Source organism: Chionomys nivalis, chromosome 8 (genome assembly GCF_950005125.1).
Source record: "Chionomys nivalis chromosome 8, mChiNiv1.1, whole genome shotgun sequence".
Lineage (NCBI taxonomy): Eukaryota > Metazoa > Chordata > Mammalia > Rodentia > Cricetidae > Chionomys > Chionomys nivalis.
This window is the reverse complement of record NC_080093.1, coordinates 33256057-33544414: the sequence shown is the minus strand read 5'-3', so window position 1 is coordinate 33544414 and position 288358 is coordinate 33256057. Positions and strand designations below refer to the sequence as shown.

The 288358-nt window shown below is 42.4% G+C and overlaps 3 protein-coding genes and 1 non-coding gene across 7 annotated transcripts; 1 reads left to right on the top strand and 3 right to left on the bottom strand.

Annotated features, from left to right (window-relative positions):
* Positions 1 to 4002: 4002 nt before the first annotated feature.
* On the bottom strand, positions 4003 to 5331 carry LOC130880724 (forkhead box protein D4-like). Its single transcript, XM_057779902.1, has one exon. It carries the CDS (start codon positions 5329 to 5331, stop codon positions 4003 to 4005), a length of 1329 nt encoding a protein of 442 aa, XP_057635885.1.
* A 7414-nt stretch (positions 5332 to 12745) lies between these two features.
* On the bottom strand, positions 12746 to 55599 carry LOC130879814 (zinc-regulated GTPase metalloprotein activator 1). Of its 2 annotated transcripts, none has more exons than XM_057778650.1 (15): positions 55388 to 55599; positions 52006 to 52092; positions 48040 to 48136; positions 45962 to 46053; positions 41141 to 41200; positions 40014 to 40051; positions 34618 to 34664; positions 32823 to 32909; positions 30030 to 30074; positions 26889 to 26945; positions 23282 to 23330; positions 15378 to 15446; positions 15211 to 15276; positions 13586 to 13715; positions 12746 to 13268 (listed from the first exon to the last, which is right to left on the bottom strand). In XM_057778650.1, the coding sequence occupies exons 1-15, from the start codon at positions 55521 to 55523 to the stop codon at positions 13159 to 13161; spliced, it is 1170 nt and encodes a 389-aa protein (XP_057634633.1). In that variant the 5' UTR covers positions 55524 to 55599; the 3' UTR covers positions 12746 to 13158. The 2 variants fall into 2 exon arrangements, with proteins under 2 accessions (XP_057634633.1, XP_057634634.1); XM_057778651.1 differs by lacking the exon at positions 55388 to 55599 and adding an exon at positions 55281 to 55315.
* A 31598-nt stretch (positions 55600 to 87197) lies between these two features.
* Positions 87198 to 283881, top strand: Dock8 (dedicator of cytokinesis 8). Of its 3 annotated transcripts, XM_057777797.1 has the most exons (48): positions 87198 to 87478; positions 134490 to 134592; positions 142241 to 142416; positions 146969 to 147040; positions 160619 to 160742; positions 162358 to 162567; positions 174555 to 174640; positions 180956 to 181022; positions 182568 to 182717; positions 186783 to 186863; positions 187910 to 188069; positions 190065 to 190201; positions 190653 to 190746; positions 192750 to 192912; positions 200733 to 200850; positions 202914 to 202984; positions 203780 to 203918; positions 204572 to 204673; positions 205950 to 206045; positions 206455 to 206689; positions 208979 to 209143; positions 210138 to 210307; positions 218807 to 218902; positions 222730 to 222825; positions 228999 to 229148; positions 231266 to 231379; positions 235065 to 235220; positions 237052 to 237191; positions 241838 to 242007; positions 244397 to 244542; positions 245986 to 246168; positions 246542 to 246671; positions 247355 to 247442; positions 253219 to 253315; positions 254990 to 255124; positions 255938 to 256090; positions 257096 to 257254; positions 258241 to 258341; positions 259464 to 259656; positions 263975 to 264118; positions 265370 to 265501; positions 265902 to 266036; positions 267284 to 267373; positions 271007 to 271243; positions 274866 to 275009; positions 276364 to 276470; positions 283040 to 283210; positions 283615 to 283881. In XM_057777797.1, the coding sequence occupies exons 1-48, from the start codon at positions 87426 to 87428 to the stop codon at positions 283673 to 283675; spliced, it is 6300 nt and encodes a 2099-aa protein (XP_057633780.1). In that variant the 5' UTR covers positions 87198 to 87425; the 3' UTR covers positions 283676 to 283881. The 3 variants fall into 3 exon arrangements, with proteins under 3 accessions (XP_057633780.1, XP_057633781.1, XP_057633782.1); XM_057777798.1 differs by lacking the exons at positions 87198 to 87478; positions 134490 to 134592 and adding an exon at positions 136647 to 136659; XM_057777799.1 differs by lacking the exons at positions 87198 to 87478; positions 134490 to 134592; positions 142241 to 142416; ... (2 more) ...; positions 162358 to 162567; positions 174555 to 174640 and adding an exon at positions 180557 to 180613.
* LOC130880833 (small nucleolar RNA SNORA24) lies at positions 249387 to 249516 on the bottom strand. The gene has a single exon (XR_009057638.1). It is a non-coding gene; the product is annotated as a small nucleolar RNA SNORA24 (small nucleolar RNA).
* Positions 283882 to 288358: the final 4477 nt, after the last annotated feature.

Below are 288358 nucleotides of genomic sequence, written 5' to 3'. Positions count from 1 at the left end.
GAAAAATATTTATGGATGAAAGGATAGGCTCTAAGAGGGGCAAGAACAATAAGATGGTAAAGATGAAATGAGTTAGTTATGACAGAGTTACTACAAACAATCACAGTGTTCTCTCTATGAAATGGAATAAATTAGCATTTGAAAAATGGCTCACTACTCGGAGTGGTGGCACACACCTTTAATCCCAACACTCAGGAGTTAGAGGCAGGAGGATTTCTGTGAGTTCCAGGCTGGCCTATTCTATACATCAAGTTCCTGGACAGTCTGAACTGCATAGTGAGAACCTGTCTAAAAAAGAGAGAGAGAGAGAGAAAAGGAAGGAAGGGGGAAAGGAAGACAGTAGAAAAGAAAGCAAAAAGGACAATGGCACAGATAGCAATAACAGTCACCATAATTCATACCCCGTGGGAAACAAGTACCGCCTTAAATAGACTCACAGCTAGACACAGAAAGTGCATAGCTTTAGGCTTCTTTTAATCTTGTTTTCTTTACCTGACTCGGGAAGAGAAACTGAGTCACTGTAAGGAAATCAACAACTGTCCTAAAACGTTCTTAGTTACTGACTGCAGTAGACACATGCCTGGACCCTGTGGGAAAGGAGCTGGGGTTTACATCCCTTGTCCTGTCCCGATACCCTCAGTTTGTTAAGGGAGTTTAGCAGAGGAAAATAAGGTGACCGTGAATTTCACACTGTGGTCTCAAATGCTTGCTCTTTTCCTACCTGGAAGTTTTTCTTTCCTGGGAAGTCAGATTTGGTAGGATTAGCTCTCAACTGCAGGGATTCGTTTCAGTTAGTGCCTGGACTAACTGAAGTCAACCAAGCTTAACATTAGCAACTCAAACATTTCCGTGTAGATTGTAGTCATATGTTGATGTCAGAAAATTTTCCTGAATATTCTCTGTAAATGCTGAACAGTCTCCCCCAGGTCCCATTTTAGAAGACGCCATTCCTTTCACCTCACAGCCAGCCATAACACTGTTGAGGCCAGTGTTTGTCCCTCGTTTTTGGTGTGGCTGTAGACTGTCTATCATCTGTCACAGACTCTAACCCAAAGGAGTATTGGTGTCTGAGTTCTGTGTCTAGAAACGAAAGCGGTTTCAGGATCCTAAGCTCTCGGTTCAGTAGATATGCAGGTAGTTGGGCCCGCTGATCCCCAGTTTCAAACTTTCTTCCTGGCACTTTTCAAAGCACCTGGATGCCCTGTCCTGAGCAGCAAGAAGCAGGTGGGAGAGCAAATGACTTTGGGGAGGAGATGACTCTGGGCATGCGGGTTGGGTATGGGGAAAATCCTCTCCTACTCTAGGGCGCCAGGTTCTTAGGAGGAACAAGAACAAAAATCTTTCAGGAGACACGAACTCCTTGACTTCTTTCCTGGTTCCTTACTAGCTATTTTGGTTCTAGTGACCTGGTGGGCTCCTGGTCTTGACCTTGAGCTCCCCCCAACCCCCCCCCACACACACCCACACCCACACACACACGGGAGTCCTGGGGCCTGACGCTGCCTGTCTCTTTAAGAGACAATTTCTCCTAGTTGAAAAAGTTCTCCCGTGAGTGTTCCTCTGTGAATGTTAGAGGCACCACCGTGAGTTCAGTGCCTGGTACACTATGTGTAGGGGGCCAATTTCAACCAGTGGTATATATCATTCATTCCTAGAAAACAGAGACTGTGACAGTCCCCTCCAGCTCCCTGTGGCTGGTGGGAATGGTCCACACTTGTCTCTGGGCACATCCAGTCAGTCTGTCCCCAGGAGACCCTCCAACTTTCGAGGTCTCAGAAGCCACATGGTTTTTAAAGCCCAGCCCAAGACGCCCACCGGCGCCAAGTGTTAACCCAGAACCGCCGGCTGGGGCTCCGCGTGGGCCTGGAGGAGGTGGTGCGGTGCTGGTGACAAGACTGGGCACGCTGCGTCCCAGCCACGCGCCCCCAAGTGTTCCAAGGATTTGGCGCGGTGGGGACGCCCCATCTTCAGGAGTCGGCTGCTGGCGCGCTGGGCTTCTCGCGTATTCGTGGGGTTCCTGTGGGTTCTCAGGAGCGGCCACCGCGGCAACACGGTCCCCTCTGCCAACTGGCCGAGCGCGGTGCAAGTCGCATCCAGAGGAAGTCCAAGCTGTCTCAGTCCTCAGAGCGCTCTGGCCTAGTGGACTCCACCTTCATCAAAGTACCTGCAACCCCAGCATTGGTCTCAATGCTACGATTTCAATAGAGAAGCATCACAATTTAGGGACCGCCCTGGGCCAGGCTCTGGCGGATCGTCCTCGTGTCGGGCCGGATTCGGGCGCTGAAGCAATGGGAATTTGGCGCGCTGGAGCCCAGCCAGGAATCATTCCTGTCCAGGAGTCGCACGAGCGTGTGTGTGTGGGGGGGGGGGGGGGGGGGGCGTGTTAACTGAATACCTGAAGGTGACCAGACTGGAGACATCTTTCCAAAAAAGAGCAAAGCAGGACATCGGAGAAGTGGAAAGAAGGACCCTTATCTTTTTGATCTGCTTCTAAACTCTGAGACTGTTGCTGGCCACCGAAGGTGTGGTATTATGAGGAGGGGCCCGGGGCCAGAGGCCAAGTGGAGAAGAGCTGCCTGCTTGAATGCTCAAAACTACCAAGGTCTGAGTTTAGCAAGGTTCCCACAAATCACTCAAGTCGGAAAGGGTGGATGAACTGTGGGAGTTCTGGGCTATGGAGTGTAAGCAATGAGATGTGGCCTTCGTTCCAAAGAGTGGGGAGTACAGATGTTTCCTCTACTCAGAGTCGCTTTCCCCCAAAGCCTCTAATTACAGAACCCACTTACCATTGACTCAACCTCTAAAATCCCGCCTTTTCTGGCAGTCGTAGGCCATGAGCATCCTCTTGTTTTCTTTGCACCCTGAAGCTGAATCACTGTTGCAAAGTCCTCTCAGAAATGGTTTTTCAAGGAAAGACCATGAAATCACTAGTATTTTAAATATACCTGATGGCCGTTTATTTTCCAAGAGTAGACTCTCTTTGTTTCAAATTGCTCTCCACTCGCCCTCCTGGTTACCTCAGAAAAACTAATCAACTTTAGAAAAATAGCGAATAAACTAGGCATAATGTGGCACGCTAGGAATTCTGGAGACGGAAATAGGAAGATCGCTGGTTCCAGGCAACGAAGAGCTACCCCACAGAAATTACGAGAGAGAGAGAGAGAGAGAGAGAGAGAGAGAGAGAGAGAGAGAGAGAGAGAGAGAGAGAGAGAGAAATGGATGGGTGGGTGGGGGTGAGAAAATGGAGGTTGGATTAATCCCTCTAATTATTTTCCTTCTAGAAGTTTCGTATCTATTAAAGTATTTTATAAGATAAACTTTTCAACCACAAATATTTGGAATTTTTAAAACCCATACTTAAAATGTCATTCGTGGAATCTATAATGAATATAAAGCATAAAAACGAATTGTGAGATAAAAATGTAAATTTTAAAAGACATTCCATTTATGAAAAGGAATAATGAGACATAAGAGGAAACAAGCGATGTAGCATCCTGATTTAGTATTTTATTCAATCTACATGACTAGGCTTAATTGTTCCGGAATTATTCTATTTATATTACATACGGATTTGGGGGATCAGAACGTGTATGCATTCTGCATTTGACTGGGGATCAATTGCAGTCCCTAGGGAATGGAGATGGGGGTGTTTTGTGTTGCCAGCTGTTCTGTTTTTTATTAACAACAAAACATCGCACTCACGTTCATAGTCCATAGGTCCCCTGGAAGTATGCAAATCGGAAACGCCGTGGAAGCCACAATTGAAGAGGACAAGACAAGGCGAGACCTGAAGCTCCCAGATTGCCCTGAGTTCGGGTCATCAAGAGAGCAGAACACAGTAGTAAAAGTTTGGCGGGACTTACTGCATGCTCCGCTGCTGGTTTTCCACGCACAAGTCTAGCAGGCAAGTGATGCAAACCTAGACAGCGAGTGGTTCCGCCCTACCTCTTGACTCCAGGTGTGCCAGGGTGAATCAGCCTGGAGACTGGGCTTGGACATTGTTTAAAATGCTGGCAAGGTCCCCTCTCTACCCGAAAAAGCGGCCAGAGTTGTCAGTCTGCAGTCCTCGGCGGCAGGTTGATGCTTCAGCAGCGCAGCAACAGCCGACAGGTGCCTGCCCAGCCTCGCGCCTTTACCTGGAGCGCAGGTCCTGGAACAGTGCTGCTGCTCCTGCTGAGGCTGCGGCTGCGGCTGCAACACTGTCCGGGCGGCGGCGGCGGACACTTGCAGCAAAGGAGAAACGGCTTGGGGGTGCAGCAGGCACGCTGGGTGCTGCAGCAGGTGGCAGTAGCTCCACGGAACCGAGGGCGGACTCTGCACAGTCCCAGTTCCTCCTCCTCTGACCCCCTGCATGATGCTCTCGATGGTGAACGAGGTACACCCACGTCCGGGCTGAGATCTCGCGTCTTCGTCCCCGCTCCAAGGCTGGGAACCCAGTGCAGGTGACAGGGCGGGGATGGCACAGGGTGCGGCCAGGTCCGCATCTTCCGCTTTTCTAGGCGCTTCGGCGTAGGCGGGGGTGGAGAGTAGCAGGTAGCGGAGAGGATGCGGGTGCAGCGGCAAGCCGGGGCGACTCCCGGGCTGGGCGGTGGGACGGGTTCCGAAGCCGGGCTGCGGCGAGGCAGAGTAGCGGAGCAGGAGGCTTGGGTGGGAGACGTGCAGGGTTGCGGGCAAAGCGGGTGGAGGCAAGGGACAGTGAGGGTGGCCTCCCGGGGGCGAGTGGTGGCGCTTGAAGCGCTTCCTGCGCCGGAGGAAGCTACCATTGTCGAACATGTCCTGGGAGGCGGGGTCCAGGCTCCAGTAGTTGCCCTTGCCCGGGTGGCCCGGTTCGCGGGGGATCTTGACGAAGCAGTCGTTGAGCGACAGGTTGTGGCGGATGCTATTCTGCCAGGCTGGGAACTTGCGGCGGTAATAGGGAAAGCGACCGCTGATGAAGGCGCAGATGCCACTGAGTGTCAGGCGCTTGTGCGGGCTCTGCAGGATGGCCATGGTGATGAGCGCGATGTAGGAGTACGGGGGCTTGGCGGGCTGCGGACCGTCCGTGGCGGCGGTTGCGGCTGTCCGCGGCGCTCGGAACTTGCGGACGAGCCCGGAGGAGTTGCTCAGGTCGCCGCGGTCCCCCGTGCTCCTCCGGGGAAGCGAGCGGGCCCCGGATCCCGGCAACTGTGGCTCCAGGCACATCTGGCTTATCGCCGCCTTTTCTTCCTCGTCCCCCGTCTGGTCTCCATCTTCCTCCTCTGCCAGCACGTCGATCTCGACCTCATCCCGGTCGGAGCTTAGGGGACTGGGCTGCGGAGTGGAGCAAAGGCGCCCAGCTCTTGCCAAGTTCATGGAGGATGAGAGGGAGAGGAGGGATGGACTTGGTGGCAGCTCACCTGGTTTGGGGTGGGTGGGTTAACTGGGATGCGTCTGCCAAGAAGCTGGAGTCCTCGTGGGTTAGACTTTTGTGTTCCTTTCTTCTTTCCAACACCGCGTGGCAAGGTGCACTTAGTGTTCTAAGTTTCTCTGAGACGTGTGCGGTGGACTCCTGGCTATATATCCCTCTTCCCGTTCCTCAGAGGGGGGCTGCTTCCTCCTGACGCGGTCCAATGATGAGGGTCCTCGGTTCACCCCTCATACCCACCCACTACCAAGGAAAGATGCTCTGGTCTTGGGTTTAACCAGCCAGAGTGCTCTGGCATTGTCTGGGCTCGGTCAATTTTGCTCTAAAACTGCACAAGTAAGCTTCAGGGAGGAAAACATGAAACCCAAAGACCTGTCACCACAACGACATTCAGACCTACTGGCTTTGGCGCGGGAGAGGGTAAAGGAATGTATTTCAAACAGAATGGCTCACTGATTTAATGCTATATGCCCTGTTCAAGAGAAATGGCCCCTGACCTCCACGCAAATGTCTCCAAATGTTCTCCCTAACTCGATTTCCCTAAAGATGAAAACACCCTAGTATTAAGCTGTGTAAGTTCAGTGTCAAAAACAAACAAAAAAAGATATTTCCTTAGTTTCTTTACAGTCCCAATTCTCCAAGTTCTTTTAATATTTACCCAGAGAAACAAAGGTGCATACAAACAGACCAGCCTAGAAAAGACTTCAGAAAGCAACATACTTGCACCCCAGTGACGGCGGATAATTTTCTTTTTCCTGATAGTCTTGACCATCTACACTGATTTCACCGTTTAAATACTGTTTTACCAAAGTAGTCCTATAAATAAAGGAATGCCCTCAGTGTATGGGTGTGTTTGCCTGCCTGCTGGTCCTTACCCCTACCTACAACCCCCAACATCCATCCAGAAACAGGACGGGCTTTTATTGTAGTAATAGTGCTTGAAACTAAACTGGGGAAGGGCTGGACTTCAGCATCCCTGCTACTAGACACACCTGAGACCATGGACAAGCATCTACACTGCAGGGCAGGACAGCAGCCCTAGGCTTTTGGACTAAACTTTTAGATTGGTTTCATGTAAATTAACCTAGCAACTAAAGTAGCAATGTGGTAGAATGTTTTGTTAAGTAAATAGAGATTGAGGGCAAAACACACCACCATGGGGAATTCTTGAGGTGGAACCTAACAAAACACAGTATGAAAGATGTTTCTCTTTTTGAAGAACAGCCCCCTTTCAAGCCTTTGAGTTAAGCTTTATGCTCTGTGGAGGCTTTTACCCTCAGAGCTCTCTATTTTGTGCTAGAACAAACAGATTTGAGCTTGATAGATTTGCATTTGAATTCAAAACTGACCAACGACTATTTGTGTGATTCTAAACTGCAGGAGGGCAGGGCAGGTGTCTCATCCAATCTGACTCCCCCAGAAGCTGCCCTCACCCCTGCTGGAGGAATGCAGTGCCCTCTCCCTGATTACCTGAGAGAAAGAGTATTGTTGGTTTTCCTCAAGTCAGCTTCTGGGGGGAATTGGGTGATTTACAAATGAAAGGGTGTAAACGGGAAAACAAAACAAGACCCCCACAATATGGGTGGATCTCAAAGGTGACCCAAGAGCCAGGGGGGGGGGCAATCTGTGCAACCAAACACAGCAGCTGGGTTATAACTCAATGTCTAAAATATGTTTGTGCATCCACATTGCTAAAATAAATGATCAAATCAATAAAAGAAATCTCTCTTGCAGAATTTCTAATGACTTGCGTAGCTTTTCAAGATGGAGCCTAATCCCCAACTACTTTTATGTGTGGACTGCCCATGTGATTCCCCCCCCCCCAAAAAAAAGTACAATAGAAAGAGGGAAGGGGTAGCCTTTCTTGTGGGGAAATCTAATCATCCCTCAGTCAGGGGATGTCCAGTGGTCACGTCTGTGAGAGATTGTCTCGACTGGTCACTCACTGTGGCAGGTAGGTGGGTCTGGACTTCGCAAAAAGGCAAACGTAAGCATAAGCTAGCAAGCATTGCTCCACTGTGGTTTCTGCTCCAAGCTCCTGTATGGACTTCCTGCCCTGACTTCACTCACTGATAGATTATTACATGGAAGATAAATTGAAATAAATCGCTTCCTCCTCTAAGTCACTTCTGGTCAATGATTTAACACAGCAAACTAGAACATCATGCAAGAGACTTATAAACAGAAGAACCTAAAGACCCAAGTATCTGTCAGCTGATCATACAGAGTATGATGTAACCATACAATGGAATATTGTTCAGCAATACAGAATGAAGCACTCCTACCTATTCACCCAAGTGGGTCTCAAAGAAACATGATTAGTTAAAGGAGTTTGAATACACAACTCTTCAGAGATTAGTGTAACGGATATGGGAAATACTTGCTAAGGGACATGGGCTTCTTTGGTTGTTAATTATAATGTTCTGCAATTAGATATCAGTAATAGCTAACTGTGGACTGTTTACTTTAGTAAGGTGTCAATTGTGTGGGACTCTGAATTGAGTAAAACAAAGAGCTATAGCAATGAAAACTAAGATGAATATCCTGGGGAAAGTCCACTGTGGTTCCTCATTCTGAAGAACAAAACTAAAGACTCTCACTGTTCCACCTCATTGATGTTGCTTAAGCTTAGAGTCTTCCTTTCTTTTCCCTTTTCTTAGCTCCTGGACATCTGAAATGATCCCAGAACAGTGGGCATCCAACGGCGCTTGGGGATCAACTCTCCTGGACATTTGAAGCCACCCCAGGACAGTTGGAATTCAACAGTGATCAACTCTTGGTGATCAACTCTTCAAAGATTAAACAGTTTTGCTGTCATTGTTTTTGCCAGAACAAATACCAATTTAAAAAAGTCTCATTCAGAGAAAACAACAGCATTTTAAGGCAGACTTCACTGTTTTCAACACCATGCTCACAGGTATCAGGCATTTCTAAATATGGAAAAGTCCTTTCAAAGCAGTCTAAATATCCAACTCTTCCACCTAGACTGGCAAGCTAGTAATAATTACCCAGTTCACAGATAGCCCCCAGGCCCTACTATCATTGAGTATTGGTCATCATTGCTTTAGAAACCTTTAGTTTGTTAATTACCTTCAATTCAGTCTAGGGATTAAAGACATAAAATTTCTTATTTTTTGTTTAAATAAGTTTTGGTACTGGAGATTGAACTGCATATACTCTACTATGGAGCTATATCCTCAAACCCAAAAAGATTTTTAAAACTTTTTATATTTCATATATATTCTATATTATAAATATATACTTATGTTATAAATAGACAGTAATATATTATATGCCATCATATAATATAAATATATTAATGTGTTATTGATTTATTTATAGATTATATATTTAATCTATATTGATCTATTACATACTATTATATAACATTAAATATATAAATATGCAATAAGTATTATATTTGTTTAATGTATAAATATACATTAAATATCTAATAAAAATATTTATAAGTCTTTCATAAATAATAATTTATTTTATGTCTTAGTTAAACCATATCTAAACCTTGACCACCATTATCAGAATACCCTGCAAGACTCCCATAGCTAAGAGTGGCCCACATTATTTTTATATGTAGACATTTCTTAGGTTATTAATAACGAATAAACACTACCGAAGGAGTTCCAGGACAGGCTCCACAGTTACAGAGAAACCCTGTTTCAACCCTCCCCCAAAGAATAAACAGTTTATTAAGAATAAAGCCCTCTTCTGCATAGACCCCGGAGCCTTGAGGGGAGGGGTGTGACAGACATCCCATTTATGGCTGAGCCGCCAAAGTCTCTTACCCTCTACGTGCTGTTCATCTAATTGTCTGTGTCAATTATCATCTACTGCGAGAAACTTCTCTGGGGAGGGTCGAGGGATATACTGTCTGTGCACACAGCAGGTGACACCAGGAGTGACTGTTGTCTCTTTAGAACAGTAGTAGTGGCATGATTTCCCCTAGGGCACAGGACCTCTCTAGTCTCGGGTTCTTGGTCTCATTAACAGTGTCAGGTATGGGTTCCAACTCATGAAATGAATGGGCCTTGAATAAAAAAAAAATGGTCCTCCAATAAAGTTTGTGCCACTATTGCACCAGTCTTTCCTATAGGCAGGTCATTATAGCAATCAGGGTTCATAGTCGGGTAAGACTGACAACTCCCCTTCTTCGCTGGAAGCATGCACAGAACCTTCCAGCACTGTAAGTGCTGGACAGTAGGGAAGGAAGCACCAGCTTGGTTTTTCTATGTTCTGTGTCCTCAGCAGTAGGGCCTTACCATCAGGTTGTGCAGAGTAACCAAAAGCATTTCCAATAGTCTGTGATGTTTGGGGATCTATAGGACCACTTTGGTGGACCACATTATTGCTGCATCACAAAAAACAAACAAAAGCCCAACTCCTTAGAGCATTCATTCTTCAGTGTTCAACTAATAGTTTGGGGAAGCTCTTCATTATATTCCACCTGTACAACCTGAGCAGTTAATGCTGGCTTGGATTTTAGTCAGAATAGGAGAAAACTGAGCTATTGTGCTTGCACACACACACACACACAAATCATCAACTATCAAAAGTTATCTGAGAGGTTGGAGAGCTGGCTAGGCAATTAAGAACTCTTATTGGTAGGCTAGGACCACAGTACTGACCCTGCCACCACTGACATGGAGACTCTACCAATTCCAGTTCTTAGTGCTCAAATGCCCCCCACCTGAAGCTACAGAAGCCATCTGGGGTGGACATGCCACTGGCCATGATGGTGAATGCCCTGGTGGGGTCTTTATTGCAAGTCACAGGAAGAATAATCTATGATCTTTTTACTGAGTCTCCAAGGGCTGACTCAGTGTCTGATAAACACAGGCCCCAGAGGCCATCAAGCAAACAGACATTACGAAAGGACATCGATGGCTTAGGTTTCCTCATCCTGGACCTGGATCTCAATGCACCAAATATTCCAAAACTCAATAGGTTTTTTCTTCTCTTATTTGGCTATGTCTGTGTCGTGTTACATCTTTTCATGACTACTGTACTCATGAGAACGAAATTGCCAGATTATCTGGTGGGCAAATGCTTTTAAGGAATCAGTGGATTCTGGATTTATTCCTATTAACGAGGTTTTAAAGACTGAACCATCCCCCTGTGCAATGTGGGAAAGAATGAACAGCAGAGTAAAAGCAGCACTGAATGACAACCTAGCAGGCTCATTAAAGTTCGGACTGGAACCCCTTGGTATCTGAGCTCCTTGTAGCACTTTTCCTGATGATCTGTTTTGTACCAGCTACCATGGCATCAACTACACTAACAGCATTTTCTTCTTAGCTTTTTTATTTTTAAAGGAACTATACTCCACTTCTAAAACTATAATATTGAATAAAGTGATTTTTTTTTGCAACCCCTTTGTGATGGTTAATTTTGTTTATCAACATGACTACATCTGAGTCAACTAAAACCCAAGCTGTTGGGTATACCTGTGAAGGATTTTTCTTGATTGGATCCTTTGAGATTAGAAGATTCATCCTAAATCTGGGCCACCTCCTTCTCTTGGCAGTCCAAATAAAGGACATGGAAGAAGCTTTTGTTGCTTGCCTGCTCAGCCTCATTCTCTCTGGCAAGCTCATCTATCCGGCTGCTGAGGCATTCCTTTGCTGGTATTAGAACCGACTTCTTTGGGATCCCCAAAATATATTAAAGACCAACTGAGAATCCAGCAGTGTGGACTGAACGATTGCAGGAGTCCTCCTATCAGGAGATAACCATTGCTGGATTCTATCAGTTCTGTGCCTCTAGGGCAGTGGTTCTCAACCTGTGCATTGCAACCAAATGGAGAAGTAAAATGATTCTTGTACAGAGGTGGCTTATCAGATATCCTGTACATCAGATATTTACGTTATGATTCATAACAGTAACAAAATTACAGTTACGAAGTAGCAATGAAAATAATTTTATGGTTGGGGTCACCACAGCATGAGGAACTGTATTAAAGAATGGCACCGTTAGGAAGGTTGAAAACCACTGCTCTAGAGAACCTTAACTAACATACCCCTAACCATTTTTTGGACAAGGTATTTCATATTTTCAGAACTAATGTAAATTGAGAAGATTCTGAGGTCTGAGAAGTTTGGGCAGCTGGTCAGTTCCTCCAGTGGTCCTTCACCTTTAAACAATCTGTGTGGTATTAAGCAATTCAGAAACATGCAAGAATGTTTCCTGGACAATAAGATGCATAAAAAGAGCATAAATAATTTTTTTTTCTAATTAGAAAAAAATTCTCTTACCATTCATGTACAGAAGACCTGAATTCAGTTGCCAGCGTGCACGGCAACCCACAACTGTATGTTACTCCAGTTTAAGGGGGTCTTGATGCTTTTTTCAGGTCTCCACAGACCAATACACATGTTCACATATGTGAACATACATATATATATAAATTTTAGAAATCGTTTTTTAAAGTTATCTGTGAGGCCAGCAAGATGGCTAAGCTACAGGTAAAAGTGCATGCCATAAACCTTTGGTAACTAGAATTCAGACTTCTTTTGAGTTTATAATCCCAGCTCTGGCAATTCCACAGTGAGAGGGGAGACAGAGACAGGGAGTTGGCTACAAGTTCCAAAGGCCAGTGTGCACAACAAAGTAGCAGAATCAAAACAAGGTGGAGGGAGAGAACTGACTCAAAAGTTGTTCTCTGATCCACACGTGTTTATTCACGCGTGAGCACACACACACAGTTATCTGCAGTTATGGTAAGTAAAGGGATTGCACCTCACTACTTCTCAGATTATACAGAAAACTAACACAATTCAAAATAGGCAAGATGAATTTAATGCCAGCAATAAAACTACAGTTTAACATTTCACAATTATAATCTTCTAAGCATAACACAGAGAACAAAGAGCCAAAGTATCATTACACTATCAGTACAGTTTGGCACTGATTCTAAGAGACAGTTTAATCTCTTTGACTCAGATTTCCTCCTCCTTAAGTCTTTAGGAACACTAGAGACTCAGTCCATTAAAAACATAGGAACAGGGCTGAAGAGATGGCTCAGTAGTTAATGCTGGCTGCTCTTCCAAAGGACCTTCCAGTCCCAGAGGATCCAGTGCCCTCTTCCAGACTCCTCAGGCAATAGATGCACATGGTGCACAGATACACATGCAGGCAAAACACCCATACACATAACATAAAAATAAAGGGTAAGCCGGGTCGTGGTGGCACACGCCTTTTATCTCAGCACTCAGGAGGAAGAGACAGGCAGATCTTTGAGTTCAAGGCTAACTTGGTCTACAGAGCAAGTTCCAGGACAGGGTCCAAAGCTACAGAGAAACCCTGTCTCAAAAAACAAACAAAACAAAACAAACAAAAACGATTAAATATTTTTAAAAATAAAATGACAGCATTTGTTTTAATATTTTTGTTACTATCAATACAATCATTGTATCTCTGTAATTATCTGAAGTTTAAAAAGAAAAGGAAAATGTTAAAGTTTGCCACATTTTTGCAAATATAATGAAGCATAAGTTGTCAGTATTCATGCTTAAACTTGAAAGAAAATTCTGGAATTGTTGTGAAATATTGTCTCAAAATAACCCTTCAGAAGATATATTTTATTATATGAATATCAAATGTTTTATAATGATTTACTAAAACCTCATGTATTTTATAAAATAAATACTATCATAAAGTTCACTCCTAACAGAGGTAATGAAAGAATTCAGGATTGAAATACATCCAGTAGGAAACTGATCCTTGTTTTTCTTATCAGTTCTTTTGGTAAGAAATGGCTTCTAGTGTGATGGACAAACTTGATCTTTGCCAGGTGCTGTCCTCTGCTCTTCTGTTTCTGCCACAGCAGTGAGGAAGAGTTCTTTAAGAACTTCCTTATCTAAATTCTTGCCTGAGAATAAAACAAAATAATGATTATATGAAGCTTACGAAAACAACATCTTGATTTCCAGTGTTTAAATACACAGTGCTCTCTAGTGATCTACCAAGTCCACAGTAACTGCATGATTCCTTCTACAGCTTTCTAGTTATGCCTCAAATCCAAGTTAGCACTTGAAGTAACCACTTTTCTAAGTCATCTGAAAAACAAAGTTCTAACAAAATCTTACATTATCTGTGATTCAGACAAATATAAAGCTTATTGAGTTAATACTGGTTCAATAGCACATTATGTCTCCTACAAACCTAGTTGTGTGTTTTGTTACTTACCAATAAAGACCAGCTGACTTCTTCTCTCAGCATCATCCTTCCAGCCTACGAGGCTCTCTTCCAGGTCGTACAGCTCATGGATGCCTTGCACAATCACTTGCTGTGGTTTGTCTTTGATGGATACCAGCCCCTGCTCAAAGAAAAATGATCACTCAGTTCCATCTCAAATTTACAAGCAGAAATAATATATCAAATTTGAAAATATTGCTTTTCAAAAGACAATCTCATAATAAAGGTAGAAAAAAAACCTGATTCAATTATTTGCTTATTTTAAGTTTTTAAAACTTCTAATAAATTTGAGTATACTGACCTCCCCTCCCCAAGACAGGATTTTTCTGTGTCGTTGTGGCTCTCCTGCAACTCCCTCTGTAGACCAAGCTGGCTTCAAACACAGAAATCTGCTGGCCTTTACCTCTTGAGTGCTGGGATTAAAGGTGTGCATCACCACACCTGGCTACTTCTTGAAAATAATGAATTACTTTCTCTTTTTTGTTTTGTTGTCTTGTTTTATTGAGATAGGGAATTGCTCTGAAGCCCTAGGTGGCCTGAAACTTGCTATGCAGGCCAGGTTGGCCTCGAACTCGCAGAAATTCACTTGCCTGACTGTACATCATGCCTAACAATGATTCCTTTTTATAATGTTAAAATTAATATATTAGGATTTTTTCAATGTTATTTATCACAACAAAAAACTGAAAGTAACCATATCTGTTATTGCATCATATCACACTAACTTCTCTGCCTTAAAGGTCTCGTACTTCTTTCACAAATTAACAAAAAAAATTGAGAAATTAAGGTATTCTGTCGGTGAATCTGTTTTGGAAATGTATTACAATAAATTTAGGTAATGATCAAATTGAAAGCTATTATATTCAACTGTAGTTCAATGTGGGGGTGGCAAGGTAGCTGACTCAGAGGGTAAACACACTTACCTCTAAAACATGACAAACTGAGTCTGATTCCCAGAACCCACAGAAGGAGAGAACTGACTCCCACAAAGTTATCCACTGATCTCCACTATGTTCATCCACATTCAGACAAAGAAACACACACACACACACCCAAATGTCAAGTAATATGAATGGCTTTCCAAAATGAACAAGAATTCCAGTGTTTTGTACCTCTGTATAAAATATGACAAGTGTTTATAGTGTCTGCTAAATGCATCAAGTAACATAAGACTTGGCAGTGGCAGAATTTTCAGCATTACTTCTCTGTTAAATGAAGCTCTCTTGTAAAAATAAAGCATTTCTCTAAGTGATCAATCTGTGCAAAGAAGAACAGGTTTGACAGTGTCAAGTTTATAAGCCAGATAACTGCTGGGAACACCTGGCAGAGGAGATCTGGGCTAATGAGCCAAGGCACACAGGTTGTTTGAGGTGCAGCACTAAATGAAGCTGTGCAAATAAACCATGATTTTGTTGTTGTTGTTCTGTTTTGTTATTGTTGTTTTAACAGTGATTTCTAAAGCTCCTTTTAGCAATGAAAATTATTAGAATGAAGGCACACAAAGGTTATTCGTACTAAAAATAGTGTTTCTGTTTAAAACCAAGTATGGTTTTTACATAACAGCCAAGAAAAGGATTCTCTCTGCCAAGCCTGCGAGGGAAAACTGCATGCTATACCTTCAGTCGTATGACCTCCATGCAGTGGCCGTCCTTGTTTTGTACGTTCTTTTCCCACAGGAGATTCTGTATTGGACGACACAATTTCATAAGACCAACCACTGCAAATGCAACAACTATGCAACAAAACAGCTCATGAATCATTAATCAGTTAAAATTGCATTCACCTGGATAAATACATTTAGACACTCTTCCTTTGCACTTCCTGGTACTTCAAATGTGACTGTAACAATACTCTGCAAATCAAGAGAATAATCCGTAAGTTTTATTGAATTATCCACCTATTTTTAAAACTATAACCAGTTTGAAGATGAAAAGAGAAAAGAGCTATACTCATGGAGCTTTAGCTGATTAATAATATTATTAATCATTATTTTCCTCTTTGGGAATTATCAATTCTACAAAGTAGATCAACAGTATTTAAAAACAGAAACAAACAAACAAAAACTCTTCATGTAAGTGTCCTGAGCAAAAAAGGAGGGTAGCATTCATTGTGTGCATCCTGCCAGGGTCATCACATCTTTTCCTCTGCTCATCACAGCAATCCTGGGAAGTGGGGACTGTTTCCCTTTATAAGTTGGGCAAATGAAGCTCAGAAGAATAAACCACCCTGATGCAGAAGCACTGCTCAAAACAATGGTGTGATTCTGCTCTCTTAGAAAGAAAGGCATGGTCTCTAAATGACCCAGCACTGTGATGAGTGAAAGGAAGGAGTTATCAGCGAGGCTGGCAGCAGTGGCGTTTCTGGCTTAGGTCCTTGGAGCATCGCTTACAGAATTCAGATTTATGCTTCCTCCTGATCTCAAAAGATCTGTCTTCTCTAAAGAAGCTTAAAGTTTCCTCTAACTGGTTACTTAATTAAAATTCAGACCTCCCTTTGACAACAACATAACCCCAAACCTCCATCTCAGCAATGGAAATACACAAGGCTAAGCACGTTGTTAAAGCAACACCCTCACCCTGAACAGTAAGATCCCAAGTCAAAGCTCAGAAGTTTGTAACAAGAAGACAGAGGACGTGAGTCTGTGTAACATCTTAGAAATGCTCATCTCCCCAAGCATTTTAGAAGACCACTTAAGACTGCAGAAGAAAACATAAAAATGCTGAGTTGTTTAATTTTTGCTTCATTGGTTTTGAAACAGGGTCTTGCTATGTATTCCAAGTTTGCTTTGAACTCATAATCCCTGTTTCAAGCTTAGCATGCTGGGGCTTCAGGTGTGCATCATTGTGCCCACCAGCTTCAGAATTGTTTTTTATGCAAACTTAGAGACTAGCTAAAAGCATTAAAGATCAGTGCAGGAAAATCAATATGCTAACACTTAATCCTCTGATATTGTCAATATGCAAAACAGAATGCTTTCTTACTCAAATATCAGAAGTAAAATCAATTTAAAAAAGCATGTTGGACTTTAAAATGTACGGCATTTAAAGCACTTCCCTTTATCTGTGGGACATGCAATAGAGTATTTGTATGAAACTACAGGTAATACTGAGACACAGCTAATGCCTCTTCAGTTTAACTAAGTGCTTACATGCTGTGGTTATAACTTCCAGGCTTAAATCCAACTGTAAAATTAGCACAAGTTTCTTTTTCTTCCTCCACAATGTCACATATAGTAAATTCATTCTGAGCAGATATCTTACCAATCTCAATATATGATTTCCCTCCTTTCTTATTAAATCACCTTTTCACATAAAGGAAGCACTCTACAGCTTCTCTTTGACACACTGTATTGTCAACATTATTAGTCTTGGCTTTGGGATGTGATTCCGTAACACAAGGGTCACATGAACATAATATTGCCTCAGTCGATCCGGCAACAGAGGTGCCAACTCAGTGAGTGATGGGCAGGTACTGAATTCAGCGTGGATCCAGCAGACAATGGGATGATTCACACAACAATCAGGACACAGCAGAATGGTGAGATGATTCATAATGCTACTCAGAATAGTATGCAGTTTTACACTGTTGAGTTATTTGGACTGCAGTTGGCTACACAGAATGGAAACCATAGATTGTGAGGGCTCTACCTGTATTTTGTTACAATAATTAAACCAAAAGCTAGAAATTATTTCAGTGTTCATCAACAAGTAAGTTTTTTTTAAAGTGATATGTATAAACAATGGATTATTATTTGGTCTCAGGAAGGAAGGAAATCCTGCCATATAGTAAAATGCGAATAACCTTGGAGGCTGCTATGCTAGACGAAATGAGCCAGTAACAGAACAAATATTGTACACTTGCATTAAGTGCTTAAAATAGTTAAACTTACAGAAATCAGAAAATGGCAGCTACTTGGGGCTGTGAGGGCAGCACTGAGAAGCAGCTGTCCAGTGAGTCCATTTGAGTTCCACAAGACACAAAGCTCTGTGCACAACACACACACCACAAACACTGCACACCTAGAATTTCCTTACAAGACAGAGATCAACTTAAGGAGTTTTTGTTGTTGTTTTTTTCTACAATACAAAGGACTTATTTTAAGATCTTAGTAAACATATCTTACTTTAAAACTATTTGGGTTTTTTGTTCAAAGTAATATTATGAATTTAAATTAAATGGTGATTTTTTTCTTCATTAAATAGATCACTCACTTTAAATGTCTAAAGTCTTATATCTAGCTAAATTGTAAAAGATCCCCAAATGAAACACATGTCAGATTCAAAAGAAAATAATTTGTCTTCAAAAACGTATATAAGTGTATTTCATTCAAGTTGAATAACAGCTTTTATTACTGAGAATGTCTCAACACAGAACTCAGTACACTTTCTGCTTTATTGTCAGCTCAAAGTCTTGTATAATAAGCATTTTTTTCCTTTTGCAAGTTAGTTAGTGATAAGACTTTGTTCAGTTATTTGTTGTTTTCTGAGACAGTCTCAAGTAAGCCAGGCTGGTTTTGAACTGTTGATACTCCTGCATCTACCTCCTCAGAACTGGGAATACGGGTAACACAACACCTTGCTATTACCTACTGATTTTAAAAGGGTATAATTTACTCCAGCAATAGGCACAAATGAGTCTTGAAATTAAGACAATACCTAATAGGGTTCAAGGTGGATGCCTCTACTTTGGAACTGTGGCTTTTCATACTAGTTAAAGTCTTTTCATATAAGGAAAACTCAAAAATGACGAAAGCTATAAATTGTGGTAAAAACTCAGAATTCAAAATTGCCTCTATAAATAAAACTCGCCATAGGCTGTCACTTGGGCATTCTCATTTATAGTCCCATACCAGCTCACCTTTTTAGGACTAAACAAGGAATAATGCAAAATAAAAAAAGGTGAATTACAGTAAATACTTCTCAGGAATAAAACTTCAATAACTCATAGCATATCCTAGATATTACCACCCTCAGACTAGATTTTTTTAAAATATTTATTTATTATGTATACAATGTTTTGTCTGTGTATATGCCTGAAGGCCAGAGAGGGCACCAGACCTCACTACAGATGGTTGTGAGCCACCATGTGGTTGCTGGGAATTGAACTCAGGACCTTCGGAAGAGCAGGCAATGCTCTTAACCACTGAGCCATCTCTCCAGCCCCCCAGACTAGATTTTGAAATTTATTTCTGCTTTGAATCTAAAATTGTCTCTTCTCATGACTAGTAACACAAAAGCAGAAAAATGAGGCAATAATTCAGGACAACTAAAGCCTAATAAAGAAATCCTCTAAAATAAAATTAACAGTAACTCTGGTTTGTTGACTTGGCTTATTTTCCCAGTTAACTCACTATATTTTCAGTTTTATAGCCTATGTAAATAACTTTTACATGATTTCTTTATCTGGAAAACCAAGCTCAGCAATGCAGTCAAATACCTCTGTCTCCAACGCTCCAGCCCTTTACTGTTCTTTGCCTCTGTGGTATCTTCTACCTCCAAATGCCCAGCAGAGCACGTGGCATTCTCAAATCTCTGTCCTCCAGATTCTCCTAGAGCTGTCTAGGCTCCTTTAGTTAGTCTACATTTCCCATCACTCCTCCTCTTCTTACCAATCCAAACACAGAGAGATCACTGTTTGCCCTGTTTCTACTGCAGGTATTTGTTCCATAGTACAGCATCTTCATGCTTGGTCTCCAGATCCCAAAGGCAAGTCCTGCTTCTCTAGCACATCAGTGCTAGCCTTCTTTGCCTTACACGTTATACCTCAATGCCTTAGAACAAATTTCTAGTTCCAGTCATCTAAAAAGACTTCTGCACTAAAAGCCTGCTTCTCTGGGACTATGTTCTCACTTTTCAACAGTGAAATTGTTGGCTTTCCCCTTCCACTGTATCTACTAAAGCAAAAAATCAGTCAACAGAACCCTAACTAGTTCAAAATTCTCTTTAGTATTCAAGTCAAAATGGCAACTGTCTATTCTCTGACCAAAAGGTGCATACAGAACTTCTATACATTTTTAGATACACTTATTATATTGACCTGAGTAGATTTGTACACATGGATGAATGTGTATGTGTACACAAATAATGCTGAATTACACACTAAAACCTGAATTGTTTACTTTATATGAAAAAACTATCTTTCCTAAAGCTTTTGATAAGGTTAAGGTTAGATGTAACAGTTAACCTTCATTGTCACTTGACTAGATTTAGAAACACTATGGAGGGGCTGGAGAGTTGGCTCCGTGCTTAAGAACACTGGTTGTTGTTCCAAAAGACCTGGGTTCAATTCCTAGCACTGATGTGGCAGCTCAATACTTTCTGTGGCTCTAGTACCAGGGATCTGACACCCTCACACAGATAAACATACAGACAAAACACCAATGCACATAAAATAAAATTAAATTTTAAAAAATTATGTAAATAATTAGGCGTGTTTCCAGAAAGGTTTAAATGGTGAAAGATCCACCCTGAATATGCCAGTACTTCTCCACAGGATAGGGTCTTAAATGGAAGGAAAAGGATAGAACAAACTGAGCACCAGCATCCATCTCTCTGTGTTTCCTGACTGCAGATGCAATGTGACCAGTTAGTGCAGGTTCCTGCTGCCAAGACTTCCACACCTCAAACTGTAAGCCAAACCAATCCTTCCTTCTTTAAGTTGCTCAGGTCAGGTGTTTTGTTAAAGCAACAAGAAAAGTAACCAGTAAGATATTCTAGATCAAAATGTAGCACTTTGGCATTTGAAAAACAAAAGCAGAAAAACCAGCTCACCCACTCTACGCACCCCACCTTTTCCCCTTTTCTCTGAAACAGGCCATAAACATAGGACTGCTTTTCTGTGCTTTCCCTGTAACAGATCTTAAGATACTCATGTGAGAAGCACCAAAAAAAGAGCAACCTTATTTGTAGGGAAAGGAGGAAGTCTTGAGTGAATATGTGTTGTTGACATATACACAGCCATGTCAAGGTATAGCCTCAGGTTCAGATGAATGGCAAAGCCTTCTTTGGGGGACCAAGTGTAAGTGTTGACAGTATATGCAGAGAATATATACCACTAACCAGATATTTATGGTCTCAAGTCTGCTTCCCTACAGAGATCATGCCTACCAAAATTAGCTAAACATGTCTCCTTGGTCATGCTATATACCATAAATTTTGTTCAACTCTATAAAATAAACCCCGTGCTTCTCACCTGTTGAAGTTTTTTCAGTCAAGAGCCCAGACCACCCAATCTCAGCTTTTCTGTGTTTTTTTTTTTTTTTTTTTCTGACTGTGTCTGTCTTTTCTTCATTCCCTCATACCCCAGTAAAGTCCAAATCCCTGGAGCAAAGAATGGGCACTACACTTACGTCTGAAGATAAAGTCACAAAGAAGATTCTAAACAAATAAACTTTTGCTAAATCTTCCAATTTAGTATTGTTAGGCCATATTCTTTCCCTATCTTAGTTCTCTACAACTCTTTGTTTTTAATCAAACCTAACACAGAAACATTCAGGTTTAACCAATTCTTAATGACTTCATTATGAAGGCTTCCATATCATAAAAACTAACAAGTTAAAAACTGTATGCTTCTTGCTAATCTGTCTTGTGATGAAGTCTTCAGCCCTGAACTTGCCAGTGAGTGAAGAAGAAATGCAGTTCCTTCTCTGATCCATTAAACTAACAAAAAGGTTCATGCTTGAATCCTAGTTTACTTTCTCTGGAATATTCCTTTGCCCTATGTTTATGCATTTAAAGCAGGGCAGTATATAAGAAACTCACGTTGAGTTTTAACAAAAACAGACATGCCCTATTTACTGGAGAAATGACGTAACGTCTGGGATTTAACATGCTGTAGCAGAAGTCGTAAGTCTGTACAGGTTCTTTATGCCATTCTACTTTTATATATGTTTGAAATTTACTATTTAAAAATATACATTTTGAACTTCAGCAAAGGAATATTGGGAAGATGGATGAATTAAAATTGGCAAAACTTGATAACTTTTTTTTTTTTTTTTTTTTTTGGTTTTTTGAGACAGGGTTTCTCTGTGGTTTTGGAGCCTGTCCTGGAACTAGTTCTTGTAGACCAGGCTGGTCTCGAACTCAGAGATCCGCCTGCCTCTGCCTCCCGAGTGCTGGGATTAAAGGCGTGCGCCACCACCACCCGGCAATCTTGATAACTTTTAAACTGATGTATAAAGAGACCCATTTTAGTCTCTTTCCCTTTGCATAGCACTAAAAAATATTCATAATAAAAAGTTAAGCTATGATTAACATTCATGTTTCTAAGCCTCACTTCTGGAGGAACTATGGAGTATCTCAATTCAGACAGCAAGAAGGGCAGAAAGGTAGGAAAGCAGGATGCTCCGTAAGTGACTCTAAGTCACACCACTGTTGGAGCATTTCAGCTTTTTATTCCTTTGGCAAATATTCACTGAGATGCTATTACATATCAAATCCTATGCTGTGCGATGTACAATTATTTTCAATGGGGAAGCGTTTCAAATCATATTGCATGATGTTACAAATACCTTCATGGGGTGCATTCAGGGCACCATGACTATAGATACTGGCCACCATGAAGGTTCTTGTGAGGACTCCATTTTCTTCATCCTTAATTCCCAGATCCCTATGTAGTATCTTGAACCCAGAAGTTCAGTAAGAGGTGCTTAAACGTTATCCTAGGACTGCTACTAAATGCCATCTACACTGAATTTCCCCTAAAATTCCACTGCCAAGGACTTACTATTTCTCTCACTTACTCATTTTAGAGGTAATGAGCCATATTCTCTGAGAAATATGCCATGCACATGGTGGTACAGTCCCCTAGGAACATGAGCCAAAATGAAGGCAAACGTACAAGTGACTGTTGCTATCCTGGCCCCATTACAAGTGATAAAGACCTGAGAAGTCAGTCACAGGTTCCAGACAGAGGAGCCCAGCACACTGTTCAGCATAAGTCCTTTTACTGCTTTAAATGAAATCACGAAGTTACTCTAAAGTTCCGCTCTCCAGGACTTGCTTAGGAGAAACATGGTTTAAAGAAAACATACTTACTTTGTCCCTAGCATCTTAAATATCACCCTCAGGAATCACACACACAAAAAAAAAAAAAAAAAAAAAAAAAAAACCTAGGGCTGGAAAGATGGCTCAGAGGTTAAGAGCATTGCCTGCTCTTCCAAAGGTCCTGAGTTCAATTCCCAGCAACCACATGGTGGCTCACAACCATCTGTAACGAGTCTGGTGCCCTCTTCTGGCCTGCAGGCATATACACAGAATATTGTATACATAATAAATAAATATAAAAAAAAATAAAAAACCTAGAGTTCAAATTTATAGTGCTACTGGAAGTAAAATTCAAGGTGAGTTTTTAATTAAATAGGCCATCCTTTACTGTCCCCTAATCAATTAGTTAAATACAGTTTAAGCAGAAAGCAGAAAGAATCTCCAGGTTTCATTTAGGTAGAATAAGTTTGAATACAGAATTTTATAAAATATCAGGAAACATAAGGATTAGAATGTTTCTTAACACAGAACAAATTCTCATGCTAAACTAGATTACATACCCCCAAAGACGTGTAAAACTATCAACACTGCCAACCTAAGCTATAAATAGTATTTTAGAAAGAGATCTAACAAGAAGTATCCTAAGTAGAACTGACTTTAAATCGAAAGAAACACTTTAAATTTTATAAAATTTTAATTTTACCTGATCAAGGTGGGGTGCTGTTGGCACATGCTGAAGTTTTTTCTGTAAACTAAGAACAACAAATTACAGATTCAAAGATCAGTATATTTCTGATTTAATATTAGTCATTACTCAGAGACACAAGGCCAATTAAGGAAAAAACATTTCATAATCGAATCTATCACAAAGTTCCAATTTACCCACTCTTCATAGTCTAAATTTATACATATATACAATATTTGTATAGAACAACTGAGATCTAAGATGTGGAGAAAAGCTGACAGATCTAAGATATAATGCATACCCAATTACATCATAAGTATGATTCAATGAAGGGAAAAACTAATATTTTAGCAATATTCTGTTGCTAAATATGTCAGTAGATTTCTTTATAATTCTAGTAGGTTAATACAATAATTTCAACAGGCTTGGGAACACAGGCATGGCCATTCTGTAGTGCTCCAAGTTTCCTTGATATGAAAACATGTTGGTAACTTTAAAAAGTTAGAAATGTAGCCGGGCGGTGGTGGCGCACGCCTTTAATCCCAGCACTTGGGAGGCAGAGGCAGGCGGATCTCTGGGTGTTCGAGGCCAGCCTGGTCTACAAGAGCTAGTTCCAGGACAGGTACCAAAGAAACCCTGTCTCGAAAAACCAAAAAAAAAAAAAAAAAGTTAGAAATGTAAACTTTCCTTTGTTAAGGGTTTCCATTTGATATACATATATATTATTAAAAGGCAAAAAGAATCCAAGTACAAATTTCCTATATAATTAGTTACCAGTTAAGAAAAAAATGAAGTCAGGCATAGCGATGTACCCCATTAATCTAGCACTCAGGAGCCAGAGTTGGAAGTGAGCCTGAACTACATAGTGAGTTTCAGGACAGTCAGAGTTACATAGTGAGACCCTGACTTTAAAAAAAAAGCCAGTCAGAATCTTAAGAATGTACTGTTCTGTTATGAGAAGACCCGTAAGATTGCAGAACAAATTACCACCATAACAACTGGAGCACACATTTAGATGGTGATGGTGACAGGGCAGAGGGAGGGGAGGGACTTAAAGTCTTGCAGATGTTCTGTCTTGAAGCACAGTGAGGGGTGAATTAGTAACAGCAAGTCTAGGCTGTAGGAACCACTGTGGAAGAAATGACTCACACTGGGGGAGTAGGGAAAGTGTCAAATTAAATCCTTCCCAGCTGGTTGCTTAGGGCTGAAACAGCTAAGCAAAAAGGAGCCAGGCAAAGGTCTCATCTACAATTGGAGGACATCACATACATATTCCTTTTGGTATTGCTAAAATATTATAACTGCTCTTATATCAAAAGTCGAACAAGATTAGAAAATTGTAGGAAAATCATGTTTCAGTGTTGCCAGACAGTGAGTACATACAACTTCACATCCAAGTAAAAGTCGAAAAGATTAACAAGGAACCTTTAGGGTTAGTTCCTAGTAAGTTCCAGAATTGTCTGTCTTAATAAAAAGAAAAGAAACTGTACTCTAGTATAGCAGACAAGCATATTCTACTAAAATCTGAAATTCATTATCAGAATCTTTTGTGTGAAAAATAATCAATGCAATTCCTAATGATTTTCATATTCCATATGCACTCATCATTAAGTATAAAAACTCTTGAGTACTCAAAATGTACAGCAGGCAAATGGGCCAGGAAAACTTCACCCTGTGGAAAGCAGCAATCTGATCAAACCACCTACGTAGGAATGTATTTAAATGAACACATACTCATAAGTGATTCACATGCACCAGACATTCCTACCTTCCTACGGACTAGACCAAGAAAAGCGAACACAGATTTATTCACAGCAGCAGTATTTTCATTTGTCATTGAGTTACTCTAAAAGTCCAACACAGAGGCAGTGAGTGAAAGCAGCTCTTTACTAAAGACTTAACTTCTAGAATGGCTAGTTCTAGCCCTCGACTTAGGAGATGAAATATCCACCTCTCTGGATTTTAATTTAAAACATGAGGAAACAGTTGTCTTGCATATTCCACACTTCTAGGCACTAAAGCAGTTCCACTTTTAAAAATCACAGTAAATGGGAATTAAAATTCTCTATAAGATAAAGAGGTCCATTAAAACACCATGTCATATCCTCATGGGTTACTTCAGAAGCTGTTTCAAAGAGTGCACAATACTAAAGATATGGGGGACCGGATGCCTACTTGAAGCTCACAAGTACCAAGCCACTCATTATGCCTACTCATAAAAATAACAGCCTTACTAATTAAAAATACTCAGAGAAGAATCTATTTTCATGATATTGAGTAGACAAAAAAGATACTATAAGCGTTGTTTACAAGAGCTAAAATGTGGAAACAACTTAAATGTTTATTTTTAGATGAACAAAGAAATGTGTGCTCTTTGTGTATATGCATGTCTGTGTACATGTAAGTGCACTTTAAAAAGAGTCCATGCAGGCCTCTGCCTTTGGGTCTCTCTAATGAACTCTGACTTCATTTTTTGTCCTGAATCATCAAGGGGAATTTTATACTTTTGTTTTAACCTTCCAATGGTGAAAATGAACCCACACAAAAGGAGGGGGGTCCTGTCCTGTCACTGAAGGACAAACTAGCATAGCCCACAGAAGCAGGCACTTGAATAGATTGGTTTCCAGGAAGGAAAGATAAGGACATGTCATTCAACAAGTTTTACAAGTCTGTGTTATATATCATCATGCCTAAAATTAATAATACTGTATTATAATTTTAAAAATCTGTTATGAAAGATCTTATGTTATATATTCTTAGTACAATTAGAAAAGTAAATAAAGTACTGAGTTGAATGCATTGGCACATGCCTCCAATTCCAGTACACCAGAGGCAGAGGCAGGCAGATCTACGCAAGTTCAGGCCTGTTGGTCTGGTCTACACAGCAAGTTCCAAGCCAGCCAAAGCTATATGTAGCAAAATCCTGTCTCAAAACAAAGCAAAATAAAATAAGAATAACAAAACACTGATGTCTAAGAATAAACTTTTTCCATCTCTTATCATAAAGATCTCCTCAAAAGGAGACAGAAAATTGATCTATTACCAAAGGGAAAGAAGTTAGATTTTTCTCTGTATTTTACAAATTTTTTTAAAGTATTATAATGGCCAGCACAGAAATACTGGTGATTTCCAGGCTACATTACCATTTACATTATAATTATGTAGACCCAGCTTCCATGATCATAATTAGAAATGGTCTTTTGAGCCAAGAGTGTTGGTGCATGCCTGTATCTTAGAAGTTGGGAGGCTGAGGCAGAGGATCACAAGGTTAAAGACCAGCTTAAGCTACAAAGTAAGACTTCCTTTTTATTCAGAAAGTAAAGAGCAAACTTGTATATCTAAGAAATGGCATCTAAATAATGGGAAACAATAAAAAAGTTTACATAAAAATAACCAAAATAGGGGCTGGAGAGATGGCTCAGAGGTTAAGAGTATTGCCTGCTCTTCCAAAGGTCCTGAGTTCAATTCCCAGCAACCACATAGTGGTTCACAACCATCTGTAATGGGGTCTGCTGCCCTCTTCTGGCCTTCAGGCATACACACAGACAGAATATTATATACATAATAAATAAATAAATAAATAAATAAATATTTTAAAAAAATAACCAAAATATTGAAAACATACCTTATTCCAGAGAGACTATCATAGGCATGTAGATCTAATATATTTGAGAGATGAACTCTAAAAGGAAGAAAATGCATTTAAATAGTTGAAAATTTTATAAAATACATGCAATTCATCAAGAATAAAATTTCAAATTGGGCAACAGTATTTAGGAGTTAGATAAAGGGATTAGAAGCTCAAGGACATCCTTGGCTACCATAGTGAGTTCAAGGCCTGGGCTATATGAGTCCCTGTCTCAAAAAGAAAAATCTCTAAGGACTTTTAATCAAAATATGTAAGCATAGAAACTAATCAGCCTTGGGGGTTGGAGAGAGCTAAATGTTTAAAAGCATCTGCTGCTCTTACAGAGGGCCTAGGTTTGCATCTCAGCACCTTCTTGGTGGCTCAGAAATGCCTGGAACTCCAGTTTCAGGAGTTCTAATGCCCTCTTCAGACCTCCATGGATATTAGGCACGAACATGGTATACATATATACATGCAGGCAAAACGATCAAACACACAAAATAAAAATAAACAAATCTTTTTAAAAACTACATATTATACTTAGGGAGAAACATTAAATGACAGGAAAGAAAAAAAGAGAGATGGTAAAAGAAGTCTACCTAAAATTTCTAAAAGTAGCTGAATGGTAAAGATCAGGCAAAAAACAAAACAAAAAACAAAAAAAAACAACCAAAACAAATAAACAAACAAAAACTTGTTACTGCTCAAAAAAAAGTTTCCTTTCCACTTCTGATTGTCCTTCAGTTATAACTCCATATGCTTTAAAATACTTTCAGAGTTAAAAATTATCTAAATAACCTTTTCTAAGCAGCTATTACCCCAAATGTGAAATAAAAGAAATAACAGAGGGATAATAGTTTGCACACATTCCAAAAGCCTTTGGGATTTTCCTAATTCTTTTACAACTTCTCTATGTTAAATATATAATAGAAAAATACTAGGGCTGGTTAGTTAATATAAAAATATGAGGCTCAGCAGTTAAAGGCACTGGCTGCGCTTCTAGAGGACATAGGTTCAATTCCTAGTACCCACATGGCAGCTCACAATATCCGTACCTCCTGTTCTAGAGCATCCAATACCCTTACACAAATACACATGCAGACGAAACATCAATGTACATAAAATACAAAGCAAAGAAAACCAACCTACAGTCTACAACCCCAGAGAACCTAGACAACAAAGAAGACCTAAGAGAGACATACATGGATCTTCAAAGGAAGGTGAAAAAGACAGGATCTCCTGAGTAAGTTAGGAGTGTGGGGGTAACAGGAGAGGTTAGAAGAGGAAAGGAGTGGAGAAAAAGGTATAGTTCCATAAAAATAATTTAAAAAAGAAACACCAATGTATATAAAATAAAAAATAAATTATAAAAAAATACTAGAACTCTAAAGCTGAGCATGGTGGTACACACCTTTAATCCCAGCATTTGGGAGGCAAAAGCAGGTGTCTTTGAGACCAGCCTGGTCTACATAATGAGTTTCAGGACAGCTACATTGTGAGACTGTCTGGTGGGGGTTGGGGATGTTAGAACTCTGCGGCTGGAAGAACAGCACTTTGACAATGCATGTGTAAGGCTCTGGAATCAATCTTAAGTATCAACAAAATAAAAATATATAAATAAAACCAAAAGGAGTCAAACCACCAGAGTGTGAATTAATATCAGCTCCCTCTGGAACCATATGTTTGATTTTACTTGTTCAGAATGAGGGCTCAAGGAGAGTGAAGCTTTCCAGTTCACAATGCTGTCCGAACAAACACTTTCTCTGAAAATTATTGATGACTGAACCTTATTATAAATGCAGTGATTCAAATCACTAAGAATCAACCACAACCAGCACTTGGTTTGGTTTAAATACATAGAAGTAAATTTACAAAAATGGATGACTGATTTTTCTGTTTTAACATAAGTACACGGAAGAGCAGAGAACAGTGACTTTATAATTAAACTAAAATGAAGGGAATATTTAAAAGAACACAAAACTACAATCAAAAGTACAATTACATTTCAACACTAGACCCAAGCAGCCTGTCAGACATTTCTACATGGAAAACAAAGTTCATTTGTCACATTCCAGATGTTTGATTAAGCATACAAATGTAAGATATAACACTTCCTTTAGCTCAGAACTGGCCAGCTGTGCCTGGCTTTGTTCACTAGCAGCAAACAGCCGCACACTCAGGACAGTGCACGGCAAGGTTATAAAAGCTTATCTTGGCATAGACAAACAAAATCCCATCTTATTAAACTACTCTATGTTAATATACTATATCAATACTTCAAATATGGGACATGCTGGATGTTCTGAGCCAGAAAAATGATCAGGCAAGGAAGCAAATATTCTGAGAATGAAGAAATTTTTGAGTATCAATTTACACCATGGGATCAAAATCCTAGCATTAAACATACTTCCTTTTCCATTAACAGTTAAACAAATATTTATTTATTTATTCTTTTTTTTGGTTTTTCGAGACAGGGTTTCTCTGTGGTTTTGGAGCCTGAACTGGAACTAGCTCTTGTAGACCAGGCTGGTCTCGAACTCACAGAGATCCGCCTGTGAATTCGAGACCAGCCTGGTCTACAAGAGCTAGTTCCAGGACAGGCTCCAAAACCAGAGAAACCCTGTCTCGAAAAAGCAAAAAAAAAAAAAAAGAAAAGAAAAGAACCTATTTAAAGGCCTTAAGTTAAAATTCCTGAATATGCTTTTCCAGATTTAGCAGAGATCTGTAGTTCTTAGCTAAAGTACTAACTAAATATGGCAAACTAATTTATAAAGAGCATCCAGACAACTTTTAGGTCTTACTTTAATGCATCTATGTCTTTATTATACTATAATCAAGTTACTTATCAATTTTTAACAACCAAAGGCTGTTACTTGTTGTTGATATTAGTAATAGATCTTTTTCCTTTTCTTCTTCCCTCCTCATGTAGCCCAGCCTATCCTTGAACTTCCTACATGGCCAAGGATGACCTTGAACTTCTAGTCTCCTGCCTATACATCCAAAGTACTGAGTGTATAGGCATGTGCACTATGCATGGTTAATGCAGTGATACAGTCAACTCCAGGGTCTTATGCATGTTAGGTAACAACCTTACAACTGATATATACCTCCAGTCCTAGTAATAACTTTAAAAAGTACCTTGATCTTTGAGTTTCTAAAACTTTTCCCAGTCCATTTATTGATCTGAAATAAAAAGCAAAAGGAAAGGGTTTAAAAAGTAAATGGTAACTTTTAAAAAAAAAAAAAAAAAAAGCATACAAAATCAATTATTCCTAAAACAAAAAAGAAAACAGATACAAGTGTAACCAGAATTAGTAAAACTGAAAATAGAAAACAAATTTGTACTTTTTTAATGGCTTAGATTCTTTCTCTTCTAACTACAAATCTAACACAATCTAGTTGTGCACTTAAGAAAACTTGTTATAAAAAGCCTACCACGCAACTGGAAGGCTAGTTATGTCCGCGAGTTACAGAAGGTCCTTCACTTTAGGAAAAGGGTAAGTCCTGTACAGTCCTTGCATAGCATGTAACTTGGCACAGTGCTTGCCTACATGCACAACTCCTGGGTGTGACCCCAGCACTGCCAAAATGAAAAGGAAGAAAGAAGATGATTCATAAGTAGCAGGGATTCCTAATGTTCTTGTACACTCAAAACTTTTGCATGACAGCCAATTTTGACACATACACACTGGAGAAACAGTAAACACAAAACACCAAAATAAAGGAAAATGGTTTCCTTTGTCTATCACAAGATACTTTAACTCCCTTAAACACTGTGAACACCTATGCATTTTTATTGCATTAATTCTCTTTTCTGTACAGACACATATCCAAAATATGCGCTGCTTGTTCAGTATGTTCTCATGGGTAAGCCTTCTGTGTACAGTGATTCTGACCTAAGTTTCACTTCTGGACTAAATGAGAGTCTCAATCTCCTCTTCAAAGAATAGCAGCTCAGGAAGCACTCACTAAGTGTCAGGGATGGTTCATCTGCAATTTCACAGATCTCAGGTACTACTTAAAGCAAACTTGTAAGATAGGTTTTATTCAAGTTTTGAAGACAATGTTTAAGAAGCTTAAATAATCCCCATAAGAACAGTGATGGCAACCAAGGCAGACTTCAACTCCATATTCCTAAACACTATGCAATATTATATCTGCTTTCTACAGAAAACATTACTTCTTATAGTAAAACCTAAGAATATTATTATGAAAATAAGAGAAAAATAGAGGAAAAAAGTATAAATTTCTTTCTCTTATAATCATAATCATTACAAATGACCTCTTATGAGTTATATATTTTTAATTCAGTTTTATAGCATATATTATATAAACCAGTGGTACTACAGTCAACATGTAAGGTCAACAGAGATTTTAAATATGGTAGTGCTAATTTATTATTAAAAAAAAAACTCCACAGTCACTAAAAGTGAACATAAGGAAAGTTATTGAAATATATGACCGTATCTAATTTAGGTCTTACAAAATAATTCAAGATACAGTCCCTGGATTTTACTTCATTTGAAAAGTCCATCGTTGGTTTAAAAAAGAATGGGACTCTCCAAGATAGCCAGCAAAATGACTGTTAGATTATTTACTAATAACAGTATCATTCATAATATTCTATTTTGATTATCCATACACATAGGCAATGTACACATAAAACAATCTGGAAGACAAAGCACAGTTGACAAATAAGGAAACCATTAAAATCAAGAAGGGTTCAAGCGGAAGTGAAAAATATGACCAAGGAAGACTTTGTTAAGGAATGGGAGGAAAAGAGAAAATAGGCTCCACAGATGAAAATATATAGTATTATATACTATAAAGGAGGGGATGAACTCACAAACTGGCAAGTGAGAAAACATTATGAGTAGGTGATACCTGGCAAGACATATACATGAAAAAGTAAATTAACTGTCTTAGGAAGTTAAGGATGCTTGTCCTTAGGAAAGAGTCAAAGAACAGACAGGAAATGAAAACTTATAAAGGGAGTTGGTAGACCTAGAATATCAGCCTAAAAATTCCAAATTTTGCTTTGCAAGTACTGGTGCATTATTTCTTATATTCCTACTTATTTTTCTCACTCAAGTAGTCAAGAACAATATATGTGATTCCTAATGATCCTTGAATCTTATCTTATGCTCCTATAGAGCAATAATCAAGGTGAAAATACTTTACATATTAAAATTTAGATCTGAAGGAATTTAACATACTTATAATTTTCACTGTTCTTTAAAAATGAATTTAGGGGGGCTGGAGAGATGGCTCAGTGGTTAAGAGCATTGCCTGCTCTTCCAAAGGTCCTGAGTTCAATTCCCAGCAACCACATGGTGGCTCATAACCATCTGTAATGATGTCTGGTGCCCTCTTCTGGCCTGCAGACATACACACAGACAGAATATTGTATACATAATAAACAAATAAAAAAAAAAGAATTTAGGTCTTTTTTAAATTTTATTTTATTGAGCTATACATTTTTCTCTGCTCTCCTCCCTGCCTCTCCTCTCCCCTTCAACCCTCTCCCATGATCCCCATGTTCCCAATTTACTCAGGAAAGCTTGTCTTTTTCTACTCCCCATGTAGATTAGATCCATGTATGTCTCTCTTAGGGTTCTCATTGTTGTCTAGGTTCTTGAGATTATGATTTGTAGGCTGGTTTTCTTTGCTTTATGTTTAAAAACCACTTATGAGTGAGTATATATGATAATGTACTTTCTGAGTCTAGGTTTCCTCACTCAATATGATGTTTTCTAGTTCCCTTATTTAGGCCTATTTTTAATTGACACATAAAAACTGTCCATAAAGATGGGGTGCCATGTGACATCTCAATACATGCACAGATTGTCACACTTAGGTAAACAAATCTATCTCCTCCATCATTCTTTCTTTGGCTTTTACAATACAATAGTCAAGTGCTGTCTACTGTACCTGATAGTTGTTCTTAATTTGTTTAGCTCCTCTTTTGAAACCAAGTCTGTTTTATTGATAAGAATCATGTCTGCCAAAGCAACTTGCCTAAAACAGCAAAGAACAATTGTCAGAAGAAAAATGTTAAGAAATCACAAAAACGTTTAGAAACAACATTTCAATTAAGAACTAGCTTGGCCTCAGTTTATTTCCAATCTACTCATTCTACAGAAGAATTTCATACATTACTATGTAAGCTCATCCAAAAATTATTTGTTACTGATTCTATAAAGATAAGCCTCCAGAGTTTTTAATAAAGAATAATTTTCAGTTTGTGGTGTGTGTATTAAAGAAAAGCAAAAAAATTCATATCTATCTATCTATCTATTATGATGGGAATAAGGATAGCCTATTTGATAAAAATTGTAAAATTTACCATAATTTTCAAAGAAAGAGAAAAAGTTTACTTAACATTAAAAAGTTTGCTAATACTATATGACAAAAATATATCAAGATCTTGTGTAAATATCTTCTTCATCCCATGAATATTATTGTTGTAAAATAGACAGACAGAAAAAAATCCCAGTTAAAGACTCCAACTGATAAAGTGCTACATAACAGATTATTTTCCTCAATTCTTCTAGAAATTCTAATCACTGAATTACTAGTTTCTAAGTCTGTTATTAAGATACTAATCAAAGAACACAAGAAAAATTGAAAAAAAAAACTATAGACTGTATATCATAATCCTACTTCTATTTAAAGTAATCTGATGTGACTAAAGACAGAATGTCCACATTTTCAAATACTAACATCACAGTCTTTAAATTGGGGACCTTCTATTTAATCTCTAATAAACTTCACAACTTTCTGATATTTTCTATTTGGCTTATGTATATTTTCTACAATAACCATTTTGTGAGGAAAAAGTTAATCATATTAAAATTCATTTTAATTTAAATCACAATTACACAAAAACACAATATTTAGGAAGGGTTACCAAAGAATTAAATTATCAAATTCCAAGATAACAAGGAATCATTTGTTTAGTCTTTATTTCCTGTGCTGGGATCCCAGAAGGCCTCGCTCTTAAGCCCAGCAGCATATTTGGTTTCAAAACCTTCATCTCATTAGTGAAAATATGCTTGGGGTAGGAAAACTAATTTAAATACTTGTAAGTCTACAGACAAAACAATTAAGGACATAGAAATACTTAAAAATTGTTTTAATGGCCAAGTCAAAAGTATTTCAGTATTTGTTCCTCTGTATTAAGTACAGTGAGGAAGTAGGGAGTTTCTAAGGAAGCAACTTACTATCTTCAATTTCAAAGAATTGGCATGAGACTAAAATGCTTATAATAAGTGTTAAAAATCTTCTCAATTCAAGCTGGGCAGTGGTGGCACATGCCTTTAATCCCAGCACTTGGGAGGCAGAGGCAGGCGGATCTCTGGGAGTTCAAGGCCAGCCTGGTCTACAAGAGCTAGTTCCAGGACAGGCTCCAAAGCTACAGAGAAACCCTGTCTTGAAAAACCAAAAAATAAGAAAATAAAAAAATCTTCTAAGTTCATCAAAATCAACTAAGTCCTGTGCCCACCATTCACTTTATCCCACAATATAAACGGCTTAAATAAAATGCTGGTTGTGAGTCCATGACTGGTAGACAGCAATGATGTGTGAGAGGAAGAGAAAATGTTTGCCTTAATTATCTTCATATTTTTAAGTTCTTTTTTGTCTGTTGTTTTGGTTTTGTTTTTATGTTACTGATCGTCTTCCTTCTAGCTGGTTAGTAATCAATATAAGCTTTAAATATGAATACCTAGTAGCTTCATTGACAAGGCCATCAGGTTTTTCTTCAGCTAAATGCTGAACAAAACAAACAAAATTTTAAAACAATTACTATAATGCAATGCAGAAATCTAATGTCAACTCAAAAAAAAAGGATTTTACTTTAAAGCTATCTTTTTTGTCTTAATGAGACTTTAAGTTCCACTACTAAACATAAATGGAGAAAGACTTTTCTAGTTAGTTACTGTAACGACTTAGAAGGCCAACGTTCTTTTCACCTCCAGAAAGCAGCCCCTCTCTCAACACTATTTATATCCTGAAGTCATCTCTGCCATAAGGGTTCCCAAGGGTTGTCTTCTGAAAATTCATGTTTTCAACCTCATCACCTTACCTCTCAACAGAGACTCCCTATCATAACAAAAAGTTGGCTACTGTGGACTACAGACAACTAGGTATTAACATTTTACATTCTAATCAAATTGTATAAAGTATTTAACTTTGGGCTGGAGAGATTGTTTAGCTATTAAAGGCTAGGCTCACCACCAAAACCAAATTATTTCATTTTAAAAACATTTTAACTCATCTAAGTATCATGACATGAGAAGTAAATATTTTCATTTTACATATATAAGAACTTAAATCTAATGTCCTCATCATCACAGAATGCTGTTTTTACATACCACCACCAGACTATTTTTTAATTAAAAGCATACTTGATAGAAGTAAACACAATTTAAAATCTTTTTTTAAAAGCTTTTATGCCATGTACAACCAGTCTCACGTAGAATGCTATTTAATAATTACATAATAGTATATATAGAATTATGTACAAATTATATCACATTTTGCCAGGCTAGTTTCACAATTCATGGGGAAGTCACTATTATAGCTTAGAACTTAAGACACACTGGTGATTATTTAATAGACTTTGTTAAGAGGCAATCTTTTTCTTCTAAAGATCATAACCAAAGTCATGACAGTGACATAGTCATTTTATTTTTAATAACTTTTATAAGTTCAATCACATATTCATTTCCCAGTTACAGAGTTTACAAAACCGAGTTTACTGTATCAATAATTACTCAATGCCAAAAGACCAATATTCATGTTTTCATAATTACCCATGGCTTTTTACTGTCAACAAACCTACTTAGCATTATATACTCTGCATCTAGAGAATAAAGCTATCATCAGGTTCTGAAACAGTCTACAAATTCATAGTTAACACTCCCATTTGTTGACATAGACACATAAATTCTGCTATTTGAAAAATGTTCCACAACATATAGCAACATATCTCTTTTCACTAAGCAGTCAAAAATCATACATTTGCATCTAGATGATCCTTTCCAATAAAAAGTTTTATAAAAGTAAGAAATAAATGCACCTATCTCCAAAGGATTCCTCATCTCTGCTAGGGACTGCAGCTTTTGTTTATATTTCAACGTTCTTTAAAACTGAAATACTTTTCAAGATGCTCTACTGAAAGCTTCATTTACATGATGCCAATAGATGTATCTGATTGTGACTTTGTAACATGTAAAAAAGATATTAAAATTAATAACTTTAAATTTTTCTTAAATGCAATAATAAAAAAAAACCTTGGCAGTTTCACAAAGCAACTTACAATGTTTTGAGTCATTTATCCAAGATAAAGTTTCACTCAGAGCTAAATGGGACAGATTAACACTTGCTTACCTCTAGACACATAAAGAGATTAAAAACAAAGTAACTTAAAACTTCCCAAAATAAAAGCCTGCCAATATGTACAATTTGATTACAAGCATATGTAATAATAGAAAAGGGGATAAATGCCCTGTCTATGCACCTATGAAAGCTTTCTAAGTATAAAAAGGAGCAAATGTATACTGGCACTTTTTTCTGGGTATCAGCCTGATATTTCCCTTATGAAAGTCCTACTTCCCCAAGTTAAGCCTAGAAAAATACCAAAACCTTGTGTGTTATTCAAAAGATACTTGGTCATAAGTCAGACTTCCATTTATAAAATAACAAAAACATAAATTTTGATGTTCTATTCTACCTATATAGGCATACAATGCAAAGTTTTATAAAAGTAAAAAATAAATGCACCTATCTCCAAAGGATTCCTCATCTCTGCTAGAGACTGCAGCTTTTGTTTATATTTCAAAAAAGGCAATAATAATTTTAGTACTAATGAACCCAACAAACCAAAATATTCAAAGAATAATCATTCAAACTCCCAACGTGGCCTACCACAACAAACAAAATAAGGAGGTGAGATGGTGGCCAATGTACACAAGTTCTAGTTTCTCAGAAGTAAGTTCTGGAAATTCATTCTGGAAAGCTAATTACAGCATGGCAACTAAAATTTGGACTATAGGATGGAACAACAGAAATTTCCCAATTGATCTAACCCTATATGCTAGCAAAAACTGGTAACTATGTAAGCTGATGTATAAGATTAGTATCTGACTGTTTCACAATGTTCTTAGAACATATAAACAGACAGATTAGGGTAGCAAATTGCATACCTTAAATCTATACAATGTTTATTTGTTGATTATGGCTCAATAAAGTTGGGGAACATAAAAAAAAATCATTCAAATAAATTACTACCATAGTCACAACTTGAGCTACAAAAGTTCTTTCCCGCAGAAATAAAAAAGCAGGAGCAAACAAAGAAAATAAATCAAAATGGTCTAAAAATTCATTAACTAAGAAAGAACTGAGCTGACCACAGCGGAAACAAATACAATGTCAAAGATGTCAGACATCAGACAAAGAAAAGGGTCAGAAATAACAGCACTTTTTTTCTTTTCTTTTCTTCTTTTTAACGAGGACTGGTTAGCGATCTAATGTGGTCTCAGCTTTGAAAAAATTATCACATAATGTCAGTCTATTTATTTTTCTGGACTTTTCCAAGCCAAACTGATTTCTGACTGGATAGTTTCAATAGCCTGTGCAATACAACAGAAGACTCAGAAAGAAATCTCTTAGTTGACCTTTTCTATGTAAACTTCATTCATTGATTCTATTGCATTAAATGCTGTCACATCTGTAGACCTGAAAAGAACAATGTCAGTGCCTAAATGTCAAGCCTTGAAAACAGAGAGCTGTCATTTTAAGTTGTCCAATTCTTTGCCCATGATTAAAAAATGAATATTTCAGATCAATGGGTGACAATCCCATTAGAGTGATAGCCTATGATATCAATTACCACTTCAGTTTCAATTTGGCTGGCTGGCCACAGGGTACCATTTCTCAGCTGTACTTGTGATGGGCTGGCTCTGTGAAGCATGACACCCTTAAATTGCTGCCCATTATCCAACTGTCATTACTTGTACTGCCTCAGAATTCTCTGAATCACAAGCAGCTACTGAGGTCAAGCTTTGCAACCAGAAGAATTGGACAAGTTAGCAAATTCTTTATATAAAGGCAAAGTTATTTATCTGACATCTGACTTGGAAAATCTAAAGTTTCCATTATCTTGACAGTATGTCAGTTTTGTGTAGGTATATTGATTTAATAATTTAAGAGGTTTTATCAAGGTGGCAAGGGGTTAAACATATACTGTGTTTGCATTATTCAGAACATTGCTTTGTTTAGGGGTCTTTTTCATGCCAGTAAAGACTTTATTTAATTCCTCTCTGTATACAACTAGATATAAAATTATTTCTATAAACATAAAACACTAGAGTTTGACTTTGGGTAAAGCATGTTAAATCTATACAAAAAAAGCAAATAAAATGTCCTAGCTGCTATCTTATGTATTCCAAATTTGTGAATCAACTTAAAGAGGAAATTAATTCAAACATACCTATAAAAAATGTTCAAAATGAGGACTTTAAATTTTCTAGTGAGTTTTTTATTTTTACTATCTCCATTCACATTTTCTTGAAATATAATTTAAAAATAGCCATTACATAATTTTTTTCTATTGAAAAGCCCATACCCACACAAGGGTACATACTGTCCTTTTCCTAAGTCAGTCTGCTTCTCTCTCTTTTCCTCCCTCCCTCTAATTCTATATCTGAATGCCTCTAGTTAAATCTATGCTTCTTTTTTTTTTTTTTTAACAAATTACAACTTTTCTTTAAGAAACCCACTGAGGTTAGTGACCCACAACTATAAGCATTCAGGAGATGTAGAAGAAAGATTATGAGTTTGATGGCAGCCTGGGTTATATACCAAGTTCAAGACTGCCTAGGCTAAACAGTAGGGCCTACACACACACACACACACACACACACACACACTAGAATTTTTCTGAATAAAACTAATATTTCTCAATATTAACTCAATTTTTCTTTGAGTCCTATTCTATTCATAAGTTTAAATTGTAAACTCTAGAACAGGATTCAAATGTCTCAAATTAGGGTACTGAGAGTTGGGGGTATGATGGGCCAGTAAAGTAGACTTTTGGACAAACCTGATCAATTTTCCCACAACATCATTTTGTTGAGGAATTCGAAGAAAGAACATAAAAATTAAGTTTAGATACATCAACGGGTAAAATACTCAACTAATGTTTAAATGAACTTTAACTCCCAAGAAACTGTGTGCTTTCTAAAACAGGTTCTCACTAGGTAGCACTGGATGCCTGGAACTCACTATGTGGATCACTCTGTCCTCAGCTCACTGACATCAACTTGTCTCTACCTCCCAAGTTCTGAGACAAATGGTGGGCGCCACCATACCCAACCTCCATGAAATTACTACTTTGTTCCCAATCCATATGCTCAGATAGGTGTGGTGAGGGGGTTGGTGCTAGGACAGAGATAAGCTTATTCTCCAATGCCTTTCGCAACATTTCTATTTCTTTAAAATTTTCCTCAGTTCACTTGAAAATTGGTCGTGCTATTTCATCTTATGCAGCAATAATCTTTTAAGCATTTGAGTGTGTTTATATATATAAATTTATATATAAAAATTATACTTAAAGACCTCAGCAGCTAACAAAAGCATTCAGAGCAGAGTATCATTTAATGAAGAATCTCTTCTTATTATGTACTAATTTTTATTTCTTCAAAATTAAATAAATCAGTAGTTTGTTTAGGAAACTAATTATAGTTTGTGTTTGCAAATAGTTAACAAAAACTAAGAACTCATATATTTTATTAAGCTGATTTTTTTCTACAAAAAAGAAAAGCCAATAGCAGGAATGGATTCTAGTGAGAAGTAACACATATCCAAAGTTTATCCTGACTCTATAACCTTATTATAAAATATTATAGTAACTATAATTTTTATCACAACATGAAACAAGACTAAAATAAATACTAAGCTTAAAACCACATAATATAAACACACACAAAGTGTATATGTTACTTGAATTATTATTTTGAAAAAGGTTTTTCTTAAGATAAGTTTAACAGAAACAGAAAATAAAACTAATCCCTCCATTCCTACATTAGACAATTAGCAAGTTATATTTGCTCAACTTACTTTCAATCCATATTTTGAATCTACAACAGTTATGATACCTACAAAGAAATAACATGGTAGTCACTCTTTAAAGTTATCAGTTTTATGCAACTATACTTGAGAAGGAAAATTAAAACACCTTCAGTTCACAAATACAATTCAATAAAGTATTATTTCTCTTACCAATATGGCAAATTAACTCAATCTCAGGAATGTGCAAATACGTTTCAAATATATATTGAGTGACTAGCTCTGTTTCTAAGAAACTAGAAAATAAAAATTTAAAAATTAAGTCAACAATAAAATAAAACTTCTTTGGTATTTAAAAGTTTAAAGTCCAAACTAAGGCACATTCCATAATCATAGAGAAATAAGACAAATTATACGAGATAGGTTATTTTTATTTTCACAGTCAAAAAGAGGCTTTTCTAAATATTTAAATTATTATTTAAAGAATCTGAGACATCTTAAGACACTTTATTCCTAAACTCTGCTAGTACCTAAATTCTCAAAAGATCAATTAGTTCAGCAATTTTTAAACATATGTCAAATCGTTTTTAAAAATATAACAGGAAAATGTGATAATGTCTATGAAATTCAACAAGTTACATTCCTAATAAAACCCATCTTCAATGATTCTTACCTGATAGTCTACATGGCTGGTTTAAAGAAATATAAAGGAGAAACGACTGGGGAAAGTGACCAGAGTTGCTACAATAAGAAAGTGGTACCAAGCTTACAAGACTTTATATAGACTGACAAGAGCTCAGTAGTGTATGTATTGTACAGCATTCTGAATTCTTCAAGTAAAAATGAAAGCAGGAATATAACCTTTCCATTGTCTTCCTGACTACCTACAAAGCTCTAGCACTGTACTAAGTGTGTCATGGCAACAGAGGACACGGCAGTCTACAGAGCATTCTGAAAGGAAAGTTTTAGTAGAGGTCCTGGCAGAGTTGAGAGCAACCCCTAACAATCCAGCTTTATCACTGTCTAGAACTTTGGAATCCCTATGATCAAAAATTTGATTCATCAAAAATTAAACAAGTTTAAAAAGAACAATGATGTAAGAATTAAAACTGCAATATAAACAAAATGAGCTCAACCATAAAATAAATCTTTCTTTAAAATAAATTATTTTAACTTACCATCAAGATAAATATCACTCCCTAACTCCGCATCAACCCAAAACATAGAAGCCACTGCACCTGAAAGTACATAATATGATAATATTCATCAAATAAAGTATTTCTGCAAAACACAATTTTATCAGTGTTTTTTTTTTCACCAGTGGGATTAGCTGCTAAACACACACACACACACACACACACACACTAAACCTACACTTCAATGTTTTTATAAGAATTACAGTGACAGGGCTTTTCAAGACCTGCAGTCATCCCATTCCTCTCCCTTTCCCTACAAACAATAAATCTGGGCCCTCATCACACATGCTTCTATTGATGCCAAAATAATTTATCAATAAATACAACACAATAGCTGAGTATACACTGGACATTTTTCTTATTTCCTGAATGTAATTATCCTACAGTCCACAAATAATAAACTCCTCCCAAGGAAAAACAAATAAAACACATTAACTCCAAAAATCACTTGCCCAAAATAAATTCACTTGTAATCTTTACAGAAGAAAAAGAACAAGAAAAGTTACAAGTTCTTTGGTGGTACTCACTGCCATATATTTACTTAGTACTGGGCATAAAATTTGCATCTGAAGAAAAATTATTTCTAAGAAACAAATTAAAATTTGTATTTGACAGGAACTGGTTTAACACAAAACCACATATTCTGATTGGTGTGCCACAAAACAAGAAAAGGAGACTGACAGCAAGGGAAAGCATGGCTGTCCCAGTTAGTGATGGTGCTGTCTAAAAGAATGAGCACAGGGGCAAACAAGGACAACTGAACTCATCCCACTGTCCAAAGCTGTCTGCCTACTCTGACAAGATGTGGTCCCGCTAAGCATCACTCTGTGTCAACAGTGAAACACCTGTCAGCTGTTTACAGTGATTACTCATGCAAGACATAGCAAGGGCCACAAGATCTAATGGTTTCCTGATACCTATTGATTTTTCCCCAAAAACTTAACAGTTTTCCAATTTGACTGAAATAGGATTTGTGAGTAACAGGAGCAGAATCAATGTCTGTCCTCTTCAAGAAAATTACTTTACAATGACAATTATTTAGCTAAGAACTGGAGAGTGTCAGTCTCCTAAGCGAGAAACAACTGAATTGCCAATAAGAATTATTTCCACTTTCTTGGCTAAAAACATGGTTTTAATTAATAAAGGTGAAAAAGTAAATTTATAGCTTCCTGATACCAAACAATAAGATACAAAAAGTATTAATTTCTTTACTTAGCCAAATATGTTAGCATCACAATTTTATAACTTTAAAACCTCACTGCTTTTTATTCAAATAAATGGCTTTATTTTATTCAAATAAATGGCTTTATGTCTTACTTCTAATGAGGATGAATTGTAAATGTGTATTACAGATTTTATTCTTTTTTTTTTTTCCCCGAGACAGGGTTTCTCTGTAGCTTTGAAGCCTGTCCTGGAACTAGCCCTTGTAGACCAGGCTGGACTTGAACTCACAAAGATCCAAAGATCCACCTGCCTCTGACTCCCAAGTGCTGGGATCAAAGGCATGTGCCACCACCGCCCGGTCTACTGCTTTTATTTTAAACATCATTTGCATTTGATTCAATTCTTACAGGATGCTCAAAAAAGAATGATCTGAACTATAGATATAGGTGCTTAGGAATAGCAAAGATGAGAGAATGGAGTAGGAGATTCTTCTCCCCAAAGAATATTAGGCAATGTCTGGAGATAATTTTACTTGCTTCTAGGAATATGCTACAGGTAAGCAGAACTAGGGATGCTGTTAAACATTCTACAATGCTCAGGATAGTATTCCTCACAGAAGATAACTGGCCATCCAAAACATCATTTGTGTAAAGGCTGAGAAATTCTGAACTATATTACAGAATCTTTCTTTAAAACCTGATAAAACAAGAAATTTTGATGCAAGTATCAAAATTATATCAGAACAACCAAAAAAACAAGATCAGGTCCCTAACCAAAGATTTAGAAGTGTAATAGTCAAAGTTAGAAACAAAGTTCTATGTGAATGTAATGATTTGAATAGGAATGGACCCCTATGGGCTTACATATTTGAATGCTTTTTCATTAGGGAGTGGTGCTACTTGGCAACAATTAGGAGGTGTGGCCTTGTTGGAGGAAGTTATGTCATTAGGGATGGGCTTCGGGGTTTCAAATGCTCAAGTCAGGCCCAGAACTCTCAGTTACCAAGTCTGCCTATGTGCCTGCCATGCTCCTTGTAATGAGGATAATGGAATAAACCTGTGAGGCTGTGAGCAAGCCCTAGCTAAATGTTTTCCTTTATGAGTTGCTATGATCATGGTGCCTCTTCACAGCACTTGAACACTGTAGACAGAGCTACTGTGGCCTTTCCTAACTCAACTCCCACCCCCAAAAGAGGTTGCAGAAGAATAGTTTACAAAATCCTAATACTAATCAGAAACATCTTCCCAAAAGACAAGATGTAGGACTAACTGGAAAGCAGTAAGGGAGGGAATGTCAATGATAATAACAAATATTTCAAGACTAAAAAGTGTTAGTCACTTCTACGTCAGGAGAAGTTGTTTTGTAGGACTAAGAGCAAAAGGAAGAAGAGCTATGAGGTCTAATGATGCCCCACAGCAGCAAGGATTGACTATGTACTATTAGGTGAGTGGAACAAACCCAAGACAGCCATACTGGATATTTGAGGCCAGAAGCTAATGGCCACTTTATCTCATCAGTCTGTCTGGTCACCCATTTCCACAGCTTCCCTCTTCATGTGTCCCAGTAATACTCAGCTTTCAAACTGGGGCTCAAAAATTGGGGGGGGAGGGTAATATAGTTAAGATATTAAAAGGAATTCCTCATCAATGTACACAAGATAGTCCTCTGACCTTTCCACACCAGACACAAAAGTACACATGTGATTTCAGCAGAGAAAAAGAAACACAGGTAAATGTCAGGAAGGGGAAAAAAGGAGTAACTTACTAGCATGACAAATTGCAAAGAATTCATTCTGCAAGGAAACAATTCAATAAAACAAATAAAATTTGAAGTAGCTCTTTATAGCAAAAAAATCTGAAAGCAAAACAATACAAAGACAAGCTTGAAGACAAAAAAAGAGCAGAATAATAATCTGAGGCCTTGTATCACTATATTTAGAATCAATTTAATAGCACCATTGTTTGGCCAATAAATTAATTTACAATAGTTAGGAACAGATAAGAAACAAGTATGAGGAGGATTATTGACATAAAGAAAGCATAAGATTATCAGAGTAAACACAGCTGCAAAAGATACATCAGAACAATTAAAATAGGGCTAAGGGTATAGTTTAGTGGTAGAGCACCTACCTAACATGTGCAAGATACTCAAAAACAGAAAACTAGAAGCCAGAGAGATGACTCAGCAGGCAAGGGTGCACCCTACTGCACACGGCCAAACCTAATACTTGCGTTCCAGTCCCAGGACCCACATGGTGAAGAGAACTGACCAACATGGTGGAGAGGAGAGCTGACTCCTGCAGACTGTCCTCTGAACTCCATACATGTATCACAGCATACACCTTCATATTCATTCTCATTTATTCATTTGCTCTCCCTCTCTCACCCCCTCAAGCCCCTTTCCTTGCAATCAAAAATATATAAACGAATCAATATACTTTAAAAAAGAAAATTAGACTAGTTAAAAGAACAAAATAAAACTCATTATGAAGAAAATTGGTCTCATTAGTATAGAACCAAATATGACAGAAAAAATATTCACAATAAAAAGTGAAAATGTCCTTAAATAAAGTGTAGGAAAAAATAACTGAAAATAAAAAACAAATTCCCACATTTTTTATCAGATCACATCTGTTTGGGGCCTGACATCAGTGACTTTTGATGTTTGTATTATACAAACATTAGGGGTCTAATTATTTTTAAAACTTTTTATGTGTATGAGTGCTTTACATGCATATATATCTGCACCACATACATGCTTTGGAGGGCAAGTTGGCTAGAAGAGGACACTGAATCCTCTAAAACTGGAGTTACAGATGGTTATGAGCTGTCCGGTGAGCTCGGGGACTGAACCTGGGTCCTCTGGAAGAACAGCTAGTGCTCTTAATTGCCAAGCCATCTTTCCAACCCCTGGAGACTAATCTTAATGACCAATGATGTCCTACCCAATCTCAAGAGCACCCACGTCAGGTAGTTCACAGTCACCTGTAAATCCAGTTCCAGGGGATCCAATACCCACCCACTTCTGGCTTCTCTGGGTACCTATACACATATGGCACATACTCATATAAACACATACACATAGATACACATAAAATAAATCTTTATAAAAAAATAACTTATTCCTACCAATAACTCTAAGTCAATTAATACAATTTTAAATTCTATTAACAGCTTAACCATCTCAAGAAGTACACTAACAACTCTCATGTGACACAAGCTAGAATTTCTCTTCCTTTAAACAACGGCAAAAATTAAATGCAGAGTAAAGCGCTAGCGCTGATGAAATGACTCAACAGGTAAAGCACTTGCTAGTCAAGTGCTAGACCCAAAACATCCACACAGAAGCTGGGTGGGCATGGCCACCTACCTGCAACTCCATCATAGGAAAGTAAATAAAGAGACTGGAGATAGGGAATTTCTGAAGCAAGTTGGATAGCCAAAACAGCAAAAGTGACAAGCTCAGCTCTTTGCTCACTGAGAGACCCTGCATCATCAATACCTAAGATAAAACGCCCATTCACATTAGAATATGCATACATACATGGATATGCACCACATAAACATTGAATCTCATTTTAACTATTTCTCTAAGGTATCGAAGAACTATATGCTGGTTACTAATAATATTATTTCTTACCAGGATCTGCTAGTCCGGTGGTCTCTAAGAGTATGTAATCAAATTTCCCCTTCTTCTGCATCAGATTCTCTATAGCTCTAAGGCCATTGTCCCTGAGAATACAAAAAATATAGTAATAACTGACTACCTGAACATTTTAAAATAGTCACAACACAAAAATATTTTCAGGTACACACAAATTTAACTCCTTCTTAAGCTTCTAATAAAATGTCCAATATTTAACAACGACAAGAAAACAAGTGCAAATACAGCAGATATGATGTGTTAATTTTTTATTAAAATTAAAAGCAAAGAGAATGTTATCTAACAAAAGTCAATATTTATTTTACAGATTTATAAAAGGAAACCAGTATAAATATGATGAAATTTATCATCTAGAGTAGTTCAATATGAAATTAAAGGAACACTGTTGCTGCAAACGTTTTAACTCTAGTCTGAATCAGGGTATAGTGTAATTTCCTTAAAAAACAAAACAAAACAAAAAAACCTCTCATTATGCAGTTCAACCTGACCTGGAACTGTCAATCTTCCTCTTCCACCTCCCAAATGCTGGGATTACAGGCTTTTATTACCTGTTTTTTTATCCTTAATTCCAAAAGCTAGGGTAAATATTGAACGTGGTGCCTTTGGTTAAGAAAATATTTATAACTACTTCCTCTTTCCAGAAAATTGTGACTTGGTGTCAAACATCTAAAATTGTAAATAACTCAGGAGAAACTCAATTAGAATATAGAAATAATTGTGAGCTCACAATTAGAAATAATATAGAAAAATCAGAAGCACAGTAGTAACTATGATGATTTATCCAAGAGCTTATTTTATTAGATAATTTATCCAAGTTGCTGTTTTATGTCAGGTACTCTTCTAGGATCAATGGTAGCTTATGAAACTAAAAAGACACTGCCCATGGAAGCTTAAGTAATAACCTAACCACTTAACATATTTAACATAAGGTTCTTTCCCTGTTTCTGTGTGTTTATGTGTTAATTCTCAGATCTGAACACAGAGCCACATATATGCTAAGCAAGCATGCTACTAATGAGTTACATTCCCAATCCTCTTTTTACTTTTTATTTTGACATAGGATGTCATTAATTGCCCAGGCTAGTTTTGACTCACTTGGTAGCCCAGGTAGGCCTTGAATTTGGGATCCTCTTGCATCAGCCTCTCATGTAGCTAGTATTACAAATCTGTATCATCAGACTTGGCTGATTCTTCCCTCTTTCTTATGTGTTTGTATGTGTAGGCATGTATGATGTGTATATGCACATGTGTACATATAGAGGACACGTTGGTGTCTTTCTCAATGGCTTCCCATCTTACTTTTTCTGACAGGGTCTCTCACCTAGACTGCCCGGCCAGGGAGCTCCAAGAATCTACCAGTCTCCCTGCCTACCCAGCATTGGGATTACAAGCTCATACTGCCCTGCCTGGCTTTCCATGTCAGTACTTGGGTCCTCAAGCTTGTGAAGGAAGCACTTTATCCACAGACATTTCCCAGCCCATGGTTATTCTCTTTTATGACAGTCATTTATTTTTTAGTTTAAAGAGACTGAATAATTAGGGGTTGGAGAGATGGCTCAGTGGGAAAGAACAACTGTTGATCTTCCAGAAGAACAGAGTTCAATTCACAGCGCCCATAGAGTGGCTCACAACCGTCTGTCACTCTAGTTTCCGGCAGTCAGTGCCTCACTGGACTCTGTGGGCACCATGCATGAATATGGTACACCAGCATACATAAAATAAATTTTTTTAAAGAAAAAAAGAGATTGAATACTTGGAAATAAGACTAATGGCATATTAAATTCAGAATAATCTTTTTCTACATGTGAAATAAGACACTGAAAATAATTTTTAAAAATTCAATGAAAGAATAAGAACAACGAAACAAATAGAAAATAATAGCAAGAAATACTTAAAGAAAGCACAACCTAAAAAATATATATCCTACCCAAAAATACAATGGTACAAGCTATGTAAGTAAATTCAGTTAAATTACACAGGAAAATCAAAACTGGAAATATAATCAACAGACATCTTAAACCAGCCAACAAGCACACAGTAAACCCACTCCTTACTTCACTGAACAGCAGAGACAGCCGTTTCTAAGTTCCAGCCACTCCTCATAGAGTTCTCCACCTTGACTGATGGATAAGGATTTCTCTACTGCACTCCCTAGAAACAGGAACAGGCAAAAACAGAAGGATGTTAAGAAATAGGAGTACATTCCAATGAAGAAACTAAAGCTTAGAACATGCATTCTTTTATAACTCTAAATCAATCAATAAAACTTCAAATTCTATTAACAGATTAAGTTTCAAGAAGTAGTATATTGATGATTCTTCTGTGATGTAAACCAGAATCTCTCTTCTTTTGAACAATAAAAAGTAAACCTAAAGTCAATGTTTAATTCAGTAAATTAAATTATGGTTCTCTAGATGATTTTAACTTTTTTTCTGTAAGCCTTAAATAGAGCCAAGCATGGTATACACTTATAATAATCCCAACACTTGGGAGCCTGAGGCTGAAGGATCTGGATTTTAAGACACATTTGGGCTCCAAAGGAATTTACAGATCAGCCTGGGCTACACAATGAGACTTTATCTCAAAAATGTAAATAAACAATGGCTGAACAGATTGGCTAGTGATTAAAAGCACTTGCAGAGCACTGCAGCTCGGATCTAGCACCAACAAGGCACATCGGACAGCTGACAACTACCTCTAACTCCATGTCTAGCCTCCAAAGGGCCTGCATACAATGCATACACACACACAAATAAAATAATTTTTGAAAATGTAATGAACAGGGGCTGAAGAGATGGCTCAAAGCTTAAGAACACTTGCTGCTCTTGCAGAGGACCTAGATAGAGTTGATTCTCTGCATCCACATGGCAGCTCACAACTGGCTATAATTCCAGTTCCAAGGTATCCAACACCCTCTTCTCCAGTCACAAGGCATTTATGTGGCATATAAACATACATGCAGGCAAAACACTTATACACGTAAAATATTTATAAATTCTTAAATAATTTAAGTTTCTAAGAAGACAAATTCAAAATTAATAAACACATCTCCTTCCTCCTTCAGACTCTTACTTGTCTGATTCCATTTAATAGAGGAGCTACTCTGAAGACATTTTTCTTCTCATCCATTGTAAACTTTCTAAATATACTGATTGGCTTTTTTAAATACTGGGTTTTGTAAATTCTTCAACCTCTTATGAGATTGTTTTCCTTTTAATTCCTCACTAAATTGGTGGTTTCTGTTATAAGGTTTTTTCTAAATATACTTAAAAATGCTATTTCATTCTAACAAAGGTTTTTAAGCCATTTAAAAAGTCATCTAAAAATTAACTTTTATTCAAATAAAAAGTCTCTTAGTAAGGTTTACCTGGGAAATAAGTACACATGAGATGTTTCCCAAAAGAATAGGTTTAATGTTTTACAATGTACCTATAGTGATATTTTATGTATGTTTTAATAAATAAAGCTTGCCTGAAGATCAGAGGGTAAAACCAAGCCACTAGAGGATAGGCAGTAGTGTCATTCACCTTTAATACCATGATTTGGGAGACAGAGGCAGATGGATCTCTGTGAGTTCAAGGCCACCCTGGGCTACACAAGATCACTGCAGAAATGGATCCAGGTGGTGGAGGCTCACACCTTTAATCTCAGTACTAGGGAATCACGCGACTTTAATCCCAGCACTAGAAGGGAATATAAGATGGAAGGAAACAGAGGCTCAGGGCTCCGTCTGCAGTCACCCAGCCTTGGGAGAGGTAAGACTTCTCTAGTGCTTGGCTGTTTGCTCTTCTTATCTTCCACTTGAACCCCAATATCTGTCTCTGGGTTTTTATTATTTGTGTTGCCAATGCCACAGAAAAGTTTTAAATAGAAAAAAAAAGATTTTCCTTTTACATTTATGTATTTTCTGTTCATATTTTAGTTGGGTGATGATAGAGTTTCACATAATCCATCATCATCATCACTCATTAAGCCCCAACAATGATTAAGCATGCATGGGCCGCCTGTTTATGGCGGTTCTCCAGTTGTTCCTATCCTGGGCAGTCCTAGATGCTTGTGTTACTGTCATACCCAAGGGTCCACAGTCTTCCTTTATGCTGTCTGTCCAGAGTTTTGGGGCCTTCCTCTTTGCCTTATCCCGTGCACTCCTCCAAGCAGTGCTGTCTTCGGGTATCTGCTGTCACTCATTCTCATAACATGGCCAAAGTATCTCAAGTGCCACTGTCGTATCCTGTAGTTTACTTCCTTCTGTAGATGAAGATGTTTCTTAATGTCCTCACTGGACAGCCTGCCTCTTCATATGACGCCTGGAATCCTCCTGAGACATGCCATCTCAAACACATTCAGCTGCTGTTCTGAGAAGCGTTTTATTGTCCAGATTTCAGAGATGTAAAGAAGGCAGCTCAAGACAAGTGTCTCATATACTTGCAATTTTGTTGTTGTCGTTATGTCTCTTGCTGACCAAACCTTTCCTGGTGCCTGGAATGCAGCCCTCACTATCGTTATTCACCTCTTGACGTCTGAAATAGTTCCCTCCTCTGAGCTGAGGTTTCCTCCCAGAAGACAAAGTTGACTGCTTAAGGTTCTGATTCTTTATTACAGTGTTAAAATCCTCTGCGCCCTTCCCATGTGTTGTATCTCAGTCTTCTCGATGTTTACTTTCATACCAAGGTTTTCACTTGCTTCCACCACTCTATTTACCAGGGCCTGCAGCTCATTTGGACTTTTAGCAAATAGTGCTGTATCATTGGTGAAATGCAACACGCGGATTCAGAGCTAACAGAAACACAAGTGATCAGATCTTCACTTTAAGGCAGTTGGCAGAAAAATACAAAGAATTCAGAAAAGACTTATATGTCTGTTATATCGATTTCAGAAAGGCATTCGATAGCATTTGGCAGAAAGGACTTTGGGAAACAATGAGGTTCTACAGGTACCCAGAGAAATCATAAGAATACTAGAAAATGCTTATAAAGATATCTTTGCATTAGTCAAAGTCTATGGAGAACTAAGTGATCAGTTTAAGACAATCATAGGAATATTCCAGGGATGCGTCCTCTCGCCACTACTCTTTAATATATTCTTGGAATTAATAATAGCCACAGCCCTGGAGGATGAGGAGATAAGTGTGCAGATCAACAACTGACAGGTGTGTGAATCAATAACTTGCATTTTACCAATCATATAATACTAGGCTATATAAAACATTAAAAAGGACTGAGGATGTTGTAAAAGGCAAAACTATAAAAACTGTACAAAATGAAGAAAAACAATAAGAAATAATAAATAAAACCAGTGTACAATGAACTATCTACTAATAAAAAGCTGGAAAAGGACTATTAGAATTGTCCAATTATTAATGGCTAAAAGCTTAGTTCAGAAAGAGAAAGAAAGATAAAAAAAGCAGAAAACCTTGCACCACAATCAGTCAGTCTCTTTAGATGTATTTTACTTACTATGTATGGTAGAAGGGCTTGTTTTTGATGTGGGCAGATTGTATGTGGAGGTCAAACTTTTGGGAGTTGATTCTCGCCTGGCTGAGCCACAGTCTCTCTTGTTGCCTTTGCCACTACACTGCACACTCCAGGCTAGCTCCCACTACACTGTATACTCCAGGCTAGCTCCCACTACACTGTATACTCCAGGCTAGCTCCCACTACACTGCATACTCCAGGCTAGCTCCCACTACACTGTATACTCCAGGCTAGCTCCTACTACACTGCATACTCCAGGCTAGCTCCCACTACACTGTATACTCCAGGCTAGCTCCCACTACATTGCATACACCAGGCTAGCTCCCACTACATTGCATACACCAGGCTAGCTCCCACTACATTGCATACACCAGGCTAGCTCCCACTACACTGCATACACCAGGCTAGCTTAATAAAAAGTAATCCTAATTTTCTGAAATTATTCATAGTGGCCTCATATTATAATACCATCCAATCTAATTTTCACCAGTAGAATAAAGGATCCCAAGTATTACTGCAATATTACAGTTACTGAACTTTACTTACCCTCTCCAAATTCATTTAAAATAACTGCTATTTTTCTATTATGTTGTTCTGTCAAAATGTAGTTCAGAAGTGTTGTCTTTCCAGCACCTATAAAATATATTAAAGCAACAAAACTCAAAAACTAATTTTTAAGACATATCTAACAACAGTACAGAGAACTTTACAAGAGAGATTAGAACAACCTTTAAAAACTATCATAATATTCCTTCTGCATATTTTGTAAATAATTACAAATAATCTTACAAGTTGAGTTAGTTATCTAACTTAATATGACTAAAATATACCTTCACCATAACTTATAATACAGCAATAAAGGGCATCTAAAATTTATACTTAATAGAAACAATGAATTATGGTTTCTAAGAAATGTAACTTCTAAAATAAAAAACTATGTAGATTTCTTACATCATACTTCCTTTCTCAAGTAAGAATACTTAGTTACTTCCCTAATCTTACTCAACTTATTTCAACATCCATGAACTAGCTATAAATTCAGGTTGATTGTAAAGCTACTTTTAGTAGGCATAAGCAGTCTATTACCATAAAACTGATTTTATAAAATGGGGTGCAGAGATAACAAGCAACAGACTATTCAGTCAAGAAATTCATAAACTACACTCACTTTATCCAGCAGGTGGCACAATAAACCTAGTTTGTTTAATTCAAGCAGAAGGAAAACATTAATCTTGTGAACCAAAGATTCCAAATTTCATAATGGAATATTGTTTTCAAAAATCAGCAACACTTTAACCGCACAGCAGTGTAGTTCAATTATTGGACTGTATCATTCATTTTTCTGTAGGTGGACATTCTGACAGTCTCCAACGTTTGACTGTCACAAGCAGCCATGCTAAAAAGTTTGCACAAACCTACTAAAACACATTTGCCCGTTTCCTAGGGTCTAACTAGGAGAAAGTTAGGGAGTACCAGGGTACTAATAGCTTCAACATTTTAGGTTATTTTCCTTTGAAGAGTTTTTGAAAAGTTGACATGAGAAGCTCAACATAAATGGGTGACATGTAAGGAGAGCCAGGTTTAAGAACACAGAACAATGAGGAAATTCTTTTTTTTTTTTTTTTTTTTTTTTTGGTTTTTCGAGACAGGGTTTCTCTGTAGTTTTGGAGCCTGTCCTGGAACTAGCTCTTGTAGACCAGGCTGGTCTCGAACTCACAGAGATCCGCCTGCCTCTGCCTCCTGAGTGCTGGGATTAAAGGCGTGCGCCACCACCGCCCGGCACAATGAGGAAATTCTTAAAACAAGAGGCCCTGGACATAATTATGTACAGGCCAATGACAAAATAGAAACCTATGAATGTAAGATATTTCCTCCAAAGAATTATTAGAGCTTAATAATTAACCATGCTATGAAGAAAAAAAAATCAAGATATAATTGACATTCATTCAAAGTATCCACTGTGCACCAAATTTAAGGCACTGCCTCCATGGATCTTAAAAATGTTAAGTGGGGCAGGGTGGAGAACTTAGATATGAATTAGGAAGCTATTTTGCTGCAAGTTGATCATTCAACAGGAGACATACGAAATACTCCAGAGGACCTAAGAGGGCTATTTAGCCAGAGCAGTTACAGGAAGAAATATTCCAAGGAGAACCTTTAACACAGCAGTTCTCAGCCTTCTCAGGGGTTGCCTAAAACCATTCTGCATTTCACAGACACTTACAATATGATTCATAACATTACCAAAATTACAGCTGTGAAACAGCAATGAAGATAATTTTATTTGGGGGTCACCACAACACGATGAACTGTAGCAAAAGGATGCAGCATTAGGAAGGTTGAGAACCACTGCTTTAAAAAGATGAGTTCAGTATGTTGGGCCATCTGACAGACGAGGGAGGTAGGCAAGAAGCAGATCAGAGGTTCTTGACCTCCTCCTTAGGAACCTGAACTTTCATCCAAGCGGAGCCACTAAAGGGTGTGACACAATCAAGCCAACACTTTGTAGAGATCAGTATGGCTAGTATCAGCACATGGCTATCCTAAGGAGCAGGGAGACTCGGGACTACTGTAGTTAGGAGATAATGTCAGTGCGACAGGTGGCTGGGAATCTCAGGAGCAGGGTTTGAGGAGATACTTGCATATGGAGTGTTGGACATGTGAAGTCTGGAGCTGTCTGTAGGACACCAAAACAAACTATACAGAAATGAAACGAAAGGGTGGAAGCTGGAGCAATCGGTGGGAAACTAAGAAGGAAATGTAGGAGGACAATAGTGTTCCCAAGTTTTCAAAAAGAAGAAAACAATGGCAAAGGAGGCACAAGGAGCCAGCACCAAGGAGGTTGCTGGGGTTAGTCCTGACCCCAGAGCTTCAGACCTTTGTCTGCATTGCTCCTTTCACCTAGCAGTAAATAAAGTGCAGAAGGGCCAAGGGGCATGTCTGAAGTATGCTCTTTGCACGAGGAATTCGCTCGACTTCGATGAAGCAGCCTCGGAATCCAAAACATTATTCCCTTATAAAAATTAGGCCCAAGTAAAATCTTGGACATACTTGGCCTTACTGAATAAGGGGAAAAGCAACTGGTGGCGGGCGGCACCAGTGATTTCTTAGTCATCTGTAAGGTGTGCCAAGTCCCCGCTTGTGACCTGCAGCACACAGGGCTGAGAGCACTTGATTCGCATTTTTGATCACTTACTTATTGTGGCCCTGTCACCTGCACTATTTTAAAAGGCTATTTGTAAACGTTTTCAACAAAAAATAGGCAAAGGAACTGTCTTTCAGAAATCTGCACCATGTTAACAAATCTGTGTTTTCGGGGAACCCCTGTGTACCCCCAATACCCCAGCTTAAGAAAGACTTCAAGGCAAAGATCTTATTCTAACGCGATGTCCTACAAGGCTTTGAAGCAACCCTCGAAAGGAGGGTAGGCGGCAGTTTACGACAGTAAAAACTTCCCACTAATGGCTGGAAGAGTTTGGGTCCTGTGAAGTGCAAATCGCCTGAGCTAAGCAAGGCGTGTGGCATTTTACATACAGGGCATCTTATTTTTTTTCTTCCATTTTTTTTTTCTTGATCGGGGCATCTTTTAATAACAATACACGGTTGGGTTTTGTTGTTGTTTTTCTCAGATGAGAAAACAAACTCAGGCGACTTTAGTTATTTTATTATTTTTATTCTAAATAGATTATTTTCATTCTAAATTGAAGTGAAGGAGCTTCACAAGGAGAAGACAGAGAAGAAGACGCCACAAGGACAATAAGGTGAGTCTGGGTTTAAAAACCACCTTTGAAAAACGCGAGGAGAAAGAGACCCAGCCCTACCTCGAAGACATTCGTCCCCGGACAGGAGGTCCGGGTGCCTGAGGAGACATGGCAGACCCCCCTCCGAGAGCACAGTTCATGGCCTTTTCGGAGCGACCGTTAATTACCTAAATACCCGGTGATAATTGTGACTGGAATCTTAATGATGAAGTCAAGATTTTCCGCTTCTTGGTTGTTGGTCTCAATGGGGACCAATTCAGGACAATCCTCCGCGTACTCCTCTTCCGCCTCCACAGTTTCCATAGCCGGTAACGTGCCACCGGCGGCACACCACCCCTCAGCGAAAAATCTGCCACAGTCGCCCTACTGCGACTGGATCCCGTCGGCGCGGAGCTGATCACGTCACCGCAACGCGACGCGTAGCCTGACTCTCAGTAACCAGCCCGCCCTCTAGCCACGCCCCTACGAGAACTAGACCCGCCTTCCCAGGAAGGCACGCCCCTAAGCAGAGATGGACACGCCCACACACGCAGTGGACACGCCCACAAAGGGCGGGACACACCCCCGGATGTGAGGCAGGCTTTAGGGGCGTGTCTTCTGAGGGTGAGCCAAGCTGCAATGTGTTGTTAGGACGCTAGGAGCTCTCTTTCCGAGCTGTGGAGGGATCCCGCAGCTAGCTACGGTCTGTTGTTGCTAGAGCTGAGGCTAGACAGGTTAGGACTTGGAGCGGCTTCACCAAAGCAGTTCCCGCAGGACAGACTTTCTCAAGTTGACATCTTTTTACTCTCAATAAGTCTATTTTTTTTATTCGCAAGCAAATGATTATGTATGTAATTATAAAATTACATACATATGAATTGTAACTTTTCTATCGGAAGGATAACTAGCGAAACTTTTTACAATTGTAATTACATATTATCGCTATCTGATCTTTTACAATGTAATAACATTTGTTTGCTTTTTGTTCTTGTTATTTACTTAGACATCAGTTAAAGTAAGTTCATTATTTTATTTTTGGCTCATAATATTTTTATTAATCCATGGAGAACAGTCCTTTGTATTTGTTTATTATGGACTCCTTGACAGCATCCCTAACCCAAAAACATTAAATTGCACCTCTTCTATTCCAACCTAGAATCATGAATTTGATAACTAAATCATGATAACTAAAATCATAAATTTGCTTGCAATTGCTGAACATTCCTTTTCATATTTGTTTTGTCCTTATACACATGTACATAAATAACATTGTTCAATTTTGCTTGTTTTTCAACTTTATAAAAAGTACCATACAATGTATGCAGTCTCTTGGGGGTTGCTGTATTTCCAGCTTCACTACTGAATTTCCTGTCAATTGTTTTCAGGTGTTGCTGTTTGGTTTTATATTGAGACATTCATACATTTTCCCAACAATGTAAGAGATTGTATTGATCTAGTGCCAGTATTAGCAGACATTAATCCTTTACCAATTAAATACAAAATAATAGCCCGACGTGATCACAGTGGCATTTTGTTGGTTTATGAACAATATTGAGGATATGTTTTGGCCATATTTAATACTTGGCCTTAGGAGGACACTTCAGGCCAGAAGCAATGCTGTGCCAAAATGAGGCTTTACTCAGAGTAAAAAGAGTTTGTTACAGAATCTTATTTTAACTAGGTAAAGATGTGTTACATTTGTTTATGCTGCTGAGTAGAGTATTACTTTAACTGTGTGAAGGGTGTTACTTTTGTTTATGCTGTATTTGTTTAATTATGAAAAGGCATGTTACACTTGTTTTACCTTGTCTGCCTGAGGTACCTGATTGGTCTAATAAAAAGCGCAACAGCCAATAGCTAGGCAGGAGAAAGGATAGGCAAGGCTGGCAGGCAGACAGAATAAATAGGAGGAGGAATCTAGGTTCAAGAGAGGAGACAGAAGAAAGAGAGGGAGCCGTGTAGTGATATTTTGTTTGTGCTCTGACAAATAAAGTTTGCCTGAAGATCAGAGGGTGAAGCTAGCCACTAGTTAACCATAGAGGCCAGACAGTTTATCATTAAGACCAATTAGATTCGCTCTACAGAGATGCCTGGGGCCAGAAGGCAGCCAACCAGCCAGCCACCAGCAAGCCAGACATAGAGACAGTGAGAAAGTAAGAAAAGGTTTTAAAAAAGCCCCAAGGCAAAAGGTAGATAAAGAGAAACAGGTTAAGTTAAAAGAACTAGACAAAAAGCATGTCTAAGGTAGGCCAAGCATCCAAAACTAATAATAAGTCTCAGTGTCATGATCTGGGAGCTGGTTGGTGGTCCAAAAGAAAAGGCTGGGTCAAGAGTTATATACCTTGGGTGTTCAACGTACCTCAAACATCCACCAACTGATAGACAAACAAAGTGGTATAGCCACACAGGGAAAATTAATTGGCAACAACCAGGCACAAAGTACTGGTGGTCTGCTACCAGGTGAACAAATCTCAAAACATGCTAAAAATAAAGCCATCCACAGAGACCACACATTGTGTAAGTCCATTTATATAGTACGTCCACAATAGGCAAATCGAGAGAGACAGAAAACAGGCTAGTGGTTGCAAAGGGCTGGGGGTTTTTCATTTCTGATGGGTTTTTATAGTAATAAAACTGTTCTGAACTTGATCATCATTATGGTAGAACAACTCTGGATTCACTAAAAACCATTGCATTGCACACATTAATTAATCAATTTTATCTCTTAACTATATATATATTTTTTTAGTTAAGCACCATTATGTGCTCAAATTTTGGGAAGTTGTTTTGTTTGTGTTTCACAGAGAATTGGTGACTTTACCAGTTTAAAGTTCCGACCTCAGGTACAAACAGAAAGCTTACAACTTGGTAAAATTGTTCCTTTAGTCTTTGGCATATTCCCCTTTAATAAAATAATTATCCATTTAATCTATGAATCTATTTTCTTCTCTCACTCTAGTAACTGAGCAGAATTCAGCAAGCAAATTTCTGAAAAGCGAAGTTTTAATCTATTAAATCTTAAGACTCAGAGTCTTGGTTCTAGGTAGCTAGATTTGACTTTATCACTTCAATTACAACAGAAGATTTACCATTTTTCAATGAATCTTTATTGTCATTGTTTAATTTACAATGTCCTTTAAAGTAAGTAAAAGCAATTCCTGCAAATAATATGGTAGAATGTATCACAGTTTTTTATTTATCTTAAAATTCTATCAACACTTAGCTTTGTTATTTTTATTTCATCTCAATAAATTTATGATAAAACAACAATAACAACAATAATTACGATGTGTAGTGTCCTTACTGTCTAATGAATATTTTATTAAGCATATTAAATACATTTAACTCTATGGTAAATACTATTTGTATGCCCACTTCATAGATGGGAAATTCAACTTAGGAAATGAATATTATGCTCAAGGTCAAACAAACAGTAAGTGACAGTTCTATGGCTCACTGTCTGGCCAGAAATTCCATGCTCAGTCAACCCAGGGATCTGCAAGCTTTAAAAACAACAAAATAAAACAAACAGGTAATAAACACTTTAGACTTAACAGACCCAAAAGCAAACACAGGGGGAATGTGTAAGTATAATAAATGAGAAGACAGATTTCTACAATCTTTAAAGTTTAAATTTCAGTTTATTGAAAATGTGTAAGACATCACTTTTAGTCTACACAAAAACAAGGGAGGCTATGGTTTATCAATTCCTGATCTAATATGATGTAATATTTTCTTGCACTGTGCTAAATAAAGTTTAGTGACAAGAGCTCACTGTCTTAAATTTGAGTTATAAATCTCTCAGCATTTCAACAAACTCTTGCTCGGCAGTCTGTACAGTTACCATTAGCCTAGCAACATCCAGAAGAGGGACGGGAGCTCAGAAGTAATGTAAATTACTACATTATTCCTGCCTGGCTGATGAGAGATCTAAGTTGGATAGTATGTGATCTTGTCACAATAGGATCCCTACTAGTGAGGAGCAAAGCAGAGAAGCTCCCAGGGAGCCTAGATTCTAGCAGCTCAGCTCTGTGACAGTCACCCTGCTGTACCAAAGTCCTAGGGCATATTTCCTGTCAATTCCATTGCCTCATTTTCCTCTCTTGAATAGTTACATCTGTCGCCAGGAGCAAAGGTAAGCGTTGGGGGCAATGTCTAAACCAGAGGAAAAATAGTGCCATCTCGCCTTTCTTTTTTCTCTCTGTTTTGCAACTTCCTGCAAGGGCACACTCATGGCCAGCAATAGCTACTGGCTTAGAGAAAAGGAAACTGAGAGTTTCACAATCAGCCCACTTCTTCTTATTTAGCAAATAAATAGACAAAGTATTTTTATAGATATTTAATGTTTACCAGTTTGTTTAATACATTTTTGAGTGCACATGAACATGTTAGGAACATATCTGAAAGACCTCAGAATAATGGCAGCTATTCTTGTGACTGCTTTAGTTAAGGTTGACTATTGACATTCTGTACTTGATAATCTTGTGTTAAAATATGCAACCACTCTAAAGAAAAAGTATCTCCTCACTAGAATATTGCAATTGGCTGGCAGATAAAATATGTATATTTCCATATTTTAGAAGGTACGACTTTCAAAGGCTAAGCATCACCTTTCATGATAGCCACAAATAGCATAAAATATCTTGGGGTAACTCTGACCAAGGAAGTGAAAGATCTATTTGACAAGAACTTTAAGTCTTTGAAGAAAAAAATTGAAGAGGATACCAGAAAATGGAAGGATCTCCCTTGCTCTTGGATTGGGAGGATCAACATAGTAAAAATGGCAATTCTCCCAAAAGCAATCTATAGATTCAATGCAATTCCCATCAAAATTCTTCACAGACCTTGAGAGGACAATAATCAACTTTATATGGAAAAACAAAAAACCCAGGATAGCCAAAACAATCTTATACAATGGATGGAAATAGGACACTAACTCTTAAATTTACTAAATCATGTTGTAATCTTTTAGCTCAACCAAATAAAATAATCAATAGCAAAGGCAAAATAAATAAATAAATAAATAAATAAATCTTGCAGCGATTGAATAACGCTTATCTTACATGCCAGCCACTTAAAAAGGCAGCTTCCAACTGGGTGTGATGATGCATGCCTTTAATCTCAGCACTAGCAAGGGAGGCGAAGGCAGGTAAATTTCTGTGAGTTCAAGGCCAGCGCGATTTACAAAGTGAGTTCCAAGACAGGCTCCAAAACTACATAGAGAAACCCTGTCTCGAAAAACCAACCAACAAACAAACAAAACAACAACAACAACAAAAATCCAGCTCCCTACAAATTCAAAGGCAAAACAAAACATTAATGAAAGCCTGCAGATAGACTAAATGGAGTGGTGTTGCACTATTGTCTCTAAGATAGAGCACCAAGCAAGGAGCTACCTTGAGCAACACAACAAAAAGAAAGTGAAATCGTTTATGTTGTAATAGCTTAGGGAGCTAGGTTAAGCAATAGTTTAGCAATAGAAATTTGAAGCTATCATTTGTGGCTTCAAATCTTACTTTCTAATATTTACATCTTTAAGGAAGTTTACTTCAAACACGCAGGTGCTTGCTCACTACTTCTGCCATGTAAAATTTAAAAACATAGAAATGAATGAAGCCTCTCCTCCTTTCTTCCTCACGCTCCTGACCCTGATCCTCACTTAACAAATACTGTGTGTGCTACCTGACTTGGAGACCCCAGTCTTCAGATTCCTCCAACTCCCTCTGTGTAAGTTCCCCATTGTCTTAGTTCCTTCAGGATGTTAGAACAGAACACAGATCAGGAGAACTTGTAGGAGAAATTTATATCACACAGTTATAGAGAACATTAAGTCCAAGAACACGGCATGAACAGGTTTGTTGTCTGCTGAAGGCCTAGTTTTCTGTGCCCTCCAGAGGAGATATGCACTGTGTCCTCAACTGGCAAACAATCAAAAGCTCCCTTCCATATTTTGTTTTATGAGATCATTAATTCCCTCCTTGAGGACAAACCTTGCACTTACCCCTAAAGCCTTCACCTTTTTAGTTTTTTGTTTGTTTGTTTTTGTTTTTTGAGATAGTGTTTCTCTGTAGCTTTGGAGCATGTCCTGGAACTAGCTCCTGTAGAGATCTGCCTGCCTCTGCCTCTGGAGTGCTGGGTTTGAAGGCATGCACCATCACTGCCCAGTCAGCCTTCACCTCTTAATTCTATCACCTTGGTGATTAGACGTCAACAAACAAATTGACGGGATGTATTCAGAACACAGCAGTCGCCAAAATATTACTGGAGAGATGAATGAATTTTTCCTTAAATCAGTTTACTTCCTTTTAATTTAACATTTCCTTCCAGTCCTTGCGCCTCAGTGTGGTCCTGCTCCAAATTCGAAGCAAGATAGATTTTTCAAGTCACTTCCTTCTCTCCACCTCATTACGTCACCTTTCTTTAGGGAACTTCCTTCAAATTAGCAACTTCCAGCCTTCTTACTCTCCTACCTGGTAACTGTATTGTTTCTGTGGTACAAAGAATGGAAAGTTCCCGAATTAAGGACTCTATTACCTGACCTCCCTTATTTACTTTTAAAAATAACTTTTGAGAAGTTAATATATTGGGACACTGCGTTTACACATCATCTCAAGCCTTCCCTCTCCCTCTCCAACTCCTCCAGCATCTTCCCACCCTCTCTCAAATTCACCAGATCTTCTTCTATAATTACGTGTGTGTGTGTGTGTGTGTGTGTGTGTGTGTGGTCATTGTCTGCCTCGTCCACAGATGAGGTCTTCTGAAGCTTTTCCCCATCTGTGTCTACTGGTGTGGTCACTGTGCAAATCTTGTGCAGGAAGAGATTCTCTGAGTACAGCATCCTTGTCATCATATCTAGAAGACCCCTTCTCACAGCAGACATCCTGGTCCCATGGTTCTTACAATCTTTCCATTCCCTCTCCATGATGTCCCCTAAGCCTCAGGTGTATGTATGTATCATTTGGGACTACACACCCAACTGTCACTTATTCTCTGGATTATTACAGTTGTGGATCTCTGTAGTAGCCACCATCTGCTGAGCAAAGAGGTTTCTTTGGTGATGGCTGAGAGCCACACTTCTCTGTGGGCACAGTATTTAGTATACGGTACAGTTGGAAGCTAGACTGGTTTAAGAAAAAGGCATTAGTACGTTCTCTGCTAGGGTCTATGACATCTCCCGCTGTAAGTTCTTGGCTAGGTTTACAGTACCAGGCATGAGCTCTGTCTTAGTTTGTCTTCTATTGTGATAAACACCATGACCAAAAGCAACTTGGGAAGGACAGGGTTTATTTATTTCAGCTTATAGCTCATAGCCTATGGTGAAGGAAAGTTGGGGCAGCAACTTAAGGGAGCAGGAAATAAAGCAGAGATGATGGAGGAATGCTGGCCCTGTAGTACTCTTCATGGCGGCCCCAGCCTGCCTTTTGAGACCACTGAGGACCATCTGCTCAAGGGTATCATCACCCTCAGTGCGCTGAACCCTCCCACATCAATCATCAATTGAGAAAAGGCCTCCAGAGACTTGCCTACAGGCCAATGTAATAGCAAGGCATTTTCTCAGCAGAAGTTCCTTGTTTCAGATGACCTTGGACTGTCAAAGTGACAAAGAACTAACCAGCCCAAGTAACCAGCCCTCCTACTGAGCTAGCTTTACATCCAACCAGATAGCTGTCAGTTATCCTCAAGATAAGAGAGTCACTGTTGGGCTGGAGAGATGGCTCAGCAGTTAAAAGCCTTGCCTGCTCTTCCCAAGGTCCTGAGTTCAATTCCCAGCAACCACATGGTGGCTCACAACCATCTGTAATGAGATCTGGTGCCCTCTTTTGGCCTGCAGGCATACACAGACAGAATATTGTGTACATAATAAATAAATTTTAAAAAAATACTATAAAAAAAAAAGAGAGAGTCACTGTTGCAACATTGGGGATATCTTGTCATCTTACCAGGCCAGCCATTGTCGTGATTCCCAGGCACATAGCATCTTCTGATCCTATGAGAGCTCGCCTTCAGGGAGGAGGCTTCCAGATTAATTCCAGCTTGATTCCTCCTACTCCTGTGGCTGAACTGGGTGGTATCTTGAGCAACAGGGTCCTACCGTCAAGTTCTGTGAGGTACCCAAAGACAATGGGAATAGCCCATCTTGCTTTAGGGTCCTAATCAGCAGCACAAAGGAAGATTTCTCTTATGTGGCACTTGGGTTTTTGTGAGTCTATAGCTCTTATAGGGAACACTATTACCTCATGTGGGGTAATTCCATGTAAATGAGATATGTAAATATATGATACACATATATGTTATATGTATTTTTAAGTAAGCTTTTAAAATAGTATGTTTTCCCAAGTCACTTATCTCTGCTTCTTTTCTCTCCCTTTGCATTAGCTTCCTCCCTTCACCACTTAAATTTGCCCTATTTTTCCTTTTCTTCCTTCACAGCACCATTGTCCTACTAACCCCTCCTCTATCACTCACCCTACCCCATGGTCCCATCTTATGTTCCTGGAGCCTGTAGTTACCTCAGGTTATACACTCTAAAGATCTACAAATAAGGGGAAACCATGGAAAGACTCTATAGCCAACTGTACAGATATCTAGTTGACCATGCTCATTGCTGCTCTATTCACAATAGCTAGAAAATGGAAGCAGTCTACACGTCTGTCACCTGATGGATGGATAATGAAAATGTGGTACACATATGCAGTGGGGGTTCTATTAATATGTAAAGAAGAATAAAAGTTGAGGGTAAATAGACAGAGCTGGAAAGGAATCCAGTTTTAGTATATAATACCAGGTGAAGTAATCTAGACCCAGAAAGATAAATGCTGCATATTCTCTACTCCTTGCCTCTAAACCCTGATGGTTAAACTATGTAGATGCCTCCCAGAAATGAAGGCCACTCATCCCCATCTCCTCTGCATCTATATGTAGTCAAGTGCTATATGCTCTGCCTTTGGGACATATGCATATGACAAATACCTGGAACCTAGCATCTTTCTTCATTTCTCCTTCGGTCCTGTTGTCCAGGATGTGTGGGTGATGGTTGGGCACATCTTGGCTGCTGAAGAGGGGAGCAACACTCAGGAGGAAGTAGCGTAGAGCCTCGGAAACAGTCTCTACTGTGGTCAGTGCCTACTGAGGGCTTGGCTAACCATAAAAGAGGGGAACTGAACTTACATGTTGTTTAGACTTCTGTTTATGCTTCTGAAACCAATCATAACCAATTTGGTGTTTTTGTTTGGCTAGCCGTCTTTAGAATTGCACGTGTAACCCATGGATGTGATGTCTAAACAGATCAGAAGTCTTAAAGGGCAGAGTCTTTCTCATCACTGTCCGTCTCTCTTTGGTCACTGATGCTGTACAATCAGTCTGAGCAACTTAATGGATGCCAATCCAGTTTTAAATTTGGGACCTATAGTTTTGCAACTACATATTAAATATTTTAATGTGCAATATATCTTTTGTTTTTTAACATAAATAACAACATATATAGACTTTGCTCTGGAAGTTGATTTTTTTTTTACATGAAAATATGTACTGCTGAGGCTTTCTTTTCCTAAGAATGAGGCTTATGTCCAAGGGTGCAATAGTGGAAAAAATATTACATGGGTAGCAAACAATTTTATGATTAAGTTTAAGACCCACGCCGGGCGGTGGTGGCGCACGCCTTTAATCCCAGCACTTGGGAGGCAGAGGCAGGTGGATCTCTGTGAGTTCGAGACCAGCCTGGTCTACAAGAGCTAGTTCCAGGACAGGCTCCAAAACCACAGAGAAACCCTGTCTCGAAAAACCAAAAAAAAAAAAAAAAAAAAAAATTTAAGACCCACTCCACTGAAGAAAACACAAGTTTAGCACAATAAATCTGGCAGGAACCCATTACTTGTTTTGCTAAATGGACATTGTAACAAACTACTCTCTAAATTCATGCCTATGTACTCACAAATTAGTGCAGCTCTCCGACTTCATTGGAGAAATTTCTTTTTGCCATGGACAGTGGTTAATGCAAAAAACCTCACAGCTGATCAAAGTGCAGAGAATACTTGTCAGCTCATCCACAAATGGAACATCATCCATCAAGGCTCAGGGACCTTGTGAAAGAGGGCTGAAAAGTCCTAAGGCAGCAGCGTGGGAGGACTAGAATGAAACAGCACGGACATTACAGGACACTGCACTCAAGAACTCAAAGTCCTACGTTTGCCAGCACAAGACCTGCAGAAGATAAAGTCACGAAACAGTCCTGCATGGAGGAGAAGGAACTCATGAGCTCCCGCCCCTAACTGAGGAGCTATAGACACGGTGTTCATGGACAGACTTCTGGAGTAGGGAGACTCAGTTTCCTTTAAAAGTGTGGCTGGGTAGGTCAACCGTGCCCCAGAGGATGGGCTCACAACCAGGGGTATATACGCACAACACAGATTGGACTCATTGGGTTACTTGAAAAATAAGAAGATACAAAGTTGGGGAGGTAGGGAGGTGGGAGTGGATTTAGAAGGGGTTAAGAGGTAGGGACTGGGTGAACATGACCAAAATGGATTGTATGAAATTTTCATTAATAAAAGCACTATATTTTAAAAGTGAGGCTCACCTCATTTAGATTTTATTATTACATTTAGATATATATTTATTTTAATCACTTCATTCCATAATCAAGACATAAAACTTTGTCATGCCTTTGAAGATTTATTAGGTACCTCTCTAAAACACTCATCCAAGGTAAAAAAAAAATCAGTATTGTCTTAAGAAAGAAAGAGTCCAGGCAGGGTGGTACAAACCTAAAACCTCAGAACACTGGAGGCTGGAGCAGGAGGATCACAAGCTTGTGACCAGTCATGACTTTAAATAGTGAAACATCTCAAAATGTTAAACAGAGCTGGGCTTAGTGGTGCACGTCTTTAATACCAGCACTTGGGAGGCAGAGGCAAGTGGATCTCTGTGAGTTCAAGGCCAGCTTGGTCTACAGAGCAAGTTCCAGGACAGCTATTGCTACACAGAGAAACCCTATTTCAAAATTTAAGAAAGTTAAACAATATAAGAAAGTATCCCAATAGCTGTATTTTATACATTTGAAAATAAACTTTGTTTCTATTCTTGCTTGTTATTTTAGTTATCATAACTTCTCATTAAATAAATCTTAATAGTAATATACTGGCAGATGCAGTATATTTAGGGGGGTATCCTTATAATATCATGGCTACCTCAGAGAGGTTGGTCAGATAATGGAAAATGTTACCTTTTCAAAAAGAAAAACCTACATTTTTATTGTGTTACTGCTTACAAAAGCACATAAGATTGTTTAAAATAAATATACATCAACGACTCTGTTGTGAAAGAAAAAATTTTTAACTATCTCTTAAAATATTAATTGCATATATCTTTGAGCTAGAAATGTATGATAGGAATTTGTCCTACAGGCACACCTATAAGGACATTTGTAACATTCTAAACATGGGCTTAAGGACAAAATGTTAGCGGCATACAAACTATTCAATTATTGATAAATAGCTACGTAAGTTTGACTTACACTAGCGTAAGGCTAATTGTAATATAAAGGTTGCTAGGACCAACTTTATTTTTATCAGTCTTGAAGGGAAAAATGGCAAAAAGATCTTGGATGAGACATTCTGGTTGTTTGGGGGACATGGGAGTTGAACTCAGGGCTTCATGACTGTCAATACACACTCCCACTGACCTTCAAGCCCAGTCTGAAACATTCTGATTAAAAAAATAAAAGAACCCACATTGTAAGATGTGAACTGTCCACCTACACCTTTAATACAAACTTAATTTCCTCCAGCATCCATACCCCATACACTAACGGAGTCTAATTTCCTCAATATGCATTTTGTAGTTTTATAATCATTCCATGATTTAAAGTGAAAAGCTATCTTACTGGGAGATTAAACAAAAACTCCAAAGAGAGCAGTTGGCTTGTTCCTTCTCAGGAAGCATTGCTGAGAAAACAATTTAATATATCATAACAGAAACAAAGTATGCAGGCGATAAACCTATCAGCAGAGCTAGAGCACTCACCTGAACCTTGACCCCATCTGGCTAGGGCTCTTTGCGGTCTGTCTGAGGTCCCCAGAACATACACACCTATCTTCTGTGAGAGGCATTTACACTAGCATTACGCGTTGCTCAAACATTCCAGGCTGAATGCTTCTATCTTTCTAGTATTTGCATGTAAGATGCAAATTTAGAGATCAATTATAATTTCCCTTTTGATATTGAGCAAAACTGAATCAAAAGGTTAGGCTTAAAACACAAGATCATTTTAAGAAGATATGTGGTTAGCCCAGGAAATAATAACAAGGATTGGTGGGTGGAATTGCATCAAATTAAAAGGCAGAGATAAAGCAGAGTGAAGAGATAGCCCGCAGAATGGAAGGAAAATGCTGCCTGCTACTCATCTGATAGGATTGTTATCCAGAATATATAAATAATTCAAAGATTAAATACCAAAAAAAAATAATAACACCCAATTAACAAGCAGACAAATTAACTGAGCTGTTAAAGAAAAAGAAATGGCCAAGAAAATAAAAGAAGAAAGTGCAAATCAAAACTACATTGAGATTTTACCTCATTCAAGTCAGAATGACTGTCATTAGGAAAAGAAAAGCAACATATGCTGGCAAGTGTAGAAGAGTGTGGGGCACTGGAACTTTTACAGTGTTAGTGGGAATGGAAGTTGGTGCTGCCATGGAAGTAAATCAGTGTGAAAGTTGCTCAAAAACAAAACATAAAAAAAGATCTAGCTATACTATTCCTGGGTATTTATCTGAAGGAATTCATGTCATCATGCAACAAAAAAAATGCACATTTGAGTTTATTGTGGTATAATTTACAGAAGCTAAGTAATGGAAACAACGTAGGTGGCCACTAGCAGCTAAAATTGCCTTTAAATGTGGCACCTATACACAATGGAGTTTTATTCAGTCATTAGAAGAACAAATTGTCATTTGCGGGACAATGGCTGGAACTGGAGATTGTCATACTAAGCAAAATAAGCCAGACTCTAGAAGTCAAGCATCATATATGTGGATCTAGGAAAAAAAAACAAAAGGAGAGGAAAATGCAAGAGACAGGGAGTAAGGGAGACTAAGGAGGGGGCATAAAGGTGCAAATCGGGTGTGTGTGGATATGATCAACATACAGAATAGCATGGATGAAAATGTCAAGATGAAGCCATTATTTTATATAATCTGTATGTGCTAACAGGATATAATCAGTATGTGCTGAAGCGAGGGAGGGTACTGAAGAATTAGTGACTGACAGAATTATCTTCCTCTATTGTGCTGGTTGGCAAATGTATTCATTTGTCAGCAGTCATGTAATAATACACAAAAATTACACAATTTTTACTAAAATTCATGAAAATTGTTGCAAATTTGTGGATGGATGTACCGTCCGTACTACTACCTGTAACGCAGAGCCTGTACAGGACCATTCGCCAGCCGGGCAAGGGCCTGGAGATTTAAACACACAAAGACACACAGACAGAGTCACGGGTCATCCTTGAAACAAGAATGTCCCCTTTATTGTGTGCCAGAGCCACTTATATATGGATCCTTAACTGATAGCCACGGCCCAGTTAAACCCATCAGAAACCACTCCCCTGCCATCAGGAACTCCTGAAGATCTCATGCCCAGAGTAGCTGCAAACACAGGAAAACAAATTGTTTTTCTCAGAGCAGTTGCAAGCATAACAAGTTGTTTACAGGAAATCCAGGGTCTGGGTCTACAGCCCCCAACAGATCGAGATCTATCTTTTGAGTGCAATCATAAAAACTCTGGAATATCAATACTAATAACAAATAAATTACTATTTAGAACAAATTGTTATAAAATATCTTACAGAGATTATAAGTTAATACTTTGTAAACACTAGATTAAGCAAAATACATCTTTCAGCATAAAAAGAAAAATGCACTTAGTGGTTCCATTTGGAAGAAGAAAGGGAAAGTGAGAATGGTTAATCTAGCAGTAAATGAATTCAGTACGCGGTATTTTCTAAGTTGTTGCTTTCAGATCAATGGGTAGAACTTTGGTCTTCAGCTCAGGATGTATTTCTCGCTATCAAACCACTGCCATTCGCCAGCTGAAAATGAAAGTTTCCTTTATATTTTGACTGTGCACTTTGAAACTTTCAGTTTACAAAAGTTACGATTGCTTTAAAGAGATTCTCACATGCCTTTCATCTTGCTCTCTCCAGTATTAGTATCTTACATTTACTTTACTGTTACCAAAGACAGAAGATTAACTTTGATAAGTTACCATGAATTACTTTGTAGACCTTTTTAAAGATTTTCTATTTGCCTCAGGAAAGTCCTATTTGTATCTGGGGTTTGATATTGCATTCCTGAATTCCAACTACTGTCGTAGGGAGTGGGCAGAAGCAGGAAGATTGTCACAAGTTCAAAACCAGACTGGCCTACATAGAGAGTTCCAGGCTAGCCAAGGCTATATAGTGAGACCCTATCTAAAATAAAATAAAATAAAAGTAAAAGGTAAAAACCCAACGAATACATAATATAAAATAAAGTCTTATTTCTGGAATTTCTGAACCAAGAACCAACCCCAGAAGCCATGTTATATGTTGTTGTCTTATTTCTTTTTAACCAAATATCTTGCTCAGCCTGTCTTTCATAACTTTAATTTTCATGACTTGGCAAGACTATTGGTGAGTTATTCTGTAATAGAGTCTCAACTTGAGTTTGTACGACTTTCCTTATACTTAAATTTGGATAAAACATTCCTGGCTGGGGTGCTTCCAAATTGGTGTTGACCACCTCTCCAAATATCCTCTGAGAAAAGCACCCATTGTCCACATACTACCCCTGCTAACATGGATCCTGTGGTTAAAGTGCCTGCCAGCTTTCTCCGTCATAAAGTTACTGTTTCCCCGACTACTGTTAATGAGTACCTAGTGGAGAGATACTTTCAAACCATGCAAATCTATTGCCTCCCTTCCCCACCCACTTCCTTTTCAGTGCTGGCAATTGAACTCAGGATTTTATGCACGCTAGGCAAGCGCTCTACCACTGAGATATATCCCAAGCCTCTTTTCAGTTTTTGTTTTATTTGTTGATTGGTTTGCCTGTCCATCTGATTGTGACAGGATCTCCCTAATGTAGCCCAAAATGACCTTGTACCCACTATGAGCCCAGGATGGTTTCTACATAAAGTTATCCTCTGACTCCCACATATATTTTGTGGCACATGCCAACCCCACCATACACACACACACACACACACACACACACACACACACTGATAATGAAATTATTAAAGTTCTTTTATGTTTAGCTGCCATAAGTCTGCTCTCCACTTTAAGCCCTGGGTAACCACTAATCTGCTTTCTGTCTTATTCCTGTGATTTTTTAAAATCATTTACCTGCTTGACTTTTATGCTTGTTCATCACAGCATATGAGATCTTTTCTGTGTTTTTGAAGTCAGAGACTGCCCTAGTTTGCTTTGATAAAGACCATTGACAAAAAGCAACTTGCACTGGAACCTTGCTGGTAAGCCACAACCACATGGTAATATACAGATTAATAGAAATGGGTTAGCTTAAGATATAAAAGTTATTCGAGGCCAGCCTGGTCTAGAAGAGCTAGTTCCAGGACAGAAACCAAAAAGCTACGGAGAAACCCTGTCTCGAAAAATCAAAAAAAAAAAGATATAAAAGTTAGCCAGAAATATGCTTAAGCTACTGGCCATACAGTATTGTGATTAATATAGCTTTCTGTGTGATTATTTTGAATCAGGGTAGTCAGGAAATACAACCCTGTCTCAAAAAACAAAACTAGAAAATAGGCCTGGAGGGAGCATCTTGGTAGGATAAAAGTCCTAGCAAGCTCATAGCAAATGTCATTTTAAATAAAGAAAAACTTGAAGCAATCTTATTAAAATTAGGAACAAGAGAAGACTGTTCCCTAGATGCACATCAAACACTGTCTCTCCTCTTTCTAAATGCAGTACTTGAAGCCCTAGCTAGAGCAATAAGATAAGAAAAAAAATTAAAGGAATATGAAGAATATGAAGGAGCAGAACAAACTCCATTTTGGGAAAGAACTCCATTTTAGATAGAACATAACTGGGGGTGGTGGTGAATGCAGCCCAGCAAAGTCATAAACATTCCCAAAAAAATGTTGCAGGCCTGGTCAAAGTGACCCACCATGGTGTCTAAATAACAGCTGCTTACTTTAAATGTCCATGCAGGTATCTGAATAACCACTGTTTTGAAATTCCTGTCTGCTGACAGTCACTGTTGAAATTCCACTATGCCTCAACAAACAAATTCAAAAGTTGTATACTTTTACCCAATCCCGAAACACCAAGGCTTGTGCCACCTTGTTTGCAGTTTTTCCCTTTAAAAACCTGTAACCCCGAGAGCTCAGGGCCATTCTCCCCCACCTGCTGTGTCAGAGTGTCAGCTTAAGGTCCGAGTTGGCTAACCTGTAATCAATAAACCCCAGTGAGTTTGCGTTAGATACCGACTCTGTGGTGGTCTTTTTTTTTTTTGGGGGGGGTCCCATGATACAGGCATAACAAGTGTAAATAGAAAAAGCCAAGTTATCCCTATTTGCAAATGATATACCTGAGATTAGACACTTTCAGCAGAATAGAAGGTACAAAATTAAATTACAAAACTCAGTAGCCTTTTTATATGCCAATGACAAACATGATGAGAAAGAAGTCATGAAAACAAACCCCCTCACAGTGACCTCAAAATAGACACATATACATCCATATACAATCCCACAAAAAAAAAAAAAACTATAATCTGCCTAACCAAGGAGGTGAAAGACCTCTACAATGACAATTTTAAATCTCTGAGGGAAGACAATAGGTGGAAAGATTTTCCATGCTCAAGGACTGGTAAAATTAATATTGTGGAAATGATCACACCTAAAGGCAATGTATAGATCCATGACATTGCACCTACCTGATAATCAATAAAAATTCCAAAAATACATACAGGAGGAAAGAGTGTTTTCAATAAATGGGCCTGGGAAAGACTGGGTATTCATGTGTAGAAGAATGAAGCTAGACCCCTAATTCTCCACACAAAAACCAACTCCAACTAGGTCAAAGACTCTAGTGTAAAACCTGAATCTCTGAAACTCCCACAAGACTGGACAAGGTGACCCAGTGTAAGGAGTAGGGTACTAAAAGTCAACAAAAGAGTCAGAGACAGCCCCTGCTCCACTGTTAGGAGTCCCACAAGAGGACCAAGCTACACAGCGGTCACATAATGCAGAGAGCCTAGGTCAGTCCCATGCAGGGTCCTTGGTTGTCGGTTCAGTCTCTGTGAGCCCCTGCGAACCCAGGCTGGTTGATTTTGTCCCACAGGATTCATGAAGAGGAATGTTACTCAGGACAGTCCTCATTCTGCTTATGGAGGGATTATTGAGGAAAAGCTACCACTTCCTCCTGAGGCTTCTAAGACATCTTCCAGGGAGCCTAAAGGGACCATTTTCTGCAGCTGCCAGCCCCAGAGGATGCTGCTGGACAATGGTCCAGGAAGGAAACACAGCCTGGGGCGTCAGGGAGTAGGCTTTAGTGAGATTGGTAGGGTCGCCAGGCTGAATGAGCTTTTCCACTGCATCAGCTATAGCTCACAGTGAAGAGATCTACTGAGAGAAAGACTCCAACTTCTGGGAATGGAAGGAGAGTAGCTACAAGCTACAAGGAAGTAGGCTACAAGCTATCCACAGGAATAGAAACTTATAGATCTGGTGAAATGAGCTGTAGAGTAGAATAAAGAGTACTCTTTCAAATAACCTCCAAAAACCTCAAGAAAGCCAGCTTTGAATGTCTACCAGACACAGAACGCCCAACTATGGCAACTCTTTAAGAGGGTTGTCATTTCTCATACCCCTTACCCCAGTCCTCAAGAGCTCCTAAACTGGCCACCAGCTGTGGTGGAAGAAGGAAGTGGGACAAAGTGGAGAAACAACCTTGCATTCTTCCTCTCCATTCCAGTTCCAGACATACAGGCTGGAAAATAACCTCTGGGGGAAGACAGGCGGAGCTGTGATTGATATCTCGAGGAGGTATTCTGGTCTCAGATATGAAGCCATGTGTTCTTTTTCTTTCTTTCTTTCGTTTTTTAATTTCTTTCTAGCTGGCTGTCTTTTTCTTTTCTTTTTCATTCTTTTTCTTCTCTTTTCTTTTCTTTTTGAGACAGGGTTTCTCTGTGTATCCTTGGCTCTCCTGGAGCTTGCTCTGTAGACCAGGCTGGTCTGAAACTCACAAAGATCTGCTTGCCTCTGCTTCCCGAGTGCTAGGATTAAAGGCATGTGCCACCAATGCTGGGCAATGAAGTAAGGTTTTCAACCAAGGATTTTTACCTCTGAGGGGAAAAATTATGGAAACTTTCTTGTGATCATTGGTATTTGCATACTCAGGTTTTTCTTATTGATTATTTTGGGAAATTTACATCGGGCACCCCACCCCCACTCACCTCCCAGTTGCTCCATCTCCTCCTCTCACCCCTGCAGCATTCCTCCCAACCCCCCCCAAAAACATTAATTGAAAGCAAAACAAAAAACCCATACAAACCCACCTCGTTCCTCCATCTTTCCAATACCCCACCATTAATCCTAGTGGCACTGGGTGTGCGGTGAGTAACGCAACCTTTTGTCCAATCAGCCCCACCCACAAAATGTTCATTGCTATGAATCGCTGATCTAGCTCAAGCTCCTTGACACACCATCATCATTGGATCCTCACTGAAACTTCTCTCAGACATCCTGCGTTGCTCCAAGTCATGGAGATTCTGCAGTTTTTGGTCCACAAGGCCAGTCCCTTCATGCACTCCAGCGGGTCATAGATGGGGTAGATGTTAGAGTGGACCAATTGAAGACCCTCGGGTTTTTTGGGGGTTTTTTTTTTTTGTTGTTGTTGTTGTTGTTGTTTTGGTTTTTCGGGACAGGGTTTCTCTGTAGCTACGGAGCCTGTCCTGGAATTAGCTCTTGTAGACCAGGCTGGCTTCGAACTCACAAAGATCTGCCTGTCTCTGCCTCCCGAGTGCTGGGATTAAAGGCTTGTGCCACCACCACCCGGCCAGGTTTTTTTTTTAAAAGTTTGTTTTTTAGCAATGATTGAATCCAGGAAAGAAGCATTTGGGATCCTTAGCTCACAGTTGTGTGCCCAGGCCAGCACTAAGATCCTCTTAGAACTATACTTTCTCTTTTTGAGCTCTAATTTCCCTTTTGGCCACCTCAGCTCTCAAATTACCTATTTTGTCCACTACTTCTAGAAATTATTCTTTTCCATTCTACTAAAGAAAAAAAAATCAAGCTAAGACTTCTAAAAATGATTCCTCTCCATTCTGTTAAAGAAAAAGACAATCAAGCAAAGACTTTAGAAAATGACATCTTCAAATGGTGGATTTGAACCTCTACCTTTTAAAAAGATGTATTATTGTCGTGTGTTCGTGTGAATAATGTGGATGTGGATGCTGTACTGCAGGTGAGAAAGTCACAGATGACCACACACATAGGTCAAATTAGAGTCCTTTATTGCCAGTGACCAAAATAGACTATAGCCCTCAGAAAGACTCTTGACACTGAAGCTTGGGGATAGAATGTTTTCTAAAGGGGAAAAAAAATCGCAATGACATCATTCATTGCTAGGTATAGGTCTGAGGAACCTAGTAACGCTTGTTTTGGCCATACATTCAGCAGGTATTTTGGTTACAAATTTGGGCCATGTTCAATGTGTTGTCAAGGTGGACATAACTGATCGTGGGTTAGGGGCTGAAAAGCATCTAAGCAGACAGAAATGGAGTCAGGGTAAGATTAGGAAAAGATGGCATCACTCAGTTACTTCCTAGGCACACATGTCGAGTTAGTTCAGAGGACAACTTTGTGGATTTGGTTCTCTCCTTCCACCTTTTTGTGGGTTCAGGGGTTCAAACTCGGGTCTCTAGCTTGTGTTTAAGGCTTTTATCCACCGAGTCATTTAATTTGCTTTGATGGAAGTTTTTATTTCTTTTATTCTAGCCTCATACATTGCATTCTGACCAGTTTCTCCTCCCTCCACTCCTCCCAGTGCCCTCACACAATTTTCTCTCCCCCAGATCTGCTTCTCTTCCATTTCCCTTCAAAAAGAAGAAGTAGGCCTCCCAAGGATATCCACTAAACATGGCCTAACAAGTTACAGATAAATTTTTTTCCTTTCTTTTTTATTGTTTTTATTGAGCTATATATTTTTCTCTGCACCCCTCCCCTTCTATCCTCCGCCATGGTCCCCATGCTTCCAATTTACACAGAAGATCTTGTCTTTTTTTACTTCCCATGTAGATTAGTCTCTCTTATGGTCGTACTGTTGTACGACCTAGGTTCTCTGGGATTGTGAATTGTAAGCTGTTTTTCTTTGCTTTATGTCTAAAAGCCACTTGATAAGTTTTTAACGAGATCTTTTAGTATTTCTTTAACGCAGTTGACAGTTAAAGCATTGAGAATAATTGTTCTCAAACTTTGGTATCTACAGAACCGCCCAGGAAACATGAGGATATCAATGTCTTATTCTGCTTCATTGAGTCTGGACCTGTGTGTTCATAACAACCTCTTCAGATGTTCTAGACTCCAAAAATGTTTGAGAGCTTTTCTCTTACAGTGATGATAGAACGGGACCACAGTCATTACTCCTGTATTCAGCAACCAAAGTCCCTCTCTTCATCATCAGCAATACTGTGACATTATGAGAGTCACAGGGCCCCTACAGTTAATTGCTCCATAGTATGACAACCAGTGTCCTGCCTGGGCATTGTGAGCAAGGACCAGGAGGAACTGAGCCAACATAGTTTGGCAGAGATACCACATATCTTGCCTTTCCTCCTTCTAGAAATATCCGGGCATTTTTTTCATAATGCTTGAATTGCTACAGTGACAAGCAGGGACCTGAGTTGTGGGGACATAGACAGGAAGGAAATTGGCTAATACTGAAATGGGAAAAAGCACTTCAACAGTTCACAAAGACTTCGGGCTACCATTGACAGACATCAGGGGTCAATAAAAGTTCTAAAGATTCTGTTAGTCTACCTCATTTCTGTCCTTCCTTCAAACAGCTCAGTGTGTTTACAGAGACCACAGACACCCAGACTAGTAACTTAAAATTTAAAAATGAACATAAATAAAAAAGAACACAACAGGCTAATAGACATGCTGAATAGACTCAATTAAATAGACTCAATAAAAAGTACAATTGAGTCAGATGAGGATAGGCTTATATGCATAAAATGTAATAATAAAACCCATCACATTATAGGCTAACTTAAAAACTTAATAAAAGAAAATTAGTCAATTATTTGAAAATAACAACTATGCAGTGAACATGATAAGTATGCAGCTCACCTAATACACACATAAAAATGTAGTTGTAGCCTATCAAAATGCTTTTAACCTACTAAAGTAGCAAAGAGTTGTAAGAGACAAAACTCCATACTAATGTGCCAGAATAAAATTGTTTATAACATTGCTTACAAATTGACACAAACCAACATAATTCAAAATTATATTGATAACATGTCATCTTAAACTTATTTTGAAAACACACCCAACATCAAACTCTGTTTACTTTTCACTACATTTTCGAATTTTAATTATTTTGCATCTTATTTTAATGATATTAATATCACTGAAGATCATCTGACAGGAAGTCATAGAGTCATTGCACCCTTATGAAAGGTTCCTGTACCCTGATTAACTCAGCTTTGTCTAAGAATAAAGATATTCCTTTATGTAACTATGCATGGGCATCTTATTCAGTAAATATAACTTTGGTGCAACATCACTTATCAAATATCACTTCAAATATGGAGATTGTGCTGAGTGTCTCAACAACGATGTTCTTTTTAGCAGGTTTTCATAACCCCGTGACCATTCCAGGACGACAGATGCATCCATTGAGCCTGCGATCTCTAATTGGTACCAGTTCCTCATCTATCCCAAATGTCTCATGAAAATGATACCTTTAAGAAAAATAAAAAAAGAAGATAAGCAATGAATGCTCCTCAATTTAAATTTTTTTTTCCTCGTGATTAGACTAAGGCACATTTGGCAGGAGGTTACAACTTTTGGCCTAATTAAATTCTACTTCTGGAATCTGTTTATGGGGAGATAATAACCACATTAAGGATTGCTGATAGGGCTTTAAAGACACACAGACAGCAAATAATAATAAAAGCCACAGAAACCACGTTTAGAGGACACAGTACACTCACAGCAATGGGTCCTTCGCTTTCTGTCTCAGCTCTTACTGTGGTTTCTCAGGAAAACCGAGACAGTAACATTTGTTTATGTCCCACACAACTGTTCTCTCCTCCTTCCTCTTCCGTCAGTTCCTAAGAATCAATAGTTCTGAGCTAACCACGGTTAGCTCCTCCTCTAGGGCAGACAGGTTTTCAGCAGCTGCAGAAGGGCATCTGATCCCCTGTAGGCTAGTATGCACTCTGGGCGGGTCCCCCAGAGGACTTTCAGAAAGGTGGAGCCCCTCCTGGAGAAAGTCTCGAACTTCCGGTCTTCCTTCCTTGCTGACGTAGCTGCTCAGAGTCCCAGGCACTACCTCATAGTTATGAAGTTGTAAAAGTGATGGCCTTGAGGCCAGTGTACCAAGGACAGCAGAGAGCTTGACGATGATGATGCTGCGATCCTAAAGAAGCCCAGCTTTTTATGGTGGAGTGACTCATATAGTTTTAGACCATCTTCTTCTGTCTTCCAATTAGACTTTTTTTTGTCTTGCTCCTATATAGACATTACTGATAGACACAAATAATGATCATGGTGGGAATAATATCACGTCCCTTGCCCTGAGGACATCTCAGTATTTAATCTTCATAAAAATTTCGTAGAAAAGAATACTGTGTGCTACTAACCATTTTAGAGACGAAGGAGCTGAACGACAGAGACATCACATAATGCTCAAAAGTCACATAGTTAGTGTTACAGTTTGGATTTGAATGATCTCCCTAAAACTCCTATGTGAGAGGCTCGGCTCCCAGCTCGTGAAATCTTTAAGGTAAGAGGAAGCAATGCCAGTAGAGATGTACCCTTGAAGAAGCTACAGACAGTATCTTTCCCTCTTTTCCCCCCGACTCACAGACCCCTTCACCCCAGATGCCCGCCCCCACCCCCAGCCACAAGCCCCTTCCACCCCAACTGACCGCCTTCCTGGCAACTGGAATGAGCAACTTTGCTAGACATGTGCTCCCCACCATGATGTGTGCTCTGCTCTGCCGCAAGGCCCCAAAGTAGTGGAGTTATCCGCTGTGCCCAGGAATGGCGAGTCAAAACATTTTCTCCTCTTTTTTAAGCTCTGCACCTCAGGTGTTTGTCAGAGCAACGCAAAGCAAACTAACAGAGCTAGAAACGAAAGAGTAGGGATGTGAGTGAGTCCACGTAGTTTGGCGTCAGAATTCAAACGAAACAACCGCATTTTCCTGCCTCCCCCATAGGCAAAAGTGTATTTTCATAAATCATTACGGATATAATAAACAGAAACTTACCAAATATGCTATAAGAAAGAGTAAGCTAACATGCTTATGAGAGAACAATTATTTTATTCATTTTCTTCTTGTGCTCCATTTCAGAAGGCATTGCAGTGTGGTTGTCAAAGGACAACTTTTAGAGTCAAATTTTCCACATTTCAATCCTGTTACAACCGGTTACTAGCTATATAGTTGCTTAGTCTATGCCTCAGTTTCATACTCTTAAAAATGGAGATGTCATGCATGTTTTTTTAAGTCCAGAATTAATTGAAATAATATATTCTTTCCTGGTACACAAAGTCTACTCAACTGATACTTATTCTTTGCTCACGTGACTGACTATCCAAGTGCTGCCAGAGGACTTGGTTGGGAACTTGTCTCCTCCCACCTTGGGCAGTTCTCCTCGGTGGAGGCAGATGACCTGGTGACCATTGATGGGCACCACAGCTGCAGTGGGGAAGGAAAGCTCTCTTCCATGTGGTTCCAGGAAGGGTTGTGGATTTGATGCTGATACTCATAGACCCTCTGGCTTAAACAATGGGAGACAGGGTGAACCTACTTACTATACATGGGAAAATACTAGGAGCTACGGAGTACCGGCCTCAGCACTCTCTCGGGGGTCAGAACTGGACATCTACGACATGTGAAGACTGGCTTGGGAATGGGATCTGAGGGGTAAATGAACTGATTGACTTAGGCACGTTTTTCCTGCATGTTTCTTTATTCCTTAGGGGAAGACGAGCATAAGGGCATCAGGCATAAGGGTAAGGGTGAAGGGCATAAGATTAAGGCTAGGGCATCAGGCCTAAGGGATAAGGGGTAAAAAAGGGGTGATCTCCACGAAGTTTTCAGTTTATATAGACGTACAGACAAGTGAACAATCCCGTAAGCGGTAACAATAGTATCAAGCGTGCATTTTCACAGAGTCACAGGAAACCTGTGGGTCTGGCAAGGAGGCACCTGATGTCTCAGAGGGGGCGTGGCTGTGAAGTTCCCCTGTGGCTGGGAACACAGCTTTGGTAGCCATACTGATCTGTGGGTTTGATTTGCATTAGCATCTGAGTTAAAAAGGAACCTCTTCTAGGGACCTTGCTCCAACAGAATGCCCAGGTGAGATTTTTTTTCTCTCTGAAGCTACTTTTAGTGACTCAGGCCTTTTTCCTGTCTAAACAGTTTCCTGGGTTATGATCTTATGTTACTTGAAACCAAGGTAAAGGGTAATACAGAATATTAGTAGCCTGTTAAGTCAGAGCAGAAGACCAGTAGATTCCACCTTCCTGAGTCTGCTGTTAGAGCAGACGTGTTACCTCCTGTGTGAGGCTCCTTTCTTATCAGTTTCCACTGTCAGTAAAGAAAGTTAGCGTGTGGGGAGACTATTTTCATGTAGATTTTGGCTGTGAGAACAAAGATTTGACTGAATCCTTTTCCCACCATGGCTTCATGATATGAGGAGAGGTATCCGGTTGTCCTGCAGGAAAAATCAGGTTTATACACTGCTGGGATACTAAAGAAGGAAGCAATGCCACGACTTCATAAGATTTCTCTAGAAGTGACAGTGACTTATCCAAAGGACAGATGTGTCCATAGCTCTGCAAAAGTGAGTTCTCCAGGTGGAGTGTATGTATACACTTCCCGTGGCTAGCCCAATAGATCTGTCAGCTGTACATTTACTGTATAATACTTGTGGGCTCACCATAGGGGAAGAAGACAGAAAGGACATATTCTAGCATGATATAGCTTTGCTATGTGTCTGAAGGCACGAAGAGGTAGGCGGGAGCTTCTCCTTTAGCACTGTGAGGTCTATAAGAAGTCAGACTAGTACAAACCAATGGGACAATTGTTTCTCCATGTAGATTTGCTTGTGGGGGTGGGGGGTCTCCAGAAGGAGTTTGTTTTTTCCAAAGGAGAATGTCAGCTGTCAGCAGCAGCCTGGAATGGAAGTCTACCACCTAACCACATAAACACAAGGCAGAGATGTTCACCTCTGTAGAAACAGAAAGAACTGGAGGAGTGAAAGGATTTAGAGGATGCCTGAGTTCAAACATGAGAACTAACCAAAAGAGAGGAGACTGATTCTTTCTTTGGGGAGACAGGGAGATGCTGGGGGGTCAGACGTGAACAGATACCCTATAGAACAGTGGTTCTCGACCTGTGGGTTGAGATCCCTTTGGGGGTGGCATATCAGATATCCTGCATACCAGATATTTACACTGTAATTCATGACAGTAGCAAAATTACAATTAGCAAGTAGCAATGAAATAACTTTATGGTTGGAGGTCACCACAGCATGAGGAACCGTATTGAAGAGTCACAGCCTTAGGAAGACTGAGAACCACTTCTGTAGAGGCATATGGTGTTCCAGGCAGAGGCAGAAGTACCTACCTAGAACAGGGGGACCTGCACTTAGACTTATGATTCCCCAATAAATCCCACCTCTCTATATGATTTTTGAAGCTGTGACAATAAATTGTGACTATAAACTTGATTGAAATAAGAAATGTCCATAGCAAAAAAAAAAAACTACTCAAAAAAACCAAACAAAGAAAAAGAAATGCCCATAGTATTAGTGAAGCACAGCTCTGGGCATAGCTAGGGATAATTAACTGAGGGAAGAGACCTGCTCTAAATGTGGGCAGCACTCTCCCATCCCAGACCGAATAAAAAAGGAAAAATGAGTGCCAGCATCCTCCTTTCTCTGGCTCCTGATTTGCCCAGATGTGAGCAATAGTCCCATATTTTACTGCCTTGCCCATGAACTGGATCCTGCATCCATGCCTTTTTCACTAGGATGGAATTAACCCTCAAACCATGAGCCAGAATAAAGCCCCTTTCCATGAAGCCGCTTCCTGCCAGTTACTGGTCACCATGATGAGGAGAGTCATACGTGAGTATTGCCTAAATTATTTCCCAAACCAGCACTCATCCCTCCATCAGCACCAGTACGTGTGCACAAATTGAGAGAAGTTGCCAGAACTAGGAGGCATATTGCCCAGCTCATGCTTTCCTGTAATCTCCTGGATATCAGTTGCATTCTCATTGTGGAATGCCAGGTGGAAAAAGATTTTCCCCAGAACAATAACCTGCATATGCAATAAGTAATTGTTTTTGGCATTAAATGCCTGTTAACCCAGGCTTCATTTTTCTTCACTTTTTTTTTCTCGGAAGGACTTTGGTATCTCCCATCTCTGTGCTTGTGTTGAGTACTGTCCTTTCTGCCTGAGATACCCCCAATAACTCTTCTTGGCCTGCTGAACTTGTCCATGGAGTCTCAGTTCCCGCATCGCCATGGCAACAAAGCCAATCTTGTTTGGTGTCAATCTCTCTGCCTCCCCTCAAGAATAAGTCATTTCCTGCCTGAGCTTCCTCACTCTGCCAGAGTTTTGTACAGCAAAAGGTTCCTGTGCTATTCCACAGAGCACGGGGCCCCCCTTTCCTTCTCTATGTGTGTCTCATTCCTAGACCGTGAGTTCTAGGAAGTCAGAGGACAGTATTGTTCATTGTTTTGTTCCTGCTGTCACCCAGTACATGACTTGATCTATAGTGACCACGTGGAGATTGTTTGGAGAATAGCAGTGTAGACAATGAGAAAATTCGTGCTTTTTTAATGAATCCAAAATCCTTATAATTACAGTATCATGTAGTTTGACTATTCCTGGATGCAGAATACCTACGTTTGGATCCAGTCCAAATCTTATACAGATAACACTAAAATATATTATGTCCTGGTTTTAACAGGCTTTCTTAGACTGCCAGCCCCCAGATCATGACATGGAGACTTAGTATTAGTTATGAATGCTTGACCTTATCTTATGCTTGGCCTGCTAGCTCTTATAACTCATTTTAATCTGTTTTTCTTCATCTATATCTTGCCTCGGGGCTTTTGAACCTTACTTTCATTCTGTATGTCCTGCTTTTCCTGCTTCCTCTGCGACTGGCTGGCCCCAGGCGCCCCCCTCTCTTTCTCCCTTGCTCTCTCCCCTTGTTCCTTTCTCCTCAAGCCTAAATTCCCCCTCCTACTTATTCTCTTTGCCCGGCAGCCCTGCCTATCCCTTTACTACCTAACTATCGGTCATTCAGTTTTTTTCTTAGACCAATGGGCAAGCAAGGTAAAACAATTGCAACACATTCTTACATAGTTAAACAAATGCAGCATAAACAAATGTAACACACCTTTACAAAGCTAGAGTAATATTCCACAGCAGCTGGTTTGAAATAAGTACACGACAGAGCTGGAAATAGCCACCAAAAGACAAATTAAAACTCTCAAGAGAACAACACATATTGATCTTGCTACCTTCTGAAAGACATGGGGAACTTGGCCACTTCTACTCAGGCTCATTTTAACCAGTATGTAGTGAATGTGTGTATCCACTTACTTACTTGAGTACCCACTATGTGTGAGACTTTGTTTTGGGCACTAGAGATTCAACCATGAGCCAAACACAAATATCTGCTACACTTGTGGAACTTCTGTACTATCAGGATGAAGAGTGATCAATTAAAAATGAATAAAAGATCTAACACAGTGCTCCCTTGCAGTTGGCCTGCCATGTACCATGAAAAGTACAATGCCCTCTTACTTTACTCTCCTTGAACTAGACTCTCATTTCATTCAGATTCCTTTAACCTTTCAACATGTACATATAGTACACTAGGTCAGGTAGAGGCTACAGAGAAGAACAAACTTGGAAGAGGAGCCAGGCAGCATTGTGGAAAATGGCATCTGTGCACAATCTGGGGCACCTTGGAAGATTATGGAGATAGATTGTTGAAAGAAGCGGGGAGATGTAAAAACAGCCTCAGTTTTCTCTGTAGACCAGCGCTGGTGTACTGACAGTGACATAGACGTCCTAGCCAATTAAAGAGATCTGGCAAAGTGTAAAAACTTCTTCCTCATGTGGGACGTGTAGACTTGTCTCAGACACTGAAGATGGAAGAGAATTGGATGAATAACAGAGACAGGGGAAGCCCCAGAAGAAAGAACACTGTCTTCTCGGGGTGAGTGCAGATCTGCCCTGCTTTGACTGACGGCAGGCTTACCAGTTACAGAGAGAGGATATACTTGATCACAGAGGCTGCTGAGAAACTACTAAGGGTAGTTGGCAGGGACTTAGCCCAGTGGCAGAGACCAATTAAACCAGAATAAGCAAGTGGTTATGATAAGCAGGGAAGCCATTCCAAGTTTGGTCATCCTGACATGATCTCGTGAGCCAGGATGGAAGCAGGGAGAACACTGGTATGTTTAGAAAGAATGCATGGCAGCCCTTGGCAGGGGATTAGATATGCAAGGTAAAGGTGAGGACAAAGCTAGAACGGACACCTTCTTGTAATTCAGAGAGCAGCAAGCCGGTGATGGTCTTCCAAGATGAAAGACTGGGCCAAAGATGGTGTTGTGTCATTGGGATCATGGTTAACTTAAAGCTGAAGCCATAGCCTGACCTGAAGGCTTTCTCCTACTACATAACTCCAGAGTTTAAACTTGACTTACTGGGAAGTACCGCCAACAGTAGTGACTGCAGAGGGACAGCTAGCATCCGGTTGCACAGGGGAGTTAGAGGAATTTAGCTTTGTGGAGCTTTCAGATGGACGTTTTAAGTGGAAGTGTCAAGGTGACGGGCAGAACTTTAGGACTGGAAATGGCTCTGGCCTTACTGCTCTGTGATCTTGGACAAGTCACTGTAATCCATCTGATTCTCAATTTCCTCAGTTGTAGAGTGGATATAATGTTACTAATCATTGGTTGTTATGAATTAATTAATTGGTTAATTTATAAAGGGTGCCTGGTTTAAACAGTGCCTGATTTCAGTGTTACTTAGTTGTTCGTTAAATAATACAGGCAAGATGCAATTTAAAGGAAAATAAAGTTTGGGAAAAGCTCAATGAGAATTTAAGATAATTGATGTATGGTTGGTTGGTCATGGAATTTGAGGGAGGTTTTTGTGAAAAGAAAAACCAAAATTGAATAACACACTGATCTAGAGAAAAAGGGAGGCACAGAGAGGCCTGCAAATGAGGAAGGGAAGCCTTGCAGAGCTGGCTCTGCCCAGAGGAAAGAAGAGAGAAGCTCAACGATAGGGAACTAGAACGGCAGTGAGAATGCAGAAGGAAGACACTTGGATGGCTGCGTCTGGAGTTTGCTGGTGAACTCCGAATGCACACAAGAGCAGACAAGGTTATGCTAATTTCATAACACATTCCTGATGAGTTAAGTGACCATTAGGAAGTGTGGAGTTGTTACTAAGTATGAATTGATAACATAGACAATGATGCTGGTCTTATCTCCATAGTTAGGTAGCAAATACTAAGTTGAACATAGTATAACGTGAAGTAAGATATAGGATTTCATGGTATTCTCCTGACCATCTCAAACAAGGTTCCTTAATGGGAAATTCTGAAAATTTGAGATGTTCTCATTACATTTTATTTGTGTTTGTGTAGAAACAAGACTATTTTTGTTCTATATGGATGTTCATGCCATAAACATATAGAGACCCAGACAAGTCCATCTGTAAGTGAACCAAATGTTCTTGTCAAAACTTCTCAATGGATCATTTATTGTTTACAGATTGAAGATGCATTTATATAATCACTTTTTAAAATATTTTTCTATCCAAATATTTCCCCATAAATTTCATTTTAGTAAATATCTTTAGAAGATTTTTTTAAATATTTATTTATTATGTATACAATATTCTATCTGTGTGTACGCCTGCAGGTCAGAAGAGGGCACCAGACCTCATTACAGATGGTTGTGAGCCACCATGTGGTTGCTGGGAATTGAACTCAGGACCTTTGGAAGAGCAGGCAGTGCTCTTAACCTCTGAGCCATCTCTCCAGCCCCCTTTAGAAGATTTTTGTAAGTCAGAAACAACAGCCTTTTCTTTTTAAAGGCCCTTTTTAAAAATTGGCACTGGAGCAGGGCATGGTGGAGTATGCCTTAATCCCAGCACTTGAGAGGCAGAGGTAGGCTGTGAGTTCAAGGCCAGCCTGGTCTACAAAGTGAGTTCCAGACAAAGAAACCCTGTCTCAAAAAACTAAGGGGGCAGGAAGAAATTGGCAATGGGAATGAGGCCAGACCCTGGAGCATGTTAGGCGAGTACTCTACTACTACTGGTCTCCTTAAATTGACCACAATGGCCTTGCACCCAATCTGTCGCACAGGCAGGCCTTGAACTTGTGATCCTCTTGTCTCAGCCTTCCGAGTAGCTGGGATTATAGGTTTGGATTGCAAGTAATAGTTGGTTTTGTTACGTTTTCTTTTTTTTAAGGTGTGTTTTTCTAGTCTCTGTATTTTATGTTATGCACATTGTCTTCCCCCTTATGGGGGAAGGAAGAGTTACCTAACCAGCTCTGAAGATTTACTCAACTACCTGCCCAGCCAAAAGCAGAGGAAAAAGGCAGCCAAAAGCAGACAGCATAAAGCCCACAAACATTTTAGCATTAGGTTACAACTTAGGTTGCATTAGACCAGTGCTGTCCAGTAAGAATGCAATGTGCCAATGTGAGCTGCCTAAGGATTTCTTACATTTACTTAACTCGAATCACATTTAATATAGGGAAAAACAAGCTAGTAAAATTATCTTTAATCATGTTTTTCTTTACTTAACAGATTCCAAAGGATCGTTTTAAACATGCAATCAACACAAAAATTTATTAAGAGATTTTTTATTATTTTTTCTGTACTGTCTTGGAAGCCTAGTTTGTATTTATTTTCCAACCCATCTCACTTCAGACTAACCAAAAATTCAAGTGGTCAACAGCCATATATGGCTTGTGGCTTTCATATCTAGACACTGCAGCTTTGACCCCAAAATACACCCCTTCCGTATTTTCTAAGGCAAGTTGACAAATAGAGACACACAAAGAGTGTTCAACACAGCACAACTTGAACCAAGAGAATGACTTGTAACTGGCACATGCTTCTCCATCTTCATATTTTGGGAATTTTTTCTCCTCCTCTTCCTCCTCCTCCCTCTTTCAGATTTCTCCTATGTGCCAGGGCTGGGCTGGTCAAGTTTTTCCAAGTGAAACTAACCTCACTTGTGGTACGGATGAATCTCAACGCTGTGCGTAGTGTTTCCTCGGGGGAAAAAGTTTTATCTCCAGTCATAAAAAGAAAAATTATATAGCTCACAATATTTACTCCTGGGACGGATCTGTTATAATAAAGTGTTCCATGAATGATAGTGCGCATTCGGTTGGAAAAGTCGACCTGTGTCCCATGAGATTGCCGTTTTGTTGTTGTTGTTGTTTTCAAACTGTCGTCTCCCGGGAATGGCGCCAACCCTCCGGAAGACCCCTCCAGAGCCCGGGGCTGCTGGACCGGGCGCGCGCTGCCCCAGCTGTCCCAGTTGTCCCCCGGCTCCGGCCGCCGGCGGCGTTTCCGGCCAGCGCTCGCGGTCCCTGCTCGCCCGCCGGCGTCCCTCTCCACTCCGGGTCAGCGGCGGGAAGCGCGCGCCTGCGGCCGGCGACTCGAAGCATCCGGATCACAGTTCCGCGACCGTCCACGCCCTCGCCGAGCGCTCGGTGCGTGCCAGGCCGGGCGGCGCTGTGGGCGGCGGTGCAGGGCCCTCCCCCCGGAGCTGCGCCGCCAAGGTGGAAAGGCGGAAGTTTCCCGGCGCTGCTGACAGATGAGGCTGGCGGCGGGCGCGACGGGCGCTGCAGCAGCGGCTGTACGTTCGAGTCCCGTCCACCCGCATCCCCGAGAGTTCCGAGGACGGTGAGCCGCGCGCGCGCCATGGCCACGCTGCCGAGCGCCGAGCGCCGCGCCTTTGCGCTCAAGATCAACAGGTAAGACGAGTCCGCGGCGGGTCGCGCGGGGACTCAGCCGCGTCCTCGGTGTCCTCCGTCACCCGTGCCGCTTCCCCGAGCAGCCTCTCGCGCCACCTCCCCAACCCCGCGTGGTTCGAGCGTCCTCGCCGGTCTGACAGGTGGCAGGACCGGAGAGCATAGTGCGCGCCGAGTGTGCCTGTGCGGTGCCGCGCGCCGGGACTTGTCTTACAAATTGCGCCTTCCTTCCAGGTTGGAAAAGGGGAGAGGAGCGAAGTGGCTGAAATCAGCTTTGCTTTGAAGCAGATCCGTCCGTCTGTGCCAGGGTTAGGGCTCTTTCAACCTCCCCTCCCTTTCTAGAAAGGATCTTGGATCCTGATGACATCGCTATTTTTATTCCTTGGTCCAAAGGGAGCCAGCAATGAAGTGGAAAAAGTGATTTTTAAAATTCTTCATTTAAATGAGCAAAAAGGGACGAGCCGTAGCTGACATTTAAAGATCTATAGCACTCCAGCCACTTTATAATCGGAGTTGCCCAGACATCTCTATGTGTTGATTGCTCAGAGTTCTCAGTAGACTTGAGCGGCAGCGCTTCCTCTCCTGAAAACTGCTGACACGCATTCAGGGGCATTTTTGTCTTGACCTGGGAAATCTAGACTGCCTGGTTGAAAGATAACGTGGAACTCCACTGTGAAGGGCAGCCCTCTGGAGGATTGCCAGTTTGTTTTGTTTTTGTGTTTTTTGATTGAGCTTGTTGGGAAGTTGATCCACAGTAAATTCATCTTCGGACTGCTAGAGAGTGAAGCTTGAGCCACCAGATATCACCATCCTTGAATAGTGCTCAGTTAAGGATTTCAGAGGGCCTATGGCGGTGCGCTGTGAGCAAACCATGTCTCTGACGTCACTATTTCTTCTGTCAAATTAGTTTAATTATTAATGTGGACTATATACAAATGTTACGGGCTGAACGGTGCTAGTCTAAAGCCATAAATCATATCAGATAGTCTTCCTGCGGGAACTTATTTTTCTGAATCGGGGTTTCATGGCTGTTGTGGGGTAGTAAGGGCTATGCATAAGAGTTTTTGGTGGATGTCATGGTGGTTTAGCTGCTTCTCCTTGTCCCTGTCCTGAGAAAGAAACAAGTCAGGAAGCAGGAACAAGGGCAGAAATATGATAGGATTCAGGTGGGGTGATACTGATCTAAAGCGAGTGACCCAGGCCTAAGTTAACCCTGCAGGCAATCTTACAAGGAGCTATGGGGTTGGTTGTAACCCAAGGGTTAAGAATAAAGGACTTGAGCCTGGTGGTGGTGGTGCATACCTTTAGTCCCAGCACTCAGAGGCAGAGGCAGGCGGATCTCTATGAGTTCAGGGCCAGCCTGGCTCTACAAGAGCTAGTTCCAGGACAGGCTCCAAAGCGCCAGAGAAACCCGGTCTCAATAAAACAAAAACAAAGAGAATAATTAAGGACTTGAGCCAGATGTGGTGTTCTTGCCTATAATCCCAGCCCTCAGGAGGCTGAAACAAGAAGATCACAAGTTGAATGCCACTCTAGGCTTCATATAGAGATCTTGCAACAAACAAATAAATAAACAACAAAACAAAAACAACCACCCAAACAAAACAGTATTAGAAAAACCAAGAGCCAGGGTACAATCAAATTTGCTTACAAATGGGCTGCTTATTGCAAACTAACTATATAACGTTGGGCGTACACATTTAAAATTTTTCTGAACTTTGACCCCTCCCCCTTCTCTTTGTCTCTCCAAGGTCTCACTTTATAGCCCAAACTGGCTTTGAACTCCAAGAAGTTCTCCTGCCTCTGCTTCCCAATTGCTGGGGTTGAAGAAAAAAAAGCCATATCTAGCTTTTGTGTAAGTGGGAATAATCCTAATTTCTGACCATAGAATCTCCCTCTTCTGCCTGTGAGGGGAATTGAGTGAAGAAGCAGAGAGGGGACAGAGTACTTATAATGCCTGGCTCAGAGTAAATGCTAAGTCACTGTTAGCTCCACGGTGTCACTAGCTTCATCCGGGGCATTGTCATCTTTAATGTCACCATTTCCGAGAGTCGAAGAAGAAAAATAAGGAAAGCTGAAGCTGGAGTATTTTCTAGGCAGAGATCATATAGGGGTGGGGATGGGGATGCAAATGCCCCCCGGAGCTTTCCTGGGGTTGACTTCTCTCACATATACTGTGCCGAGAACCTCATACATACTCAATGGAACAGAATGTTTGATCTAATCTGGCCAAGAAGTGCCCACCCAGGAAAGTAAAATGTAAGATGTTTTCTAATCTTTTGGAGAGAAGATAAATATCATTTTCTGTTCCATGAGTTTTCTTTATACCCTTTATACCATTCTGTATATTGGGTGCAAGAATTACTCTAAGGGTTTGGCAGGAATAACATTCAGAAGGGTGGATTAATAAGAGTGGTAATATAACATTAAAACCCAACACTTAAAGATCACACCCTGTGTTTCAGATGTTGTTATCACAAAACCTTAGGACACCCAAGTCATCTTGTACAGACGTGTTTAGCTTCGCCAACTTGACACGATCCAGAATCACCTGGGAAGCAGTCTAAATGATGGCTCTCTCCATCGGTTTTGCCTGTGGGCATGGCTGGGTTAGATTCTCTATTGTTATTTGATGGAGGAAGACCTAGCTGGTGTGGGCAGTTCATTTCCTGGTTGCATTACAGTGAAGACAGCTGACTTAAGCAAGCCAGAGTGTGTCTGTGCCCCTTTTGTGCTTGGTCGTGGGTATGATTAGCTGCTTGAGTTCCTGCCTTGACTTCCCCAAAATGATGGGCTGTGACCTGACATTGTAAACCAAGTAAACCCTTTCCTCCCCCTAAGCTGGCGATATTTTACCCTGGAGAGGGAAATGAAACGAGAATAGAGGGGGAAAGTCAGCTGGAGATGGAGGTTGCACAAGGCCGTGTCGTTTCTTAAAGGGCCTGCTGTCAACAGTGGCTGTCAGGACTGCGGCTTGCTTAGAACAGCGCTCTTCCTTAAGTCTGCACTGTTTTGATCCACGTGGTATGAGAATTCCCTTTAAAAACAAAGAATTAACTTTTAAAAATCATTTCATTAACAGCGTTGACAATTTCGTTTCTGAGTAGTGCAGAGTATGTAAACAATGTGATGGTTTGTGGTGTGAAACATGGAAAAAATCTTTGACTTTACATGTGTCTATCAGTTTTAAAAAATAGGTCAAATTCCAAAAGTAAGATTGTGTTGAAATATGGCCATTAGGACTTTTAGTACAAGTTCCTATTTTCACCTTTTTATTTAACGATGATACTCCTTATTTGTCAGGTGAACCACTGTTCTTTCTGTCAATGAAATACTGCAATTTGACATATTAAAAATTATAACTGCAAGGAGCTCGGCTCTGTGTCTCAGCTTCACCAAGGCATGAGCGGTCTCTTAGTCTGTGAAAAATGCTCCCCACTGTGTTCAAATTTCTGTGGCTTCCTGCAAGCAGCATTGCCCAGTGCAGGGCCAGGGCCAAAGCCGGAGGAAGTTGAGAAGGCTGCCAGCAGCTGTCTCCCCATGGTTGTCTGGCTCTCTCATGCTCTCACAAGCCTAGATTCAAGTGCTGGAAACCTGGAGGTAGGGCATGCTGGGAGCGTCCCGTGTGACGGTAACCCTTGTTGTATATGATGTTGTATATTGTTGTGTAGACTGCCACTTTTTCCCAGAGCCTGTAGCTTAGAGCCATAGAGCGCAGAACTCCCACTGAATTGTTCTGAATGGCAAGAGTAAAGTTAACTTCCTGGTGAACATCATGCATTTGTCTTGGGTTTAGTTTTTCCCTGATTGTCATACAGAAGAGAGACAAGATCTGCATTACGTAGTCACAATCATGCTGTGTTTGGGGTTTTAGGAACTGGAACTGCTGTATTGAATGTATCATAGTCCTTTAGGGAGCATTCCCTTGTTAATGACCTCTTTGATTACTGGAATTTTCTGCTTTTGTAGGTGCCGGAAATTATTAGTAAGACTGTGAAGATTCATTAAACAATACCTTGGTTTCTTTATCCTTTTATGCAGTGTTGGGTATTAATCCTAGTGCCTTATGCATGCTAGGCGAGTGTTTTAACACCAACCATGATCCCTTATCACTTGTTCTTTCAAACACAGAATAGATGCAAAACTTGATCAGATGTTAAAGTAAAATTAGAACTTTGGATAAAGAAAGAAAATATATAAACTGTTGGGGGTTATTAGTAACCTTCTGTACACCCAGGATTGAACGAAATAGAAGATATGACTTTTATAGTTCTTACTGTGTTAGTTAATTTTTGTTGCTGTGATAAAATACCATGACCAAAAGCAACTTACAAAGGAAGAATTTGATTTGGCTTATGGTTCCAGAAAGAGAGTCCATAATGGTGGTGGGGGTGGGGCAGCATGGCTGCAACCTATAAGAGCAGGAAGCCAAGAGGTCACATCCTCTGCTGCAAACACGAAGCAGAAACAGCAAACTGGAAGCGGGACAAGGCTTAAACTTTCAAAGCATGCTTCCTCCGTCAAGTTTACACCCCTTTCCCGAACAGATCTGCCAGCAAGGGATCAAGTTCAAATGCCTACGCTTGTGGGGAACAGTTCTCATTCAAACGACCACACTTACTATGTGGCCGATACGGACCTAAATGTTTCTATCATAACTCACCCACTTCTATGAATTAGGAACAATTACTTTCTTCATTTACAAATGGGGAAACAGAACTCAGACAAGTTATGTAAATTCCCATCTCACACTGCTGATTGAGGTCAGAGCTGGGATTTATATTCAGTCTGTCTCCAGAATCCTGCCCTCCTACTCGCCACACCATGATGTGTCTTGGGTTTGTTTTAAAATAAAGAAGTAACAATATTTACTATTTACTCAGTATCGCTGGGGCGGTAGTGGCGCACGCCTTTAATCCCAGCACTTGGGAGGCAGAGACAGGCGGATCTCTGAGTTCGAGGCCAGCCTGGTCTACAAGAGCTAGTTCCGGGACAGTCACCGAAGCTACAGAGAAACCCTATTTTGAAAAACAAAACAAAACAAAACAAACAAACAAACAAAAACCCAAAAAACTATTTACTCAGTATCGTGTCAGACAGCCAAAATTCCTATGCCTGTATGAAATCTCACAAATAAAATTATAATAAAGAAATAATAACAGTTGAAAATGTTTATTATTGATTAGATAAAGAAGTACACATATTGAGGTATCATACTATACTCAATAATCAAGTAGTTATTATTTGTAAATAAAAAATGAAAATAAAACAATAAAAGATTTTAAATTTTTTTTTTTTTTTTTTTTTTTGGTTTTTCGAGACAGGGTTTCTCTGTAGCTTTGGTGCCTGTCCTGGAACTAGCTCTTGTAGACCAGGCTGGCCTCGAACTCACAGAGATCCGCCTGCCTCTGCCTCCCGAGTGCTGGGATTAAAGGCGTGAGCCACCACCGCCCGGCTTAAATTTTCTTAAAAAGAGAAAGATATGCCAGTCAGATGGCCTAGCTGGCACAAACACTTGTCAGACTACCTAGAGACCTGCCCTCGATGGAAAGACAGAACTGATTCTCCAAGGTTGTCCTCTGATCTTTACATATTCACCATAGCACATGCACCCACATCCATACACACACAGCATGTACGCATGATAATAATATCATACCAGTCATTAGGATAATTTTCTGGAAGATTAAAACCAGGTCCTATAAAAGAATAAAGTTACATAAAGGTTTCATTCAAGAACAACCCCAAGGTACCAACCTGTAATTCAAACTACTTACAAGGCTGAGGCAGAGGGGTTACAGGATCAAATGCGGACTCTGAAACTTAGACCTAGTCTCAGAATGTAAAAAGAGGGCTAGGGGTATGGCTCAGTGGCAGGACACTTGTCCAGCATGTACCAAGTCCAGTACTGAAGGAGAGAGGAAGACAGACAGACAGACAGACAGAAAGAAAGAAAGAAAGAAAGAAAGAAAGAAAGAAAGAAAGAAAGAAAGAAAGAAAACAAAAAAGAAGAGATGGAGATCAAGGGTCTTGCTGTACAAGCCTAGTGACTTGTGTTTGATGCCTAGAAGCCACATGGAGGTGGAAGAAAGGACTGACCCTATAATGTTGTTCTCTGGTGGTCACGCCTGCACCCCTTCACTCACACATACGTATACACAATATCAATAAAATAAAGTTTAAAGAAAAACAACCACTTGGGGCTAGAGAGACACCTCAGTGGTGAAAAGCAAATACCTGTCTAGCGGAGGACCCTTCACATACGTTTGTGAGGCACTATTCGCAGCCTTGTGGGCCCACGGAGTGGAAACACAGCATCATGTGGCTCCTCAGGGAGAGGGAGAGCTCAGAGACCAGGTCTCCTGTCTCAGCTCTCCTCACAGAGCTAGAGAGGGTATGGGATGACATCACGAACACACAGGGCATGAAGAGGTGGAGGTCGTTCCACTGTTCTCCTTGTTGGAGAACTCTTAAGAAGTAGGGCCACTTGGGTCCTTTCAGTGGCAAACAATTACATACTTAACATTTTGGGCAGTTTTATTGATGGTTAAAGCAACAGAAATGTGCTATTTCTGATCCTATAAGCGTCCAAGCTTAGTATTACTGGTCAGATTGCTATATAGCCCAGGTTGGCCTCAAACTCATGATGATCCTTATGCTTCATCCACACAAGTGCTTAGATTAAAAGCGTACACCACTAGACCCAGCTTCCATTCTTTTAATTGAGGTTCATCATTGCAGATAGCAATACATGTATGCATGCATGCATGCATGTATGTATGTATGTTCGGACCCAAATGCAACAAATGCAACTCCATGAAGTAATTACCTGAGAGAGCAGAAAGGAGAACAGAAACTGCAAACAGAACAGGACACTGTGTGTGTGTGCATGTGTGTGTGTGCATGTGTGCGTGTGTGAAGATCAGAGGACAACTTTTAGGAGTTGTTTCTTGTTGTGGTGTATTATTTTAAGATGTGTTACCTTCATTTATGCTGTGGAATATTTGTTTAATGATACAAAGACGTGTTGCATTCTTTTATGTTGTATTTGTTTAACTCTGTGAAGCTGTGTTACTTTGCCTGCCTAAAATACCTGATTGGTCTAATAAAGAGCCAAATGGCCAATAGCTAGGCAGGGGAGAGATAGGCAGTGCTGCCAGGCAGAGAGGTTCTCATCTGCCTTCTTACTAAGGCAGGGTGTCCCTTATTTCTGCCAGAGTGTACTCTAGGCTAGCTGGTTTTAATAACTTTGTCCTGTCTCCCCCTCCCACATTGCCACAGAGAGTGCTGGAATTACAGATGTGCATTGCTGCATCTGGCTTTTTCCTTGAGTGGCAGGCATTTTACTGAACACAGATTATCAGGCTTGTACAGTGCATGCTTTTGCCTGCTGAGCCATCTCCCTAACCCACATTCCCCCATTCCCTTGTAGAATTTAAAGAACATCTAAAGCAGAAGCACAGTAAAAGGAAAAATATCAAAGCGTAGTAAGCCAAAAGGAAAAAAAGATACCCACATTTCAACCACACATAAATTAATGGTTCTTAACAGTTGGATACACTTCCTCCTAATTTTTACAAAACCCAAATCATCTTGTGCATGCCACATTATAATCTTTAAGTTTAATACGTGTAAAGAACTCTCCATATCAATTATTGTAGGCCTATATTATAAATAATGTAAGTGTGTTATGATTTACTGAAGTAGCTATTATTGGGCATTAAGATAATTTCCATTTTTTTGCAAAATAGTAGAGAGTTTGATGGAACAGTCTAAAGCGTATTCCCTGCGCTTCTGCAAATACTCCCATATGCATTTCTAGTAGTAGAATTGCTTGCTTTAAAAAAACAAGTCTGTTTTTTTTATGTAAATGTATGCATGTGTGCAGTATATGTCAGTCTGTGTGCCCACATATTCATGCAGAAGTCAGAAGGACATTGGGTATACTCTTGGTTTTTGGTTAGGCTGGCTGTCGAGAGCTGGAGTTACAGGATCATGTGATCATGCCAAACTTTTTATGTGGGTGATGGCATCCAAACTCAGGTCTTCCTGACCTTACCCACTGAGCGGTCCCCCAGCTTTAGCTCTTGACCTAGAAAATGCTTCTTTTCCTGCCTTCGGCCCACCCTGCCTCCAACCAAGGGTTTATCATTCTTTTAAGTGTTTCTTTGTTAGTTTTGACTCCTTGCCTGAATGTTTCCAACCTCCTGTTCAGTTGCTCTCCTGGATCACTGAGTAACCTCTGCAGTAACTTTTGTTAGTTTGTTTTTAGAGATTAAACACAGTCGTACATTGCTCCCTTTTGCTTAAAGTGCAACCCAAGATGCTGGCCACTAACTTGACCTTTTTTCCTTCCTTCCACCTTACTCCTAGGATAACTAGGTGAATGATGCAGCTAGCAGGCTAGTCTGACAACTTCTTTATTGATTTTGCCACAAACGATAATTACCAGGCCTTGAATTGTAGGTAGTATTTTTTGTTTTTGTTTTGAGGTCTTTTTTCTTTTGGTTGTTGTTGTTGTTTTACTTTGCTTAACAGTTAATTCCATCAGCACCCCCTTTGACTGCATAAATGCCAAGCATTTTAAATAAAATATGTTTTCCTGGGATGAGAGGATAGGGAATGTTGAGATTTTTTTCATGCTTTTTGTGTTCCTTTTCCGGAAGACTTAGAAAACATTAAAAAAAACAACAAAAACAAACAAACAAAAACTCTTTTTTTTAAAAAAAAAATTGATTTTTGAGACAGGATTTCTCTGTGCAGCTTTGGAAACTGTCCTGGCACTTGCTCTGTAGACCAGTCTGGCCTTGAGCTCACAGAGATCCACTTGCTTCTACCTTCCTAGTGCTGGGACTGAAGGTGTGCACCCCCACTGCCTGGCTGCTTAGAAACTCTTAAAGCTTCCTGGCTTCCTCTTCCATTGTTCTCTCACAATAAAGGCCAAAACTTAACAAAGCCAAACTACAACTAGATGAAGAAATGCAGAACAGAAATCAACCACAACCTCTTCCTTCATCTCTCTCTCTCTCTCTTTTTTTTTTTTGCTTTTGCATGTTTGTGTGTATAACCATACACACATATGTGTTCACTTGTGTGGAGGTACGTGTGTGTGTATGTGTGTGTGAGGAGCGTGTAGGTGTGTGTTGACATCAGATGTCAACTTTCCTCTGTTGCTTTTTCTCAGTGTCTGAAAGGTCTCTCACTGAACTCTGAACTTGCCATTTTGGCTGACCTGGCTAGCCACCTTGCTTTAGAGAGTGAATCCATGTCTCTGCCGTCCACACATTGGCATTATGGGAAGGCCTCAGTACCTACCTAGCCACTACCTGGGTTCTGGCTGTCTGAATCCCCCTTCTCACCCTTTCACGGCAACTCATTGAACCATCTTCCCAGGCCCCTCTTTCCATTCCCGTCCATTCTCCCCTCCCCTCTTTCTGTATTTTACATTTATATCTCTATTTTTTGTGTCTTTGTGCATATGTGTTTTGGCACTCTAGTGCTATGGCACATGTGTGGAGATCAGAGGATCACCGTTTGGGTTCTGGGGAGTCACCATGTTGTCAGCCTTGCCAGCAAAGGCTTTTGCCAGCTGAGCCATCTTTCTCTTATCTCTTGATTTAAAAAAGAAAATTAGGCTCTTGCTGAAGACCGAGAGTTCCCCTAGCAGAATGCTTTCTACCGGGGACCCCCTAGTGGTCACATGGTCTAAGACGGTGGTAGACAATTTTTATTATACTTCCTATTCTCCATACCAATCTCTCTAGACTGACTCTTAGCTCCACTACAGTCTGTCTGCCAGAGCCTGTCCTCCCACTTACCGTCCACTCCATAGGGATTCTCTCTCTTGGTGTAGAACCGGGATCCCTAGCTCTTCCTTGCTGCCCCTTTCAGTCCCGCCTAGCACATTTCCATTCTTCAGTGTTGCTGACTGACCTGCAGAAGCACTCTCTTCTACCAGGCAACACTAACCAAAGAACAGAACACCATTCCAACATAGACACAACTAGATATGTACACCAAAACCACCTCAGACATCGTAACTCCGGATGCCGAGAACCCAGCCAAAAACACAAACACGAACAGCCCAGACAACACGCCTCCTCCAGAAACCAGTGAACCCACTGCAATAAGCTCTGAGAAATGCAACTTAGCCAAAGCAGAAGGCAAGGGCTTCAAAGTAGCAATTTTGAATGTGCAAGAAACTTAAAGAGGGTGTGAACAAATGCCTTAATGAAGACTGTGAAAAACACAAACAGTTGTTCAAGAGATGTGTTATAAGACATGGAAGTGAGAATTTCAGGTCTTGAGGACAGCGCAGAGGAAAGGGATACCGCGGTCATAGAAAATGTTAGATCTAAAAATACTCTAGGCACAAACCACCTGGGAAACCTGGGACACTATGGAAAGACCAAATCTACAATTAATAAATGTAGAGGAAGAAGAAGCCTGGGTCAACAGCACAGAAAATACTTTTAACAAAATCATAGAAGAAAATTTCCATAATCAAAGAAGGAGGTACCCATCAAGGTACAAGTGTGCAGAACACCAGATAGACAGGACCAGGAAAGAAATTCCTCATGATGCATAATAAACCAAATACTAAATGTACAGAACAAAGAGGATAGTTAAAACTACAGGGGAAAAAGACCAAAAAAACATATAAAGGATGGTGTATTAGAATAACACCTGACTTCTCAATGGAGATTCTAAAAACCAGAAGGGCTTGGATGGATGTTCTACAAGCTCTAAGAAATCACAGCTGGCAGCCCAGACTGACATACCCAGCAAAACTGTCAGTCACAATAGAAGGAGAGAGAGAAAAAAATACCATGATATAATCCAAACTTAAGCAATTTCTACCAATCCAGCTCTATGGAAAGTACTAGAAGGAAAACTTAAGCTTGAGAAGTTAACCACATTCAAGAAAACACAGAAATAAGTAACCTCAGACAAGAAAATAAAAAGGAGCACTCGGGAGGCAGAGGCAGGCAGATCTCTGTGAGTTCGAGGCCAGCCTGGTCTACAAGAGCTAGTTCCAGGACAGGCTCCAAAACCACAGAGAAACCCTGTCTCAAAAAACCAAAAAAAAAAAAGAAAAGATAAAGGAGGGACCCACACCATGGCAGCAAAATAACAGGAAAAAGTAAAAGCTGCTTCTTCTTAACTCTCAGTATTAATGATCCCAATTTCCCAATAAAAAGACACAAACAACAGATTGGATTAGAAAACAAGATTCATCTTCTTGCTGTGTCTAAGAAATACACTGTACCATGAAGGATATACATTACCTCAGGGTAAGAGGGTGGGAAATATTCTAAGAAAATGGACCCATGAAGCAAGCATGTATAGCCATTCTAATATCTGGTAACATAGACCAAGTAAAAACTGATGAGAAGAAATAGGGAAGGCCACTACATACTCATCAAAGGAGAAATCTACCAAGAGGATTGTGCACTAAGATAAAGGCACCCAACTTCACAAAAGACATACTACCACAGCTAAAATCACATATTGATAATGGATGACTTCAATACCCAGCTCTAGCTGACAGACAGGTCAACCAGGCAAACACTAAACAGAAATACTGGAGTTGAAGAATGTCACAAATCAAATGGATCTAGCAGATAATATATAGAACATCTCACGCAAGCACAAAGAACATACTTTCTTCTCAGCAGCTCGTGGAACTTTCTCAAAATTTGATTACATACTTGGACACAAATATAAGTTTCTTATATTCAACAAATATAAGAAAATTGAAATAGCATTCTATAGCCTGTTTGACCAGCACAGATGGAGGCTGGATATTAACAAAAACAGAAATAGTAGAAAATAAAGAAATTTGTGAAAACCGAACAACAGATTCACTACTGAGTGAACAATGGAAATCAAGAAGGAAATTAAAACTTTTTTTTAGAGTTGAATAACAATAAAAATAGACACCCAAATCTATGGGACACAATGAAAGCAATTCTAAGAGGCTACTTCATAGCATTAAGGGCCAACACAAAAACTTAAAGATCTCATATTAGTAACTTAGCAACACTTGAAAGTTCAATAATGACAGGAAGAAATAATCAAGCTCAGCAATTAAATAAATGTAATAGAAACAAGCAAAGTTACATAATAAAAACTTTAAGACACTGAAGAAAGAAATTGAAGAAGGCACTAGAAGATGGAAAGATCTCCCATGCTCATGGTATGACTAATGTAAAACAGCCGTCTACCAAAAGCTGATTCTATGCAATCCCCATCAAAAGTACAACATAGCTTTTCACAGAAACTGAAAACAACAGAAAAACAATTTTCAACTTCATATGGAAACACACACAAAAAAGCAAGATAGCTAAAATAATCCTGAACAAATTAAGAACTGCTGGGGATATTACATCCTAGATTTCAAATTGTATTACAGAGATGCCATAAAAACAGCATGATGTTAGCATAAACACAGACACGTTGATCAGTGGAATCAAATGGAAGACCCAGACAAAAGTCCATAAACCTGCTGACACCCGATTTTTTTTTTCAATAAATGGTTGATATCATTTTTATTATGAAAACTATTATGCTGTGTAAAGTATTGAAATAGGCATTTCACGTACATTTTCTCATTAACCTTTAGGTGCTACAGTTTGAGTTCCCCCTAAAGGCTTGAGACCAGAATTCTTTGGATCGGGGAAGATTTACATATACACACATATTTGTGATTGAAGCATGTTAGGGATAGACCCAGCCCTAAACACAGAATGTATTTACATTTCATCTCTACCTTCTCATATGTCTTGCAGAATGTTTAAAATAGTTTTTTTTTCTTTTTTCTTTTTTTTGCACGTGAATCACTGTTTTTTTTTTTATTTTTTATTTTTTTTTCTTTTTTCTTTTTTTTTATTAATTAATTAATTTAATTATTAAAGATTTCTGCCTCTTCCCCGCCACCACCTCCCGTTCCCTCCCCCTCCCCCAATCAAGTCTTCCTTCCTCCTCAGCCCAAAGAGCAAGCAGGTTTCTCTGCCCTGTGGGAGGTCCAAGGACCACCCACCTCCATCCAGGTCTATTAAGGTGAGCATCCAAACTACCTGGGCTCCCACAAAGCCATTACATGCAATAGGATCAAGAACCCATTGCCATTGTTCTTCAGTTCTCAGTAGTCCTCATTGTCCATTATGTTCAGCGAGACCGGTTTTGTCCCATGCTTTTTCAGTCCCCGGCCAGCTGGCCTTGGTGAGTTCCCAATAGATCATCCCCATTGCCTCAGTGTGTGGGTGCACCCCTCGCCGTCCTGAGTTCCTTGCTCGTGCTCACTCTCCTTCTGCTCCTCCTTTGGATCGTGAGACTTCAGTCCAGTGCTCCAATGTTGGTCTCTGTCTCTGTCTTCTTTCATCGCCTGATGAAGGTTAATATTCAGGGGGATGCTTATATGTTTTTCTTTGGGTTCACCTTCTTATTTAGCTTCTCTAGAGTCACGAATTATAGTCTCAATGTCCTTTATTTATGGCTAGAAACCAAATATGAGTGAGTACATCCCATGTTCCTCTTTTTGGGTCTGGCTTACCTCACTCAGGATAGTGTTTTCAATTTCCGTCCATTTGTATGCAAAATTCAAGAAGTCATTGTTTTTTACTGCTGAGTAGTACTCTAATATGTATATATTCCATACTTTCTTCATCCATTCTTCCACTGAAGGACATCTAGGTTGTTTCCAGGTTCTGGCTATTACAAACAATGCTGCTATGAACATAGTTGAGCATATACTTTTGTTGTATGTTTGGGCATCTCTTGGGTATATTCCCAATAGTGGTATTGCTGGGTCAAGAGGTAGGTTGAACCCGACTTTCCTGAGAAACCGCCACACTGCTTTCCAAAGTGGTTGCACTAGTTTGCATTCCCACCAGCAATGGATGAGAGTGCCCCTTTCTCCACAACCTCTCCAGCAGAGGCTATCATTGGTGTTTTTGATTTTAGCCATTCTGACCGGTGTAAGATGGTATCTTAATGTTGTCTTGATTTGCATTTCCCTGATTGCTAAGGAAGTTGAGCATGATCTTAAGTGACTTTTGGCCATTTGAACTTCTTCTGTTGAAAAGTCTCTGTTCAGCTCAGTGCCCCATTTTATAATTGGATTGATTAACCTTTTACGGTCTAATTTCTTGAGTTCTTTGTATATTTTGGATATCAGACCTTTGTCAGTTGCGGGGTTGGTGAAGATCTTCTCCCAGTCAGTGGGTTGCCTTTCTGTCTTAGTGACAGTGTCCTTTGCTTTACAGAAGCTTCTCAGTCTCAGGAGGTCCCATTTATTCAATGATGTCCTTAGTGTTTGTGCTGCTGGGGTTGTACGTAGGAAGTGTTCTCCTGTGACACCCGATTTTTTGACAAAGAAGCCAAAAGTACACACTGGAGTAAAAAAAAATACAGCATCCTCAACAAATGTTGCAGGTCGTGAAGCTGAAAAGCTTCTATACAGCAAAGGACATCATCATTAGGGTAGGGTGGAGAGATGAAGAAAGATCTTTACCAATCATACAGCTGATAGAGGGCTAGAATCTAGAATATATAAAGAACCAAAAAATCAAACAAAAACAAAGCAAAGCAAAAAAAAAAAAAAGCAGATAAATGACCCAATTAAAAATTGGATTCAGAACTAAGCAGAGTTCTCAAAAGAGGAAATAATGCCTGAGAAATACAGAAATGCTCAACACCTTAGCCATCAGGAAAATCTAAATTATAACTATTTTGAAGTTTATCTTATACCAGTCAGAATGATCAAGATCAATAAAATAATTAATAGCAGATGCTGGGGAGAATTGGGGAAGGAGAACACTTATTCAGTGCACAAACTGATGCAATGCAACCATTATGGAAATCAATGTGGTGTTTCCCCAGGAAGCTAGAAATCAATCTACTTCAAGATCCAATAAACCACTCTAGGCCTTATACCCAAAGAGCTCTACTCTACATTCTACTGCAAAGAGATTTGTTCATCCATGTTCATTGCTGCTCTAGTCACAATAGGCAGAAACTGGAGATAGCATAGATGTCCATCAGTTGATGAATGGATAATGAAAATGTGGTCCATTTATACAACGAACTATTAGTTGGCAGTTAAAAATGAAATTTGTAGGCAAAATGGATGGAGCTAGAAAAAAACTATCCTGAGAAAGGTGACCCAGACCCCAAAGGACAAATATTGTATGTTTTCTTTTATATGCAGATGTTATCTTTAGCTGGGCGGTGGTGGCGCACGACTTTAATCCCAGCACTCGGGAGGCAGAGGCAGGCGGATCTCTGTGAGTTCGAGGCCAGCCTGGTCTACAAGAGCTAGTTCCAGGACAGGAACCAAAAGCTATGGAGAAACCCTGTCTCGAAAAATCAAAAAAAAAAAAAAAAACAAAAAACAAACAAACAAAAAAAAAACCCACAGATGTTATCTTTAAACTGTCGGATAACCATAGAGGTTAAGTGCCTAGTAAGGGACTAGCTGAAAGGAGGAGATCTCCCAAGGAAAGGAGAGTAGACTGTATGGTTGTGGAGAGAAAACTTAGAAACTAGAACAGAAGGATTAAGTCAGGAGGGGGATGGGAGAGAAAGATAAAGGATATGGGGAGAGACAGCTAACACTAGAAGCCATTTGAAAAGCCATATAGCTTACTAAAATATATACATATATGAAAGAGATTTGAATGGAGTCATCAAATAATAGGAGAAACAATTAGACATATGGGTTACATCTTTTTGAGTTGTTGGTCAAAGGGGTTCCATGGAAATCCCAAATGTCATACCTTGTTGCTGAGGCTATGGGTTTTTCTCCACAACTTGACATTAAGACTGTATTGCTGGAGAACACTTACATGTTATCAGACACAAAAACATTGGGCTGCTGCCTAACAAGAAGCTTCATCCCTACTGACGAGTACTCATGGTGTGGAAAGCTACTTAGCACTCTACTGGAGGAAAAAGGTAACATCAATATTTCCCAGCTATAAATCCTGTGACCTACTATGGTGTCCTGCGTGCAAGATATACTGGTCCAATAGTGGCATGAATCTTATGGGAGTAACACACCATTTATTTTTTAAATTGGATTTAGGAAATTAAGGAATTTCTTAATTTAGGAATTCCAATTAGGAAAGTTAAATTCATGGAAACTCCTTTTCCATGTAATGGAACCTATGCTCGACACTACTAAGAATCTGAGACTAGGTAAGAACCTGAGACTAGATAAGCAGCCAAGAACCTGAGACCTAGATAAATCACAGGTCTAGGGGAAAATCTACTACTATTATTCTGCTAAAGGAACACAGCAATAAAATGACTCCTGATGATGTATTTCTACCCATAGAACAGTGTCTCACTCACCCCACATCATATATGGGAATTAATACAGCAACCTCTAACTGGACAATGTATAGAGGGGGAGAGACTTTGGAACACTTAGTACTAAAGAGGGTATCTTCATCAAACCCCTCCTCTCAAGGATCCAAGAGGAATAGAAGGCAGTAAAATTTAGGAGCCAAAGGTGATGGATGTCTTCAAAGAAACAGTGTTTTCCAGACACAAGGGGCAGGTGCACATAAGAACATCCAGAGACTGTGAGAACAGGTGCAAGACCTGCACAGGATCAAACTAGATGGGGTCTTAGCACTGAGAGGGGAAAGTGGGCATGGGCTCTCACCCCCATCCAGGAACATATCTGCAAGTGATACCTGCAGGCAGAGAGAAAAATCAGTTTTCTCCAGTGGAGTCTCATTAGGTACATCAACTAATGTACATCAGGGCAGAGCCCATGCCTGGGGTAGTTGGCTAACATAAAATGTATTGTTTCATTCTGCTTTGTTTTGACTTTTTTTTCTTTTACTTGTTTTTATTTATTTTTTTGTGGTGCAGTGGTGGTTGTCATGTTTCTTGTCTTTTGTTTTGGCTTTTTTTTTTTTAAATAGAGAAGAACATAAAATTGGGTGGGTAGGGAGGTGGGGAAGGTCTGGGAGGAACTAGGAGAGAAGAAAAACATGATCAAAATATATTGTTTGAAAACATTTTTTAATGAGTAGGTTTGTGATCCTAAGCCAAGTAGTTTGATGTTTCATGCATTCACTCAGGCCTTAACTCACTCACTCCATCTGTCGAGCATCATATCTTGAATTCTGTGCTAGACTCTGAAAATACAAAGAAAAGTGACTTGTGGGCCTTGCCTTCAGGGATCAAGGATACTAATCAAGATTAAGAACCAAAAGGGAGGAGCCTCTCTTGCCTTCTGGCCTGTGGCCTGGCCATGCTGTGCCTGCAGAAGGGCCAGCCTTGGGTTCATGCCCCTGGGGACGCTTCAGTAGCATTACCCAAAACATTTTTGGAAATCCTTTTAGAAATCCTTGCAGAGATCAGTGAACACTGCATCTTAAAAACAAGCTCTGTGGTATGAGAGAATGTGCTTTATTTTTTCCAAAGTCTTCAAAAGTATAGAAAACGCAGATAATTTTGTAAATTTGCAAATATTTGAGAGTCCTCTGGCTGTGAATGAATAGTCGTGAGCATCAGCATCTTACAACTTTTGCTTTAGATATTTTTAAGTTTAGAAAAAGGGAGTGTTAATGATAAATATGAAGTCTGCTCTCCCTCCTCAGGTGAGCACTCTGAGGAGTTGCACTTGAGTCCTGTGTGTGTGTGTGTGTGAGAGAGAGAGAGACAGAGACAGAGAGACACACACAAAGAGAGACAGAGAGAGACAGAGAGTATGGACACGCATGCTTATCCATAAGCAATGTGTTCTGTGTGGTCATTAACATTCAAACAGGCCCACTAATTTAGATAATATCAGCTGGAATTAAAAAATGAGAACTGGGACTTGGGGATATAAGTCCTTGGTGGCACTCTTGCTCAGCAAGTGTAAGGTACTATCTGGGGATGCGGGGGTGATAACTGTAAAGTCACGGATCTGTTTGGCGGTACTTTCTCAAATTGTGCTGAGTATAAATGCCAAAAGAAGTTCTGAAAGTGGTTTCCGAAAGACGGCTTTCTCAGACTGACTTACACAATGCTCCTCATGCGGGATCATAAAGAACAGCAGTTGTCTACATAGTGTGTGCATTCTAGTACTGTCTTCCAGTCAGTCTTTCTTTAACATTGTAGTTTCACCACTCTTTTCCTGGGATGGCCAAGCGGGACATTTTTTTAAGAGCCTTTTTTTATTTCTCCCTCAGCTGACTGTATCCCGTGATGTATTTGAGATAGTCATCTGGGTCTCAATAACATGGTTATTTTTAAATGCATGTTTTTAAAAGCACAGAATAAAGATGTTTGTCCCCAAGCCGTAGGACTTAGAAAAGTGTGTTGGTTAGCAAAGGACTGGTCCCGTGAGCAGTCTGCTTGAGTGTTTTGCTGGTGTAACTGAACCATTACCCCCGTGCTCTGGATGTCTGGTCTAGCCGATGCACCACAGCTCACACCACAGCTCACACCAGAGAAACTCAGAGGAATGACCATGGGTACAAACCCTTTCTCCTAAGGATTCTGCGTCACCTTGCTGCCCTGCACTGTTGTGCTTCACATGGAGGACATATCTTTGTTGGAACACTGGATCTCTCTCACTCAGGTCTCTGCTGAGTAAAATAACATTCGTTCAGCAAAAACTAGGCACTCCTCATAAAGTTACTCCGCTGGGCCCCGTCTAAGAAAGCTGGAGTCCTGAAAGTGCCGACAATCCTACTCTACTTTACACCACAGTGCGTTTCTCTCTCTTACATTAGTGAGAATAACACAGGCTGGCAAAGCAACAGTCCATATCCTTCTAGTTAAATAAGATGGTCTCAGGCCTTGGTGGCAGCTGTCTTTCCTAGAAACAAGACTGTCACCTTCCTTTGACTCTTATGGCTGGCTGGCTTCTACAAATATCTTTCATTTCAATCACTATCTCTTTTCCCGGTATCCTGCAGAAGGGCAACTGACTATTCTGCCCTCAAGTTTATCCATTCTATCTTGTTCTTCACCTGATACTTTCATTCAGACCAACAGAGAGTTTTTCTAGCAGGACAAATAAAAACCCATAGACAGATGGTGGGGTTCAACCTGCAGGTGAGAAAACCAACATAGTCAGCCACTGGCTCTTACCTCTACCTCAGTCCGAAATGGCCATTCTATCTCCAGGAATCTCAGAATGAAACTGACTGAGAGCTGTCTCCTCCCATTTTATATTCCTTTCTAGTGCTGGGATTAAAGGTGTGCACCAGCACTGCCTGGCTTCTGTGGCGAACTAGTGTGGCTACTGGGATTAAAGGTGTATGTCACCACTGCCTGGTCTGTAAGGCTGACCAGTGGGGCTGTTTTACTCTCTGACCTTCGGGCAAGCTTTATTTATTAAAATACAAATGAAATATCACTGTATTTCTCCTTTTGTCTAAAATAAAAAAGGTTATAAGTAATATAAGAAAAATTATATACAATAAGTACAATGACTCATGATTGGGAAAATATTAATTAGGAAATCATCTTTGAGGTGGGAATAATTATTGAAAAATGGATACATTTTGGGGGACCATTAATATGACCCAGCAGGTAAAGGCACTTGCCACTAAACCCAGTGAACTGAGTTCAAACCATAGGACTCACAGGGTAGACAGACAGAGAGAACTAACTCCTCCCAAGTTATCTGACCTCCATTCTCATTCTCTCTCTCTCCTCTCTCTCTCTCTCTCTCTTTCTCTCTCTCTCTCTCTCTCTCTCTCTCTCTCACACACACACACACACACACACACACACACACACGCACGCACGATACATTTTCTCCTAGAGATGTAAGAAAAGAAAATGAATGGATCCAGGACATGAGTCATACCAAAAGAGATCTATAAAGAGAAGGAAAAACTGGGCCAAGATGTGGCAAACTGCTACTACATATACTAGGAAAGGGAGCTGGTGGGGCAGTGAAAGCCCAGATGCCACATTTCAAGGGTGAAGCAGGAGCCATTGGCTTTGCCTTGATGGCTCGTGGAATCTCCCGAGGCAGCAGTTTTTGTACTGTTCGAGGAAGTCGGGTCTCACTGGGTTAGAGATCGAGTCAATGCGGAGGAAATAGAGGAAGCTGACAGAGGCCACTCCTTTAGAACATCTGTACAGACAGAAAGAAGGGGGACAACGGTAACCAGAAACTCCAAGGAGGCTGTGACTTCACACAGACATGGTAGTGCACAGACAAAAGAACATGCAGAATTTAGAAAGAATAGTTAGTCTATTAAATAACTAGGGGTGGAGGAAGGTGTTTAGAGTCTTTGATACTGTTCAGTGAGTAACAAATGTCATTTTGTACTAGTGTCAAGGCTTTAAAAATCTAGTAGTTTACAGAATATTGGTTGTCATTATGGTATCTTCAAGTGAAGAGAAGTGATATGCATTGTTCTTTGCTCCCATTCATCTCCCCATGGCCCTCTCTCTCTTTTTTTTTTTTTGTCCTTGCTTTTCCCTTGTGCTAGTTCCCTCTATATCTTAAGTAGTCTTCCTCTGCTTCTCTCTCTCTCTCTCTCTCTCTCTCTCTCTCTCTCTCACAGACACACACACACACACACCTTTATTCTTCACATGAAAGGAAACATGTAACACTTGTCTTTCCTGTTCCCATTGCACTCTTATGTAACTCTCTCTTTGTTCCCTCCTTCCCACACCATTCCCTTTTGTTTTCATACCATTAAGAGTTCTAACAGCAAGAAAGAGTAATAAATAATAATAAGATTCTATTTAGATATCTTCCACATAGGAGATTTTGAGACATGACATATTCATAGACAGCATTACCTTTATGAATGTAGTATTTGTTTTAGTTTTCTTATGTTTACATTTATCTTCCTGGGTCTGAAGAGATGGCTTAGTGGTTAAGAACATTGGCTGCCTTTCCAGAGGGCCTAGGTTCAATTCCCCGCACCCACATGGCAGCTCACAGTCATCTATAACTAAAATTCCAAGGGATCTTAATTAGTTCTCTATTGCTACATCAAAACACCATGACGAAGGCAACTTATAAAAGAAAGTGTTTATTTGAGTTTATGGTTTCAGAAGGTTAGAATCTGTAATTGCAGAGCAAAGGCATAGTGCCTGGGACAGCTGAGAGCTCACATCTTGATTGCCAAGTAGGAGGCAGAGAGGACACTGGGAATGTCACAAGTTCTTTGAAACCTTGAAGCCTATCCCCAGAGACATACCTCCTCCAACAAGGCCACGCTTCCTAAACCTTCCCACACAGTTCCACTAACTGGGGACCAAATATTTAAACATATGAACCTATGGAGGCCATTCACATTCAAACCATCACGGGACCCAGTGCCCTCTTCTGGCCTGAGTGGGCACCAGGCATGGATGTAGTACACAGACATTGGAGGAAAATGCTTATACATATAAAAATAAATAAATCTTGAAAAAAACCAATTAATTTATCTTCCTATGTGTAAATCAGAAGAATGACAATATTTTTATTCTGATACACACTTGCTGTGAGTTGATATGTTCCTCTGTCAAGAGTCCTGAGCTCCGGAACGTGAGCTTATTTGATTTAAAGAGAAGTCTTTTGAGGTATAATCAAGCTAAAGTGAAGTTACCCTGTGTTAGGATCGTCTCAAGTCCCCGTCACTGAAGTCCTTGTGGGAAGAGCCTCAAGGACCCAGAGGCAGCCATGGGAAGACTGAGGCAGAGTGGCTATCCTCCCACAAGCCAAGGAATGCCAAGGATGCCAGCCAGACACTACCCATGCAAGGATTCTTCCTGGCATCTTTCCAGCAAGCATGGCTTAGTTGACGCTTTGTTTCAGCTGGTGGCCTCCAAAACTATAAGAATAGTTTCTCTCACTTTAGGTGTCCAGTTCATGGTAAATTTCTGAGGCTGTTCTAGGAGACCAATGCGTTCTAAAATTTCCCAAGTTAAAACGACAGCTGATTTTGTTTTCCTGCTTCCAGCAGTCTGGCTGTTTGGGTCGGGTCAGCTGCATGGCTGCATAGCTTTCATTTGGGGGAGTTATGTCACAGCTACCTGGTAGATGGGGTGAAGTGGGCAAATGACCTCCTGCAGGAGTTCAGGCCCCTGATGCTGACTGTTGGGAGCCCTCCCTCCCCTCTTCATGGGTCTCAGGATCACTCCTGGCTTCCTAGCCTCCCTAGGAGGAATGTGAGTAACCTAAGAGGGTGGCAGCAGAGGCTGTGAGGCCTCTTGAGGGACACGACTGGAGCTGAGCTTCATTTTGCTTCAAGACTCAAGTAGGAAGGTGCTACACGAAGCTTGGCCATATAACTCTATCACCTATGCTACAGGGGAGGTGATCCTGTCCCCATGACAGCAGTCAGGCTGTTTAAGCAGAAGATCTTGCTTTTCCCTGTCTATATCACAGTGCCCATTTTACAGGCAGAAAGACTAAGAATGGATGACGCTGACTCCCGTAAAGACGCCAGTGAATCACCCTTTGTGTGAGACTCTTTGGTCCATGGGAGACATCGTTGTGTCTGGAAGAGCAATCATAACCCTGCCTGGAGGCAGGTGAACGAACTTAAGAATGTCTTGGTTTTCTCATAGACCCATCATTACCCCGCTGAAGCCCGGATTGCACAGCTGTCTGAAACAGAACGCGGAAGCAGTTTAAGGGCATCAGAGACAACCAGGGTTGTCAGGCTCAAGAGCAAGCGCCTTTACCATCGGCTCCCTCTTGACAGCCCAGCTGCTGTGTTTTGGCTTTCAGGTTACCCTGGCTTTATTCAGTGGGCGAATAGGATACTGCATCTATTTCTCAAATTCCTCAGCTCAAAAATACTGTAAGAAGTTTCCCTTAGGCCGTTGATCAGCACTGTTCCTGAGGTTCACTAATGCATGGGGTGTACGGTGAGGGGAATAAGGAGGTATGGTGCAAACCTGGCAGCCAGCTCCGGCAGCCGCTCATCATTGTGAAAAGAGAGCCAGGGTCTTTGGCAGTCAGTAGGCATCTGTGCCACTGGTTACAGTCACAAGGAAGGAGCGGAGTGTTTCATCATCGTGTGCAGGCCTCCTTTGGTTTGCTGTTGGCTGATAGATAAAAATGGTATGGTCTACATCACAGGATCTGGGTGTCATGTCTACAAGGGAAGCAATAACCAGAGACTCTTGGAGAAGGTGCCTGAGGTTCTAGAGGGAAACAGTGAGAATTCAAGGTGGATTTGTAAATCGAGAGTGGATAATGTGGGGTCAGGACTGTATGAAAATGTGATTACAGTTAGGAGTACCAGAAGCCCCGAATGTAACTGCAGACTGGAAATCACACAGCTGCTAAGGAACCAGGTTGGTTGGCCTTGTTCTTTCTTCTTGGAGCGTCTAAACTTAAACTCTTCTAGGAAAGCCCACATGGAGATGTTGTGAAAGCTGCTTGACTGTGATTAATTCTGAGTCGTAGTTGGCAGGAGATGCAGCGTGGTGGTTCTGACCTGGGAGGAAGAGGTATTCCGAATGTTCACTCCCGTGTGACTCCTGTCGTCTGTGACAGGACAGCTGAGATGAGAAGTTGAGTCATGTACTCTCCGTGTCTGGGTCTCTGTGGGTTAGCCGTCTCCTGCTTTGTTTATGGTTGAGTCATGTGCTACTCCGTCTTCCTAGCTGATGTTAGATGCCACAGTCACGATAACAGCCCACAGGAAATAGCTCCTGCCAGCCCCGTTGGCACTCAGGGCAGATTTTACAAGTTCTTTACTTCCCTCAGTCCTGGGTTTTTCTACCTGTAACATAGAAATATTAATGCTATCAGCTTCTTGGGGTCGTCTGAAATAGGTGTGAAACCCTACACAGACTGAGCACTGACCACAGTAATGCAGTGCCTGGAAAGTTGGCTCATTTCCATCATCATGTAGTAAGGTGGCATGTAGTAGTACACCTAACCTACTGTAGGGATCAAAACAAGAAGTGGATTAGTAAGGACAATGTCAACCAAACTGGAAATGAAGTATGGAAAAATGTCAAAATGACAGCGACTCCAACTTAAGGAAGAGTTCAGCAGATGTGGTGGCGTGGGCCTGTAATCCCAGCATACAGGAGGCTGAGACAACAGGATTCAAAGTTCAAGGCCAGCCTGGGCTACTTAGTGAGACCCTGCCAAAAGAGAAAAGAAAAAAGGAAGGAAAAATAATTTCATTTCACTTACAAGCACACTTACATTTGGAATGGGCACATGTAACATATGAATATAGAAATACATCACTCACACTGTGATAAGCTTTGATGGAAAGAGACTTAAATGCAAAATGAAAAGTAGGATGATAAATTTCCCAGGAATCTCTTGTTCTGAAGACTGGAAGAGATGGCAGATCACACTGCCATGTTTTCCTAAAAGCAACCTTTATGGACAGTCCCAAGTAATGGAAGACCACAAAGAGAATTGTATAGACCCATTTAAGTAATGCACACAAAGGGCCTGTTGTGAGCATTTGTATATGGGGTGCGAATAAACAGAATGATGCAGATCAGAGCTAACAGGAGATGTGATTGACCCCGAGGAATAGCAACCACACTAGATGTAATACCCCGAGACCTGCACACTTGCCTCCTATTCTCTTCTAAAATGGAAAATGGCTTGTTAGTCCAAAAAAATGAGTTACTTATAAACAAGCTGAAGTGCACAGAAATAACATTTTTTAAAAATAAAAATGATTTCCAATTATTGGACCTAAAGTTCATCACTTTTCATAGCTTGATATCACACACACACACACACACACACACACACACACGATTTCTACAAACTTGGAAGCAAGCATGCTTAACAGTGTTTTATAATCTGCTTTGTCATTTAAAGACAACAGCAACAGCTTTGTTGCCATTTAATACCCTTGGTTTACATTTCTTTTCTTTGTTTTTTGTTTTGTAAATATATGTTTATTATGTATACAATATTCTGTCTGTGTGCATGCCTGCAGGCCAGAAGAGGGCATCAGACCCCATTACAGATGGTTGTGAGCCACCATGTGGTTGCTGGGAATTGAACTCAGGGCCTTTGGAAGAGCAGGCAATGCTCTTAACCTCTGAGCCATCTCTCCAGCCCCTTTTTTGGTTTTTTGAGACAGGGTTTCTCTGTGTAGCTTGGTACCTGTCCTGGAATTAGCTGTTGTAGACCAGGCTGACCTTGAATTCACAGAGATCCGCCTGCCTCTGCCTCCTGAGTGCTGGGATTAAAGGCATGTGCCACCACCACCCAGCTTGGTTTACATTTCTAATAAATGTGAAACATTTGCTTGAGAATGCAGACTTTCTCTAATTCTTTATGGGACTGCATTGGTTTCCAATTAATCATAGTTAGAAATGCATTGTACTAAATACATGTGTGCTATCGGCTTAAATGTGTGTGTGTCTGGTGTGTGTAAGTGCATGTGTGGGTGTAGGTGTACAAGCATGTGTGTGCACATGCCTGTGGAAGGCAGAGGACATCGCTGAGTGACATTCCTAAGGTGCCTTCTCTTCTTCTTCCTCCTTTCTAGACAGGTCTCTTGTTGATGTGTAGCTCACCAAGTATGCTGGACTACCTGGTCACTCAGCTCTAGGTGCGTGCCTGTCTCTGTCTCCCCAACACTGATTACAAGTAATACTGCCACACTCAACTTTTTTTTTTTTTACCTGGGTTTGGGGGATCAGACCGCAGTCCTTGTGTTTGCAAAGGCAAGCGCTATACTAAGGGCACTATCTCCCTGGCCCCTTTATTCTCATCTTTAATGTTTCAGTGGGATAGACCACAGGCGGCAGCTTGGGTTCAGATGTACGCCCTGGTCTGTGTGGCTTCTGTGCTGTCTTTGGAAGGGCTCGTGAGGTATCTGTTTTTAAAATGAAGTTTAAAGATGTTTTGAAAATTCGAACACCTCTAAGCACGGCCTCGCTTATTGGGGTGAAAGTCAATTGTTTTTGACAGGGTTTCTCTGAGTTCCAGGATGATCTCAAGCTTCCGAGCATCCTGCCACAGCATCCCTAATAGATTCTGAAATAATTATTTTATAGGCACCTTTAAGAAGACATTAACCTCCAAAGTTTGACTGGAAACCATTATAATGCATGAGCAACTGACTGACTGATGTGTACAAATACTATTCATTCTGCAAGCTTCCTGGTAGCTACACCCTTTTAATACCAATTCTATTCTGGGTAATCTTGGTTCTATTTGAGAACATCATACGAATTCATAGTCTATCTATCCTCAAAAATCTATAAAGGAGCCATTTGTGGGGAATTTATATGTGCTTGAAGAGAGTAAAGTTATACCAAATATCAAAGGAGAAAAGTAATTATCAGTCTAGGCTGCTCTGATCTCCGTGAACTACAATAATGACCGGGTGAGCAGGACATGCCCACTGGTGTAATAGTAGCATGGACATCTTGGGAGTTACCACCCATTTTCTGACTGGATTTAAGTCCTGTGCTACAAGATAAAACTCAAACCTGGCACCAAGAACCTGTGGCTAGGTAAATCAAAGGCCTTAGGGGAGAATTTACTAGTATTATTCTGTTAAAAGGACATGTTATTAAACTGATTCCTAGTAACTTACACCATTATATCCATAGATTAAATTGCTTCTCAACCCTCCTCAGAGAAGTATCTTATTGTAGTAGATGACAACTGGCCAGGGTGCAGAGACTAAGAGACTTCAGAATACTCAGCCTTGAATATGACGTCTGTGTCATATGCCCTTCTTCCAAAGCTCAGGGCGTATTGTGGAAGAGAGGGTGGAAAGAGTGTAAGAGCCAGAGGCGGGGGTGACTACAAGGAGACAGTGTCTTTAGGACACAGCAGGGCACTGCACGTATGAACTCACAGCAGTTATGACAGCACACACAAGACCTGTTCAAGTCCCAGCCAGAAAAAAAACAAAAACAAAAACAAAAAGCACCATCATGGTGAGAGGAAGTCTGTACCAAGTTCCATCCCTCGCTGAGGAGCTATTGGCAATTGGTAGGTGCTACGGGAGGAAGAGCCAGTCTTCCTTACGTGTATAGCCCCTGGTGAGTCGGCCACTCTCCAGTGGAAGGCCACACATCCAGGAATATATGGGCTGTGCAGTTTGACTCAATAGGTTAAAAAGAATAGAAGGACACAAAGTTGAGTGGGTAGTGAAGGAGGGTGGATCCGGGAGGAGTTGTGGAAGGGGATATGAACAAAATTCTCAAAGAACTAACAGAAAATCACCTAGAAGAAATCACTAATTCACACAATTTCTTCTTCATAAGCAAAGCTGCATGCTGCTTGCACTTAAGTCTGTATCTTTGTGATGGTCTTAGTTGTTTCCTTCGTTCATGTGAGGATGGTTTCTGAGCACTGAATGTGCCGGACACCACATTAGCTCCTGCTTGATTGGTGAAATGTCCCCAGTAATAAATCCGTCCATGAGGAAATGTCAGCTGATGTTCCTTATCTGTTAGCCAGAATTAACTCATATTCTATGAGGTTGCTATGAGGATTCTATGAGACTATGTGGAAGTTATTTACCATGTAAGATTGTGTGTGTGTGGTTTTCAGTTGTTTGTTTGTTTTGGTTTTTTGAGACAGTTTCTCTGTGTAATAGTCCTGGCTGTCCTGGCACTCGCTTTGTAGACCAGGCTGGCCTCAAACTCACTGAGATCCACCTGCCTCTGTCTCCCAAGTACTGGGATTAAAACCATGCACCACCATCATCTGGCTTTACCATGTAAGTTTTAAACATGTATTATTTAAAGTTGAGAAAGTTGGATTTAAATCATTAAATTCTCACATAAGAGGAAGAAATTAGCAAACTTTTTATTTTACAATCAAGGAAGGTTTTCCGTGTTGTCTCTGACTCTATGTCTTTGTCTCTCTCTGCATCTCTGTCTTTGTCTCCACCTACCCCCGCCTCTGTGTGTGTGTGTGTGTGTGTGTGTGTGTGTGTAAGTTAAATGATCCTTGCTCTTCCACAGACAGGGGCAGCCTGTGTCTTATCTCACACTGTCTTTTGCTCCTGGATGTGGAGAGCCTGCAGGCCTTTGAGGGTTGTGCACCTCACTGCTGTAGGTCAGTGTCTCTGGGGGAGCAGCATTCATCTCCAGAGCTTGTCTTGGAGCAGCGTCTATTCTAGTTTAGGTTCTTATCCTGTTAGATCTGTGGGGAAGGATGATTACAAGTCTCCAGATTGTCTCTGAGAAGAAACTGGGAAAATGATAGTTTGTGTCTCTAGTTTGTTCCTTGCTCTTTTCTGTTTCTTTGTTTTTCTCTTCTTCCTCCTCTGCTTCCTTTTGAGATAAAGTCTTGGAATATGGCCCAGGTTGGCTTTAAACTCAAGAGCATTCTGCCTTAGCCTCCTGGATGCCAGGATTTTTGGTGTTGAATGCCTGAATTTCAATAATTTTTTTAATTGCTGGGTTTTTTTTTTATTAGAGAGAGACAGAGAGAGACAGAGAGAAAGGGACACAGAGAGAGAGACAGCCTCATAACATAGCCCAGGTTGGCCTTGAACATACAAACTTACAGTCCTTTTCCCAAGATCTAGAATTCCTGGTGAATACCCCATACTCAGCTGTTAACTGTGACGTTTTGAAATTTTTCTGTTTTACCGAGAAGTGAAAAAGGTCAACTGGAAAGTTCAGTTATCGCTCACCCTCATTGGTAGGGAATTGAAATGTAAACTAGAAAACGCTGAAAAACCAGGGCTGTGTTTCTTGTCATGCCAGAAGGAAACAGACAGTGTGTTCATTACTGTCTGTAAACCCCTGTGTTTATTGAGGGCTGTGTTTATTGTGTCCTGCTTGCGCATCACAGTGTTCTTCTTGTAACAGCCTACACAGTTAGGGATGTCCCCATCCTCCCTGGGGGGGGGGCAGAGGTCATACATCCTACTCAAGACCTGGACACAGCACAGTGCTCAAACACAGGCCTAGCTAAGACAAACCTGTGATTGTAAAAACTGTATCTGCTATTACCACTTATCAGAATCAACAAACAGACCTTTTGGCTGAAATAAGTTTTTGTTGTGGCTATCTACTGTGGTTTGGATGTGAAATGCCTTCATAGGCTCACATATTTGAATATTTGGTCTCCAGTGGATGGTTCTGTTTGGGAAGATTGTGGCGCCTTCAAGAGATGGAGCCTTGCTGCAGGAAGTGGGTCTCTGGGGTGTCCTGAAAGTTTCACAGCCTGGCTCCACCTCCTGTTGGTTCTGTCCTTCTTGGCTGCAAGTGCGGTGTAGCCAACCTTCCAGGCTCTGGCTCCTGCTGCCGTGCCTTCCCTGCCGTGATGGACTGTATCCCCTAAGACTGAAAGCCATAATAAAGTCAACTTATTTAATGCTTTTTGTCACAGCAAAGAGGAATTAATGCCCCATCCATGTGGTTGTTTCTCCGTAGTTTTCCCTCAGACGGGTCAGAGGACTCCTGTGGGGAGAGGTGACTTTCATCCTCTCTGAGTGGAGCGAGAGAATCTTACAGCTTCTGGCAGCCTTGCAGAGTCCTCTCCTCATAGGCGCTTGAAAACGGATCTGAAGTCTTTCTTCTGTCTTCCTGTGAGAGAGGCACAAGTTGACTTGATTCTTCTCTGATGTTAGCTATGAACAGAAAATGTGTTTTTGAACTAAAGGTCCTAACCTTTGCCCTACGGCACCATCAAGCCTAGTTAACAACTGCTTAAAAACCCTAAATACTGCTTAGCCTCCCGGGGCACGATCAGTTCCAGGGAATAATGCAGGAAGCTAAGCTAAAGTTTTTGAGAAGGGAGAGAAAATGTTGGCCATGGTGGGAAGTCCCATAGCTGCATTTCTGAGCAACAAATTCATCACCATTTACATCTGACCCTGCATGACTGGGGCACATTCCTGACCCCGAGTGTTGCTGACATCAAAACCCACCCTGCAAACCCACTGAGCACGAGTGGCTGTTGTTTTCTTTATCTGGGAAAACATGATGTGGTGAAAGGCAGGTCCCGGGGATCACACTTCAGTTCTGGTCTCTCTGACACCAATTTGAGTTTCAGATGCAAAGAAGGATCATATCAGGTGCCTTGACAACCCATTGTTTGCTGACTGACATACTCTGTTTCATCTCGTCAGTCCCTGGGTCCCCGAAGTGGTGCCACTTTGTGCCAACCTCTGAGCTGTTCTTTCCTTCCCCCGATTCCCAACCAAGGGCTCCAGTTGAGGTGTGGGTGTGTGGTGCTTGTACATCGCATTGCCTGAGTTGAGAGAGCTGATGCCCATGTGTGTTTCTTCCCTTGCCCCTTGGAAGACAATGTTAATAAATGAGGCCTTTAGCTAACAACCTCCCTCTCTCTACAGCTCCCATCCTCAGAGATAATCTGTGGGCTCTCCTACTCCAGACCTTAATTTTGTCTTTAATGGTAGCTTTCGAAGGTTTTCACCACAGTTCATGGAAGGAAATACGTTTTAGTGCCATTTCCATCCATTCTCTCGCGCTCTTTCTCTCTCTACCTCTTATCCCTCCCTACCTCTCTCTTTCCCTCCCGCTCACCCCTCTCTATCACATACAGTTTGAAGAACAGTATTCAACATACACTATATCCAGTGTTTTGATCTAGTGTCAGAGTTCATATTTCCCTTTTACACACATAGACTGCTCCCCCTTTGCCTTAATAAACTCCTCTCAAGTTGCAACATGTGACTGCTTTCCTAATGTTCCTTCACGTGCTCCTGGTGGGCTGTAAATTTCAAAAGGGTAGAATTTGTTCTACCCAGGACAAACCTCTAGAACACACAGGACATCTGGGTTTTTGGGCCACTGGCCTCTTTGCTCACACAGGCAAGATTTTTTTGTGCTGGCTCACCCTCCCCTCCCGAGGTTGTTTCTCTGGTTTCCAGGGTCCAGTCTGAGGCCTGGAAGGCTGCTTACTCTTTGCTCTGTTTACAGGGCTGGGAGTGCTCTTCAGTTAGCAACCTGTATTATGTAACCTTCTAGGATATTTCCTTTTTTAGTAGGTGGCTCATGAAGAATCCAGAATACACCTCCTGTAATGACAACAGTGTCTCGAACACTGATGAAGCTGAAAGATTCTTTCAAAGACCCAGTGAGGCTGCTGCTACCCCACTGTAGGCTCACCACCTTTGCTGTGTTGCCATGAAGGAAGGAAGGAACTGAAGCCAGAAGCATGTACTCTGTGCAGAGAACTCTTTGTCTGACAACACTGCAGAAATAGAATGAACATGGGGCTCTCAAGGGGATTACCTCCATATGTTAAATAGGTATTTCTGCAGAACAATCCCAGTTCTAGGTACCCATGCTTTTGTATCCAGAGGTGATTCATAAACAGTTTCTCTGTTTTCTTTTTTTTTTTAATTGAAAAAAAAAATTTTCCGCCTTCTCCCCGCCTCCCATTTCCCTCCCCCTCCTCCCGCCCCTCTCCCCCTCCCCCCACTCCTCTTCTCTTCCCTCTCCAGTCCCAAGAGCAGTCAGGGTTCCCTGCCCTGTGGAAAGTCCAAGGTCCTCCCCGCTCTATCCAGATCTAGGAAGGTGAACATCCAAACTGTCTAGGCTCCCACAAAGCCAGAACATGAAGTAGGATCAAAACCCCGTGCCATTGTCCTTGGCCTCTCGTCAGCTCTCATTGTCCGCCATGTTCAGAGAGTCCGGTTTTATCCCATGCTTTTTCAGTCAGTTTCTCTGTTTTCACATGAGACTTCCCCCAAGAAAGTTAGATAAAAGGTTGTACCATGGAGGAAGATCGAGATTAACATTATTTCTTTCTCTTTAAGACAAATATTGAAAGTAGAAGTCCTTAATTAGCATTGAAAAATCATATGCAAAGACAAATATTGGAAGTAAAAGTCCTTAGACAAATATTGAAAGTAAAAGTCCTTAATTAACATAAAAATCACATATAAAGACAAACATTGAAAGTAAATGTCCTTACATTTCAAAAATCATATGTAAATTACAGATGTGGAAAATTGAGTATTTAAACGGGTTAGTTTTTTTTTTTTTTTTTTTTTTGGTGTGTATGGTATGTGTCATTAGGTGTCATCCATAGTCACCTTCCACTGTTTTGTGAGACAGCATCTTTCTCTGAAGCTGAAGTTCACTGATTGAGCTAAGCTGGCTGAGTTGGACAATAAGCCCCCAAGCATCCCCATCTCTGCCTCCCAGTGTTGGGATTACATATTCCAATTATTGCACCTAACTTTTCTTATAGGTTCTGGAGATCAGGTCTTTGTGTGTATGGTAAGCATTTTATCGACTGTTCATCTCTTCAGCTGCTGGTGGGAATTATTTTGAGAAGGCCTTGCTGTGTAGTATAGCCCAGCTGGCCTCATAGTGCTGGAGCGATAGATAGGCACCACCATGTGTAACCTTAAAGGTTTTAAATCATCTTTGTATTTTCCAGTTAGAAATTATTAAAAATATTTTCACACTTACATGAAGGAGACTTTCATAAATTATTCATTGTTCACACGTGATAGATACAATGAGGTGTCTTTGGTTCATCATACTCATAATTTGAATTTTCTATTTTATTTTAAATTATGCTTTAAGTCAGGAGAAATAAGAAATAATTTATTTTATGTCTTTACTACTTTCCCACTTCTAATCTTTTAACTGAAAGAACATTTTTCCCCCACAGAAAACTTTTGGTAGTTTCCATTTTTCTCTTAAAAAATTTTTAAACTAGTAGCCGGGCAGTGGTGGCGCACGCCTTTAATCCCAGCACTCGGGAGGCAGAGGCAGGCGGATCTCAGTGAGTCTGAGGCCAGCCTGGTCTACAAGAGCTACTTTCAGGACAGGCTCCAAAGCTACAGAGAAGCTCTGTCTTGAAAAACAAAACAAACAAACACATAGTAAACTAGTGTTTGAACATATCTGTTTGAGAAGCGTGACAGTCTCCTGGGAGATTATTTCCAGCCTAAGTTCAGCTGGTAGGGTCACTGACTTTAAGTAAGCAATTTCGAATTGTTTTACACCCCGATGTATACTACACTAAATGTTCTTGAAGTTAAACAAGGAGAATTGCTTAGACATGATGTAGAATCTGTGTTGAAATTCCAGTAGATTCAAGAAAAGAAATAACTCTAAGTACAGAACAGAGGCTCTGATAATCTGGAGACTCTCACTTGAAATGATTGACTTTTGAGCTATGGGTTACTTATGACCATCTAAGGTGTGTGTCCTCAGAGTGCCAGAAGGGCTCAGTGCCCTTGGTTTGGGTCTTTTTTTTTTGTTTTTTGTTTTTGTTTTTGTTTTTTTTGTTTGGCTCTTTCTGTCTGCTGTCCTTGGCCTGGGCCTTTAGACAAAAACGGATCGACACCACACATCAGTCTCCAACATTTCTGAACTTTCTGCCTTGTATAGCCTGCCTCTTCACTGATTTTATTTTCTTAATTCCGTCTTCCTTCCTTCCTGCAACTCTTTTGTTGTTTCGCCTAACCCCCTTTGAAGCTAGCTCCATCCATTCATTCTGCAGCATGGTTCGCCTTGTGGTTGGTTGGTTGGTTCGTTGAGTTACTGGTCATAGATTTGGTAGCATTTTTACTGAGATCATGTTGTTACAATGGGAGGGTTACTGCCTGAGGAAGCAGAGCTAAGTCTGCAAGATGGAAACTTACGGGAACATAGTCGCCTTATGGGTGGGCACTTTGGCTTGATAGTGCTGCCGAATCGTGGGTAACTGAGCAAAGTGAGGACAGAAGTGGATGCATGTTGTGACCCAAGGGTTATTTCTACCTGGTTGGATTGGTCACAGGAGGCCACTCTGTCCCAGATCGAAACAAAAACCCACTTCTCCTATCTGTCTTTGTACCTTTTATCTTTGAACTGATAATTGCACTAAACACTGCCACTGCCTGGGACTTCATAGGATGCTGGGAAGTTTTCCAGAATCTTGGATCAGTGCTAAAGGACTGACAAACACCCAGGTCCAGAGATAGCCCCATGACCTGAATTTGGGGGGAGTGCTGCTGGAGCAGAGCGATCCCCCCCCCGCCCGCTGTTTGCCATGTTGAGTTCCAGTTCCTGACGGTAACCCCTATAAAGCAGTGAGGACTAGTCACCATGCGAAGCTCAGCCTGCCTTAGACCACAGACTATTACTCCTCAGAGGTAAATGGAAAGAGAAAATCGGCGGTGTTTTATAGACTGCCAGCACCACTCTGACAGCTTCAGTAAATTCCCTTTCAAAGATTTGATATATGATATTCAGCCTTTCTTGTCTGGAAGACTTGGTTTGAGTGCATCACCTCTGCCAGCCTGCATTTAGCCCTTCAAAGGCTATATATACTATTGCTTTTAACTGTGGCATCTAGACAGGCAGTCTGAAAACGCCATGACGTTGCTGCTGGCCCAAGGGCCGTTCCCTCATCCTAGAACATGGATAGCGTAAGAAGAATTTGTATCCTGAAACCATATGAACCCCTGTCTGTCTTCCACAACTCAGGGCCTCTCCCTTGTCATTATGTCCCAGCATGAACATTTGCCATGCCCACAGAAGCACGTGGAGCTCAAGATGTGAGGGCACAGGGGGCCCGTGTTGTTTAATATTAAACCAGCAGGAAATGACCCGGACTCATGAGCTGCTGTTTTCACTAGGGCAAAAGAGGAGAAACTAATTGCTTTTGAGAAATTCCTTTCTGTGTTCTGTGGAGAAAATGTCTCCATCGGGGCTAAATGGCCAAAAGAGGGCTAAATAGCTTTGACATTGTCCCTTGAAGGAATGAAACAATAAAGAAACTGACTTCCTGTGAGAAAACAAATCATTTATCTGTATTATGTGTCCCCAGAAGATTCCGCAAAGCTGTTCCTATGATATCACACAGTACTAGATGTTTCTTTGCTGGAATTGCCTGTGAGTGAGCGTGCATGCGTGTATGTGTGCATGTGTGCGCAGGCGTTTGTGTGTGTGTGTGTGTATGTGTGCGTGTGTGTGTGCGTGTGTGAACCAGAGGACAACTTTCGGTGTTACACCCAAGAACTGTCCATCTTGTTTTTTGAGGTAGGGGCTCTCCTTGCCCTGGAGCTCCCTGGTGCTGCTAAGCTGGCTGAGCTGCAAGCCCCAGGGATTTTTCTGTCACCGGTTCTCTAGCTCTGGGAATATAGGTGCATGCTAGTACAACTGGCTTTTTACACGGGGGCCGTGGATCTGAATTCAAGTCCTCAGGCTTGCATAGCAAGCACTTTACCCACTGTTATTGCCCCAGTTCCTCTCCTCCTCCTCCTCCTCCTCCTCCTCCTCCTCCTCCTCCTCCTCCTCTTCCTCCTCCTCCTTTTCTTCTTCTTCTTCCCTCTTTCTTCTTTCTTCTTCTTTTATAATTTCCCATGCTTGAAGAACAAGAGTTACTTACCTGGAACCCCATCCCCTCAGCCCCAAATTTATTCAAGTGCTGCTATTTGAAGAAAACCAACATTTAAAGGACTTAAAGGGGAGGAAAGTTTTAAGAAACAGGGCCACTCAAGCGGCAGTTAGTAGTTGGAGTATTCCTCCTGGGGAATTTTCTTGAAGGTTGGAGGTCAGCAGCGTCTGATGCAACAGAAAAATCAAGTCAGAACAAAACCAGGGATGTCCAGGGAAAGGTCACCAGCAGTTTTATCCACAGCAGCTATTTCAGAACATTGAATCATAGACCCAGAGAGATAGAGACCAGTGTGGCCCAGGAAAGAGAGAGGTCGAAGCCTGCTTGTCTGGGGGAGTGGTTGTGCTGACTTTGAGGCAGGCTGCCTCGGAAGGAAAGAGGCTAGTGGTCAGAGGATTCAGGGAGGAGCCTGGGGGTAGGTAGAGTGTGTGTTGAGAAAAGATACGAAACATGGGGTGAGGAGCAGTCTTGAGTAAGGACTTGAATGGGATGTCTGTTCCAGGTAGCTCTTCTGCCTGTTTTGCCCACGTTCCAGGAAAAGTACTCACTACTTTAACAGATTTTGGACCCCTGAGGTTCACTGGTTTTTCTGATGTTGGACATTTATCCATAGTTGAAACAATAGGAGACAAGCGCTGCTGAAAAATGAATCTTCTGGAATTTGTTTTGAGGCCTATGCCCGTGAGTGTTTGCATTACCCGTGAAGCATATTCCATGGTTACTTACCCATGAAGGATTAATGATACTGAAGCTGGATTCAAAGTCTTAGCAACAGGCCAAACCTGTTCTTTTCGAGGGTCAGGGTAAAGTTGACTATCCTCCTTTGAGAAAGCTTCGCATACCTGGTTCTCTGTTACCAATCTTCCTCTGGGGGAGGAAAGCAGCAGAAGCCCAGCTTCTGTGACAGGTCTTCTGGAAAGTCGCTGTGGTGGGTTTTTCCTGAAGGGCTGTCTTCTGCTACCTTTCTTCAGCTACCTGTGAAGCCTGTGCAAGTTTCTTAATCTTTCAGGGCCTCAGTTTGCTAATTTGCAGAGATTAATCTCTACCTTGTTTGGTGGGTGCAAAGGTTCAGTGAGCTCATTAGAACATTCCCAGTTAGACCGTAATCTAAATTATTACTGACATTCCTTTAGAAATATCATTTAATAATTTCTTAAAATTAAAATATATTTATGTCATTCCCCTCTCCGGCCCCTTTTTGTACCCACCTCTTTTTTTTCGCTCTTTCTCAAATTCATGGCCCTTTTTTTCATTGTTGTTGCATATATTATATATAAATATGTATTATTTATATTTCCTAGGTATATTGATACACTCTTCTTAGAATTGGGAAGACTATCCCACTCCCGACATTCCTTAGCTGTCCGTAGTTTCTTATCTGTGACTAGCATTCTTGATTGTAATAATAGTAGGGACAGTGGCAGGCTCTTCCAATTTATAAGAATGATAAATAATCTCATTACCCAGACTAAGGTACATTTGAAAGTAAGGAGGGCACATAGCCAGCACATATGGCCAGTGGACCCTGGGGCCATTCTTACAGCTTGACAGTTTGGGAACTCTTTCTTACTGGCCCCGCTATGGTCGTTCATCTGAGGACTCTTCTCACTGCCGGCCCCTTCCCCTCTCACCGACGGCCCCTCCCCAGGCTTCCTGCCTCTGCCTGCTGAGGCCTTTCTGTGTCTCTAGGCCTCTTCCCTTCACCGCCTGCCAGCTTATTCACCCTAGATGACCTAGCAGAATTTGAACCACAGGCGTCATTCCTTTCAGAGAGAAGTGGTGTACAAGTTAGTGTGATGATGTTGATGATCGTTTCTTGTTAGATTTGCGTATTTTACAGAATGCCCATGCAAACATTCTTACATAAATGGATGCAAGCTCTGTGACTAACTTGTGTTGGTAGCCAGTGTGCACATAAAGTACTGTGACTTCCTGATCTAGAGGAGAGCAAAGACACGGCAAAGCTGGTTCTAGTGTGTTCCACAGCACCAAGAACTCTATTCTGTCCTTGAGACAGGGCATTGATTTAGAATATCTTTTTTTTTTTTCACCCTTAGACCAGCTTTAAAACTTGAATCCACCCTCTTTATTCTGCTTTCCTTCTGGTAGAGAACTGTACCCCATTTCCCACCATTCCTCTTTGGGGCCTGTTGTCTTCCTCAGCTCCTTCAACCACAGAGGATGGCCCGAGCTTGATTTCCTCAGTCCCCGTATGCTGCTCATCAGATGTAGTGAGCTGCTAGTGTCCCTGAAGCTTATTATCTGTATTTTCCTCTCATGTCATTGGTCGCCGAACACTCAGATATGCATTGTGGTCGTAGGAATTACAGTGTTTCAAGTTATGGTCGGTTGGGTTTCTTTCTCTTTTAAGTCACAGCACGTAGACCCTGCGTGTTTGGCTCATTATGGCAGCGTTCTGTAGGAAAGAACCACCACCTCTGGGCACTAAGGACTAAGTTTCCTCTCCGCTCTGAAGCAGGAAGGAGCGCTTTCCTAAGACCCTCGTGGTTATGTTTCTGTGAGAGACTGGCAGAACTGGGAGCGGGGCCAGCTCCATGCCCTTGAATAAGAGACATCACAGGAAGGACTGTACAGATATTGCCGTGGCGCCCTCCCCATGTTTTTGCATGTTCCTTTTTTGGGATTTAATTTTCATTAATTATAATGGATTAACTTCACCTTGGCCTCATTCACACACAGTCACCTGGCACAAAAGCACCTGAACCGCCTCAGGCTTCACAGCCACATGCCTGCTTCCTAGGAATAAATGTCACCAGGGTCTTGAAATGTTTTCAGATATAAAGTTCTCTCTCTCTCTCTCTCTCTCTCTCTCTAAGAGAGATATACATGGACCTAATCTACATGGGAAGTAGAAAATGACAAGATCTCCTGAGTAAATTGGGAGCATGGGGACCTTGGGAGAGGGTTGAAGGGGAGGGGAGAGGAAGGGAGGGGAGCAGAGAAAGATGTAGAGCTTAATAAAAATCAATTATATATATAAATCATATGTATATATAAATCATATAAATTTTATACACACCCACATACCCACACACACACATAAATATAAAATTTATATATATGTATATAAAATGTGTATGTATGTATATATATATATATATATATATAAAGAGTTAGCCAGAAATATGTATAAGCTAATAGGCCAAGCGGTGTTTTAATTAATACAGTTTCTGTGTGGTTATTTCACGTCTGAGCTGCCAGGAATGAACGAGCTGTTTTCCCTCAACATTCTATGACTCAAGTATGTAGTGTCTTCAGCAACAGAGTCTTATTGTCAAGCTCTGGATGACAATCAAGAGTATTGGAAATAACTTGAAATGTTTGGGAGGGGGAAGACTATGGAACACTATTGACCAACAGCTCAAAAAGATGTAACCCATTTATTTGGAAGAATATAATGTCTAGTTAGGTTATTAATTTTGCCATTATAGTGTGTCCATTTAAACTACCATAGTAGGTTTCATATGGTGTTTTCATATTTTCTCTACCCTGCCCTCCTATCCCCCACCCCATTAAATTTTTTCCATTCTAAAGTGCCTTGAAAAACTTGTTTACATAGTATAAGGAACAAAACATTTACTTCTAAGGGCATCTCAGGAACTTGACCTTACTTAATTATAGATCTAACCTTTCCCTGCTGGGGATGGTGAGGAATTGCACACAAAACCAAATGAGTTTGAGTTATGCTCCTGTCTGAGTGAGAAGCAAGTATGCCTTGTTCCCTGAGATTTGAGGTTGACTTAATGATGAGGTAGGTTTCTCAGCGAGCCTTTCTGCTGGCACTGAATCCTCAGTCTTTACCTCTTCTCTAAATGCACTTAGCTGTAGGGCACCTGAACCCCTGCAGATGTTAAAATGTCTGTTCTAGCTGTGCTCAGATGAATCATAATCCCTGGAGAGGCGCCCTGACACTTTCCTTGCTGAACAGCTCCCTAGCTGACTCTTAGGGATGCTGAAGTTTGAGGACCACTGCCGGGAAGAAAAGGATTCTGGGATAGACTGCAAAGTGGATATCTAAAGCTGGCTGAAGTTAATGTGTTGATACAGTCTTATTTTGAATTCTGGGGAGTTTTGTGTCTAAGTTCTGTTGTCTCAGTATGTAAAAAGAAAGTGCTGTGTATGTTCCCAACTAAGCATCTTGCATAATCATCTAGGAGTCTCACAGAGCATCTTCAGGTCATCATTATAACTATGAAACTTTGTTGAATGTTTTGAATTTAAGATAGGCAATAAGCAGTGAATTAATCAATATAAAAATAATTTATTTATGTTTCACACTTGCCAAATGTCTTCTAAAAATGTACATTTAATGTTACTGCTTTGGTCTTCTAAGCACTTACCATTTCTAAGGACTAAGAATAATTTATGCCTAGTAGTATAAATTTTGCCATTAAAAAAACCTAAGTATGACATTATTCAGATATTACACATAGAGAAAAATCCTGCATAAAATGCCACATTCCAAAAGCTTTCGGAAAGTTGGGTGGTTTTTTTTAGCCAGGATTCTGGGCTTAAAATAACTTCTTGGTACATAACTCAGACCTTACAACTTTACCAAAACAAACATAACTGGCATCTTGAATAGCTATTTCATGCACAGACTGTATTTCTATTTATTGGGCTAATGAAGGGGTTAGTGACTTATACTAACGCGACCAACACTTTAATAGCAATGAGTAAAGGATCTTTCCTGTTGAGGACAGAGTTAGAGCTTTTACAGGATGGAGGGGAAACAGAATCACAAGGCTCTGCGCCCAGGACGATAGAAAATTTACACCAATAGTAATGGCATAATTGCTCTTGGACACTGTTGATGGAAACCAAGCCTTGCTTTCGGGAAAGGATGAATGTAACACGAAGTTAGTGTGAGTTCCCTGAGAGAGGGAGACTTGGAGCCTTGGGCCAAGTGCTTGGTACCTTAGGAAGAGTGCAGCTTCTTGGTTCCCATCACTTAAGCTAAAATAAGTTTTGAGAAAAGATGGAGTTGTTTGGGTACTCGGTCAGAGAAGGATGGGGAAAGTGGTTCTTTTTTTAAATTAAAACAAAAACTAATCTTTCCTGCCGCCCCGGCTGTTGGGCATATCCGCATGTAGTGAAACAGTGTCCTTTAGAGGAGGAAGTCAGAGAGAAGCCTCTGGGGCCGTGCGTTTTCCTAGTGCAGCTGCAAGTGTGGCTGTGGTTCTGATTGTCCTACTTGGAGATTCTCACCATGTTTGCAGTCAGCACTGGAAAGGAGCCCAGAGATTCCATAGCCCAGTCCTCCTGTTTACACATAATAAAGCTAAGGCCCAGCCTCATTAACCAGTGTGCTTGAACCCAGACAGATGGCAGACAGCCTTCCTCAGGACTGTGTGTCCTTGGGGTCCTACTTTACTTCATTCTTCTAGACACACACACTGCACCAAGAAGGCTCAGCGGGGTGGTTAAAAATGCTTGAAGCGGGAAGGAGGAAACCTGATGTCTCATGGTCTGCCTACACTGTGTTCCTCTCCATCTGGGTTCCTTCCACCAATGGTTTTATTCCAAAAACTGGCTGAACAGCCTCCTCTCTTCAGACGTCCCCTAGGCATCCCTGGGCGGAATTATGACTCCCTGTTGTCTGTTCACAAGGAACCATACACATTTCCCCATTAGGTTTATAATGTTGTAATTAACCCATGGCCCCTCTGCCCACCTCTCACCACCCATTGGTTAGGATTCCGAGGAGCGTGAATGCATCCTCAACGTCAGTCTCCATCACTTAGCTGAGGACCTGGTGCTTGGTCATTGCCTCAGGGTTTGATGGACAAATGGTGAGCCAGTCATTTTCTTATGCAGTATCAGCAAATATTTGGCCTTTCTGGTTGTAAAAACCAGTCAGGATTGCTGGCTTAAACTGCCATTTTTCTGACCGTGCCATCAGAGTTGATTCAGAGCAGGTGTGTCAATGCAGCTACACAATACTAGGTTGGTACAAATGGTCTAGCCACTGCGTTGGGCAAGCTCAGTTCTGCAGTTAGTTTATGGAGTCTCGGTCCCAAATGTCTGTCACGGTCATGGCTAATCTGAACGAAAACATGGAACTTCTCTCCCTGCCCACTACTGCCAGTCCCTCATCACCATGCTGTCTCCCCATGAAGGTGACATGTTAAACAGATCCCAAGGCTCACTTCCAGTTAACTTTAGGAAAACAAAGAAGAGTCTAGTACTAAACCACTTAAATTCCTTAGGAGAAGGTTGATTCAGCCCACTACAGAATTATCTCCATGGTTCAAATCTGGAATCCTGAAATCTGTCATGGACAGGTCAGATTTGATCTGAGAATCAAGGCAGAGGTAAATGCCTCTATACTAACACGGTCCTGTATGACCATTACTACAGAGCTAACTGCTCACTCCAGCTTAGCTGTGTGGGCACAATCCTTTAAGTTAGGCTCAACCAGAAGTGAGGGCCACTTTGGACTAGGGATTGAAGTTTCAAATCAGAAAATGTAATTGCTGATGGTTTTGCAAATTCTTAAAATCCAATGGAACATGCCTTGCCCACGTGAGAAATCTTTAGATATGAACTTAAGCAGCTTCATATCAGAAAAAGAATCCAAGTGAGGCAGCAACCAAGTTCTCTTGCTGTGATTATTGAGAAGCTGGCCCATGGGGATATTTCCACACTGTGTTGATGGTTATTCATCAGTTTGACAGAAACTAGGGTGACCTGGGAAGAAGGAACCTCACATGATAAATTTCCTATGTAAGACTGTCCTGTGGGCAATTCCGTGGGGCATTTTCTTGGTTAATATAGGTGAGGGAGGCCCCAGACTATGATGGGCGGTGCCTTACCCAGTCAGGGGGTCTCTGATTATATAAGAAAGCAAAGTAAGCAGGCTGTGGAGAGAAAACCATTAGTGGTGTTCTTGCATGATCTCTGCTTCAAGCTGCTTCCTTGGGTTCCTGCCCTGGTTTCCCTCAGTGATGGGCTGTGACATGGGAGTGTAAGCCAAATGGACCCTTTCTTCCTACACGTTTTCTCTGGTCCATGTTTTATCACAGCACCAGAAAGTAACTAATGCACACATACAGAGAGACTCACGATGATTCCACTTATAGTTGTATGACTTTACAATGCTGCAGAAGTGATGCATGCTCAGTAAAAACTATATACTTCAAGGTTTTGATCTTTTCCCTGGTAGACAGCATACGTCAGGATACTCCCAATGCCACATAGAGCTCCCACGTGGCCACGTGATTACAAAGGGGAACGATGATTCTCTGCAGTGTGGTCTGCTGGTAAGCAGTTGGATTTGGTCTCAAGGACATTAAACACGATAATTTGGGTGGGTATTGATTCCAGTGCCTCGAACATGCTAGGTAAGTACTCTGCCACAAAACTACATCCCTGGTCCCTCTTATTTAACTTATAGACAGGATTGGTCTTAAATTTATAATTCTATTGCCGTGACTTCACGAGTATCGGGGACTAGAGACATGCTGTCTAGTATTCCCACTTCAGAAAGACCACCTTGCCTTTGATGAGAAAGGTGCTAGGCAGCTCTGAGACAACAGCATGTTATTTCAGAAGTCTTGGGGAGGAACTGAAGGCAGACATTTCTGGGAAAGTTTGTATTATCTACAAAAGGTCAGCAGGAAGGTTTGAAAAGGCCAGATGAGGGCCGGGCCTGTTGTCTTGTCCGGGCTCTCTTGTGACTACAGGCAGCATCTAAGTGTGTAAATTGATGGCCAGTGTCTTGATCTGAGTTCCTGCAGTGCTGAGCACACGCTATATTATTATTTATGTGAGATAGCTTTGGCTTGGGGCAATCTAATCTGATTTTTTTAATTGGTGATGTTCCAATTTCTTATTAAAACCAGTTTCACTAAACATGTGGAGACTAAACCCAAACTTCCCCATTCTTAGTTGTCACCCTAGACTAGGTTATTTCTGCATTCACCCTTATTTTGTACTGACACTTGTAACTCTTATCTAGATCCACCACAGTTTAGATACAGTGCCTGCACCTCACATGTATGTAATGTGCACAGTTCAGTGACTCTTAACATAGTCAGAATTACTGATCTACCAACAGAATTTAGAACATTTTCATCAGTTCAAGAAGAAACTCTGCTCAGAGCCACTTTCCATTGCTATCTAATCCCATTCACCCTTATCAATCACTAATCTACTTTCTGGTCTATAGATTTTACTATTTCACTATTCTGGGAATTTTACATCCCCCTTATTATTGGCAGAGATTTCTGTCCCACCCGGTCCTACAGTCATCCAGTCCTAAAGAAATACACAGAGGCCTACATTAATTATAAGCTGGTTGACCTATTAGCTCAGGCTTTCTTTTTAATCTTACATATTAACCCATAATTCTTTTCTGTGTTAGCCATGTGGCTTGGTACCTTTTATCCGTGAGGCATTCTCTTCTTGCTTCCTCTGTGTCTGGGTGACAACTGCAGACTGAGCCTTTTCTCTTCCCAGAATTCTCTTGGTCACCCCGCCTATAATTCCTGCCTGGCTACTGGTCAATCAGCATTTTATTAAACCAATACAGCAGAGATACAGGGTACAAGACCATTGTCCTACAGCACTTCCCCCCATTCACACTTTTTTCCTTCCAAACAAGAACTCTAAATCTAATATCCTTTGTTTAGCTTTTTTCCTGACCATTACCCATAACAACTTGTAACCAACACTCTAAACAATGACAAATATTCATAATTCATTTTTGGGGAATGTCGGTATAGTTTTCTACTTCCTGCTGATTGGGGGTACTGATAATCTTATGGGAACTTAAAGAAAATGTAGAATTATGATCAAATCCTGACTGGAATATTCTGTGAAGCTTGATCATCTCAACCAGCAGTCTTGAAGCTATTCTAGATGTAGAACTCAGAGGAAATGCTAACAGAGGTCCCCTGAAATGTTGAATCATTTGGGCCATCTGCTGCTATTGGAGATTTTTCTGGGGTGGGAGGTCTTTCTTGATCAAATCTGATTTTTCTTAACCCAGAATGAATTCACAGCCTCTCATTTCCTGTGGAAACAAAAGCAAAACCTCTTCTCCAACGTAACATATCTTTTGACTTAAAATTTTGAGATCAAGACCTTTTCAAAATATATATATATATTGGATTAATCCAGCAACATTTATAATCAAATGTCTTTTAGCAGCTGTTGCTCCTTCCTCAGTAGTCAAATAATTCAAAGACAACACAATAACATACAGTGTCCAGATTCTCTGTGTATTTTCTACCTTTACATGGCTTTATTTTAAACTCTATTTCTTTTATTTTTATTTTTAATTTTTGGTGTTTTGAGAGAAGAGTTTCTCTGTGTATCTTTGGCTGCCCTGGAACTCACTCTATAGAGCAGGCTGCCCTTGAACTCACAGAGATCCGCCTGCCTCTACCTCTCAAGTGCTGTATTCTGTCAATCATGTTTTAAATAAATGCTGATTGGCCAGGCAGGAAGTATAGGCAGGAAAACCAGACAGGAAGTAGAAATGATGCAATGAGAACAGGAGAATTCTGGGAAGGAGGAAGTTGATTCCTCTTAGTCCTGCACAGACCACCGAGGAAGCAGGATATGACCTGCCAGCTGAAAAAGGTACTGAGCCATATGGCAAAAATAGATCAGAATAATTGGTTAATATAAGCTACAAGAGCTAATAAGTAGCCTGAGCTAATGGACCAATCAGCTTTATAACTTATAGAGATCTCTGTGTGATTTTCTTTGGAGCTTGCCGGCTGTGGGGAACCAGGCAGGACAGAAACCCCAACAAACAGACCCCGTTCGTGTTACAAGAAAGCCTAAGATAATAAGCCAACCAGTGTAGACTTCTGTGTGTTTCTTTGGGACTGAATGGCTGTGGGACCAGGCAGGACAGAAACTTCTGTCAACACCTTAGGATGATGCTGTTGGGTTTCCCCTGTGTACTACCGTATAGCAATACTTAATGCCTTTCTTTGCTGAATAATATTCCATCTATGATAGATGGACTTTTGTGCAGCTATTGAACTTTTGTGTTATTTCCACCTTTGGACTCTTAAGAACAATGCTTGGGGGTTGTTTATTTGTTTGTTTGAGACAGGGTTTATCTCTGTATTCCTGACTGTCCTGGCACTCACTCTATAGACCAGATTGGTCCAAAATTCAGAGATCTACCTGCCTCTGCCTCACAAGTCCTGGTATTAAAGGTGTGCATCACCAGACCCAACTAGCTGTTGTGTTTCCTATTGTGAATATTGATGTTTAAATTTTTTGTTTAATTTTCTGTTTTCATTTCTCATGGAGGTACAGCTACTGGTGGGATTTTGGTATATATAGAAATTACACGCTAAGCTTCCTGAGGAACTGCCAGATTGTTTTGGAGAGAACTATACCATTTATGTCCCTACTAACAACACATGTCTGTGTGATTCTATATCATCTGACAACACTTGGGACTGATAGTCAAGTGCTCTGTTCTGTTCATCCTCATGGTTGGGAAGAGGCAAATATCATTATGGTCTGCTTTACATTTCTCTGATGACTCAGAATATAATAAACTACTCACTCCTGACACAGTGTTTTTCTTTACTGTTCAAACATTAAATAAAGACAGTGCTCTAGAAAATTAAGAACACAGTTCATATCAACTGCTGCCCCTTTCTGTGGTGTTCCGTGCTTTACCAGGCCCTAGTACAAGGACCAGTTGGAGCATGAATGCATGCCAGGCACTTACTTCTTCCTCATGCTGAATCCCAGGAAAGGAACCCAATGGTCCCGCCTTGGTTTATGTATCTACCACTTGGTTTATATTTCTGCCCAAGCAGTGCACAGATGAGTAGGGGCATTTGGAAAGCTAACAGGGTGCTTTTGTGGAGGAAGAAGTAATGATCACAACTAGCAATATCCTGCCCATTTCTGTGCTTCACACAGAAGGCTGGGAACCAAATGATCATGCTGTATACATTGTCATGGTGGAAATGTAAGTTCTGTTTATGTTTTTATATCTCCATAGTACCTAGGAGCATCGTATTTCAATTTTACATATGCTTTGGTTGGACACTGAGAATATTTCAAATATACAGCCTATTTGATCCTTAGTAATCTGATTAGTTTCTAGTCATATCCATTAATGATTCTGGCTTCATGTGTTTTGACCTGAATGTGCTATGAGTACATATTTGGGAACTAGTTTGAAAAGTCAGCCACCATCAAATGATATGATGAGAAAATATTTGTGAGTTCCAGTAACCTAGCAAATGAGTGTCTCCCATTGTCATTGGGTCACTTTCCTGGAAGCTGTTAAAAAAAAAAAAACCCAATGCTGGGGAATTCTGGGTCTCACTGTGGAGGTGCCTGCAGGGAAGTGGGCATTTTCATGTGACAGTCTCTAGTGCATGCTGCTGTAGTGCATGGAAGGTGGCAGGGTTAAAATGGCAGGTAAGAAGAGTCAGAAAGGAGCCCTCCTTTCATTGTGGCAGCTCCTCTGGGCAGCCGAGGGTCAAAGGTTTAGGATATTTATATTGTACCTCAAGGTCTTTCTGCCTTCTGCCTTCAAATAGAGGCTGGTGGCCATGACTGCAGGTGTTCTGGCCCCTGTGAATCGCTCTAGGGTACATTTGGTACCCAGAAACCACAGTCTCCACTAACAGACCTCTGAATACACTTCAGTCTCTTCTGCTCACCGCTCAACCAAAGAGAACACGGTAACTTTTGCAGTGTTTTATTAAAAAAATAATAATTGAGATTTCTCTATTTTAATTCAAGGTATTCATTGTCGGAAATCAGAAAGCAGTTTACACTCCCACCCAACCTCGGACAGTGCCATCGTCAGAGCATAAGTACATCCGGTTTCTCCTCCCTGCAGCTAGTAAGTATGTGTTCCAGGTTTGCTCGACCAGTGGTCAGGGACAGAAGTGCCCAGCATCTAAGCTGCTCCCCACCTAGCCTTAGCTCCTTTTGCACCTAGCATTCTCTGCCCACCGCGTTGTGACTCTGCCTGTCTTTAGACATCAAACATCTCATCTATCAGACAGGATGTGCTTAGAACGAGACAGCCCAAGATTGGTTCTGATGTTCTCTGTTTAGGGGGCATTCAGGCTACTCAATCCCATTCCAATTAAAGCTCATATTTGGGGAGGGGGGAAGCCTAGACATTGACCATTATTTTTAGCATGCTTTGGTTGGAAATTTTTAATTAACAAATCTCAAAAGTCCAATTTACAACTCTTTCTTTGAAATAGTTTTCTTGGAAGTGAAATTTACATACTATGACATTGATCAATTTCAGGATCATGGTTTAGTGAATCTGGGAATTTTATTAGTTATTTAACCTCTATTCAGTCAAGGACTAGAGCGCCCTCCCCCCTTTTGTATCCCCTCGATCCCATCCCAGGCGGTCACTGTTCCTTGCTGTGGTTGTAGTTGGCCCTGCCTGGAACCTCACTCCAGTGAAATCTATCACAGGGACAACAAACCTTTAGTTTTAAAATATAGCATATTCTCCTTTCAAGGTGCCAACTGGTGAGTGCATGTGGGTACCATATTATTTATGGACTGGAGGCCAGCTGTGTGTCGGGTGAGGCAAAACTGTCTTAACTGAGACTGTTTGCAACCCAGAAGTGGGTGCCACTTCCTTTGAGGGAGCTGAGCCGACTCTACCTTCACTTCCTCACACGGCACAGCCCACAGCCACACTCTCTGGCTGATCTAGTGGTTATCTTGAGAAGGGTAGGTTATTTTCTGTTTCTAGTTATTACTTCAAAACCACTTCTGCTCTTAGAAATTTTGTAAGCTTCCCCCGTTTCCTGTATCCGCCATTTTGTCGCCTGTACCAGTTTGCCCGCCGCGTTAACTGTGTGTCTGCAGGTATGTTTACTGGCGTGATCTGTGATCATCTCAGAAGGATATAGTTTATGCATTGTGTCATTAATGAAACAGTACTAACAAATATATAGCACCTTCACTGTGAGAGCTTACCTGTGGTGACAGCTTTTTGAAAACCCTGTGCATGACTTTGGAGCCTTGCTAGGCCACCCTTTTTATTCATCTTTTTTTTTGTCGGCTTCAGAACTTCAGGTTATGGCAGAACCACAGCCAAGTGTGTGGTGCCTGTGTTCTCGGAGTAAATAAACCAGGATGTGTTATATATATATGCTTAACTGGGTGTTTTCTGACGAATGTTGTATTTCAAAGTGTGCAAAAATTTTGTTGAAAAGTGATTGCATGTGCTTTTAAATTTTAAACAATGTGGGGAGCTTTGGTGATTGCTTTTTAAAAATATTAAGGCTAGAGCTGTCTGTAGCAGCTGCTGGGGGAACAGTGTGGACACAGTGGAGAGGTTTTTAAGGAAGTTAGCAGGTTTAACTCCTTGTCTCATAATCAGTCTTTGTCGTGACACCATAGCCTTGCATTATGGCGGGAGACATCCTTGTTAAATGGAATGTTACATAGGAAAACAATGTCATGTTTGCAAGTGTCAGTTGTTGGCTGTCTCCTTAGAAGGCTTTGACAAAAGTGCATTTTGATGAGTTACTTCAATAGCTGGGAAATCAAATTAGCATGTGGCTTAGCCGCCTGTATTCCACAGAAGATATGAAGGGAGCAGGCAAAAGGTTAAAGTGTTACCAGCACCTTTCCTCTGATAGCGGTCATTCAATCCTAGTCCTGTTTGTATATAGCTGTTCCTCACATATTCTTCCTGCTTGTTACAATGTAGTTTCCTCAGTCCTTTCCCCTGGCTCTGGCTTGCCCTGTTTCTTCTGTCTGTGGAAGTCCAGATGCCTGATCTACCTTCTCAAATCTGTGCCCTGTTTTAGAAAACCCCAGCTCCCTGGCATCATCTGCTCTCGTGTGGTGGTGTGGGACTGTGTGACTGCGCCTTCTCTGCAGCCGTCTTCTCAGACAAGGCTCCCAGGAGAAATCACCAGGCTACGAGGTGATTTTCCTTTACCTTGAGAACATTTCTTTTCCAAGATAAATAGTGAAATGTTTCAGTAAGAGTCATTTTTAGCAAAGCAGAGGAGTGACTTATCACTCAAGCTGATGGAGCTTTAGAATATATATTAAAATCAGGGGTTGAATTCTAGACTGCTTGGGCACCGTTTTGGCTAATTAAAAAATAAGACCAAGTGCAGTTTGACTGTTTCTTTTGTGTTTAGTAATATGATCATTTCATACCCTCATATGTTGTTACAAATGATTGGTGAAGAAACGTATTTAGTTGAAGCCCAGTCATTGCTGTTGATAAGAGTAAAGAGTTTGGGTTCAGATGAGCCCAAGGTAAAAGGTGGTTGTCACTTATTGGTTGTATAGCTTGGGACAAGCCACTTAACCTCTCTGAAGATTTCAGCTCCCTTTTCTACAAAATTGGCGACTTATGTTACCTCCATACTATCAATGTAGAGCTCCATAGTGGAGCCTGTGTAAATAGAGGGTAGTATTGTTGCCTTAGGTACTTGACATTATAGAGATCCTGTCTATTATTAAAAGGTAAGTAGGAGGTGATTCCAGCTCTGTGAGGCTTTGTGATCTATTTGAGAAGACAAGTCATCCAGAGGACCACACTGGCTTTAAATGTGATGGACATTCAGAAGAATGCTCTATAAAGGCAAAAGCTACTGGAGGAGCTGAGAAGATCCAGGAGATGGGTCCTCAGCCCTTACTGTCCATTAGAAACGCCCCGTTTTACTTTATACTTCTAGCCCCCCCCTAAAAAAAACAGCTAAGTCAGAATTCCAACGGATAACAACCAACAATATTTTAACATTGCTCAGAATGTTGACAGGTCCCCAAACACACAGGTTGAGAGTCATGTAAAGATTCTCAGGGGAGTGGGGCATCATCCAAATAGCAAAGGACATGTACAGGGGTGGTTTCTTTTGTTGCCCTGCATGCTCTGAGTTGCAGATGTGCATTAAGCAAGGACCACATGATACACCTGTAGGTAATCCACACAAAACCCAGCTCTCTGTCATGGATCTAATAAATGAGTGGAAGGCAGTACGTTGTATTGTCTCCTTTTGTTTTATTCAGTTTTTGTTTTTAATGTTAGCTTAAATGCCTGCCATGATGACTGCGCATAAAAATATTTTCAAAATACATAAGCTACTTTTTAAAAGATTACATCAATTTTTTTTGTGTGCACATGCACATGTGTGCTATGGTATGCCAGTGGATGTCAGAGTTCAATCTGTAAGAGCTTGCCCTCACCTCCTGCTACATGGATCCTGGGGGTTGAACTTAAGTCACTGGGCTTGAGGACAAGCTGCTTTCCCCACTGAGCCATCTCTCCATCCCAGTAAACTTCTTTTCCGTCTTGCATGTTTTAATATGAAGGAGAGCTATCATTTACAATGTGATTCCCAGACACAGTGGTGGGTTGGGTCTGCCTTTGAGGACAGAGCTAGAGAGATGGCCTCTGGCCATCCCATGTTCTGGCCGAGATGCCCACCAGCTTTGGCCTTCTCTGCTGCCACTGTTGTGGGAACAACAAGTTAACCAAAGATCTGGTGCCAACAGTCTACATAAGCAAACAACTTCACACCTGATGCTTGCATTAAAACTGTAAAATGTTAAACCTTTTCTCTGGTTATTAAACGTAGAAGGTATAATAGGTGCATAGAAGAGAGGTTTTGGATCTGTAACTTGTGTGGTGATTAATATTCTTGAGTACATTTTTATGGAGAAAAAATATACTATTTCTAAAAACAGTAATAGAAAAGTCTGAAGTGAAATGATAGCTGATAGTTCTGCATGAAGTCAAGGATGTAAAAAGCCACACCCTGGGCATGCACCTGAGCACCATGACTACAGGACTTGTTTGTATGTTTAACATTCATGTTTTTAAGAAGTCTCATGCCTGACTGAGACGCATTCCTTCCTGTGTGCACATTGGTTTCTGTGAAACACAGCACCCTTTTTCTTTGCCAGCTAAGCATAGCTTGAGCTCTGACGTCTTCGCTCTGAACCTCCTTTGTGCCTCTGATTCTGTTTATCTTTGTCACTTAATTTTTTCCAGAGTTAGCTGTTCTGTGTTGTTGGTTGTACCGGAGGGACATGATGGAAAATGAAGTGCTCCCGTGTAGCTTCCACGTGCATTCACGGTAGAGGATAAAAACACAAGCATTCTGCATGCAGAGCTGGCACTTTGTTATGGTTGCTGTAAACAGGGATCAGAACAAGCCAGGGAGATGGCCCAGTGTGAACCGTGCTTAACACTCAAGCATGAGGACCCGACTTCAATCCCCAGAACCCACATAAAAAGCTAGGTGTGGTGGCACCTACTTATAATCCCGGCGCTGGGAAGGTAGAGGACAGGAGCATCCCCAGGGCTTACTGGCTAACCAGCCCCCTCTAATAGCCGCGTGTCCCAGAGAGAGCTCCTGCATCCAAAAACAAGGTCAATGACTCCTGAGGAAAACCTCAGGCTGACCTCTGGCCTTCACATGTGTGTACACCAACTTGTGCCATGTGCACACACACATTTGATTTACTAAAAAACAGATTGATGGTCATAATGCCACCTCCACATCTACAGTGGCAAGATTTCCGTTGGGGGAGACAGGAAAGCAAGTTTATTGTAGGTCACAAAATATTTTGAAATCACTGAAAGGAGAGGAAACTTTCTGCCTTTAGCTTTGTTTGCTAAATGTCGAGTGGTGACTGTATTTTTCATTCATTGAGGAAATGTTTATTGGGTTTTTCTCTGTACCAGGAACATCTCCAAGAGCTATGGCCAGCAGTCATTAATGCAGCAAAGAACCCACCTTTGTTCTTGTGGAGAGTTTTAGAATAGGAGGTGGGTGTAAACAAATAAGTGAATGAGGGGAGGAGGGGTTATGAAGAATGAAACAAGCAAAGTGAATAATGGTACAGATGAGATACTATTTTAGGTGGGGTGGTCTGCCGGGACCTCTGTCTGAGTAATTGCCAGATGATGGGGCAGACATTGTCTGCTCCTGATCTTTGGACCATCTGTCCTATCACAGGTACTGAGTTTTCACTTTCATGGCTTTGAGTTTCAGGAGCATGGCAAGTGTTTTATTTTAGCCAGACTGTAATCTTTTCTTTCTTTCTTTTTTTTTTTTGGTTTTTCGAGACAGGGTTTCTCTGTGGTTTTGGAGCCTGTCCTGGAACTAGCTCTTGTAGACCAGGCTGGTCTCGAACTCACAGAGATCCGCCTGCCTCTGCCTCCCAAGTGCTGGGATTAAAGGCGTGCGCCACCACCGCCCGGCATGTAATCTTTTCTCTCTGACAGTTTTACACAGATATGTTTTGCTTCGAGACTTCGACTTCCCAGTGCTCAGTGCTCATTCACCAGGTTCAACTATGTTTCACAATGATTTTTAGGTGCATTTCATTACCAGTGCTTGAGTTGCTCATAATATACTTCTGAGCATTCAATCCCACGAGAAGTTCTGAGCAGAATTTATAGGTAGTTGTAAATGTTATTTTTTTTAACCTGTTCTGATGCCCACTTAACTATTTCTCTTATATTTTAGTTATCTTACAAAATACTGGTTCTTTGGAAGGCCTATAAGAGAAAACAATCAAGATTATAGTTGTTAAGAATACAGCCTGACTATATTTGAATTCCAAACATGCTACTTCCTAGCCTTGTCATCAATGGTGAATTATTACATCATCTGAAAATGAGGATAACTAACCCAGTATATTTCTATGGGTTCTAGTAAGACTGATTTGGAAAGGCCCCTCATGAGTACTGTGGCCCCTTCCTCAGCTGACTTCAGGTCAGAACCAGGGGAGACCTTCCTGTCTTCTTGCCAACTGATGATCAAGGGGAGCTGTTTGCTTGCAGTTACTAAGCTCCATCCTGTAAGCCTCTGCCCTGGCTTCATTTCTTCCTGCTGACAGTGAGCAATGACTGTGTTTGGACAGAAAGGCCAAGAATCCAGCAGTTGTTCAGCCCACAAGGTTGGCCTCTCAGCTGGTCTTTGGGATACCAATGAAGTAGGTTCTAATACCAGCAGAGGAATGCCTGAGCTTCAGGACAGATGAACTTGCTGGAGAGCAAGCAGGTTAAAAAGGAAGCGCTTCCTTCTTCCATGTCCTTTTATGTGGGCTGACATTACAAGGTGTGGCCCAGATTTAGGGTGGGTCATATCACACCAAAGGATCTGGATTTAGGGTGTATCTTCCTGTCTCAAATGAACCAATCAAGGAAAACCCCTCACAGGTATACACAGCTCCTTGGGTTTTAGCTGGTTCCAGATGTAGTCAAGCTGACAGCTAAGAATAGCCACCAAAGGCAGCTCTATCTTCTCTCTCCAGTGTAAGTTATTCCTGTCTCTATTACTACCAGGACAGCAAAGGTGGGAGAGACAAAGGAAAGGGAAAGGTGGGAAAGGTGAAAGCCATAGTTACATTCTGGAAACTTTTTGCCCTTTGCCTCTTCAGCAGCTGCTGTTCTTCTACCCCAGCTGAAAGCCTGCTGGTATGTAGACTCAAGGGGATGAAAAACCAGTTTGGTCAGCCCTTCCTTCAGGCCTGCCCTCCCTTAGCACAAGTGAGGAATCTGGAGCTTTTGTTCTGTGATGCTCTGGGGGTAAAGGAGAGTAGTGTTCCCTGGCTGGCGACTCCACACAGTCTTCCAGAGAGAACGCTTCAGAGAGCTGCAGCCTCTACTCTGTGACTATTGTTATTCTTGTGCCAATCTCCTTGATCTAAGTGTCCCTTCAGGCAGTGGCTCCTGGATCTTTACATGCCGTAGGGGACTGGTAAAATGTTGCCAATTCTTGATACTTTCAATTAAAGAGCAGCATTGTTTCAGTTACCCCGAGTTTCTATCCTCTCTTGTATTCCCTGTTACCCTCAGTGGGAGAATGAAACAAAGACAGGAGAGCTCTCCTCAGCAGACATTCACGGTTTGCTTACCAAGCTTCAGAGTCCAGTGAGTTTCTTCCCAAGCAGTAGTGTTTGGAAGTCTCAGCCCTAGAGGGCTTTAGCCGCAAGCCTGGCTCCTTGTCAGCTGGGATTGTGTCTAAAGTACTGGCTTTGAGCAGTATATAGACGTTTCCCTTCTAGGGCCAAGGGAAACACTGTGTCTGAGCACACAGCCAGAGGAGCGCCGTGTGTGTGTGCCTGAGTTTCTGGAAAATTGCCTGCTTTCTCGTTTTTCCCTGTGTTTGGGTAAACAAAACATGGCCTCAGAGAGCTTTTGCAGGAGAAATTACAAAAATTCCTCCAAGCCCGTGATCTCATTTTGGATCTCCTCAGGATTCCTCATCGGGCTGCAATTAAGCGGAGAAAAATTCTGCCTTAGGGTGTGATTTTAATTACTCGTCGTGTTGTGACTTGACTCCGCTACTGCCTTTCCTTCCCTCTCCTGTCACCACGGCAGTTTGACAGCTTCTCCAGCATTTAGGCTAAAAGTGAACCTCTGAGTGGAAGGGGCGGGTAGGGCTGTGCGCTCTATCCACTACTGCGTGCCTGTGTGTCTGTGCACTCCACCAAGGAAGCCTGGTGGGAACGGCCCTCTTCTCTCCCTCTCCCTCCAGCCTCAGCTTTATGAGCCCGTGGAGCCGGTGGACTTTGAAGGAGTTGTGATGACCCACTTAAACAGCTTGGATGTGGAACTGGCCAAGGAGCTGGGGGACCTCACCGATGACGACTTGCATGTGGCGTTCACACCCAAGGAATGTAGGACTTTGCAGCCCTCTCTGCCAGAGGAAGGGTAAATTATTTTCTTAAAATATGAGAGTGGAAGGGTGTTGATTCTGAACCTCTTTTTCCTTCTTATTTCTTGAGATAGAGTCTCACTGGGTAGCCTAAGCTAAACTCAAAGTTGCAACTCTCCTGCCTCCCAAGTGCCAGGATCACAGGTGTGGGCCAAAGACTCAGCTTTGAAGTACTCTTGAAAAAAAGCAAGGTTTGGGTTGGGGTGGGGATGGGCTGTAGGCCAGTGGTGAAATGCTTGTGTAGCATGTGCAGGGTCTTGGATTTGATCCCTAGTGTGACAAGAAGTTAATGAACTTTTTTCATTAAAAAAAAATATTTTAGGGCCTGAGGAGATGGCTCACATGGTAATGTGCTTGCCACATAAACCAAAGGACTTTAGTTCAGATCCCTGGCATCCACAGAAGAAGCCAGGCATGGTGACATTCCCTTGCGACTCTAGTGCAAGCAAGGCGGAATGTATCCCTGGGGCTTGCTGGCTAGCCAGTCTAGCCAGTTAGTGAGCTCCTGGGTCACTGAGAGATCCTCCCTCAAAAACTAAGGGTGAAGAAGACATCCAACATCTACTTATGGCCTCCACGTGTATACACATACACACAGACTCATCAGAGCACACACACACACACACTTAAAGGAACAAAACTCCTCAATCCACTGAAAACACAAAGGAAATACAGTGTTGCAACCTAGATGTAGGCAGTTTGTTTTGTTGTTTCGTGGTACTGAGGACCTAGCAGAGGGCCTCGGGCATGGTAGGCAGCTGTACATTGTTTCTAAGTTGGTTTTGCCAAAGGCTTTGGAAAGCCTTGTCTGAACTAAGACACAGTTCAAAAGGATGCAGTGGGATGGGATGGGATAGTCCAAAAGAAGCCAAAATGACAGGCCTTGGAACTGTACTGCTGGGCTCCTGCTTAGTGACCATAGGCTAGTTCTGTGACCTCAAGAAGCCTTGTGGTCTCTACTTGCAGAATGTCAAGAGTCTTATGAGTATTGAAAGGTCTCTACAGAAAGCATTTTCTGGGCCAGTAAGACAGCTCAGCAGGTTAAGACCCTCGGCTGCCGTCCTGATAACTTGAGCTCTGTTCGCAGAGCTGACTCGCTCAAGCTCTCCTCTCTTTGCCACATAGAAACATGCGTGCACATGTGCACACACACACAGAGACATAAGATAAATGAATGTAAAAGGCTTGTAAAGGCATTTTATTTGCTTCCATACGAAGGCCTTGATGGAGTTAGTAACCTAAGTTCCCAGGCATGCTTATTGAACATCTGTTGTGTCCTGAGGAAAAAAGATGAAGAAGGGAAACACCCTTCCTTTGCTGAAGTTTTGTGAGGGGGAAACACAGCAGAGGCACCATAAAGCAAATACTCACACAGCTATTTAGAGCCGAGTTGCTGAGCATGGCGCGGGCAACCATGGACTCACATCTGAACCAAACATAAGCAGCCGCAGAGTGAATACCCCTGGCTTTTTGGAGATTCTAACTAAATTTTATTTTCCATCCTTTTAAAATCAAAATTAAGATTCGCATCCCCTTGAACGTTTTTAGTATTCTCATTTTCCCCCAAAAGCCCCAGGAGTGAGATGTCAAAACATGACATCTGCCCGCGTTGCTCTGAGGCACCTTTGTGTTAGGTTACGTTTCTGCATGGTTGAAGGTGACCAGACAACTGGGCTGTGGGAAGTCCCTTCGTTCTGCTCTCGGGTCAGTTTGCTTAACATAGCAAGCTAACCATGTGCTCAGCTCTATTCTGTGTAGGAAACACTCATTTCCCCAAACCCAGATCTCTGTCCTCACTGGGAAACCTTTCCTCAGCATCAGGCCCTTTTTTCAGGGGTGGTTTCCATAGTGACAACACTTCTTCACCTTTGCTAGAGTCACATTATTTATCTGTGTGAATATTTCCAGTTAGTTGCCTTAAAATGTGACCAGATGCCGGGCGGTGGTGGCGCACGCCTTTAATCCCAGCACTTGGGAGGCAGAGGCAGGCGGATCTCTGTGAGTTCGAGACCAGCCTGGTCTACAGAGCTAGTTCCAGGACAGGCTCCAAAACCACAGAGAAACCCTGTCTCGAAAAACCAAAAAAAAAAAAAAAAAAAAAAAGTGACCAGATGCGTGGAAGAACTGGTATGAAACCCAGGACGCTTCCAGGAAGGAGGACTTTTTAAACTTTGATAAAGAAGGCAGTCTTTCCCAGAGCCATTCTGTGAGTGAGACACAGTTTTGTTGCTATGACATCTAGTGAATGTGTTACCTTTCTGATGACTGTAAGTCAGTCTGTCCTGTCTCAGCTGTTGCCAAAGTCTTCCGCATAAGCAAGACAGGCAAGGGAGGGCATTCTGGTCACCACGAGGGTAAGACCCTGTGCCGCACTCAGATCTTGCATTGAGTCGTGATCTGTAGTTGTCATGAGCCAGGGTCCTGAAGGTCCCAGCTCAGCTTACTTGGTCTCTTACTTGGATTAATATTCTTACCACTTCATTCTTTGCACAAGAATAACAGCAGTGCCTGGACTGTTGGATCCATACATGCACCCGGTGCACGGCAAATGTCAGCTAAGTCTCAATTAGCACAGGGTTCTTACTTCCTCTTCCAGGCACTTTGCACGCTAGCATCACGTCTTCATCATGATTCTCTAGAGAGGATGCTCTTATTCTCACCACTTGCTTATGAGGAAATTGAGACACAGAGGACTGAATGACTGCCATAAGATTATGGAGTCAGTGTGGAATGGAGCTGGGATTTGAGCAATCATGGCCAAGAGATCTCATATCTAACGTTTGTAGAATTTGGTCTTGTACTGATAGGTAGTCCACAGTTCAGTTCTGTTCTGTTCCCTGTGTTAGCTGGTTTCCCTTTTCTGTGATGAATCAACTAAAATGAAGAAGCACTTAGTTTGGCTTATGGTTTGGGAGATTTCAGCCCCTGGCTGGTTGATGGCTTTGCTTTGGTCCTATAGAGGCAGAGTATTATGGTGAGAGATGATAACACAAGAGAAGTAATTTGTGACCACTTCATGGCCAGGTGAAAAAGGCAGAGAGGAAGAAAGCAGTGTCCCACAGTCTCCCCCAAGGGCAGTGTCCAGTGATCAATACCTTTCATACGACCCCACATCCTGAAGAATTTGCCACTTCTCTATTGTGTCATGCCAGGGACTAAGACTTTAACATGTGGTCCTTAGGAAGACACTCAAGATCCAAATGATAGCATCCCTGTTTTACAAATGCAAAATTAAGACTTGTAGTATAACCTGGAAGGGGTAAAAGCTCAGAGACCTTTACCCAGACAAAGAACTATAGCCAGGTATGGAATGCTGAGAGCCAGAGAAATAATCTTTCCCAGGGAAGAACACACTTATTGCCTTTCCAATACCAAATGGTTAGCCCTGAAAACATACACATTTAAGTAACATTATATGGACTGAGACGGTTGTATTTGTGGATGTGTATATGTATGTGTGCATACATATACATTTGTAGGTATAACAACAACTAAAGAAAAAGAGGAGCCGGGTGGTGGCGGCGCACACCTTTAATCCCAGCACTCGGGAGGCAGAGGCAGGCGGATCTCTGTGAGTTCGAGGCCAGCCTGGTCTACAAGAGCTAGTTCCAGGACAGGAACCAAAAGCTACAGAGAAACCCTGTCTCGAAAAAACCAAAAAAGAAAAAAAGAAAAGAAAAGAAAAAGAGGCCATGGATTTGAATAAGAACATGGGAGGGTTCGGAAGGAGGACAGGGAAAGGGGGAAATGGTATATCCTATTATAATCTCAAAAAATATTTATATAAAAAAGCTTACAAGGCCGGGCGGTGGTGGCGCACGCCTTTAATCCCAGCACTCGGGAGGCAGAGGCAGGCGGATCTCTGGGAGTTCGAGGCCAGCCTGGTCTACAAGAGCTAGTTCCAGGACGGGCACCAAAGCTACAGAGAAACCCTGTCTCGAAAAACCAAGGAAAAAAAAAAAAAAACAACTTACAGATTTTAGACCTATTTAGTACTAATGTATTACTAACAATCCCAAAAGCATTGCGACTGTCATTACTTCTGATTTCTGACTGTGAAACACATGGAGAATGTCCCTAATGGCACACTTCTCAGCAGGTATGACAGGAATCCATGCCTGTGTCTGCGGAGTCACCAAAGCCTAAGACAGCTGTTCTTGGCTTCCTGAATGGAAAGCCGCGTGCCCTAACAAAATTACAGAAGAGCAAACAATTTTTTTCTGTTAGAAATAACCATTTGAACTTATTTTTCTTGTTTGGTGTTTAATTATAGCTCCCTACTTATGCCTTATTGCCTTCAGGCGTAGATGTAGTTTAGCAATTCTCTATAACAAACTCACAGAGCATAAAATGCCCACATATTTGTTTCATCAAAGGACAAATGTCATTGCCTTGGGAATACTTCATAATACTTCATACACTTGAAATGAATGGGCAAGAACATCCCTAGCATTCTTATTGATACATATTTGAAGTGATGTTTTGTCCCTTGATTTTATCACACTTGTTCAGTAATAACTTGTTTTATCTTATTTTTCACCTAATTAGAGTTGAACTGGATCCTCATGTCAGGGACTGTGTTCAGACCTATGTTCGAGAATGGCTGATTGTGAACCGGAAGTAAGTTTATTTTCTCTTTATATATAAATGTTAATTTATATAAATGTAAATTTTACATTGCTAGTGTTTTTTTGCTTTTCAATGACTTTTTGGAGGTTTTTTCGGGTTGCAGAAAAACTGAACAGAAAGCCCTGAGATTTCCCAAACTCCCCCTCATGCTGGGTACACTGGGCTACATCGCCAGTGCTAGGATCAGTTTTTGAGCTATGTATTTGATGTGTTTTCACAAATGCATAACAAAATGCTTCTGCCCTTGCATCATCAAACGAAAAGGTTTTGCTGCCCTAAAAATCCAGGTGCTCTACCTGTTTCTGCCCACACCCTCATTGGTCCATACCTGTCTTCTTCATGGTCTTTGATTTCACCTTCCTTCATCTTGTCTCCTGTGGCTTCAGAAAAAGAAGTTTCATTGTACTAATATACTACAGTCTCTTTATCTATTCAGTTAGGAAGAAAATCACATTCTAAACATGAAGAATAGGATTGCCTATTAGCCAGTTACAACTACTCTGGAGGCTGAGGCAGAAGGCTACTTTGAACCTACAAGTGTAAAGCCAGCTTGAGCAGCATGACAAGACCCTGTCTCACCAAAATAATAAGAAAGAAATGCATCTTTTTGTTTCTTTTTTATTTTGATGAACTCCTAGATAAAAGATAGTTAGTGAATTGAGACTTGACCTCAACTTCGAAGATGTCTTTAGAATTTGTGACCCCGAAATAAATTAATTGCTAGTCTTCCCATCAGGAGAGTATTTTTAAGGGTTAATCAAACATTTTATGACATTTTTTTTCCTGAGGCTTCTATCCCCAAACAATGGCCTTCACAGCACAGTCATGTAAGAAGAGCTGGACCACAGGAATCCCTGCTGTGTGTGCATGTGTATGCATACGCATGGGCCTGTGCGTGAAGCCCACTCCATTAGATACTTATCAGAAAGCCTCTGAGACATAATCAATTTGCAAAAGGTAGCCTCCCCTTTCCCTACTCTAGCAAGAGTTACTGTTCTCAGGGACAAATAATAAAGGATGCTTGGGATTTGGGATTCGGTTTTATCCAGCTCCTCTGAGTGTGCCCTTGAATCTGATTTTGTTGTTGTTCTTTGTTGTTGTTGTTGTTTTGGGTTTTTTTGTTTTGTTTCGTTTTGTTTTCTGTTTTTGGTAAGGCCAGCATGCATACTGATTCCAGTAACTGAAGAGGATAAAGAATCACTTATAGGAAGTAATTACATAAAGCTGCTAGTCAATCTGTCTTCCGTTCTAACACAAGTGGAAAACCAAGTTTGCCAGCGGGCAAATAAGATTATGCATTGCAGTTAATAAGTGAGAGTCAGAACAAATTGTTCTCAAGCTTCAAAACGGTATAATTGGGGCACTTTTCTGGGTCTTTAAAGTTCTAAAAAAAATCCAAGAGGGAACAATAAACAGAAAGTCTACTGGGCTAAATTTGGCTTTCAGATTTATTTTCTATTGGAAACACTGTGCTTGCTCCCTCCTCTTGGTAGCACAGACTCTTGGAAAACTTTTTTTCTGTCTTCCACAAATTTCATTTTATTTTTTTAAAAAAGACTTTAGAATGTTCATGACAGGGAGTTTAGAAACTTTAGAAACTATAGAGAAACAAACCCAAAAATCAATGAATTTCATTCTGTGTAGGTAACCATGATTGATGATGATAATATAGGTCTTGAATCAAATTTCTTTGTAGTATGTGTTTATAGAAATACTAAATTGGACTCCAGTACTATTTTTAGCCTGCATTATCAATTCACAGGAACGAGGATTCCCTATCTTTACTTTTAGTGATTCTTCCTGATCACAGTAATTAACGATTGCACAATACCTGTATATCACAGTTTATCCAGTCAGTTTTAATGTTTAGGTGAATCCTCATTTTGTTTTGTGTTTTTGTGCTTACAGTGCGCAATGTCCTTCTCACTAAAACCCTGTGCACAGTTATTATTTTTTTCTCTGGGGAAAAAACTATAATTTCTGTGCCTAAGGTATATGAACAAATTTAAGACTTAATAGATCAATGATTTAATATGCATGAATTATATATTGAATTTTAGAAATTATAAAATATCACATAAACATTTCCATTTTGTGAAAGCATTGATATTTTTGACATTCTATTTGCTTATCAGGTTGGACTTTTTTTTCTCCCATGTATTCGTTGGCCACTGGTAATTTTTTCCTTGGTGTACTACTTAAAAATATTTGTGCAACTATATTATGCTATTTGGTTTTATATAAGTTTAGATCACTTTTTCCCTTTTCATGTTTTGGGGTATATGTATGTGTGAATGCATGTGTACATGTGTGTATGTGTATGTAGTTATGTCTGCACATGCACGTGGAAGCACAAGGTTGACCTTGGAATCTCTCTTGATTCCTTTTTCACCTTGTACATTGAACCAGGGCCGCTTAATCAAACCCAGATTTGCTTAAGGAATCCCCATCTTCACCATCTGAGGCTTTTAGGTGGGTGTCTAAACTCTGATCCTCTTGTTTGTACAGCAAATGCTTTGCTCACTGAACGCTTAACACTTCTACCGTGTAAGTTCCTTACCCAGGATACTTTAACATTTAGAATGATTTATGTAATTAAATCCATGTTGGTATTTTCCTTTAGATTTTTATTTTTGGTGTCATGTTTAAATTCTAATTTTAGCATAACATTAATTTGTATGGCTTTGGGTTAAATATGGGTATAGACCTTTAGCCACTTGGCTGCTGTTCCTGTTCCCTGGTGTGTCCTATTTCTTTTTCAGAAGCAATGATTATCCATGTACTTATCTCTTATGAAAACAACATCTGTTTATATTGTGTCACGTGTACTGAGATGGAGATTACCACTGGCTGAGTTCTCAACACATTCATGTCATGGACCAGTTCCCTTCCCCCAAACAAGCTAGTTGGCAGAGGAAAGCCTCCAACCCTCAACTCATTGACAGTTCCTGACAATCTTTGACTAGTATCTTATAGAAGGGCACATTTTTCTACCCCTATTTTTGATTTTCTGGTAAAATGAATCTGAAATGCTGAGAATGAAAACTATAATCTCAACATACTCTTCTCCCAAGAATCACTCAGTGCCTGTGTATGCCCATAATGGCATGGGGAAAATCCAGGTGCCCTTCATCACCCAATTCCAACTATATTTTCATCATGGCTTTTTAAAAAACATTTTTATTTACTCTTTGGTAATTATATATACAATGTATATCCATATATATACACACAAAGTATATCCATTTATATACATTATATTTACATATATATATTTGTATACACTATAATTTTATATATACAATGGTCATAGCCATTCCCTATTCCCCTGGACACCTCCCCCACAACAAATATCTCTCCAACCTTGATTTCTTCAGAGGAAAGGAATGTCCCATGAGTTATGCTGTCTTTCTCTATTGATGAATATATAACTGTCTCCCCTTTCCCTAATGAGAAAACATAGTACAGCATCTGCTATATACATGATTATGACTACTTCTAAAGGTAGAAATGAAATCCTTGTATCTAATATGTTCTTATTAGTTCTACCAAATTGTTCTCCAGAAAAGCTGTGATAATTCACTCCATGAATAGCTCAGCATAGAACTACCACTTGAATCCATTTCCTTGCCAATGTTGGATATCATTCATAAAAATAAGTTAAAATTCTCCAGTCTTATTCTGTTGTCATTTTCAACTGTGGGCTGTTATTACCTATTTTCTGAATACTGATTCATGTGTTTGGATTTTATTCCCTTAGTCTAAAAACTTAAATACACATATATAATATATAGGTAATATTTATATATATACCCCAGTATATACCATAAAATCCCATCTCTAGGGATTTGACTAAATAATGAAAACCTGTGTTGACATAAAGGTTTCTATGCAAATACTTACAACATTTTTATTTGTAGGTGCCAACATTACAAATAACACTGATGCATTCAATAGGGTAATAATAAACCTAACTCTGGTAAGTTCATACAATGGGCTACTACTCAGCAATGCAATGGAACTTTTAAACTACTGCTCTCGCAACACTAGGATTTACCAGGTTCGTTGTGCTAAGTAAAATAAGCCAGTCGGGAAAGAATTGCATGATTCCATTTATATGACATGCTAGAAAAAGTAGAGTTGTGGAGATAGGAAAGAGGCCAGTGGCTTCCAGAATCTGGCATTGGGGAAAGGAGCTGACTACAGAGAGTGTGGGAAAGTTTGGAGAGTTTGTAGATTGGAGTAGTATCTTGATTGGAATAGTGTCTACATAACTGTGTTCATTTGTTAAAACTTAGAACTGTACTCCTAAAGGCATGGGTTATAGCTGTCTTAGTTATTTCTCTATTGCTGTGACAAGACACCATGACCAAGGCAACTTGAGAAGAAAATGTTTAACTGGATTTGCTGTTCCAAGGCTTAGAGTCCAAAGTGGCAGAGGAAAGGCATGGGGGCAGGAACAGCTGAGAGCTCACAGCTTGGTCCTCAAGCAGGAGGCAGAGAGAGAACACTAGGAATGGCCCAGGTTTTTGAAACCTCAGAGCTTTCCCCCTACCCTCAGTGACACACCTTCTCCAACAAGACCACACCTCCCGATCCTTCCCAAACTGTTCCACCAACTGGGGACCAAGTATTCAAACACATGAGCCTATGGGAGACCATTCTTGTTCAAGCCACCACAGTAACTGCATATCACAAGTGATGGACAGGAGTATAAAATGGAGAAGGTCTATCTTTTTATTTTTGCTGTGGAACTATTTTATAGAATGGATCAGGACTGAGTTTGCTTTCTGCTGCTGCGATAGAACACTGACCAAAAATCAACCTGTGGAGAAGGAGGCATTTGGCTTCCATGGCCTTATCAACAGACATCACTGAAAGAAGTCAGGGCAGGAAGTGAAGCAGAGAGCATGGAGGAGCTCTGCTGTGACCAAAGGAAACAGCTCTTGCCTCAAGGAGTAAAAGGCATGGTTTATTCTGGAACAAATATAAGTGATCGTGGTCATGGAACATACATTTAGATCTCACCAAATATAATGTTCCAACACGGAAGCAGTTTTTAAGTAACAGAACAAAGATTTATCAGCCAAAGCGTTTTAAAAATAACATTGGTGGAGGCATCAGAGTGTAAGTTAAAGCATGATGGGGTGGGGGGAATCTCTCTACGTGTCTCAGATGCTCTCTGATTGCGTTCTTGACTTTTAGATTGATGGAATCTAGTGACTGCTAAGTTAGATTCCAAACGTTTATTTATGATTCCCAGGATGTCTGTCCCAACACAGATGCCAGCAAGGAATGGCTATTAGGGGGCTAAAGATAGCCCAAGAAAAAGTGTAATTGGATTTGTGGACTTGCAACATTCCAACTGTCATCTGTAACTCTTGTTCCAGAATCTGATGATCTCTTCTGGTCCCTGAAGACACCAGTTACACACATGGTACACAGACATAATGCAAGCAAAATCACACATACTCATAAAATACAAACTTCAATATACATACATACATACATATATATATGCATACATACACCCATATTTTACTATTGTGAGTGAAATGGGATTTTAAAGATCTCATTAGTAAAAATCAAGTAAACATTATTGTTTATGATATGTATAAAAATGAAATATCATGATAGACACTTCAATTAGTGTGTCAAGGGAATAACCTTTAAACTCTACACCATATATTTTACTACACTTTGGGCATGGGTGGCAGCCCGCTTTCTCCAGAGGTATGATCTTAATGAAGCCACTTTGCCTTCCATGGACATGTCTTTGTCATCCAAAACCATGCAGTCAAGCACTGATTTAGTTAGCTCCTTTATTCCTCAATTATCTCCTGACTGCTATTACATTTCTCTGTAATATCTGGAGACAGACTTTTATGCCCTTGTTCTCTGCGATAATGACTTTGGATTCCACTTAATGGGCAGAGGTGTGGGGTAACGGCCGCCAGCATTCCCTCCCACTCCCATCATTCTGTAGGGCATTTGCCATCAAGTTCTGTCGTTGTCCTGTTTAAATCAGATGCAGAGTCTGCTGTGAAAGACAAAAGTGAGGCCCAGACTTGTTTTTATTGCTCAGTAGGGAAAGGTTGAATTATGTATAGTGCATGATCTCCTTTTGGAGAAAATATTCACATTTCTCTGCTTTTTACGCATATGTGTACACATATAGAAGTCAGTCAGAGCAGCTTGTAGGAGGCAGCCCCTTCCTACAAGGTGAAGACTTAGGGCCTGCGTATTGAAGGGTGATCAGGTTTAGCCTCAAGCACATTTACTTACTGATCCACCTCACAAGCCCAGAAAAAAAAAATTTCTTTACTTGAAATTTTTGCCTGTGATTCTGAAACTGGGAGATTCCTTGAATAGATCTCTTTCTGTGTTTCATGTCTACAGTTAAGCCAAGGCTAACACATTTTCAGTCCTTTTTGTTTTAAGTGTTTTGAAAATAGGCATAGAACTGATAATTTGGGGTGGGTTCTTTGTTCATTTCTTATCTAATTTTCGCAATACCTTCATAATTTTGTGTGGATTTGTGTTTGATAGCATCCTTTGGGGGATAGTAAGGGTCTTAAGCACCATTTTCCCAGTAATTTTCTCTAAATGAAGCTGGGGTGATTAACTTCAGAATGTTTTCCATGTCTTGGTGGTGAGTCAAACTCTCCAGTGATTAAACATGTTTACGTGTGATTTATTTTTGGTGTATGATCCACAGTGACAGTGAAACATTTCATGGGTGTTACGGGCAGCATCATAAAAGTCCCTGGAATTTGTCTTTCATCCTGAGTGATTAAGGCGATTCTAGCAGAAGGTCATGCTCAAGGAGAGTGGGGATATCAAGGAATAGGGTATCATCTATTTTATTGCTCCATTTTTACTCCCAGTGAACTGGTAAACAATTAAAAATTGAACACATCAGTGCATATAATTCAGTTACTCCCAAAACACCATAAAAATGTCTCCTCGATCAATAATTGCTGATTATGACACACATTTGTTGTGCTGACTGTCAAGGTGCTCTGCTTTCTTAAAGCATGGAGAGCAAGGCAGGCTCATCAGCCTACGTGGTAACAAGCAGTAACCTGACTGTGCACATCACCACGGCCTGTTCCAGACCCGCTGTGCGGAGGCTCTAGTCAAAGGCTTCTACAAAGCCTTTGCCGGTATGACTAGCAATTGTCACCTCCTTCTGTGAGTTTGTAAAACACCTTGTTGACATTTCTCCTGAAGCTTTTGTCACTGTTCATTGAGTTCTAGCTACCTGTCTAAAACGTCTTTGCTGTTAACTATGAAATCTTTTTCAGTAGAATGACTTCTCTGAGGGCAGGTCCAGCTCTCAGCTATAATTCTTATGAATTCTTCTTGGTATCTTATTCTCAAGAGAATTAAACTATAAACATTTGTTGAATGAAAGAATGAATGAAACTTAACAAGCAAATATCTGTCTCATATTTTAGACCATAGCTTTAGCAATATACTTAGTAAGGGGACTTTCTAAAGACCTGGAGACGGAGGGCGTCACAAGTTTAATCATGACAGTAGATTCTCCCTCAGAACTTTGAAGCATCCTACAAAGAGGAATACTAAAATGGGCTCTTTTCAGAGCTCTATCCTTGTTTCTGATAGCTAAGGACATTTCTCCTAGAAAACAATGTAGTTCTGCCATACTGGAGATATTAGAAGACATTGAATTCTATTGATTTATGAAGTATCTGGATTTACAGTGCATTCATTGACGTCGCATGGGACAGTATTGTCACTGATGCTAATGAAAAAAACTGGCATGTTACTGTCTTTGTTGCTTTCCTAGAAGCAGAACCTGGGGTAGGGATTCAGATGCATGTGGTCCTTAAGGATGAGTCTTTAGAAAAAACCTGGAGAGGAGCCTACTAAGGATGGGGGTCTCAGATCATAGTTGGCCTTGGGCTGCAACAGTTTTGTGTGTAAAACTGCCTGAAGAGAGAAACTATTGTGTTCTGATTTTTATCTTTATAGCCATCATGGAGCCAAAGTAATAGGGTTGGCACGGGGGACAGGAAGGAAAGATGGGTGGACAAGTTTCATGCTCACAGCAGCTGGAGAATTGGTGCATGGCTTGGTAAAACAGACCTGATTGGAGCCCAGTAATTTTTACTGCAGTGCCAGGTGCCTGATACATTAATTTCCTTTTTTTAGAGACAACCTCAAATTTAGAGAAAACTTCTGAACATAAACCAAGAGCTCTTCTGAACCATTATCCGTGGGGGATCAAGCCCCTGACCTGCTTTTCCCATTACCCCACCTACGTTAGTGTGTAATTGCTACAGACAAGCACATTTTCCGTTACAGTTGCCATATAATCCCCACATTCTAAAAATTAATATCAATATTTCATTACCATTTAACCCTCAGATTTCAGTTTTCATCAAATGGCTGAAGGATATTCTTTGGAAAGCAAAAGAATCCAGTTCCAAATTACACACTGCACTAAGACATGTCATTAGTCTTGGTCATGCTGGAGGACCTTCTCGGTGTGGATTCTTCTGCCTTCTGAGATTATGGCCAGCCATTTTATAGACTGCTCCCCTCTTTGGGTTTGTTAGTATCCCTTTCGTCATCAAATCTTCACTTTATTTCTATCAATATGGAGCTATAATTTCCTGTTTTAGTGAATGATTTGACTCATGTCTCTTGTTTATTTTGATGTTTACATGGTCTTCAGGTTGCCTGGTTTCAGTCTCTTTGACTGACACATCTTTTTTACATGGCCCCAGCCATCATTGAAGACATCCTTGCTCTCTGACTCACAATATTCCAGTGAGATTAAAAAATTATTAGGTTTTTCCTTCCTTCCCCAGAGTTAGTCATGGCTCTCAGATGCTACTGTGCCTCAGTGGACAGGAGCGCTCAGCAGCCACACTGCATTGTGAGTGCCTCAGTGGACAGGAGTGCTCAGCAGCCACGCTGCATTGTGAGTGCCTCAGTGGACAGGAGTGCTCAGCAGCCACGCTGCATTGTGAGTGCCTCAGTGGACAGGAGTGCACAGCAGCCACGCTGCACGTGTGAGTGCCTCCGTGGACAGTTGTGCTCAGCAGCCACGCTGCACGTGCAAAGCATGCTCGTTTTTGCTGAGGCCTGGCTCCTCCAGTCCTTTCACTGAACAGAATGAAAACCATGACTTCTTGTTGGCCTGTACATCCAACTTCATGGTGTCTGCTCTAGTCTTCTTTTCGTTTCTTCTCTCCTTTCTCTGGCAAAATGTAGCTCCCATGTCTTTCATGTTTCTAGTTGTTTGATTCTCCTATGTGGAACCATTGCCCACACTCTCCTCTACCCCAGTATCTGTCATCCTCCTAGTCTGGTTCTGACCCCAGGCATGCCATTCCTGCCTGGGTGAACCTCTTTATCTTGTGCTGACCCAGCACCAGGATGATTCGCCACAGGATGGAGCCTTGTCACCAAGCCCAAGTCATGTCAGGTGTCCCTTCTTTTATAAATGCTTCTTTATTTATAAATAAATATTTATATTTATTATATATTGTGATATATCATATAAATATAATTGCATATAAAATATAAATATTATTTATTTATAAATAAATCACCGAGACTCAAGCTTGGTGATGATCATGTGCCAGGCTGCCTGTGTTCTTACCTATTCCTTGCACCATTTGGGCTACGATTCACCACTCCGTGCAGGCAGCACTTTCATGATAAATGCATCCCTTACCCTATCCTGGATTCAAGTTCCAATTCTGGACTTCTTTTCTCTCTGAGACATGATGGCTACCTCGTTCTAATAAACCTTAAGCTTTTAGCAGCTAATTGTATAGGAAGAAGAAAGGAAGGGGAGAGTGAGAAACAGGAGGAGAAGGGAGGGGAGGGAGAAAAACAGGACACAATTATTCTCTGATCTTCACAATTGACCCTTAAAATGAGCTTCAGGTGTCCTCTTTTCTACACCAAGGAAACTGTGGCTCAGAGACACGAGGCCCCGTGCCCAGATCTGTCTCTCTTGACTGGTTCATAAGGATCCAGCATCTGAACTCAGGCCCTCCCCACCAAGACCCAGATTCTGCCTGCTGCACATTGACTGTAAAATGAATAGTTTCATGAAGTCCTTTGTCTGCGGGTGTTCCTGAGTGTTTAAGGGTGTTTAAGACAAAGCTTGTGGTTCTCCGGGGAAGCTGCAGGCCGCTCTCATTTCGTGCGGACTGTTTTTCTCTCAGTCTGCCTACTTTCCCATCTTTCTCCAGTCTGCACACAGGTTCACTGGGAACTTGGCTTGGTTTAAGTCAGTTGCCAGGGTGGGGTGAGTAGGCTGGGATGCCTGTAGCCAGAGGCACTGAGCCAGCTGTCTTAGGACCTACTCAGTGGTGGCTTCTTCCATGCTGGCCCTTCTGGAATGAGTCACCTCTTAAGCTTGCCAGCCCGTGCTTCTCCCCAGCCAGCATTAGCCCTGCTTCCTAGGGGAGCGCTGTGACTGTCTGAGATGGGGAGTAGGTTCTAAAGGGTGTGAGGAAGGGGAGAAAAGTTTACTCCAACATGGACACGCTAGTCTTACTGCTTTCGGTGGCAAAAGTCACAAAGGCTGACATCACTATCAGGTTAAAGTGTCTATGTTACGAAATGAACTTTAACATCAACCTCTAACTGATTGGTTTGTCAATGCCTTCGAGGTCCTTATAAAGAACTCCACAAGACAGTCCAACAAAATGGAAGGAGTGGGGGCATCTATTTGCATGAAACAGAAAAAAAGACATACATTCTGTGTCCTCAAAAGGGTCTTTAGAAGGGCAAATTGGATTTTATTTCCTATAGTTTGTAAGAATGTAGAGTTTTTATCATCAAATCACAAATTCAATTCAGGAAAGATCCCTGCGATTTACCCATGTCCGTTCCTCACCCTGTGAAGAAACAGGCAGAGAGACATGCCCTGAAAATGATGAAGGCAGGTACATGCCTGTGCTTGGGTGTTGTGCTGTGTGCTAGTGTGTGCTTGCACATATATGTGTGTGTTTGCATGTTTATAAGTTAGCACTCTTAGAAATAGGTGTAATTTATGAGTTGGGGGAAGAGGCAAGCTAACGTAGTCCTAGTTATTAATGTGGCTGCACCTCAGGCCTTTAGGTCGGCTGCCTTTCTCCCCCTTCCCCCGCCCCCCAATGGCTCAAGTGTTCCTTGAAAAGGAGTTTCTGAATCAGTTCCCTTTGGAGGGGACAGTCCTAAAAGAAGTAATTACAGGCACTACTGTGGCTTTAGCACTGCTTCTGAGGGGCTGGTGTTATTATTTAGTCTTGTTTTACTGCTCCACATAGGGCTTTACAGATCTAGTAACCACAGGTCTCATGCCTTCTCATTTGGGATCTAATTACAAGACAGTTCTTATTTGCCTATCTTTGCCACTACTTCCGTTAGATTGTTCCCCTTTCCCGGGAATTAGACCACCCACAGTGTGGACAAGTGGGTGAGGCATGGACTAGATCCCCCTGGGCGATATTTATTTACTTGCTGTTTATTTGTGAGTGTGGGTGTTTGTGTACACGGAGATGAGAAGATGACTTGCAGGAGTTGCTCCTCCTCAAGCCGTACGCCTCGGTGGCAAGCAGCACCCGTTGAGCCATCTTGCCACTTTTTTTTTCTTTTATGCAACAAGAAGGCCTGCTGTCCCCCTCCATGTGGCCCCCTAGAGTTACATGGATAAGAATAACTTCCAAGAATTTGGCAGACTTGAAAAATCCCAGACTAGGTCTCCTCCCAAAGAAATCTGTTAAAGAGAGTAAATTTTATAAATAAATGTTGCTCAGTTATAATCCACTCTTCTTTTGCAACCTCTGAGCAACTAGAACCAAAAGAATTCTCTGAAATAGTCCAGATAGTTATTATATCCAAGAAACTGTTTAAAACATCTCCAGAGATACTTTCACCATTGATGCTTTTGAATAATCTGACATATATATATTATTTAATTTGTGTTTGTTTTCAGCTGATTAGGAACTCCAAATCAGAAATTAACATAGACACTTTTCTTGCTGTTTCCTTCTTCTTCTTTTTAGTTCCTAATTCAGGCTCCTTTTCACCCTGCCTTATTACTGCAGATCGGGCTGGACACAGACATTACAAGAGCATACTGAAGCTGGCCGGTCATAGTAAGGCAGGCTTGGAATAATTGCCAGGCCGATCTTGCAGAGAGCTTCTGGGCTGTTTGTCTCTCTTTTTTTTTTTTTCTCAAAACAAATTGTCTTCGGAGCACAGTAAAATCTAGAGATGTCCTGACCTCTCTCCCAAAGGCACTGGGGCATCTCCTGCTTCCTCACTTAACACAATGAACTAACATGCCCTTGGTGCCTGCCTTGTGTGTCATGCGCCTCCTCCAGCGCCCCTCCCTCTTGGAGAGTTATGAAGCTGTGTTTGGATCGTTGCTGGCTTCCTACAGTTCTGCCTTTACCTGTAGGTCACATGACCTGCCTGATACATTCCTCCTCATTACATGTCCCTTTACCCACCTGTGCAGTCTGTCCAATAAATGCAGAAAGCACGCCAATTATGTGCGTATACACTTTGTCGCGTGTTTTCCAAGAAGCCTCTCAGTCATCATAAAAATGGGGAATATACACATTAATTTCTATAGTTATGAAATGACAACTTAAGAGTTCTCTTCTTTCCCATCATGGTCTCAATTCTCCAGTAATAGCCCTGACCATTCTAATTTAGACCCCTTCCATAGTGTGTGTGTGTGAGAGAGAGAGAGAGAGAGAGAGAGAGAGAGAGAGAGAGAGAGAGAGAGAAGAAGAAGAAGAAGAAGGAGGAGGAGGAGGAGGAGGAGGAGGAGGAGGAGGAGGAGGAGGACGAGGACGAGGAGGACGAGGAGGAGGACGAGGAGGATGAGGAGGAGGAGGAGGACGAGGAGGAGGAGGAGGAGAGAGGGAGGGAGGGAGGGAGGGAGGGAGGGAGGGAGGGAGGGAGAAAGAAAGAACGGAACACACACCCGTGAATCTTGGCCTCATGCTTGCTAGGTACGCGCTCTACCACTGACCTCCATCCCAACCCTTTGAGAGTTGTAGTGAAGTTCCAAGAGTGGGGCTGTGAGTGTCAGCACAGACTGTCGGTCCGTACATCATCTTTGTGTGTTTTTCCCTTAGCCATGTCCTGCTTTTCTTACTCACTATCAAGAACATTGATGTGGAGAGGAAATGGCTTCCTCTGTTTCTATCTGCAGTCTCTCTGTGCTGCTTCTCCATATTGCTAGATTTATCTCAGCTTCTTATGCTATGGTCACGGTTTAGCTTCAGCTCAGAGCCAAGTGCCCCTCAGCTGAAAAGACCACACCTCTACAGTGGCATTTTTTCCCAGGCCATTCCTGCCTTTCATAATGGGCCAGCCAGGAGGCAAGACTGTGTCCCTACAGCAGAGTCTTGTGTGAGGCCGGGTGCATAGACGGAGGCACTACAATTGTCCTCTGTTGAACGCTCTGCGACTTGGTCCGCCCCTATGTCAGTACTTTATTTTTAATCTAATGTTTTGCCTCTTTCTCCTTCTCTGCTGCTCCTCATCTCCCTCCAAATCAAATCATATCAACAATGAAAGAAACCAAGGAAGTTCAGATTTTTGCAGCTTTAAAAAGACCGGATCACGGAGAGATTTTCACAAGACGCTTCAGAAACAGACGTTTGAGTCAGAAACTTTGGAGTGCAGTGAACCGGCCACTCAGGTATTTCCTATCAACAAACATGGTTGCCAGGTGACAGGCTGGCTCTGCCCAAAGCATGCTGTCATTTTTTTTTTTAAAAAAAAAACTAGAATAAATGTAAGACTTGTAGAACATTCAAGTAGGAGGAACTCTACTGTCTGAGTCAGTGGCTGTTTTCCTCAAATTGGTTTGTGTCTTCAGAAATCAGTATTCAGACAGAAACCCCAAAGCACAGTGATTAAGATGGAAAAAGTGAAGGGCCTGTAGTTGGGGGAGGGACCTACGGTGGACCCCTCCCTGTGAGAGCCAGGGTGGTTCAAAGCCGTCACTGTCAGATTGCCTAACCTTTCTTATTGATCCCTTCACACCACCTCCCTGTCCCCAGGCTCTGTCATTAACCTTCTGGATTATAGTTTTCTTCCCTGGAAACCAAGGATGGCACTAAGTGTCATGAGGCTACTTGAGGAGTGAGTCAGAATGTGTAAAGATTTTTGAATGAGACCAGCTTCACTTATACCACTAATGCCAACAATGCCACTACCCAATAAATGCTGGCTACTATTATTGCCGTTGCCATTATTTTCATAAAATGGTTACTTCATGATTCCATGCTGTATACACCCATGTCCACAGAAGCATTGCTCCAAGTAGCCAAAAGATGGAAGCAATCCAGCTATCCACTGTGGAAGAGTGGAGCATCAAATGTGGTTGCCTAGCGACAGCGGAGGTCTGGAGAGTTACTGTTTAGTGGGTGTAGAGTTTCAGTTTTGCAAGATGAAAAGAATCATGACGATGGACAATGAGGACAGTTGTACTACAGTATGAGTGGGCTTAACTCTACCAAAAGATGACTGAGATGTCTTTTATGCTATATACAGCATAAATGTACAAGAGCTAGCAATAATCCAAACATGTTATTTTCAGTGATGGTGTGCTAGTCCCTCGGGCTCACGTTATAGGTCAGAAAGCAAACAGAGATGAATGAGTTCCCATTCATCTGAAGCTGTAAACTGTTGCTTGAATAGCCAAGGCAGTTTTTCTTGGTTGGTGTTTGCTCCTCTAACCATTACTGAAGTCCTGTAGTTACTTGTGGGAGGCACCCAGTCTCAGACAGGGTCTGCTGTAGTGGCTAAGTGTACCCCAATCCCATATATCTGTACTTGTAAGCTTGACGCTTAGCTTTAGAATATATATGCATTTTTGAAGACTCCTTAGAGTTTATTTTATTTTCTTGCCTCAAAACCCAGGTTCTGAAATTGATTAGAAAAAGGTCCCTCTGTTCACAGTCCAGGCTCTTTATGCTACCCCTTGTCACAACTCTGTTTGGCTCCAGGCTGAGATAGATGTGAGCTTCATTTCATTTCAAATCCTTGCCCAGGACTGGCTTATCCAACTGATGAATAATGTATGCTTCCAGGGAAAGAGAATCTCACTTCAGGATAGTCCCACCAGGAAGCCAGAACCAGTTGTGTCAAGTCCTTAGTTTGTTCAAACCAAACCACCACCACCAACAACAAAACTCCTTGAGGGCTGAGATTCTATAGACCCCAGCTATAAGCAGTCATGAATTGTCCCTGAGCCTAGTTCTCATTGGTGCCCCTAGACCCTCATGAAGGTCAATTGTTTTCTCTAACAGACAGGACCCCGCCGCTTAAACGTGCTGTGTGATGTGTCTGGGAAGGGCCCCCTCACTACTTGTGACTTCGACCTCCGCAGCTTGCAGCCTGATGAGCGACTGGAAAACCTGCTGCAGCTGAGTGCTGACGACTTTGAGAAGGAGAAAGAGGAGGCCCGCAAGACCAATCGACAGGCTGAGCTCTTTGCCCTGTATCCATCTGTGGACGAGGTGGGTGCAGGTTCCTGTAGGGGAGAATAGAAAATCGGTGTGCTTTTCTGCTCTCTGCCACTATGGAGCAGTGTGTGACTGACTGGCAGGATGCTTACTGTGTGACTCTGTTTTACACGTGGGCACACTTGTGTCATAGCAGAACCACTTACTGATCATCATACTGATGGGATTCTTATAACAATAACTAGAATTTTCATAGCACTTTAACCCTCTAAACATTTCAAGGGTCCTGTATACAGAGCCTCGCTCAGAGCCAACCACCCAGTTATCTGGGGATGTGTTTCACACTAATCCATCAGAAGCACATATTACTCAAAGCTTGGTGTTAAGATTTTCCCCCCAGTGAGCATGTGGAAATACCGGCTTTGAACATAATTTGGACAGAGATAATCAGTCATGTTCCCAGTGCATGAAGCTTTAGAATCCTGTTTTCCCACCTCTGTATTTACTGAAGTTGGCCCAGAGCAACTTAGACATTGCCTGCAGTCACTTGCTGGAGCACTTTAGATGACGAGAGAGGTGGCCATCGTTGGATGTGTTCTGTGTTTCGGCTCCTTGTTTTGTATGATGTTTTCAGCCTTCATCTTTGCTTGTCAGGTCCCCTACACGTCCAGGTCTTGCCACAACAGACAGCTAGCTTCTTTATCTCTGCTGCTCACGTTTTACAGAAGGTTCAATTGCAAGAACCAAGACCTGGGGGCTGGCGAGATGGCTCAGTGGACAAAGTGCTTGCCTTGCAAGCCTGGAGACCCGAGTTTGAACCCCAGGATTCACTTAAAGGTGGTGGGAGAGAACCGACTCCACAAAGTTGTCCTCTGACCTCCACACGCCCTTTGTGGCACACACACGCCCAGGTGTACACATACAAACCTGCACGCCCAAACATTAAAAATTAATAAGACTTGAGGAAATTTTGCATAAAACATAACGCGCCTGTCTATGGATGTATGTCTTTGAAATTTGGTCCCCAGACCAAGAAAACGTTAGAAAGCCTAACCTCTCCCTGTGCTGGGACCCATTCACTTCCCATTGATCTCTGAGGGGACAGCACGAAGCGACAGGAAGGAGATGAGCATCAAGTCCACTGTGGCAGTGTCCTACAGGACAGTGAGCAGCTCGTCATCCAGCCCCACCCTTAGGAGGATGTGAGGGGGAAATATCCCTCAAGCCCTTAGAATTCCTCACCTACAGTCACATCTCTGATTCCCACCAGCCACTGGCAACTTCCATTTAGGTCCCTCACGACTCTGATTCCCACCAGCCAGCATGGTAGCTTCCATTTGGGTCCCTCACGACTCTGATTCCCACCAGCCAGCATGGTAGCTTCCATTTGGGTCCCTCACGACTCTGATTCCCACCAGCCAGCATGGTAGCTTCCATTTGGGTCCCTCACGACTCTGATTCCCACCAGCCAGCATGGTAGCTTCCATTTAGGTCCCTCCCAGCTCTGATTCCCACCAGCCAGCATGGTAGCTTCCATTTAGGTCCCTCCCAGCTCTGATTCCCACCAGCCAGCATGGTAGCTTCCATTTGGGTCCCTCACGACTCTGATTCCCACCAGCCAGCATGGTAGCTTCCATTTGGGTCCCTCACGACTCTGATTCCCACCAGCCAGCATGGTAGCTTCCATTTGGGTCCCTCACGACTCTGATTCCCACCAGCCAGCATGGTAGCTTCCATTTGGGTCCCTCACGACTCTGATTCCCACCAGCCAGCATGGTAGCTTCCATTTAGGTCCCTCCCAGCTCTGATTCCCACCAGCCAGCATGGTAGCTTCCATTTAGGTCCCTCCCAGCTCTGATTCCCACCAGCCAGCATGGTAGCTTCCATTTGGGTCCCTCACGACTCTGGTTCCCACCAGCCAGAGTTGCTCCTCTCATCTTATCCTTGTTTTCCAGCCACCTTGGTTTCTTATCTTAGTTGCAGTTTTGTGTGGAGCCTCAAGTGCTCTGAAGCAGATTAAAAGTAAATATCTTGGGACCAGAAATACGGAGCAGTGGGCAATGGTGCGTGTCACCAAGACAGATGACCAGAGTTTGGTCCCCGGAACCCATACAATAGAGTGAGAGAACCAACTCCCAAAGGCTGTTCTCTGACCTCCACCACCTCACGCCCCCAGCACACACAAAATATAAATAAGTGGAAAAATTAGAGAGCAATCTGATGAATTGAAAAAGGATCGCTCACCATTAAATAAATCAGTGAGTATCTCAGGGCCAGGGAGACTGCTCATTGGGTAAAGTGCCTGCTGCCCAGCGCCTGCATAAACACGGCACACTGTGGCATGTGTCTGCAACTCCAGTTCTGAGAGCAGAGATAGAGGGATCCTGGGGGCTCCAGGTTCAGTGGGAAACTTTCACTCAAAAATAAGGTAGTGAGGAAGACACCTAAAAGTACACACACACACACAAAGAGAAAGTATCTTTCTTATATGGGGTGTATAAAACGTGTTTCATAGACAGGAAGTAACCAAGACTCGTGGGTATACAGATAGGAGAAAAAGATTGATCAGAAGATAAAAAGTTTCAATTAAACTGGAGCACTGTATTTTACTGACTTATTTTACTGTATGATGACCACAATTAGTGATAAGTTAGTATATATGAAGTTGTTAATAAAAATAGTCTCGGCTGGCCGGGCGGTGGTGGCGCACGCCTTTAATCCCAGCACTTGGGAGGCAGAGGCAGGCGGATCTCTGTGAGTTCGAGGCCAGCCTGGTCTACAAGAGCTAGTTCCAGGCAGGCAGGCCCGGGCAGCGGAGGCACCAGCACGCAGGCAAGTCCTGGCGGCAGAGGCACCGGTGTGCAGGCAGGCCCGGGTGGCGGAGGCATCGGCAGTCAGGCCCGGCAGGCAGGCCTAGGCAGCGGAAGCACCGGCGCACAGACAGGCCCGGGCGGCGGAGGCACCAGCACGCAGGCAAGTCCGGGCGGCAGAGGCACCGGCGTGCAGGCAGGCCCGGGTGGCGGAGGCACCGACAGTCAGGCCCGGCAGGCAGGCCTAGGCGGCGGAAGCACCGGCGCGCAGGCAGGCCCAGGTGGCGTAGGCACCGGCAGGCAGGCCCAGGCGGCGGAGGCACTGGATACAGGATAGTGCGGGCAAGAAACAGTGAAGCCTGCACTGAGAACAGATTGCCCCGCTACAATTAAATCAAACCCAATAGATAGCATCGGTAAGAGGAGATGGGCAGACGCCAAGGCAAGAATTCACCCAACAATCTGAAAAACAACATGAAAACACCAGAACCCAATGATCTTACAACACAAGGACTTGAACACCCTATCACAGGAGAAGAGGAAAAAACTGACTTTTTGAAAGCAATAGAGTCCCTTAAACAACATGTAAAAAACGCCCTCATAGAAATGGATGAGAAGTATAACAAAAAGTTTGAAGAAATGAGTAAATACGTAAATGATACCCTGGGAAGCCAAGAAAAAACGATCAAACAGGTAATGGAAACAGTCCAAGAATTGAAAACTGAAATGGAAGCAAGGAAGAAAACACAAACTGAGGACCAGCTGGATATGGCAAATATAGGTCAACGAGCAGAGACTACAGAAACAAGCATAATCAATAGAATACAAGAGATAGAAGAAAGAATCTCAGATTCTGAAGACAACATAGAGAAAATAAACGGACTGATCAAAGAAAACACCAAAACCAACAAATTCTCATCACAAAACATTCAGGAAATATGGGACACAATAAAAAGACCAAACCTAAGAATAATAGGGATAGAAGAAGGAGAAGAGGCACAGCTCAAAGGTCCAGAAAACATTTTTAACAAAATTATGGAAGAAAACTTCCCCAACATAAAGAAAGATATTCCTTTGAATATTCAAGAAGCATACAGAACACCAAACAGACTGGATCAAAAAAAAACGTCCCCTCGCCATATAATAATCAAAACACAAAATATACAGATTAAAGAAAGAATATTAAGAGCTGCAAAGGAAAAAGGCCAAGTAACTTATAAAGGTAAACCGATCAGACTTACACCTGACTTCTCTATGGAAACCATGAAAGCCAGAAGGTCCTGGATAGAGGTACTACAGAAACTAAGAGACCATGGATGCAAACCCAAACTACTATACCCAGCCAAGCTATCGTTCACTATCAATGGAGAAAACAAGACATTCCAGGATAAGAACAAATTTAAACAATACGTTGCCACAAATCCAGCCCTACAGAAAGTAATAGAAGGAAAATCACAACCCAAGGAATCCAACATTGCCAACACTGCCTACAATAACCCAGGCATCTAGCGACCCTTCAACAGCACAACTCAAAGAAGGGAGACACACAAACTCTTCTACCAAAAGCAGTAAGAATAACCGGAGTTAACAACCACTGGTCATTAATATCACTTAATATTAATGGTCTCAATTCACCAATAAAAAGGCACAGGCTAAGAGATTGGATACGAAAACAGGATCCAACAGTCTGCTGTTTGCAAGAAACTCATCTCAACCACAAAGACAGGCATCTACTCAGAGTAAAGGGTTGGGAAAAGGTTTTTCAAGCAAATGGTCCTAAGAAAAAAGCAGGTGTGGCCATACTAATTTCTAACAAAACTGACTTCAAACTAAAATCAATCAGAAGAGATCGAGAGGGACACTTTATACTCATAACAGGAACGATTCAGCAGGATGAAGTCTCAATCCTGAATATCTATGCCCCTAATATAAAAGCACCCACTTATGTAAAAGAAATATTGCTAAAACTCAAGGCAGACATCAAATCACACACACTAGTAGTAGGAGACTTCAACACACCTCTCTCACCAATGGACAGGTCAATCAGACAGAAAACTAATAGAGAATTAAGAGAATTGTTGGAGGTAATGAATCAAATGGACTTAACAGACATCTATAGAACACTCCACCCAAATAGGAAAGAATACACCTTCTTCTCTGCAGCTCATGGAACCTTCTCGAAAATTGACCACATACTTGGAAACAAAGGAAACCTCCACAGATACAAAAAAATATCAGTGTCCACCTGTGTCTTATCAGATCACCACGGATTAAAGTTAGAAGCCACCAACAAAGCTACCCCCAGAAAGCTGGCAAACTCATGGAAACTGAACAGTCAACTACTGAACCACACCTGGGTCAAGGAAGAAATTAAGAAAGAAATTAAAGTCTTCCTTGAATTTAATGAAAACAAAGAGACAACATACTCAAACCTATGGGACACGATGAAAGCAGTGCTAAGAGGAAAGTTCATAGCACTAAGTGCCCACTTAAAGAAAACGGAGAAAGCATACATTGGGGACTTAACAGCACACCTGAAAGCTCTAGAAAAAAAAGAAGCAGACGCGCCCAGGAGGAGTAGAAGACTGGAAATAATCAAACTGAGGGCAGAAATCAACAAAATAGAAACACAGAAAACAGTCCAAAGAATCAATGAAACAAAAAGTTGGTTCTTGGAGAAAATCAACAAGATTGACAAACCCCTATCCAAACTAATTAAACGACAGAGAGAGAACACGCAAATAAATAAGATCAGAAATGAAAAGGGGGACATAACCACAGACACAGAGGAAATTCAGAGAATCATTAGATCTTACTACAAAAGCCTGTATGCCACAAAACTGGAAAATGCAAAAGAAATGGACACTTTTTTAGATAAGTACCATATACCAAACCTAAACCAAGACCAGGTGAACGATCTAAATAGACCTGTTAGTCGCGAAGAATTAGAAACAGTTATCAAAAATCTCCCTTCCAAAAAAAGCCCAGGGCCAGATGGTTTCAATGCAGAATTCTACCAGAACTTCCAAGAAGAACTAATACCTATACTTCTTAATGTATTTCACAATATAGAAACAGAAGAGTCATTGCCAAATTCCTTTTATGAAGCTACAGTTACCCTGATACCAAAACCACACAAAGACCCAACCAAGAAAGAGAATTACAGGCCTATCTCACTCATGAACATCGACGCAAAAATTCTCAATAAAATACTGGCAAACCGAATCCAAGAACACATTAGAAAAGTTATCCATTATGATCAAGTAGGCTTCATTCCAGAGATGCAGGGCTGGTTCAACATACGCAAATCTATCAATGTAATCAACCATATAAATAAACTGAAAGAAAAAAACCATATGATCATTTCATTAGATGCTGAAAAAGCATTCGACAAAATTCAACACTCCTTTATGATAAAGGTCTTGGAGAGATTAGGGATACAAGGGGCATACCTAAATATAATAAAAGCTATTTACAGCAAGCCGACAGCTAACATTAAATTAAATGGAGAAAAACTCAAAGCCATCCCACTAAAATCAGGAACACGACAAGGATGTCCACTCTCTCCATACCTCTTCAATATAGTGCTTGAAGTTCTAGCAATAGCAATAAGACAACATAAGGGGATCAAGGGGATCCGTATTGGAAAGGAAGAAGTTAAGCTTTCATTATTTGCAGATGATATGATAGTATACATAACCGACCCCAAAAACTCTACCAAAGAACTCCTACAGCTGATAAACACCTTTGGTAATGTGGCAGGATACAAAATCAACTCCAAAAAATCAGTTGCCTTCCTATACACTAAGGATAAGGAAGCAGAGAGGGAAATCAGAGAAGCATCACCTTTCACGATAGCCACAAATAGCATAAAATACCTTGGGGTAACTCTGACCAAGGAAGTGAAAGATCTATTTGGCAAGAACTTTAAGTCTTTGAAGAAAGAAATTGAAGAGGACACCAGAAAATGGAAGGACCTCCCTTGCTCTTGGATTGGGAGGATCAACATAGTAAAAATGGCAATTCTACCAAAAGCAATCTATAGATTCAACGCAATCCCCATCAAAATCCCATCAAAATTCTTCACAGATCTGGAGAAGACAATAATCAACTTTATATGGAAAAACAAAAAACCCAGGATAGCCAAAACAATCTTATACAATAAAGGATTGTCTGGAGGCATTACCATCCCTGACTTCAAACTCTATTACAGAGCTACAGTACTGAAAACGGCTTGGTACTGGCATAAAAACAGAGAAGTCGACCAATGGAATAGAATAGAAGACCCTGACTTTAGCCCACAAACCTATGAACACCTGATTTTCGATAAAGGAGCTAAAAGTATACAATGGAAAAAAGAGAGCATCTTCAACAAATTGTGCTGGCAAAACTGGAAGTCAATCTGTAGAAGAATGAAAATAGATCCATATATATCACCATGCACAAAACTCAAGTCCAAATGGATTAAAGACCTCAATATTAGTCCAAACACACTGAATCTGATAGAAGAGAAAGTGGGAAGTACTCTACAACACATGGGCACAGGAGAACACTTCCTACGTACAACCCCAGCAGCACAAACACTAAGGACATCATTGAATAAATGGGACCTCCTGAGACTGAGAAGCTTCTGTAAAGCAAAGGACACTGTCACTAAGACAGAAAGGCAACCCACTGACTGGGAGAAGATCTTCACCAACCCCGCAACTGACAAAGGTCTGATATCCAAAATATACAAAGAACTCAAGAAAGTAGACCGTAAAAGGTTAATCAATCCAATTATAAAATGGGGCACTGAGCTGAACAGAGACTTTTCAACAGAAGAAGTTCAAATGGCCAAAAGTCACTTAAGATCATGCTCAACTTCCTTAGCAATCAGGGAAATGCAAATCAAGACAACATTAAGATACCATCTTACACCGGTCAGAATGGCTAAAATCAAAAACACCAATGATAGCCTCTGCTGGAGAGGTTGTGGAGAAAGGGGCACTCTCATCCATTGCTGGTGGGAATGCAAACTTGTGCAACCACTTTGGAAAGCAGTGTGGCGGTTTCTCAGGAAAGTCGGGTTCAACCTACCTCTTGACCCAGCAATACCACTATTGGGAATATACCCAAGAGATGCCCAAACATACAACAAAAGTATATGCTCAACTATGTTCATAGCAGCATTGTTTGTAATTGCCAGAACCTGGAAACAACCTAGATGTCCTTCAGTGGAAGAATGGATGAAGAAAGTATGGAATATATACATATTAGAGTACTACTCAGCAGTAAAAAACAATGACTTCTTGAATTTTGCATACAAATGGACGGAAATTGAAAACACTATCCTGAGTGAGGTAAGCCAGACCCAAAAAGAGGAACATGGGATGTACTCACTCATATTTGGTTTCTAGCCATAAATAAAGGACATTGAGACTATAATTCGTGACTCTAGAGAAGCTAAATAAGAAGGTGAACCCAAAGAAAAACATATAAGCATCCCCCTGAATATTAACCTTCATCAGGCGATGAAAGAAGACAGAGACAGAGACCAACATTGGAGCACTGGACTGAAGTCTCACGATCCAAAGGAGGAGCAGAAGGAGAGTGAGCACGAGCAAGGAACTCAGGACGGCGAGGGGTGCACCCACACACTGAGGCAATGGGGATGATCTATCGGGAACTCACCAAGGCCAGCTGGCCGGGGACTGAAAAAGCATGGGACAAAACCGGTCTCGCTGAACATAATGGACAATGAGGACTACTGAGAACTGAAGAACAATGGCAATGGGTTCTTGATCCTATTGCATGTAATGGCTTTGTGGGAGCCCCGGTAGTTTGGATGCTCACCTTAATAGACCTGGATGGAGGTGGGTGGTCCTTGGACCTCCCACAGGGCAGAGAAACCTGCTTGCTCTTTGGGCTGAGGAGGAAGGAAGACTTGATTGGGGGAGGGGGAGGGAACGGGAGGTGGTGGCGGGGAAGAGGCAGAAATCTTTAATAATTAAATTAATAAAAAAAAAATAAATAAAATAAATAAAAAAAAAAAAAAAAAAAAAAAAGAGCTAGTTCCAGGACAGGAACCAAAAGCTACAGAGAAACCCTGACTCGAAAAATCAAAAAAAAAAAAAAAAAATTAGTCTCGGCTGTGTGGTGGTGGTGCACACCTTTAATCCTAGCACTCGGGAGGCAGAGACAGGTGGATCTCTCTGAGTTTGAAGCCAACGTGATCTTCAGAGCAAGTTCCAGGACAGACTCCAAAGCTACAGAGAAACCCTGTCCCAAATTCCGCTCTCCCCCCCCAAAAAAAACAAGTAAAAATAGTCTCAACTTTCTCATCACCAAACAAAAGAATAAATTGGCAAGGTAATTTATAAGCTTTTCCTACAATGAATACATTAAGCATCACATTTTATCCCATTAATATAGATAATTTTATTATCAATTTTAAGTATTTATTTTAAAATAAATTAGGGAGAATGTGGGCAATATTACCACTACCGTATTTTGAATTAGAAACTAAGGATGGAAACATTTAAGCAATTTGTTCAAGGTTCAGCAGGTGAACTAGATCATAAAGCAGGGGCCCTAACAGTCTTTATGTTTGCTTACATGCCTGAATATGACAACCCAGTCACTAGCACATGCTGTTGAAACACAGATGTATTTTAAAAGGCAGTTCTAACGTTTCAACTTTTATTCACAACATTAAGACCAAAAAGAAAAAAAAATCAGGCTGAGTGATGATGGCACATGCCTTTAATCCCAGCATTTGGGATGCAGGGACAGGTGGATCTCTGAGTTCGAGGCCAGCCTGGTCTACGGAGATAGTTCCAAGACAGCTAGAGCTTTTACACAGAGAAACCCTGTCTAGAAAAACGAAAAACAAAAACATAAACAAAGAAAAACAAAACAAAAATCCACGAAAAATTTTTTTTGAAAAGGGACTAAAACATCACATTTGGCCTTTGCTTTCTCCCCTTATGTTCATCTCTGTGATGAGGATGCTAGGTGTAACGTAAGCGACTGAAGTGCCAGCTAGAGGTGGCCCATGCTTTTAGTACCAGCACTCAGGACATAGAGGTAGGCAGATCTCTGTGAGTTCAAGACCAGCCTCGTCTATAGAACAAGCTTCAGGATAGCCAGGGCTTAACACAGAGAAACCCTGTCTCAAACGAGAGAGAGAGAGAGAGAGAGAGAGAGAGAGAGAGAGAGAGAGAGAGAGAGAGAGAGAGAGAGAGAGAGAGAGGACACTAAAGGGGACATCAGAGAAGAAAGTACAGGAAGGGAACAGGATGTGCCAGACATTCACCATCAGAGTCTCCCTGGATTGAATGGGAGGATTTCCAGTCTGACTTGACTCAAAGAATGGCCCATAAACTGTTTTGTAGGATCTTTGTTTTATGGTTTTTGAGACAATGCAGGAATTCAGATGGGGGCTGACAGTTAATCTTAGCTCAGGTCCCGTGGCCTGCGTTTATTGAGTGGAGAGGAATGCTGTAATTACTTTGCTAGCTACTTGTAAACTGGAATGTGTAAAATGCTCGAGAGCCTCTACACCAGCCCTTTAATGTTTTGAAGCTGTTCTCAAAGAAATCATGTTTGTGCTTGTCATTTGAACCTTAGCCAAGAAAGTCCTATGGAACAGAGGTGAATACTGTCTGCTCTAAAAGGATTGTAAATGCTGACTTTTTTAATGACACATTAATAAGATTATTTTATGTTACCTCTTTTATTTCCCAGTAAAGAAAATTAGAAGGGCAAATCCTTTTGTTGAAATTTTAATAGTCTGTAGAAAAGGCCAAAGTGCATACATATGCACATTTATACACATACACATAAAAACATATACACACACATATAAACATATACACAATCACCTATAGTATACACACATACACCTATACTATACACACACATACACCCATACATGTGCAAACTCATATGCACACACATATACACACACATAAGCCACATACATGTATATAAACACACATGCATACATACACACATAGATACACATAAACACATATACATCCCAGGATGATGAAAACCTCAGGAATCCATTAAAGCATCTCATTTCTCCCTTCTGCTTCTGGATTTTGTTTTGTATTTCTGATAAATGTGAAGCCTCAATACATTCAGATACAGGAAGCCTAGGAAACACATCATCCAAAAGTAAGATATGAATATGAACCTTGATTTAACAAACTGATCCAAACTATTTAGTGACAGTCAGAAATCATAGTTAGTTTTTAGGTCAGTGTTATCATTGACGTTTCAAAAGTCCCCATGTGTACTAAAATGCTTGCAAATGAAACTGTATTATGTGTGGGTTAACTCTTTGCTGTTAAATCATTCCGCATTAAGTGTGGGGTACTGGCAAGGGGCTTATAGACAAAAGTGGGTGGCCTGAGCTGAAATTGTTGATGTCAGGTGTTCATAAACAGTGGTTCGCTTTATTAGTCCATCTGCTTCTCTGTATGTTTAAACTTTGCTCAACCAGAGCTTATCTCAGAGAAGATTCCAAAAGTTCTAATTCAAACCAAAGCTCCTGTTAGAAACACATAAGTGTGGTGTTTTTCCCTAGTAAGTGGGTCTTCCCTGCAGATGTATCTGCTCTGGTAATCTTGAAAGTCCCAGCTTGCTCTTTGGGAGTCCAGCTCACCTTCTCTGAAGGGGAGTCAGTAGTTTCACTAGCCAGATGCCACCTGGGACCTCAGCAATGGGAGCTGTGGGGTGGGGAGGGAGGGTAGAGCTGTGAGGAGGGAGGGAGGAATTGGTGAGTCCACCACTTGCATCATCCCACCAACCTGGGTACACCCTGACAAACATGTAGAGAAAATATAAATTTAAAAAAAAAAAAGCTGGGAAGAGAATTGTTTTTGATTGTGTATTTGGAAGGAGAAGCAGACTAGAACTGTAAGTTTTTACAGTGCCGTCTGATAGATGTTACTAAGCCACAGCCATGTTTGCATTTCCTTCCTTCCTCCCTCCCTCCCTTCCCCCTCCCCAGTCTCCTTATCTTAAATGCCCTTTTTCTGAGAGGAGAAAATGTTTGCTGTACATGCTGGCTTTGAATGTTGAGGGATGGAGGGCAAACTCCCTTTCCAAGACAGAGCATTACTCTGCCGCTAGAACTAAAGCAGGGACAAGGAGGGCAGCCCCTCCTCCCTTGGCCTTTCACCAACTGCAAAGCCCTGTGGAAAGTTGCTAATGAGTTCTTTACCATGTGACCCATGACAGGAGGATGCTGTGGAAATACGTCCGGTACCGGAGTGTCCTAAGGAACATCTGGGCAACAGGATATTGGTCAAGGTGCTGACTCTGAAGTAAGTATCAGACTACTGCCCTTGCCGGGCGGTGGTGGCGCACGCCTTTAATCCCAGCACTCGGGAGGCAGAGGCAGGCGGATCTCTGTGAGTTCGAGACCAGCCTGGTCTACAAGAGCTAGTTCCAGGACAGGCTCCAAAACCACAGAGAAACCCTGTCTCAAAAAGCCAAAAAAAAAAAAAACAAAAACAAAAAAACAAACACCTTATCAGACTACTGCCCTGATGGCCACCTTGACCTTTCCATGAAACGATGCCTGCATTATCAGCCCTGGAGCCAGGAAGGTTCTCCCAGTAGAGGGAGCACTGTGGTAATGGAAAGAGTAGAGCTTAGAGTTGACTAGACCTGGTTCTATTTGTGCCAAGCCTTTGACAACCAATCTTCTATGATATGGAAAGCAAACACAGGTGTCTAGAAAAGTTAGGCATAAAAGGATATTGTTCCTTTTTTTCATTAAGAGAAACAGCTATGGGTTGGAGGTGTAACTAGGTGGAATATTTGCCTAGCATGTGCAAATTTGAGACGCTCAGTTTGATCCCTGTCTTAAATTGGGTTACTACTGCTGTGATGAAACACCATGCACAAAAACAAGTTGGAAAGGAAAGGGTTGATTTGGCTTATGCTTCCACATCCATAGTCCATCAGTGAAGGAAATCAAGGAGGGAACTCAAACAGGGTAAAATACTGGAGGTAGGAGCTGATGCTGAGTCCGTGGAGGGCTACTGCTTGCTAGCTTTCCCCATGGTTTGCTCAGTCTGCTTTCTTACAAAAACCAGGACCACCTGCCGAGGGGTGGCCCCATTCTCTCCTTCCAGTCTGTGTCAAGTTGACATAAAATTAACCTGCACAATTCCCTAACACCACAAATAAATCAAATGAATGAGTAATTATAAAAATAGCGTTGAAGCCGACAGTGCTCTAGAAGTTCAAGCTTGTTCATAAACTCTTGCGTACGTGAACAAAATATTGCATAGTAAAATATTGTCATTACAAAATGTACATACATGAGAAAGTGTAAAGAATGAAATAAGTAAAATACTTCAGTACTTTCTTCATGCACCCCAGTGCCTGCATGCTCCCCCAGAGTGCCTGCAAGCCACTCTTTGTCTCCACAGACTGAAGAGATTAGCTCTTCCACTTTTTCAAATCACAGGCATTTTTTGAGGATATAGGAGATGTACCTCAGTGGTAGAACATGTGCTTAGCATGAGCAAAGACCTGGTTTCCTACTGTAAAGAGTACATAAACCAAGCATTTTTCACACATGGTTAGGACCATCTACTAGTCAGTGTGAGGCTCGCTTCCATAGTTCACAGTTTGTGATTAGACATCAGACCAGATGACCTGCCCTATGATTCTGATATGCTGCCTCCCTGGTTCTGCTCCACAACTCATGCAGTGTCCAGTGCTGGCCTCGTTTTATCCCTTTAGCCAATTCCTTAGGGTAGGCGTCAGGGCCTTTCGTCTGCACTGTTGTCTGCCACACACACCCCTACGATACACTTGTGTTCAGGAAATCTGCACCGCTGTCTCCATACTCACCCCATTGTACAAATTTTAATTGGTCTTAATAATAAAATCCTGGAGTCAGATATAAGGGTAAATGCTGAAAGTTCAGAGAAGCAGAGCAGCCAGCCACTAGTCCTTACCTCTACTGAATCCTCAGACCAAATGGGGTATCTTGTCTCTAGGAATCCTTAGACTGGATGCAATGCGCTCCTTTCTCTTTCTGCCTTATATTCCTCTCTTTGCTCAGCCATATCCCTTCCTGTGTCCACCTCACTAGTGTTGGGATTAAATGTATGTGATTCCTAAGTACTGGGATTAAAGGTATGAGCTACCACTGCCTGGCTCTGTTTCTCTTTTAGACTGGATCAATCTAGTGTAGTCCAGGGTAGCCTTGTACTCACAGAGATCCATCTGCCTCTGCCTCTGCCTCTGCCTCCTGAGTGCTGGGATTAAAGGTGTGTGCCATCACTGCCTGTCTGACCTCTATGGCTAACTAGTGGCTTAGCTCTGCACTCTGATCTTCAGGCAAGCTTTATTTGTTAGATTACAAACAAAACATCGCCACACACTCCCATGATATACTTGGGTTTAGGAAGTCTGCACACAAGCTGGCAGTGAAGCCACCAGTTCTCTAGAATCAGTTCCTGCTTGTTCGTGAACTCTTGACAGTGCACGCATGCACACAAAGTACTGCATATTAAAATATTACCAATATAAAACGTACATAAGTGAGGAAAGTGTAAAGAATGAAATAAGTAAAATACTTCGGCACTTTCTTCCTGCACCCCCGTGACATACTTGTGTTCAGGGATCTGCACTACTGTCTGCCACACTCACCTCCACTATATACTCAGTCAGGCTACCTTTAGACGCAGTGAGTTTGTCTCTGGGACTAGAGGAACTCCCCAAGGCTGACTGTCCTCAAGCCTTCCAGTCTTATCCAGTACATAAACTGCAGCAGCTGCTCTCACAGGTTGGGAAACTTGTCCTGCTAAGCTAGATATGAATTATTTAAAAATATGGAGTCACTTGAGTTTCTCTAATGAGAATTGTCAAGTCATTTTTAATGATGTTTTCCCAGCTCTTAAAGGAGAAATTAAATAGAATTGATATCTATAGCCAATGCCCTTGACCTGTTTAAGTGACTCAAGTGGTATTCATATTTGTGCACCCATGAGAGAAGAGGCAAACCAAAGAAATGATCCTAACTACAAACTGGAGAAAAGAAAGAAATTTTAGAAACTTTGAATGTGATAATATGAATAGTAAAACTAACAACGGTATGGAAGAAGACACACTTTAGCATTGGTGTTGATCTGTGAGGTTCTGTCTATAATAGCATAGAGTTTACTAGCTAGGACATTTCTAATGGTGTTTTCATCTCTGTCACCATTCCTGCTTTGCTTTTGGGAAATAGATAAAGCCTCAAGGACACTGGTGCCAATTCTGAAAATTCTGAGTAGCAAGAAAAAAATAGTGACCATGAAATATTTTTCTGCTTTGTGATGTTTTTCTGTCAAATTAGTGGCTACACATGAATCTACTGATATTTTAAATATCATCTGCCACTTCATGGCCCCTCAGTCAGCACCTGTGATCTGGCCGATCTTCTGGTCCTGTGGCCAACGCCCTGCCATGGACACGATATGTAGGTTAAGATTAGACTTTATTATTCTATTTCTTAATAATACTCAGAAGTTAAAGGCTAGGGTGAAAACCTACTAGCTAAGAGAAGCTGAGTAGCAACTAGCTGACCTTGCTTTATGGCCAGAGATGCATCTCTTCCCTCATCCCAGGACCAAGAGGACGTCCAAACTCTAGTCCTTACCCTTTCCTTCCTGTGAGTCGTCTCTATCCAAACTTCTGGATTCTCTATGGACAATTCCAGTCAGTCAGTTGCTGGCTCTACCCCCTGATTAGGTATAACTTTATTGGGCAGTCTCAGAAGTGTCAGGGTGCAATCAAATTATCCCACAACAGTATTTAAGGTAGGGGAATCTTTAAATTTAAAATGTAATGCCCTTATACATAAAGTAACCTCCATTCAGAGGACTCTCTTTAGCATTGGAACTTTATACACTAAATCATGCCAAGGAGTGGTCTTAATACACTTTGGGAGGCCTCCCATAACTGTCTGCCCCAATGGATTCTGCTCCAATAGGGTCTCCCAGGTGGACCCAGGGCTCCTGCACGGTTGTCTCAGATGCTGGTGTCTGAGGACCACACCTGGAAAAACAATGGTAGAAAAAGCCATTGCCCTCTGCTTAAAAGAGAGAGCCTCGCAACCTGCCTCTGAAGTTCCTAGCTTGGTGGCCTTTGCCAAGTAGCTTCATTTCTCTGCATCCCCCCTTCCCTGTAGCAGGAGTGTGGTCTCTGCACTATGTGACTGGGAAGAGGAAAGGGGTTGGCAGTCTGAGTTGAACCACACTGGAACTATAAGGCATCATAGTGGACTTCTTCTCTTCCCTAGTCCACAAGAACCTAGCGCTCGCTACCAGTCTATCACACGGCAGTGCTCAGACCCTTGGCCTGTCACAGAGTCCATGCTTAAGTACAGACTGGGCCTGCCAGGAGACATGGAGACATGCTCAGCACAGCAGGCCCTCAATTAAAGTTCTATTTCCTGCCAGGCATGTCGGATCATGCCTGTAATTCCAGCACTAAAGAGGCAGAGGCAAGGGGATCACAGTAGTTTCTAGGGCCAGCTTGAGCTACATAGCAAGACTCCCATCTCAAAAAGCTGAAAAAAGAAAAAAAAATGCTATTTTTCTGACAGGAGAAAGAATGAGAATAGGCATTTGCAGTGTGTGTCACAGATGCGTGTAACAAAGTCCACATTTTTGATGTGCAGTTCAGTGGTGTTGAGTGCAAGAACGGTTTTGTACAACGATCACCACCATTCATTTCTAGATGTTTCTATCTTTCCAAAGTAGGACTCAACACTAATCTCCATGACCCACTCCCCCCATCTCCCGACAACCGTGCATTACCTTCTAGCTCTTAATTTGACTGTATAAATACATCCCATAAGTGGAATAGTACTTGTCCTTTCCAAATGGGTTTATTTCATGTAACATATCATATATATGCATGCAACAGAGCATTTTATATGCCCAGTTGAATATTTCTGTACACATGCAATGTGTTTCCCTTCTTCTGATGGTAGATGTAGGGGTTTGCTGTGGTATGTGATACTGCTGCTGCCTGGTTTTCTATATATGTTACGTATATTGCCTTAACATGATCCTTAAGACCTGCTTGAAAATGGGAAAGGCAGTGTTCTTTCCTTACTTTGCAGGTAAACAAATAGAATTAGAAAAGTTAGGAACAGGTGGTAGCAGAGGGAACACATCCCAGCTTTGTTTGACACCTTGTCCATGAGTATACCAGTATTCCAAATTATCTCATCACCGAAGATGCCATGGATCAACTAACCCTTTTGTCTGCCTAAAAAGGCCTCTTTGGGGAAGAACTATATGATAGTAAGCCAAGCCCCTCACATGTGCCTTGAAAGAAAATCTGCCCTCATTTGCATGGCTTCTGAGGCAATAACAGTCCAGCAATTTTACTGGTCCTGCCAGTAGGCAGTGTCCAAAGTCATGGGTTGTTAAACTGAGACACTTGGAAAGCACAAGTTTACCTATATTTTACATATATGTATAACATGGCAGAATTAGTTTGTGGGTCTTTTCTTAAAACGTATGATTTCAGGAAGAATCAGCAGTCAGGGTTAATATGAAAGGCTTCTAGTTCCAGTTTTGGTGGGGTGTCTGGTGTGTGTGTGTGTGTGTGTGTGTGTGTGTGTGTTTGTGTGTGTGTTCAGAGCCAAACCTAGAGCCTGTGTAAGGTAGGCAAGTGCTCTTCTACAATAAATCCCTGGTCCAAGGCCAGGGCACCTCAGTATTTGCCATGTGCTGAATCCCTTCCCTTCCCTCCCCTGTCCTCATTCTATCTCAAGTGAACAGCCTTTCACAGCAGCTAGGACCAGCCACACATTCATTGGCATTATGGCCCAGTCAGCATCTTAATGTTCTACTGTAAGTCTAAGGAGAAGCAATTCAATATTTCCTTTTTAACCTTCTAAAAAGTCTTGTTCATTGGAATTGAATAGTAGACCTTTGGAACTTTTCATTTATTTATTACTTTTTAATTATGTATACATGTTGAGGAGGGGGCACATGCATGTGAGCCCAGGTGCCTGCAGAGGCAAGAAGAGGGTGCTAGCTCTCCTGGAACTGGGGTTACAGGAGGTTGTGCATTTCCTGCTGTTGGTTCTGGGAATCAAACTAGGGTTCTCTACAGGAGCAGTACTGACTTTTAACTGCTGGGCCATCTTTCCAGCCCCAAATGGTAGAGATTTGATATCAGCAGAAGAATGTGAGCAAGTCCATTGCCTATGAGATAGAGACTATTCTCTAAAACATGGCAGCTACACGAGGAATGAAGAGTACCTGTCTAGGATTGTGAGTCCCCAGCATGCATATGAAGCAGTGTTTTGGATCAGACTAAAATTCCATTCAGCTCATTCTCTTGCTGTACCACTAACAAGCATTTTCGTAAAGCAAACATTTTCAAGAGAATGTAATCTCCACCATGACCTCAGATGATCTGGAATTTTCCATTAACTTCTCATAATTTTTCCATTAGTATCTGTGTATTTTCTCACATTGGTGGCATTATCCCTATATTCCTGGAATCATGTTCACATTTTTTAATGATTTTATATATCCATGCACTTGTAGAACATTCAAACTTATCCAGGCTAGAACCTCATTGATTTCTCTCTCTCTTTCTCTCTCTGACAGGTTTGAGATTGAAATTGAGCCACTGTTTGCCAGTATTGCCCTGTATGACGTGAAAGAAAGGAAAAAGGTATGAAAATCAAGAGCCCATCTCATGCATCCCACATGATTCTTTGGGTTCATGTTTTCAACCTCACTTCTGTGTAGCAGTAAAGCACATCAGGTGCGTGTGTGTGTGTGTGTGTGTGTGTGTGTGTGTGTGTGTAGGGGTGTGTGTTGCAGGGGTAAATGCTGATGTGTGTGTGTGTATATAGCGGTGTGTGCTATGTGGGTAAGTGTGTATGTGTATTTTCAGGTATATGAATCCCCAGCATTTAGGAGAAGATACTGACTGATTCTAAGAGCTCACTGGCCAGCCTGTCTAGCTTAACCTGTGAGCTTCCAGTTAAGTGAAAATCCAGTCTTAAGGCAATAAAGTAGAAGGCAAAAGAGCATCCTTCTCTTTCTTCTGCATGTAACACACACACAACCAAAACAAACAAAAACACAGACAAACACACACATACGGAAGGGGGGAGAACTAAATGGGTTCATTGTGAATGGCAGATACCATGTGTAGCAAATATCTAAATTGAAATATCTAATTGATAGATTCACTGCATGGTGAAGATATCACCAACTATAAACTATTTTTCCATTGAAAGAATTCAGTGGCCCAAGATTCCTCCTTGAGGTTTTTGATGTTCTGTAGTTTAGACGTTTGTAACCCCAGCAGGATGACAGTCATGCTTCTGCCATTCTTCACCTGTAGCTGGCTGCACTGAAGGAAATGTGAAGCTCTGAAACAACATAATAGATGGACTTGGTATTAATGAAGAGATTAGATGTCAAAACAAACAGGTCTTGGGGGCTGGAGAGATGGCCCCGAAGTTAAGAGCACCAGCTGCTTTTTCAGAGGGCCTCAGTTCCCAATATCCCCGTGGTAGCTCATGACCATCTGTAACTCCAGTGCTAAGATGTCTTCTTCTGGCCTCCATGGGCATTGCATGCACATGGTATACAGACATACATTCAGACAATATGCCTATACACATAAAGTAAAATAAATAAAAAAATTAGGTCTCAGTTGGTTTCAGCAGCAGTTCTCAGGGCTGGAGGACTGGGTTAGCAGGTAAGAGCACTTGCACGGAAGTGATGAGGACTGGACTTCAAATCCCAGCATTCATAACAAGCCAGGTTCCCCACAAACACTTGGAACCCCAGCTCTGAGGCAGGTGGAGACAGAAGATTGTTGGCTTCTAGTCTATGTGGGTACATGTGCACGCGCGCATGCACACACACACACGTGGTTCAAGAGTGATCTTGTCTTGAAGGAATAGGCAATGAATGATGAAAGAGGATTTAACACTGTTTCCTAGCTTCTGTCTGCAACACAGGTACTCACACACATATGTGCATATAAATAAATAAGTATATAAATACATAAATAAAAACAGCAATTCTCAGACTTTCACGTGCACAGAATCATCTAGAACACAGGATCAAGCACAGGTTCTAAGACCCCATCACCAGGTTTCTGTCCCTTTAAGTCTGGGTGACTGTTCACTCTTGTAGTACCTTTAGACCAAGAATAGAACAGCTCTGACTAACTGCTCCCATTGCTGCTCATTTTCAGATCTCAGAAAATTTCCACTGTGACCTGAACTCTGACCAGTTTAAAGGGTTCCTGCGAGCTCACACACCCTCAGTTGACCCATCGAGTCAGGCGAGGTCTGCAGTGTTCTCAGTCACCTATCCCTCCTCAGACATCTACCTGGTCGTCAAGGTAATTACGCACAATCCACGCCGCATGTTGCGGCGTTCGTGTTGTCACGTTGTCTGTGAGGTTGGGTTGTTTCCTTCTTAGCAATTCTTCCCTTTCAAGTGACTTCTGTGTGGACACCAGAGAGACCAGGGTTGGAGTTCTTGCAGCCCTAGGTTGCGATCCTGATTGTGTGGTCAGAAACTTTGAAGTCTTCTGTGACTCAGGCTTCCTGAGACTTGGTTCCTCATCTGTGCTGTAGAAAATGAGTTGTCACAGCTACAGATAAAGCCTGGCCCTTCCTAACTAAGGAGATCACCCTCAGCCATCCTGGTGTGGAAGGTTGCCATGGTGAAAGGAACACAAGCTTTCAAACAGTCCCGATGGTGTTCATGTTTCTCCAGGTCCCGCAGGGCAGCATCCCCAGTCTGGCCTCTGACAGACAGCTTGAGATGTGGGTGCACTTCCCAGCCCTCACTCTCTCTGTTATCGCAGAGCATGTGTCCAGTGAGACTCAAGATCTGTGGGCTGTTATTCATAGACTTCACGGTATAAGTAGACTACACTTCACTGGAGACTGACCATATGAGAGCATTTTAATAGACCAGAGCTCTTCCCTACGTATTAAAGTGATTAGTTTGAATCTGATAACAAACATTGGGCATTTAACCATCTCCAGCCAATAGGTACACTTGTCGACTCTCTAAGGCAAAAATTTGGAAATATTTCAACACGAGTATACCCAGGCAGGCGTCTGATCTCATGGATCATCAGACTTGTATATTTGGAACATTTAGCTTGGTATCCTGTGCCTGTATCACTTGGATTCCCATGTGATCTGATAGTAGTGGATGTAGATTCCTAAGAATTCAGACAGCTTGGAGGGTACTTCCTTTATATTATTTCACAAAGATGATTATAGCCTGAAGGAACCTGTCTAGGGTTCCAAAAGTTTAAAATCCATGGCTGGGACTGGAAGGTACACCTTAAGGATCACAGATGACCAGGTCCAGGATTTCATCCCTAGGAACTGAAATAAAAAAAGAAAATGATAAAAAAAATTTTTTTTGGTTAAGAATAGTGTCTGTTTCTATTGTTGTAACCTCCCCATACTTCTCACTGTGGCATTGAATTCGACATATAGGAAAGCTTAATTTCAGCTATGACAGACCTGTTGTTAAATATACAATTTTCTTAATGGGCAACCAACAAAACCACACTAGTTCTAGAGCTAATTTTATTTGCAACTGTCCTTGATTTTTATTAACCTACAATAATTACCTAATAGTGGAAATCTGTTGGTTGCTACCACTGACTACATGTGTTCTCAGATTTTTGAATGTGGAGGTGTACTGACTTGACAGTAACAAACACATTCTAAGGTGTCTAGATATATTAAGAAATTTAGATCTACACTGGAAAGCATTCTTTGTTTGGTGCCTATTTGTCTTATAAGACCATCATTATAGCTGTTTTACCTCAAATACATAGTAAGTGGTGTTGTAATAGTTAGACAGCCCAGGTAGATGTCATGTGATAAAGGGGCTTCTCACTTTATTTTTGTTCTCAAGATGAACATCAAGATCTTAAGTAGGTTGGGTCAGCTAGTTCAGCTATCACAGGTATTACGGTGAGATATTGTTTCAGGCTTAAAGGCTTAGTTTGGGATTTTGAGTGTGTGAAAGGATTTGTTTCACATGTGAGGATGGGTGTGAACCTCAAGCTTTAAAAAAATGTTTCAAAATTGATAAGGTAGGCATTACACCCACCTCTCCTGGTTTAATAAGTACATTGGAAAGTGGCCTCTTTACCTTGAAACTCTCAGCTGTTTCTAATATGCCTAGACACATGAAGACTCACATGTTCTAGTTCACACAACTACACATCAGCCAGGAAGGACCATACATGAGGTGCTCATATCAGACAAAGTTCTCGTAAAGTCACTGTGACCCAATGCAGCAAGACCTAGACTCTCTTGGTTCTAAATTTTGAGGAGCCTTTCTAAGGGTTTCAGTTAAAGCCAAGGCATTGGTCCAGTCCTTGCCACAGAATCCCGAGTGAAAGATTCTTACCCAAACCCTTTTCTTCCTCTCTTTATCCCTTCTTTCCTCATTCCCTCCTTTCTTTCTCCCTGTGGTGCTGGGTATGGACTCTGCAGTCTTGTACAAGGAAAGCAAGGGCTCTGCCACTGGGCTCCAATCTCAACCTTGAGTCTTTTTTTAAAAAAAAATATTTATTTATTTATTATGTATACAACATTCTGTTTATGTGTATGCCTGCAGACCAGAAGAGGGCACCAGACCTCATTACAGATGGTTGTGAGCCACCATGTGGTTGCTGGGAATTGAGCTCAGGACCTTTGGAAGAGCAGGCAATGCTCTTAACCTCTGAGCCATCTCTCCAGCCCCCTTGAAAGAGTCTTAATCTCTACTCAAGATTTACGTTAAAGACCTTGTGTTTTGTTAGTGTTGTTTGGTTTGGTTCTTTAAGTCAGAGTTTCTCTGTGTAACCCTGGCTGTCCTAGAACTCACTCTGTAGACCAGGCTGGCCTTAAACTCCTAGTGATCCACCTGCCTCTGCCTGCTGAGTGCTGGGATTAAAGGTGTGCTCCACTACCAACAGACAAGACCTTGTTTTCATTATTTGAAATCATGGACTTTCAAACAAATTCTTCCATTTGTTCTGTGGGGTCCTGTTTGTGAGTTTTGGGAGAAGAGGAGCCATGTTTCTTGTGTTCACCACTATTCTCCCCAGAAGCTAACATAATGCAGACTTTTTAAATGAAAAATGAATGAATGCTGGTGGTGATTGGAAACACTGGTCAGTTTCTGGTTCAAATCCTTTTCACCCATGTTTCCAGTGGGCTTCATTTCTCAGAACCAGCCTTATGCTGCTGGCAGTGGGATGGACTTTTAAACAACTCTTTTGTAAAAAGAGACTCTCTACTGGGCCTACCCACTGAAGTTGAGCAGCTTTGTGCCACTTCCCCTGGAACTCCATTGAACACACCTCCATCAGTCGGATATTCAGATTTGAATAGTTTCTGCCTCACTTATAATGGTGCCTATTAAGAATGTGCCCACGGCATATGTTGACCAGATTTCTTCTTTGGAGTCTCAACTAATGACACAGGCTAATGGGCTAAGTCTTAGCACCTAAGGTCACTTATATTTTCCCTGAATAAAGAATTAGAACATCAGAAATTTCTCCCTTTCTTTCCCCTAAACATGGTGCCCATATTTATGACAATTGATTGTCAACACCTTAACTTGAAGGAAAATAGAAGCGGCTGCTTGGTAGGGCTAGCAGTCATTAGCGGAATGAGAAGACACACATCTCAAGACATTTCCTCTGTCCGTTAAACCCAGAGAAGGAGCCCCATCAGGAAATACAAGGGCACAATTATAGATGATTTATTCTGTTCATTTTTTCATTTTGTGGAAGGTTTTAGTTCCCAGCCTGACTTTCACAGAGACCATATCTCATTTTTACTTTGTAAGCAATAATAAAGAAAATGAGTCTTTCACTTCCTACATGTGTCTCCTGGGTTTTGTTTTATAAAATAACTTTTATTGCATTTTTATTGTGGATATACACGTTTATTGTTTAAAATAGAAACTTCTAATCAGCAATCGGAAGGAAATAAAAAAACACATAATCCCATCATATAAAAATTTACCATCATGTTACCATTTGCTGTTATCATCTTTTTAATATGTCTTGTTCTTGTTCTCCTCTGAAATTCTGTGATAGTCTACACACACACACATGTACATACTTATTGTGGGTTTTTTTTTTTTGAGACAGGGTTTCTCTGTGTAGCCCTGGCTGTCCTGAAACTTGCTCTGTAGACTAGGCTGGCCTCAAACTCAGAGATCTGCCTGCCTCTGCCTTCTGAGTACTGAGATTAAAAATGTGTACCACCAACCTCCAACTCTACAGTATATTTTTGTGTCTTAACATCGAAGAGCATGTAATGAACACCCTATGTCATCAAATATTATCATTAAACATGATTTTATGGTTGCATGGATCCCATTATATGAATATAACTCCCTCGTTTTGTTTTAATATTGTTTTTGTTGCTAGATTGAAAAGGTCCTTCAGCAGGGGGAGATTGCAGACTGCGCAGAACCCTACATGGTCATCAAAGAAAGTGATGGTGGAAAGGTACGGTCATCTAAGTACTGGTGACATCTGAGGATGAACAGATTTCCAAAGTGTTCCACAGAACAGTCAGTACTGTTAGACTATAATATTTCCCATCTGAAACATGAGTAAATTATATTTGCACAAGAGAGGAAAGAGAAACCAGTTACTAACCTGACAATAATTTAAAAGAAAAAAAATACATGATTGAACACACTAACGGTACACATGCCAGTGTGAACTCTGGCTCACACCAAGCTACACCTGTTGCCTTGGTTCCGAGGCTCTGGCTATACACAGATTGGGAGCATCGCCAAAGCCCCCAAAGCAGAAGAGGGTAAGAGTTCTGGCTTTTCTCAACAGCACAGGGTATTGTCTTATGCAGATTAGCAGTTGGGGACCAGCTGCAGCTTCTGTTCATCATAAATTAATTGGCACATGATAGGTCATAAAGCCATGAATAAGACTTTTCCCAGTACCAATATGCCCAAGTTCCCACGATGGTTTTTAAAATGTGGCCCTTTTAGAACTTATCTTGTTACCTTCAAATAGAATTGATTGAACTAAATAAAGGCAGATATTTGCATTTTAAAATCTGTGAGTACGAATTTAGGAAGATTCCTTGGAAGAACTCTCAACGACAATGAATGACATTCTTAGGAATAAGTAAGGATCTTTTTAGAATTACAAGACAGCTTTTATGAAGTAGATTCTCTTGGGCTTTGGTAGATGACATACTAGCATTTCTTTCCCAAGTTTTTCTCAGGCGAATACAAGTTATCTAGGTAAATGAAGTGTTTGCATGTTGGCTAGTGTAACAAGCCTAGGGCTTGTCTTCATAGCAGAAAATGTCGTCTGCTAACTGATTGATGTCCTTTTAAAAATTCTCTTCCTTCGGTAGCCTTTGCTTCCTTAGCAGCTGGACTTTCATTCTAAGCTGTTGCTTTCCTGTTGCCTTGCTGTAGCCACGTCCACCCCTCCCACCCCGCCCCCATCAGTCTTGTTGTTGTTGTCCCTAAGGTGCTGGCGTTTGTTTGTTTCATCTGTCTTTTCCCATCTACCTCCAGAGTAAAGAAAAGGTTGAAAAACTAAAACTTCAAGCTGAATCCTTCTGCCAACGTCTAGGGAAATACCGGATGCCCTTTGCCTGGGCCCCCATTAGCTTAGCAAGCTTCTTCAACGTCTCCACCCTTGAAAGAGAGAGCACTGACGCAGAGCCTGTGGCTGGTAAGATCTCCATCTGCAACGGGAAGTGCAGGGACCCCATTTACCAGCTTTGTGGTTATCTGCTCTTAGAACGGACTTGGGCGAACGGGAGAGTGTGGAGGTAGCTGAGAGGAAGGTCGTAAGTGGAGAACTGAACGGCATGGCTTGATCAGTGCCCCCCAATCAATTACCGTGAGCATTTATGGAGCCTTAAATATACTTTTATAGTAAGAACTTTGGGTGGACTTTTAAGGCTTTAAAAAGTTAATTTTTGGCCAGGTGCATGGCTTTAATCCCAGCATTCGAGAGGCAGAGGCAGGCATATCTCTGTGAATTCAAGGACAGCCTAATCTTACAGAGCAAGTTCCAGGACAGGTTCCAAAGCTACACAGAGAAAACCTGTCTTAAAAAGCCAATAAAAAGAAAAAAAAGTTAATTTTCAGTAACCTTCCCATCTCAGATATTAAAGTGCTGGAAAATAACCAGGACAAGTGGTGAGCGCCACATTGTGTTAAACAAAGGAACTGTGGTGGGCTCCCACGGAGAAGAGTCAGCACTGTTCAAAGCTCAGAAACGCAAAACTCAGCAAAATTTCTGGTCTCCTAAAGTCTATTTTGCCAATGAAAATAAGTACCAAAAGTAACCAAGTAACCAGTAGTTACTGTTCTTACTTGTTTCCCAGAATCCTCTTCTCATAAATGTGAACCAGTGACTTCTACAGTTAAGGGTGGAAGTGTCCAAGTGATTTTAGTTTTTTAATATACCCATACACAATACCCATGGTGGAGTTTCTGTTTTCCTAAACACTTTTGTATCCAGCAAGCATTTGAGGCTACCTTTGGACGTTTCCTACATTCCTTGGCTCTGCAACTTCTGAAATGCCGCCCTTTGCCGGGTGGAGGCCAAGGTGACTATTTCTGCTGCTGCTCTCCTGGAGTTACCGGTGTATAATCGCCAGTCAGAACTCCTGATTCCTTCTGATTGCCAGTAAACTTCACCCCCTTTGACCTTCACATCCAGTTTCTCTAAGGCGCCTGTTCTATTTATTGGTGTATTTGAAAGTGTGGGGAACTCAGAAGGCTTATGCGGCATGCCCAAGTCATTCAGGCCGAGGGCTTGCCAAGATGTCAGTTAGGTCTAAGGATAGTTTAACTTGAGCACTGAAGCTGATTTCCTAACCAGAGACCTGGTGCCTTCCATGGCGTTTAGGTAGCCAGTGCGCTCATTCAGTGTCAGTGTGAGAATTAGGCATGATAGACTGTTGAAGAGCTGTGCTTCCCAACAATGGACTGTTTGTAACAGACAGCCTAGACTTCCCGGAGTAAAAGACACAAGGTTTCAAGCTGGCTCTTCAGAAGAAACAAAAAATGAGGAAGCACTAGAGTTTGAGAGCCTCCACCCTGCCTCGTTCCCATTGGAAAGGTCAGTCAAGGCACTTAGGTTACCCAGTCCACATTAGTACAGAGGCAGATGAGATCCAGAATGTACCCAAGCTGGTTTGAGTCCCCAGTGCCTTCAGGGATGGGTGAGCGTGTGTGCTTCCCAGTGGAATGCAAGGGGAAAAGCTAGGCAAACACTGGGCTGACTCAACAGCCTAGCAGCAGACCCTGGACTGGTTGAGTTCCAGACTCCAGCAGGGTGACATCTGGCCATCTCTGTTCGCCAGCAGGAAGAAGGGTAGGGTCCTCTCCTCTTGTAAGAGTGTTGAGAACTGGCCGGGCGATGGTGGCGCACGCCTTTAATCCCAGCACTCGGGAGGCAGAGGCAGGCGGATCTCTGTGAGTTCGAGACCAGCCTGGTCTACAAGAGCTAGTTCCGGGACAGGCTCCAAAACCACAGAGAAACCCTGTCTCGAAAAACCAAAAAAAAAAAAAAAAAGAGTGTTGAGAACTTCAGGAGGGGGATTAAGAAAGGTTGAACACTGTGTAGGTAAAATTGCATTCTCAAGGACAGCTGGGTTCAGCAATAACTGGTGTGTGTTCCAATATGTTAGAATGACAATTGTTCTTCTTAAAGGGAGAAACTCTGTGGGTGAGCGGAGGAGTTTGTCCCAGACCAGGAGGTCTTCTGAGCGATCCCTCTCCTTGGAGGAGAATGGAGTTGGATCCAACTTCAAAGGCACCACCTTGGCCATCAACACCTTCTTCAAGCAGGTATCTGTCTGTGTTACAGTGCCACCAAGTTGGTCTTGTTTTAGTGAGGATGTCGGAGTCCAAAGGAGTAGCCTAGTGGGTAATGAGAGAAGTTAATTAGTGTCATCTGCTCAGCTGATTTGTTGCAGGGACTAGAGCCTATGCAGATGTGGCCCTGACCAGGCATCTGTCCCATGGTGGGCATGTAGAGGGTGGGGCTTATACCTGCCTTCTCTATTCAAGACAAAGGTGAAGACATTGAAGATGCTTTTCCCATCTTCGTATCTCTGAAGGAGGAAGCGCAGTCAGCATTGTTTCAGGGACTAAATGGAGTCTTAGCTGGTTGACGGAACAAGGCAGATGCCTGTGACCTTGGTCCCAAATGACATTTGGGGTGGAGGGAATCTTCTAAATGGCTGGTTCCCAGTCCAGGAGTCAGCAGCCTCCCCACTAACCCTGCATCTCTTGGCAGGAGGGAGATCGCCTTAGTGATGAAGACTTGTTCAAGTTTTTAGCTGACTACAAGAGGTCTTCGTCCTTACAGCGGAGAGTCAAGTCCATCCCAGGTATGCTCGGCTTTTCTTTAGCTTCTTCTTTCTGGTTTGCTTCTGTTGTTATGATAAAACATTCGTCAGAGGCAACTGAGAGTAGGAAGGGGCTTGTTGGGCTTTGTTCTTCCACACTGTAGTCCATCACAGAGGGAAGCCAGCTAATTGCTCAAGAGGATCCTGGATTCGGGAGCTGAAGCAGAGACCATGGAAGAAGGCTGCTTACTGGCTTGCTTCCAGGATCATGTTCAGCAGCTTTTCTTCTACAGCTTAGGCCCACCTGCCTAAGGGTGTTACCGCCCCCGATGGGGTGTGCTCTCACACACTAATTGACAATCAAAAAAAAAAGAGAGAAAAAAAACCTCACAGATGTGGCCATAGGTTAGTCTGATCCTGGCAACTCTTCTTTTGAGGTTCCCACTTCCCAGGTGACTCTAGGTCTGTGTCAAGTTGTCAACAGAAGCTAACTATGACACTCTTGAACTGTGTCCAAATGTTAACCTGTGGTTGACATTTCTTGTTTAATACTTTAATTTATTAAGCTGCCAAGGGCAATATAGATTTTTGCGTTTGAAGTTAAGAATCTAAATTGCTCTGGATTTTTGACAAATCTATTACTATTTTCTCATTCATAAAAGATGTATTCTGAAACAAAAGTTTGCTTTAGATTTGGTCTCTCAAATAATCCTATGATAATTGTTTGGACAGATCACCAGCCCTTTATCACACAAAATATTATATGGAAATCTAGTATTTAAAGAGAGAGCTGGAGCCGGGCAGTGGTGGTGCACGTCTTTAATCCCAGCACTCGGGTGGCGGAGGCAGGCAGATCTCTGTGAGTTCAAGGCCAGCCTGGTGTACAAGATCTAGTTCCAGGACAGGCTCCAGAGCTACAGAGAAACCCTGTCTCGAAAACCAAAAGAAAGAAAGAAAGAAAGAAAGAAGGAAGGAAGGAAGGAAGGAAGGAAGGAAGGAAGGAAGGAAGGAAGGAAGGAAAAAAGGAGCTGGCTGCTTTGGCAGTTGAAAAGACTTCCTTATCCTCAAGCAACAGCCCATATGTTATTTCTATAGCATCTTTGGTTGCCAGAGAACTTAACCCAAAGGCCACCAATTTTAATTCCTACCAATACCAGGGAGTTTGGGGTGTTTGTTTGTTTAACACATATAACTGTGGTGCAGTAGATCTGGACTGGACCTTCTAGTTCAGTGATTCTCAACCTTCCTAAGATGCGCCCCTTTAATACATTCCCCATGTTGAGTAAACCCCAACCATAAAATTATTTTATTGTTACTTCATCACTGTAATTTTGTTACTATTACGAATTGTAATGTAAATATCTGTTATGCAGGATATCTGATATGCAACCCCCTTAAAAGGGTGCAATTCACAGGTGAAGAGCCACTGTTCAGTAGTCTGTTCCTGTGGAGAACCACTGTTCTAGTCTGTTCCTGTGGAGAGCCACTGTTCTAGTCTGTTCCTAGTGGAGAACCACTGTTCTAGTCTGTTCCTGTGGAGAACCACTGTTCTAGTCTGTTCCTGTGGAGAGCCACTGTTCTAGTCTGTTCCTGTGGAGAGCCACTGTTCTAGTCTGTTCCTGTGGAGAGCCATTGTTCTAGATATTCCTAGTGGAGAGCCACTGTTCTAGTCTGTTCCTGTGGAGAGCCACTGTTCTAGTCTGTTCCTGTGGAGAGCCATTGTTCTAGATATTCCTAGTGGAGAGCCACTGTTCTAGTCTGTTCCTGTGGAGAACCGCTGTTCTAGTCTGTTCCTGTGGAGAGCCACTGTTCTAGTCTGTTCCTACTCATTTTATAGTTTCTTACTTTTATTTCATAAAATATTAATTTCAAATTTTAGCATGACAGGCTTTTCCCCAAGATACAGGAAAATATCTGGGAACCCCAAAACACATACAGTCCCGCAGCTTACCCTTATTCTCCTGAAAGAAATCCAGCTCAGTAATCATGAGTTCCTTCTTGACATGACAGATTTCAGTAAATATCCTTCCCATGACTTGCTCTAGGCTCTCTTAGGCTGGAGGTATCCCCAGCTCCTGATGTGATGAATTGCTGCCTGACACCTGAGATGCTGCCCGTCAAACCCTTTCCTGAAAACCGGACACGTCTGCACAAGGAGGTTTTGGAATTTCCGATCCGGGAAGTGTATGTTCCCCACACTGTGTACAGGTGAGAAGCATGGGCTCTTGTTGGGATAATACACTCCTCCACACCCAGCCTCGTCCTACTTCCTGGATTGGAGTGGAAACTAAATGTGATGTCTCAGAACTACAGAGGATTGTGAGGTCACTTCTAAGAGAGTCTTTGTCTTATTCTCTGCAACAAGAATGCTTTTTTCAGTCATAACTGTCATAGATTTGCTAGATGTCTTCTAACCAAAATTGAAAAAAGAAAAACAGAAAAGTAACAAACGTATCACCGTGACTTCCTTCCATGTAGAAGGTCTTTAAGGAAAAGAGAAACTAAAATGTCATGGTGCCACATGCCTAATCCCAGTACTCAGGAAGCTGAGGCAGGAGAATTGCAGATCGGAGGCCAGCTGCGGCTTCATGATGAGCCCCAGGCCAGTCTGGATTACAGGCAAAACAATAGCAAACAAAGTTCAGCTATGTCCAGGAAACTTACTTAGTTGACAGAGTAGTCCCAAGATGCGGCCCATAATTTAGCATGTGGTTGTTAGGCTAATGCAATAGAGAAAATAAAATTTTCATCTTACTTTGTTTCAATTAATTTAAGCAGGTGGCATGACTGCTGTACTGGATGGCAGAGAGTGAGACACCATAGGACTGTAGGCGAGGTCGCTATGCTTCCCAAGAGACCTCGTTGCCTGACCTTTTAGGGAATTTGCAGGGGCATTTAACAGCACACATCTATCCAAAGTGTTGCCGCTTGTGTGCTCTTACTTATTTAAGAGGCTTTTTGTTTTTGAGATGTGGGGGAGAATGCTGTATTAAGCATCTTTTCTCCACCATCTGTCAATGACATTTTGTGGGGTTTCATTTCATTTAAATATCCAATCAAGTTTTACTGATGCCATGAAGTCGCTCCTATCACCGTGTTGAGTCCCTTTGCCTTGCTGCCTGAGGTGCTTTCTTTCTTCGTTGCTGAGAATGAACACAAGACAAGAACAACTTGAAGGAAGGAAGGAAGGAAGGAAGGAAGGAAAGAAGGAAGGAAGGAAGGAAGGAAGGAAGGAAGGAAGGAAGGAAGGAAGGAAGGAAGGAAGGAAGGGTCTCTGTTGGTTCACAGACTGAAAGGACAGCACCCATTTTAGAAGGGAAAGCATGATGGCATGTAGTTCATTGGTGGAGGGGTGAGCATCTGGTCTCCTTGGTACCTCCTCACATCGTGGCCAATAGGAAAGCAGGTAGGGAGTCAGGGCTGGCCCCCAGTGACCCGCTTCCTCTAGAGATGTTCCATCCCCCAAAGATCATACAGCCCTTCCAAAACAGCACAGCCTGCTGGGGACCTTGTGTACAAACATGTGAGCTTGTGAGGGCTTTTCACAGTCAAAGCACAGCCCTGCCCAGCAACTACTATCATGAGCTTATGTGTGCCCTTCTTTCATGACTGGTCCTGTGTGCATGTTGATGCTGTTATGTTTGTATTCATTTGGACCTCAATCTATGTATTAGGTACTTTGGTTTTTTCACTCAACAGTGGTTTTTTTTCCTCTTTTGAGTAACACTCATACATGTTATTAACTTGATGCATTATGCTAAACTGTTCATTTTTCTTTTGAGTTAGTCCTGAGTTTAACCAGGGGGAACAACTTGTATTTTTTAAACATCAGTATTGATTTATGTAGAGCCATATTAATTTTTTGTTGTTGTGGTGGTGTACATATAAAATATGGCCATATTTTATTTATTTTATTTATCCAATTCACTGTCTGTGTTCTTCTTTATTTGCCTTTTGTTAAGCATTCATGTGTGTGTGTGTGTGTGTGTGTGTAGTCCAGAGGTCAGCTTTGTGATTTACCCACTTTGTTTATAGGGGCAAGGTCTCTCTCACACTGGGACCGGGGCTCACAGATTATTCTAGATTGTCTGTTCAATGGTTCTCCTGTCTCTGCCTTCCCAGTGTTGGGATCATAAACTCATGATGCCATGCTCCGGTTTTTAGAGGTGTCAAGCCCAAGTCTTCATGCTTGCATGGCAGGCACTTAGCCTACAAGCTATATCTATGAATGAGCTATCTCCTCAGCCTGACATGTGTGGTTTTCTTTTGAAATTAATTTATTTAGTTTAGTGCATATGGCTGTCTTGCCTGCATGTGTGTCTGTGTACCACATGCATGTGTGGTGCCATGAAAATTTCCCAGACGAGAGTGATAACACGTTGGGCACTGCCATGTGGGTGCTGGGGATTGAACCCGAGTTGTCTGGAAGAGCAACCAGTACTCTTCACTGCTGAGCCATCTCTCTAGCCTTGACTTTTGTGTTTTCTACTAGTCCTGGAAAGTCACAGATTTTGTCTTGTCCCTCTGTGAGTGTTTCTGAAAATTTCCTTAGGGAATATGCCTGGAAATGAAATTACTGGGTTACAAGGGATATTTGTTTTTAGTTACATCTGTATTGCTACTTTTCCCCCCAAAATTGAATGATTATCTCTTCTAGTGGTGCATGAGATCTCCTGTCTCTCCATTTCCTCCCCCACTCTTTCCTATGTGACATGCAAGGGGGTTCAGAGCCCATCTGTCCCCACCATACATGCATCTTGCAGGTTCACTAGCATGAGGCCTAAAAAGGACAGGTTAGTAGGGCACTAAGTAAAAAGTTACCATGAGAAATATACTCAAGTGCCACACAGTAAGACATTAAGCACTTCCATACACTCAGGTGCCACACAGTAAGACTTGGAGCTCTTCCTTCTGGTGTTTGTGAGACACACAGGTCCCCAACTTCATCCTTCCTGAAGCAGCAATGCCTCATTTTCTTAAACACCCTCCTCGAAGAGCAAAGCATTTGTAGACGGTAGTCATTCTGTTCCTTACTCCCTGGAGGAAGATGAAGGCACAACCCTGTTTGCTTACAGATTCTGTGTCTCCCCACCTTTGTGGAAACCTTAACCTATAATTGGAAGAGGAAGCTTGTGGCATGGGAATAAACTTACACCAAATGAATCCTATGAACCCAACTGCCCCTCGGCATTTTATCCCCCGCAGGAGCCGTTTACTGCAGACATTATCCCTTAATCACATCAGTGCAGGATTTGGAACGCATCTGTGCACTGAGCCATTCAGAATGTGGGAGTGAGAGCAAGTCTAGACCAGTGCTCTGCACCAAATGTGGTGTCCTGAGAAACAGGCCTGCAGATACAGAACTGGTCTTCTTTGGTTGTGCCTGACACCATAGGGGATGGTTAAGGCCACTCGGCTGGAACCAGATCTTCACTCTTAGAAGCGACGTAAGGCACTTCTTTCCAGTTTGGTGAGGGAGGGGCCTCTTCTTAGTGCCAAGCTACTGTGTCTCAATACCATGCGTATGGAAAGAATGATGTAAACAACTTGCTACATTAAAACTTCAAGGAATTTAGAAAGCATATTGTCTAAACTTGCCGTGTTAAATTTCAGTGTTTCCTCTCTGGTCCTTTTGTACTGAGGACTTACATGTGATCCACACAAACAAGAAAGAGATTGATAACTGCAAATGGCATGGGCTTCTGCAACCTCAAAGCCCACTCCCAGTGACACGCCTCTTCTGACAAGACCACACCTCCTAATCCTTCCCAAACAGTTCTACCATTTGCAAACCAAACATCCAAACATGTGAGTTTAAGGGAGACATTCTCATTCAAGCCATTACACTATCCAAAAAAAATAAAATGTATGAAAATGAACACCAAAGAGCACGTCAATTTGTGAAACCTAATCTCACAAATGTGATATGAGGCTTAACTTATAAATACCTCCAGAGAATAAACGCATCTGGTGCGCCCAACAGTGAATGAGTCCATTGACAAAGCCACAAGTTTAGGGCTAGGTTAGTCACTTTACCCAGCCTACAGTATGGCCTTACTATGAAGGGAGCTATCACCATGAGTCTAATGGCAGATGTCGACCCCCAGCCTGGCCTTCCTCCACCTCCTCAGGGAACTCCTTTGTTGACTGTGCCTCTGCAGTGTCTTCCGTCAAACTCATTGTGTATCCTGTGTGGACACTGCCCCCAGTACCTCTGCTTTATTCCAGCTGCTATGAAGCAAGGCCCCTAGGTCCACCCTAACAGAACTGCTCAGGCTTCTCCAGCGCTGGGCTTTCACAAAATGAGCACTTGCTCAGATGGTTGCGATCACTTTACAAACTAAGAAGTGTCATTCCCCAAAATGACTGGGTCTCCCACATCAGGGACCCTGGTCTTCTGAAACCATATCCAACCTGTTCAGTATTGGCAGGAAGGATGGATCTACCCCACAGTATCAATGTCCAACCTCTATGGAGGGATTGAGCTAGACAGGTATCCTTTGAGATTGACCCAGACCAGCAGCTCTGAGAAGTCACCAAGAGAATTACAGCAGTTTCAAAAGTGGCAAACTAGGGTTGGCAAAAAAGACTGTCGGAGTCTGAGCTGCATTCCTGTTCCCATGGCTCTGATTTTTTTAAAGGCTATCTGTTTGCCTAAGAATGCATTGGAATCAACCCCTGTTTTTCCTGCTGCCCAGCAGCTGGCAATAGAAGCGCCAGCTGCCTTGTGGTGGGAGCAGAATAAAAACAGTGTGAGCTGGGGCCCAGTCCCAGCAAGGCCTTCAAGGGCATCTTATCCAGTAGCTGCCATGGGGGGATGTGCAGAGATCACAGGCGAAGCGTTTGTAATGAGCTTGTTAACTCCGTGCCGGCCTTTTAACTAGTGATTACATTAAAGAAAGCCACATAAAGTGCATTTCCCCTCTCAGCCCAGCCTCCGAAGTCTTGTTTATCTAATTATTGGACTGCCATGGAGGACTGTGCTTGCTGAGAACAAGGCTGTCAGTTGGAACACAATTTCTTTGATGGATAATTAGCTGTTTCCAGGCCTCCTCCTATTCAGTCGAGAGTTCTCAGACCAGAAAGTCTGATCTGGCCTAACAAGTAGGTGCCTTGCATACCCCTGTGAAGTCTTAATGGTTACTGTGAGGGTTGCAGCATGCTGCATGGGTGGAGGGCTGATTCCAAGGGATCGTCAGGCAGCTAGGATTTAGTGAGTAGAATTCTTAGGACAGAATCATAATCCTCACACCGCCCTGTTCCTCCTCAGCAGCCTGGTGTGTGTGCACAGCACTTTTTATGAATACCCAGAACCTCTCTTACGTTCTCAGCTGACTCGGTCTCACTATGTACATTCTCTGACTTGGTTAACCTTGTGCTGATGAGCCTTTTGCTCTGTGGTTATGTTATAGAGGAGCATCTTAACATACAACACTTCATGCATGTCTGCTTTTCATCCTTTGAAGACGTGTTTAAAGAACTCTGCCTTAAGAGAGAAAGCCCGAGCATTTGTTTGACTAGTCTTAGCAAGCAGTGTCCGGAGCAAACCATTTACCTCAGATGAACAGCGGGCAAAACCAAGCCATTTGAAACAGCCAAGGAATGGAAACAGAACGATTCCTGGCTCTGGAACCAACTCAGACTTCGGTGTAAATCAGGCATACAGAGCCCACATCCTGATATATTGCTCCCAAACTCAACAATCTTCCCTTTTCTAAGGATGGAAAAAAAATCAAAAGAGAGCCAATGTCCTAAGGTTACTTACAGCCTGGTGTGTTATTTTATTCCTCAGCTGTGGCTGTAGTACACCCTTCAACCACTTGAGGGCACAATGCACTCACTTCTGCAAGCTGCGGCCTTTTTCATTAGCAAACAGGTGCACTGTTTTTTATACGTTTTATCTACGTTTTATTTATGAAAGATAAATGCAAGATTAAGGAAAAGTGAGCGCTCACCCAGGGCCCCAAGCGATTGCTGTTATTTTTTTGCAAAGGTTTTATTCTCACCCGCATCTCTGCCTTCTTTCAGCGTTTAGCACTTTTTTGTTTGTTTTGTTTTTTGAAAAGTGTAGTGGGAAGGTCAAAGCATGCATCCAATGACACACAGTGAAGTCTCCCTTGGGGCAGTGGTTCACGGTACAAACTTACACTTCTGCAAAGCCTGTCTGGCACCGGAAGTGGAAGCAGCGTGAGTAGCTATGTGGAATGTGCAGGTGACATGTTAAGGATGCGTGCAGTGTAGTCATTGGCTCTACCGCTCACGGCTCCCAACATCCTCCTGGTTTTGTGCTCATCTGAACCTGCCATGCTTTGGAGTTACTGCTCCCATGCGACTGTTCTACCTAAAAGTCTTGTATTTAATGCTGACAAATGCTGGTTTTACCCCCGGAGGTTATAGAACTCAGCCAGGTATTCGCAAGACACGGTTGTAGAGCGCTTGTGTGTGTTTACAACACAAACTTTCACTTTTAAAAATACAGGCCCGTTAGGTTTGTCGGTTTTCTAAGTAATTCCACAGCACATAAAATACTGCGCTCTCAAGTGCGGCTTATTGGTACCTGCCTGTAATCCTCCTAGCTCAGGAGAGTGACACAGAAGACTGAAGTTCATGAGGACTACCTAGAACAATGGTCAAAAACCAAAGCCTATACTGAGCTCTGAGAATTCCAATTTTAATGTGTTCTTTGTGTATTTAAAACACTAACGCTTCTATCTGACACTGGGGTGCAGCACCTGTGCGTCGTAACTGTGAAATAATGGCAGCTACTCCTAGTACATCTAACATGGATTTTCCTGGAGGTGAAGTATGAATGGCAAACCAAAATCACCTTCTCCACTATTTGCCTTGCTTCAGTAATGTATCTGGATTGCCACTTCCTTTTGAATGCTTTCATAAAAGCCATCAGTCAGCCTTTAATCCCAGCACTCGGGAGGCAGAGGCAGGCGGATCTCTGTGAGTTCGAGACCAGCCTGGTCTACAAGAGCTAGTTCCAGGACAGGCTCCAAAACCACAGAGAAACCCTGTCTCGAAAAACCAAAAAAAAAAAAAAAAAAAAAAAAAAAAGCCATCAGTCAACCACAGATACTGATATCAGTGGACATTTTGACCATGGCTCTGCTGAAATCAGTCTTGCCCTCTGGCTGCTGAAGAGATGAAGGGCACCCACTTTTCTCTTTGCAGCAGAGCCTCTCTTAGGTGCAGTGGTCACACCCTGCATTTCCACTGCAGCAAATGACTCCTGGAATCTTTTTTGCCTCTGAAAAAAAAAAGGCTTAGTAGGGGGAGTTTTAGAACACAGCTAAAGACTTTGAAATGGCCACGGTGCTGCTTTGAGAAAGCAGAGGGCTTTTCTATGTGCGGCTTCTGGGATCAGACCAGGAGAATCCAGTACTAGCCATCAGCTTTAAGGCAGGGTATATTGGTTGCTATTAAATCAACACATATGTCTCAGGGCAAAAAAAAAAAAAAAAAAAAAAAAAGCTAATAGCACTGGAAAAAACATTTTCTTTTTTACCTTCTTTTTTTACAAAGAAGGGTCAAAACACTGAGAAAGTGAGTGTTCCCTTAACGAGGATGAGGGTTTATGGGGGGTCAAAGGAGTCTACTGGCCAGTTCCTAGAACAGCGCCAATCCAGAGGATCTAAGACCCTCCTCTGGCCTCTGAATGCATTCCTTCCTCCCTCTGAGTATTTGAAATAGGGTCTCTTGCTGTGTAGCTTGCACCAGGATCCCTGCCCTCCCCCTGTATACTGGGTTTATATACGCACCACAGCCTATAGGTTGATGCACTTGTTAGTTCCCTTGAGGTTTTAAACAGTTCAACTTTCCAGAAGCAAAATCTCTCAAAGCCATACAGGCAGAAGAAACAAAGATGGACTCTAATCTCTGACCCCTGGCTCCAGCGTTAGCCCTTTTCAGGATATCCTATCCCCGATGCTCAACAGTCTTACTTCAGACCTCAGGTTCAGGTGTTGGTCTGTGAGCAGAAGTGAACTCTAGATATTAATAATTGGTTCTCTCTTTTCCAGAAATCTTCTCTACGTCTACCCACAGAGACTGAACTTTGCTAACAAACTAGCATCTGCCCGCAATATTACAATAAAGATCCAGTTTATGTGTGGAGAAGACCCCAGCAACGCCATGCCGGTAAAGAGAGGGTAGCGTTTACATCCAGTCGGGGAGGGGGGCTATCCTCTCTTTGCCAGTTCACAGGGAGTTCTCAGTATACAGAGTATGCCCACCACCCACCAAGGTCTCTTGATGACGCTAGACAAATGCCTTGCCAGTGAGCCACACAGAGTATTCTGTTCCAGCATAGCCTACTCTACACAGGCAGGGACCTTTCTGGCTAGTCCAGTATGGTCCCTAAGATGATGGTGGGGAAACAGCCTCTGTCTTAAGTCTCTTTCACAAATGATGCCATCGTGAGATGCCATGCCTTGGAACTAAAGGCCATTTTAAAGGACCGAGAGGTCTTGTAGGGTCTCTCCACACTGCCCGTGGAACAAGCCATTCTAATGCTCTACAAGTTAGAGGGTGGCTCTCTGCTCACTACTTTGCTGAATTTCCTCCACATACACTCTTCCAGAGGAGTATGAGACCATTTACAAAAATCCAGAGTGTAGCCTAGTGATGAATCTATCCTGAAGCAAACTATAAACCAATTATACTAAAATAGTCTTATCTAAGAAGCCCACAATGCTCAAATTTGCTAGTAAATGATGTAATGCTGTTTGCACAATTAATGGAATTCAGCTAATGGTTAGCTGAGATTGCAGCTACTAATAGAACACTTGTTTAGCATGTATGGAAGTCCTTGCTTTAATCCCCTGCAATACACAGTAGAGGGGGGTGGAGTGTTGGCTTTTTGCCTCATTTCCTTTTCTGAAGGAAGAAATTTCTTCCTAATACTTCCTTTCCTCATATATCTACTTTCTAAAAAGCCACCCCTCTCTCCCATCTGTTCCCTGATGCAAGGTGTCCTCTTGCCACAGTGGCAAAAATGTGGAAGAGGGAGGGTGCTTGGGAGGAAAGGAATGTCTGGAGGGGTCCCCTAGTCCTCTCTGCCCTGGCCCTGAAAGCTCACTACTAGAGCTTCCCCATGTCTAGCTCCTGTGTGAGGCCAACTTACTCAGCCAAGGGACAATGGCGGTAAATCTCAGCTCGCCAAGCCATGAGTCTGGTCTCTGGATTGCTGCAGCTAGAGGAAAGGGCTCTTCCCTTTGCCCCGGCGCAGGTCCACTAGTCAAACCATGTGCTGTTAGTGCAGACTCCATGCATGTACTGTTGGTGCAGACTCCATGCATGTACTGTTGGTGCAGACTCCATGCATGCACTGTTGGTGCTGCTGCAGACCCCATGAGACATCTGCACACAAGTGGCCAGGGCAGTGGAGACTGTAATCTCCCACATGGCTAAGTCCCTGTCCTTGGACGGGAGAAGATCCTCACATCTCACTAAGGACAAATGAGTATGATATTGTCGTGTTGTGTCTGGGCACTGAGACAGGAACGAGACTTCTTGTTGACTGAGGTTTCTATCCCACCTGATTCCACAGCCGTTTAGTCCCAAATAAACACACAGAGGTCTACATTAATTATAAACTGATTGGCCTATTAGCTCAGGCTTCTTACTAACGCTTATAACTTATTTTAGCACATAATTCTTGTCTTGTTAGCTATGTGGCGTGGTACCTTTTTCAGCGAGGCAGTCACATCTTGCTTGCTCTGTGTCTGATTTCCTCTGTGTCTGGGTGGCAACTGCAGACTGACTGTTTCCTCTTTCCCGAATTCTCGTTGCCCTGCCTCTACTTCCTGCCTGGTCGTCCTGCCTTTATTTCCTGCCTGGCTGCCGGCCAATCGGTGTTTATTTAAAATACAAGTGACAGGGTACAGACCATTGACCCACAGCAACTTCTGGTTTTCCAGTCTCACACCTTTGCCTCGGTCACTAGTAAGTCTTCACCCCCACTTTGCTCTTCACCCCACTTTTAATCTGTATAATTGTGCCACCCTTGAAACCTCAGTTTACTCTTCACCCCACATTTAGTCTGTATGATCATGCCAACTTTAGGACTTAGCCTTAACTTATAAACTACAACTCTGTGAGCATACAGTTCCATGTGCTCACCTGTGTCCTGTTGATGTGAGAGATGATTTGATAGAGACAGAAGTCACTCTTAACTTGGTTCCTTCTACATTGACAAACAGGTCATCTTTGGGAAGTCCAATGGGCCTGAATTTCTGCAGGAAGTGTACACAGCAATTACATACCATAATAAGTGAGTATATTTCAGCGTTTGGGACACACACTATAAATATTCAATGCCTCCCAGGTTTGGGGGATTTGGTTTTTGACTCCATGAGTGTTGGTCCCAACTGTTTCTGCAACATAGGGAATGGGGGGGGGGCAGAGGGAGTTTATACTTATTCTGTAATTCTATGTTGGCAATGCACAATTTTTGTAAGTAACTAAGGCTTTGAGAAGAAAAAAAAATTTAAGAATCTAATATTATTTTGGTTATTTCAAAAGTGGTGGTAGAGAGTGCTAAATAAACAGTATTTTCTCACTTGGTTTGAGATCTAAGGAGGACCAGAAGCAAAACCCAGCTCTCTTTGGTCATCTTGTCATTTGCCCCAACCTACTTCCAGCCAGTGCAAACACTGGCCAGGCTTGTCACGGGGACTAAATGATAGCTCCTGTGAAGCCTTAGCAGTGTCTGTTGGTGAGGACAGCCACATGCCAGGCCTGTTCTTGGGACTGAGATGGGAGAAGAGGCCATAGCAGTACTCAGAACCTCGTCCTCTTTCCGGATCAAGTTGTGTTTTCCATTGTGTGGATAAATTCCTGCTCTCTACCATGGCCTTCAGATGGTGAGCAGTTTTGTGTAGGTGGGATGTTTCTCATAGCGTCGGTTCAGCCTCAAGGCCTTACAGCTTAGGAGCAGGAGTAAGGAAATGAGAAGCCCCACATCATACAGGCTCTTGGGAGCAAAGGGTGGGCGGTGCCATGCCTCACATTCAAGGCGGCGTCCTTTCGCTGACCGTGATGTGTGTCCAATGTGCTTCTGATACAGGTCTCCCGACTTTTACGAAGAAGTGAAAATTAAGCTCCCCGCCAAGCTCACAGTAAATCACCACCTCCTCTTCACCTTCTACCACATCAGCTGTCAGCAGAAGCAAGGGGCCTCGGGAGAAAGTCTTCTGGGGTATTCGGTGAGTTACTTTCAGCTTGCCGCCTCCCCCTGCAATTGCTGGTGGAGCCAAAGTCCCTGCAGAGAGTGCCTACAGTCTGCTCACTTGCTTGTCTCCTGTCAAGAGTGTAAAATGTGCTAGTCTGGACTGTAGCAGAGAGTAGAAATGGCTTTACTTAGAGAATGACAGGTTCCTCAAAAGGAGAGCGATCGGGTATCAAGTCTTTAACGAATATCCATTTATTTAATTAAAAAAGCATTGCCATATGTGTTATTTCTGAATTTAAGTTATATATATATATATTTATATATATATATATATATATATATATATTCAGTGGAAAAAATTATTTCTTTAAAAGCCATGAAAAGTAAAGTGAACATTGATATTTAGACAGGAGCCAATACTGACCATAAAGAAAAAAAATGCCACTACACTTGTGCTGTAGGAAGTCCAGAAGGGCCCAGAAAGCAGCAAATCGTTGCCATTACCATCTCAGGAACGCTCAGGGAATTTACAGTGCAAAGAACTGGCTTGAAGCCGCTGCTGCCGGAAGGAGATCTGGTCAATATCTAATCATTGCTTAGCTTTGTCCGATGACTGTGAGCTAGATAAATCGCCAGGGTTGTGCGCTGCTGTACAAACCACTCTGCTCGTGACATCATCTGTTTCAGTGGCTGCCGATTCTCTTAAATGAACGTCTTCAAACCGGATCCTATTGTCTCCCGGTCGCGTTGGAAAAACTGCCGCCCAACTACTCCATACATTCTGCCGAGGTAACCAGCACCGTCTGGCGGCTGCGTCCTGCCCAGCTGTGGTCTGGGATCACTTTCCCACACCCACTTCCCATCCCCGGGGATTGTCTGAGGTTACTTGCGAGATTCTCTAGGGTTGCCATCTCCAAGCACCCTGTGTTTTCCGAAAGCACATTGTTCCGACAGGATGGGAGGGGTATTTGGCAGCGAAAGAAACGTTACTCACTGAGACATCACCACATCAGAATGTCCTGTAGCTGCTACGTGCACCTGAGGCAATGCTACCTCGATTGTCTGCACGTCACGGTTCTATAGATTAGGAGTCAGGTTGAGCCCACTTGTGATAGATTCTACTCCTATCAAGAATCCTTTTGGGAAGGTTAATATCCAGGAGGATGACTATATGTTTTTCTTTGGGTTCATCTTCTTATTTAGCTTCTCTAGGATCACGAATTATAGGCTCAATGTCCTTTATTTATGGCTAGAAACCAATTATGAGTGAGTACATCCCATGTTCCTCTTTTTGGGTCTGGCTTACCTCACTCAGGATAGTGTTTTCTATTTCCGTCCTTTTGGAGTGTTTCTAGGCCTGAATCAGCAGTTCCTCTTATGGGCCATCGGTCACAGCCCGGGTGGATGGACTGTAAAGATGCCAACTCCAGAGCTTCTGCCCTTCCTGTCTTGCCATTCCTCATGTCTTTGCAGTCCGTGGCAATACTTCAGCTCTCAAGTTAGAAATTAATGTGTTGTATGATCTTTGCTGACTTTGAAACATTAACAACAAATTCACAACAATGCCCAGGACCCTATGGACCAAGTAGAGCTCTGTGAGCTTGGACTCCAGTTTGTACCTTTCAAGGAGTTCCATGGGTCCCCATGTCCTGTTACCTCCCTTGTCCTATCCTTACAAACATAGCATGCTTCCTATCATTTTGATGAAAGAGGCACAAAACCCAAGCGGCCCTCCAGTCTCTGACCCGACATCCCTGATTAATGGGAAGATCATTTAATTACATTCCCAGCATCCAAGATCATCAGTGTTCAATGAGAGGTTAGAGATAGATTACCCAGCTAACTCTCCGAGCATTTGAACAAATGCTAAGGCCCAGGGAGTGTGGCTGACTTGTCAGTGTGAAAAGAACTAGTCTGGTGTAGAATGGAACTTGAACGAAAGGCCTGACTTCTAACTGTGGAAGCTCTGTTTGTAGAACCTGCCGTTCACAGACAAGTTGCTCATTAATCGTGGCAAAGGGGAATCACGTTGCTAATCTCTTGTCTTTCTCTTTCTGTAACACAGAAAGTCCCTTTACAGAATCCTCCCATCAAGTGGGCTGAGGGCCATAAGGGGGTATTTAATATTGAAGTGCAAGCTGTGTCTTCTGTTCACACCCAGGTAAGGAATGCCAAGGCCTGCCAATGGGTTACACATCTCATTAGCCCCCTTTCTTGGCCGTGTGATACCTAGTACCTATGGAGTGAGTTGAAGTCTGATTTATTTTTTTCTTTGATTAATAGTCATTAAAAAGATCCTATTTTAGCTGGGTGGTAGCGGTGCACACCTTTAATCCCAGCACTCGGGAGGCAGAAAACTCTGGACCTCTGTGAGTTAGAGGCCAGCCCGGTATAAAAGGTTCTATTTTACCCATCACATTCTACAAAGAAATCCATTACCTTTGCTGGAAGCATCCGGGACTTAACCTTCTAATCTGAGGCACTAGCTAAGAGTTTCCTTCCACCAAATTCCTGGGTGGATATTGAAAGAATAAAACCTCATGAGACGCTTCTGCCTTCTGCCTTCCCAGGACAATCACCTGGAGAAGTTCTTCACCCTTTGCCACTCTCTGGAGAGCCAGGTGACCTTCCCTATCCGTGTGCTTGACCAGAAGATCACAGAGAGCACGCTGGAGCACGAGCTGAAGCTCAGCATCATCTGCCTGAACTCCTCCCGCCTGGAGCCCCTGGTGCTCTTCCTCCACCTGGTGTTGGACAAACTCTTCCAGCTTTCTGTGCAGCCCATGGTCATCGCTGGCCAGACAGGTAGAGGCCTGTGGGCTGGGAGGAGGTGTGGCTTGGCCAGGCAGCTTTGCCTAGTAAATCTTGTCTTTCCACAAACCTGCTGTTTTCTACAAAATGCCGAGAGCAGCCCTTGCAACCTTTGCCACGAAGTCAAGTCTAGTGCTGCTTGGCCAGACTCCCTGCATGTTTAAAACAGAAAGGAGGAAGGGTTAGAGTGGTGGCTCAGCGGTTCAAAGCAGTTGTTCTTGCAAAGGGCCTAGGTTCGGTTTCCATTACTCACATAGTTCATAACTATCCGTAGCTCCTGTCCCAAGGAGTCTGAAGGCTCTTTGACCGCCACAGGCATTACATTCAAAAGGTGCGTGTGCAGCCGAGTGGTGGTGGCGCACACCTTTAATCCCAGCACTCGGGAGGCAGAGGCAGGCAGATCTCTGTGAGTTCAAGGCCAGCCTAGTCTACAGGACAGGAACCAAAAGCTATGGAGAAACCCTGTCTTGAAAAGTAAAAAAAAAAAAAAAAAAAAAAAAAAATGCACATGCATTCATACAGACAAAACACTCATATGAATCAAATCAAATAAATAAATGTAAAAAATGTTTTTTAAAGAAGAGAAAGGAATGGAGGGTGAGAGAAAGACAGAGAGAGGGGGTGAGAAAGAATATTAAAATGGATTCTTAGGGCCACAAATAAAGGTGCTGTCTCCAAGCCGGCTTGATGACTTGGATTTGATTCTTGGGATCTGCGTGGTAGAAGGAGAGTACTGACTGCCTTAAGTTGTTGTCTGAACTCCACATTTGTACCACAGCATGCACACACACACATACACACATGCACACACGCATGCGCACACACATACAAAAATAAAATAAATGCTAAAAATGACTTTAAGTAGGATCCTTAATATTAAAACTTTTGGGGTGGAGCAGTAGTTCAGTTACTTGCTGAGGATACTTGGAGCCCACTGGCCAGTCATCATAGCCTACTTGGCAAGATCAGGCATGTTATCAAAAAAATAAGGTGGAGAGCAATTGAAGGAGACATCTAATGTCAGTATCTGGCCTCTGCATACACATGCACACAGGAACATATGTACACACCTATTACACACAGCCAGACATGGTGGTGCATGACTTTAATCCCAGTACTCAGGAGGCAGAGGCAGGCAGATCTCTGTGAGTTTGAGGCTAGCCTGGTCTACAAATTGAATTACAGGACAGCCAGGGCTACACAGAGAAACCCCATCTTAAAAAACAAAACAAAAAAACCTACAAATAAGCGCATGAAGACAATGAGGGACTTAGTTAGCAAGCATTCACCTGGAACCTGCTTCTGCTCTGTCTAGTGTTAGGAAAGGCACACTGTGGGAGGGAAGAGCCACAAACGTTGTAAGACATGCACCAGGCCTAGGAATGGTTCCCAGCCTTCGTGGGGAGGCTAAATTTCAGAGTGGTATGGTTTGGATTCCTATCACTGTGCAGCATTGCAGGCCGCATGAGGAGACCAAGCATGGACAGGGTGATCTGAATTCGTGGTCAGTGTGATTTTGTGGCAAGAGGCGAGGAAGATACTCTAGGTGAGGACAACAGCATGAGCGAAGTCAAGGAGCGAAGAATGGAGTAACTGACAGCTACCTCACTAGGACATAGATGAATTTGAGCAGAAACAGGCACGAAGTTGGCTAAAGCCAAATGATGAAGGGGTTGGAGCACCAGGCAGTATGGACCAGTTTGCATGGAGCTGCTCTGGAGCGTGTCATAACCGTGTACATTATTAAGATTCCTCTTTATGAGAGCCGATAGGCCAGGTTTATGCATTGCTCTCACATCCCTTGGGCATCCTGTGGAAATGTAGATTCTGGTTCAGCTGATCTGAGGTAGGGCCTAAGGATAAAGGCCAACACGATGTCTGTCTGCAGAACCCACTGCGCACCTGTTTTCAGCTGAGTTTAGAGAGTGATGGCGGATGGACTTGGACACATCCCGGTTGTGAGAAACTGCTCCTAGCAAAAGGCAGAGAAAAAGAACGGAATGTGATGAGCCAGGCATGGTGGGTTACGCTACCATGCCTTTAATTCTAGCACTTTGGGAGGCTGAAGCAGGAGGAGTGCAGTGAGTTCTAGGCCAGCTTGAGCCACACAGAGGGAATGTGAGCTTGTCTCTGGTGAGCAAGGCTCCACACTGGAGCTGCCTGGCACATAGATGCCTCCTACTGACATTTCTTGTGCCCGGCTAAGGTGGTCAGTGACCAGAACATTCTGTTGCTGGCCTGAGAACATCTCCCTCAACTTCTCGTTTTCTCTTGGCTCCTCAGCAAACTTCTCCCAGTTTGCCTTCGAGTCCGTGGTGGCCATTGCAAACAGCCTGCACAACAGCAAGGACCTGAGAAAGGACCAACATGGGAGAAACTGCCTGCTGGCCTCCTACGTGCACTATGTGTTCCGACTGCCTGAGCTGCACAGGGATGCACCCAAGTCAGGTAATGTTTCCTGAGGGGACAGGTCCCCCGCAGGGCACCACCGCATACCAGCGCCGTGGGGTTAAAGGTTCAGCTTTATTTTGCAAAGTAAAACTTATATAAGTGCTAAAATTAAAACTTCCTAGATGGTTCTCTCTCCCTCCCTTCTCTCTTTTCGTATTTGCCATGCGCTGTACCTACCTAGTCTCAGTGGCCTTTACCTCCCTGCCAATTGATGACCTGCCAAAGTATCTGCTTTAAAAGATGGAGAACTGTTGACTGTGTCAGATTCTAAAATAATAGTTAAAAAACAAAAACAGTATCTATTCAATGGCTGTGACACCACTGAAAGTTCTGAAACTTTTCATTCTATAAAAAAAAAAGTGCCCATTCCCCCCGGCTAATAATCTAGTTCACTGTTTTCTGAGTTATTAACATAGGCAATAAACCATAATGTCTGGGTAGCTTCAATATCATCAATGAACTTTTAAAAATCCCACATCCAAATAAACTTAGTCCCTGCAGTTATATTTTACATAAATCTATCATTTTAGTCCAATTTTCAATCTAGAGTTGGTCTCACTTTGAAACTTTGCATATGCCTGTCCTCAGAAGATAACTGTGGATCATGGACAACCTTCCTCCATGAGTTGTAGGGTTGCGTCATTTAGATAGCGATCAAGAAAAAGTAGTCGTGTTTGTAGCTTTGCTTGAGAATTCAGAAACTCTGGCAACCTTGGGGTCTGGTTCCTCATGGTCTCCAGTTCTCTGCAGCCCTCCCCACTCCTCTCCCCTTCTCCCCACCCCTCCCCACCTCTCCCCACCTCACACCCTGCCTACTTCCCCCAGCACCTCCTCCCTGCCCCTCACAGCAGCAGCGTAACGAGGCCTCTTTCCGAGGCCTCCATCTGATAGGTTTCCATTTTAGTCCCACTGCTCCCTTATCGGGTCCTTCTCAAGCTCTGTAACTGACTCTGTCCTGTCTGTTGACATGTCTCTGGCTGCCGGGGTACAGGGGGCCCTGCCGCCACTCCTGACCCCCGATACCACACGTACGGACGCACATCTGCTGCCGCCGTGAGTTCAAAGCTGATGCAGGCCCGCGTGATGAGCAGCAGTAACCCAGACCTGGCTGGGGCACACTGTGCAGCGGATGAGGAAGTTAAGAACATCATGTCTTCAAAGGTAGGGGCATGACAATCCCTGGAGGCCATGTCAACTCTATGTTTTGCTTTTTAACCAACGCATACTATACACGTTTCTGGGGGCAGTGTGGTATTTTTGATAAATAAGTACACTGTGTGCTAATAATGTCAGGATGTTTAGGATATTTAGTTCCTGGTACATCTGCCATTCCTTTGTGGTAAGATGCTAATATACTCTTGTCTAGCTATTTTGAATCATTTGTCACAATGCCGTTAGTGGCAGTCCCTCTCTGTGCAGTAGTGTTTGGAGCGTTTCTCCTGATGAGCTGTGGCATTGCAGGATTGCAAGCACTCTTTCTTCTTTCATTTTTATTTATTTTGAGTTAGGGTCTCATGTGGGTCTTCCAAAGAGCTTAGGGCCTATTGTTTTTAATTTTCAGTTGGCACAGAGCAGGCAGACACATTCAGTGGGTGCAGTATGATCTTAAATCTGTGTATACGGTGTGTAGTGATGATACCTGGCAATCTGACGTGTCCGGTACTCAGACGTACGTCATTTCTTCACGCACTTGAGGTCCTTTCGTGTAGCTATTCTCAAAAATTTAATTGTTGTCAGCACAGCCACCGTGACTCAGTTTCCTTGCTGTTGGTGCTTCACATTAGAATGGGACATTTGTCACAGCTTATTAACCAATATCAAAGCATAATTATCATTAATGTAAGATTATATTTTATTTGGATTTCCTCAGTTTTCCCTAATGTCCTTTTCCCCCACTCTGTTCTGGGATTCTCTCCAGGGGCCCACACATTTTTCAGTCCTGTCTCCTTACGCTTCTCTTGCACATGATAATTTCTTAGTCGTCCCTTGTTTTTCATTATCCCGACAGTTCCAATGACTAATAGATGTTTTAGTTGGGGTTTTAAAAACATACAATTCACATGCCATAGTGTTTATTCCTCTAAAGTTCAGAATCCCGTGGGATTTAGCATATCCAAAAACGCTGCAATAAATGTCTTGTCATTGTTATTACTTGACATAGAAATGAGCAAATGCTCCAAACAAGGGCCCTCACCCCACCACTCCGAGAGCTGGTTTTAAACAGACGCCAGCACTACTGTTTTTTGATTGGCTAGGCAAGACATGATTGTGGCTGTTGCTGACAGCCTTGCCTTTATGTTTTATTTAATAAAAATTAAAATATTAAATGCATATTATATAATACATTCTAATGTGATGTTTTTCTGATTATTTTGTAGTAAGAGATGAAAATTTAGAGTACCCTTTCAGAAATGGGTTTTGACAATTGATGTTTGGTGTAGTACCACATTGAACCACGGTGGGGCACTGTTCTCATGCTTTTTTTTCCCTGCTCTCCCAGTACACTGAAGGAACGGTTTGGTATACCTCAATCTTTTTCTTGTTTTAGATGTTTGTTTGTTTGTCTTTGAAGACAAAGTTTTTCTGTGTAGAGTTTTTCTGTGTAGCCCTGACTGTCCTAGAAGTTGCTTGGAAGATTAGGGTGGCTTTGAGCTCAGAGCTCCGCCTGCCTTTGCCTCCTCAATGCTGGGGAGAAAGGCATGCACCAACTGCTGTTTTCAGATTAGCCTAGAACTCAGTATGTAACTCAGACCGACCTTAAACTCACAACTATTCTCCTGACTCAGCCTCCTGGATGCTAAGTTTATAGATGTGAGCCGTCATGACTAGATAGGTCCTTGATTGATTCCTTCATGTTGACTTTGTCAGATAGTCATAAAATATTTATTATTTACATGTAGTAGTGTTTCTGCTGGAAACTGCTCTGATAAGGAGAGCTATGATCACAATGACTGTTTTGTTGTTAATGTTTTTATTTTTCCTCTTCCTCCTTCTCTTTCTTGGTGTGTGTGGGGGTGGAGGTAGGCAGAGTCTCACGTAACTCAGGCTGGCCTTGGACTCCTGACCCATCTGCCTTGCTTCATGAGTTTTGGGGTTGCATTTTTCTGATGGTTAAAGATCCTGTATCTTTTTCATACATTTATTGGCCATTTCTACTTCATTTTTGACAGCCATTTGTTCTTTATTCCATTTATTGACTGGGTTGTTCCATTCTTTGGTCTTTAGTGCCCTTAATCTACTCTAGGAATGACTCCTCTGTACGTCCAAGGCTTCCTGTGGTCTGTTTCTATCACGTGTTGTTTCCTTGCTCACAAAAGCATTTTACTTTCAAGCAATCCCATATGTCAATTCTTGGGATTCCTTTCACAAAGTATTTGCTGCTGTTTTGAAGTGTTTTCTCTGTGCCTTACATTAACAGTGTTGGAGTTTCTCGTTTTCTGTTAAATTATTCAATCCATTTTCCATTTTGAGTTAATGCTCATAGAGGGTTAGTGATGTGGCTTTAGCTTCATTATTCCATATGTGATACCCAGTTTTCCCAGCACCACTTACTGAAGAGGCTATTTTTATCTAATGTACGTTTCTGGCATCTTTGCCCAAAGTCACATGACTGCGGCGTGTGGTTTCATTCTGGCTCTCCTAGTACATCGACTTATATGTCCATTCTTATGTCAGAGTCAGCTGCTTTGTCACCACGCTCCTCTTCTGGAATTTGAAATCAGATATTGATTGTGTTCCCTCCAGCATTTTCTGCTCAGGAATGTTCTGGATATTTGGCATTCTCTGTGTTCCATATGAATTTTAGTAATTTGTTTCTCTTTCTGTAAAGACTGTCATTGGAATTTTGATGGGGGTGCCATTAAATGTGTAATTTCTTTTCAAAATAAAACTGTTTTCATTATACTCATTCTTCCGATTCATGAGCACAGGGGCCCTTTCTGTTTTCTATAAGATCGTTCTTCTAGGCTTTAAAATTTAAGGGAGTCTTTCACTGCCTTGGGTGGATTTGTTTCTGTGTGTTTTAAGATTATTATAGCCAGGCAGTGGTAGTGGTTCACATCTTCAATCCCAGCACTCGGGAGGCAGAGACAGGTAGATGGATCTCTGTGAGTTCGAGGCCAGCCTGGTCTGCAGAGCGAATTCCAGGACAGGTTCTAAAAGCTACAGAGAAACCCCATCTCGAAAAACAAAGCAAAACAAAACAAAAACACTATTATGAATGGAATTATTTTCCATATTTCATTCTCGATGTGATTGTTGTTGGTATATAGAAAAGCTGCTGGTTGTTGTATATAAATTTTGTTTCCTGGTACCTTGCTGAGAGTTTTCCAGTGGAGATGATAGGATATTTTATGTATGCAACTATGTTGTCTACAAATAGGAATAATTTGACTTCCTCTTTTCTTGTTTAGCTTCTTTTATTGTTTTAGCTAAGACTAAAAGAACTGTATTGAGTAAGAATAGAGAAAGGGAATACTTTCCTTATTACTCTAGCTAAGAAAGACTACAAGGACTATATTAAATAAGAGTGGAGAAAGTAAACACTATGTTTTTGCTCTTGATTTAATGGAAATGATTGAGTTTTTCCCCATTGAATACAATGTTAAATATAGGTGCCTTAGTTGGGTTTCTATTGCTGTGGTAAAAAACACTATGATCAAAAGCAACTTGGGAAGGAAAGGGTTTATTTATTTATACATTAAGATAACAGTCTATCATTGAGGAACATTGGGACAGGAACTCAAGCAGGGCAGGAACCTGGAAGTAGGAACTGAAGCAGAGGCCATGGAGGATCTCTGTTGCTTACTGACGTGTTCCACAAGGTTTGTTCAGCCTGCTTTCTTACCATATCCAAGATCGGCTGCTCAAGGAGTTGTACTGCCCACAGAGAGCTGGGCCCTCCTCCATCATTTGTTAATCAAGAAAATTCTGCCACAGGCTTGCCCACAAGCCCATATGAGGCGTCATTTTCTCAACATAAAACTAGCCAGCACGATAGGTTTGGAATAAAATATAGCTTTTATTACGCTGATATGTTTCTTTATTCCTAACTTTTCCAGAGATTATTTTTAAATCATGAACGAATACTGAACTTTGCCAAAGGCCTTCTCTACATCCGTTGAGAAGGTCCTGTGGCTTCTGTCCTTGAGTCTATGAATACACTGTATTACTGTATTGATTTAAGTATCTGTACTGTCCTTGGAAGGAAGGCCATTTAATCAGAGAATGATCTTTCGGGTTTGAGAACTTCTACATTCATGTTTTTTGGGGGATTATCTTAGAATTTTATTATTGTTGTTTGAGTAAGGGGCAATGCTGGCTTAGCAGGATGAGTCTGGTGTCACTCCTTCCCGTTTCTTGTCTCATAAAGCAGTTTGAGGGATGGTGTTATTTCTTTGAAGGTCTAGAGGAATTCAGCAGTGACTCCATCTGTAGCTGAGCATTTTTTAATTAGGAGACTTTATTACAGTGTCAATCTTGGTAATTGTTATAGATCTGCTTAAGCTATTTATATCTATTGATTTTATTTTGGTAGGTCATAGATATATAGAAATTTATCATTCATTTCTTATAATCTTTCCAAAATACTTGAATATTTGTTCCAAAATATACTCTAGTGATTCTCTGAATTACATCAGCATTTGTTGTAATCTTTTTCTTTTCATCTCTAATTTTATTCATTTGTGTCTTCTTTTTCTTTCTTTTGGTCAATTTAGCTAGGATTGTTTGTTCTTTTTGTCTTCTTGAAGAACCAACTCTGTTTCCTTAAATTTTTTTTATATTGTTCTTTTCACTCCCGTTTCATTCATTTTATATCTACTAATTGGAAATTTGACTTGTTCTTACTTTTGTAAGACCTTGAGGTACATTACTAAGTTATTCAATATTTCTCTGAGAAAGGAAAAGCTTTAAAAATTTATTATTTGTGTGCATGTGCATGCATGAGTGTGTGTGTGTGTGTGTGTGTGTGTGTATGTGTGTGTAGAAGTATGTACACTGTGCATATGGAGGACATAGGACAGCTTTGTAGAATCAGTTCTCTCCCTCTGCCTTTATGTAGGTTCTGGTGGTTAAACTCAGGATATCCAGTTTATAAAATAAGAACTTTTGCCCATGGGACCATCTCCACAGAACCTTCTCCTCAGCTCCTTCCTCCTGATTCCTTTAATGTCCTATTCATCATTCAATAGATTGTTATTCAATCTCTGATAGATAATTTGTTTACTTTATGTAATTTCTCTTGCTATTGATTTCTAGTTCTATTCTATTGTGATCAGATAAAAATATGAAAAGTTCGATTTACTTGTATTTTCTAAAACTTGTTTTGCTTTGTAGGCAAAGTGGTCTATTTTAGGGAAAGTTCTGTGAGCTATGGAGAAGAATGTGTATTCAGCATTTTGTGTAGATTCTGTGACCATGTGTCAAGTCTGTTTGATTTCTGATGTGAATTAATGCTGATGTTTCTTTGTCAATTTTTGTTTTTGTTTTGTTAAGAGTGGGATATTGGAGTTACCTTCTATTGTTGTATTTAGTTCAAGTCTGTCCCTTTAAATCCTGTGGCCTTTGTTTCATGAAATTGGGTGCGCTAAATTTTTAGTACACATTTGTTTATAGTTATAGTTTCTTCCTGATAAATTGTTTCCTTAACCAGTACAAAGTCACCTTCTCCTCACACACACCTTCTTTTGATTATTTTGAGAGAGGGTTTCTCTGTGTAACCCTGGCTGTCCTAGAACTCACTGCAAACCAAGCTGGCCTCAAACTCAGAAATTTACCTGCCTCTGCCTCCAAAGTGCTGGCATTAAAGACAGGTACCACCACTGCCCAACTTCTTTATTTCTTTTCACTATTGTGGTTTAACATCTGTCTTGTTGGATATTGGTAGAGTTGCCTCTGCCTGCTTTCTAGTTCCATTTACTCATAAAGCTTTTCCCCCAAGGCCTTGTAAGGCATTGTGAAGAGGTGTATTTCTTACAGGCAACAAATGGGTCTTGTTTTTAAATCTAATCTGGTAGTTTCTGTCTTTTGATTGAAAAATTTAGACCATTAACATTTAGAGTTATTGAAAGGTACACATTAATTGTTGTCATTCTTTTGTTTCTGTATTTAGTATTTTCCTATTCCTCATTTGCTTATTTACTGTTTCAGTGTGCCTTATTCTTTCCTATGGCCTCTTAGATATGTTTATCATTCTCTTGGGTGTGTGCTAAGTTACTGGGCATGAAAATTCTGTGATTTGTGCTTGTCATGGAAAGTTTTTCTTTCTCCTTCAATTATGAAGGGTGACTTTGGGGAATATAGTGATCTGTGTCACCACACCTGACCTTTTAAATTCTTAGTCTGGGATTTCATTTTATTTACTTCCATTGGATTCCATTACTATAGAAAGTCATGTTGCTTTGAATTTTCAATTCTCTTATGTTTCTGCAGTGGAACTTGTACATCTGGGATTAAGTCATTGGTTGAAGTTGTTGATCAGCTATTTCATTTGAAATATTCCAATATCTTGTGGGGCTGGATTTAAAAAAAAAAAACTCAGTGCTCTCCTTCCCACTGGACTGGGGCTATAACTTAGCGGTTAAATCAGATCCTCAGATACATGTTTAGGACATTGGGTACAATCTACAGTACAGGAACAAATGGTCTTTGTGTAATCTGTGTGTACACGAGTGCAGATTGTCTCTATGTATGTTATATGTGAATGCATGCTGGCGTTGTGCTCACATGCCTAGAAGCAGGTGCAGGGTACCTTTATGTCGCCTTGTTTGAGTGTAGGTGTTGATCCCATCTCTATGTTCCTTCTCTGATTATTTGGGTGTGAGCCTCAGTGGATAGCAGAACCTTTGTGGTAATATGTGCTTCTTAGGTTGATTTTTTTTGTTGTTTGCCACACAACCTAAGTCTGGTATGGTTTATGGTCCAGGCAGTAAGTATTTTAACTTTCAGTCTGTAGGTTCTAGAAGGGACTGTCACCCGGCTTTCAACTGACATGCACCCTAGTACCTTCAAGCATTTGACACTATGTCGGGGACAAAGGATTATATAGGCCAGCTTATTTTAGACAGCATGGTTCTGATATGGATAGCCACCATGGGCCAAGATAACTAATGCCGGACTTCTCAGAGACTGTGAGTCAACACAAATGGCTGGCACCAGATGTTTAGGGAACCCAAAAGTAAATGGTGATGTCATCCACTGTATGACTCTTTTCAGCAGAGTGCCACTTTTGTGTCATTCTGTGTAAATATGGCCATGAGGTCAGAGGTCTTCCTTTTTGCCTTTGCCTCCCATAGCCTGCCTGTGTGTGTCTGTTTATAAGTCCGTGTGCCTAGCTTCGTGTGGTCCCAATGCAGGGTTTACCTCTGTTCCTGGGCCTGCCTACGTGTGGCCAATGTTCATCACTGTGCCTGGGTGCCCGTGGGCAGCTGCGGCAGCATTCATGAATAAAGTTCACCTTATCTGCCACAATCCCTTCAGCCCTTGAGCCTCCCATGACCCTCCTCTTTTTCTGGCATCGAGTCTTGGTCCTCACACACTACTTGTCAACTCAGGGAAGCTAATGTATCTCACTGCAGCCTGTGGAGCTCCTTCCATGTAGAGCTGTGAGCAGTTTGGAGTCTTCAGAACGAGTTATGCAGGGAAGGACTTGGCTTCTAAAGGCCCCTTGTCCCTGACTCATAGGGGTCTGTTTAAAATGGCTTCTTGTTGCTGCTCCTATAAGATTCTGAGAAGAGAGGATGTGCCTAGCACCTGTCTGCTGTACAGACCACACGATTCCTGTCTGGACTGCACATCTAAGTGATTGTGCCGTGTTGATTACACTGTTTGGAGCTTAGATGTGTGCGGCCCTACCTTCTTTGACCTCCATCCCTCCTCTTTGCAGGTACATATCTGTTGCCTCCTCTCCCTCCGTCTTTCTTCTTTTCTCTCTCTCTCTCTCTCCCTCCAATAAACTATACTTAAGATACTCTAGAGTATAAAAGAATTTTTCAAGGCTCTTTTTTGTCTTAACCCAGGTTTCTGTCCACTGTACTGCTCTCTTTCTGCTCTGGGAAAAGAGCATTCCAGAATGACCTCTGAACTCTCTCTTGTCCTGTTTAAGTATTTTTTTTCCTTTCTGTTCTTTCTTCCTTCCTTCCTTCCTTCCTTCCTTCCTTTCTTTCTTTCTTTCTTTCTTTCTTTCTTCCTTTCTTTAAAACTGAGTGGTTTTGTTGTTTGTTTGAGGTTTGAGTTGATTGTTGGGGTGTTTGTTTATTTGGGGTTGGGGTTGGTTGTTGGGGTGTTTGTTTGTTTGTTTTGTTTTTCTGTCACCACCCTTATAGGATGGCTGCTCCCCAAGCATCCTGCTTTATCCCCTAGGAGAATCCCAGTAGTCGACGCTTGGGCTTCACCATCCTCCCAAAGTTGGTTCCTGTGTCTTAACTGTGCTTTTACTCCATGTTGCTGCACACTAAACTATTAGCAGTGGTCATCTCAGGAGCAAGTGAAATTAATTTACTTTCTTTTTTTTTGTTTTATATATATGGGGCTCTTATTTTGGTTCTATTACAGAAAAAGACAGATAATAAAAATGAATTCTGAGGTGATTTCCAGGAAGCTGCTACATCCTTCCAGTGTGTAACTATCAATTGACAGTGGATCATGGTTTATATGTTTCAGATTGCTGATCGCAACTGCAGCCGGATGTCTTACTATTGCTCTGGCAATAATGATGTTCCAGGTTCAACTGCAGCACCAAGACCGGTCAGCAAAAAGGTAAAGACCAAGTTGGTATGAGGATAATCCTAGCCCAAGAAAGGATTCACTTGTGTCTTCATGTTCAATTAAAAGTAGACATTACATGTTTTCTGGCCATGTTTCATGTCCAGATAATACATGCATACACACACACGGACAGAGAAGGGGTGGGGAGTCTTGTCTCTTCTTTCTTACCATTTTATAATTATTCAGCAACTCAGTGGTTCTTCAATTTAACTGTGCATCTGAACCACCTGGGAGGTTTCTGTAAACTGTTTTGTAGGCCTTTCTTCATTGTTTCTAGTTGAGTCCATCTGAGCTAGGTCCCAAGAACTTAGATTTCAAACAAGTTACCAGAGCTGGTCCTGATTTAGATATCCAACTTTGAGAACCACTGTTTTCACCTCCTTTTTAGGGAAAAGTAAGCTGGTGATAGCTCATCCTCGATAAAAGCAAATCACAAAAAAAAATAAATCTTATTTCGATACTGTATGAAGTCATATGCCTTTTTGGTTAATGATCTCGGCTGAGACCAAGTGCAGTATGGACCAATCTGAAGGAGTCTTCATGCTGACCTTAACTCTGAATTCAGAAGCCATGCAAAATAGGGAATTCCTGAAGCCAGCCAGCCTCCCCCATCAGCACAGTGGATACAGTCAGAGAGGAATGAATGGTAGCTACTTACATTGAGGTCCAGATATCTTTCAAGATCATGTTTAAATGCAGATACGCTAACTGCAGTTATAAACGAAGCTGTTTGCAGTCACTAACAGTGCAGGAAGATTTTATTTCGGCTCAGTTTGACCTGGAGGATGAAGATGGGGAATTGGAGGCGCCTCTGAGCCTGGTACTGTAGACTCTGCAGTAATCCAGGCACCGCTGTCAGCAAGACATTCCAGAAGTGAACTCTGAGAGGAAAAGCGAAAGAATGTGTGGTTAGGCCCCAAACTAACTGATCACCTACCCTAAAGTTTAACATTAGGCAGTCACGCACACTGGTCCCAAGTTCTGCTTTCCATTAAAAACTGTATGACTTAAGGCTGAGCATGGTGGCATAGCCCTTAACCCCCAGCACTCAGAAGGCAGAGGCAGAGAAATCTCTGTGAGTTCAAGGACAGCCTGACCTACATAGAGAGTTCTAAGAAAACAGAGCTACATAGTGAATCTCAAAATAAATTAAAAATAAATAAGATTAAAAAAAACCTAAAACAGTCAACATACTTGCCTAAAGTCTGACTTCCTTAACGTGTATGCTGTTTGGTTTGCAGTTGGCTTGCTTTGATCTGGAATGACCAGAAGGGAGTCGGTTTTATTTCAGGGGGTAGTTTAGCCAATGTGTTGCCTTCATAGCACAGCAAACAGTTTTGCTGCTTGGCTGTCTTCTATAACCTCTGGAGCAAGGTGTTCTTATAATAAATAACACTGTCCAGTAAGCAACATAAATTGCATTAAGAAGCAGCTTATCCTTGTCTAATCTCTTCCTGCCTTACGACTCTGGCAGACAGACTGACCTAGTTCTGGCAGTTAACCCTATGGCCGGTGGAGCATGTTTTTCTTCCCTTGGGAGTCTGGGCGTGTAGCGTGTTATCACGTGCGCAGTTGGCAACCAGCAGGGTTAGCACTACCCCCACCTCTCCCAGATGGCACAGCCCCAGCCTCACATCAGCAAACAAATGTGCTCCCATGTGTTAAGACTACTAAGGTTTAGCCTACCTGCTAGAGACAGGGAAAACCGAGGATGGATTGAACTGACCAGAGGATGGGAAGGGAGTGAGTGGTGGATGGATGGAACACTCCAGTATCTACCCAGAGATTTTTCTGTTTGTCTCCTTTCCGTTTAGATAAGTAACCCTCAGATTTGATGATCTATAAGACATTCACTGTCTAGTAAAATTTATTGTGTACATACTATAGTATCCTGTGGATTATTTGCAGGTTTGTAGTGAACAGTCATTGTTGCAATCAGTTTTTGCTTTAGATTGACTTTGAAATCTAGCTTCCACATAGAGCTGTGATATTTGAGTGCTGAAATAGTTTTCATTCTCCGGCCTCCTGAGAAACAACACAAGAGTCTGACTGTGTTTATTCTCGGCTTTGTGTGTATAAGATGGGTGAAAAGCACAGGGGATTCCTGGCCATTGCTTCTGCATTTAGTTGGTATGGTGCTGTCTTGATTTGCCCAGGACTGAGCAGGTCCCCGAGATGGGGGCCTTTCCATTTAAAGAGCAGAAAAGTACCAAGCAAACCAAGGTGAGTTGCTAGCCTTAGTTTTGATCCTCAGCTTCTTCCCCATCAGGACGATTATCTAGAGAATGAACAAGTACCCGGCTAGGTGGAGGAGTGGGAGGATAAGGAAGTTAAAACACACTGTCTATGCAGCATTTGATACACAGCAGTCAGGAGACTGGACAGAACAAGAAGGCCAAGCATAGCTCTGAGTGAGTCTTCAAACAGTCCTCTGGGACAGGACTTTAGAAGTCTTGAGAGTTGGGGGTTGCATGACCTTCACAGCATTAGGACTGACCTCCCTGGGGTGATGGGATATAAAGAAATGACAGACACGTGTCCAGGAAAGCTGGGATCCAGTGGACTATGGGCTCTAATGGAGACACCCTAGCAGCATGGAGACTCAGTGTGCTTGTTCTATAACCTGAAGGAGGAGGCAGTTTAGTTAACCGCAGTAGGGAATCTCTGTAGGGAAGCAGTCTCAGGCTGCAGTCCCCAGGGAGCAGGAAACCGTGGTTAGTACTTTTTGCACACACTGGCAACATCAGTGCTTGGACCAAGGGAAGGTCTTGCCGTTCCATATGCAGTTCTTGGCATGGCTGTGCTCTTGTCAACAGTACCGTTCACTCAGGACCTCATCCTCTCCACCACACAGGATCATAGTAACGTGTCTGTCCAGTTTGTTTTGTTTTGAGACAGGGTCTCACAATGTATTCCTACCTGGCTTGGAACTCACTGTGTAGACCAGGCTGGCCTCAAATTCACAGAGATCTGCCTGCCTCTGCCTCCTGAACACTGGAATTAAAGGCGTGCACCACCACACTCAGTCCTTTTTTTTAAACTTTTCAAGTGTGTGTGTGTGTGCATGTGCACGCGCATGTGCGCGTTTTAATGTAGTGATCTGCTCACCAACCCATCCATTGCATTTCCCACACGAAGCTGCAGTGGGACTGTGCAAAGAACAACTGTCCAACCTGAAAGGCATTTGGCTGTCATCCACACAGTGGTCCTCAGAGCGTGGCCCTGTACCGGCAGCACCAGTGTCCCCTGGAAAGCACGTTAGACTGCAGATTCTCAGCTGCTGCTCCAGACCTTCTGAACCAGATTTTTTTTTTTTTTTTTTTTTTTTTTTTTTTGGTTTTTCGAGACAGGGTTTCTCTGTGGTTTTGGAGCCTGTCCTGGAACTAGCTCTTGTAGAATTTCTAATGGCAGCATGAGCTAGCTGAATGCTGCTAGTCTCTAAGACTTCTGATTCACATTCAAACTTGAGGATCATTGCTGCCAACAAAGCAGTCTTAAGGGTAGAAAGAGGAATGCTTGCACGGGCTGTGGGACTTGAAAAGTCATTCCTCTTTAACACACACCACAGTTCCCAGTACTTCCCAGGAGGGCTTTTTCATAGAGTGCCGCTGTTATTCCAAGCCTGGGGCTATGGTGTAAGGCCACCCTCTGCCTAAGTGTTTCAGCGCTGATATTGCCACCTGTCACATATGGCCTGGGGTATCTTGGATTCATGCTTCCGTTACTAACCAGCTATGATGTTAGCAAAGAAGAGCAAGGGGTTTTAAGGAGTTATAAACTTGCCATCACAGCCTGGTTTGTATTTGTTTGTTGTTTAGCATTTTCATGAGGAGCTCGCCCTGCAGATGGTGGTCAGCACCGGGATAGTGAGAGAGACGGTCTTCAAGTACGCCTGGTTCTTCTTCGAGCTTCTGGTGAGATTCTCGCATTTGTATCTGTGTTCAGTCGGGCTAGCAAAGCACACATGGGAAAGGCAGAGTTTCCTGGGCCAGGACCTGGCTGGAAACCTCAGATTGTTCCTCGAAATGCAGTTCTCGTTCACCCTCCTTCCATCTTCCACCAAACTTTATTGACTCTGCCTTGAAAAGTCAACCCCATTCTGCACCTCATCATGGTTCCCACCTGGTCAAGTTCCCACATGGTTATCCCTCATGTGCTTCTTGCAGCATCTTTCTTTTTCTTCTTCCTGAACCCCTTTTGCTCTTAGCCCATCCCTCCTGCCTCAGGCAGCCAAAATTAGACAGAGACTGTGTCAACCTCTTCAATGGTTTTCAGTATGCTAAAATAAAGTGCCATTTTAAAAAAAATCATAGCTAAAATACCCTTGTATAAACAATCCTACTGCGCACCTCTGTCTCATGCCATGGTTACAATTTTTTTTTCCCTTTTTGTTCCTGGAAAGTACCAGGCCTGGCCTTTTTAACCTAAAGGGTTTTTTTTTGTTGTTGTTGTTGTTGTTTTAATTCCCTCTCACAAACTGCTATCCCCAACACACTTTCTGTCCCGCTTAAACGTCGCCACCCACAGGCCATTCTCTGCCCACCTTACCTGTAATGGGTGCTCCACTTTACTGTTCTCCTCTTGAAGACCCCACTCATCCCCTTGCCAGCACTTGACACAGCTTGCCATTGCTTTTCCTGTCTCACCTTTCAGATTTCTAGGATGTGGCCTATCTTCATTATTCGGTCTTCAGTCTCAACAAACTATTTGGTATCATACAAGCAATAACCAGCTACACTAATATCGGTAGTTCCTCCATTCCAGACTAAGAATAGGACTAAGACCGACTTGTATTTCAGTACTAATGGACGTGAAATGATTTTGTCATAAAAATCATTAAGAACAGAGGCTTGGGGAGATGACTCGGTTAGTAAGAGCACCTGGTCCACGAGATGAGAGCCTGAGTTCAGATCCCCAGAGCTCACAGACGAAACTAGGCATGACTGCATGTGCCTGTGACCCCCAGCATTGGAGGACAGAGATAGGTGGATCCCAATAGCTCATTGGCCAGCCAGTCTAGCCAAACTGCAACCTTCAGGTTCAGTAAGAATCTCTAGGTAATATGGCAGGGAGCAGCAGCAGAATGCATCCAAGGTCCTGCTTTAGTCTCCACGTGTGTGGGGTGTGTGCACAAGCAACCGCACTCTCACGTGCACGCACCACACCCATATGTACCCCCTACACAAAGATCATAAGCATATCCCCCCTCTTTTGTGTAGTAATGGGGATTACACTTGGGGTCTGGTGTACGCTTGGCAAGCATTCTGTTACCATCCTCTTGTCCCCAGCACGGCAAGGTTTCAGCCTTGCTAAAGGGAGATGCAGAGTGAAATGACAGCAAATGGAAAAGATGTGGAATCGCAGATGAGAAGTGGCTGGGACACGGGTGGCGCCGCCTTGTGTGTGCTGGCTTCCTCATTCTGACTTTAAGTGAATAATACTCTGAAGAAAACCCAGCAGATGGGGCTGGAGAGATGACTCAGGGGTTAAGAAAACCCAGCAGAATTGTTGGTTTTCTCCACGTCTATCCAAGGCTGAGAAAGCAGCCATACTGAGCACTCAGACAGACAGGGGAAAAGGAAATGAAGATAAGCATACATCGGGACAGAGAAGGGCACCGTGCGCCCCTGAGTTAAGAACCTAGCTTCTTACTACAGAAACAGTCTGAGATTTGAATCCCTGGAGTATGAGCACACCCAGGCCTCGTCTGAGAACGGCTCCAGTGCACTGACTCAGACCCCAGGATCACATGGGCACCTTTTCTCTGGGGGAGTGGAGGAAACACAGTGCACTCTCCTGTCTTCCCAGGTGACCTCAAGCCATACCTACAACGTGCTAGTCCCCAGCACCTAGACTTGTGAGTCCCAACCGTAGCTCTAGGGCCCTGAGATTTTGACCAATTCAGCAGCAGATCTTAGTCTACAAGCCAAGCTGGTTAAGGCTTGTGACTATAGCTGGTCAGCCTTTGGTTAATAGCATCATCAGGGTATTCACGAGCTCTGTGGTCTGGCACAGAATGGACTGGCAGCAAAACTCATTCCCCTCTTTTTCTTGAGCATGGAAAGTATTTTAAAAGCCAAAGAAACTATGTCCTGTATGTCCTGCTTCTGTTTCCTGTCTTCATCTATACATAATTCATAAAATCATCCCAAAGTTAAGTCAAAATTGCTGATTAAGAAAAGTGAAAAATAGATCTGCCTTAATTAAAGTGCTTGGTTATTGACTCATGCATTTGCACTCACCTGAACACACTTCATCTGAACACACTTCAGCTAACTACTCTTAGACCTTAGGCAACACTTGTTGAAAAAGCACCCAAGTCCCTGGGGCACTGACTCGAGCCCAGCTATGTGAGGGTTATAGTAGCAACTCTGCAGGCTCTTGAGACCATCCTTGAAACCCTGTGAGACCCTTGCTTATCCCCACAGCACACACCAGGGCTAGAAAGATTTGGCATCCTGCCCAGCCAGGGACAGGTAGAACCTCTTTCTCTAATGCTCTGGTCCATGTTGTTTCTTTTCACTATTTTCACGGAAAGGGTGAAAATTGCTTCTTGGTCTGGCATAGTTCTTACTAAGACTTGTTTGGCCCAAGACAAAGTGACATCTACAGTGAATACCCCCCTCTTACCTCTAGGACCCCCTTGAGCGACACAGATGACATAATTTAGAAAAGCTCGCATGGATCAAAGGGCTTTGATGGGGTTGGTCAAAATGCAGACCCACCAAGACAGCAACTACGCAGGGCTCTACAGACTGTAGCCACTCTGGCAGGGTCTCAGCAACTGAGAAGCCTTTATCAAAGGCCTCTCCCCAGGGTGTCTGCAGTGTTACAGGGGCCAATAGACTGACTGGTGAGGCACCCAGGGTGCAGCAGAAATAAATAAATCCTTTATTTATCTAGCCGCCTCCTTCTAAAGAATCACAGAGGGGGCATTGAGCAGTTGGGGCATTGAGAAATCTAGAGGCAGAGAAGGGGGTCCACTTGATAGGACCACCCTGTGGCAGTAGGAGTGACAAATGACCAGACCTTTCACCAGTGATTTCAGGCTACAGCCTCCCATTCACCAAAGGGAGGAAAGGGAAGTGAACAGAAACCTAAACAGTCACAGATGCCGAGGACCTGGAAGGAACACTGATCTCAGACCTAGCCGGTACTCTGAGTCCTCCAGGCATTGCTGCACGCTTACCTGGCCTATGCTCTCGGAAAGCGAGTGAAAAGAACATCCCCTAGGGCTTAGGCGGCAGAGCTGCGGCAGTTTGACACCTCCAGCTGTGCTGGCCACCAGGTGCTAATGAACAATAACCTTGTCACAGGAGCCAGTACACTTAGTTCTGGTGCATCTCACGCTTTATAATGAATGAGCCCCTGTGTGACTAGAAGTCACTGATTCAGCCCTTGGAGGCCCGGAGGAGGTAACTAGGTGACCCAGTTCCTCTGGGCATGTCATTCTGCACGAGGGGTTTCTGAAAGGTATCCATTCTCAGAATGGGCCACAGAGACAGAGTGTGGGAGAAACTGTTTTTCCGCCTCCCCAAACCCTACAAGTGATGGGTTGAGCCCCACTGATATTTCTGCTGGATTCTTCTGTGGAAAGCCAGGGATCCAGGAGCTGGCAGGTTGCTAGCAGTCTGGACAGAGGCCATCAGAGGGAGGTACAGCATTGTGAGAATTATTTATTTGGTTGTGGGATGGCCAAACTTAGCAGGCAGGAGCTGAATGCAACAATGAATTCGGCAGCCCGGCGCTAGGGTGGGTTAGCCAGCAGAGGATCAGGATTGGGGTCACCTGAACAAAGAAGCCTTGTCCTCCCTGGCCATTGCCTGGGAGTGTAGTGAGAGAGATACTTTCTTTGAACAACAACAACAACAACAAGATGGTGCTCTGTTCCCACCCCTCGTTCAGGTCCTCTCACCATGTGGGTGTGGATCTTTGGGAATATGGATATGTTTCTGTCTGTGTGTCCTGGGTTAGATAGTACCCTTGGGTTAGGAGACAGCCATGTTCTTCCATTGGGTTTGATGTGCCCAGGTCTGTGTGTGCTAGCCAGGGCATTATGTGAGCCATGGATCAGAAAACTGATCTCTCCTTCCCTCTTGCATAGCCCTCTCTGGCTTGTGCCTTGTTTGTCTCGGTCTTGACAGGTTTATGTCAAGGAAAGAGAAGCAGACTCTGCCATTCCTGTATGAAAGGCCCCGTGTTGTTCATCAGCGTGGAAGTCAACTTCCGAGACTGCAGACGGGGCACATGTGGGTGGATCAGCTTTCAAGGGAATCACTTTTCTATTGTTGGGTTTTTTTGTTTTGTTTTTATTTATTCATTTCCTTGCTTTTTGATTGGCTGCTGTTGTTTCTGCTTGCTTGCTTTGAGGTAAGGTCTCACTGTATACCCCTAGCTGACTGGAACTTCCTATGTAGACCAGTCACACCTTAGACTGGTAATAATTCTCCTGCAGCCCTTCTTGAGTGCTGGGATTAGAGGTGGGTGCCACCAGGCCTGGCGGATAGTTGCTTTTTTTTACCACTATGCTCTGACCAGCCTGTACGAATTCATGCGCATGATTTCAGAATGTCGGCCCATGGCCACAAGAAGTCCCATAGTTTGATAGAGAGAAATCGGACAGTTTGCCTCATTCTGTGGCAAAATATCCGGAGGAAAATAAGGAAGGAAAGGTTGTTTTAGCTCCCAGTTCAAGGCTCCAGTCCGTCATGGCGGGAAGGTCATGGTGGCGGAGCCTGAGGCCTCCACTGTCAGGAAGTAGAGCTATGAACACTTTGTTCCCCTCCCTTTCCTCATTTTGCTCAGCCTGGAGACCAGCCATGGAATAGTGCCACTCACAGTGGGCAGGGCTTCTGACTCCAGTTCACCTAATCATGCCCGAGGCTTATCTCAGGGAGATTTTTGATCCCATCAAGTTGGCAGTCAGCAATAACCACCACCCCAACCTTTCCAGTCAGACTGTCCAAATAACTCTCAGCAAACTCGCCCATCAAATTCTGATGATGCCAAAGTAATATATGGATCCTAGGATCTCCTGGCCCAGGAAGAACCCGAAAATTCTACATGATCTAGATTTTAATATATAGTAGGCATTAAAGAAGTATTATACTAGTTAACAAATGATTAATTGATTAGTTGACTATAAGTTAGGCTTAAGAAACTTAAAACACAATTTTCCCTAGAAGCTGAGCAAAAATGGACCTTATAATGTGACATGTCTCAAAAACATATATTTATATCCTCCAGAGGAAGTGTTCTACTTGATGATTAAATTTCTAGATACCCAGCAAAATCCTGACCAGCTTCTGGAAAACAATTGTTTGATTTTATTTTATTATTATTAATTTTTTTTGGTGTGCATCAGATTTATCTGGAGAATTTGTTAAAACTGAGACAGCTAGGTGTACTCTGCAAAATTTGGCTCCTGTATCCCTAGAATTGGTCTTAATTTTTGTATTACTAAAATGTTCACAGCTTATTCCAGAGCTATGTGTTTAAGAATTATTATTTGAAAGACAGAATCCAAAAACTTCACATAATAAACTTATCTCAATATTTATGTGCAGTAAAATTCTATGTGTATTTAAACAGTACAGAAGTTGTTTGATTTTAAACTCAATATGGGAGGGGCATTTCCCCTTGTTCTCCTCACTGTAGTTTCAGGAAAGGAAAAGTCTTTGTATCCAGACAGCATTATAAAATAATTGCGTGTCTTGTGTCATATAACATAACAGCTTGCGCAGTTCCGGAACTCAGCCTCACGCTGTCTTCCAGGACGTAGTCTGTTGGGGATGGGCTGTCTTCTGACACTGGATCTAAACTGCTAAGCTGCAGGTTTTGCCAGCAGATGAAGGGAGCCCTGAAGAAGGGGTCAAGAAGAGGACACTGTGCCCACTTCCAGGCACCATGGCAACTGTTCTGTGTGTCAGAAGCATTTTGTGGTTCAGAGCCAGCTCGGGCACCACCAGCACCACTAAAGTATGAGAAAGTCTATTGTGAAAGAGATTTCCTTTAAGCCATTCCCCTTCTGCGTGTTGTACAAGCAGGTCACCAGTCTCCATGTTGACATTGTCCCCTTCCTCTATAGGTGAAAAGCATGGCACAGTATGTGCATAACCTGGACAAACGCGATAGTTTCCGGAGGACTCGCTTTTCTGACCGCTTCAAGGATGACATAACCACCATTGTTAATGTGGTCACCTCGGAGATAGCAGCCCTTTTAGTGAAACCTCAGAAGGTAACTGTGTGTCTTCACTTTCTAAATTGGTTCCTGTAAACATTTCTCTTTGATAAGTAGAAAAAATCAGCCTCATTGGAAAACAGTAGTTAAAATATAACAATGGTTAAAACATGCTGGACCAGCCCCTGAGGTGTAGTTGGGGATAACAAGAAAATTACAGTGTGGTTTATTATTTAAATGGTTTTATGAGAGAAAATATTCTTTCTCTTGAAAGGTACAACCTGAAGTCTTATGGAATGAATAGGAATCATATTTACCACCTACTTGAAAAGGGTTTCAAAAAATATTTTTTTATGTAGAAAAAGTGATAATAATGCAAAGTTTGCAAAATGTCAGGTGTCAGTGATGTGGTATGATTCCTGTGCCAGTCTATAACTTGAAATCATTTCATAATTAAAGTGTGTGTGTGTGTGTGTGTGTGTGAACTTAATGGGCCAGCGAGGTGGCTCATGGGGTAAAGGTACACAGAGTGAAGTCTGATGACCTGAATTCCATCCCCAAAACCTACCTGGTGAAGGTGGAAAACTGTTGGCAGGAGCTTCTTGTTCATCCTGGCCACCCAGAACCAAAATAATCACACAGAAACCGTATTAATTAAATCACTGCTTGTGCCGTTAGCTCTAACTTCTTATTAGCTATCTCTTACATATTGATTGAACCTGTTTCTATTAATCTGTGTATTGCCACGTGACTGTTGATGTGGGAGTCCCCTCTGTGTGCTGTGATTACCATTAATGAATAAAGAAACTGCTTTGGACCTATAGCAAGGCAGATCTTAGGTAGACAGGGAAAGCTAGGCTGAATGCTGGGAGAAAGAAGGGTGGAGTCAGAGACGGCCTGGGGTAGATAGCAAGACTCCATGTTAGTAGGCCAGGACAATAAAAACTAAAATTTTATAGCCCAAAATAGGGTTGGTTATATACTTATAATTATACATGTATAAAATAAGACAAGTGGAAAAAAATACATCTTTATGTTCAGCGTCACTCAAAAAGGATGACAGGCCGATTTAATAGGATCTCCCTCTCCCAGAGTCCATACCAGGGGCCTGGGAGTTCCTGTCCAGGATCAAACAGTGTGATTTGTGTGCTTCTGTGCTCGTTTTATTTTATTTTATTTATTTATTAAAAATTTCTACCTCCTGTCCTCCCATTTCCCTCCCCCTCCCCCCTCCCCCCCCCCTCTCCATTCCTAAGAGCAGTCAGGGTTCCCTGCCCTGTGAGAAGTCCAAGGTCCTCCCCACTCCATCCAGGTCCAGGAAGGTGAGCATCCAAACAGACTAGGCTCCCACAAAGCCAGTCCATGCAGTAGAATCAAAACCCAGTGCCATTGTCTTTGGCGTCTCAGTCAGCCCTCCTTGTCCGACACGTTCCGAGAGTCCAGTTTGATCACATGCTTCATCAGTCCCAGTCCAACTGGCCTTGGTGAGCTCCCATTAGATCAGTCCCACCGTCTCAGTGGGTGGACGCCCCCCTCGTGATCCTGACTTCCTTGCTCGTGTTCTCCCTCCTTCTGCTCCTCATTTGGACCTTGGGAGCTCAGTCCGGTGCTCCAATGTGGGTCTTTGTCTCTATCTCCATCCATCGCCGGATGAAGGTTCTATGGTGATATGCAAGATATTCATCAGTGTGGCTATAGGATAAGGCCAGTTCAGGCACCCTCTCCTCTGCTGCCCAAGGAACAAGCTGGGGACATCTCCTTGGACACCTGGGAACCCCTCTAGAGTCCAGTCTCTTGCCAACCCTAAAATGACTCCCTTAATTAAGATATATACTTCCTTGCTCCCATATCCACCCTTCCTCCATCCCAACCATCCCATTCCCCCAAGCTCTCCCCAATCCTCCCCTTCTCCATTCTCTCTCCCCACCTCCTTTTACCCCCACCCCACCGCCACCCCTGTGCTCCCAACTTTTGCCTGGCAATCTTGTCTACTTCCAATATCCAGGAGGATAACTATGTTTTTTCTTTGGGTTCACCTTCTTATTTAGCTTCTCTAGGATCACGAATTATAGGCTCAATGTCCTTTATTTATGGCTAGAATCCACTTATGAGTGAGTACATCCCATATTCAGAGAATTACAGACCAATCTCACTTATCTGTGCTCACTTTAAAGGAAAGCGAGCAGGCGGAAAAGATCAACATCAGCCTGGCGTTCTTCTTGTATGATCTTCTCTCGCTCATGGACAGGGGCTTCGTCTTCAACCTCATCAAGCATTACTGCAACCAGGTGAGTGCTCCTCGGAGCTGCCAATTCAGCTCCTTCTCCCCGTCACCAGTGTTGCTTTCTTCAGTGTGACCCCTACACATCTTGAACTTTCACCCGGTCTGTGCAGTGTGCAGGGTTCTTCAGCCACGCTCAATCCCCCAGAGTCCGGGTGTGTGTATCAAAGCAGTCAACGGGTCAAGGTCAGGAAACTGAACGTTTCTTAACAACATGATTTCTCCCAGTTAACATTTAAGAGAAATGACAGGACTATGTGTTTAATCTTTGGCCAGAACATTCAAGGTTTGGGACTGGGAAATTGCTCTGTAGATAAAGTGCTTGCTGTGCAAGCGTGAGGACCTGAGTTCGAGACCCAGCACCTACCTAAAAACTGGCAATGAATATGTCTTACTTCTGTGCTCCTGGAGACAGATTGGAAGTGGAGATAAGCAGAGATAGGCAGATCCCTGGGGCTTGCTGGGAAACTATAGAAGAAAACAACTGACATAGTCATAGCCGCGCACGCGGGCGCGCACACACACACAGGAGTGAGGGAGAAACCAAAAGATGAGGTTTCTTTTCACTTATTAGGATTATTAATTAAATTGTGGTTGTGGGTTTCTAATGTTAAAAAGCCATTGAACTCAGAGATTGAACTCCCAAGAGCATGAAGTATGTATTTTATAATGCAGCCCAGCCTATCAGCATTAACTCTTCCCCAGAGGTTCTTGTTTTGAGACAGGATCTCACTGTGTAGTACCGGCCATCCTGGAACTCTGTAGATCAAACTCACAGAGATCAGCCTACCTCTGTCTCCTGAGTGGGATTAAAGATGTGCACCGCCACACCCAGCTTTCTCCCCAAAGTTTTGGGTGTAATTCTTGGGTGTCCCCTTCAGAATGTCCTAGTAGTAAGAATATAAACAGCAGTTATGGCTGCTACTTCTCTTCGTCCTTATTTCTTCTCTTCACCATGTCTGCTGCTTTTCCCACAGCCCCCACCACTGTCCCCGTCCCAAGTTGGCATCACCACCATCACCACTCTCAGAGTAACGGCTCTAAATCTCTGCTTCTATGGCTGTCCTTTCTTTGTCTGGAAAATGCAAGGGTTCTCCTCTGTGGAACTTTGAGGGATACGACACCTTATCCAGGAGAAGAGTATGACTGGAAGAAACAGTGACACAGGATCTTCCCTGAGCTGGCCCCATGAAAGAAAAGCCCTTCCCAGTGAGACCCTCCAGAGACCTCCAGTGAGGGGCCACTCGCCATCCAGGGGAATCAGGACCATCTAAAGAAGAGTGGCCGGAGCTCAGGCGTGGTTGGGGGCTGGTGATGGGTGAGGTTGCTTCACAGCACAATGGGGGGTCCGAGACAGAGAACTGGAGAGGCTGTAGGTATCTAATGACCACAAGGCTCTCTCTACCTTCCCAGTGGGCAGCAGCTGTGTAGTGGGGACCCAGCCTGGCCTTTAAGAGCTGAGTCATCTCTGCAGCCCTTTGAGATGCTCTTGAGAAAGAAATCCAGGAGGACGGCTGCCACTAAACCCATTGCTGTTGCTCAGTTTCACACAGCAAGTGTGTGGCAGCCGCACAGAGGTCTGTCAGGTTCTGGACTTGGGATTCCTAATGTGCTGAGCTGTACAGTGAGCGCTTGGCAGATGCTGGTGGTGCCTACATAATTGAAAACACTTGATAAATTGTTCATTAGTCCATCATAGATTCTGATTAAAACTATCAAGTGGCTAACTTTTATCCCAGCATTCACAGAGGTAGAGGCGTGCAGATCTCTGTGAGTTCAAGGCCTCACAGAAAGTTTCAGGATAGCAAGGCTACATAGTGAAACCTTGTCTCAAAAAAAAAAAACCTTCCTATCAAGCTATCTCTTCTTAACTGGAAACTGTAAAGTGTATTATATCTAACAACAGGGTTAGCATTCTAGCAACATTATTAAATAATTTAGCTGCAATGCTTTTAAGTATTAAATTATATATCAAACAGCTAATGTTCATTTGAGATTACAAATAAGGCATATTTTAAAGATATATTAATAATTTCTTAACTTGAAGATTTTTTATTTGTGGAGTTAAAATAGTTTGAATTTCTTTCTATAAGTTTTCTCGTGGTCTTCTACTACATAAATGCATTATTTTATAATTAAAAATAAAAATTGTTTTAATGCTTTCAGAAGTTTATTTTAAAATTGATGGATAAATTAATATTTGTATTAAGAAATTATTTGACCCACAATACTTTTTATGTTTGGTTGGGGTATTTTTTTCAAATGTCTGAAAGTTGAAGACATTTCTGTCCTAACTAAAGAAAATGATCTGTTTTCAAACTTTCTTGGGGAGTCTACTCATAAACTTCCATGCCCTAAAAATTTGAAGATTAATCCAAACTGACAAATTTTAGGATGGTCAAGGAAAGATAGCCCTGCTGGGAGGTAGTGGCACACACCTTCAATCCTAGCATTCGGGAAGCTGAGGCAGGTGGATCTCTGTGAGTGCAAGGCCAGCCTGCTCTACACAACAAGATCCAGGACATCCAAGAGAAACCCTGTCTTGAAAAAGAAAAAAAATAACTGATTTTAATGAGCCTTTTAAATACTCTGGAGATTTTGTAATAAATATATATTATGAACACTGATGATTTAAAAATTCTCTCAATAAAATATGAAATGCTCACTGTCTAAATCCACGTGGAGCATGGGAGATCAGCATTAACATCATATTTGTCAACATACTTTCATAAAAGTAAATCCTAAATTACGAAGGTTCATTTCATTTTATTCTGTTTCTCATACTTTTTCAAATCATTATAGGAAATTAACGTTTTGCATATTAGAAATACCCTTAAGTGTTCAAAAAACTACTTGAAGCTTATTTCCAAATGATTAAATGTGTGAAAAGTCAAGATGGGTGTATGCTGGTATGGTAAATGCATATCAGTTCTAAGGAAGTATGCATACAACGTATAGTCGACACAGAGATGGTCCCTGGCTTATTTACATAACACCCCTTTCCCAGCCGAACTTCATCAACCCCGAGTTTCCTAAAGGATGCCCTAGGTAACAAGAAAATCCTAAGGAGGCACCCACATCTTTCACCCGCAACTGCCTGCACCTGTGGCAGTTCCCACCAGAGTAAAGAACAGTGAATTCTTCAGCCCACTAGGCTCCAGGGCACTGTGTGCATATCAAATGCAGGTCCATCTATTTCCGAAGCTTTAAGATGGATGTGGGGAAAGGTGACCCCCAAAACAAGAGGGCATGGATAGCTGTGCAGGACCATTTTTCTTTCAAAATGGAACTAAAGCCATCCACAACACGCAGCCACCTTCTTCAGCTGTTAGTTGGTCACTTTTTGGTGGCAGTGTTTAGTTTGGCCTCTGCGACACAGTAGAGCTGTCAGAAGACGTGTCCCGTGGCTGTGCTGAAGACATATATTTCTCAAGCTTATTGTCTACACAGGTTTGCCATGGCGTTGATTAGACTTCTGTGAGGATGAGACAAGCGTTCTCATTCGGGGCTGCTGTTCAGAAGAGCAGTAATTGAAAGCTGGCCGGGCTCCCAGAATGGCGTCTGTTGCTCTGTCAGATTAATCTTTACTCAAATCGATGTCTTACAGTCCAGAAAAAGTTGTTAATGTCTGTTAAACTCAGCTCTGGTTATCCTAGACTAAGCGTTTCTTTCCTCTGTGTATTTCCCTCCAGCTGTCAGCCAAGCTTAATACCCTTCCAACGCTCATTTCCATGCGACTGGAGTTCCTGAGAATCCTCTGTAGCCATGAGCATTACCTCAACCTGAACCTCCTCTTCATGAATACAGATACTGCCCCAGCATCTCCCTGTCCTTCCATATCCTCCCAGGTAATCCACCACCTGAAGGCAAGAGTCAAGCTATTTTATTAATTAGCTTATTAATAGTTCAATCATGCATCTCCTATAAATGTTGGTCTTACTACTTAGAGAAAAAAAAAATAAGCTATTTAAACCAGATCAATTGATGTAGATATGGGCGATAGGCTGCCCTGAAGCTGTGACATCTGAAATGATGGCTTATAAATCAAATAGTTTGACTCAGGGGTCCCTAATGAGGCTGACCATATAGAAAAGAATCGGAAGCCTAGAGATTGAGGAAACTTAAGTCTTCCTTTGTCGGAATTAACCGATTATTATTAGATTTATTATGTAAATGCAGGTTTAATATATTTGCAAGTACAGGGTTCCAAAGTCAAGTGTGTTTTGTAAACTTGTCAACCTCATTTTTTGTCAAAGGCCTTAGAGAGGAAGAGGTACTGGAGGGGGAGGGGGATGAGAAGTAATGATTCCCAACATAATTTGACTGTGGCAATGACCTCATTCCCCTCCTCCATAAGCTTCTCAAGGAATTAGTGTCCTCTAGAAAACCCTTAAGGAAATCTTATTTTACAATCATGTTCTATATCTGGGACAATTCAGATATTTGTTAAGTATTTTCTTGCCAACAAACCTCTCCACTGATGCAAATAATCCCAATCAAACCAAATCAAACCGAATTAAAAGATATCCAGGATTAATTGGGTGCCTGCGCTCTCTGGTGGTCCCGGGAAACACAACGGGGGGAGGGGGAATGCGGAGCCAAAAGACCATCAGAGAGGAAAGGGGAGATCACGTGTTTATTCTTTGGGGGACAGTTTAAATAGCCTGTGGGGGTAGTCTTGACCTTCCCTGGGGAGGGGGTCACCATTTGGTGGGCTTTCTCAGAGGTGGAGTTTGGACTGAGGCAACTCCCAGAGTAGGGAGCTTAGAATGGAGTTTTCTGCCCAGCATTCCAAAAATGGATGCCAGGGGACTGGGATGGAGCCCCCGACTAAATAATATTCAGAGCAACAGGCAAGATATCCCAAGATAGCATTAGATTCTATTCTGCTATATATCCTTGATTTTTAATAGTAGTAGTAGTAGTAAAATAGGAAGAAGTCAGCTTAGCTATCTGTTCCAGATGGCGTACTCAAAGTTAGCTACATGACCATCATAATGTGATCCAGGACACAGGTGAACAAGGACCAGTTCCATTATCTGTCTGCTGTAGTTTGTTCAGTGGGATGAGTCCTATGACTCCCCTTGCTGACCTTGCCCGGGGTCCTCTCCCTTCATTCCTCTCCTGGCTACCCCAAGGAATTGACAGGACCCTACCCAGCAAAGTGCAAGGACTTACAGAAACACTCATTTCTGCTGCCCTTGGTGAAGGATGCCCCTGGAGTAGGAACACAGGAAAGGAATAGCCTAAGGACTGCCAGCAACATTCAGACAGTGTGCTCAGGCAACCTTTCGGAAAGGGTGCTGGGAAAACAGGCTCTAGCATGGGTCTGGGTGCAGTCCTTGTTTCTCTGTCTACATTTATCTTGGGCTGCTTGTCCATCTGCATCTTTTGATATCAGGTGAGTGAGGAGAGTATTAGCTGGGTTTTTTTGTTTTTTTTTTTTTTCTCTTTTCCTCTTGTTTGGCTGTTCTGAGAACCCAGCAGTGTTAGGCACGTACTCTCCTGTTGAGCTCTACCCCTAGCCTAGTTTCTCAATAGGCCCTGCATGATCTGCTCTTAAACTCATGCCAGCCAGTCAGTGCATGCAATATCTGGCCGGAACTCTGTAAATGCAAGCCAGAGCCGTTTTGATTCCAGTTCTTATTGCTCATCAAGCTTCTGTTTATATTTCTGCAGAACTCAAGCTCCTGCTCCAGTTTCCAGGACCAAAAGATTGCCAGCATGTTTGACCTGACCCCGGAGTACCGCCAGCAGCACTTTCTCACGGGGCTCCTCTTCACAGAACTGGCTGTTGCCCTGGATGCTGAAGGTGATGGGTAAGTGTCCGATTCCTAAAGTGGAACATGAAGGGAAAAAATATTAACAATGCCTCCAGTTCTGTTGCAAGGAGAAGGGCCCGCTTGTTTGTCCCGGCTGCCCAGCTAGCTTAGCTCTGAAATAACCACACCAAAATTGTATTAATTAAATCACTATTTGACCGAATAGTTCTAGCCTCTTATTGGCTAACTCTCACATCTTGATTTAACCCATTTCTATTTATCTGTATATCGCCACGTGGCTGTGGCTTACCAGGAAAGATTCTAACTGATGTCATCTGTCTCAGGCGGAAGATCCATGGCTTCTCTGTGTCTCTACTTTCTTCCTCCCTGCATTCAGTTCTGTCTTCTCCGCCTACCAAAGTTCTGCCCTATCAACTGGGCCAACGCAGTTTCTTTATTCATTAACCAATGAAAGCAACACACAAACAGAAGGAACTCCTACACCACAGTTCACCTTCTTAGGTATATAACAAGACCCCAGAACTCCACCACCTGCTAGTTCCAAGGATGAGCACGCCTGTCTTGATGATACCCACGGAGTATAGTAGGACGAGGGATTATAGGACCCAGGAAATGACCTTGTTTTTACTGTGCTGGGAATTCAACCCAGAGCCTCACACACACAGTAGGTGTGCACTCTACCACTGAGACTCATCCCCAGCCCCAAAAAGGCTTTTTTGGGGAGCAGAGGGAGGATGGGTTTGAGACAGGGTTTCTGAAGTGGATCCAGGGCCTTGCCCAGACTCAGCACTTTTGACAAGGTGTGCACACCGAGAGGAAAGACCAAGATGCCACTTCCCAAAGCTGGCAAAGGAAGTGACAGCTAATAAGAAAGCAGCTGGCCTGTGTCTAGATGACAGTTCTGTGGTCAAGCCTTCCCAGGTCAAGAGAGCCGCTGTGGGCACTGTTCTCGTGGATCCTCTCACTGTGTGTGTACCCGAGCACCTGGGTGTACGGCAATGTCGTGTCTTACTTGTTGGCTCCCAGCTTACAGCCCCTCACAGTCTTTCCAACTGAATTCCACTTTTTCCGGTAGAATTTCCTTTCCTATAACTAACATTTTCTCAGCAACCAAAAGCGCCCTCAGCTAGTTTGCGGATAAGGTCCTGAGAGAAGAAAGTTTCAAAACAGGAGAAATCACCCGTTTTTATTTTCTTAATTGCTGCTTCTTAATAAGTACCATGGCTTTAAGTGATTCCCGAAAGTATCTTTTGTGTTTGCCTTAGCAGTAGTCTTTGATTTTCTATTTTTGTTCCACTTGGAAACAGCCCCAACATCTGTTCCTGGGCCTTGTAAAATTGTTGCTGGGGTATTACTGGCAATAAGGGAGTGTTTACTCAGAGATGGTGTTAATTATGTCTGATCAGGTAGATGCCATCTGCAAACACACCCAGAGAGGAGCTAATTAGCACCGTCAGTGTTTTGGGCAGCTTGGCCATCCCTCAGTTACTTTCCTAGAAAGCCGTCGGAAATACTGTCAGGACTGCAGTATGTGGGCTAAACCTTGGGAAACCGACATCCTTTAGCACAGCTCCCAGAAATCAGCGTTTCCTTTTGCTGTCTAGGCAGTTAGAAGACTCACCCACATCTGCCTCAACTGTAGTGGCAAGGGTTTCTGGGCTGCAACTCTGTCCCTACGTAAGCAGCCACAGCCGTCCTGTAAACTCGGGTTTGTCCATAAATGTCTGAGGTTCAGTAAATCCAGTGGCTTTAGAGCATTTGGAAATTGCCTCTTATCTTTGTGAGACCTTGCTCAGCCTCATTCCCGCCTCTGGAAAACTCACACCTGCCTGCTCGTGGAAGATATGAGCTTTCTCCTTAAGACCAGGAACATATTAAACCTTCCATGTCTGTCACTGCTGTCCAGCCTCGGACTAGGCGTTCTGTCTAGGACAAAAGACAACTGAAATAAAAGACTGGATATTCACATTGGAAAGAAGTAAGACATCTCCATTCTCATACACAGGATGGTGTTTATAGAAAATTTTAAGTCATTAATTCAAAAAAACTCTTTGGAGTTATCACGATGGTTGCTGGGTTCAAGATCAATATAAAAATCAGTTGTATTTATGTATATTTGTAATGAACAGTCTGAAAAAGGAATTAAGAGAACAGTGCTATTTAAGCCCCCAAAAAGAATTGAGTACTCAAGAACAGATTCAGCAAGAGCAGTATAAGGTTTGTGCACTGAAAACATCAGAACAGTGTTGCTGGAAAGAGAGCTACATGCTACACATCCCGTGTCCACGGTCAGAGCATACAATACTAGGGTGGCACTGTGCCATAAATTGACCTGTGAATTTGATGCAGTGCCTCTCAAAATTCCAGCTGACTTCACTGCAGAAATTAAGCTGTTCCTAAAATGTGTCTGGAAATTTAAGTAAACCCATATAGCCCAAAAAGTTTTTTTTAAAAAATACAATTGGAAGATTCACATTCCTAATTTTAAAAATCACTACAAAGTGAAATTACTTGACTTCATGGCTCTAACACACAAATGGGCACATCCGTCAGTATAACCAGATTAAGAATCCAGAAGTAAGCTGGGCGGTGGTGGCACACGCCTTTAATCCCAGCACTCGGGAGGCAGAGGCAGGCGGATCTCTGTGAGTTCGAGACCAGCCTGGTCTACAAAGGGAGTTCCAGGACAGGCTCCAAAGCTACAGAGAAACCCTGTCTCGAAAAACCAAAAAAAAAAAAAAAAAAAAAAAGAATCCAGAAGTAAATCTTAACATTTATTATTAGTTGAGTTGTGTCTAGTGTACCTCAAAACAATTCAGTGAGGGAGAAATAATTCAACAAATGCTCCTTGATATTCACATGCAAAAACGTGAAGACGGACCCTCATTCTGACTGTAGGCAAAACTTAACTAAACCTATAGCCTAAGGTGGAAGACCTAAAGCTGTGGAGTATACAGATAAGGGAAAATCAGAGTCATCATCTTCAAACACTTGAACTAGCCAAAGGCATTCCAGCTCTGAAACTAAAAGTCTGAGCAACAACAGAAGAAAACAGAATTGGATTTTCCTAATAAGAAAATTAAGAGTCCAGGCATGGTAGTGAACACCTTTAACCTCAGCACTCAGAGGAAGAGGCAGGAGGAGCTCAGTGAGGCCAACCTGGTTCACACAGAGAGTTCCAAGTCAGCCAGGACTATATAGTGACTATCCCAAAACAAAAATTAAATAGGAAATTAGTAAAAGGCGAAAGATTTATACGATCTGAGGAGAAACCAGAGTATTTAAATAGGAAATTAGAAGATAATCCACAGATCCACAGAAAGGGCAAAAATTTTTACAAGACACAGATCTAATGAAGAATTTATATCACACACACACACACATATATGTTAATTTTAGACCTCAGAAATAAAAGGAAAATTAAATCTTTTTTCTGTTTTGTTTGTTTGCTTGTTTTTGTTTGTTGAAACAAAGTCTCACTGTGTAACTCAGGCTAGCCTCAAACCCATGATTCTATTGCCTCAGTTTTCCAAACACTATGCACCCCTAGCTATACCTAAAATTTTTATTTGCTTGTTGAGACAGGGTCTCTCTGTATAGACCTAGCTGTCCTGGAACTCATTATGTAGACTAGACTGGCCTCAGACTCACAGAGATCTTCCTGCCTCTGCCCCCTGAATACTAGAATTAAAGCCGTGTGCCACCATGAGCAAAAGATTGAAATAGACATTTTCCTAAGAAGGTATGGTCATAGATTATGAAAAGATGCTGATGCCAGTACGTCATTTAAAACTGTGATTAAATACCACATCCTGAGTACTATGATGGTTGTGATGAAAAGACAGAGAGACAGAGGTGTGGCTAGAGCACTTGCCTAGCATTTGCTAGGACCTAAGTTCAATCCCCAGCATTAGAGAGAGAGGGGGAACCAGGCCATGGTGGCTCACGCCTTTAGTCCCAGCACTCAGGAAGCAGAGGCAGGTAGATCTCTGAGTTCAAGGCCAGCCTGACCTACAGAGCAAGTTCCAGGACAGCCAGGGTTACACAGAGAAACTTTGTCTCGAAAAACCAAAACGAAACAAGACCAGAGAGAGAGAAAGATGATGACAAGACCAGAGAGAGAGAAAGATGATGATGAAGAAGAAGAAGAAGAAGAAGAAGAAGAAGAAGAAGAAGAAGAAGAAGAAGAAGAAGAAGAAGAAGAAGAAGAAGAAGAAGAAGAAGACATATAATAGAGCATTCAGACACAGCTGGCGGGAATGTAACCTGGTGAAGAAATCACTAAAGGTCAAGATGGAGTTCTGACTCCAGTGGTTTAACTGAGGGGCACGCCAAAGGGGTGCATACTTACACCCACACAAAAACCAGGAACACTCATCATTCATGATAGTCCCAAAGTATTAGCAACTCAAACATTCCTCAGCTGATGATTGGACAATGAGATTGTTTTCTATGCACAGCGGAATGTCACTCCGAAAGGAGTGGAATACTCATGATACGGAGAGCTTGAAAACAGAAGGTTAAATAGACCAGGATGGTAACACAGGCAGCTTCTCTTCTACTGTGTTTTACTTGCTTTTCACACTGTCCCTGAATTGTTCAAGATCATATGGGGCACTCTTTGGCTTACGGGCACATAGCCTCCCTCACCATAGCCTGGTTTCTCGCTGTTGTGTCCACAGAATCAGCAGAGTACAGAGAAAAGCTGTGAGTGCTATCCACAGCCTCCTGAGTTCTCATGACCTGGATCCACGGTGTCTCAAACCAGAAGTCAAAGTCAAAATCGCCGCCCTATACTTGCCCTTGGTCGGCATCATTCTGGATGCTTTGCCACAGCTCTATGACTTCACAGGTAAGGACCTGTTGTTTTCTGTCTGAGGTCAATGAGGCCCCTGCCAGATGTCCCTCACACAGAAAGCAAGCTCTCTCATCAGCTCTAGTGTGGATAGCTTGTGTGGGTGACAGTTCACAGCACTGGTCACTAAAACTTTCCTGACCCCACAGGTTTTTAAAACACAGAATTACATGTTTGTGTGTGTGCGTGTGCGTGTGCGTGTGTGTGTGTGTGTATGTGTAAGAGAGAGAAACTATTTGTACGTTCATTCACGGTCCTACTGGCTTCTGGTGGATGCCGTTAACTGCAGCGAAGGATGGAATAGAAGAGAACTCTCTTCTGGGGTCGTTGCTCTGTTCAAATAAACATGTTCGTTTTCTTTCATGGTGCTTACAAAGGAGCAATTGGAACCAAAAGACTTTTTTGTTTTATGCAAATCCACTGACACATAAATCATGGAGTCTTTAATATTAGGAAATTATGCTACAGCAAAAAAAAAATGTTTGCTTTTGGCAGCAAGAGGTCAATTGTGAGGTCAGTATCTTTTACTTAACGACAAGAAGAAAGCATAAAATTTTTCAAAATTTCCTATCTCCTGGATTTATGTTCCTGTTCCAGTGTGGGCTGGAGAATATAGGCGGAAGTACACTATTCTGGTCACTTCAGAATAGCTTTTTCTCTGTGAGTTTGGAGAGGTTGCCATGCTGAAGTTTTGCAGATAAATGATCTAGAGTCTGGAGAATGCCTGCCTGAGCCCAGCAGTCCTTACAAGGCTTCACCACTGAGTCCCAGAGAGCCATCTGAGTTTCCACTTCCTCCAAGTATAGTGGCATGTTGACTAGGTTATCTGTAAAATCAGGACAATAACAACTATTTAGTTTATAAAATAATGAAAATGGGGTAGTGGAAATAACTTAGTCAGTAAAGAGCTCACCATTCAAACACAAGATCTATGTTCAATTCCCAGAACTCATCTAAAAGTTTCTGACATGGTAGTGTACACTTGTAATCCCATCACTGGGAAGGTGAAAAAGGAAAATTCCTGGAGCCCTCCAGTCAGCCAGCCAGGTGGGGGAGGGGAGAAGTGGGCAGTGGCTGAGGAACAAAACAAGATCATCTTCTTGCCTCCAGATGCACATGCATATATATGTGTGCATGCATGCGCACACACACACACACACATTCTCACATTCATATGCACATAGATACACAAGATGAAAACAATGACCTAGAACCTTTAATTCATGCAAATTGTAAAGCGAAAAGCAAGCATTCCTATGGAAGTAGTTAATTTTCTTCTTTATTTAAAAAAAAAATCCTCATGTAAATTACAAGGGGGAAAGCTCAGCAGTTAAGAGCACTTGCTGCTCTTGCAGAGGATCTGGGTTTGGTTCCCAACACCTCACAACTGCCTGTAACTCCAGTTCCAGAGTATCTGAGACCTTCTTCTGACTTCCCCAAACTCATGAAGTACACATACATACACACAGGCATTAACATATACATATAAAATAAAAATGAATTTATTTTAAAAATACAGCCCATGGGGCTGGAAACATGGCTCAGTACTTATGAGCACTGGCTGCTGTTCCAGAGGACCCAGCATCAATTCCTAGCACCTACATGGCAGCTCACGACTGTCTGTGACTCCAGATCCAGTTCCGATGACCTGGTGTAGCCTCTGGGGTCATCAGTTATGAAAGTGGTACACAGACATACATGTAGCAAAATTATAAAAATAAAATAGTTAAAGATACATCTAAATTCAAACTTAAGCTGCATCTGTTACCATAGGTGACCTCTGACAAATTTGGCTTTTCTGTAAATATGGATATGCTTAGACTTTTTTTTTTTGGGGGGGGGGGGGGTTTCGAGACAGGGTTTCTCTGTGGTTTTGGAGCCTGTCCTGGAACTAGCTCTTGTAGACCAGGCTGGTCTCGAACTCACAGAGATCCACCTGCCTCTGCCTCCCGAGTGCTGGGATTAAAGGCGTGTGCCACCACTGCCCGGCATGCTTAGACTTTTGAAACAATCTTAGTGTATGATTTATTATAATAGCATATAATTCTACAAGGAACTTATTCTGTAGTTATAGGTTCCATCTTATTGGATCATTATGTGAAATAAAGTGTTATTTTAAATACAGAACAGAACACAAAGAAGTATTATAAAACTTTGAAAAGTTCTCTTTCTAACATCTGAAAAATTAGTTTGTATCCTAAGCTTGTGCTCAGCCCTCTGTTTGTTTTAAGCCTGTCTGCTTTTTCCCTGGACAAATGATGGTAAATACCAGGTTTTGAATTACTTGCCGACTTTATTAACCAAGATGCTGCTGTCACTTATTGGGTTGAAGACAGGGAAGTGTGGTCTTTGGCTTACTGTCACCCACAGTGATGTTTAATTGTAGTTGCAGATGCTCGCAGTGGGAAAAGCCGCGCCAGTGGCTCCTATGAAGAACAAGATGTGGCCAATGGAATCAACCAGAATGTGGCCCTGGCCATAGCAGGGAATCATTTTAATTTGAAGACAAGCGGAGCAATGCTGTCTTCCTTGGTATGTTGGTACACATTCCTTAAGATTGTTTCTTGTTGGTATGTCCTCCTCCTGACTTCTGATAGAACCCAGCTTAGGGAAGAGAGGGTTTCTGCCTCCCCACTGTACTACAGGAATCAGAGGCTGACAGCCAGCCAAGAAGCAGGCTGCTCAGACAGCCATTGGCAACAACAAGAGATGCACATGTCACATTTAGCCATTCCCAGTGTGCCAGGTACAGAAAACTATCAGAGAGGGGAACTTGGGGACTCTGAACCATTACAGAGATCACACCATTGAAGTTAGGCTGGGCTTACTCTGTGTGTTTACTAGTCTTAATATTTGCCTCTGGTAAATGACCGAAGTGACCAGAGCGTCCAAAGCAAAAGCCCTCAGCTTTTCTAGGCCCCCAGAGAGCCTGAGGAGATTTGTTCGGCTTGTCCTTTGATAGAAGGGCTCTTTGTGGGATGTCCCCTCCACTGCACTTAAGGGACTCTTGCGTTTGTTGATGCACTCCATCACTTGTCAAGACAACACGTCATCTTCTAGCTCAGTGCTCTTCCTCGTCTGTTTTTACTCGACTTGACGTGTTTGATTTTATGATCCTAGGGATGCGCCTAGGGCAACCTAGGCTTTGTGAGAGCAAGGCAATCAATCTCATTTCGCACTTCAACATAAGATCCGATTCTGCAGGAAGCTTACTTGGCTTTCTTGAGTGAGGCAGGGTCTTGACACAACTATTCCTTACTAGATGGATTTTTTTTCCTTTCCTCCCAGCACCTAGCAGCCTCAGCCTCTTTCACCCTTGCCTAGGAGAGTTGGGGAATCAGGGAGACAGGACACTTGAGACTAGGCATCGCTAATCTTACAATTCAACAGTGTTCCTTATGTTTACACTCTATATTTGAATAATCCTCCTTACCAAAGTTACCTGCTGAGGGCAGTATGTACCTTTTATATTAATTGCCTGTAAGCAGTCTAGAAGCCCACCACCCTTGGGTGAATTTCAGTGTACACGGCTTCACAAACATGATCGATCCATGCGCCGAGCAGCTCATGACCTTGACGTGAAGCAGAACTGTCGGATTATTCATTGTCTCTAGTTAGGCCAGTTCTCCTCCCTAAGTCCAACCCTCCGCTGGCCATTTTGAAGAAGTTCTTGGAGATCTTAGCAGCAAGAATGCTCCATTGCATCGCTGATATTGAAGAGCATGGTCAGGGTCCGGGACAGACACCAGACAGTGCTTCGTTCAGTGTTTCTTAGCTTAACCCAAACTGCCAAGGTAAAGCCTTTACTGAGCACACATTCCCTTGCCTTGGGAAGACAAAGCTGCAGAAAGTAGATGCCCAGCCAGGGAAGAAGTGGATACAATGTTCTGAGAGGTTCTCATCTCTTACAATTTTGTATTTTTCTGTTGTTTGACTCCCCCCCAACACCTTCTCCCACCATTTGCCTCCCTCCAGCCCTATAAACAATACAACATGCTGAATGCAGACACCACCCGCCACCTCATGGTTTGCTTCCTGTGGATCATGAAGAATGCCGATCAGGGCCTCATTAGGAGGTGGATTGCTGACCTGCCTTCCATGCAGCTCAACAGGATTTTAGACCTGCTGTTCATCTGTGTCTCCTGTTTTGAGTACAAGGTAGGTGTGGGGTGTCTTCAGGTGTGGGGTGTCATCCTCAGGTGTAGGGGTGTCTTTGATGTCTCCTTCAGTCCTGTCTTGTTACTCTTCCCTTTGAGCAGTGACAGCGTCGTTCATTCTTCATGCGTCTGCATTCCAGCCCCTAGCTTGTGCATTTGCCAGTGTGACCATTCCACATGGAAAGAATGTCTGCCTATTGCAGTGGGCCCGTTCCTGCTAATAAAGTTTCATCCGCAGGAGCCTCCGGAAAAAGTGTCTGTGTAGTAGTATACATCAAAACTCCCCACTGTGACCCCAAAGTGTTCTCTTTTGACTAATCTCTCCATCTACAGAGACACCCCTAAACTGAATGTTCCTACCTCTGTCTTTCCAGGGAAAGCAGAGCTCTGACAAAGTCAGTACCCAAGTCCTGCAGAAGTCACGGGATGTCAAGGCCAAGCTAGAAGAGGCCCTTCTGCGTGGGGAAGGAGCCCGCGGGGAGATGATGCGCCGTCGCACTCCAGGTGTGGGGGCAGCCTCCCCGCTTGTTAGACCACTCTTCACTCTTTATGGGAAGGTCCTGGTTCTGGATCCTGTGCTTGGCTTGTAAAATGCTTGTTCTTTGCCTCTGAGGGCAAGGAAAACTCTGAAAGTCCCCAAAAGCCATGTTGTATTGAGGTTTAAGAGCCAGTGAAGGCCACTTCCGAGAAAGTGATTGAAGAAGGAAGGAGACACTGTCTCCCTTGTGATTAGGCCCCGGAAGGAGACTGATCAACAAACTGGAGGGCTCTGGGGCCCAAGGTCATAGCCCTGAGCCATTTGATATGTTACTGGGGTAGAGCTCATCACAGTAAGACATTCAGATGCCATGTGTTCCCAGGGAAACAGCAACAGGAGGGCACTCAGCACCTTTGCTGGACTCCTGCTCTTCTTTCCAGCAAGTCGGGTTTGCAGGGGATGAGGGGAGCTCACGGAAGCCCCTGCTCAGGGGTAATGTGAAAGGCAGGACATCTTCCAGAGCTGCCTCCTGTCCATCCAGGGCAGCTCACCACAGACACAGCATGGCAGCTTTATCTCCTCACAGCAGACAAACTGATTAACTGAAGAATGTGCTGAGCCTTCTCAGTAAAGCTGCTCGCTCAACTTTTGGTTATCTTAGAGGGTTTCATACTAATCAAATTCCTGCCGTGTGTTTCTTAACTCCTAGGGAATGACCGATTTCCAGGCCTCAGCGAAAATCTGAGATGGAGGAAAGAGCAGACACAGTGGCGGCAAGCTAACGAGAAGCTGGATAAGTGAGTCTCTTGGCTGCTCTGTGCTGCTTTAATTTGAAGTCTTTAACTAGCTTTCCCAGGCTGCTTGTGTTTCTGGGACAACTGCATCCTTCCAAGGGTAAGAAAGGGAAGCATACTGTCTGTGTAAATACAGCTCCAGCTACCCAGGATGCCCAAAGGTTGAAGACGCTATGGCTTCAGCTCTTTAAAAATGTACCCATTGTTTTCAGAAGCCCAGTTTCCACAACCTGATGAAAGCCACTGGTGAACAGCAGAGAAACAGAGAAAGCAGAACCTGGTGTCCTGACATGTAACTCCACATCTGTATTTCCATAGAGACAGTGGGTGCAAAGACGGGTACTCAGGGGTATTTATAGTAGCCTTATATTTTTATTGTTCAAAAATATCAGAACTGCTTGGGATGGAGAGATGGCTCGGCATTTGGAAACACTGACTGCTCTTCCAGAGGACCAGTGTTGGATTCCGAGCACCCACATGTCAGCTCACAAGACTATAACTCCAAGATCTAACATTCTCACACAGACATATATACAGGCAAAATACCAGTGCACATAAAATAAGAATAAATTTAAAAAGTCAGAACTGGTTGGTTGGGGGTAGTACCTTTAATCCTGGCACTCAGGAGGCAGAGGCAGGCAGATCTTTGTGAGTTTGAGGCCAGCCTGGTCTATAGAGAGAGTTCCACGACAGCCAGGGCTACACAGAGAAACCTTGTCTTGGAAAACAAATTAAAAAAAGGTCACAAAGAAATTTACCAAAACATTAATAGTGATTTGGAGGTTTTAAACATGTGATTTATATTCTCTTTTTGACAGTCTGTTATGTTTCCTACATTGGATTTGCATTTTCATATCTTTTATAATCAGGAAAAATTACAAAGAAAGTGAAAAACAACCCTGTTTGAATGGCAACATATGCTGTGTGTGTGTGTGTGTGTGTTCAATTGCTCTGATAAAACACTAAGACCAAAAGCAGCTTGAGGGAAGGGGATTTATTTTATCCTATGATTTATAGCTCATCACAGAAGGAAGTCAGGGTAGGAACCTAGAGGCAGAAACTGAAGCCAGGGCCATGAAGAAACATTACTTACTGCCTTACTGACTTCTCTCCATGACTTGCTAGCTTGCTTTCTTTTTTTTTTTTTTTAATTTATTTTTTTAAAGATTTATTTATTATGTATACAGTGTTCTGTCTGTCTGTATGCTTGCTGGCCAGAAGAGGGCACCAGATCTCACTACAAATGGCTGTGAGCCACCATGTGGTTGCTGGGAATTGAACTCAGGACCTCTGGAAGAGCAGTCAGTGCTCTTAACCTCTGAGCCATCTCTCCAGCCCCTAGCTTGCTTTCTTATATAACTCAGGACCACCTGTTCAGGGGTGGCACCACCCACAGTGAACTGGGCCCTCCCACATCAATCATTAATCAAGACAATGCTGCCATAGACTTGACTGTAGCCCAATATGATAGAGGCAATTCCTCAATTGAGACCCACTCTTCCCAGATATGTCTAGGTGGGTGTCAAGTTGACAGCAACCAGCCAGCACACGTGTATTATATGTATTATACATCAAAGGGGAAGGAGAGAACTGTGCTAACAATTTAGACATAAGAGAGCTAAAGCTAAATGTGTGTGAACAGATAATGTCTGTCTTCTCCGCCTCTTAGCCATAGGTAGCTTATGAAACCCAGATTCCTTGGGCAAAACACTGAATGGTTGAAGACCCCACACGTACGGCAGAGCATAGGTGGTACAGCATCTCTACCGTTACCATACGAATGATACATCCTAGCCAATTTATGGTACTGTGGGGAGTCAAACTTACTCTAAAACATCACATTTTTTCCTCCTTACTCTAAAACATTTTTTTTCCTAGAAACATTTCAATAATAGTTTTGAAAAGCATGCCAAATAATCTGGCATCCCATAGCTTCCTAACAGTGAGGGATGCTTCTTGTGCAAGTCAGTGTCTGATACCAACTAAAGAGTGATGGCTTCGCCAATAAACAAGAATGTGCTGTCCTGTGGCTTGGAAGGGAGACCGCCACAACTGTCAGGTCCAAAGATATGTGGAAACATCACATTTTCACTCCGGTGTCGCATGGGAACCCCAGTTATTGGTCTTATTAATAATGCCTATTTGCTTAGAGAACTTTGACTTACTCTGATTTTCCTAGCTGGTCCTTCAGATCTTTGGTTCTAAACGTTAGTAAATTTCTGCGCCCATTTTCAGGGAGGAAATATGGATTTGGAGTTACACCGTAGGGCACTTGGCCCTGCTTTCTCTGCCCCTCTCTCCTTGCCTGTTGCTTTCACTCAGTGTGTGAGGTCACTGGTTCAGACAGTGTACAACAACAACAGGTGTGTGTAGCAGGCACAGCACTGTTTAAATGGTTAGGTCATCGCATTAAAGCAAGAGGGTATCAAGGCATGTTTTGGCCGGGCTGTGTGAATGGCTGAAGGTAGACTTTCCCACTTGCTGACATCAGCAATCTTGACTGTGAGCATGCAGGTCCTGCCAGTTCTCTGCAGGTTTGTTCTCGGCTCCCCGCTCCTGGCGGACTGCTCATTGCGATGACTGATGATCCCTCAGTCCTTCTGCAGCCGCGTGGCAATTATAACTGCTTAAGTGAGAGCTATTTGGAAACGCTATCATTTTTAGACAGTTTCTGTCGTTTTCTTTTAGCTTTATTTTAATCAGTTTGGCTCTGTTTCTTTTAGAGTAATAGTTTTCAGTCTGGGCTGCATTCAAATCACCCATGGGAACTTCCAAAGTGCTGCCTGTGCTTTGGATAGGGCCTTACACTACCCAGAATGCTCTATGTGGACAAGGTTGTGTTTGAACTCATGAGGTCTGCCTGCCTCTGCCTCCTGTGTGCTGGAATCAAAGGCATGTGCCACCACACCCAGTGTCAAAGTGCCCCAAGGTATCCTCTGCCAGTTCTAGGTTGGTTAAACTTTACAAGTAACTGGACTGTGCAGACAAGTCCGAGCCACACTAGTAGACCTCCCAGGAGTGACAATATTGCTTAACAATAAAAGTTAATACTACCGAACTATACAATTAAAAATGACTAAGGTGGTAAGTTTCATGTTATGGTTAGGTATATTTTGCCACAGCTGTAAAAGCAAGTTAGGTCTGTCTGCACTATTCATTACAAGAGCCATAACCACACGAAGCCATATGGTTGAAGTATGGTTATTTTGTATTAAGATGTAGAATAAGTGAAAATTCATGCCAGATTGAACATTTCCACAATAATTTTTAATTAGTTACTTACTAACAATACTTTTGATGTACTAGATTAAATAAAATATGGTTAAGATTAATATTGGCTGAGTGTGCTGGCACATGTCCTTAATTCCAGCACCAGGAGGAGACAGAAGCAGGTAGACCTCTGTGAGTTTAAGGCAGCTTGGTCTACATGGTGAGCCCGGAATCCCAGTCACAGTGAGACCTTTCTAAGAGAAAGAAAAGATAATGCCATCAATTTCATTTTATCTTTGTGTGTGTGTGGCTAACACAAATTCTAAAATAATACATCTGGCCCATAGTACAGTGTTGATCAAAGTGTGGGGTTTTTTGTGGTTATTGTTTTTGTTTTGTTTGTTTGTCAGGGGGTTGCTGTTGTTGTTTTGAGACAGAGTTTCATTAGGTAGTCTTCACAGGCTCCAGAAGACACTTTGTAGACCAGGCTGGCTTCAAACTTCATAAAGATCCACCAGCTCCTGCCTCCTAGGGCTGGAATTAAAGGCATGCACCACCACTCCTGGCCCTGTTACTGTAAATTTAAACGTACCAGTAAATTAATCAAAACAAAAACTTTTATAGTTTCACTTACCTTATAAATATACTGTCAGCTGGAGAATGAGAGGAAGGGTTATCAAGCAATTAGTACTGAAGAACCCATTCTAAGTGTGATATTGGTTAAAAATAGCTTTCTGATCACTCAGTGATGTATAAGCAACTGTTATTGGATAAGGACAAAGGAGAACAACTCTGGGTAATCCTGGTTCAGGACATTTGAACTGATAGCATAACATCCCAGCATCTGTAATTCCATCTTAGACACTGGGGACTGTTGGGAAAGTCAGTTTTTCCTCCTCTCTTTCCTTAAAACTAAATTTGGATGGTAAAACAAATTGCAGTAGTACCCCTTTCTCTGCAGGTAATACACTCCAAGGGATACCCAAAGCCGTGAATGGTACCAAATCCTTCTCTACATCACTGTGATACTTTGTCAGTCAGCCAGTTACTAAGACAGCAACTAAGTAAATAACATGTAGGTAGCATATGCAACATGGATACACGGGGCAAAGCAATGATCAGGTGACATGGGTCACTTGGTGGAATATGACATCAGGCTGCTCAAAACTGCACACAATTCAGTGTCGTGGATACAATGGGCAATGCAATGATCAGGGACATGGGTCACTTGGTGACATCAGGCTGCTCAGAACTGCACACAATTCAGAGTCATGGATACAATGGGCAATGCAATGATCTGTATGTAGCGTGATTAGTAAAAGCTCAAGGACAGACACTGGGGATCAACCTCAAGGTCAGAAAAGCAAAGCACTAGCCACTGGCTCTTTCCTCTACCTCAGTCTGAAATGACGATTCTGCTTCCAGGAATCTCAGAATGTGACTGTGTGTGAGAGCTGTCTTCTCCTATTTTATAATCCTCTCGAGTGCTGGGATTAAAGGTGTGCACCACTACCACCTGGTTTCTATGGCAAACTGGTGTGGCTACTGGGATTAAAGGTGTGTGTCGTTGCTGCCTGGTCTGTAAGGCTGACCAGTGTGGCTCTTTACTTTTCTGATCTTCAGGCAAGCTTTATTTATTAAAATACAAATGAAATGCCACCACAATGATCACCTGGCAGGATGGAATATGATGTCATGCCACTCAGAACTGTACACAATTCAGAACCAATGACTTGTTTATTTCTGGAATCTGTTCTTCAATTTCTCAACTAATGTTTTCGGACTCTTATTAACTCTGGGCAACTGAACCCTTGAAGACAAAGCTGTGGAAGAGAAGGCTACTTCCTCCCTTCCCAGCTTCACTTGCTTGGTGAGGATGAAGGGATCTCTTCACAGAATGTACCCGTTCCTTAAAGTTAAACCTGAAAAAGAAACTACCTGGTGATATCCCATTTTCTAGCTGGTAGGTTCCAGTCTAGGAACCTCCAGCAGAATTTTTGATGCCCTGCCCCATGGAATGAGAGCCTTGTTTCCCACTGGAAAAAGTCAGCCAGTTCCATGTGCAGCTAAGCAACCTTCTCAGGTAGACTTTGTGTGGTGAAGAACTGAATCTCCCTTTCCACAGTAGCATCACTGCTTCCCAATGTTCCCCAGTTCAAGTCACATTCCCGTCTCTTCAGCATGTTGCGACCCCACTCCCACCCCCGTTCACATAATGTCCATGCATGACCAGCAGATGAGACCCTCAGGCTCTAACATGCTATCTGATAGGCTCACCTAATTGTCAGTAGCAACCAGTAATTACTTCTCTACCCATTCTATTATTTTCATAATTGTCGTCATTAATAACAGTGAAGATACTGATGACCTGGAGACTTCACTAGACCATCTTCCCAACCAGACGTAAACCCCAGGAAACACTGGCTTGGTTACATAGAGGCCGGCCTCTCTGTGTTAATTCATGGTTGACCGTTCTAAAGAATCCTTTGTGACATGGTGCATTAGTTGTCATCACTGGAACCTGGCCAAGCCAGATTGTGCTTTAATTTGACCTCCTTTTGTTTCTTAGAACAAAGGCAGAATTAGATCAAGAAGCCTTGATCAGTGGCAATCTGGCTACAGAAGCAAATTTAATCATACTGGATATGCAGGAAAACATCATCCAGGTGAGGGCAACACACACCCCATCTGGCCAGCTCATGGGTGCGTTTCTTGGAATTGGATAGGGGAACCATCATTCAAAATTGAGAAATGTGAGCATGATTTACAGAATGCCTTTTTAAAACTAAAATGGGGAAGTTTGGAATTTACAATGGTGCCTACTTTGCAGATTCCAGAGATGCCAGGCATCCTCTGGCTTCTCTGACTTGCTACTCCCTTGGAAAGAGTTGGGCGTCTAAGGAACTGACCACCAAGATTAAACTGGCACAAGTATGCATGCTAGATTTATAAGGTAGACAGTGGACTCTGCAACAGGATGGGAATTAGGTTTCTCCTGGTAGGTCAATTCCAATGGGCGAGGATAGGAGTCGCTGATGACATAGCAGGATTGGGGTCCCCTCTTGGGGTTCTTAGTCTCCTTAATAAAAGGGTTTAAGAATGGACTAAAGTAAAAAGTGAAGGGCAATATTATTAGTGTTTTTAAGAAAAATCCCCAAAGCTAACAAGTTGCAAATCTTAGCAGCTTCTGGGAGGAGGAGCATGAAGGAAAAAAAGGAAAGAAAGTTATGTCATTTAAACTGGCATGGAGATCAGATGCAAGCAGTCATATGGTAGGGAAGGGAGCCCAGAACATCGGGGAGACTCAGGGTTAGGAAAAGTATGACTAGAAAAGGGATAGAATGATAAAAGAAGAAGAGTGGACAGATGGAGTAAGCTTCATGGCTTTGGCCCAGGGAGCCGCTGTGCTAAGGAGTAGGGCTTCAGGGGAGGAAAAGCACACGGTCTCATCAAAGGACTAAGTATTCTGCCCTTTTACTTAATATGGTGAGACTGCCACCCTAGCGATGATCCTTTGGCCAAGTGATTTACCAACACAAGTGAAATATTAGGACTTCACAGAAGCCAGAGATAATGTTGTCTAGATCTGTGCTGACCATATGCATACTTTATAGTTTCCCATCATTGTTTCCCAAACAATACAGAATAGTAACTGTTGACCCAGTATTCCTATTTGTATTAGGTACCAAAAGCAAGCAAGGGATGATTCAAAGTACATGAGAGGACTGTGAGTTATGTATGCAAATACTACCTCCCTTTGGATAGGAGGGACTTGAGCATCCAAGGATGATTCAAATATCTTTCGAACGTTCCCTAACTTTGGTACCCTAAATATTTAGCATCACACTGATGGCATCTTTGTACAAGGTATATCTGAGAGTAGTGTACCTGATACCAAGCCTCAAAATGATTTGCAGTTTCCAAGGAAAGTTGCATTATAGAGAATATTGTTATCCTTCTTGTTAGTTCTTTTGTAGCCAACAAATAAGCTGCCAATTTAGAAGACACACCTGCCACCAAGCGGCCCTCTTGTACTTGAAGCTCCCAACTGTTTTCTAAACACTGGTAGAAAATCATGCCCACAAACAAAGAACATTCCAAAAACCATAACCCAGACTGGAGGGAGATGAACCCTAGAACTTTGGGTAACCTCCCAAATTGGACACAGTTTTGAAAAGAGGCCATTGGGAAAGGAGTTAAGCTCTTATGATTGTTAATAAGTGATACACATGGTGGCTCACAGAACACTTTCAGCTAAGAAGTTATACCGGTTCTCTACACCAGCCGCAGCCTCTTGGGCCTTCCGCCATACTCAGTGATGCTCTTCTTCCACCCCCCAGGCAAGCTCCGCCCTGGACTGTAAAGACAGCCTGCTGGGAGGCGTCCTGCGTGTCCTGGTGAATTCTCTGAGCTGTGATCAGAGCACCACCTACCTGACTCACTGCTTCGCCACTCTCCGTGCACTCATTGCCAAGGTATGCGTGGGATGCTTGTTTTCTTACTCCTCATGAAAAGCGAGAGTCTTGTCTAGCCTCACCTTCCTCTGCAAGTAGACGGAGGCCATGGAGTAACAGTGTTACCTCTTGCTAAGATGGCAGGTGCACTGACTATCCGCAAGTCACTGTGGGGATGCCAAACGGTGGTTCTCATACTTGAAATGTGGACCTGACTACAGACGTGTCAAATGACCACTCACTGAAAGTCGGACTTGAGAGCAAAAATCGTTTTTCTCCTTCTCATGAACACCTTATCGCAGTGAGAGTCAATCCTACACCTGATTGCCGTTAGTAATGAGACAAGCACGACCATAGTAAAATGCTGGGAACTGCCTGAGTGCTATCTTTGGTCGGTAGCGTATTAAGATGATTTTTCCTTCTTTGCGGGAAATCTTAGTGGGTGCCCTCTACATAGGATCTTGTAAATTTATGAGGTGAATTCTGCTGCCCACTATCATAATAATTTTCTCTTTCTTAGTCACCAATAATTTCCAAGGAACCCATGAAATCCAAGTAAGTTCTTCAGAGCTGCGGCTCGCTCACCAGTGAATGCAACCTGGCTAACAGTGAAGTTAGTGACATAGCCCTTACCTCAGCCTGTGACTCACAACTAGCGGACGTCATCGCTTACCTCCATCGCCTGGCACCTGTAGCCCATTTTGTTTATGAAGCACTACATTAACCCTTCAGGCTCTTTGCTTGTCCAAACAGACCTTTGCATGTTGCGACAGCCAGCCGGGGAGCTTGCGAAAGTGCCCGGTGATGCCTAATGACCTCCTGTGTCTCTTCTAGTTCGGGGACTTGCTGTTCGAGGAGGAAGTGGAGCAGTGTGCTGACCTGTGTCAGCGGGTGCTGCACCACTGCAGCAGCAGCATGGATGTCACACGGAGCCAAGCCTGTGCCACCCTCTACCTCCTCATGCGCTTCAGTTTCGGAGCCACCAGTGTAAGCGCAAACCGGCTGGGCAGCCCCGAATCAGGAGAGAGTGTGAATGTGAAGCATGGGTCGAGGGGAGGGGATGCCCTATAGCTTTTCACTTCTGCCCTGGGAGAAGGACGCCAGGGAGTCTGCAGGTGGGCACCAGCATTTGATAGCAGCAGCAGGACTGGAGGGTGCCTGCTTCCAGGGTCAGAGCTCCCGCATGTGAGGCAAGCACAGGAGCGGGTTACAGCTCCAGCAAAGTGTGTCCTGTTCCGAAGTCTGAGTCAGTACCAGGTCTGGATGGTACCAGGACAACTTGTGAATGAGAATTATAAATGATTATTGTCCTCTGGACCTGATGGGGGTTTTTGTTTGTTTGTTTGTTTTGGTTTTGGTTTTTTTGAAACAGGGTCTTACTATGTAACCCTGCCTGTCCAGGAACTCACTATGTAGACCAGGCTGTCCTGGAACTCACAGAAATCTGCCTGCCTCTGCCTCCCAAGTGCTGAGATTAAAGGCATGTGCCACCAAGCCTGGCTTTGTCCAGAATTTTAAGTGAAATGTTGGACACTTCAGGGATTCAGTTTCACAGCGAACCTCTGCCTTAGTCTGTCTGTGTTTAAGGACACACACTTGGGGTTTTGTCTGCTGCTGTGTTAATGATCATCTTTAAGAATATCTTTTATACTAAGCCTGTAAAAGAAGATCTCTAAGTTCCAAGAAGAGACTCTTGGCAGCAAAGCTTCTATCCTGTGACCAACTTCATTATAATCTTCCAGCTTTGCAGGGTGGAGGCAGCTCAAACGCAATGAAAATTTAAAGGGAGCCTGACAGATTTATGGGAGCAAACGGTCCATCTAATCCATTTAAACAGTGATGTGAATCTTGGACAAAGTGTAGCTCACCGTTTATTGAGAGAAAAGGAAATGCTTAAGATTAGACTGAAGGAAATACTGGGAGCTGTTTGTGTCTGGCCCTGGATAGTTGCTTGCTGACTGTCTCTTGTTTGCTTCATTTTTTCTGATTCAGAACTTTGCCAGAGTAAAGATGCAGGTAACCATGGCGCTAGCATCCTTGGTAGGCAAAGCACCAGACTTCAATGAAGAGCACCTGAGAAAGTCCTTAAGGACAATTCTGGCCTATTCAGAAGAGGATACGGCTATGCAAACAACTCCTTTTCCCACCCAGGTAGACCCGTGAACATACCTTGTCTTATGCATGAGTTTGAGATTAACCAGTTATAAGCATACACATTTATGGTTTTGCATATAAAATTTTACATATATTATACATGTGATTTGCAGATATTTATAGCCTGTTCTATATTTACATGTTCTCAGTGCTTGATAAATGCAATATACATACCACTGCTGTCCTCAAATTTAAGACACCAGGAGCCTATTGGGAAAGCAGAGTCCCAAACAATAAGAGCCAGCACAAGAAAAGTGATACTGAGCTTTGTGGTGACAGACACTGTGCAAGTCTTTAAGAAAGGGGGTGCAGGGGCTGGATGTAGTTTTGTGGTAGAACCTAGCATTCACAGAGCTCTGGGTTTGATCCTCACAACTCCAAAAAGCTAAATAAATAAATAAATAGTGAGGGGTGGTTAATGAAGACATGGTGGTCTGGAAATGTGGAGATGCGAAGGAGTCAAACTCCAGGGATAGACTTAAGCGAAGAGGGGGAGGAAATGATGTTTGTGTGTAAGACATCTAAGAAGAGCTGGTAAGCAGTGTTAACGTTAGTAAGGAACCCAGGAGGGCAGTTACTCTTCTGCCTCGCTGCACTGCCCATGTGAAACCTGCCCCTGAGTGAAAGATGCAGCCCGTCTCTGCCCATCTCTGCCCTTTAGCTCTAGCCTCTAGCCTACTCTGCAGTAGGTTCTCACCACCTGGTATTCCAGAGTAGAGTTTGGACCTCTGCAGTTTAGGAATAAGCAGAACTCATTCGAACTTGAAACTTGAGGTGTTGGAGAGGGAGAAGTGAAGGATGCAGGGCTGCTGCGTGGCTCTCAGGGCCACATCACCTGCAGGCCTCACATTGCACAGGTGGAAGTGCCCGCAGAGGTATTCCTGAGTTCTCTCCACCTTGGATCCCTGTCTATCTCCGGGCAAAGCCTTTCTCTGGGTCCCCTGCACTTCATGCTCTTCACTGCTTGCACTTCTTTTTGTCAGGTGGAGGAACTTCTTTGCAATCTGAACAGCATTTTATATGACACAGTGAAAATGAGGGAGTTCCAGGAAGACCCTGAGATGCTCATGGACCTTATGTACAGGTAAACTCTCCTAAGAAGATAGATAGAAAGGGCATTGTTTCTGGGCATGGTGCATACTTTATAAAGGGAAGGAGGGAGGGAGGGAGGGAGGGAGGGAGGGAGGGAGGGAGAGAGAGAGAGAGAGAGAGAGAGAGAGGGATGGGAGGAGGGAGGGAGGGATGGAGGAACAAAGGAAGGAAGGAAGAGCCTTGTTTCCAAGTTTGAATATTTGTCTCAGTGAGGTGCCATCTGTTTCTTTTATTATTACATTTTTATTTTATTTATATGGATGTTTTGTCTGTGCACCATGTGTGCCTGGTGTCCATGGAGACCAGAAGAGGTCATCAAATCCCCTGGGGCTGGAGTTATAGATGGTTATGAGCTACCTTGTGGGTACTGGGAATCAAACCCAGGTCCTCTAGAAAACTGTCAGTGCTTTTGACCACCGAACCATCTCTCAAGCCCCGGTGATACCCTTTCTAATGTCAGTATAATAAGTAACCTAGTTAGAACAGTTTGGGGGTAACAAACAAAAATATGTGAACACTAGTGTAAAAGTAGAGTTGGTTCATTCATAAATTTCCAGAAAGATTGCCCTAATTTAAAGTACAATGTTTAAATACTATCCTCTGTCTAGAATGAGAGAAAAGAATTGTTGGCTGTTATATGAATTCTTTCCCACATGCTTCTTCTGCAATTCATAAAGAGGGACAGCTAAGAAGCCACAGTTGACTGTGTAGTGTAAACCTTCTGCCCTCTGGTCCAGGAGTTTTGGGAGAAATTACTTATAAAGGTAAACAGCTCTGATGCATCGTAAAAGGGATAGAACGTTGTTCTCTGTCACAATATGAAAGAAAAGGAAGGAAAGCGCTTGAGCTCCATGGAAAAGGACATCCAGTCATCGGGTTTTCCCTCACAAGACTGCTGCTGATGTTCTTTCTTGGCATCCAGCACACCCGAGCCACCTAGAGTTGGATGAAATGTTTTACCTTTTATTTTCTGAAACTGTAAAGAAAAATGTTAGGTCGGAGGATAACGCTTACAGAGAGAGAGAGAGAGAGAGAGAGAGAGAGAGAGAGAGAGAAGAAAATCAAGTGCCATCCCTGTAAGAGTGTGCATGAAACCTTCTCAATCTGCCTTCAGGATCGCCAAGAGCTACCAAGCATCTCCCGACCTGCGACTGACCTGGCTACAGAACATGGCCGAGAAGCACACCAAGAGGAAGTGCTTCACCGAGGCTGCCATGTGCCTGGTGCACGCAGCCGCCTTGGTGGCCGAGTACCTGAGCATGCTGGAGGACCACAGCTACCTGCCCGTGGGCAGTGTCAGCTTTCAGGTGGGACAGGTGCAGCTTTTGTTAGATCACCTCCCGACCGTGGGGGTGGGGGGCTGAGGGCTCCCCCAAAGGAGTGCTTCCGCAGTCACCAGAGGTGTTTGGGAATGTTACAAATGGAGAGACCAAGACTGTTTCCACCATTCGTATATCTGGTCCTAGTTGTCTGTGCTGCCACGGTTGAAAACCGTTGTGTTTAAAGTGTTCTGATGCCTTTACCATCTTTTCAGACACACTCATTACAGTAATGATACTTAGAGGCAAAGAGAGCTTTGGGAGACATTCTCAGACATCTTAGACTTTTGGCCATCCCCATAAACCCGTGAAGCAGGTAGATTTCCATTTCACAGACATAAGAAACAAGACAACATTTTTTTTTAATTATTTAAACCCTTCCCAAAACATTTGTATTTAGCTCATATACTGGTAAGGAGGGAACATTGGTGTGATGAATCTGTCATGCCCCAGTCCCTCCGTTCTTTTCTTCAACTCTGTGGGATTCCATTCTCGTCCAAAATTACAAGAGAATCCAATTGACCTGAGATGGGAAAGAAACGGCCGAATGGATGCTTTCTGAGGATAACCCCAAAGTTATGCACAGCCAACAAGGGCAAATTGGGCCAGAGCTAAGCTCAGATGGGGATGCCCCACGACCACTGTGTAGTTTAATACGCTACTTAGAGGGCAGAAGAGTCCCAAATGAAAAGATTGTTATGAGTGGTTTCTTTCACCGAGCTGTCGTCTTAGAGATGGCTGTTGCTGCGATGTAGACGCCAGACTTTAGTCATGAACCTTCTCCAGTCAGACTGATGGCATAGACAAGCGTGTGTATTGTTCTCAGTTGAAGCCCCATGGCTGATCGTGTGAAGGGCTTTGTTCTTGTTATTGTTCTTCAACACGGTTCTGTGATGCTTTGTGAAGGAGAAAGAAAGGATGATTCTAAGCAGCTTTCCCAGGCTTAGAGAACAAGATACTGAAACCACTGCTGACGGAGCCTGGAGCATCTGGTTTCTGGAGACTTGTTCGTCTGTCTGCAAGCTGGGTTTTAGCTCAGGTCATTGCTGCCTCCTAAAACCCAGTTGGTTCTCACATATAAGAGTGAATAAGAAAGGTTTTATAAGTGTTTTAAATGTGTCGTCTTCTCTTAAGCAGGCCATTTTGTCCACTTACCTATACCTCGGTGTTGCAGTGTGGCCCTTCCAGCTCCTGCAAGACCCTTAGACTTGTCCCTTTATATTGAACTGTGCCACCCCTTTCTCACTTCATCTACTAAGCTATTTATCATTCTCGTGTGCCTTTTCCCAATTGCTGTATTTATTTACCATTTAATGCTTTAAATTAATTGAACTTCATTTTGACTTTTATGTTTAGTAAGCTTTTATTTTGCCCTTATTTTATCCTATTTTATTTTGATTTTTCGAGACAGGGTTTCTCCATAGCTTTTTTGGTTCCTGTCCTGGAACTAGCTCTTGTAGACCAGGCTGGCCTTGAACTCACAGAGATCCGCCTGCCTCTGCCTCCCGAGTGCTGGGATTAAAGGTGTGCACCACCACTGCCCGGCTCTTGCCCTTATTTTAGAATTTGGTTTACTTTCTTATGCTGATATGTTCCAAGTTGAGATCAAATTGTTATCCAGAACCCCTGAGAAAGTCTACATTATCCTTACATGGGAGTATACAGATTATCTTTTCATCTATTTTTACCCATCCCTCCTTTTCTGATTTGTTTGTTTTGGGCTTTTTCTTTAAATAGTGTTGTTGTTGTTATTTGAAACAAGGTCTCATGATGTAGCCCTGGCTATTTTATTTTAGCCCTCAGAAGTACTTGCCAGTCTAGACCTAGAGACCCAAACTTATGTGACCTGGATGTTGCCACCACCTCTTGTCCTAGCCTTCTGTTGCATGGGCATCATTCTTCGTGGGAAGAATTTCCACACTGATGATGATAGATTAAGATTCAAGACCAGGAGGAAAGAGAAATCCCTCCTTTCTGTAAATCACAAAGAAAGTCGTAGGGCATCTTCTTGCCTCTGACCAGATCATGTGTTTGTCCCTGAATCAATCATAATGGTCAAAATAGTAAGATGGCCCAATTATCTATGCCAGAATCTCAGGTCACACTGACATTACCAAGGTATTTCTAAAATAAAATAAAGGCTTGGCAGTGGTGGCGCACACCTTTAATTTCAGCACTTGGGAGGCAGAGGCAGGCGGATCTCTACAAAACAAGTTTCAGGAGAGCCAGAGCTGTTATACAGAGAAACCCTGTCTCAGAAAACAAAACAACAACAACAAAAACCCAGAGGGGAAAGGAGAAGATAGTTTATGAGAGAATGAAGGAATTCAGACAGTGTTAGCAATAGGTTCCTCTGCTGATTGCTTGATTTCCTTCCTTCTTCCCTCTCTTTTTCCCTCCCTCCCTCATTATCTTTTTTTCTTTGACAGTGACTGGTCTTGGATTAAGAGAGACATCTTCCTCTGTCTTGCAAGCGCTGGGATTCTAGGCATGCCTGGCCCTACTACTGATTTCTTACGTGTTCTTTCTGTACTCTAGTTTTTAATCTTGGTGGATTACAGTAAAATTAAGCCTTTGGGAAAGACTTGTAGAGTAGAGATAATGTTCAGGGCAAATAACTTGGAAGTCACTGAGGTCCAAGCCACTGAGATCATTGGAATTCTATCCCAGGAGTGCAAGCAAGCCTTACTGAACTCACAAACATAGATGTGGATGTGTTCTCAAATACTGATGTTACATCCCTCACTCTGAAGCCAGGAATGTCTGCCCAGAATATTCTCCCCCGTGACTCACAACTATTGAGCTGCCTCATACCTATGTCTCTACATGCAGAAAAATCACATGCAATTGCATTAGTGCTGGGGTCCTAAGAGCTTAGATTCTTTCAGCTGAATTTCTTATTCCTTTTGTTATCAGATCATTATAATAATCCAGATTTGGAAGAAAGATTGGTCACAAAGGACTTCCAAAAACTTTTTTTTTCACAAAACTGTATTCCAATGTAACTGTGAAGGGTTAGACGCTGACCCTGACCTCCTTACGGATTTCTGAAGGTGATTCCCTTGATCCTGTAGCCAAAGCAGACAGCGTTGATTTCAAAGAGTGCCTCTGAGCAGTGGGTAGTGGCATTATGCTGGGAGTCTTAGAGTTTATGCAGCTTCCAGAGAAAGAGGGCTATCATTGTTGAGCTATGCCTGCTACGCGCACAGCAGGAGGAAGGAGAGAGAGGCCCAGGTACTGTTTGCAGCTCCTACACAGTGCAGGTTTCCTGTTTCTCCTGTGTACCATAATCATTTCTTTCATAGCATAAGTCAAGAATGGCTCTTGACCTATCAGAAGCATTGACATCACTGCCAGGGTCAGATCCGAGATGAGAAAAATGGGATACATCAACACAAAATGTGAAGAGAAACTCACCCTCTTAACTCATGCAAGTCCATGACCCTGAACACGAGTGCTTCCTGAAACTTTGTGCCCCAGGTTTCTCATTTGAGCAAACCCTTTCGTAGATATTGCAATCTCTGGTGAGAGGCTCTAAGGTCTGTAGTTTATATAAGGGATAAACACAGCAACAAAAATGTGTGTGAGGGCGTGCAGCTTTTTCTAAACCACATAAATGCTCTGGCAGGGCAGTGGTGGTGCACACCTTTAATTCCAGCACTCAGGAGGCAGAGGCAGAAGAATCTCTGTGATTTTGAAGTCAGCCAGGTCTATAGAGTGAGTTCCAGGACAGCCAGGACTACACAGAGAAACCCTGTCTCCAGAATTTAAAAAAAAAAAAATCTGTAAAAAGATGGAAGACACCCTGTTCATTACTTTCATATGTAATAATATGGCTATTTATCTCAAAGTCAAGACAAGCAGAAGCAGAACACTTCAGCAGAACTCCCAAAAGTCAAGGTTCATACGCTGGCAAAATGGATAAGACTTTATTCCCTGCTTTCTGGTCTTGGCCTTTTATAATCCAAGGCCTTCCTTACATGTCCCTTAGGGTTATCTCACTCACAATAAGGCAGTTTCAGCTGAACTGTTGTTACATTAAGGAAAGTGTTCTTTCTAGAAAGTTCCTTCATGGCTAAAGATTTTGGAGTTGATGATAAGTTTGCTCAAAATGTGAAGAGAAACCCACTCTCTAACTCACTCTCTAACAAAATGAATAGCCACCAGAAGCTCATGTGGATGGAACTGCAGACCTTCCGTAATCACCCCCCAACCCCAATCCCATGAAGGTCGTGGAGCGTGGCTTCCTTGTCCTACATTCGGTCTGGTCCCCTGTTCCCTGGGCTCATGCTGGGTTCTCTTGCAGAATATTTCCTCCAATGTGCTTGAGGAGTCTGCAGTCTCGGATGACACCTTGTCACCTGATGAGGACGGAGTGTGCTCTGGTCGCTACTTCACCGAGAGTGGGCTGGTGGGCCTCCTGGAGCAGGCTGCAGAGCTCTTCAGCACGGTCAGTGCCTCAAAGGCTCCTTCAGCCTTCCCTCCTCACACCCCCCAGGGACATGCAGAGCAGCGCTGGGCCTGGCTGCATCCTCCTGGCTAGACCAGCGATGGCTTTGATGTCCACAGATTGCATCAGCTCTCCGAGGGAGGAGATGCCATAATGGACATACTCTTATTTCCACTGCTTGCTCATTGGCCAGGAACAACTCCACAGTATTATCTCCTTTTAATAGGGTGGCAACCAAGCCACAGAGAGGTGAAACAGCTTGCCCAGGGTTACGCAATCAGAGATGAGGCGTGTTCTTACTCCTCATTTTCCCACTCACAGAAAAAGATAGGGGAGGAGCCGCTGAGGGGCAGGCAGGGATCCATGACACCTTCCCTGGGACACTCAACAGGTCTTCAAGACCTGTACAGACCAAGGCAGCTCAGAGAGATGGGACAGCAGAAGCCACAGAGCCATCCCTCAGTAGCCTGATCTGGGTCTGACTCCCAATAAAAGAAAAAGTATAGAAAACCCGCTGCAGTTTAGGTAGAGGTGGAAAGTCACTCGTATGTTTCCTTTCTTACCATTGCCCCCTCTCCCCATAGTGGAGCCAAGTAAACTTAATACTTTATTAGCTGACCCCATTCTGTTTTCCTGACTATATTATTATTTTATTTTCTACTCTTCATCTCCAAACTTACTGCTTATATTTTCTATGCATTTGAATTATTGTGTTCACTGCCTTTATTTTCCTATCTTTGTTTTCTATTTTAGAAATCAAATTATCTCCTTTTAATAGGGAGAAAGTAGTTTTTAAATTAATTTTTAGTTATTGTACAAAACTAGCTTCCTTGTTACATTATCCCATGTACATATCATGATATATCATGTCTATGTTCACACATACATAACCATATACCCTTATTTTCCTAAAATCCTAGAAAATCAATTGGTTGGAACCCTGTTAATTCCCTTGAGGTTCTGCGTCTGACTAGAGGGGAACCTCTGATAAACTCAAAAGCCATAAGACCACTTCTCCAAGCGACTTAAAACCTGTGCCATCTCCTTTCCTGTTTTCAGTTTGTGGAAAGCCACCTCCCAGGTTGGCATCACCATACAGGACCACTTAGCAGGGTGCCTGGTCTCCAAAGATGATCAGGCAGGTGTGCATCCCATAAAGCACTTTGACACTCTCTCGCATGCTGTTTGCCTAATTAACTCTGGTTCTTCTCCTTAAATTTCCAGTGCACTAAACAATCTCCTCTTTCCCAGGGAGGCTTGTATGAGACAGTTAATGAAGTCTACAAGTTGGTTATCCCCATCCTGGAAGCACACAGAGATTTCCGGAAGCTGACCTCTACCCACGACAAATTGCAGAAGGCCTTTGACAACATCATCAACAAGGTAGCTGGAGATGAGCCTGGCCTGTTAGCTGGTGGGAGGTGACCCCTACCCCAGAGATCTCCACCATCTCCCTGACTACAGATTTCCCTTGAGCTCATCGATGTTGTAACTCTGAATCCAACAAGGAATGTCTCTGGGAATACAAAGTGGCAGGTTGCGTTGCTTTATAGTTAGGAGATATTTAAAATTCAGTTAAATGAAACCCCAGGAGTTTCTCATGTGATTTCTTTTGTAATCATTTCTGGGGTTTATTATGTAAATATTAAATCTGCTTAACAGAGGGCTTCCTCTTAATGTCAGCTGTGGGAATAAAGTGTTTGCTGCCCAATAACCAATCCTTTTAGCCAAAGGGATCATCCGTAATGACAGTTGAAGAGCGTTTCCCTTTCTTCTGTAACAGGACCATAAGAGGATGTTTGGAACTTACTTCCGAGTTGGCTTCTACGGATCCAAATTTGGGGATTTGGATGAGCAGGAATTTGTGTACAAGGAACCCGCAATTACAAAGCTTCCTGAGATCTCGCATAGACTAGAGGTGAGAAACTGGTGCTGTGTACTTGACCTTGTCCATTCCCCCAAAACAAAGTGGAATATGACTTTTAAAAGAAAAACAATGTGCTCATGACCGACCTCTATATAAATTTCTACATTGTATTTTGTAGTATGAAGGTAATAGGCAAGATTGTATCATAAGTTTTTTTCTCATGAATCCTATGTTTCTTTTACAAAGTTTAAAATTTAAGTCTTGGATAGTGACTTTCAGGACTAAAAATTCAGTCAGCATCCTGGCTTTCTCACAGCCTCTCCCACACAGAACCAATATATACCAACAGGCTTTGGTCACGGTGCTTTTTGACTTGAAGGTTTTCATCTTGATTTTGAAGCAGTCTGGCCAAACTCCAGAATCATTCCCTTCACCCTCAGTGGTGAGGCTGTCCGTCAGTGTCCCGAAATAACACCTTCCACTCGGAAATAAAGCCATTGGAAAGTGGCTATGGCCAGCCCCAGCTCCAGCCTGTCAGCTATGAAACAGAAACAGTATAAGGTTCTCAGAGGACAGAACAGAAAGAAACAGTGTCGAGAGAAGTCAGGCAACAGAAGCAGAGATTGAGAGGAACAAATAAGAACCCGGGGGTGGGGGGGGGGTCGGGGGGAGGCAAGAGACCAGGATCCTGTGAGGAGCTGGCATTTAACTGAAGATTCGCGCGTATGCTGCCGTGCCATTGCTTTGACTGTGGCTCCTCTCATGACTGTACAGCTTCCAAACTTGTGTTGCCCAACTGTTCCTTGTACTGCCAAGTAAGACAAGAGGACCCAACTCGGAGAATCTGTGGCCTAGTCAGGCTGGGCAGTTACCCAGAGTCATTCACCTCACGACAAAAATACTAGCCATTGGCCCGGGCTCTTCACTCCCTAATATCGTGTCCCCTGCTTAAAATTAGAAACATGTTTCTTGTCCCCTTGCACACTGGGGCTCGCCACATTATGGGAAGCTTGGCGACCTCCAAATTTCCATGGTTCAAAATGCAAGAAGGAAATAGTGCCCTACCGAAGCAGCTGCCTCCAGAAATATGATGGCATTGGCTGAATTTGAGACCGTGCATCCGAATTGTAGGCAGGTTTAGGCACATCTTATACTTTTATTTTTGTCTCAGGAAGTGCTTAAGTTTGCTTCTTAGCTCAGAGGGACCATCAATAATCAACACATTCTGCCTTGTACTGGTTCCAAAGAGTTGCACGCTTTCCAAATGAATTTCTATACCCTTGGCTTCTCTTCCCTAGGGATTTTATGGCCAGTGTTTTGGGGCCGAGTTTGTGGAAGTGATAAAAGACTCCACTCCCGTGGATAAAACCAAGTTGGATCCTAACAAGGTATGGAGAAAATATATTAAACACGACCCCCAGAATCTACCCTGAAAGGACTCTCCCAGTCCTTCAAATGCGACCATGTTTTGTTCTGTTTTGGGATGTATGTGTGTACACACACATGTGTGAATGGGCCATATGATAACCCATGTGTATGCAGGTACACTTCCCATACATGCCCACATGTGGAAGTTAGAAGTTAGTATCAAGTGTCTTTCTCTGTCATGTACCACCTTATTTTTTCCACCTGGAGTTCCCTGTTTGGCCTTTAAACACCAGGATCTACCTGTCTCTACCATGTTCCTCCATCCCCAGCACTGGGGATACACATGCGTGATGCATGCAGTGCTGTCCTTGGCCCCCAGCACTGGGGATACACATTCGTGATGCAGGAGCACACTTGGCTTTTTATTTGGGTGCTAGGGACCTGAACTCAAGTTCTTATGCTTATACAGCAAGCACTTTACCCAGTGAACCATCTCCTCAACCCATTTAGATTTTTTGAGACAGGTTCTTACTACAGGTTGACCTTGAATTCAATATTCTACCATCTTAACCTCCCTAGTGATAGGATTTGCAGAGTGTACAGCACACCAGCTAGCAAACAAGTATTTTCCCCAGTCCAGGGTCCAGTTACTGATCCATCAGGTCTATTAAGAAACATACTCAAACCGCAGTCAGAATGTAAAATAAATAATTTTCTAAATAAAAAAAAAATACTCAGCTGGTTGGTGGTGGTGCACATGCTTCTAAATCCAGCACTTAGGAGGCAGAGGCAGAGGCAGAGGCAGGGAGATCCCTGTGAGTTCAAGCCCAGTGTGGTCTATAGAATGAGTTCTAGGACAGCCAGTGCTACACAGAGAAACCCTGTCTCAAAAAACAAAACAAAAAATCAAACAAAGCATATTCAAAAAGCAAGAATCATACTAGGAGCTTTTATTTATTAAATACCAGCTGTATGTGTATATAAATCATTTTCTGCCATTCTCCAGAAGCCCTTAGGGATAGGATCAGTTGTCTCTATTTTATAGATAAGAAAATTGAGGCTTGGAAAAGTTGAACAGCTTTCAAAGATGATGCTAATGACTCCAGAGCCACTGCAACACCATGAGGTCTGATACCCAACCCCATTCCTCTCCATCACTGTGGCTTGTTAGTGCATTTCTATAATATGTTTAAACTTTCAACTTAAAATATGTTTTAAAATTCCAACCTCTGGGGCCTGGAGAGATAGTTCAGCAGTTAAGAGCACTCTCTGTTCTTCCAGAGGGCTCAAGGTTGGTTCCCTGCACCTACATCAGGAGGCTCACCACAGTCTGTAGCTCCAGCTGCATGGCCTCCAAGGGTGCACGCACAATTGTGATATATACCAACACGTATACATAATTTGTGTGGGTGTCTAAAAAACTCCAGCAGCTTCTGGCTGACAGTGGTTAGTGACCTCATTCTTTAGGCTTCGGGCATTGCTTCTAGCCATGTGCAGGATTGCCGCGGGATTGGAGGAAGGATCAAGGGGCGTCATTCTTCTCACTTCCGCATCAGGTGTTTCCCATCCCACCGCGAGCTGAGAGTGCTATGTGCATTTCTGATGCTGACAGCTCATGTGTGGCACGGGACTTTACCAGTTCAAGACGTCCTTGTTTCAATCATGACCCTCAAGTGGGGCTCCCGTACGCCTCACACCACCCATACTTCCAGCTGGCTAAAAGTTTAGGAGTTCTCATGACACCCTTGGGTTGGATAATTCACCAAGGACTAAAAAGAGAACCATAGTTCTGGTTGCAGTTTTATGATAATGGATACACAGAGTGCAAGGTCAGGAGGAAGGGCGGTTTCTCTGCCCTCTCCATGTGGGTCCCTGAGTTCTCTGTCTTCAGGATTGCAAAAAGGTGATACTGATAGGGACAGATTGGCCAAACACAAGGTTTTCTACATTTGCCAGAACATTCCCTAACGGAGGCCTGAAAGCAAACCTTATGATAAGCATTGAACAGGAATGTGTGGAGTCCTTGGAAGATAGCCCTGGCTGTGTGCCCACAGTGGTCTGCGCACAGCCCAAGTGACCTTTCCAGCTTCAGAGCCTTCCCCTCACTTAAAATTCCCAGGGTAGGTTGTGTGCTTGGGAAGAGAATGCTAACCCAGAGTCACACCCAGGTTTCGTTATTCAAAAGCGTGATTTACAATGTGAGGTCAGTAACCCACCCTTTTTCTCCTCTGGGTGGGTGTCTCAGCCTGCATTCATTGCTCAGTCTTCTTCCTTGTGTTTTAAAAGAACTCTTCTTCATTAACAGGCACCCTTTTCTATGTTGTGTGTGTGTGTGTGTGTGTGTGATTCACTGGTGTGTAGTTTAATGTGTTTTGACGCACACATAACCACTACCTTGACAATCAAGGTACAAAAGCACTCTGTCACTCTGAAATGTTTCCCCAGGCTTTTTGGTCACCTTCAGCCCTTAGTGGTCACCAGGCTGTATTCATTCCCCCAAATCTCTGTAGATTTGTCTTTCTGGATCATGGACGTGTGGGTGCATGCAGCGCTTTGAAGCTGACTGCTTTTACTCAGCATCACCTACCTAAGATTCACCGTGTTGGCCAAGTTCCTTCCTAGTCATGCTGAGTAGAACTCACTGTGTTGATGGACCACACTTTGCTTATTCTCTCCACCAGGGGGACGTCTGGGCAGTTCCTAGTTGTTGATTATGAAAAGTATTACTGTTACTTTTCATTTTCTTGATGTCATGTGACTTTCCTGAAGAGTCTATTTCTGCTCACCTCATATGGTGAGGGCTACAACAAATCACAGAAAGGGTTCTGTTCCCACCTAACCTGGTGAATCGATGAGTTTATTGGTGTTATTTAGAGGCGCATGGGCACTCACAATCAGTGCATCACAAGTAAATCCTCTGTGTGATTCATGGGCAGCTACTCCACCAGAGAAACTCCTCTCAGCAACCGTTTGCAGCTTCATCTTAGGAGCGGAGAGTAGCAAACAAAAGGAGGGTAGTGGACATAGGGAGGGAAGGGGCTTCAGCAGCCTACCCTTCCTGCACATGTGTGGTCATAGCTGCTCTGACTTAAGACAGCTATGAGCGTATCCAACCCAAGGAAAGCCTCCCCACAGACACTGGTGTATACACAGGGAGTGGGGTTCTTGGCTGGGTGTCATTTAGCTACATAAGGAGCTTTGGCTTATAGAGTAGCCATGCATTTTTGTATTCCCCAGTGCTCACTGGAACATTCCAGCTACTCCATCCCAGCAAACACTCAGTACTATGCATTTTCTCGGTGTAAGCATTTGCATTACCTAATTAGCGGGTCCTCATCACAGCAACTCAGTGAGGAAGATCTGCCACCCTGGAACAGCAGTTGGAAGCCTTTGCCATGCTAGAGGTGGCAGCGGGCAGATCTCACTCTTCCCTGAAGACTACACACTCCCTTCCACAGTCTCAAAGGCCTTTCTCTGCCTGGCTGGAAAGGAGAAAGGGCAGCTTCTGAATTCTATCCTGAGGCATTCGGCACTGGTGGTTTTCCAGGTTGGAAAGGCGTGTTGTGCTCTGTCCCAGCATGCCCTTCCAGGGCGCCATGCATCTCCTTGGCTGAATGGCTCATCTCTTCCCTTCTTCTCACCTCTTCCTCCAGGCCTACATACAGATCACTTTCGTGGAGCCTTATTTTGATGAGTACGAGATGAAAGACAGGGTGACCTACTTCGAGAAGAATTTCAACCTTCGCAGGTTCATGTACACCACCCCATTCACCCTGGAGGGGCGGCCTCGGGGAGAGCTGCACGAACAGTATCGCAGGAACACGGTGCTCACCACCATGCATGCCTTCCCCTACATCAAGACCAGGATCCGAGTCATCCAGAAAGAGGAGGTAATGCACCCTGAGGGGAGTGGCCACCTCTGGAGAGTGGGCCTGGGTGATCTCTGGGACCCACCCGCCAGCTCTACCTCAGGAGACTGAAGGGAATCTTGAAAAAAGAAAGATAGAAAAGAATAAGGCTGGTAATTGCAATACTGAGGAGACAGAGGCAGACAGGACGGCTGTGAGTTCAAGGTCAGCCTTATCTGCATAACAAGTTCCAAGCCTACCACGACTACATAGTGAGACCCAGCATGTGCAGTGCCAAATCTGGGAGTGCACGTTTATAATTCCAGCACTCCAGAGGCTGAGGCAGGAACAACTTGAGCTAGATAGCATTCTGAGTTGCAGAGCAAGTCTAAGGCAACCCAAACTGTGTAGCAAGATCTTCTGAATAAAGCAAGGGTTGGAGATGTAGCTAGCTCAGTGGTAGGTCATTTATCTAGCATGTGCAAAGATAACCTTGAAAGCTATTCCCTCACTCTTCTGGGGCCAGGGAATCCCATTCAGCTAGTTACACCTTTCGAAACAGCACTTCCAATTAAATAGTTAGCTCTTTAATATAGCATCATTTTATATTTTATATAATATATACACACAAAATATATATTATATATTTAAATATCTTATGTATTTAAATTATTTTATATATCATATATAAAATAGTTATAATATATAAGTATATAAACTCAAATATATGTTTATAGTATATTATATATTTATATTATACATTAATATTAATAATTTATATGGTATGTCTATATATGTATATTTTATATTTATATAAAATGTAGCATAACTTTTTATATAGCATAGTTACTTACTTAATTACAGTGTCATTTTTTTCCACTTTATTTATAAACATATAAACTTATTATAAACATTTGGCCCTTTATATTCTCAGGTTTTGTATGCATGGAGTTAACTAACCATGAATTAGCATTTTTAAGGAAAAGTTTATATCTATTAAGTATATTTTATCCTTGTCATTTTCGCCTTAAAGAATATGGTTAAGCAAATATCTACACGGTCTTTGCAGCCCATTGGCTGTGAAGGATTTGCTGCTCCACTGTGGAGTGTTTCTCACTGCTGTGACCAAAGGCCTGAAGATTTTAGGGGAAGATTTACTGTAGCTCACAGTTTTTGAAGTCTCCTATGCCATGGTGAAGAAGGCATGGCAGAGCTGTTCAGCACACATCGTAGTGACCAGGAAGCAGACAGTGAGGCTTACAGACCTACGTCACCCAGTCATGCCCATCCTCTAGACCTACGTCACCCAGTCATGCCCATCCTCTAGACCTACGTCACCCAGTCATGCCCATCCTCTAGACCTATGTCACCCAGTCATGCCCATCCTCTAGACCTACGTCACCCAGTCATGCCCATCCTCTAGACCTACGTCACCCAGTCATGCCCATCCTCTAGACTTCATGTCATGCCTCCTGTCATCAATTCATCGAGAGATTAGCCCACTGACTATGTAGGAGGATTCTGTCGGAAGCCAGGCCCTTAGCATGTGGTATACTGTGGGTATACTTTATGTTCAAAACCCTGAGCATCCTCAGATTTCAGTGTGATTGGAGAGAGTGGTTCTCAGAAACAACTTTCCATGGAGAGAGGGAGGAATGGCTGTATCTAAATTTTAAATAGTTTGTGCAGTGTTTTCCTCTAGTATTAGGTACTAAATTCAAGGCCTTGGGCTTGCTAGGTGAACACTATATACTAGACCCCAGCCTTCCATTTAAAGTGTGTGTGTGTGTGTGTGTGTGTGTGTGTGTGTGTACCTAAAGTCCTATAGGTGTTTCAAGCGTTCTTGTAGTCTAAATTACTGGAGAGGGAGCCACAGACAAGCAGTCCCCCTGAGCTGGTGCTCAGATGAGGCACGCTTATCAACCTGGCTTCTGGCTCCAGATTCATCCTGTGTACCAAGTATTTGACTCCAATTTCTTAATAAAAATGTTGGCAAGAAAGACCTTATGTATTTTGGAAGACTTTAACCCATTTTAATAGAGTCCATCACAAGCATTCCATTTTTCCTTTAAATCCCTACGTGCTGATTCGCATACCACCTCTATACCGACTCCAGCCTCCTCCGATTCCAACTCGCAGCTTTACTGGTCACAACAGATAGCATTGTCTTTCTTGTATAAACCACACCCAGTTTTCAGCTTGCTTGCTTTCCGTGATGCAGAATGAAGCCTTACAAATCCTTGTTAACTGATGTGTGAGTGGATGACTTCTGGGTCTTGATGAGCCTAACCCAAAGCCTCTTACAGCTGTCTCGTGCATACCTAATATAACAGGAATTTTTATTGCAAATTACTTTCATGACATCTTACCCAACCAGGCATTCCGCTTGATCTTCATAGAAACAGTTCTTTCTTTCCACACCCTCAGTTCATCAGTTTATATGTTCTTCATTAAAATAACAAGTGTAACAGGCCTAGTCAAGTCTGTGAGCAAGCAGAGGACTTGCAGCTCATGGGCTGACCTGGCTGGAGAGCAGCCATCTAGACCACCATTGAGGGATGCAGCTTCCTCAGGAAGGGACATTCCCAGAGGGTAGAAGAGCCTGCCCTGGAGACTGTCGATAGGAAGGAGGTTTTGGAAGCATCTAGTGTGGTTCTTATTGCTTTGGACTTTAGAACAGTAAGATATTCTAGGCACAATACAGAGATACATTGTCTGTACAAGTGTCCGTATAGCCATATGCAATTCTCTAGAACTACTCTGTGGTTTCCATTGCTTGGGCTGTGTAACAAAGTATCCTGAACTGAATGGCTTAAACAACAGAAATGTATTGTCTCCACAGTTCTAGAAGCATGAAAGTTCAAATTCAGGGAGTTGGCTGGTTGGAATCTACCCCAGGCCTGCCCCCTGGACTTGAAGGACCCCTTCCCCTAGTGTCAGTTTACATCACTTGTCCTATAGACACACTCATGTCCTCATTTCCTCATCTCCTAAGGACACCAATTACATGAATTATGTCGACCCTAATAAACTCACTTTACCACCTACATATAGGGTCACCTTCTGATCTCCTGGAGGTTAGGACTTTAGCATGTGGGCTTGGGGGAGACAGGATTTGACCCATCGTGTTCAGGAAAGCCCCTACCCCAAATCAGCAGAACTTAACAACTAGCTCAGTCCTGAAGAGAATCCTCTGCACCAGGGTGAGCTGGAAAGGGCACAAATGATGCCAAAAACTTATGTGATGATGGAGAGGAGATCTTGGCTGCTGTGCTTTCCGCCTTGTAACTCAAGTAACTTGTTCAATAATAGAAAAAGAAACCTAACCATATAGAAAGAATAGAGGCCCAATTATGATCAAATTTGTACCTTAACACTTAATACATTTTGTGTTACTTACTTGATCTTATAAATTCACCCTTGACTCTAGAGTGGGAAGGACAGGAGGCTGTTTAAAAGAGAAACACACAATACTAAACATGTAGGTACTCAAGAAATGTCAGGTCCATCTCTCTACGTGGCCTGTTCAGATTACTCCAAACTCCCCTGCAAGTCTTTCCTTAGCTGCTTCTTCAAAGCCAGACAGCCTCCCTGTCAGCATTCCAGCTTTGCCGGGCACTGTGAGGAAGACCGTGACCTTATTATCCCATTGTCTTCTGTTTAGTTTGTTTTGACTCCTATTGAAGTTGCCATTGAAGATATGAAGAAGAAGACCCTGCAGTTAGCTGTGGCCACACACCAGGAGCCCCCTGATGCCAAGATGCTGCAGATGGTTCTGCAGGGCTCTGTAGGAGCCACTGTGAACCAGGTAAGCAGGGTTCACTAACAGCATCTCGGCCAGGGCTTACTCTTTTGCTCATGAGGTCTGCACCGTTCTTAAGACTTGATGAATCAGTCCACATGTAGTCTTCCCAAAGAAATTCTAGAAAGGAGTGAACTGTGTTCAAGAAATGCCATTTTCTCAGAGTCTACACTTTGGGACCAGCTCTGGCAATGTGACCCAGAACTGGAGTCCTGTTAAAGAGAACTCACTCGTGTCCAGCATAGATAGAACTCTGGACAGAGCTTGGCACTAATCGAAGAAGGTATATATAGAGAATGAAAGGCCCAGACCATCTCTCTCCTCGGTTAGCTACCAAGTATACCTGACATAGCAAGGGTCTTGCCAACCAGGATTGACCTGGGACTCGACTCTCAGGCCAACTAAAAAGGGTGATGCTTCTTATTCCTGTGAGAACCATTACACATGAGGTAAGCATCGAACTCAGCCTGTCTCAGATGGAGAGACACACAAGTCTAGTTAGTACCTTCTGTCCATGGCCTTGATGTTGGTTCTCCACACCAGCACGCTCAAAAACTCACCAACCATTGTCCTTCACAGCCAGCACTTCCTCCAGCTTCCCCTGCAGAAGTTCTAAGTTCGCTCAAAATCTGGGTAACAGCTGGGCGGTAGTGGCGCACGCCTTTAATCCCAGCACTCGGGAGGCAGAGGCAGGCAGATCTCTGTGAGTTCGAGGCCAGCCTGGTCTACAGAGGGAGTTCCAGGACAGGCTCCAAAGCTACAGAGAAACCCTGTCTCGAAAAACCAAAAAAAAAAAAAAAAAAAAAAAAAAAAAAAAAAAAATCTGGGTAACAGAGGCATCAGGCAGGAGAAAGACTATTGTGTGTCCAACACTATAAAACCATTAGGACACTTCTGCTTTTGGGAGTCCCAGTCCTGTGAAGAAAACAGAAGCGGTTTCCTCTCTCAACCATAGGCCACAGATGGCCTGTACATTTCTCTGACTCAAACCAGGGCTTACACAAAATGGTTTCTTCCACCAGGGCTGCCAGAGAAGCAAATGTGACTGAACAGATAGAGATAGTTCTTTTGTTAGAGGAACCCCCGCAGTAGCCTTACCTTGTGATATGAAGGGAAGGCTGTAGGGTTAGTATTTGATTGAGAAGATGCATTTAATACTGGTCAGTATTCTCCTAAAACTCTTAATCCTCCTCAGGAACCAATTTCCTGAGAAATTCAAGACTTCCCTGTGCTTTTTGTTTTCATGAAACAAGCTACAAAATTAAATGCCTGAACTAAGGAGCCCTCCCAACATTCTCTCTCTCCCAAGCAATTTAATTTTCATTCCGATATCTGTATTGTGTTTTGCTTTCTCCATCAGGGACCGCTGGAGGTAGCCCAAGTGTTCTTGGCTGAAATTCCCGCTGACCCAAAGCTCTATCGCCATCACAACAAGCTGAGGTTATGCTTCAAGGAGTTCATAATGCGGTAAGAAGGGGGATGGTCATGGCTGGGGCCTGGCAGCGTAGGGCCACTGCTCAGCAATGGAGTGTTTGCCCGACATGCATGAGGCTGTGGATGCCATCCCCACCGCTACAAAAGCAAATAAAAAAGTATTCCAGATACCACCATGGATCATAGACACTGGTTTAAGAACCCTGCCAGATGCTTGTGTTGTACACACACACACACACACACACACACACACTCATGCATTTAAGGACCAGGGCAGCAGAGCAACAGTGCTTGTTTGACCACTGAGAAACTAACACTCCATGTGTGGGATGCTTTGCGGCCGCTGTTGCACTGCACCCGCAGTCATGACGTAAGACAGGTATCTTCTTCTCTTTACACATGAGGCATGGAAGGTGGCGATGGGAGGTGAATTACTAATGGCCACACACGAGCCAGTCGGCAGCAGAGCTGAGTGGTGGCAGGTCTTCTGGATCTCAGCCATTCCTATTCTCTCTGTGCCGGTAGTGACTGACCCAATTAAGTCAAGACTGTTGGCGCGACTAGTGTTGTTATTGCATAGAACAGTATTATTAACTACATTAGTACTGTGGTTCTGCACATCGTACAGTGACTTGCTTGCCTAAACTGGGTAGACAAAGAGAAGGCTCTAAAACTAGGCTTTCGCAAAGAAGACACGTCCCCATGCGAAGCCAGCCTCGCATGAGCTACTGACTTCTGTGTGGTTCACTTCAAGGGCAGCTGGTTCAGCCCATACAGAAAATGACTCTTTTGGGCAGGGCCATGTGATCCCTGTAATACAGAGAGGTACCTCTGGTCTCCAGCAGCCCTAACAGAAGGCTGGGGACAGGTATGATGCCTCTTCACTTACAGGAGAGGAGCGTATGTGCCAGTCACGTTCCCATCCAGAACCTTGGTGCCCCATCTGAATATGGGAATAGTCTTGCAGGGCAGGTGGGGAGAAAGGGAAGCTGAAAGTTAGTTTGCCGAATTTACTGAAAACTCACTAGGATGCTGCCTTTATCATAAGCTATGTCTAAAGAACACTTCTTCCCGCAATGAAGCGCAGATGCTTGGAAATAGGTATATATGATAGGTCGCATCTATTAATACTGTGTTTCCCTTCTGATAGCAATTCTGCCATTATATACAAGGTGCATTTTCTTTACTTCATGGTAATTTGTTTGCTTTTGTTTTGTGGTCCTTTCTTCTTCCCTTCATCCTCCTTCCCTTTCTCCCTTCCTCCCTTCCCCTTCTCTCTCTTTCTCTCTCCCTCCCTTCTTTCCTTCCCTTCTCCCTTGAGACAGTGTCTTACTATATACTCTTGACTGACCTGGAACTCCCTATGCTGAACAGCTATCCTCAGACTTACAGAGATCCTCCTACCTCTGGCTCTGGAATGCTGGGATTAAAGGTGCATGCCATCATGCCTAGCTAATTATTGGATATTTTTGTAGCAAAGGGCTAAAAAAAAATATTTGGATCATTATTTAGAAGGACTTTTTCACCATGTCTTTTCACTTGAAATTCATTGCAGTTGTTGGCCTTCAGAGCTGGCAGTGGGCGGGCCTTGCTGAACCTCGTGGGCTACGAATGTATGAATGTACAGCATGTGTTGTCTGCTCTGCTCTGGGTATTCGGTCTGGGCCTTCCCCTGCCCCTGATGATGGGCTGTACCATTGCATTGCTAAGTAACAATACAGTGCAGTGTGTACTGAGAACTCTAAAAATGTTCCAGATACAGGGATCTGGAGATCAGAAAAGGCAGGTCCATTGTGGGCCGGGGTGGGCTTTATAGGAAAGTATCACCTACTATCTGTCCCAGATGTTCAGGTGGAAGGAAGAAGATGGTAGTGAGAGGGAGCCGTGACTATCAGAAAGATGGCATGTCTGTAAGACTGTCAGGAATGCCAGCCCCACTGCCTCATGGGAGTCCAGCTGGGGCAGCCTGTGCTTGAGAGCAGGCCATGACCAGAAAGACAGAGGCACAATGGCTCTGGGCGGAATTTAAACAGAAAAGGAAGTTGGTTGAGAGAAGAGGCACTTTTAGGGTTCACATCAACTCAGGTCTTGCCGGGCGGTGGTGGCGCACGCCTTTAATCCCAGCACTCGGGAGGGAGAGGCAGGTGAATCTCTGGGAGTTCGAGACCAGCCTGGTCTACAAGAGCTAGTTCCGGGACAGGCTCCAAAGCCACAGAGAAACCCTGTCTCGAAAAACCAAAAAAAAAAAAAAGGGGGGGGGGTTCACATCAATGCCCTCTACTGGATCGCTTAATGCCATTGGTGGGTCCTCCCCAAGACTCACATAGATAAAGTGTCCTAGCCGATCCCTACCAGGCATGTGCTCCAGATTAGCTTCAGGCCTCTGGAAACTGCAGTCAGAGAGCAGGACAGGTGATCATGTTTCCCTAGGAGGATCTTTGAACAGAGTTATTCAAAGTCAACATCCTTTAAAACTCACTGTGTAAACCAAGCTGGCCTCAAACTCACAGAGATCCACCTGCCTCTGCCTCCCCAGTGCTGGGATCAAAGGTATCCACCGCCACCACCTGGTCATCATTCAATTCCTTTGCCTTCTTTAAAAAGACAAATGTGAGCCAAGAGTCACTCAGGGCCAGCTGTCAGTGCCAGCTCACCACCTCGCCCGCCCGACACACTTTTCATACTGCCGGTGTGGAGAGATCACACCCCAAGCAGGAAGGCCCTAGAGAAGAAAGCCCCGCAGGCCACCACTGCCCTTGTGACGTAACTACAGTTAACTTTCCCACTAGTTATTTCACGCTGTCAGGAGCCATAGCCTATCACACTGTCCCTTTAAAACGGGCGTCAGTCAGGTAAATTGCCCTCAGCACAAGCAGTGGATGAAGCTTCCCCCAGTTGCTCGCCCTTCCAAGTCCAATGAGGAAGTCGCTGCTATCTGAGAACAGGACAGCAGTGTCAAGTGCTTTGCACAGGTGTATTCTCATATCCAGGTGGCAGAGGTGACGCCACTGGAAGTCACATGTGGCCCCTCTTGGGCCTGTGTTTCAGTGAGCTCTATTCTGAAAGTTTTGGCTTCTCAGAAAGTTGGTCGGTAACCCAGAACCCCACGGTGACCCCAAGCCACCCTTTCTGTGAAGACAGCTCTGTGGACATGGCCCTGCCTGAGTCTGTAGTTGCTCCTTCTGCCCTTGGGCAGTGGCTTCTGACTCAGCTGTAGCTGACCAGACCCAGATGGCAGCCTGGCATGCAGCAGCCAGCACTCCCAGCCTCCTGGCACTCTTCAGATGGCTGCCAAGTGAGCAAAAAGTCTTCTCTCTGCCCCTTCCTAAGAGGAAATGCCTGCAGGTTTCAAAAACTCAGACAGACAAATGCCACACTTGTCTCTTCTTCTCCCCAAATCTCTGGAGCATCAGAAACACTGCAATATTTTCCTTATTTTCTCTCCCTTCTCTGGTCTCATTTCTGCAAAGACTTGGAACTGCGGAGATAGCTCATGGGTAAGAGTGCATGCTGTGAAAGCATGAGGACCTGAGTTCAAATCCCCAGTGCCCACATAAAAAGCCAGGTGTCACTGTGCATGCACCTGTGACCCCAGCATAGGAGGGGGGTAGAGACAGGAGAATAGCTGTGGTTTGCTGGCCAGCAGCCTAGTCCCACGTCCAGTAAGAGACCCTGTCTCCAGAACAATCCTGATGTCTTCTTCTGGCTTCTACACATGCACTGCATACACTGCAGGTGCATACACATCACACCTACAGACACAAACTAAAGATGATAAACGTCGGGACTGGAGAGGTGGCTCAAAAGCACTGTTGCCTTTGCAGAAGACCTAGGTTTCGTTCCCAGCACCTGCGTGTGGCTTACCACCATCGTTAAATCCAGTCCCAGGGGATTGGACCTCTTCTGATCTCCATGGAGACCTCTTCTGATCTCCATGGGCCCATGAAGGCAAAACACTCACACACATAAAATAAAAATAAATTTTAAAAAATTATAAATACTAAATGATTTAGGGGGCTGGAAAGATGGTTCAGCAGCTGAATGTGGGAATTGATCTTTTTCAAGGAACCTGAGTCTGATCCTAGCACCGTCGTTAGGTGGCTCACAGCTGCCTGCAACTCCAGCTTGAAGAAGATCCGGCACCTCTGGCCTCTTTGGGCCCTTGCACTCATGTCTGCACACACACACGGATCTCTTTGTTCTTCCTCATTGCACCTGTAATGACTAACAAGAAAACTAAAGTTGGGGCAGATTCTCTGCTCTTCTGGCTCACCCCATCCCGTCCCTTGGACACACTCTTTGTCCCCATGCTCTGTGACTAGAGGACTAGAGTTCTGGGTGGAAGGATTGCTGCGGCCGAGACTGAATTAGAACAGTTGTGCTGTATTCATCCGGTCCCAAAAGTCAGGTAGCCGTGGGTTGAGGTGGGTGTTTGTTTGTTTGTTTTTTTGTTGATTTATTGCTGCAGAGTTCCGCCACCATAGAATCTATTCAGTAGGGGAATCGGCCCTGTTTTCAGCTCTGGGCAATTATCAGCCTTTGCCATTAGTTCTCCAGTGGTGTCTAGCTAACCTGGTTTCTAAGGGTTTACTAGCTCTGTGCCTTCATTTCTAGAAATTCTATTTCATTCTTTTCTAGGGCTTTTTCTCTTTTCATTTTTCTACTCTTTGTTGCTGTTTGAGTTGTTTTGACACTGGGTTTTCTAGCTACTCTTTTCTTGTTCTATCTTACTTCGCTGTGTTATCGTTAATCCCTTTTCCTTTTGTAGACAGCATCTCACTGTGTAGACCAGGCTGCCCTCCAGCTCATGGAGATCCACCTGCCTCTGCCTCCCAAGTGCTAGGATTAAAGGTGTGCGCCACACCTGGCTTATGGCTTGCCTCTCATTCTTACACAGCTATAAGTTTTGGCTTATAGTTTCTCTCATGAGCTCATTTTAGGCAGGAATTGCTCCTCGTGAAGGTGGCCATGCGCCCCAAGAAAGTGTGCGTCTAGTACAATTTGTGTAGGTTTCTGGTGCTTCAGGTTGTAAATAAACAGGACTATTTCATAATGAAATGCCTTGGAGAGGCAGCATGTGTGTGGTACAAGCCTCAGATTCCAATTTCCCAAGTCAACTTTCACATTAAAGGCCTTATGCTGATAGTGACTTCATAGTCCACCTCTCTGGGCAGCATTTCTCTAAGCTCCTCTGTTCAAGTAAGGTGGCTTTCTCCAAGACTCTAGGCTGAATGCCTGGCAGAACCCAGCAGTTCTGACTCTCACATCTGAAGCAGGACCTGAAAGCCTGCCTTTTGTTTTATTTTTTTTTGTTTGGTTTTGGGGGTTGTTTGTTGGTTTGTTTTTGAGACAGAGTTTCTCTGTGTCACAGCCCTGGCTGTCCTGAATTCCCTTTGTAGACCAGGCTGGCTTTGAATTCACAGAGACCCGCCTGCCTTTGCCTCCCAAATACTAGGATTAAAGGGGTATGTCACCATGCCTGGCCACAGTCTGCTTTGTGAAAGCTCTGTGGGGAACTGATGGGCCATAAGATCTGAAAACACTCTTAGTGGGGCTTCAGTGATGGCTCAGTGAGTAAGAAAACTTGCTGCCCAAACAGAAGGATCTGAGTTCAGATCCCAGCACCCATATAAGAAGCAGGGCATGGCCCCACACCTTCCTGTAACCCCAGCAATCAAAGAATGAGGAGAGACTGAAGGATTGCTGTCTTTATGGTTTACTGTGCTGCCAAGGCAAAACTCATCAGCCCCAGGTTCCAGAAGAGTCCTTGCCTCAAAGGGATAAGGCAGATAGTGATGGAGGAGACTACCCAATGTCCTCCTTTGATCTCTGAGCGCACATCACACATGTTTACATACACCATACACATACACTCACACACACAAGCATATCAGAGGTTGTCGTTGTGAACTTTACATCACGGTGACACAAAACACTTGCCAGAAATAGATTTACTTAGCCCACAGTTTTTGGAGTTTCAGTCGGTGGACAACTGGATCCATTACTTTGGCCTACAAAAAAGGCAGAACAGGGGGCTGGAGAGATGGCTCAGCAGTTAAGAGCACTGACTGCTCTTCTCAAGGACCCGGGTTCAATTCCCAGCACCCACATGGCAGCTCACAACTGTCTGAAAATCCAGTTCTAGGGGATCTGACACCTTCACACCAATGCACATAAAATAAAGTTAAATAAACCATAAAAATTTAAAAAAAAAAAAAAAGGCAGAACATCGTGGGGGCAGGGCATGATTTGGAGGAGGCTCTTCTTTTCAGGGTAGCCAGGAAACAAAGAAAGGCTACAGATAAGACATACCCCCAAGGTCATTCCTTCAAGGACCCACTCCCTTCCTTGAGATGCTGCCTCCTATTTTTCCCACTTGCCCATCAGAGAATGACGCAATAGATGGACTCGTCCACGGATGAGCTCCAAAGCCCCACGATTCAGTCACATCCCCAGAGCCTGTCAGCTGATAACTAGGCCCTAAGGAAACATTCTGGACGCAGATAATAGCAGAGGTATTCAAGAAGCTGCCATGCTGCTGCTGTTCTCCAAGTCACTCAATACAGACAATAAGGACATACAACCTCGCTTTTCCACCTCAGATGCGGTGAGGCTGTAGAGAAGAACAGACGGCTCATCACTGCAGAGCAGCGGGAGTACCAGCAAGAGCTCAAGAAGAACTATAATAAGCTGAGGGACAGCCTCAGGCCCATGATCGAGCGGAAAATCCCAGAGCTCTACAAGCCCATATTCAGAATTGACAGTCAAAAGAGGTAAGCAGGGTCCAGAAAGGCCTCTTCTTGGACATCGGAGGTCACTGGGGTGCCACAAATCCAGCTTGCTCACCTGCTCCTGGCAGAAAGCAGAGGCACCACACACACACACCAACAGTGGACTAGGGGCCTTGGAGGCAGGCCTCCAGCCAACCAGCCTTCCCCGACCTCTCCCAGCCCCTTGTTATTGGCCTTGTGCCAGGGTATTCCCAAGTGTAGCTGATGTGCATGCATGTGTGTATGTGTGTTTGTGCGTATGAGAGTGTACAGTGTAAATGGGTCTCAGTTCCTCTTTTTATTTACTAAGTTTCCCAGCCCCAATATCTTTCTGGATCATAATTCCCTCACCCCAATTAAAAAGCCAATTAATCCTTCTGTGATCTTTCTCTCTCTCCTTCCTTCAGGGACTCCTTCCACAGATCTAGCTTCAGGAAATGTGAAACCCAGTTGTCACAGGGCAGCTGAGAAAAGCCACCTTTACCTGTAGTGACTGAGGCCCTACTACCCAAAAGGACTCGCTGGTACGGAGACAGCAGCCGCCCGAGACTGACTACACAGTCCCTGTCCAGCCAGTGCCCTGGAAGCTTCGGGGTCCATGACCATGGAACAATACCCAAGTGTATTCCGGAAGCTTGGGTGGGGTGGGAAAAGCGGGCGTAACCATATTTATTAAAGTGTTTTTTTTTTTTTTTTTGTTTTTTTTTTTTGGTTTTTTTTTTTTTTTTGGTTTTTCGAGACAGGGTTTCTCTGTGGCTTTGGAGCCTGTCCTGGAACTAGCTCTTGTAGACCAGGCTGGTCTCGAACTCACAGAGATCCGCCTGCCTCTGCCTCCCGAGTGCTGGGATTAAAGGCGTGCGCCACCACCGCCCGGCTCTATTAAAGTGTTTTTCACAATGCTGTACAAGCAAAGGCTAAGATATCTCTGCTGAGTGGCCCATCACTGTCCACCTATGAAGTGACTTCTGACCTATATTTAACTCTCTAAGATAAACTCAGATTGTGGACGGAAGAGTGGAAAACTGTCCTGTGGCCTATTCCAAGTGAATTCACTCATGCCCTTGGGATGGGAAAGAAAGAGAAACTCCAGAAGAGTGAACTGTTTTCCAGTATGCCTATGAGAAGATGCCTTGGAAGCCTCTCCCTCGTGATGGCTGGGAATCTGGAATACCTGCATTGCCGGACTGAGCGTTGTCTCGTTATTTCTGTGTTGTTTCTGTTGAGCTGCGTGAGCCCACTTTTACCTAGGGGCCAATTGTGGGAGACGGACAGTACAGGTTGCCCAGCCTCACCTCACTGATGGCAAATTCTCCAAGGCGGGAACAATTCTCCCATAGCATTTTGCTGATTTCCTGTACGCTTGCTCTCGCTCACTCCTTTTCTTTTTCTCTGGGACGACATGGATTTTTATAAAAGGGTAATAGCTCTGCCTTCATTCCAGAACATCGCGTTCTCTGTCTGCTACAAAATATATTAGCTTTGGAGTCTTTTGACGATGTATTTTAGGAAAAAAAGAGAAAGTTATTATTTGAGAATTAAATTATATATTTTTCCTACAACTCATGACCTTGACTAATATCAAAGATAGAATAAGAATGACAAGCAAAATGCTTCCCTGTGCAGCTGCTGTTTGTTACTTTGACAACTCAGAGTGCTGCAGAGACCTGCAGAGGCCATGGTCGTGTGGCCTTGGTCAAGCAGTGGCATCCGGAGTGGCCTCTGTAATGCAATCTTGCACCCCTCTGGTCAGAACAGAGTTCTTTGTCCTCAGTCTCGAAATGTTTGCAGAAACCACTGGGCATGCATTGACTCATAGTCTTCAGGAAGACATTAAAAATTAATAAGGCTTGCTGCTCTTATTTAAACAGTAGCATAAACAAAGACCTTGCTTGGGCTTTGATCTGAATGTGTATCTAAACAGATGGAGTTCGGAGAGAGACATTTTAACATTCCCAGGCACAGCACAAATAACCTGCTCTCTGACTGTGAGAATCCGGACATGCCACAGAAGCCCTTTGGTTTCGGGCAAGCCCTGGAGGAAAGCTGAGGGGGACCCTGTGATGTGCTCCATTCTCTCTCCTTCAGGGGGCAGCTGTCACTGCACCTCAGGTTGTAACTCAATACTTGTATATACCTGACTTGGATTAAAACTAGCTACCATGTGGGCGCTGGGAACTGAACTCCAGTCCTGTGTAAAAGCAAAAAGTGCTCTTAACTACAGGACAATTGCTCCGACCCTGAAGGAAGATGTCTGTGACATTAGCCTAGCAGCTGAATGTCTGTCACCTCTACTGTGTTTCCCTTGGGAACACAGTGGCAGCAAGGGGCATGTGAATGAGTGTGTGTGTGGGGGGGGGTGATTTTCAAATGTTACAGCCTTGAAAGATGCAAAGGAAGAAACAGCTACCTCTGTCCCTCACCAGCTCCTTTTCTGCAAAGAGATAACGACACCAACAGCTGTCCTGTTGCCCAACAAGCTTCTTGGGGTTAGTTGGAAGACACCGCAGAGTCTGCTTGGGCACCGAAAGTCTTCCGGCTAAGGAGCACAAGTCCTGGTTTTCTATTTTTCCACTCCATAGCCCTGCAAAACTAGCCAACTTGCTTAGGGCTCTGGGCTTCGGAAATTTCTCACTGAAAGAGGAACCCTCCTTCCACCTGAGGAAATCCGATGAGAAACCAAGTGACTGAGAACCAGTTTTGGAAACTCAGAAGTACCACCCAAAATGTAAGGTAACTCCGCTTTAAACCAACACCGGGAGAAAGTTTAGACGCCGCCCCCACACACCGCATCCGGTGCTGGCAACCTTGATCAAAACGAGGCCAAAGGTGCGGGCAGGACAGAGGCCTGACTTACCAGAAAACAAATGCTTAGTCTGTCCCACTTGCCTTGCCAGTTTTCACAGCCTGGCAAAGGTTAACAAGGTCCTCTGGGCAGAAGGAAGGAAAGGTATCAACAGAACTCAGCGCATGTATGCGCAACTGACCTAGAACCCAGCCAGACCTCCTTCCCAGCATGCTTCCATGCTTTCCCCGGGAGGAAATACACTACCACATTGGCCCACCTGTATTCAGCTCGACTGGAAGCGTCCCCCTGAGGACATCAAAGTCCACAGACTTCCACTTGAAAAGAAGCCACTGGCCGGCAAGGTTCCCAGTTAATAATAGGAATGAAAGTGAGCACTTGGCAGCCATGATGGATTTGCAATAATTAAAATAACATTGCTGGTCAAAAGCTGGGCTCTGTCTGCAGCCGTCCCCCAACCCCAACCCCCTCCCCCGCCCTGGGCACCCACTTTGCAGTTGGGGCCCTGAATGCCTCTAAAGCATATTAAGCAAAAGGTTTCTAAAGAGGATTGCGTGGAATTCAGCAACTGATAAGAATCTCAGTGGCTCTAATCCACCAAGACCCACGGTCTCCTTGGCAATTGTGGGGTTTAAAAGTTTATCGAGTCAAGTGCCTCCAGGGGTCCTAGTGGTCACGCACAGGGATTTGGGGGGCAGAAAAGTGCTGCAGCCTGGGGTTTAGAGAGGGACGGAGATTAAAAAGGGAGACACCCCCACTTTATCAAGAAAGCTTTCAGGGCCTCAGTTGTGAAGATTCGTGAAATGAAATCAATGTAGGAATCAAAGTAAAAAAACCTTGGCAAATGGGTACAGTCCTAAAATGTTGTTCTTGAGGCCCCTCCAGGTGGGGATCCAGACCTAGCTATGAGCTTGGAATGAAAAGGTAAAAGGAAGTGCGGGGGAGGAGACCTTCCACTCCAGGCATGCTTGTTTGCTCCCAGGATCCAGGTGTCAGCCAGAGGTCCAAGCCCTTTCGTACATGAAAGGAAACAGGAGCCCACCATGCCCCCAAGAGAACCCTGTGCCCCTGCATGCAGCTGTCTGTGGTGGAGGTTTGGGGGCGGTTCCACCTTCCATGATAACTGTGCTGCCTGGACCGAACCATAGATGGTGCCCTATGCAACACTTGCTTCTGGAAACTTCCTTCCCAAAACATCGCACCATCCTACGACTGTATCTGTGTTTAGCATTGGCCTCTCCACTTTATCAAAGGCAGGAACTGTCTCTTAGTCAGGGAAGATAATTGAAAAGCAGCAAGCACTCACCCAGATATATACTAGCCACCTAGGGTCATCAAGCAGGACTTCTCACTAGTGCGATTCCTGTCTTAAGGCCAAAGTCACTGTTTTGTAAGGGTTTGGCCTTGCTCCTTGTGCCCGGCCACTGGGAAATAAGTGCACTTTGTGAAAGTTACTTGTTCCTACTGGCTGTTCTTCCAGAGGACCTGGGTTTAATTCTCAGCACCCACATGGCAGCTCACAGCCGTCTTTATCTCCAGCTCCAGGGTACCCAACACCCTCATGCAAGCAAAACACCAGTGCTCATAAATAAAATATGTTGTTTGGTCCTTTGGCTGTCACAGCTGGGAGCTTTCCCTAGGGTATGATAGTCTCGGGACACCTCCATGCACAAGATTGAGCCTCATCTCTCCAAGGTTCCTCAAAGAGCCGACACAGCTGTGCGAAGGAAGGGAAGGCATAGCACCAGCCAGTGCCAGCTGTAGACAGTGAAGAGACCAAGAAGAAAAGAAGGGGAGGTGGCACTGTGCACAGAGGGACAGAGATGGGGCTTCCCAATACAGCTGAGGCTGTAGAAGAAGGATGGTCAAGAACTCGGGGTAGTAGGAGACAAGACTCCTAGGTTGGAGGTCAGATGCGGTATCCATGTGGGAATCCCTCCTCCTGAGGATCTCCCATCTTCCTTCCTCGACCTTTGGGTTTCTCCAAATGATGGGGGCCATGCCTCCTATAAATCTGGGTGTCAGTCATGTGATCTCACCAAAGAGGAAGGGCAGTCTTCAGTAGGAAAAAAAATATTAAGAGAAGAACTTTGGCTGGGGTTGGATCACCGATTAAAGGATGAGGACAGTAGCCCTCCCTGGGTCGGTTCACCACCTCTTAAGGGGAAAGAACGTGAAAGGGCAATTTGCTCATAGAAGGGCAAGACCCACAGCATGGAATCGATGCAGCCAGGTCAATATTAATGTCCCTTCCATTCTCCTTTTCTTTAAAATAAAGTGTGTGTGTGTACATGTGTGTATGGTATGTACATATGTGTACATGTGCCTGCTAGTGCCTGCAGACATCA

Bases quoted from the DNA above. Each gene is read 5' to 3' on its own strand.
- LOC130880724 (XM_057779902.1), bottom strand. From the start codon at position 5,331: ATGAACTTGGCAAGAGCTGGGCGCCTTTGCTCCACTCCGCAGCCCAGT.
- LOC130879814 (XM_057778650.1), bottom strand. From the start codon at position 55,523: ATGGAAACTGTGGAGGCGGAAGAGGAGTACGCGGAGGATTGTCCTGAA. The intron at 52,093-55,387 runs GTAATTAACGGT...TATATTTTATAG, and splicing joins AATTATCACCGGGTATTTAG to GTGCTGGAAAGACAACACTT. The intron at 48,137-52,005 runs GTAAGTAAAGTT...TCCTGTTTCTAG, and splicing joins TTTAAATGAATTTGGAGAGG to GGAGTGCAGTAGAGAAATCC.
- Dock8 (XM_057777797.1), top strand. From the start codon at position 87,426: ATGGCCACGCTGCCGAGCGCCGAGCGCCGCGCCTTTGCGCTCAAGATC. The intron at 181,023-182,567 runs GTATGAAAATCA...GCTCATTTTCAG, and splicing joins ACGTGAAAGAAAGGAAAAAG to ATCTCAGAAAATTTCCACTG. The intron at 200,851-202,913 runs GTAAAGAGAGGG...ATTGACAAACAG, and splicing joins ACCCCAGCAACGCCATGCCG to GTCATCTTTGGGAAGTCCAA.